General features: G+C 47.5%; 2 protein-coding genes across 2 annotated transcripts; one reads left to right on the top strand and one right to left on the bottom strand.

The window, feature by feature from the left end:
- Nucleotides 1-15,758: 15,758 nt before the first annotated feature.
- On the top strand, nucleotides 15,759-65,253 carry LOC147102639 (transient receptor potential cation channel subfamily V member 6-like). The gene is made up of 15 exons (XM_085964054.1): nucleotides 15,759-15,889; nucleotides 20,924-21,021; nucleotides 31,584-31,706; nucleotides 33,706-33,846; nucleotides 38,799-38,897; nucleotides 43,030-43,202; nucleotides 45,287-45,436; nucleotides 45,533-45,745; nucleotides 47,903-47,989; nucleotides 54,301-54,377; nucleotides 55,430-55,595; nucleotides 57,341-57,407; nucleotides 58,336-58,604; nucleotides 62,518-62,624; nucleotides 65,031-65,253. The coding sequence occupies exons 1-15, from the start codon at nucleotides 15,759-15,761 to the stop codon at nucleotides 65,251-65,253; spliced, it is 2,124 nt and encodes a 707-aa protein (XP_085820180.1).
- A 53,676-nt stretch (nucleotides 65,254-118,929) lies between these two features.
- Nucleotides 118,930-243,135, bottom strand: LOC147102640 (transient receptor potential cation channel subfamily V member 6-like). The gene is made up of 15 exons (XM_085964055.1): nucleotides 243,005-243,135; nucleotides 200,091-200,188; nucleotides 191,910-192,032; nucleotides 184,236-184,376; nucleotides 170,042-170,140; nucleotides 168,036-168,202; nucleotides 158,784-158,933; nucleotides 158,478-158,690; nucleotides 150,812-150,898; nucleotides 149,271-149,347; nucleotides 141,321-141,486; nucleotides 137,604-137,670; nucleotides 135,639-135,907; nucleotides 131,220-131,326; nucleotides 118,930-120,656 (listed from the first exon to the last, which is right to left on the bottom strand). The coding sequence occupies exons 1-15, from the start codon at nucleotides 243,133-243,135 to the stop codon at nucleotides 120,413-120,415; spliced, it is 2,139 nt and encodes a 712-aa protein (XP_085820181.1). The 3' UTR covers nucleotides 118,930-120,412.
- Nucleotides 243,136-243,793: the final 658 nt, after the last annotated feature.

The raw sequence follows: 243,793 nt of genomic DNA on the forward strand, positions 1-243,793 counted from the left end.
TTGTTCAGTAAGTATATTTCATACTTATTTTGCCTGGCGGTAGTCAGGTGTTGGGTCTGCAATTGCCCCAGTAACGCAGTGACTGAGTGAGAGCTATACACGGTAATGTCCTGCTGAAGTGTCATATTAGCAGCTGACTGTAGACTGTTGTAGATGGCTGTAAGGATCTGGGTGCAATAGGGATGTCCTAAGGCTACCGGATCCAGTTTTGATGAATAATAAGCTACCGGTCGATGCTTATCTCCATGCTTCTGAGTCAGAACTGCTGTTGAGCAATCGTTCATTACTGTGCAATATAACTGGAATGGCCTATCATACAGGGGTTGTCCCAGGGCTGGTGCTTGGACCAGATCCTGTTTTAATTCCTCAAATGCCTGCTGTGCCTCTAGTTCCAGCTCAAACTCTCCCTCTTTAGCCGTGTAGGGAGTCAGATGTTTGGTTAATACTGCAATATTAGGTATCCACTGTCGACAATAATTAACCATTCCCAGCCACTGCCTGACTTGTTTGGCCGTTTTAGGGGTTGGCATCTCGCATATTGGCTGTATTCTGCTAGTTTCCAAACTGCGGTTTTCGGCTGATAACATAACTCCCAGAAATTTAACTGTCTTCTGAGCCACCAATACTTTCGCTGGAGATACCACATATCCTAATTCTGAGAGATAGTTCAACAACTGAATAGTGTCCTCTCTGTTACTTAGCTCATCACGGCTAGCAATGAGAAGGTCATCCACATACTGGATCAGATTGGAGCCACAATTTAATGTCAGTGTCTGTAATTGCTGTTGAAGGCACCGCGAAAACAGGGTAGGTGAATTCACAAAGCCCTGGGGTAATCGAGTCCACGTATACTGCTGACCGTTGTAAGTGAAGGCAAAAAGGTATTGGCTAGTAGTGGCCAATGGCAGGGAGAAAAAGGCGTGCTGGAGATCGACTACCGCAAAAACTATAGCATCAGCAGGTATTGAGGCCAAGATGTGTGCTGGATTAGGTACTAGCGCATGAAGTGGCTGAACAATCGCATTTATTGCTCGTAAATCCTGCACTAGGCGGAACTGATCAGGCTTACCAGGCTTCGGAACAGCCAGGATGGGTGTGTTACAACTGGATTGGCAAGTTACCAAAATCCCCTGCTCCAACAATCCCTTAATGAGTCTGTCTATACTCGGAAGAGCTTGGTGTTTCAAAGGGTATTGTCGTACCGTCGGCAAGGTCACATTTTCCTTCACTGGGATCTCAATGGGTTTTATGCTGGTTAGACCTACATGCGTTGGGTCTTCGGCCCATACCTGGGGATTCACATACTCCAGTATGTCTTTCCCTACATGACGGTGCACCACTGTCAGGCTAGGCTCAGGGTTTTGGTAAAATTGGACCATCAGACCTCCGGGTAACTGTTGCGGCTGGTGGCATTCAGGGTTTGCCTGATCGATCGCTCGTTTTACCATAGGCCCCAAATCTTTGGCATGGAAAGGCTGGTTAACTTCCCGCGTGATATGAGGGGCCACTGTCGAAGGCTGCTTCCACAAGTGTAAGGGAACCTGCACAAACTCTGCTTTTCCCTCAGGTCCAGTTACTACAGCCTTGAGGTAGATTGTCCATTCGGTACCTTCCTGATCTTTAAAATACTCCTCAAGGGTCCTATCCTTTCCACTTCGATCATATACCAGTGTCACATGATAGGAGGATGCATTGAGGTCGAGCGACCACCATTGAGGTGTAGTCGAAACATAACATTGCCTTTTATTTGCCCAATGTCCTATTGCTATTCCTTCATCACCACAATCAAGTTTGAGTTGGAATGCACATAGTAAGTCTCTGGCCATTAAATTGCAGTCCAAGCCGGTAGTTATTACAAATTGGTGGGTTACAGATTCATTTTTGTAGGTCACCTGAACTGGTTCTGACATAGCATACTTGGTCATTTGACCTTGGAAGCCTGATAATTCCTGGGTCTTGTTGGATCGGGGAAGTTTAAGGTACGATTGGACAGAGGACATGACGGCTCCAGTGTCTACTAAAAAGGGATACCATTGATCCTGGATTTGCAACATTAATAAGGGTTCTCGGTCCGAATGTAAAGTGCTGACCACTAGATTAGCTAGTCAATTCTGTGGGAATGGATTGTTCTGGGAGAAATTGGTATATCCTCCCCTGCCTCCTCTAGGTCCTCCTTTGTTTCCTCTCCATCTTCCCCTGCCTCTCCTAGGTGGGTCTCCAGAGGCTAAGGATTGGCAGTCTCTGACCCAGTGGCCATCCTCTCCACAGTTATAACACTGCCCTTGTCTTGGACCTTGGTATCCCCGTCCTTGTCCTCTACCCCTTCCTCTACCTCCGTAATTCTGTTGTGGAGGGGCGTAGGGTTGGCCGTATGCAGTAGCATCGGGGCCGTTTGGATGAGTGTAATATCCATAATTCTGAGAGTCTACCCATCCAGGGGTACAGTATTGAGGTTCCATCTGATACCCTGTCCTGTCTATCGTGTGTGGTTGAATTGGGACTTCCTTCACGACATATTCTGTTTTTATTGTCTTCTGGGGTTGGTTCTCCAAACCTTTACTCTCTTTCCAATAATATTTTATGGCTCTAGTAATTTGAGCTGGGCTATTTTCTGCCCAGTTCATATTATTGGTTTTAATTGCGGTTGCTACCGCAGCCGGAAGGCAGTTCATCAGAATGGCGCAGAATTGGGGTGAATTGGCTCCTCCTTGATAATTGGTGTCCCCCGACTGTCCCTGATAAACCTCACAGAATCTCTTCAAAAATTCCTCAGGTCCCTCATCTTTCTTTGGCTTAGTATCTAGGACATTGGATATGTTAATAGGCTTCTGAAGTGTTTGACTAGCAGCCGTAAGCATGGCTGTTATTCTATCATTGTCATTCCCCATGGCCACATTTAGGGCTGCCAGATTAGCATGTCGCAAGTGAGTTAAGAATCGAGTATGTTCCAAGGGGGTCAGTACTTGTTGGATTAAAGCCCATAAATCTCGGGATTCAGCATTGTACACTTGAATGGTGGTTCGTAAAAAGTCCACAAACTTTTGAGGCGCTTTGTGGCGATCCGGCGCATTAGTTAGGATAGACATTAATTCATTAGGCTTCCATGGGAAGAATACATCTATGGTGGGGTTAGCTGCGGCAGTAGCCTGATCTGGGTTTGGCATCTTTCTCACTGGAAGGTTCCTGGGTGGGTTACCGGAATGATTTTTTGATTCCGACTCATGATCCTCAGGAGGTGATAAATCATCCTCCGAATCGGTAAAGTCACTACATGACTCAGTGTCGCTTTCCTGAGTGGATTTATGTTGAACTAACTGTCTGACTCTTTTCTTATTTTCCCGTTTCTCTTCTTCCTTCTTTTTCTTTTTCTTATCACTCTGGGTAGGAGTATAATTTGGCACAGGGTTTGTCTGTCCTGCCGTTTGTAACCGGGTCCGACTACTTATGGGATCAGTAACGCCTGTGGCACTATCGGGTAAGGTGGTTGGGGGTATTCTTGGAGTGAATGGGGGACTGGTTGCGGAGAGGGTTGCTGGAGGGGTAGTATTAGGCATCGCTAGTGAGGCCGACGTTGGAAGGGAGGGGTAAATATTGATGTACTGGGGTGGCTGAGGAGGTGGCGCATTAGGAGTTCTGTACATCCAATTGTCTAAGTCCTCATCTGTTCCGTCTCCCTCTTTCAACCTAAGGCCAACCATTGAACTACGTAGTTCATTTTTATCCTTTTTATCTGGCGCCTTTTCAGATTTTGACCTTTTCTCATGTGCACATTCTTTCTTAAGTATTTCAATGGGTTTAGGATTTCCTCCTTCGGTTAACTTTATTCCTAATTTAATAGCATTTTCTTGCCAGCTGACTAATAGGGAACTGTCTTTAATTTCTTGGCAGTACTGTCGCCAGAGTCCAATTAGTTTTTTAGTCTTGCTTCCCATGTTCTTTTTCCAAATAATTCCTTGAGCTTGTTTAACCGTTTCTAAACTTTTGGGACCCCCTAGTGGCCATTGTTCGCTGCCTAATTTTTTATTTAAACGCCCTGAGAGTAGTCTCAATTGTTGGGCTTTATCCGGATATTTGTCACACAATGTTTGTAGGGCACTGCCCTCGTCACTTGTTGTGTCTAGGTAATTACCCATGGTTCTCTTACACTAAGGGCTCCCTTTCAGGATTTGAGTTACGTTTTCAAAAGTGTCTCGTATATTTCACGGATACCGGCACACAAAACTAAACACCACAATACAATAACTACAATACTTAGACCAAACAAAAACACAGTGAGTCGTCTATATTCATCAAATAGTAATTTTAGCCTCTGTCACCGTCTGGTACAGGTATTCTTAGCCTAATTATTCAAATCGTAAATTTAGCCTCTGTCACCGCCTGGTACAGGTATTCTTAAACTCTAATTATTCAACTTATACGACCCTTATCTTGCACTCCCCGAGTACAAGTTGCTCGAGCTCTAGAGTCCCCGACTCTCTCTTTTTACTTTTTACTTTCTTTCAAGTATTCTTTTTCTCTTTCTCTAAAATCACTACTTATCTACTTTTTAGTCCAATCGGCCTGAGCGGACCAAGTGAAATACGAGGCCGGCGCGTTACCCGACTTGGATACTTATTTCCTAAGTTTACACAGTATTCTCCAGATTTACCCAGATCTCGTCGGGACACCACGCAAGAATTAGCGAGTGGCAAAACTTTTATCGGATTTACGGATCAGAGGAAAACCGAGGTGGTAAATTTAAACATACTCACTCCGGGGGCCCATTTCCTCCTCTCACGTCCAAAACTAGTTCGGCTCTTAATTTCACGAATTCTCGGTGATCGTCCGTTAAGATCCCACTTCTGACACCAAATGTTGAAACGGATTCTTTTGGTCCTCAATCTGGTTCAGTACAAACACTGAGTCGAATACTGGTTGAGTTCAACAGTTTTTATTCCGTCATCCCGGGAGACTTACTCTGATACAGCACAGTCCTGACTCCAGAAGAGTCCGACAGGTTAAACCAGAGCAAGCAATCTTTCATACAGTGTGCCACATTATTATACTTGCATTTGAGAAGACATTAACACATCGTACAGTCTGCACCAATCCCGAGCTGTACACGTATACATTTAATTTGATTTCCTGGCCTGGCAGTATGAAACAAAGAAGTCACATTTCACTGAATGGTTTATAGTTAAGTAAATATCCTGGTAATGGTTTCATGATCACCTAATCATTATGGTAATGCATTTGCAATCATGGTAATGTGTTTTCTGATCGCCTATTGTCTGTATAACCTCTGCACTCCGCCCTACACTGTTTCCACCAGCAAGGTGTGACATCGTGGGTGCCAGCCATATTAGCAGCCACAGATCAGTTTAGCTTCTTTTATTTTACTTCCTGCTGCCTTCACAGTTTCTTGAGTTAACATGATCATTTCTTACAATGTGCAAGTGACTCAGCGATGTCGACATTTCACCACCATTTTATGCTGACAGGATCCTCCATTTTAGATTGACAGGGTCCTTGGCTATGCGAAGCGAGTTGTTACCATATTTTGCATTCTATATCCTCAAGGGGATGCTCTAGCAAGTACAAATATCCCTCATTATTTTTGAAATGCTTCAAACACTGGGCCAAAATCCTGGAACTCCCTTCCTAACAGCATTGTGGGTGTACCTACACCATATGGACTGCAGCGGTTCAAGAAGGCGGCTCACCACCATCTTCTCAAGGGCAATTAGGGATGGGCACTAAATGCAGGCCTAGCCAGCCAGCGATGCCCACATCCCATCAATGAATGACATTTTTTTTTTTTAAACACTTGTTAAAAGTAATGGGGGCTGTACTGACAGTCGACCTCGCCCTCCAGGGTCTACAGCGGAATGAGCAGAGGCAGCGAGAAAGATGGGAACATGCGTGCAGAGGGAGGAGGAGGGCCCTCAGGGCTCGCAACAGGAGGCCTTACCCTCTGAGGGTCTTCTGACATCACTTCTCCTACCTTCAATTAAGTGAGGAGGCTTCGCTTCAGCATAGATGTGGTCACGGAACCCTGCCACCTCCTGCAACCAGACCTCCAGCCTCAGACCAGGGCGGCCACAGCTCTCCCAGTGGCAGTCAAGGTCACCGTGGCCCTCAGTTTCTTCGCCAGTGGATCCTTCCAGTCTGCAGCAGGAGAAATAGCTAACATCTCACAGTTCGCCGTCCATCACTGCATCCGAGAGGTCACTGAGGATCTCTACTACAGGAGAAGGGACTACATTGGCTTCCCGATCACCAGAGAGAAGCAGGATGAGCGTGCATATGGCTTTGCCAGGATAGGGGGCTTCCCCATGGTGCAGGGCGCCATTGACTGCACCCATGTTGCTTTGTGGGCACCGCATAACAATCCTGAGATCTTTCGTAATTGCAAAGGCTACCACTCACTTAATGTGCAGTTGGTTTGCGACCACACACACCGAATCCTCAATGTCAATGCCCTCTATCCTGGCAGCAGCCACGATGCCTTCATTCTGCGCCAGACCAGTGTGCCAGCACTCTTCCAGCCACCACATCAAGCTCGCAGCTAGTTGGTTGGAGACAAGGGCTATCCGCTGTCCACCTGGCTCATGACTCCCTTCTGCAACCCCAACACTCCTGCCCAGCACTCATATAATGAGAGCCATGCTGCCACCAGGAAAATCATCGAGCAGACCATCGGCCTACTGAAACAACGGTTCCACTGCCTTGACTGCTCGGGAGGAGCTCTCCAGTACTCGGCGGAGCGGGTGTCCCATTTCGTGGTGGTTTGCTGTATGCTCCACAACTTGGCCATCATGAGGGCCCAGCCCTTGCCACCAGGGATTGCAGGACTACCTCAGGAGGAGGGCAAGGGAGAGGAAGATGAGGAGGAAGAGGACGAGGAGGAGGAACAGGAGGCAGGGAGAAGGCAGCCAGAAAATCGATCTTCCCGACGGGCGGCCCATGACCGGCTCATCAGACTCCGATTCAAATGAATGAAACCCCAGATCCCCATTGCTCACCACATCCCCATCATACCATCCCTATCCCTTTGTGTCCTCCTGGGCACAAAGCTGAAATGAGAGACACCACAAAAGATTCCAAACACAATTAATAAATTTATCTACACACATATCACACATATTACATTGACACTATTAACTAATCACCCTTGTGGAATCCCTTGGTGCCTGTCATTCATGTGCTTTTTCCTAGTCTCGTGCTTCTATGAAGTGCTCCCCCAGTGGCTGCAGCAGGGCTGGTGGAAGGCTGCTGAGTGTCCATGCGGGAGACTTCAGATGGCCTTGCAGGACGCCCTCGACCAGCTCTGGGCCTGGAAGGCCCGGCTGTAGACTGCACCACCTCGGCATGTGCGGCAGCGGTCTCGGCTGGCTGGATGACAGGCAGCGACAAGGGCAATGGTGGAGGGCAGTGGTGGGAGCAGGAATGCTCTCAACCTGAGAGAAGACAGTAAGTTCCTGCTCTACTGACCCACTGCCACTCCCCGGGGCAGCACCTCAGCATTCCTAGCAATCTGATGGAGCACAGCTTGCTGGCCTGCTGTGACACCTGAAAGTCCCGGTCGACCCAGCCATGATGGCATCAGTCGGAGCTTGGGTGGCATCATGCTGAGACTGCTTGAGAGCAGCCAGAGCTTGGATGCCACCAAGCAGAGACTGAATGAGAGCAGTCTGAGCTTCTGCTGCAGCACTAAGACGGTGGATTGCTTCCGCCTGTGCTGCAATGGAAGCTGCGACATCGCTCATCATGCGTGCCATCATGTCTGGGTCACCACGGTCTATCTGGGAGTGTACTGTCATTTGCAGACTGGAAATCCTGAGATCCAGGTGTAATGTATGTAATGTATATATACCTTAAGGGAGAGAACTACTTTTTACAGCTCCTGTATACTGTAGTACCGGCAGTGACCACACCTGTATATAAACCCTGAGTAGTGATCTGTACAGTTGGTTCTAGAGTAACCCTCATTCAGTAAACACCTGTTGATCGTTCCCTGCAGTCTGTTGTCTGATTATTGAAGGACACAACATTAAGATACACGGATATAACATTGGCGACGACGCAGATTCGAAACTTCCTGCAACTCTGCATCACCTCCCAGGGATTCGCTCCTGGAGAACAGTGGAAGGAGGTCGAGTCCAGAAGCACGGGCGTCGACCACGGGCAACCGCCCAGTCATCCAGCGGAGATTTGAGCATCGCAGGGGAGGCTGTCGAGAGCCAGGCTTGGCTTTCCAGTCACGGTGGTCCAGCGAAACGGGCTGGCAACAGGTACTGCGCAGACCCTTCCCGGACAGCGGCAGCTAGAGCCGACCGAGCGGCACAGAAAAAGGCCGAGCAGCGTCAACGGGGGAGAGAGAGAGGGCAGAGCGCACAGGGCGCAGCCGGTGTTCAGGACCGAGCGGCGTCAACGGGGAGAGAGACGAGAGAGAGCAGAGCGCAGCCGGTGTTCAAGGGCCGAGCAGCGTCAACGGGGGAGAGAGGCGTGCAGGAAAACGCGAGGCGCTGCCATTGCCACGAGGACCACAGAGAGCGGCATTGGCAGCAGTGCAGGAGCAGCGCACGAAACCCACAGGGCATCGCCATTTGCCACGAGGACCGCCGAGAGCGGCGTTGGCAGCAGCGCGGGAGACGCCATTTTAAGCCATAGCGGGGAAGAAAGGAAAGCGCGGGAGACGCCATTTTAAGCCATAGCGGGGAAGAAAGGAAAGCGCGGGAGACGCCATTTTAAGCCACAGCGGGGAAGAAAGGAAAGCGCGGGAGATGCCATTTTAAGCCAGTCTAACCACACCCAAAAATGCCGAAGAGTGGCAGTATCACAGCGTTTGACAATGAAGTCGAAGATTGGACGACATATGTCGAACGCATAGAAGTATACTGCAAGGCGAATGAAGTGCCAGATGACAAGAAAGTGCTGGTATTGTTGAATTCAATGGGTGCAAAAACGTATGGCTTACTACGAAACCTAGTAACCCCAGAGAAGCCAGTAGAAAAGGATTTTGAAAACATAGTGTCAATCCTACAGGACCACTTAAACCCCACACCGCTGCTGATAGCAGAAAGATTTAAGTTTCACAAAAGGAACCAGCATAAAGATGAAAGTAATGCTGAGTATTTAACGGAACTGCGCAAGCTATCAAAACACTGCCAGTTTGGAACGTGACTAGCAGATACTTTAAGGGACAAGTTTGTGTGTGGGCTTCAAAGTGAAGGAACCCAGAAACGGCTTCTATCAGAAAAGGATCTTACGCTGGACAAGGCTTTCAGCATTGCAGTATCACACGAAGCAGCAGCACGGGGCGCTGCAGAGATACAATGGAGACCGCAAGAATATGGCACAAATGAAATGTCATACGGAACAGTGAAGTGCTATCGCTGCGGCAGAACAACACACGACCATAATGATTGTTGGTTCAAGGACAAAGTGTGCAGACAGTGTGGAAAAGTAGGACACATAGCAAGAGTCTGCAGGTCGGGAAAGAAAACCAGCAGCAAGAAATCTCCACAGGAGAAGTACAAGAAGGTACATAAGGTGACGGAGAGTAGTTCAGACGAACAGAAGAGTGATACAGACTCCGGAAGCAAGGAGCTGGGTTGTCTGAAACTACATAATGTGATCAAAACGGAGGATCACCAAACTATCTGGGTCATGCTCAAGATAGCAGGAGTCCAAGTGAAAATGGAATTGGACACAGGATCAGCCCTAACAGTCATAAACCGAAGGGACTACAAGCGGCTATTCTCACATATACTCTTGAGAGATACAAAGATTGTCTTGAAGACGTACACGGGGCAAAAAGTCTACCCCAAAGGAAAAATAAGGGTGAACGTTATATATAACGGCAAGGAAACACCAAAAATGGACCTATATGTATTGCCAGATGGAGGACCACCACTACTAGGACGTGAATGGATCCGGAAGATACAGCTAAATTGGCATTCCATACAAGCACTGACTGTAGATGCCAAAAAGGATGACGACGTCACACCTGGACGACTGTCAAAAATGCTAACTGATGCACAAGAAGTGTTCCAGCAGGGACTCGGAACACTAAAAGGCATAACAGCGACGATCAAAATAGAGGAAAATGCAAGCCCAAAGTTTTTTAAGGCCAGACCGGTACTTTATGCGATCCGCCCAGCCGTCGAAGCAGAGCTGGAAGGTTTGCAACGTTCAGGAGTACTGTCCAAAGTGGACTGGAGCGAGTGGGCTACACCGATCGTTCCTGTAATGAAGAGGTTATTGAGTAATACGCCTGGGGAACCAAAGAAGGTTCGCATCTGTGGGGACTTTAAGGTGACAGTGAACCCAGTCCTTCACACTGTACAATATCCGCTTCCGCGGACTGAAGATATTTTCGCCTCGCTATCTGGAGGGAAACGCTTCACTAAGATTGATCTGGCCCAGGCGTACCTGCAAATGGAGGTAGAAGAAGCCTCGAAACAATACCTCACGATCAACACTCATAAAAGCCTCTACCACTACAACCGGCTGGTGTTTGGGGTAGCATTGGCTCCGGCTATTTGGCAAAGGGCAATGGATCAAGTCCTGCAAGGGATTTCAGGGACCCAGTGTTATTTGGACGACATCCTGGTCATGGGCGAAAATGACAGTGATCACCTCGCCAACCTGGAGCAGGTGCTCACTAGATTGAAGGAATATGGGCTCCGAGCTAATCGCCACAAATGCGAGTTTTTCCAGAAGCAGATCTCGTATTGTGGCCACGTTATTGATAAAGAGGGGTTACATAAGTCCCCTGAAAAGACTGAAGCAGTAGTCAAGGCTCCAGCACCGGAAAATGTGTCAGAACTGAGGTCGTTCCTCGGGCTGGTGAACTACTACCATAAGTTCTTGCCGAATTTGTCTACCGTACTACACCCACTGAACACCCTACTGCAAACGGGGGTACCATGGAAGTGGAGTGACGAATGTAAATGAGCTTTCCAGAAGAGCAAAGCTTTGATCACATCAAAAGAGGTGTTGGCTCATTTCAACCCAGCACTACCAATTCGGTTGGCGTGTGATGCATCACCCTATGGCATTGGAGCGGTGCTGTCGCACAAATTCCCGGACGGCTCGGAGGGGCCAGTAGCCTTTGCGTCTCGGTCACTAAACTCAGCCGAGCGTAACTACGCTCAGATTGACAGGGAGGCCCTCAGCCTAGTGTGGGGAGTGAAAAAGTTCAATCACTATCTGCACGGGCAGAAGTTCACCTTGCTGACTGACCACCAACCACTTGTCTCCATCTTTAATCCAAAGAAGGGCGTTCCGGTGATGACTGCGCAACGGCTACAAAGATGGCCCCTTTTTCTAGGGGCACACCAATGTGAAATCGAGTATAAGGGCACGAAACAGCATGGAAACGCTGATGGGCTATCACGCCTGCCACTGCCTACTGCGGAGGAAGCACCAGCAGTGGATCCTGTCGAAATATTTCATTCGACTATAATGGAATGCTTGCCAGTAACTAACGCTGATATAAAGAAGGAGACCCGAAATGACCCAACACTGTCTCGGGTATATGATTTGACGGTGAAGGGATGGCCAGCACATGGCGACTCACTGTTGCCAGCATTCTCATCCAGAAGAGAACAGCTGTCAGTATGCCAGGGGACCTTGATGTGTGGATCCCGAGTGGTAATTCCACCCAAGTTAAGGGAGAGAGTGCTCAATGAGCTTCACGAAGGTCATCTGGGAGGGGTGAAAATGAAAAGCCTTGCTAGGGCTTATGTGTGGTGGCCGGGGATCGATCAGCAAATCGAGGACCTGACAAAGAGCTGCTCAGGATGCCAGAAAGTCCAAAATGCACCACCACATGCCCCTCTACACCCATGGGAGTGGCCCTCATCTCCATGGCAACGGGTGCATATTGATTTTGCTGGTCCATTCATGGACTCAATGTTTTTAATAGCCGTGGATGCGCACTCGAAATGGCCTGAGGTGATCAAAATGTCCTCCACCACCACGGAGAAAACTATTGCAGTCCTACGGACCATTTTTGCCAGGAACGGCTTGCCAGAGCAGATTTGCTCTGATAACGGACCACAGTTTGTGTCTGAAGAGTTCCGGAGATTTATGAAGAAGAATGGGGTCAGGCATTACACATCCACCCCGTATCATCCAGCCACAAATGGATTGGCTGAGAGGTTCGTACAAACCTTTAAAAAAGCAGTAAAGGCCATGTGCAATGATGACATTCCACTGCAGCATAAGGTGGACAATTTCCTGTTAGCCTACAGAAATGCGACACATGCAGTCACCAACCAGGCCCCGGCTATGATGTTCTTTAACCGAAGGCAGGAAGACAGAAATGCATACATACAGCATGAGTAGCTAGAAAGTGAGAAGAAATTGTGGGCTGAGGGGGAAGTGGGATGTGAGAAGATGGACTAGGCATATACATACCGTTGTTGTCCCCAAGGGAGTCAAGGTCGCCGGTGGTCACAGTGCCCACCACCTGGCACCCACTGATCTTCAGCACCCGACTCTCCAGCTGGCTCAGTTGTTCAATGCAAGCTTGCCCCTGCCTGTCCGCTCCTGCTTCCTCCGGTTGTGAGCCACCTTGGCCTGCAAGAGAAAGAAAGGTGAGATGTGGGTGTGAGTGTTGCTATGTAGAGTTTGTTGGTGGGTGAGTGCTGGGGGTGTGGTGCATTTAGCAGTGTGTGAACCTTGTGGTATGTAGCATTTGCTGAAGCCTTCACTCATCCTGACACTTCACCACCTATGTGAGGTCATTAAACTTCTTCCTGCACTGGGTGTGGGTCCTGGGGACCACAGTGCTGCCCATGATGTGGTCGGCTATCTCCCGTTATGTAGTGCGGCAGACTTGTGGAGGGGGCCTCCTGCCATTTGGCGGGTACAGGTCCTCTCCACTGCAAAAACCAATGCCTCAAGAGCTTCATCTGAGAACCTACGGGCTCTCTCCCTCTGTCTCCGGTCTGCCCTCATTCCTACGGATGTCTTCTAACTAGTGTTTGCTTTGCTGTTGGGACAGCTGCACAACCAACAATCCTGACAATGAGGTGCTGCAGCATCAATGAACCTCCCCTTTAAGTAGTGGAAAAAGCCTGTGGCAATCTTGACTAGCAATTAGACTGCCCCCAATATTGGTCCAACTTTTCAGTGTAACGCCAATCAGCTTGGGTTTTTAGACTAGAATCATGACTGCAATCATTTTAATGAGTGAGCACGAATTTTGCGTGCATTCTAGACAATTTTCAGGTGGCGCTAATTCACCATTTTTAGTCTAAACACTGCCCATTCCTTGGCTATAACAAATTTCTAGCCCTATGTAGAGTTGCTGGACGGTCATTCTGTGAGATCACCCTTTCAACACGTAAGAGCTTGGAACTGTGATCCTTAATAGGGTCGCCAACCCTCCAGGAATTAAAGATTAATCTCCTGGACAACCCGGTGAGAGAAATCACAGGGGTGTTAAAACAATTGTGTGTTTTGTAAACTTTCTTTGAACACTTTAATTTGATAGTGATGAAAATATTGAAAATGAAGAAAGGCTGTTTGGCGCGGTTGGAGGCGGAAATATGTCCAAACAGAGTTGGCAACCCTAACCCTTAACCAAGAATTAACGAGCACCTTGTTCCAGGTCATGCTGATGCTAAAGAGGCAGGAAAGAAACAAAACTGCAAAAGCTGGAAATTTGTGATAGTAAACAGAAAAACGCTGGAAACGCACAGTAGGTCAGTCAGCATCTGGAAGGGGGCGGGTCAGGTCAGCAACAGGCCTTTCCTCAGAATCGCCTTCAATCAATGGCCTGTACCAGAACGTGTGACCCTCTCTCTCGCTTTCAGTCCGCCTTGCACTGTGCATATTCCTGGAGACCAGCGTCCATGGTCTGCATCCGTGGCTCCAATCATGTCATTGAGGTCTGGGAGTTAAAATCTCCGGGCCTCACTCTCTGGTGGAATGGTTGGTGTTCCGTGCCGTCCTCTCCAGCCCCTTGGACCCCAGCCCCCAACCTTCAACCTCCGACCTCATGACCTAGCACACCAGCCCCCTGGCTCCCACCCCCCCGACCCACAATGTCCAACCCCCCAGTGCCCCAACCCCTGACCCCCCAGTCCTTTCCGGCCCCCTGGCTCCCAGTCCTCCCCTGCTCCCTGACCTCCAGCTCCCCCCGAACCTCCCCGGCTCCCAGCCCCCAGGCTCCCAGATCCCCCTGTCCCCCCAACATCCAGCCGCCCATCCTCCCAGGCCCCCGACCCCTCGCCTTCCCCAGCCTCCTGGCTACACAGATCCCCCTCTTCATTAAAACCACTCCTGTATTTCCAGAATTTTCTGTATTTATGTCACGACACATTAAAGCCCCAGACTGTTGGCTGGTCATTTCTTTTATGTCATGAGACAGATGCCCTCTGCCCAAGTCCAGCTCAGAAACTCCAGTCAAAACATCGCAAGATAATGAGGGATGAGGAAAGACATTTAGCCCATCTTAATTCACCCACCCAGCGAGATCGTAAGGTCCTCCCATTGCAGCATCCAATTGTTTCTTACATTGTTGCCTTCACTAATCTATCGGGAAGTTTATTCCACACGTCGATCCCTCTGTTGCTCCGACAGTGTCAGCCGTGGCTCAGTGGGCAGCGCTCCTGTCTCTGCAGTCCGAAGGTTGTCCCACTCCGGAGACTTGAGCATATAATCCAGGCTCACGCGTCAGTGCAGTTCTGCCCGAGTGCTGCACTGTCGGAGGTGCTGTCTTTTGGATGAGACGGTAAACCGAGGCCCCGTCTGCCCTCTCAGGTTCGGAGAAGAGCAGGGGGAGTTCTCCCCGGTGTCCTGGCCAATATTTATCCCTCAACATCCCATCAACATCACTAAAAAAAACAGATTATCCGGTCATTATCACATTGCTCTTTGTGGGAGCTTGCTGTGCGCAAATTGTCTGCCGCGTTTCCCACATTACAACAGTGACTCCACTTCAAAGGTACTTCATTGCCTGTAACGTGCCCTGAGGTTGTGAAAGGTGCTACAGAAAGGTAAGTTCTTTCTTTCTGGCGGTAACCTTGACTTTGGTCGACAGTGTAAAACAGGCGCTATCTGATCAGCTGCCGTTTACACATCTCTCTCGATTTCATTTCCAGACTCGATGGGCCGAATGGCCTCCTGTGCTGTGTGATTCTGTGATAATGGAAATGAATATCGGGAGAGACGTGTCTCGGGCGGTTGGTCTGATAGTGCCCCTTTTGCACTGTCGCCCAAAGTTAAACATTATCCCCCCTCCGTGCGAGGAAAATCTCCCTGAGATCTGTCCCAAAATGACCTTTCACCTGCCTGACCTTCAGTGCCGAAGGGTGGGTGGTTATTAAAGCGGAGAATCTGAAAACCATGGATTTTGGAACGCGTTTGATGGATGGGGGCCTTTCTGTGCTGCTTTGCGTTGACCCGGAAACACAGCAGCAGGACTCGAAGGGTTAAGACACGCCTGTTGAAAAGTTGGAGCAGTTTGGTGGCTCCTCCCCAAAGGTGTGACAACCCCGCAGTGTTCCACCGACTACATCAGCTGCCTCTGACAGCGAGAAGGTGCAAACAGCTGGAGGCACCGAGCTGAGGTTATCTTTTTAAAAGATTCTATCTCTATGTCCACTAACAATCGGCAAAGCAAGATTTTTCTTTGCTAAACCTGAGCTCCAACATTTTATTTTAATAAACCAGTTGGAAGGCCATTGCTGTCAAAGCTCCCTCTTGATCTGGTGCTGGTGTAGGAGCTGAGAGTCTGTGTGTGGAGCCCAGGAGCAAAAATGTCGGGTCTCTTATGGGAAGGCTGGAGGTTAAGCTTCCTCAACTGGGTGCGTGGGCTGGTCCCGGATCCACAGTCGGAGGAGGAGTTGGGACCACGGGTGTACGAGCTGCACGTGCTTCAACGGAAGAGGTGAGCGCAGAGTGGGGGGTGCGACGGGCATCACAACTGGTGCGGTTGAGTGTGGCAGCCCTAGCGGATTGGGCGAAGCCACTTCCTGTACCCCGTGGCACAGCCGCTTGGCGAATCGGTGCGTGTATGAGATGGAGCGCGATCGAGGCTGTCCCAAACGCATTGAGGGATCAGAGCGAAATGGGAAAACAAAAATAGGGAAAAAAGTTGAGGGTAAAAAATAAAGCACGTAAGGGTAAATCCTCCGAGGCGCGGCACACGGGAAGCACCGATAAGATAATCTGGCACGGAGACCAGCGCGTCCGATTGCTGTGCTCCCGGTTTTCCAGTGATCCCGAGAGTGGAGCTTTGCAAAGTTTGGAGCCTGGAAGTTAGGCTGCGTGATATTATCATGCGGGGAATTAATGGGATGGTGTCACATTTCTCCGTCTGTTAACTTAACCGAGGCACTAGCCCATTTCTTTTAACCAGGCTAAAATGGCGTGCAAAGGAATCCGTGCCTTCAGCTGCCAAGGCTCGAAACTCTTGGAATTCCCTCCCTGACCCTCTCTATCTCGCTCTCTCTCTTCCTTTAAGATCCGCCTTAAAACCTACCTTTATGACCAAGCTTTTGGTCACCTGCCCTAAGATCTCTTTATGCAGCTCGCAACATTCCCGCTAAGCTGCACGGCCGTGCATGCATGAAAATTTAAGGGGGCCGTGCACCAAGTTAAAGGGACCACGCACTAAAAAATAAATTATGGGGAACATTGGTGGCTCGGTATCAAGTTTTTGTCTGATAACGCTCCTGTGAAGCGCCTTGGGGCATTTTACTGTGTTAAAGGCGCCATATAAATACAAGATGTTGTTGTTGATACTCATGTTTTAGACCTGCGTAAGCTAATATCGCACAGCGTGATGGGCACCCTGACATTGTCATTTCTGTTGGCCTCGCGGGTGAGCTCCTCATTATTTCGGGGCGAGCCCAGCCACACAGCAAGCAGCCATCACCACAGACGCCGTTGGTGCCCCCTCTGTGCCAACCTACACAGGGGCATTGGTTGATTGGTGGAGTCTGGATACTCATTTTTCGCTCAGTCTGACCACCCCCCCCGCCCCCCTTTAGAGTCTGCTGAATAACAACTGCCCGTGCAGAAAGAGCTGGAAGATTCGATGTCAGTCGGATCATCTGGACCTATGGTCTGCAGACCCCCTGTGATCACTGAGGCTGGGGCAGTGCACTGAGTGTACATCCGGGCAGCTGAACGCTGGCAAATTGTATTGTGTGTGTGTGTACTGAGTCTATGTGCGTGTATATATGTGTTTTGACCATGTGTGTGTGTATGCTTGTGTGTATTATGTATGTTTGTGTGTATTATGTATGTTTGTGTGTATTGTGTGTGTATTATGTGTGTGTATTATGTGTGTGTATTGCGTGTGTGTACTGAGTGTGTGTGTACTGAGTGTGTATGTGAGTGTATTGAGTGTGTGTGTACTGAATGTGTGTGTGTAGTGTGTGTGTGTGAGTTTGTGAGTGTTACCCCATCTTTTCTCTTGCAGACCCTGATAGACCGACCGTGCATTTCCAGCCTTTGCTGGGGTTTTTTAGTCTAAAATTCATGGAAGGTTGCCCGGTGACTCTATTCTAAAAGATTGCAGCTTTATTTTATCGGGTGCTTTTTTTTCGGTCGCTATCATACCGTCAAACTTATTGATCCCACAGCCCCTCCCTTAATCCTCAATGTTTATTTTTAACAGGCCAGCTTATGGTGCTGATCAAGGAAAGGGCTGTCAGTGCTGGGGATTGACACTGTTCCATGTTTGTCACTAGGTGTCAGCACTGACCACTCTGAGCTCAGGGATAACAAAGGCTGCAACAGAAGCAGAAAACCCTGGATAGACAATCACACTCCAATCAACCTCCGACTTGAGAAATTAAACTGTTATTTCTTGTTACAGAAGCTGACTGGACTGCTGCATATCTCCAATCTTTACTAGTTTATTTTTACTTTTTAATACAGAGTAAAGCTCCCCCTACATTGTCCCATCAAACACTCCCAGGGAAGGTACAGCACGGATTAGATACAGAGTAAAGCTCCCTCTACACTGTCCCATCAAACACTCCCAGGGAAGGTACAGCACGGATTAGATACAGAGTAAAGCTCCCTCTACACTGTCCCATCAAACACTCCCAGGGCAGGTACAGCACGGGTTCGATACAGAGTAAAGCTCCCTCTACACTGTCCCATCAAACACTCCCAGGGCAGGCACAGCTCGGGTTAGATACAGAGTAAAGCTCCCTCTGCACTGTCCCATCACACACTCCCAGGGCAGGTACAGCACGGGTTAGATACAGAGTAAAGCTCCCTCTGCACTGTCCCATCACACACTCCCAGGGCAGGTACAGCACGGGTTAGATACAGAGTAAAGCTCCCTCTGCACTGTCCCATCACACACTCCCAGGGCAGGTACAGCACGGGTTAGATACAGAGTAAAGCTCCCTCTGCACTGTCCCATCAAACACTCCCAGGGCAGGTACAGTAAGGGTTAAGTGTTCGGCAAAACTGCTCTATACTGTCTCAACCACCAACCTCAAAGTATCTATTGCACTAGTGTGGCATTTCCATCTCCCTCACCATTCCTCCCTGCGGCCTTCCTGACTGGTGATATACTTCAATGTCTCTGTTTTTCCTATTGTGAAGTCCCTCCAGGATGATTCTGCTCTATAGCCAGGTCGTAATAAGGCCAGGTCGGAATAGCCACTCTGCTATTCCTGGCCCCTGCTTAGCACTGCTCCGTGGCAATGTTTGAGTGTGGCATCGCACTGTCTCGGGCAAAGCCACTTCCTATACGCCATGGTACAGCCACTTGCCCAATTGGTGCAGAGTTGTATGTGTGAGATCGCGCTCAGTAGGCACTTGATTGAGACCATCCCAAACTCATTCCATGTGGGATCCCCAACCCGTTCAGCCAGCAGAGAGAAGAGACTTTCACCCCATTGGCCTGGGCTGGATTGGACCTCAGGTCCAAAGAGGTGAAAGGGCGATATCTCGCCCAGTGCACCAATCAAATCCATACAATCTTACTCTGAAATGGAGCAGATATTTGCCAGATATAAATTGAAATTGTTTCCAGGTCATTGGGGACTGCCCACATCCATCATTCCCCTTTGGTCCCACAATAATGACTGAGCTGAGTAAGTGACTGTTTTTAATTTAAGGCCAGAATGAAGCGGTTAAACAGAATAAGAATATAAGAGCATAAGAATTAGGAGCAGGAGTCGGCCACACGGCCCCTCGAGCCTGCTCCGCCACACGGCCCCTCGAGCCTGCTCCGCCACATGGCCCCTCGAGCCTGCTCCGCCACACGGCCCCTCGAGCCTGCTCCGCCACACGGCCCCTCGAGCCTGCTCCGCCACACGGCCCCTCGAGCCTGCTCCGCCACATGGCCCCTCGAGCCTGCTCCGCCACACGGCCCCTCGAGCCTGCTCCGCCACACGGCCCCTCGAGCCTGCTCCGCCACACGGCCCCTCGAGCCTGCTCCGCCACACGGCCCCTCGAGCCTGCTCCGCCACACGGCCCCTCGAGCCTGCTCCGCCATTCAATAAGATCATGGCTGATCATCGACCTCAACTCCACTTTCCCGCCCGATCTCCATACCCCTCGATTCCCCCAGAGTCCAAAAACATATCGATCTCAGCCTTGAATATACTCATCGACTGATCATCCACAGCTCTCTGGGGCAGAGAATTCCAAAGATTCACAACCCTCTAAGTGAAGAAATTCCTCCTCATCTCAGTCTTAAATAGCCTACCCCTTATCCTGAGACTATGCCCCCTGGTTCTGGACTCTCCAGCCGAGGGAATCAACCTCTCAGCATCTACCCTGTCAATCCCTCTCAGAATCTTACTAGTTTCAATGAGATCACCTCTCATTCTTCTAAACTCCAGAGAGTATAGGCCCATTCTACACAATCTCTCCTCATAGGAATCCAGAGAAATCATGACAATCCTCATACAGGTTTTTGTGTGAATAATTTTATTTTGGGTCGTGTCAGTTTTTTGATGGGTACAGCAGTGTGGTGGTTATGGTAATCCAGGGTCCTGGACTAATGAGCTAGAGAACCTAAGTTCAAATACCACCATGGAAGTTTGAGAATTTGAATTCAGTTTAAAACATCCAGAAATAAAAAGCCAGTATCAGTAAAAATAAGCATGAAGCTGTTAGATTGTTTGGGTAACTGCATGTTTGAGTTCTTGCTCAGCAAGCACCCAGCTCTGGGCTGGTTTTGTTGGAGAGCTTCATGCTCATTGGTGGTGCTGTCTGTCACCAGTTTGTCTCCTACAGGTTGTCCGCCTTGGCACGGTGGGAAGCATCATCGCCTCTCAGTCGTTAGGCTGAGGGTTCACGCCCCACTCCAGAGATTTGAGCTCATAGGCTAGGCTGACACTCCAGTGCAGTACTGAGGGAGGGCTGCATTGTCGGAGGTGCCGTCTTTTGGATGAGACATTAAACCAAAGTCCTGTCTGTCCTCTCAGGTGGGCTAAAAGACTCCAAGGCACTATTCAAAGAAGAGCAGGGGAGTTCTCTCTAGTGTCCTGGTCAACATTCCTCCCTCAGGCACCAACATCAAAACAAATTATCTAGTCATTTATCTCACTGCTGTTTGTGGGATCTTGTTTTTTGCAAATCGGTCGTTGTTTTTCCTACATTACAGCAGTGACTACATTTGAAAAGTACTTCATTGGTTGTGTTTTTTTAACTCATTCTCAGGATATGGCCATTGATGGCAAGGCTGACATTTATTGCCCATTCCCTAGTTGCCCTTAAGATAGCAGTGGTGGGCCTTCTTGAACTGCTGCAGTCCATGTGGTGAAGTTCCTCCCACAATGTTGTTAAGTAGGGAGTTCCAGGATTTTGACCTAGCGACGATGAAGGAGCGGTGATATATGTCCAAGTCAGGATGATGTGTGACCTGACTGAGAAGCACTCGGGGACGTCATGAGCTCATGAAAGGCGCTATATCAATGCAAGTTTGTTCATTCTTTCTCAACAGGATCAATGAGTCACCTCTACTTTTTGCTGCCAAAGAAAATAAAGCTCAGGATATTAATAAACTCGCTCAGTGTCCATCAGTTGACCTTTTTGAAACAGGTGAGGAAGGTTTATTTAAAAATCTAGTCTGTGCGCACCTCCTGTCGAAATTTTTTTTGTCACGATTTTTGGTCACGTTTTTATTTAACGTTGGAACTGCCAACGTGACAATTTAAAATGGAAACCCACTATGTGAACAGTTGCCTGTAACAATGTAGTTGCAGATGCTGTCCAATATATGGCGCTGTGGAGCATGTTTCTGAGGTTTCTCTGCCAACTCTGTCCCCAGCTTGTGTACAAAGACATTTATTTTCGTCAGCCACATCAGAGGCAAATTACTAGACTATCACAATCTTGCTTCGTTTAAGCTTTGTTTTCTGGGCTCTGTAATGGCACTGGGGCTAAAGTGGATGCGGTATTCAGCACATTGACCAAAGCGGCCCCAGATATAATCCCTGCTCTGTGCTGCAATTACTCTCAGAGCCCCCTAGGTGGGTGGTGAGGGGGAGAAAATAAAATAACAAGGCTCCGTGCTCCTGATCGCTATCCAGTGACGCCCGCTGGGTGTTTGTGTAAAGTGAGGACAGGGTCAGACTGTTCAGAGGTGGCCCTATGGTCGGTAACCTGCTTTCAATCAGTGTTACTGCTGACTGTAGGAATATACCCCAGCAAGACCCGAGATAGAACAGGAGTAGGCCATTCAGCCCCTTGAGCCTGTTCCGCCATTCAATTAGATCATGGGTGATCTATTTCTTAACTCCATCTACCAGCCTTGGTTCTGTATCCCTTAATCCACTTTGCTGGATAATTCCTTCCTTATCCTTTTAACAGACTCAAAATGCTAGAGACAGTAATATGTCTGATAATTAGCTTATCCATTACAAAACATTAATCTTAAAACCCCATACAGAACAATGCACATCAGCCTTACACCTGCCTTTTGCATGGGTAGGATTTGGTGAGGAACCGTGAAAATGGTTTCTCCAAGCCTGTTCATGCTTCCCGGTCTTGAAGGTAGGCAAAAGTCTTCCTAACGGAGCAAAAACATTGCATCTCTTCTTATACCATGTTCTTTATGGTCTGCTTCCTGCTGGATGCAACACCATCTGATGTTTTATGACCCCCACCCCCACCGCCCCCGGTTGTTTGAACATATTGCCAGATTGAGATGAGCGACCTCATGTCTTTTCATACCATACTGTTGCTTTTTAACTTTGCTTTTCCCGAGCCATAGCTTCGTTGTACAAAACCTTTGACATATGCTCTATAGCAACTGTTAGCAGTCAACCTCCTTCTTTCTATGGTTCACAACAACATGTTTCAAGTAAGCACGAGACATTTTTTAATGTAGTATACAGAACAGACAGTATTAATGACTGGTTAACCAGACAAAAGAAAGTGGCTTTCGGCTTTAAGTTGTATCTTTCGAGCCCTCTGAAGAACTGTTGGGAACCTTGCTCCTTTATACACCTTATTTTGCCTACATCAAAGGTACATGTCATAGATAAGACTGCATGACGTATCTATTCCCAAATCTTTTGAAGACAGTCTATTCATGTAAACACTTGTAGCTATTTACTCCAAAGCTACTTCCCTTAGATAAGACTTCCTGTTCTAACTGTCCCCAACCTCTTTAAAGAACAGGTTTCATCAACCGTCACCGTTCCGTACTGTACCTTTACCTATGTTTACTACCCTAGCCCCTAAAGTTGCACTGTAATCAGTCATGGCTGACGTCAGTACTGTCATGTATTTCTTTGCACCATCACTTTATATATCAGAAGACAAGCTATGCTTTCCTCTCACGACACTTCAGGGCCATCCTGTTGATATTGGAAAGCCTATTGCTCCATGATACGAAGAGGTTTGACTGTTGCCCCTTTAACTCTCCACGATGTCCAACAGCAACCTATTGCTTTTTTATATTGCAGCAATCTCCTTCTCTTACATTCCCCACTGCTGTGATCAAAAGCCTGTGATTTAAAAGCCTATTTGTTTGAATCCTAACAACCAGTTTAGCTCAATATTATCCAACCAGCTTATTCATTTAATAATCTATGTGAAGCTATCCTCACAGTACAATGTCTACGGCCTGGAAATTCATCCTACTCCAATGTTATCAACGTCATTGAGGGGAAAAGACAGGATTTGTGAGAACACATTGAAACCAATTCTGTCTGCATTATAGGTCTGTCTTTGTTAGAAATAAAAGTAATGTAAAAACACAAATTTATTCTTACACTCTTGCCTAACACAAGATGTACTAAAAGAGGAGTCAAGCTAGAAAGTATCTTCAAAGTCAGGGCAAATTCCACCATGGACCATTGCCCTTCCTGGAGTAGCGGTCTGAACAGGTTCACACCCACCACCACCCTGCATTGTGGACAGCCACGGTTCCCTGTCGGTGGAACCCCAGGAGCAGTGTTTTGGAAGCAACGTTATGTCGGTTATGTAATGATCAGTAACCTGTCATTCTGGAATGGGACACTAGGTGGTGCTGTATGTATATAAGAGTGGGCTACCCACAATGCACTAGGCTACCCACAAGGCAGCAGTCAAGATGGAGGCCGCTACAGATACTGTACCTAGTCCACATGTGCTCAATAAAGTGTCTAGCAAAAACTAGCTGTTCTTAATAAAAACGACTAGTTATTAATGAACATAACATGGTACCAGGATTGGTAAGATCTGCTGAATATTGTGCAATGCGACATGGAGAATTTGAAGCCACCAGAGCGTTTGAAACTCACAGGAAATGTTGACTACAATTGGCAGACTTTTAAACAACAATTCGAACTCTACATTGCTGCCATCGGGTACGGTACAAAGCCAGACGCAAGGAAAATAGCGTTGCTGCTCACGGTTGCAGGCCCACAGGCGATAGAGGTATTTAATACATTTGTATTTAATCCAGAGGACAACAGAGAAAAATTAGATGATGTGATAAAGAAGTTTGATACACATTGTTCTCCCAAAAAGAATGAAACCTATGAGAGGTACATCTTCTGTTCTCGGACACAGCAGCAAAATGAGACTTTTGATAGCTTTATGACTGATCTGAAACTGAAAGCACAGACATGTAATTTCTCTGAGCTGAAAGCATCCATGATTCGTGACCAGATTGTGTTTGGTATTCATGATAAAAAAGTCAGGGAACGTCTGTTGAGAGAAACCGAACTAACGTTGGAAATTGCTGTGAAAATATGCCAAGCCAGCGAGCTAGCTCGAAAGCATGCGAAGACTTTCAGTGAAATCAATAATGATGCGATTGTAATGAGTGATAATGCTGCTGTCGGTGCTGTGTCCTACATGGGGAAGAAACGTGGGCAGAACAGAAATGAAAAGCAATCGGAGGATGACATTTTTAATTGTAAACGCTGTGGTTACAAACACCAGTTAAGACAATGCCCAGCGTTTGGAAAAATGTGCACAAAGTGTAATGGAAAGAATCACTTTGCCAAAAAATGCTTTTCAAAAGTAAAAACAAAGAAAGGGCAACGAGTTAATGTGATTGAGGACACTGATTTAAGTGAGACATTTTTTGTAGGAATGGTGTCATGTGACAATGTCAAAAATGATACAGAAAATGTGCAGCCCTCAGATATGGACAATGCTGAACATAAAATTAATGCAGTAAAAGAGGACAAATGGATGATCCCACTGCAGGTAAATGGAGCATTAGTTACATTGAAACTAGACACTGGGGCAAAAGCAAACTTAATCAGTATGAGTGACATTAACAATATGAAAGAAAAGCCCAAAATACAGAAAAAGTCAGTACTACTGAAGGACTATAATGGACAGAAAATAGATAGCTTAGGTGTATGCAGACTTAAAGTGACAGTCAAAGACAAAGTGCATCATCTCATGTTTTCTGTTGTGGCTGAAGGACTTGATTCACTGGGTGACAAAGCTTGTGAGGACTTAGAACTGGTCAAGAGAGTCTACCATATAAACTGTGCCATAAGCAGACCAGATGACTCGGTGGATTCTGTAGTGAATAATTTCCAGGATGTGTTCAAAGGATTTGGAGTTCTACCATTCACTTACAAGATCCAGCTAAAGGAGGATGCTCAGCCAGTGGTACATGCTCCACGAAGAGTTCCAGCACCCCTGCGTGACCGGCTCAAGAATGAACTGGACAGAATGACCACACTAGGAGTCATCAGGAAAGTCGAAGAGCCAACAGATTGGGTTAACTCCATGGTATGTGTAAAGAAAAAGAACAATGATCTAAGAATATGCATGGACCCAAAGGACTTAAATGCAAACATAAAACGTGAACACTACCAGATTCCCAAGCGAGAAGAAATCACCAGTGAAATGTCAGGTGCCAGATACTTTACAAAACTCGATGCCTCACAAGGATTTTGGCAACTAAAACTGGATGAAGAGAGCACCAAATACTGTACCTTCAACACACCATTTGGCAGGTATTGTTTCCTCAGAATGCCTTTCGGGATAATATCTGCATCTGAAATATTTCATAGAGCGATGGAACACATAATTGAAGGTCTGGAAGGAGTTCGGGTCTATGTTGATGACATCATCATCTGGGGCTCCACACTGAAAGAACACAATGAGAGACTGACTAAAGTGCTACAGAGCATACGCCGGAATGGACTGAAGCTCAACAAAGCCAAGTGTCAGTTTGGCATCCAGGAAGTCACTTTCCTAGGAGATAATCTATCTGGTAAAGGAATAGAGCCAGATATGGAAAAAGTAAACGCCATACTCAAAATGCCCCGACCCACTGACAAAAAAGGAGTGCTACGCATCATGGGGATGATAAACTTCATTGGAAAGTTCATTCCTAACTTGTCAGCCAAGACAGCCTGTCTGCGAGACCTGCTACGTAAAACAAATGAGTTCGCAAGGACAGAAAGACATGAACAAGAGTGGATAAACCTCAAAACAGTGCTGACAACCACACCTGTACTCACCTTCTTTGACCCAACAAAAAGAATCAAAGTGTCAACGGATGCATCAAAAGATGGCCTAGGTGCGGTCTTGCTACAAGCAGAGGGTGAAAATTGGAAGCCTGTTGCCTATGCCTCCAGGTCTATGACTGATACTGAGTGTCGATACGCCCAGATTGAAAAGGAATGTCTAGGCTTGGTAGTTGGACTAGAAAAGTTTCATGGCTACATATATGGACTTCCCACCTTCACAGTTGAGACAGACCACAGCCCATTGGTTGCCATCATAAAAAAGAACCTGAATGAGATGTCTCCAAGGATTCAACAACTCATGATGAAGCTGCAAAGATATGACTTTGAACTGATCTACACACCAGGCAAATACATAGTGTTAGCAGATGCACTATCCCGAGCACCCACAATGAGTCATGTGAGCTCTACTGAAGAAGACGTGGATATTCATGTGAGTATGGTTACTGCTGCACTGCCCGTGTCAGACACAAAATCAAAGCAAGTAGCAGAAGAAACAGTAAAAGATACAGTATTACAAACAGTAATAGAGAACATTCATCATGGTTGGCCAAAAGGTTCCTGTCCAAAATATTTTCACATAAGGTCAGAATTGAGTGTCGCAAGTGGACTATTACTAAAACAGAACAGAATAGTCATTCCACAGGCTCTACGTCAAGACATGCTCAAAAGGATTCATGAGGGACACCTCGGAATTGAAAAATGCAAAAGGAGAGCAAGAGACACTGTTTATTGGCCTGGCATAAATAAGGGCATTGAGAACATGATAGGCAAATGTGAGACATGTCAGAAACACCAAAACAAACAAACAAAGGAACCAATGATAGTAGCTGACATACCAACAGCACCATGGCAAAAGGTTGGTATGGACCTTTTTCATTTAAATGGTGAAGACTAATAGTGATTGACTACTATTCTAACTATCCTGAGATGGCGCTGCTCTCAAGCACCACAGCAAGCAGTGTCATAATGCATGTGAAATCCATCTTCGCCAGACATGGAATTCCCAGGATCACCGTTAGCGACAATGGTCCGTGCTTCAACTGTAAGGAGTGGCAACAGTTTGCAGCACATTATGACTTTCAACATATCACATCCAGTCCTCTGTATGCTCAGTCGAATGGTAAGGCAGAGAAAGGTGTTCAAGTTCTCAAGCAGCTACTGAAGAAAGCGACAGAAAGCAAGTCTGATCCTTATCTCGCCCTGCTGAGCGACCGAGCCTCACCTTTAGACTCTGGTTCTTCACCTGCTGAACTCCTAATGGGTCGCAAGTTGCGTACCACGCTACCCTGCTGTGCAAAAGAAAAGCAGAGTAAGGAACTGAGACAGAGACTTCAACTGTTAAAGCTGAAACAGAAATCATACTATGACAAGTCATCCAAAACTCTGAAACCATTGACAAGGGATGATGTTGTCAGGATTGAGGATCCAGATGCATGGAACAGGAAAGCTACAGTTCTTGAGGAAGTAGGACCAAGGTCATACACTGTTAGAACTGAGGAAGGACAGATTCTCAGGAGGAACCGCCGTTCCCTGCTAAAAACACAAGAGACTATCGAAGAGCTAATCGATGACAATGCCTCAACTGAATCTTGTCACTCACCACCAGAACAATCCAACACAAATACACATACAGGCTCTCATGAAAACACATCAAACTTACCTGTACGATAGCAAAATACTGCAGATGTTGGAAATCCGAAATAACAACAGAAAATGCTGGAAAAACTCAGCAGGTCAGGCAACATCCGTGGAGAGAAATTTGAGTTGACGTTTCGGGTTGGACCCTTCTTCAAAACTGGAAAGAAAAGAAACTAGATCGGAGGCAGGGCTGCGATCGGACAAAAGAATAAAAGAAACAAAAGAAGTAAAAGAGATTAGAAGCTAGACGAGATGGTAATAGGCTGGGATTAGGTGTAAAGTGTACTGGCAGGGCAAAAGATAGCTGCCAGGTGTGAGAGAGAAACAAAAGGAAAGGGGGGGGGGGGAAAGGAGTGGAACAATTACAAGAGAAAATGAAATGGGGGCTGAGCTTATGATCTGAAATTGTTGAACTCGATATTGAGTCCGGAAGGCTGCAGACTGCCTAATCGGAAGATGAGGTGCTGTTCCTCGAGTTTACGTTGAGCTTCCGTGGAACAATACAAGAGGCCAAGGACGGTGAGGTCCGAGTGGGAATGGAGCGGTGAATTAAAATGACAGGCGACCGGAAGCTCGGGGTCACCCTTACGGACTGAATGGAGGTGTTCCGCAAAGCGGTCACCCAATCTGCGTTTGGTCTCCCCAATGTAGAGGAGACCGCATCGTGAGCAGCGAATACAGTATACTAGATTGCGAGAAGTACAAGTAAATCGCTGTTTCACCTGGAAGGGGTGTTTGGGGCCCTGGACAGTGGGAAGGGGGGAGGTATAGGGGCAGGTGTTACATCTCCTCCGCTTGCACGGGAAGGTGCCAGGCGAAGAGGAAGGGCTGTTTGGGGTGATAGAGGAGTGGACTAGGGTGCCTCGGAGGGAGCGGTCCCTGCGGAATGCTGAAAGGGGAGGGGAAGGGAAGATACGTTTGGTGGTGGGATCACTTTGGAGGTAGCAGAAATGCCGGAGGATGATCCGTTGAATGTGGAGGCTGGTGGGGTGAAAGGTGAGGACAAGGGGAACCCTATCGTGGTTCCGGGAGGGAGGGGCAGGGGTGAGGGCAGAAGTGCGGGAGATAGAACTGACACGGTCGAGGGCAGTGTCAACCACAGTAGAGGGGAATCCTCGGTTGCGGAAAAAGGAAGACATGTCTGAAGCACTGGTGTGGAAGGTGGCGTCGTCGGAGCAGATACGGCGGAGGCGGAGAAACTGGGAGAATGGAATAGAGTCCTTACAGGAAGCGGGGTGGGAGGTAGTGTAGTCCAGGTAGCTGTGGGAGTCAGTGGGCTTGTAGTAAATATTGGTCGATAACCTATCCCCAGAGATGGAGACGGAGAAGTCGAGGAAGGGAAGGGAAGAGTCCGAGATGGACCATGTGAAGGTGAGGGAAGGGTGGAAATTGGAGGCAAAGTGAATGAAATTGTCAAGAGGATACTACCTCCACCTGGACCATGACCCCACTACCGAACATCAAACCACCGTTTCCAAGACTGTCACTGACCTCATCTCCTCTGGAGATCTTCCCCCTGCTGCCACCAACCTCATAGTTCCCCAACCCCGCACAGCCCGCTTCTACCTCCTTCCCAAGATCCATAAACAGGACTGCCCTGGTAGACCCATCGTTTCAGCCTGTTCTTGCCCTACAGGACTTATCTCTTCCTATCTTGACTCTATCTTTTCTCCCCTTGTCCAGTCTCTTCCCACCTACATCCGCGACTCTTCGGACGCCCTCCGCCACTTTAACAGTTTCCAGTTTCCTGGCCCCAACCGCTTCCTTTTCACCATGGACGTACAATCCCTCTACACCTCCATCCCCCACCCGGATGGCCTGAGGGCGCTCCGCTTCTTCCTTGAACAGAGGCCCGACCAGTCCCCATCCACCACCACCCTCCTCCGCCTGGCTGAACTTGTTCTCACATTGAACAACTTCTCCTTTAACTCCACTCATTTCCTCCAAATCAAAGGTGTTGCCATGGGTACCCGCATGGGTCCTAGCTATGCCTGCCTTTTCGTGGGCTATGTGGAACAATCTTTGTTCCAGTCCTACTCGGGTCCCCTCCCTCACCTCTTTTTCCGATACATTGATGACTGTATCGGTGCCGTTTCCTGCTCTCGCCCCGAACTTGACAATTTCATTCACTTTGCCTCCAATTTCCACCCTTCCCTCACCTTCACATGGTCCATCTCGGACTCTTCCCTTCCCTTCCTCGACTTCTCCGTCTCCATCTCTGGGGATAGGTTATCGACCAATATTTACTACAAGCCCACTGACTCCCACAGCTACCTGGACTACACTTCCTCCCACCCCGCTTCCTGTAAGGACTCTATTCCAATCTCCCAGTTTCTCCGCCTCCGCCGTATCTGCTCCGACGACGCCACCTTCCACACCAGTGCTTCAGACATGTCTTCCTTTTTCCGCAACCGAGGATTCCCCTCTACTGTGGTTGACACTGCCCTCGACCGTGTCAGCTCTATCTCCCGCACTTCTGCCCTCACCCCTGCCCCTCCCTCCTGGAACCACGATAGGGTTCCCCTTGTCCTCACCTTTCACCCCACCAGCCTCCACATTCAACGGATCATCCTCCGGCATTTCCGCTACCTCCAAAGTGATCCCACCACCAAACGTATCTTCCCTTCCCCTCCCCTTTCAGCATTCCACAGGGACCGCTCCCTCCGAGACACCCTAGTCCACTCCTCTATCACCCCAAACAGCCCTTCCTCTTCGCCTGGCACCTTCCCGTGCAAGCAGAGGAGATGTAACACCTGCCCCTATACCTCCCCCCTTCCCACTGTCCAGGGCCCCAAACACCCCTTCCAGGTGAAACAGCGATTTACTTGTACTTCTCGCAATCTAGTATACTGTATTCGCTGCTCACGATGCGGTCTCCTCTACATTGGGGAGACCAAACGCAGATTGGGTGACCGCTTTGCGGAACACCTCCATTCAGTCCATAAGGGTGACCCCGAGCTTCCGGTCGCCTGTCATTTTAATTCACCGCTCCATTCCCACTCGGACCTCACCGTCCTTGGCCTCTTGTATTGTTCCACGGAAGCTCAACGTAAACTCGAGGAACAGCACCTCATCTTCCGATTAGGCAGTCTGCAGCCTTCCAGACTCAATATCGAGCTCAACAATTTCAGATCATAAGCTCAGCCCCCATTTCATTTTCTCTTGTAATTGTTCCACTCCTTTTCCCCCCCCCCCCTTTCCTTTTGTTTCTCTCTCACACCTGGCAGCTATCTTTAGCCCTGCCAGTATACTTTACACCTAATCCCAGCCTATTACCATCTCGTCTAGCTTCTAATCTCTTTTACTTCTTTTGTTTCTTTTATTCTTTTGTCCGATCGCAGCCCTGCCTCCGATCTAGTTTCTTTTCTTTCCAGTTTTGAAGAAGGGTCCAACCCGAAACGTCAACTCAAATTTCTCTCCATGGATGTTGCCTGACCTGCTGAGTTTTTCCAGCATTTTCTGTTGTTATTTCAAACTTACCTGTGCTGAGAAGATCCACACATGAAGTAAAAAAGCCTGATAGACTTAATCTTTGAGTACAAAGAAAACTACATTGAAAATGTATTGACTGTTGAAGATGTTTATGTTGTTATTGATTGATATTGATTGATACTGATTTTGTTTAACCTCAAAGAAAGGGGGATGTAATGATCAGTAACCTGTCATTCTGGAATGGGACACTAGGTGGTGTTGTATATATATATAAGAGTGGGCTACCCATGATGCACTAGGCTACCCACAAGGCAGCAGTCAAGATGGAGGCCTCTACAGATACTGTACCTAGTCCACATGTGCTCAATAAAGTGTCTAGCAAAAGCTAGCTGTTCTTAATAAAAATGACTAGTTATTAATGAACATAACAGGTTGTATTGTAACCCCACCCCGCCCCCTTCCTCCCCAAGATGGGTGCAATGAATCTCTGGACGCCTCCCCAAATTCCATAATGCCTCTTCTCAGATGTCTTTCGCTTCGGGCTTTCACCGCCAACTTTACTGAATCCCATCACAGACTTTTCTGGCTCTCTCTCCACAGGCACAATGGGGGAGACGGCTTTGCATGTAGCGGCCAGGTACAATAACAACAAGGCGGTGATCGCACTCCTCGAAGTGGCTCCCGAGCTCATGAGCATACCAATCATGGGCAAGCTGTACGCAGGTACTGCCTGATTTTCCACAGGTTTTTCTCCATCATTCTGAGGGAGAGTCAGGGGGAATTGTCAGGGGAACTCAAGTACAGGCAATGTACGGCCCAGTACATGCACAGTACAGTAGATAGATAGATAGTGAGTGAGGAATGGGGGATGGGCAGTGAGTGAGGAATGGGGGATGGGCAGTGAGTGAGGAATGGGGGATGGGCAGTGAGTGGGGAATGGGGGATGGGCAGTGAGTGGGGAATGGGGGATGGGCAGTGAGTGGGGGATGGGCAGTGAGTGGGGAATGGGGGATGGGCAGTGAGTGGGGGATGGGCAGTGAGTGGGGAATGGGGATGGGCAGTGAGTGAGGAATGGGGGATGGGCAGCGAGTGGGGAATGGGAGATGGGCAGTGAGTGAGGAATGGGGGATGGGCAGTGAGTGAGGAATGGGGGATGGGCAGTGAGTGAGGAATGGGGGATGGGCAGTGAGTGGGGAATGGGGGATGGGCAGTGAGTGAGGAATGGGGGATGGGCAGTGAGTGAGGAATGGGGGATGGGCAGTGAGTGAGGAATGGGGGATGGGCAGTGAGTGAGGAATGGGGGATGGGCAGTGAGTGAAGAATGGGGGTGGGCAGTGAGTGGGGAATGGGGGATGGGCAGTGAGTGGGGACTGGGGGATGGGCAGTGAGTGGGGAATGGGGGATGGGCAGTGAGTGGGGGATGGGCAGGGAATGGGGGATGGGCAGTGAGTGGGGGATGGGCAGTGAGTGGGGGATGGGCAGGGAATGGGGGATGGGTAGTGAGTGGGGGATGGGCAGTGAATGGGGAATGGGGGTTGGCAGTGAATGGGGAATGGGGGATGGGCAGTGAGTGAGGAATGGGGGATGGGCAGTGAGTGGGGGATGGGGGATGGGCAGGGAGTGGGGAATGGGGGATGGGCAGTGAGTGGGGAATGGGGGATGGGCAGTGAGTGGGGGATGGGGGATGGGTAGTGAGTGGGGAATGGGGGATGGGCAGTGAGTGGGGGATGTGGGATCGGCAGTGAGTGAGGAATGGGGGATGGGCAGTGAGTGAGGAATGGGGGATGGGCAGTGAGTGAGGAATGGGGGATGGGCAGTGAGTGAGGAATGGGGGATGGGCAGTGAGTGAGGAATGGGGGATGGGCAGTGAGTGAGGAATGGGGGATGGGCAGTGAGTGGGGAATGGGGGATGGGCAGTGAGTGGGGGATGGGCAGTGAGTGGGGAATGGGGGATGGGCAGTGAGTGAGGAATGGGGGATGTGCAGTGAGTGAGGAATGGGGGATGGGCAGTGAGTGAGGAATGGGGGATGGGCTGTGAGTGGGGAATGGGGGATGGGCTGTGAGTGGGGAATGGGGGATGGGCAGCGAGTGGGGAATGGGGGATGTGCAGTGAGTGAGGAATGGGGGATGGGCAGTGAGTGGGGAATGGGGGATGGGCTGTGAGTGGGGAATGGGGGATGGGCAGTGAGTGAGGAATGGGGGATGGGCAGTGAGTGAGGAATGGGGGATGGGCAGCGAGTGGGGAATGGGGGATGGGCAGTGAGTGAGGAATGGGGGATGGGCAGTGAGTGAGGAATGGGGGATGGGCAGTGAGTGAGGAATGGGGGATGGGCAGTGAGTGAGGAATGGGGGATGGGCAGTGAGTGAGGAATGGGGGATGGGCAGCGAGTGGGGAATGGGGGATGGGCAGTGAGTGAGGAATGGGGGATGGGCAGCGAGTGGGGAATGGGGGATGGGCAGTGAGTGAGGAATGGGGGATGGGCTGTGAGTGGGGAATGGGGGATGGGCTGTGAGTGGGGAATGGGGGATGGGCAGCGAGTGGGGAATGGGGGATGGGCAGCGAGTGGGGAATGGGGGATGGGCAGTGAGTGAGTGGGGGATGGACAGTGAGCGAGTGGGGGATGGGCAGTGAGTGAGATTTTGGGAGCAGTACAGCATTTGATGTTTCGATGAATGGATACTGATTAATTCAGAAATTATTGGACATCATTTTGCCAAATAGGGGAAACAGCCCTTCACATCGCCGTGGCAAATGAGAATGTGAGTCTGGTGAAAGAACTGATCAGCCGGGGAGCGGATGTGGTAGCACCTCGAGCGACTGGGGCCTTCTTCAGGCGAAGCAGCAGGAGTATCCTATATTATGGTGAGTGTACAATCCATTCAGGCCTCGATTTGGTATTCAATGTCAATGGGTAGAGCTTCACCCACTTCAATGGCTGGGCAATCACAGGTCGCGTGTGTCTGACTCTTTGACGGGCGTTCCCAGCAGGCGAAACTCTATGCTGGAATGTTGAAGAGTAAAATGTAGGCTTCAGATTAAATGACAACAACGTCTTGTAGGAATTGATGAATTCCTAACTAAGAACTGAGGTCGACTCAGGCGATCAAACAAACAGGCTTTTAATGTAAAACTAAACGAGCTTAAACAGTTTGTTAACATCGACACAGGAGAACCACGAAAACAGGTCTGTACAAGATGGAGCTTCCACGAGGACTGCCTGAGCAGTCACGTGGTTTGCGACATGACGTCATCGCGTTTACCCGCATTTTCCCGCGCTCTTAAAGGGGCCACGCCCCGTGCATACAAACACTATATACAAAACGAAGTAATGTCTAACACAATGGTACAGGCTTAGGCTGGTGTTAGAACATCGTTAAAGGGAATTATGTACAGTTGCCCAGAGTCATTCAGTGGCTCCGCCACAGTCTTATATTTATATAGCGCCTTAAACATAGTAAAACGCCCCAAGGCGCGTCACAGGAGCGTAATCAGACAAAGATTGACACCGATCCACATCAGGAGATATTGGACAGGAGATCCGTGCCAATCTTAGCACAGCAGCTTTTAGCCGCTCCGCCCTCTGCTGCAGGTTTGGGACGGGCACCCTGATGCCCCTTGGAGGCACCGGTTCTCCTCCCCAGCTGTGCAGATGACCCTGTCCCCTCAATTCAGGATCGGGGGGTGTCTATGGCTTCAGGCGTAGGTGCACTTAAAACCTGTCCTGCTGCACTTCCACCAGTGGAGTGGGCCGATCGGAATCTTCATCTCCTGAGATTCCGGATTTTGATCTAATACCTTAGGGATGCTCAGCTCAGCCCATTCCCACTGGGAGTTTCACCCTCCATAAACTTGAGCTCACCCGATAACCTGCTGCCCTGTGTCCTAACTCGCACCAAGTCCCGTTCACCCATCACTCCTGTGCTCGCTGACCCGTATCCTAACTCACACCAAGTCCCGTTCACCCATCACTCCTGTGCTCGCTGCCCCGTGTCCTAACTCGCACCAAGTCCCGTTCACCCATCACTCCTGTGCTCGCTGACCCGTATCCTAACTCACACCAAGTCCCGTTCACCCATCACTCCTGTGCTCGCTGCCCCGTGTCCTAACTCGCACCAAGTCCCGTTCACCCATCACTCCTGTGCTCGCTGACCCGTGTCCTAACTCGCACCAAGTCCCGTTCACCCATCACTCCTGTGCTCGCTGCCCCGTGTCCTAACTCGCACCAAGTCCCGTTCACCCATCACTCCTGTGCTCGCTGACCCGTGTCCTAACTCGCACCAAGTCCCGTTCACCCATCACTCCTGTGCTCGCTGCCCCGTGTCCTAACTCGCACCAAGTCCCGTTCACCCATCACTCCTGTGCTCGCTGCCCCGTGTCCTAACTCGCACCAAGTCCCGTTCACCCATCACTCCTGTGCTCGCTGCCCCGTGTCCTAACTCGCACCAAGTCCCGTTCACCCATCACTCCTGTGCTCGCTGCCCCGTGTCCTAACTCGCACCAAGTCCCGTTCACCCATCACTCCTGTGCTCGCTGCCCCGTATCCTAACTCGCACCAAGTCCCGTTCACCCATCACTCCTGTGCTCGCTGACCCGTGTCCTAACTCGCACCAAGTCCCGTTCACCCATCACTCCTGTGCTCGCTGACCCGTGTCCTAACTCGCACCAAGTCCCGTTCACCCATCACTCCTGTGCTCGCTGACCCGTGTCCTAACTCGCACCAAGTCCCGTTCACCCATCACTCCTGTGCTCGCTGCCCCGTATCCTAACTCGCACCAAGTCCCGTTCACCCATCACTCCTGTGCTCGCTGCCCCGTGTCCTAACTCGCGCCAAGTCCCGTTCACCCATCACTCCTGTGCTCGCTGCCCCGTGTCCTAACTCGCACCAAGTCCCGTTCACCCATCACTCCTGTGCTCGCTGCCCCGTATCCTAACTCGCACCAAGTCCCGTTCACCCATCACTCCTGTGCTCGCTGACCCGTATCCTAACTCGCACCAAGTCCCGTTCACCCATCACCCCTGTGCTCGCTGCCCCGTGTCCTAACTCGCACCAAGTCCCGTTCACCCATCACTCCTGTGCTCGCTGACAGGGGGAATGTGAGGAAAACTTTTTTACGCAGCGAGTGGTGAGGACCTGGAACTCGCTGCCGACGGAAGTGGTGGAAAGGAGACACTCAATGTTTTCAAGGGGAGACTGGATAGGCACTTGAGGGAAATAAATTTGCAGGGCTACGGGGATAGAATGGGGGAGTGGGACTGACCGAATTGCTCTACAGAGAGCCGCCATGGACTCGATGGACCGAATGGCCTCCTCCTGTGCCCTTATGACTCTATTGCAGAAAAATTGGGTTGATTTGTGCCTCTCGTTACTGCCCGGGTGCGGTGCCGCTTACGCCTCCCGCAAAATTCAGCCTTGGGATGTTTCACTATGTTAAAAGTCATAGGGGGAGGAATTCGGTATCGCCCCGTTTGGGGCGCAATTATCGACAGGGCGCAAAGTTTAGCGCCTGGCGCTAATTATCGCCTCCGACTGCAAACTTGGCCTCTATCGCCCCTGGAGGTGATTGGAGCGCTAAATCAGGCGCTACACACCTGTCTTAAGGCGCAAAGGCCGAGGAGTGAGGCGCTACCTCAGAGCGCTGGCGAAGCTCAGGTGATGTCAGTCAGCAATGGAACACAGACACGCTGGTGCGGCATGTTCTTAAAGGGGAGGGTCGATCTTGCTCTCCATCCACACCCTGCTCATTGCAGCCTTGAGTCTCGGCCTGGAGAGACCTGTACATCAAATCTGCTGGAAAGAACAATGGAGAGACCATGGGAAAGAGCTCAGAGTGCAGCCTCCTCTTCCAAATCGATGCAAGGAATGTCAAATCAAAATGAACCTGCAAAGTGCTGCTCAGTACCCAAAACTCCTTCACACAGCGTTGAATCTCTCCAGAAGTCTCTCTCTCTCTCTCAGAATGCGTGGTGCAAAAATGTCGCCGACAAAAAAGGGCAGGAAGCGGTCGCCTTTAAATAGCGCTCCCCCAGTCCCTTCCCAACTGCAAAACGCTCCCCTCAACCTGTCGTTGCTAGCGGCAGATGGTAAGGCAGGGGGTGCCACTCAATATCTGGTCCGGGGTGCTACCGGGGCATTGCACGCTCGACTGATGTCACAATCTGTGGGCGCAGGAGATCGTGGCGGTAGTGTTTAGCGCCGCCGCAAAATGTCTGGTCAATTTCGCGAGCGGTGCAAACATCGTCGCGCCCCGGCGTTAGTTGCTTTGCGCCTCATTAGCGCCCGCTCATGGGAGGCGCAAAGCAACTGAATTTTTCCCCCATGGAGTCATAGAGTCATAACGGCACAGAAGGAGGCCACTATGACCCTCCGAGAACTCTACGTTCCTCCAACTCTGGCCTCCTGCGCATCCCCAATTTCATTCGCCGCACCATTTGCGGCTGTGCCTTCAGCTGCCTAGTTCCTAAACTCTGGAATTCCCTCCTTACACCTCTCCGCCTCACTACCTCCCTTTCATTCTTTAAGATCCACCTTGATACCCACCTCTTTGACCAAGCTTTTAGTCACCCCTCCTAATATCTCCTTCTTTGGCTCGGTGTCTGTTTACGGTCCTGTGTTTTTCTGCGCTGAAGGTGGTATACAAATGCAAGTTGTTGTTGTTATTGGCAACAAATATAGCCAAACACTTCGATTCAACTTTACTGTCGTATTTTACACTCCCAAAAACCAACATACACAAGAGGGTCAGAGAGAAGAGAAACAAATAACATTGCCTTACTGTACTGTGAGTTAAATTAAATCACCTCAGGCTTATCCCAATGAGGTTGAATTCCTCTAGTAGCACACTGGTTAACATGTTCCTGTAAAGTTCCATTATGCGCTGTCGTAACACCGTTATTAGCTTATGGTTTTGTAGTACCATGCTACCATTATTTTTATAGAACTGGCAATTTTAGATGAGACAATAAAGTGAGACCTCATCAGTCTGTTCCCGGGGCTCAGGTGGATGTTAAAGATCCCTTGGCACTATTCGAAGAGCTGGGAGTTGTCTTGGTGTCCTGACCAATATTCTTCCATAAACCAGCACCGCCAAAACCCAGTAAGGAGTCATTCATCTCTTGCTATTTGTGGGATCTTGCTATGCACAATGTGGCTGCCGCGTTTGCCAACCTAACAGCAGGGGCTGGACCTCAAAAAGTAACTCATTGGCTGTGAAGGGCATTGGGATGTCCTGAGGATGTGATAAGACATGCAAGGTCTTCCTCCCTTTCATTCAGCGTGGCCTCGCTTTCATGAAACATTAGGAACAGGAGGAGGCCGTTCATCCCCTCGGGCCTGCTCCGCCATTCAATTAGAACACGACCGATCTGTACCTCCACTCCATTTCCCCACCATAGCTCCATGCTCCTTGGTAACCTTACCCAACAAAAATCGATCGAGCTCAGTCTTGAATGTTTCAGTTGACCCCCAGCACCCACAGCCTTTTGGGGGATAGAGTTCCCCCAAATATTTCTATATTAAGATCTGTTCAGCTTCCTAAAAAGCCTTCAAGCTTTGAAGTAAATTGTGTAGATTTTATTTTTGACATGCCTTTTCAGAGTTAGCAAAGTACTAAAAAAAAATTTTAAATGATAGGAATCTCTTTGTGCGAGAAAGTGCTTCCTGATTTCACTCCCAAATGGCCAAGCTCTAATTTTAAGATGATGTCACCTTGGTTTAACACATTCCTAGAAATTGCCCAGCCGGAGAAACTTCCATCCGACTTGTGTTAATTTAATTTTCTTCAGTTTTTGTTTCTGGCTGTATTTCTTTGTTTCAGGTGAGCACGTGTTGTCTTTCGCTGCTTGTGTTGGGAACGAAGAGATCGTCCGGATTCTGATTGATAACAGAGCAGACATTACGGCGCAGGATTACCTGGGTAAGAGTCAGAAAGAGACACCCTTCAGTTTGATTTCACCGCTAAGCTGTTGGAGTCATGAAAGAATAATGCCCAATGTGATCGTACCTTGGAGTGAAGAACCGGGGCCTACAAGGATGTTGTACACGTGTGCATTGAACTCGCTGACAGGCTTTGTACTCGGAAGGTCTCTGTGACGCTCAAATATCATCAGCCTAAGCTGCACTCTGATCAGGCCCCAATAATTGTTTAACTGTGTATTGGAACACTGGGAGTGAAACTGGTCTTCGCCAGTGGCGCAGAGCAGGCTTATAGAGAATCGGCAGCCCACTTTACACCACGCCCGATTATCTTTTCCGTTTACTTCCGCCTGTTTCACCATTCTGCCGAAAAACCAATTTCTCCCCCACTGTGCCTGTGGCCGATATCCTCGGCAGTGACACAAATTTTCAGAACCTCTCTGGCCACAGGGGATGTACCAGAGGACTGGAGAACAGCTAACGTAGTACCATTATTCAAGAAGGGTAGCAGGGATAAACCAGGGAATTACAGGCCAGTGAGCCTAACATCTGTGGTAGGGAAATTATTGGAAAAAATTCTGAGGGACAGAATTAGTCTCCACTTGGAGAGGCAAGGATTAATCGGGGATAGTCAGCATGGCTTTGTCAAGGGTAAATCATGTCTGACCAATCTGATTGAATTTTTCGAGGGGGTGACTAGCTGTGTAGATGAGGGAAATGCTGTGGATGTGGTTTACATGGACTTCAGTAAAGCTTTTGACAAAGTCCCGCATAGGAGACTGGTCAAGAAGGTAAGAGCCCATGGGATCCAGGGGGCCTTGGCGCGTTGGATCCTAAACTGGCTGAGTGGCAGGAGGCAGAGGGTGATGGTCGAAGGTTGCTTTTGCGACTGGAAGCCTGTGTCCAGTGGGGTACCTCAGGGATCGGTGCTGGGTCCCTTGCTGTTTGTGATCTACATTAACGATTTGGATGAGAATGTAAAGGGTATGATCAGTAAGTTCGCGGATGACACGAAAATTGGTGGGGTGGTAAATTGCGAGGAGGAAAGTCTCAGGCTACAGGACGATATTAACGGGTTGGTCAGATGGGCGGAAAAGTGGCAAATGGAATTTAACCCGGAAAAATGCGAGGTGATGCATTTTGGACGGTCAAATAAGGCAAGGGAATACACAATGGGTGGTAGGGCCCTAGGAAGTACAGAGGGTCAGAGGGACCTTGGTGTACATGTACATAGATCCCTGAAGGCAGCGGAGCAGGTAGATAAGGTGGTTAAAAAGGCATATGGGATACTTGCCTTCATTAGCAGAGGCATAGAATATAAGAGTAGGGAGGTTATGATGGAGCTGTACAAAACGCTGGTGAGGCCACAGCTGGAGTACTGTGTGCAGTTCTGGTCGCCTCACTATAGGAAGGATGTGATTGCTCTGGAGAGGGTGCAGAGAAGATTCACCAGGATGTTACCTGGGATGGAGCGCCTTAGCTATGAAGAGAGACTCTACAGGCTGGGGTTGTTTTCCTTGGAGCAAAGGAGGCTGAGGGGGGACCTGATTGAGGTGTACAAAATGATGAGGGGCATAGATAGGGTAGATAAAGAGGAACTTTTCCCCTTAGTAGGGGGGTCAATAACAAGGGGGCACAGATTCAGGGTAAGGGGCAGGAGATTTAGGGGGGATTTGAGGAGGAACTTTTTCACCCAGAGGGTGGTTGGAAGCTGGAACTCACTGCCTGAAAGGGTGGTAGAGGCAGGAACCCTCACAACATTCAAGAAGCATTTGGATGAGCACTTGAAATGCCATTGCATACAAGGCTATGGACCAAATGCTGGAAAATGGGATTAGACTGGACAGGGATGGATGGGCGGCGCAGACACGATGGGCCGAAGGGCCTCTTTCTGTGCTGTAAAACTCTATGACTCTATGACTCTATGACTACAGCCTCCCCCAAGCCTGGAATACTTCGAAAATCGAAAGCACCGACCAGCAACCTGTCCTCGATCTGACTCATCCAGTTTCCTACTTTCCTAGATGCTGGACTTCAGATTTTGGATTCAAGGGCTCCCCCCCTGTTCAAACTTTCTGAACCTCCAGCCTCCCTCCCGTCCCCGCAACCCCACCCCACTCCCATACATGGCAGCACGGTGGCATAGTGGTTAGCACTGTTGCCTCACAGCGCCAGGGACCCGGGTTCGAATCTGGCCTCAGGTGACTGTCTGTGTGGAGTTTGCACATTCTCCCCGTGTTTGCGTGGGTTTACTCCGGGTGCTCCGGTTTCCTCCCACAGTCCAAAGATGTGCGGGTTAGGTTGATTGGCTATGATAAATTGACCCTTAGTGTTAGGGGGATTAAATACGCGGGGTTACGGGGATAGAGTGGGATATGTGTTGGTGTAGGGGTTACGGGGATCGGGTGGGATATGTGTCGGTGCAGGCTCGATGGGCCAAATGGCCTCTATCTGCACTGTGGGGTTTCTGTGATTCTGTGATTCTGTGATTACATGACTCCACTCACACACTCTTACAGAGTTAAGATAAAGGAGGTGACAAGCACACTTCCATGATCTGTTCGGGGATGGGTGGGGTATATTTAAATTAGATGACCACCACCTCACCTACTTTGGCCATCACTTATGCCAGCATTGACAGCCTGGGGATTTTCGGCTTGTCAGACTCCATCTGTGATCAGAACAAGCTCAGTAGGTCCCAGCCGTGGCTCAGTGGGCGGCACTCTCGCTCTCTGGAGTCAGTAGGTTGTGGGTTCAAGTCCCACTCCAGAGATTTGAGCACGTAATCTAGGGTGACACTCCAGTGCAGTACTGAGGGAGTGCTGCACTGTCAGAGGTGCCATTTTTCAGATGAGACTTTAGCTCAAGGCTCCATCTGCCCTCTCAGCTGGAGGTAAAAAAATCCCATGCTGATATTTTGAAGAAGAGCAGGGGAGTTCTTCCCAGTATCCTGGGGCCAATATTTATCCCTCAACCATCATCACTAAAACAGATGATCTGGGCATTATCGCATTGCTGTTTGTGGGAGCTTGCTGTGCGCAAATTGGTGGCTGCATTTCCTACATTACAACAATGACTATACTTCATTGGCTGTAAAGCGCTTTGGGACATCCTGAAGTCATACAAGGCGCTATATAAATGTAAGTTCTTTGTTTCTTTCTTTGTTGAGCCTCCGTGATTATATTAAAGGAACCCCATGATTGATTTGTTAGTTCTTTTGGTGAGATGTTAAACTGAGGTCTGATCTGCCGTTTCCAGTAGTGCCGACAGACGTTAAAGATCGATGGAACTATTTGATGAAGAACAGGAGGTTCTCCTGGTGTACTGACCAACATTCCTCCTTCAACAGTGCCACTCAAAACCGGTTAATTAATCATTAATCTGTTTGCTGTTTGTGAGATCTTGCTGTGCGCAAAATGACGGCCACACTTTGTGCATAACAATAGTCACTGTACTCCACAAGGCATTCCTTGCGTGCAATTCTGAGGGAGATGATAAATCCCTAAACAAATAAAGAGAAGACATACATTTATATAGCGCCTTCATGACCTCAGAATCTCCCAAAGCGCTTTACAGCCAAATAAGTGCTTTTGAAATGTAATCGCTGTTGTAACAGAAATCGCGGCAGCCAACTTGCACACAGCAAGATCCCACCAACAGATAATGACCGAATCATTTGTTTTAGTGAAGTTGGCTGAGAGATAAATATTGGTCAGGACACCAGGGAGAAGACCCCAACTCTTCTTTGAATAGTGCCGTGGGATCTATTATATCCACCTGAGAGGGCAGACGGGGCCTCGGTTTAATGTCTCATCTGATATACAGCCCCTCTGCAGCACACCCTCAGGAATGAGCTGGAGCGTCAGCTTCGATTTTGTGCTCAAGGTTCTGGAGTGGGACTTGAACCCACAACCTTCTGACTCAGAGGTGAGAGTGTTACACCAAGCCGCAGCTGACCCTTAATCTTCTATTGGGAGATGGAGGCGGTTCTGTAAAAGACTGAGCAGCCGGTGGCTGGCCAGAGGTGATGATCTGAGGGCGGGGTGGGGGAAGGAGTTTCATTGGCAGGGATGAGAGGGAGATCCTTTCCCATTGAGTTGAAAGCTCTCAATTCTGATGTGTTCTTCTCTCAGGTAACACTGTTCTCCATGTTCTGGTGCTGCAAGCAAAAAGTCCCCTCGTCCCACAGATGTACGATTTAATTCTGTCCTACGACAAGCCAGAGAATGAGATTGCAGCTGACACGATCGTCAACAGGGACGGACTGTCCCCCCTCAAACTTGCAGCGGTTGAAGGAAATGTTCAGGTCAGGAACTTTTGTTTCAAATTGATTCCGTCCCCATTTGTCTCCTATTCTCTCCTCACAACACTGACTCCAAGCTGAGGTACGGTCCCACAGGTGTTGTCGTCTTCCATCGCTTTGCCCCAAGTGACTGCTCTTTGTATCTGAACCGAGAGAGTGAACGTTGGGAGGCCATTCGGCTCTGCACGCCTCACCACCAAGCTTGACCCTGTCCTCGCCCGAAATCCACACACAACCACATTCCAGGAGGGCGGAAATCACGAGATAATGATCAGGACTGGGAACAGTGACTGATTTTTTTTTTAATCTTTCCTGAAGGAATAGAATTGAAAAGCAGAGAGGTTATGGTAAACTTATATCGAACCTTGGTTAGACCACACTTGGAATACTGTGCACAGTTCTGGTCCCCTTATTATAAAAAGGATGTAGCGGCCCTGGAGAAGGTACAAAATAGATTTACAAAGGATGACACCAGAACTGAGAGGTATAACTATCAAGAAAGATGAAACAGGTTGGGGCTCTTTTCTCTAGTAAAGAGAGGACTGAGAGGTGACCTGATAGAGGTCTTTAAGATTATGAAAGGGTTTGATAGGGTAGACACAGAGAAAATGTTTCCACTTGTGGCGGAGTCCAAAACTAGGGAGCAGAATTAGATCCAATCGGGAATTCAGGAGAAAATCTTTACCCAGAGAGTAGTTAGAATGTGTACCTCACTACCACAGGTAGTGGTTGAGGCAACTAGCATAGATGCATTTAAGGGAAGGCTAGATAAGCACATGCGGGAGAAAGGAATAGGAGGATATGCTGATAAGGTGAGATGAAGAGGGGTGGGAGGAGGCTCGTGTGGAGCATAAACACCGACTTAGACAAGTTGGGCCGATTGGCCTGTTTCTGTGCTGTAAATTCCATGTAATTCTTCATCCAGAGCATTGACACCAATCGTAGCCCCGCCACTGAAATGAACTAACTCGGCACAGACCGAGGATCAGACCCAGGACCTCCCTGGTTGGTTTGGTTCAGTTCCACACCAAGCAGTGCACCCAGCAGCTGGGACACCGGGGCAGCTGTGTGTCTGATTCTTCTGTGCGTTCACACTCATCAAGTTGACGGATCATAGTGATGAAGGAAAGACAATGGCCCAGAAATTCCGTTCGCAGGCCTCCCGCGGGTGGAGGGCCGCGGCCTGGAAAATACTGTGCCTGGACCGGAGGGCTCCCGGGAGGCGCAGAGTTCCGCTGCTGGGCCTCTCCAAACTGCCGGTGTGCAGGGCCCGCGTATCCCAGAGGCGCAGGTAGTTCGCAGCGTCCCTGGGATCACGTGGGCCATGGGGAGCCAATCAGAGAAGGGAATCGCCCTTCATACACTTGACAGGAAGACCTGTCAAATATATGAATTGAGATCACCCCCAAAACATAGTAAAACTTTAAATACATTTTTTTTTTAAATCACATTTTTAAAATGACTTTAAATTACATAAATTAAGTATTTTAAACAAAAATTTTATTTTTTGAAAAATAAATTAAAGTTTTTAACGAGTCTTTTAAATGATAAATCAGTGGAAATTTTTAATTTTTTTTTAATTTTTCAATTCTTATCCTGGCAAAAGGAGGCCTTACGCCCGGCCTTATGCCGCTTTTACCAGGCGCAAGAATTGTAAGTGTTTTCTGCGGGCGGAGGGTCTCCAAAAAATGGAGCTCTCTGCCCGCAGAGGCCCTGCTCCCAGGCAGCCGGAGGATCTGTTGTCCCTACGGGTGAGTACACAGTGCGTACCCACCCGTAGGGATCGGAATATCTGCCTCATTCTGTTACACTTGGGGTTCAGATTAAAGTCCTAGAAAGGAGTTGGCATTTACTTGGCACTTTATCGCATCCCAAAGGGGTTTCACACCCAAACAATGAGGGAGACAGGATGTTCAGGCATGATGCTCCGGCCATCATCAGTATGGGGCAGGCTTGATGGACCAGCAGGTCCTTTCCTGCCTGTCAATTATGTGCGACACCGACGCTAGCGAGGTGTTTTAATCTCTCCCCATTTCTATTTCCAACAAAGTCATTCTCTTTCGGTTGATGTTCTTGCTCTTCGGTAGATGTTCCAGCACCTGCTGAAGAAGAAGGAACAGGTCGTGCAGAGGCCCTATGGTCCCATCTCCAGCACTTACTACAACCTCGCCGAGATCGACTCGTGGGGCGATGAGCACTCGGTGCTGCAGCTGGTGATCTCCAGTAAAACCAAGGAGGTAAATGGAAGAGTCCTGGGGAGGTGGGAGAAAGGGTGACAGTAAAGGAAAGCAAACAACCACAGACTATTTCCACTCTCCTGTCTCACTGCACAGGTGCTGAAGATCCTCCGCCTTTCCCCCGTGAAGGAGCTCGTCCATTTGAAGTGGAATAACTATGGGATGTATTATTTCCGGATCCTGGCTTTCCTGTACCTTATCTACATCACCATCTTCACATTCTGCTGTGCCTATCGCCCGATTAAACCGAGGCCCGACAATGCCACCAGTGAGAGAGACTCCATGTTATATGTTGAGAGAACACTGCAGGTTAGTATAGTCCACCGCCCCCTCACTCCACCCAACCAGCTTTCCCGCAGCACTGCAATATTCTCTGATTATTTGGAATCAATGGCCACTTGTGGCTCAAGTTTGTGTTGGCATTGATTGAATAGAAGGCAAAATAAAATCTGTGAACTTAGGGGACCATACTGGGAAAGGGCATTGGGGGCAACACTCTGATAACAGAAGGGGCAGAACACTGATAGAGTGTACACACTGGGTAACAGTGGGATATATAAAGGGTCCACACTGGGAACAGTGGGATATATAGAGGGTTCACACTGGGAGCAGTGGGATATATAGAGGGTCCACACTGGGAACAGTGGGATATATAGAGGGTCCACAGTGGGAACAGTGGGATATATAGAGGGTTCACACTGGAGCACAGTGGGATATATAGAGGGTCCACACTGGGGAACAGTGGGGTATATAGAGGGTTCACACTGGGAACAGTGGGATATATAGAGGGTCCACACTGGGAGCAGTGGGATATATAGAGGGTTCACACTGGAGCACAGTGGGATATATAGAGGGTCCACACTGGGAACAGTGGGATATATAGAGGGTCCACACTGGGAGCAGTGGGATATATAGAGGGTCCACACTGGGAACAGTGGGATATATAGAGGGTCCACAGTGGGAACAGTGGGATATATAGAGGGTCCACACTGGGAGCAGTGGGATATATAGAGGGTCCACACTGGGAACAGTGGGATATATAGAGGGTCCACACTGGGAGCAGTGGGATATATAGAGGGTTCACACTGGGAGCAGTGGGATATATAGAGGGTCCACACTGGGAACAGTGGGATATATAGAGGGTCCACACTGGGAACAGTGGGATATATAGAGGGTCCACACTGGGAGCAGTGGGATATATAGAGGGTCCACACTGGGAACAGTGGGATATATAGAGGGTCCACAGTGGGAACAGTGGGATATATAGAGGGTCCACACTGGGAGCAGTGGGATATATAGAGGGTCCACACTGGGAACAGTGGGATATATAGAGGGTCCACACTGGGAGCAGTGGGATATATAGAGGGTCCACACTGGGAACAGTGGGATATATAGAGGGTCCACACTGGGAGCAGTGGGATATATAGAGGGTTCACACTGGAGCACAGTGGGATATATAGAGGGTCCACACTGGGAACAGTGGGATATATAGAGGGTTCACACTGGAGCACAGTGGGATATATAGAGGGTCCACACTGGGGAACAGTGGGATATATAGAGGGTCCACACTGGGGAACAGTGGGATATATAGAGGGTCCACACTGGAGCACAGTGGGATATATAGAGGGTCCACACTGGGGAACAGTGGGGTATACAAAGTGTATACAATGGGGAACAATTGAATTATAAAAGTAGATTGATGTTATTGGGTCTCTTGATACTAGAGGTCAATGAGATGTTGCTGGAGAAACAAAATCCAGAAAAGCTTTGTTGAATGGTTGAAGGCGCTTGTTAAACTGCTTCCTTTGAATCATAGTTGACTTGTCTTTAAGTTGAAAAGCCCTTTTCCCCAGATGTGTAACTGAGTCCCTGTGGAGGTTGATTCTGAAATAATTCTGTAAAAGCATAGCCTCCATGCCAAACTGAAGATTTTGGGTTCTAACAACCATCGCACCGCCCCCCCCCCCCCCCGCCACCACCACTATCTGCACTGAATTAGTTAGAATCAACTGCAACAGGGGTAATTGCACTGCTATTGGCCTCACCCCCACTACCCCTCCCCAGACTTCTGAGGAGATTGATGGTCAAGGTCCTCACTCATGATTGCTATCCGGTGGCCGTGTCCACAATGAGAACAGGATTGGCCTGGTTGCGATGGTCTAAATAGTAGAACAACTGTCTAGGCTTCCACATGTCAAATTGAGGGAGATACTTGCCAATGCCTATGGAACCGTACGCCATCAAGAGTCAATGCCTTGAGCTGCAAAGGGGGAAACAATTGGAGGGAAACCACCTCCCCCTATATGATGTGACTGTAAGTGATTGGTGCACACGGTCATTTTCATTTCCCTGTGTAACTCTGACTCAGCTCATGAATGTACAACTATTATCTCAATAAAAATAGTTTTAAGCAAAGAAAATCCTCGCTGGGAAAACAACCTTTACCACTTTTGATCATTTTGGCAGGAAAGCTACCTAACTCGTGAAGATCGCGTGCGATTGGTGGGTGAGATTATCAGCGTGCTTGGAGCAGTTGCCATCCTTCTGTTGGAGGTAAGGGGCAGTCACACCTTATCCTGGCTCACAAACCCAGTGAGGGTGCTGAAGACTGAGTCACTTCTCTTAGCCATCTGATTTTACTGAACTAATGGGCCAGATTTTCCTGTCAAAATAACGGTGAGGCTAATGGCCTCCTCCATTATTTATGCGTAAATGGTACAGCAACTTCAGGTAAGTGTTAAACCCAGAAGTTGTTGTCCGAGTTACGCCGATCCGCCATTAGCTTCAGGAAAATGGCACCTCACTGTCTGGCTCACCATTGAAATCCAACAAATGGCATGCATTAGCGTGATAGATACCAACTAAACTCACCACAGAAAGTTATGTCTTGTCCATTTCACTCTAAGTACCCTTTTAACGATGTGGTATCTTGAGGTGGCCATAGATGGAGACGGACACCGGTTAACTCCTTAACATGGTTTAATCAACCCTTGCCCATAAAAGCTTCTGCCACGAGGCAGCAAAAACAAAGAGTACAACCAGTACAGATCAGACTTAACTCAGGAGAGCAATTGCCACAGCACCACCTGGTGGATCAGGTTACTCATAACCTCCCAGGTTACTACACTCCTCCCCCCTTAAGATTGCCGTATGCAATTCTTAAACAATAACCCTTACTAGGTACTATGTTTTAATTAACCAGTATGCTCTAACCATGGTTAACCCCTGACTAATTTAACAGGTTTGTATAAGTCTTTCTGGTTGCTTGCAAATCCTTTGTGAACGTCTTAATTCCACTTGTAGTGGATTCTCAGATTCATTCGCACTTGAGATTGGAGTAGTCTCTGATGTTGGTTTTACTCTGTCCCGCTGTGGCCTGGCAGTACCAGTGTCCACTGGCACCTTATAAGCTGTGCTGGGTCCTGGAACAGCCTCCTCTACTGCCCTTTGTTCCATCTGAGGCAGTTCCCCCTGCTGCCGGCTGAAAAGCTGATCCACATGCCGACAAACCCCTCGACCATCCCCTAGTAACACGGAGTACGACACAGGTCCTGTAATGTCCTGGATTAGTCCTGGTATCCATTTAGGTCCATAACCGAAGTTCCGGGTGTACACAGAGTCCCCTATGGTGAAATGGCGAGCTTTAGTATGTTTGTCATGGTACGCTTTTTGGTTTGTTTGTTTTGTCTCAACCTTGCTTTTGAGATCTGGGTGTATCAGGTCTAATGTGCACCGCAACTTTCTCCCCATCATCAACTCAGCCGGGGAAAGCCCCGTGGTAGCTTGGAGTGTTATACAATAACTAAACAAGGCTCTATTGAGCTTGGTCTCCAGGGTGTCACCTGAGCTCTTCCTCATGAGCTCCTTAAAAGTCTGCACGGCTCGCTCGGCTAACCCATTTGAGGCTGGGTGATATGGAGCCGAGGTGACATGTGTGATTCCATTCCTTACCATGAATTCTTTGCTCCCTTCACTAACAAAACACTGTGCATTGTCGGATACAATCATTTCTGGAATACCATGCGTGCTGAAGCTGTTCCTGAGACAATTCAGTGTGGCATCAGTCGTTGCAGAGCTCACTGGATAAACGTCGATCCACTTTGAGTGAGCGTCAACCAGCACCAAAAACATTTTGCCCATAAAAGGTCCCGCATAGTCTATGTGAATTCTCCTCCAGGGTTTGCTGGGCCACTCCCAGGGATGGAGTGGTGCCCCGGCAGGCGCTTTCCTCTGTTCCTGACATATAGTGCATGACTTTACCTTTGACTCAATTTCAGCATCCAAGTTAGGCCACCACAGGTAGCTCCTAGCCAGTCCTTTCATTCTAGTCATTCCTGGGTGCGATTGATGCAACTGCTCCATCAAAGTAGAGCGTCCCCGCTCTGGGACTATGATGCGTGCTCCCCATAGCACACATCCATCTTGGACACTGAGCTCGTGCTGTCTCTGTCTGTACGGCGCGAACTCCGGTCCCTCACGGTGATCTGGCCAGCCTTTCAACACATACTCACGGACCCTTGACAGAACGGGGTCCTTGGCTGTCCAGCCCTGGATTTGCGCTGAAGTCATCAGGGGACTGATCTCCTGATCCAGCATCAGGACGTGCTCCTCAGGGGAAGTACTGCGAGGAGATTTTGAGAGGGGCAGGCGGCTGAGAGCATCCGCGTTCCCGTTTTCCTTGCCGGCTCTGTACGTGATCACATATTCATAGGCTCTTAGTATTACTGCCCATCTCATTATTCTCTGTGATGCCATTTGAGGCACCGCTTTCATCTCATTCAGTAAGCTAATAAGAGGCTTGTGGTCAGTACTGATTACAAACTTCCTCCCATATATGTACTTATGGAATTTCTTTACTCCAAATATAATGGCCAACCCCTCTTTATCAAGCTGTGAATAGTTCTTTTCCGCAGCTGTGAGCGTGCGTGAAACAAACCCGATGGGCCTTTCTGCTCCATCTGGCATGCGGTGGGCCAACACTGCCCCCACTCCATAGGGTGATGCGTCGCAGCACATTATCAGCTCCTTCTTCTCGTCGTAATGCACCAACACCCTGCTGGACTGAAGTAGCTCCTTTGACTGCTGAAACTCTTTCGCTTGCTCTGGCCCCCAACGCCATGGCTCCTCCTTTCTCAGCAGTTTGTGCAGGGGTGCCAGCAGCATCGATAAGTTTGGAAGAAACCGGTTATAATAATTCAGGAGCCCTAGATAGGCTTTCAGTTCAGTCACTGAGGTGGGTGCAGGTGCATCCTGCACTGCCCGCACTTTCCCTGGTAATGGATGGAGGCCTGTGGCATCCACCCGATGTCCCAGGAATGTAACTTCCTTCTCCATGAAACTACACTTACTCCGTTTCAGGCGTAGCCCCGCCTCTTCCAGCCGCTGTAGCACTTTGTCCAGTGTTTTTAAGTGATCCTGATCGTCACTTCCTGTTAGCAGAATATCATCTAAGTACACGGCCACCTTTGGAATGCCCTGCAGAATGCCCTCCATAGTCCGTTGGAATATTGCTGGGCTAGAACTGACACCAAATGGTAACCTGGCATACGTGAACAGCCCCTTGTGCGTGTTCACTGTGACAAACTTTTTTGATTCTTCATCTAGCAATATCTGCTGATACGCATGACTCATGTCCAGTTTGCTGAATCTTTCTCCCCCAGCGAGCGATGTTAACATGTCCTCCATTCTCAGAATGGGGTACTGTTCCAGTGATGATACTCTGTTCACTGTTAACTTATAGTCACCACACACCCTTACGTTACCGTCGGGCTTCAATACCGGGACTATTGGTGCCGCCCAGTCTGAAAATTTCACTGGTTCTATTACTTTGTCCCTTAGCAGGCGATCTAGTTCCGCCTCAACCTTGGTTTTCATTGCAAAAGGTACCGACCTTGGTTTAAAGAAACGAGGCGTGGTATCACTGGCTACATGAATCTTGGCTGTGGCTCCCCTTAAGGTGCCCAGTTCGTCCTTGAACACTAACTCATGCTTCATCAGCACTTCTTGCAGTGCCTCTGTACTGTCCTCCATTTTATTCATTGCCTGCCAGTACACACTCAACTCACTGATCCACCCTCGCCCTAACAGGTTTGGCCCTGACCCTGCTACCACTACCACCGTAAGCTCTTTGGTGACTCCTTTATGTTCCACTTGTACTTTGGCCGCCCCCAAAATGTCCACCTTCTGTCCTGTGTAGGTTTTGAGACTAATGGGGCATGTACCTAGCTCTGGTACTTTTGCTTCCCCCCATAGCTTGGCATACTCAGTCTGCGACATTATGGTTACACTACATCCGGTGTCAATCTCAAGCTTTACTTGACCTCCGTTCACTATCAAATACTGAGTGAGAGGGGGTACGTTGGGCCTTGAAGTGTCTATACTGTATACAGTGAAAACCTCCTCACTAGACTCACTAGACTCTTCCTCCTCTTGTATGTAATTTGCCCGCTTTTGCATGCTTTGCCCCCTTTAGCACTGCTTCTCTCACTCACTGCCCTTTTACAGACTTTCTTTAAGTGCCCTATTTTTCCACAATTGTGGCACTTTGCCTTTGCAAACCTGCAGTCCTTTGCATAATGGCTCGTCCCGCCACATCGGTAGCAATCCCCAACCCCGACTGATGGACTTTTCGCGCCAGCTTCCATCTTGAAAACAGCTCCTCCCCCTGGTTTACTCCATTTCTCCTTGCTCATACTGTTTAAGTCCTTAATGTCCTTGTTAGCCGTCTCCATGGCTTGTGCTTTTTTAAGTGCCATCTCAAACATTAATCCTTCTTCTGACAGCAACCTTTGCTGTATACTGTCGTTGTTAACTCCACATACTAGTCTGTCCCTTAACATGACTGTGAGCGCATTTCCAAAATTACAGTCCTGTGCGAGCTTCCAAAGCTCCTCCACATACTCGGTAATGCTTTCTTCCGGCCTCCTAATCCTCGAATTGAATTTCCATCTCTGTACTATTTCACTAGGTTTCGGATTGAAATGATTCTTTAGTGGACTCACCAACTCGTCAAAAGATTTTTCTCCTGGCCGCTCCAGGCTCAGCAGATTCCTCATCCGTGTATAGGTTTGCGCTCCCACACAACTCAGTAAAATGGCCCTTTTCTTTTCAGCACTGTCCACCTCGTTTGCCATAAAGAAATGGCTCAGTATTTCAATATACTCCTCCCAAGACTGCGACTTGCTGTCAAAAGGTGCCACGGAGCCTACCGTTCCTGCCATCCTTGGAGTCCAGTCACTTCAGCCAAAAAATCAAACTCCGTTTCGACTCCCGCGGCCTAGCCTTGTGCTTTTCCGACTAGTTTGCTAACCAACCCGAGCACCTCTTCCGAATACTCCAAAACTCTTCCGTCCTTTATTCTCGTCACCATATGTGGTATCTTGAGGTGGCCATAGATGGAGACGGACACCGGTTAACTCCTTAACATGGTTTAATCAACTCTTGCACATAAAAGCTTCTGCCATGAGGCAGCAAAAACAAAGAGTACAACAGTACAGATCAGACTTAACTCAGGAGAGCAATTGCCACAGCACCACCTGGTGGATCAGGTTACTCATAACCTCCCAGGTTACTACAAACGACGTGATAACTGTTAATTACTGCCAGTTAACCTCTCTGGCACTGAAAATTAACTATTGCAAGTGTGGAGCAATGCTTTCTTTAAGCTACGGCAGCGGTCCAGAAGTTTCGTGCAGCCGGCTAGCCGGTTTTTCAAAGGATAAACTGCGCATGCGCACTATTTGAATGGGCCACGCAGCCTGTTAAAGGGGCCGCTCAGCCCCCGCCCCCCAAAAAATCACCGGGAACATTGGTGTGGAGTCTCATTCCTTCAGGTTTTAGTTGTTGGTGATTTTAAAAATGTTAATTTTTTTTCTATCTTTTTTCTCTATTAATCCAATCTTTCGTTCCCTCTCTTTATTTCTCTTTCTGTACCTGATTTGACGTCGAATTCACCCACTCCAATTTACACTTCCTTCTCAGTTGTTGCTGGTCTTTGATTCCTGCCCCTGTTGCACCGGAATTTTTACCTGCAGATCCATTGGGAGCAGGTAGCATGCGGGAAACCCAGATATCTGGGGTTCCCCAAACGCTGTGGAGATTTAACTCCATAGTGTGCGTCTGACGCCATTGACAGGTTCCCCGCCCGAAAGTCTGCCTGATTGACAGGACAGTCAGGCGGGGAGCGCGCGAGAGGAGGCCGCAGGAGTGGGTAGGTCTGATCCCCAACCCCGGGGCGGGGTTCGATCCCGGTGGTGCCTGATACCCAATCCCGGAGGGGGGGGGTCCAATCCCGAGGGGGACTTACGATCCCTGACTTAGGGGGAGGTCCGATCCTGGAGGTGGGGGTCCAATCCCTGACCTCGGGGCGGCGGGGAAGGTGGTCCAATCCCGGGGGGGGCTTGTATGGGGGGGGGGGCACTATTGCTGGTGTAGCTTGGGGGGGCCAGGAGGAAGCACTCCCGCTCCTCCTGGCCCACAACGATTGCTCCCCGAGGCTTGTCCTCGCCTCGCTGCAGCTTCCAGGATTCCCGAGACCCGGGAACGCCGGCCGGCCACAGTTAAGCCTGCAATGCAGGTTAAATCCGAGGCTTCCAGTCTCATTATCATATTTAAAGTGCCAACCTGCCTCCTGGGAGTGGGTTGGCTGCCCGCCCTTTGCCCCGCCTCGGGTAAAATCGGGAAGTCGACAGGTTGGAGCCGGCTTCCCGACTCACTTCCAATTTTTCCCCATTTAACCCCCCATCCACACCCACTCCCACCCGCTCACCTATGTTAAAATTTTCACCAAGGTGTTTGAATTTTATCCTATTAGTGCAGATTCCTGCCCTCTTATTGTTGAACTGATTGTTCTTTCTTCTCGATAGATTCACGACATATTGAGATATGGACCTAAGAAGTACTTTGGAAAAACGGCCCTGGGGGGACCTTTTCACGTCATCAAGTGAGTTTGAAGGATGATTGCTATTTGCAGCTTTGTTTTGCGCTGTTGAAGCGCCCACTGAATGGGCAGAGACTGAGTGAGGAATGTGGTGGTGTGTGGGGGGGGGGTGTGTGTGGAGAGAGGGGGGGGCGGGTACATTTGTGTGTGTGTGTGTGGTGGGGAGAATAGGTATGTGTGTAGGGATAGTCAGGTGGATATATGCGAACGTTCGTGCATGGAAAGTGAGGCCAGATACATGTATGTGTGTGTGTGGGGGAGAGGGGGGGTTTGGGTGGGTTGGGGTGGTGGAAGTATTTCTGGGTATGTAAATGTTTATAACAGTGTGAGAAATGCTCGTGTGTTACACTGGTACCAGCTCACTGTCCGATTAGACTGGGTTATTCTCCAGAGATGGTGTCAGAGCTGACATGGTCCCACTCTGTGTCAGGACTCCCACTGCAGTGATGCTAAGCTAGTCAGTATGTGCTAACCTCTGACATTTTATTACACTCGCTCTATCATTGAGTGAATGGTAATTTCTGTGGTTGTGTAAATCACAGCTTTTAAATAGTCACACCGGTTTGCAATGTTTTATTGAATTTATCCTGTTTGTGTGCTGCCCTGTGTCTCTTGCTCGCCCTCTGGCTGTGTGTCTATCTGCCCTCTCTCTATTCTTGACTTACTTTGCTCTCCATCTCTTCACTTTCTTGTTTTTCTATCACTCTCTTTCCTTGTATTTTCCGTCCTGTTCTCTGTTTATCACACTTTCTATTTGGTTTTCCTTTCACTTTCTATTTCCCTCTCTCTTGTTTCTCACCCTCGGTTTTATTGTACTGCTGCATCCCCTTTAACTCTCGTGCTATTTTTCATGTTCTTCCCCTTTTCTCTGCCTCTCACTATCTTTCGATTTCTCACTCTACCGTATCATTTCACCTGTTTTCATTGTGTCTCTCATTCGCCTTTGGTGTGTCTTTTTACTACTGTCACCCCCCTCCTCTCACTTCCATCCTCTCTATTTCGCCTTTGTCCTAAGTCTCTCTCTTGTTCCTTTGTCCTTCCCTTCCCTCCCGCAGCATCAGCTATGGAGTCCTGGTGTTGACCGTGCTAGTGTTGCGATTGATGTCCATGCCTGGTGAAACAATTCCCATGTCCTTCGCCCTCATCCTTGCCTGGTGTAACCTCATGTACTTCGCTCGAGGCTTCCGTTTGCTCGGACCATTCACCATTATGATCCAGAAGGTAAATGTTTGATGGCCAAAGGTTTATGGCAGTACAAATCAGATAAATGGTTTACACTGAGATAAATCCAAGAGCTGATTCTATCAAGAGAACCAGGTAGAATGAATATATAGCGGGGCTAAGCAATGATTTGCATCAAAGCAAATAGGTAATTAGTTAATGAACAAGTCAAACAAATCATTAGTACGATAGCGAAATACTGCAGATGCTGGAAATCCAAAATAACAACAGAAAATGCTGGAAAAACTCAGCAGGCCAGGCAACATCCGTGGAGAGAAATTAGAGTCGATGTTTCGGGACGAAACCCTTTTTCAAAACTGGAAAGGAAATGAAATAGATCGAAGGCAGGGCTGGGATAGAACAAAAGAAGTGGAGAGACATTAAGAGGTATTCAAAACGAGACGAGATGGTGATAGGACTAGTGGAGACAAAGGACGGCTCAGATTAGGTGTGAAATGTTCTGGCAGAGTGAGAGACAGCTGCCATGTGGGAGAGAAAAAAAAGGAAAGGAGGGGGAAGGGAGAAACCGCAAAGGGGTGGATAAAAAATATAAGTAAAAATGTAATAGGGGCCAAGGTTATGATCTGAAATTGTTGAACTCGATATTGAGTCCGGAAGGCTGCAAAGTGCCTAATCGGAAGATGAGGTGCTGTTCCTCGAGTTTACGTTGCGCTTCCGTGGAACAATGCAAGAGGCCAAGGACGGTAAGGTCCAAGTGGGAATGGAGCGGCGAATTAAAATGACAGGCGACCGGAAGCTCGGGGTCACCCTTACGGACTGAACGGAGGTGTTCCGCAAAGCTTGGGTGACCGCTTTTTTCTTTCTTTTCCTTTCTAATTTTACATTGATAAGCTGGGAAAAAGATTCTGGGGTGCCTTTTGTGGGGGATTTTTACCTAGTCAGTGATGGACTTGCCTCAATCCGCCTGAGAGAAAAAAAAATCAGAGAAGCACACGCAGGGGCACATGTAAAAGACACGATATCCAGTTCAGAACACAAGCGGATCATATATTTACACCCTGGGGTTACACTTTCATATATTTAGCTATTGGGTAGTATGGGCACACTCCTGAACATAAGAAACTCAGACCGCTTATGGGAGTGACTAGCACCACTGTACTCGAGAGAATATCTAAGGCCATATCTGAAACTTGCAACAACTTCTATCATTCTATCTATCTTCCTGTATAATTATCTATCTATCAATCTATCTATCTATCACTCTATCACTCTATCCAGCACTCTATCACTCTATCTATCTATCTATCTATCTATCTATCTATCACTCTATCTATCTATCTATCTATCTATCTATCACTCTATCTATCTATCTATCTATCACTCTATCTATCTAGCTATCTATCACTCTATCTATCTATCTATCTATCTATCTATCTTCTCTATCTTCTCTATCTTCTCTATCTATCAGATTTCCGTCTTCACTGGCGGAGCAAAGAAAGGATAATCTGGTGGGGAGGGTCGGGCACCGGTAATAGAATCCACCTGATTTTCCTTCCTTTAATTTCAACGGGCATTGAACAGTAATTGGGCCTTAAACACAAAAAAAAAATTCCAGCATCTCAGTCTGAAGCTCAGTCCCACTTCCAATAATGATACGCTGAGCACTGGCCATCAGTGGCGGCTGGAGAGGTGAGAGCCCAGCCTATATAGATCGCGAGCAATGCCGCAGGAAATCAATCAGTTTGAATTAAATTTTTACCGACGTGTTTCTTCTTTTTCCACAGATAATATTTGAGATTGTGCTGCCGTACCTGGTGCTGATGCTCATTGTGCTCCTGGCATTTACATTCAGTAAGCATCCAGTGACGGTTCCTACATAACAACAGTTCTGCACTTCAGAGTAATTCATTATAGGTGGAGCACTTCAAGATGTTTCTGAGAGCCACGATAAAGCTCTGTGTAAATGCAGTTCATTCTTTCCTTCTTTTTTCCAAATCCTCTCTTTCTTTCTCTCTCTTTCTCTTTTCTTTCTCTTTTTCTTTCTCTCCCTATCTCTCCCGCTCACGTTGAGGTAGAAGTTCTGCATGGCTTCCCTGACCTCCCACCATAACTTCGGCATAAATCCCAGACAACCTATGGGAATGGCTGTTTATCCAGGGTGTCCGTGTTCGCTGATCTTCCATCAAAGTTACAGCAGGAGATTGGGAAACCCCTGTGAATATTACTGGCATAAATTTCTTTCTCTCTACATTTATTTCCCTCTCTTTTTCTTTATTTCCCTTCCTTTTTCTCTGCTTATTTCTCTCCCCTTCTCTCTCATTCTCTATCTCTTTCCTTCCATCTCTTTCTATCGCTCTCACTTTCTTTATCTATCCATTTTACTTTCTATCTTTCCTTCTCCTGGGGTTTCTGAATTTGCCAGTTTGGTTGGGGAGCTCCATTGATTGGAGGTCTTTGCATCTGTTTCTCTCATCTCCCCCATCTCTCTCTGTGGGGTAATTTTAAAATTTATCTTCAGCTGAAAATCGGGCCAGGTGTAAATCGGGTTTGCCAATTCACGATCATTTATTTTTCACCCAGCCATAAGAGTTAAATCACCCCCAAAATGTGTCTTTTCTCTCTCGTTCTTGAGATCTCTCTGTTCTTTTCTTTTCCTGTCTCTGTCCCTCTATCTACATTTCATCTCTCCTTTCCGATTCACTCGCTCTCTGTCTTCTCTGCTCCTCTTGTCCTGTACAGGTAACGTGCAATGCTTAACAGTACCTATTGTCTTCTCCAGGTACCCATCTGTCGTTCCAAGTCTTGGATCCTGCAAAGTGGGAACGCTTTGTGGATTTCAGCACCGTTCTCTTCACCATGTACCTCCTCTTCTATGGGCTTGTCAACATGCCACTCAATTGGGAAGTGATCCAGCCTGACATGGCACGGTTCCTGTACGCCATGTACACCCTGCTTGCTTTTGCCATCATGGTTTTCCTCGTTATCCACATGATGGGCGAACTGATTCGGCGGGTGGCAAAGGAGCGTGATGACCTCTGGAGAGCACAGGTGCGAATTTAAAATGGTTCCTTGTTTGGTTAAGCCCGCGGACGCCTGAGATCAGTGAGGGCCCAGCAAACAGGATTGCTGCAGTCAGCATCAGCAAGATGTAGGGAGGGGGAGAAGCAGCCAGGGTTCCTATCCCTTGTTGCTATCCAGTGACCCTTACTGCTTATGTGCATGGACATTGGGTGAGAACAGGTCGACAGTCAACTGGGATGCCCCTCAAATTTGAATCACTCACTGACATTCACTGAAGAATGGCCAGTGAGTGATGTCATGAATCTTATCATTCATGGAGAAATGACTCATGAAGTAACACTGGGCGGCCAGCTGGTGGCGCCGTCCAAGGAGTATAAATACTCGGGCGTGGGCCCAGCTTGTTCAGGACGTTTTTGTAACCAGGAACTAGTGATGTGATGTAACTAGAAATCTCATGGTTGTGAAACAGTTGATTAAAGCCTTGTTTTATACTTAAACCAAGTGCTTAGTAGTCTGTTTACATGAAGTAAGGTACCAGTAGGTCACTGGTACTCAAAGGATCCATTTCCCATCAAGGAATCAATGCCATCAGGAGAGGAGGAGAAGAGAATACTCGTGGTAAAAAAGCAGGGTAAAATATATATAATTCCTTGTGGTTGAGAGTCCATCTGATTGTTTTATCTGGGGTACTGATCCAAATAATAATAATTGGACTAAAGCCGAGCGATATGGTTGTTTCATATTGTCAGTCTGGTGTAGTGGTTACGGTCCTGGATTAGTAACTCAGAAAGTGTGCATTCAAATCCCACCATAACCTAGTTATGAAAATTAATTTAATAAGTTTGGTGCAGGGGAAAATGATGACAGGATTGTTGTAAAAATTGTCAGAAGGGAACCAGTCTAACCTGCACATGACACCAACCTAGCAAGCCCCTCAGTTGTAACAAAATCACGTCAAGAAAAAGGTCCATCACAACCTTCTCGGGGCCACTAAGGATGGGCAGTAAGTGTGGCCTTGCCAGTGGTGCCCACATCATGAGAACATATTAAAAAAAGCTTTCAGTGACATTGAGATTTTGTATTAATACTGGCGCCAGATTGATGAAGTTACAAAAGTGAATAGAATTCCTTTTTGTTCCTAAGGACATTAGGACATATTGGGGGGGGGAGGGGGGGACATTAGTTCAGTGTGTCTAATGATCCGGTATGGGCAGCTGCGGTATTCTGGAGGTTGCTGCATTTCCACTGGTTGGTGAGTCATTAACTAGTGTGTATAAATTTATGATCAATCAAAAGAACAATGGGAACGGTTAGGAGAATTTTTTTTTTTACACAGGGGTTTTTTAGGACTTGGAGTGCTCCACCAGGAACAGCGGAGGAAACTGAAATCGGAAAAGCTTTTAAAGGGGAAATTGAATAAATATTTCAAAACGAACATTTTTAAAGGGTCTGGGGAAATGGCAGGGAAATGGGACTAAGTGGACAGCCCTTTCAGAGAGCCGGCACAGGCACAATGGGCCAAATGAGAAAAGGCCAAGGGACTGCGACTAAATGGTGAAAAGCTAGAAACAGTGAAGGTCCAAAGAGACTTGGGGGTCCAGGTACATAGATCATTAAAATGTCATGGTCAGGTACAGAAAATAATCAAAAAGGCTAATGGAATGCTGGCCTTTATATCTAGAGGACTAGAATACAAGGGGGCAGAAGTTATGTTGCAGCTATACCAAACCCTGGTTAGACCACACCTGGAGCACCGTGAGCAGTTCTGGGCACCACAACTTAGGAAAGATATATTGGCCTTGGAGGGAGTGCAGCATAGATTTACCAGAATGATACCCGGACTTCAAGGGTTAGATTATGAGGAGAGATTACACAAACTAAGGTTATATTCCCTGGAATTTAGAAGGTTAAGGGTGATTGCTTCAAAGTTTTCAAGATATTATGAGGAACAGATAGGGTAGATAGAGAGAAGCTATTTCCGCTGGTTGGGGAGTCTAGGACTAGGGGGCATAGTCTAAAATTTAGAACCAGGCCTTTCAGGAGTGAAGTTAGTTAGGAAACACTTCTACACGCAAAGCATGGTAGAAGTTTGGAACTCTCTTCCGCAAACAGCAATTGATGCTAGGTCAATTGTTAATTTTATATCTGAATTTAATAGGTTTTTGTTAACCAAAGGTATTAAGGGATATGGGGCAAAGGCTGGTATATGGAGTTAGGTCGCAGATCAGCCATGATCTCATTGAATGGCGGAACAGGCACGAGGGGCTCAATGGCCTCCTCCTGTTCCTATGTTCCTATGATAGCTCTTTCAAATTGTCCGTACAGATGCAGTGAGCGACTTTGGGGAAAGGGTAGGGAAATGAACCTAAGTGGATAGTTCTATCAGAGAGCCAACAGAGGCCCGATGGGCAGGGCATTGAGACTTAACGGAAAGCTCTTTCAGAGAGCAATGTTCTTCTTTGCTGTAACAATTTATGATTAAATGGGAGGGATTTCCCAGGTTCTTCTGAAACTGGCCACAGTTTTTACTCTGTGTTTTTGCCTCCCTCGGGTGTCAGCATTACCCGAGGTTAGGGGGGGTGGGGAATGAGGATGCACCTCTACTGAAAGGGGTGAGAAATGAAGGCCGTGGTAGTCTTTAATCACCTATTTTGTTTGTTCATATGAACTAAAGTCATTCGAATGAAAAACCTGAAATCCTGTTGTGCATTGTTACTTCCTAACACGTTCTCCGTGTGCTATTTTAACGCAGGCGTTAACCTATTTATTGGACGTGAGTTAACACCTCTGTTAAAATAGTCTTCAAGGGTATTTGATGTGAACATATTAAGGGGTTTGTGCAATAATATCGCACAACGCAATTCCAGGCTTCAGTCAGTACCTCACAGGGCATCAGTGTGTATTTCCAGCTCTGCGCATTGTCCGATTGGACATTCTTCAGTGCCATAGTCCCAGTGGTTATGCAGATCATGACCACTGATACCCTCCAGCACTGACCCCAATACACAATTTACATTACTAGAGGGGTACTAGAACTGAGTAGTACTCGAAGAGATGAAGATCCCCTCTGTCTGGTGGGTACTGAGGTGATGAAGGTCTCTATCTGATCGGCACTAGAAGTGATGAGCTCAATATGATGGGTACTAGAGGTGATAAAGGACTCCATCTGCTGGGTACTAGAGGTGATGAACATCTCCACTGCCTGGTGGGTACTAGAGGTGATGAAAGTTTCCACTGCCTGGTGGGTACTAGAGGTGATGAAAGTTTCCACTGCCTGGTGGGTACTAGAGGTGATGAAAGTTTCCACTGCCTGGTGGGTACTAGAGGTGATAAAGGACTCTCTCTGCTGGGTACTAGACGTGATGAAAGTTTCCCCTGTCTGGTAGGTACTAGAGGTGATGAAGGACTCTATTTACTGGGTACTAGAGGTGATGAACATCTCCACTGCCTGGTGGGTACTAGAGGTGATGAAAGTTTCCCCTGTCTGGTGGGTGCTAGAGGTAATGACGTTATTGTGGCGTACCGATCACAGAAAGGACACAATCCGCTTTTCGGTCCGTAGACTATAAATCAGGCGTCATGCCTTTAAGAAGGATCACACCTTTAAGAAACTCGATCTGCAACATAGTTAAGCCCAGAGCGGGGGAGGGGCAGTCGAAGCTGTGGACTGATGAAAGGCAGTCGGACTTGGTGTAGTCTCTGACGCCATTTTTGTGTTCAACATGCAGTCTCAACAATTAAACCTTTTCTGTTGAACCTCTCCGAGTTCAGTATTTTTTGCTAGGAGTACGTAGACACTTACATTATCCTCTATTTGAAAGAGAAGACATTCAATCATGTATCTGGACTGAGTTGAAACCCAGGTCCCAAAAGTTGCAGTAGTAGCTGTATTTTAATGATACTTTGACCGTAACTGTAAAACTGTTTGCTGAAATCAAAGGTTGCCGCAACAACTCTCCTTCTGGAGCGTCGACTCCCTAGATGCCTGTTTCCTCGTTTGGGAATCTGTGGAAAGGAATATGGACTTGGAGACAGCTGGTATATCCGGTGAGTTCAAAGGAAAATATTCTTCTTGAAGAACATTTACAGGGAGATTGTCCCAAAATTCAACACATTAAGGATTAAAGTGATTAACCACTCGGCTAGTCCCTTCCATTTAAAGTCATCCATTGACCTGAAGAGGAGACTTAACTAGTCACCCAACTCTCCCCAGAGTCAAACTAAGAATTCTTGGGCCCCTGGACATCAAGAGCATTCAGGCTGCTAAGGGAATTGGGGGAGGAGATAGCGGAAGGGCTTGCCATAATTTTCCAATCTTCCCTAGATGCGGGGGAGGTGCCTGAGGATTGGAAAGTGGCAAAATGACACCATTGTTCAAGAAAGGGTGTAAGGACAATCCTAGTAACTACAGGCCGGTCAGTTTAACATCAGTGATGGGAAAAGTTTTAGAAACAATAATCAAAGAAAAAATTAACGGGCACTTGGAAAGGTTTAAGCTAATTAAGGAGAGCCAACACGGATTTGTAAAAGGCAGATCGTGTTTGACTAATCTAATTGAATTTTTTGATGAAGTAACAGGGAGGATTGATGAAGGGAATGCAATGGATTTTGTCTACATGGATTTTCGGAAGGCATTTGACGAAGTACCATATAGAAAGCTGGTTAACAAAATTGAGGCTCATGGAATAGGTGTGTCAGTGGCAGCTTGGATAAGGAATTGGCTTAAGGACAGAAAACAGTGAGTTGTGGTAAATGTCTGTTTTTCAGACTGGAAGATAGTAGACAGTGCTGTTCCCAAAGGGTCAGTGCTGGGGCCACTGCTTTTTTTGATATATATAAATGACCTGGATATTGGAATACAGATTAGAATTTCTAAATTTGTCAATGACACCAAACTGGGGGGTGTGGCAAACAGTGATGATGATACCAATCGACTGCAACAGGACATAGAAAGGCTGGCAGAATGGGCAGACAAGTGGCAGATGGAATTTAATACAGAGAAGTGTGAGGTGATGCATTTTGGCAGAGGGAACAGGGAGAGGCAATATACACTTAATGGCAAGTTTTAAAGAGTGTGCAGGGACAGAGGGACCTGGGAGTTAATGTGCATAGGTCCCTCAAGGTGGGGGGACATATTGAGAGAGTGGTTAACAAAGCATATGGGATCTTGGGCTTCATAAATAGAGTTATTGAGTACAAAAGTAGAGAAGTTATGCTGAACCTTTATAAAGCGCTGGTTAGGCCACAACTGGAGTATTGCGTCCAGTTCTGGTCACCACACTTTAGGAAGGATGTGAAGGCCCTTGAGAGGGTGCAGAGGAGATTTACCAGAAAGGTTCCAGGGATGGGGGAATCTTGGCTACAAGGACAGGTTGGAGAAGCTGGATTTGTTTTCATTAGAGCAAAGGAGGTTGAGGGGTGATTTGATAGAGGTGTACAAGATTATGACGGGTTTGGATAGGCTAGATGGGGAAAGGCTGTTCCCACCTGTTGATAGTACAAGGACTAGGGGACACAGATTTAAGGTTTTGGGCAAGAGATACAGGGGGGACATGAGGAAAAACTTTTTTATGCAGCGAGTGGTGATGACCTGGAACTCGCTGCCGACGGAAGTGGTGGAAGCGGAGACACTCAATGTTTTCAAAGGGAGACTGGATAGGCACTTGAGGGAAATAAACTTGCAGGGCTACTGGGATAGAGCGGGGGAATGGGACTGACTGGATTGCTCTACAGAGAGCCGGCACGGACTCGATGGGCCAAATGGCCTCCTTCTGTGCTGTTATGACGTTATTATGACTTAACAATGTGACCGAGATCCTTCATTTTAATCCGCAATAGCTATTGTGCTTGAGCACAGGTTGCTCCCCTGCCCTGGAGCAAACCAAACACCACACATCACTGCTATTTCAAACAAAGTGAGGAAAATGCAACCAGCATCAACCAATGTTTCCTTTCTGCATTGTGTCAGCATTTTACTCAAGGTTTTCTAGCTTCCAACCCCCTCTGCCACACACCATGACCCATTCAAGAAAACACATTACCCTTGATGAACATTACTCATCAGGCTGCCTAAGAGTAATGTGCAAGAAATGATTGACACTTTGCTCAGTCCTCCAGGTGCCCCAGGTGAGATTGGGAGCTCATTAAGTCACAAACTGCGAGACGACTCCTAACTCTACCACTCCGTAGTGTAGCCACGGAGACTGCCACGTCAGCTAAGGCTTATATCGTACATTTTAGACTACGTTTAGTGTTTTGATAGTTTTATAGTATTCTCTCCACCAATGTTGCAGGATTTTGAATAAGGAACACAATCACTGAATCAAGTAAACCTGTACATGCGACCAAGCAGAGTTAAAACGCAATGAAAAGAACTGGTCTTACAGTATTGTGGGTTTGTGACCCGTTTAAAAGGTCAAGCTAACTTTGCTGCTGTCTGTGTGCTTGTTGTAGGGTGGATGACAGGAATGATGATGCTGTCTTGAAGATTCTTTCTTTTGGCAAAACTATGGAGACCAAAGGACATGAGGAAAGGACAGAGAAAGAAGAGGCATCAGTCAAGAATGAACGCCAGCAGAGGCCATGTCAGGGGTGGCAGATGGTGCGGCAGAGAAGGACAGGTCAGAACTACAGCGACCTTTATATTGAGGGCAATGACGAGTCCTGTCTCATTTAAAGCTCCGGAGGCACTTCCTGCAGCAGCCCTTTACATGCTTCTCTTCCAGTTCTATATCAGCCCAATCTCCAAATCAACTGCTTGGAGGGACAGTAGATCACAGACGAGCAAATAGTTGGTGGTGGTCTTAGGTTTGCTTCTGTAGATTATTCAGGTCAAGTTTACCACACTGGTTAAAGTTCCTTCTCATTTGACGGAGTCTGTGAGATGCTAAATATCCCAAATTTTTCTATACTGCACTTCACCCTATGACTGCCAGTCCTGTACCACCCAAGTGAGTATAGCCACTCATTACCATTGCCAACTGAATTGGGTTAAATATCCATCTGTATGGAGTCTAAAAATAATCCATGTCGCGCATATCCACATACGCCCAGGAAACAAGTACCCTTGCTCATTCTCTATTGGTCAATAAAAGGCACCAAAGTTTGAAAAAGAAAGAAATGCTTGCCTTTATATAGTGCCTTTCATGACCACCGGACGTCCCAAAGCACTTTACAGCCAATGAAGTACTTTTGAAGTGCAGTCACTGTTGTAATGTAGGAAACGCGGCAGCCAATTTGAATGTTAAATGGCAGGAGACCCAACACTGTGCCCAACCATTGAATTCTCGCAACAGACTTAGCTCATGCTACAAAAAATAATTGTTGAGTCTCTTCACTGCCGTCGCGTTTTTTTAGCAGAATGGCTGCCATGCATATTCAACGTGTCAAGGAGACCATGGCCTTGACTGGAGAGTGTGGAGCACGGAGGAGCAGAAGACAAAATTGGGAGCCTCACTTTTTTTGGCCCTTCCCCCGCCTCCACTCAGCCACCGTGGCACCATTCGGATTTTCCGGCGTGCTTTCACATCAGTCCTGAGCGTGTAAATCAAACCATCCCCACAATCTGGGACCGGGCCAACATCAGGAACAGGAGGAGGCCATTCAGCCCCTGGAGCCTGCTCCACCATTCACTTAGATCATGGCTGATCTGTACCACAGCTCCATTTCCCCGCATTGGTTCCGTATCCCTCAACACCCCTACCCAACAAAAATCTATCGATCTCAGTCTTGAAAGTTTCAATTGATTTTTATAGGCGGAGTGAGTTCCAGATTTCTACCCTGTGTGTGATCCATGGGCTTGTGCTAGTGCAGCAGGACTCCTGCAAGTTATCCTTTGCTTCCAGTGATTTGAGATTTTGGTTGCTAGAAGTGAACATTCCCAGAGACAGTGAGTTTAGCGCTAGTGGGTTCCTACTGGGCGGTGTCTCACTCCACAAAACACCCCAGAACTAAATTGACAATCACAGAAATGCCGCAAGGATGATTGTTGTGGGAAGTAGAGATATTATGCTGGGGTGGTCTGCCGATTCGGGGTGTGTGCCTACTGTTGAAATGCCAGAGTGGAGGGAGCATTACTCTGTATCTAACCCGTGCTGCACCTGCCCTGGGAGTGTTTGATGGGACAGTGTAGAGAGACCATTACTCTGTATCTAACCCGTGCTGCACCTGCCCTGGGAGTGTTTGATGGGACAGTGTAGAGGGAGCTTTACTCTGTATCTAACCCGTGTTGTACCTGCCCTGGGAGTGTTTGATGGGACAGTGTAGAGGGAGCTTTACTCTGTATCTAACCCGTGCTGCACCTGCCCTGGGAGTGTTTGATGGGACAGTGTAGAGGGAGCTTTACTCTGTATCTAACCCGTGCTGCACCTGCCCTGGGAGTGTTTGATGGGACAGTGTAGAGGGAGCTTTACTCTGTATCTAACCCCGTGCTGTACCTGCCCTGGGAGTGTTTGATGGGACAGTGTAGAGGGAGCTTTACTCTGTATCTAACCCGTGCTGTACCTGCCCTGGGAGTGTTTGATGGGACAGTGTAGAGGGAACTGTACTCTGTATCTAACCCGTGCTGTACCTGCCCTGGGAGTGTTTGATGGGACAGTGTAGAGGGAGCTTTACTCTGTATCTAACCCGTGCTGTACCTGCCCTGGGAGTGTCTGATGGGACAGTGTAGAGGGAGCTTTACTCTGTATCTAACCCGTGCTGTACCTGCCCTGGGAGTGTTTGATGGGACAGTGTAGAGGGAGCATTACTCTGTATCTAACCCGTGCTGTACCTGCCCTGGGAGTGTTTGATGGGACAGTGTAGTGGAAGCTTTATTCTGTATCTAACCCGTGCTGTACCTGCCCTGGGAGTGTTTGATGGGACAGTGTAGTGGGAGCTTTACTCTGTATCTAACCCATGCTGTACCTGCCCTGGGAGTGTTTGATGGGACTGTGTAGAGGGAGCTTTACTCTGTATCTAACCCGTGCTGTACCTGCCCCGGGAGTGTTTGATGGGACAGTGTAGAGGGAGCCTTACTCTGTATCTAACCTGTGCTGTACCTGCCCTGGGAGTGTTTGATTGGACAGTGTAGAGGGAGCTTTACTCTGTATCTAACCCGTGCTGTACCTGCCCTGGGAGTGTTTGATGGGACTGTGTAGAGGGAGCTTTATTCTGTATCTAACCCGTGCTGTACCTGCCCTGGGAGTGTTTGATGGGACAGTGTAGAGGGAGCATTACTCTGTATCTAACCCGTGCTGTACCTGCCCTGGGAGTGTTTGATGGGACAGTGTAGAGGGAGCTTTATCTAACCCGTACTGTACCTGCCCTGGGAGTGTTTGAAGGGACAGTGTAGAGGGAGCTTTACTCTGTATCTATCCCGTGCTGTACCTGCCCTGGGTGTGTTTGATGGGACAGTGTAGAGGGAGCTTTACTCTGTATCTATCCCATGCTGTACCTGCCCTGGGAGTGTTTGATGGGACAGTGTAGAGGGAGCTTTACTCTGTATCTAACCCGTACTGTACCTGCCCTGGGAGTGATTGATGGGACAGTGTAGAGGGAGCTTTACTCTGTATCTAACCCGTGCTGTACATTGAATTACATAGGCCCCGATTTTCGGCTTGTGTGGGAAATGGTCGGATTTCCCCGAATGTGGGATTTCTGACACACATAAAAAAGTGTCAGCCAGCCCCACGCAATTTTCCCTCAATTGGCCAATTAATTCCCAGCATATGGGAAGCCTTGCTAATTGTCTAAATCGAGTCAGAAATCCCCACAGTATGATGTCATCATTCGTGGTGCTTTCAAGGTCCATGGCAAGCACTGCATCCTCTGAAGGCTTCCAAATGAACCATACAGGATGGCAGAGGAGCCTGCAGCAGTTGTGGCCAGTGCCAGACCCCGAGCTGCCTTCAAATTCGACGAGGCTTCACTGCAGGCATTATTGGATGGGGTTAGGGCCCACAGGGAGGTCCTCTTCCCTAGGTCAGGGAGGAAGAGGCCTCCCACTGAGACCAATGCTGCATGGATGCAGGTGTCAGCAGATGCCAACTCGCTGGGAGTCACCAGAGGAACCTTGGCATTACATCTGTAACTCCTTCCTTTACTCCCCCACAGTACCATCCAGAGCCCCAGTCCTCACTGTGGAGGAGGAAGAGGCTGTGCAGCCAGACTCCTCAGAGGAAGCTCCAACCTCTGAGGGTGCAGCGCACCCAGCACCAGCGCAGACACTCACACCTCGGGGGGACCTTTGGGACATAGAGTAGTGTTGTCACCTGGTGTTTCACAGCTGACAAGTGAGCCTCAGCAGATTCTGGAGACAGGGACAGCAGTGGAGAGTCCTCGTCGGAGGGCGCAGGGCTCTGCCAGCTCAGCTCTGCTGAGCTGCATCTCGACCCTCTGCCTCTGGGTCCATCCGCAAGAGAAGAGGTGATGGCTCTCCATGCACAGATGCAGGAGTCTCTGGCAGGTTTTGTCTCCAGGGTCGCTGCGAGTGTGGAGCGAATGGAGGAGTCCATAGCGACCATGAGCAGAGCCTTTGTGGAGTCATTGGTGCATGAACGCAGCACCATGGAAAGGTTGGCAACCTCCATGGAGGAGATAACTCGCCAGCATACGGAAAACATGGTGAGTGCTCATAAGAGAATGACATCTCTTGAGGAGCATTGGCCATCTGTTGAACAGAGAAACCAGATCTTCATGGAAGTCCTTCTGAGTAGGACTGCCAGTGCAGAAACGGGTCCCACTGGCCCCCTAAAGCGCAGCAAGGTGCTCTCAAGCCACTTCCAAGCGCTGGCCCCTTCTGGCTTGTGCAGCTTCAGGTGAGTGAGCAGCAGCCTGGTGCTCCTGGTAATCATCCTGCTGTTCCTGGTTCTGCTGCTGCCACCTCTGCTGTTGGAGATCCTCTAATGCCAGGAAGGGAAGGTGCCAAAGGCCTCCCATGCTTCTAGCAGATGCCTCGGTTGAGGAGGTCCTGAGTTAGGGTGGTGAGAGGGGCTTCCCAGGAGCTCACACTGAAGAAGTGTGTGAGGCTCCAACTTTCTGCAGCTGCTCCTAAGGCGTCAAATAGTTCCCCCAAGCCTTGATCAACAAGGTCCTGCAGCCTGCAAATGCTGCCTCTTTAAATATCTTCAGCCCTCAGCGACCTGCTGCTGCAAGCAAGCAAGCCAGCTGTTTTCACGCCAGCTCTCATCGGCGGGGTTCCCCGCAGGCGGGTTTCAGGTGGGGAAAGCCCCAAAGTCGCAACGGCACGGGAAAATCGTCCTTAACAAGGTGATCATTGGTGATTAGTGTGCCGACGAGCAGTCCCACCAGCGGCGGGCGGGACTGAAGCGGGGCGCGTGGAAACGGCGGTCCGAAAGTCGGACGGGGCGGGGAATCAGGCGGGGGGGGTCCCGACCCGCTTTTTCCGCGATTTTCGGACCATGGCCGCATGAAAAGCCGCCCGACAGCTGCCCGAAAATCGGGGCCATAGTGTTTGCAGCACAGAAACAGGCTATTTGATCCGACTGGTCTGTGACAGTGTTTATACTCCACACGAGCCTCTTCCCACTCTGATATCCTCTTCCCACGCTGCCCCCGTATTCCTTTATTCCCATTCTCCCTCATGTAGGCATCAAGCCTCCCCTTAAATGTGTCAGTGCTCTCTGCTTCAACCATTCCATGTGCCAGCAAGTTCCCCATTCTTGTTAAGTCTCAGGAGTTTAATAACCTTGCTTGTATATAACAATTAAAAGAGTACGCAGGAGACAGAGTTCAGTTAACAGCCAACACTTTCAAGAGAGTCCTCTCAAACCCCATGCACTCTATTTCCATAGTGCATTGCACATCACAACTATGGTAAGCTATGTGGGACAATTCAAATACAACATTCAAAAAACACATCTCCTCCCCTCTTACATTAGATGTCCCAATAGAACCACAAAATGTTTAAAACACAATAACCTGGGAGTGAGGGTAGATTTCTTCCAACCATGGCTATACCCATGGGGATTATTCTGCCCCAGATAAAGGGTAAGCCTCTGAACTATAAGTTCAAACGTTTAGGGGGCCGCCGCTCTCTGGTAAGATACCGGCGGTCAACCTGGCTCTCCAGTTCATTGTCTCTCACAGGTGATGTCAACACAGGTGTAGGCGGCTGAGGTGCCTGTACACAGGTCTCCCTTGCTGATGAGATAGGGGCTGAAGTGGCTGCTTCCTCAGAAGGTGAGCCTCTCGGTGTAGAAGGCGGATGACCCACAGCATCACCCAATGGCAGATAAACTGCTGTTGGTGGTTCAGTGGGTGTTGCTGCACTTCGTAGAAGCTGATCGGTGTGTCTCTTCCAGACAATGTCCTCGGGTGTCTGTACAGTGTAGGATGCTGGACCAGTCTGTGCAATGACAGTAGCAGGAACCCACTTAGGTCCACCACTGTAGTTCCGTGCCAACACATGTTCACCTGGACTGAAGACTCTGTCTTTGGAGCGTTGTTCACGTCGCTTGATCTGCTTGTCCTGCTGATACTGTACCACGTCTTTCACCTTTGGCGGTTTCAGCAGGTCGAAGTTGGTTCGTAGCTCTCTTTTGAGCAGTAGAGTGGCAGGTGATGCTTTTGTGGTCGCATGTGGTGTGTTCCTGCAACTCAACAGGAAACTATTCAGGCGCTGATGAAGCGTTCCCTGGCCTTGCAATGCCTTTAGAGAGTGTTTCATGGTCTGAACAAACCTCTCAGCTAGACCATTGGTCGCAGGGTGGTATGCTGCAGCCCTGATATGTTGTACGCCATTCACCTGCAGGAATGTAGCCATTTCTTGTGACACCCACTGTGGACTGTTGTCTGAGACAAGTTGCATCAGAGATCCAAATCAGCTGAACACCTCACCTAACTTCTCGATGGTCTTCTCAGTGGTGGTGGACCTCATTATAACAACCTCTGGCCACTTACTGTGCGCATCAACAGCCACCAGGAACATTCTCTCCTCGAATGGACCTGCAAAGTCTACATGAATGCGGTGCCATGCTTCCTCCGGAAAGTCCCAAGGGTGAAGAGGTGCAAGCTGTGGCACATTACGAACTCTCTGACATGAGGAACAGGTTTTAGCTATGTCCTCAATCTGTCCATCCATACCCGGCCACCAGAAGTAGCTCCTCGCTATTTCTTTCATACGAACCATTCCGCAGTGTCCGGAGTGTAGTTGCTGTAACACTGGTTTCCGTAGCGATGGTGGAATAACCACTCTCCTCCCCCACAGCAAACATCCAGACTGCACCGACAGTGTGTTTCTCCTTAAGAGATATGGTTTCAGGTTTGGGTCATCGCTGTCAAGCTTGCCCCTGACGATAATGTCCAGCACTGCAGACAACACTGAGTCATTTCTGGTGTTTCGTCGGACCTGTGTCGAAGTAACAGGCGCATTCTCCACCTGCCTAAAATAGCAGATGTCCATGCTACGCATCATAGGCTTGGTGACAGGCAGCGGCAACCTGGAACGACCGTCGGCGTTGCCGTGCAGGTCAGACTTACGATATCTAATGTCAAAGGTGTGTGCAGACAACAGCAGCGCCCACCTTTGCATTCTGCTCGCAGCAAGTGACGGAATCCCTGTATGTGGCCCGAAGATGGTTGTGAGAGGACGGTGATCTGTTAGTAGGGTGAACTGTCTCCCGTACAAATATTGGTGAAACTTGCGAACGCCAAAAATGATGCTCAGTGCTTCTCGTTCTATTTGGGCGTAGTTAGTTTCAGCTCTGTTCAAAGTCCTAGATGCGAATGCTATCGGCTTCTCTTCTCCGTTTGGCATGATATGAGAAACGACCACTCCCACACCATATGACGATGCATCGCAAGCTAACTGTGTTGGTAATGAAGGGTTAAAATGCGTCAAAGCCTCTGACTTCAGGAGCGTGTCCTTTGCTGTCATGAACGCCTCCTGGCACTTGTTAGTCCATTCCCACTTCTTGTCTTTACATAGCAACCAATGCAGCGGCCTTAGCATCGAGGCTAGGTTCGGTATGAACCGTCTGTATTGATTTCTTTGTGGGTTCAATAACGACTCATTTATGAAAGAGAATGAGTTTTAATCTAAAGTCTATTCAACTCTTTTTAACAGCCTTTACAGAACACACTATGCTGTGATGCATCTAGAATCAAACTGAAAGTAAAAAACTCTGCCTTGCTTCTCTCGGTCACATGACCTCTGCTGGTCAGGCATAAGTAATCAATACCTGCAATCATGCTATTAAGGCATCATAATCAAACAGGCAAATAACATCACTATTTGCTGATATCATTACATCTCCCTTTCTTAAAACAAAAGTATTTTACTTTTAACTAACAACATGTTTTCTTTGTATTAATCTGCATTTTAACTGTAACACTTAATGAACTTACATTATCATTATCATGATCAAGGTTTTTTAACCTTGCTTTGTGTGTTCACATGAAATATGTCAATACACTAGAACTTGAAGAAAGAATAAGATAACATTACTTCCTTCTATAACAATAGTCCTTAAATTTGCTCAATGAGTCTCTCAGGAGGCTTCACGTGTCTTGAGGATTTTCTGATTGATTGTCCTTGAATCTGAGTTGTTGCCTCAGATGATTGGTTCTCAGCTGTGTGATCAGGTTGTTCAACAGTATCAGTCTCTTGACCTGCTGTGGCTGGTCCCATGAGAAGATCTCGACGATTTCTTCTCAGAACAGCACCCTCATCTGTCTGAATGGTGTATGATCTTGGTTGAACTTCACTCAGGACAGTTCCCTTCTGTGTTTGTTTTGTCTTTGAACCTTACTTGGTCACCAGTGTGGAGTTCAGGTAGGTTTTGTGTTCCTCTGTCATAATAGTACTTTTGCTTTTCTTTCTGTTGTTCTTTGAACTTCCTCACTTTCTCCCCCTCTTTTGTGTTCAGGAGGTTCTCCGGGATGGGTAAGTTTGACCTTAGCCGACGTCCCATCAGGAGTTGGGCTGGTGACATACCACACTCGAGCGGCGTTGTGCGGTATACAAGCATGCTTTGGTAGAAGTCAGCTCCACTGTCTTTTGCCTTGTACATCAGTCTTTTCACTGTCTGGACCGATTTTTCCACTAGTCCATTGGACTGTGGATAGTGAGGACTTGACGTTGTGTGGACAAAGTCCCACTCTTTGGCAAAGTGTCGGAAATTTGCATTGTTAAACTGGGGTCCGTTGTCTGTGAAGACCTCGCTTGCCACGCCATGTCTGGAGAATATGGCTTTCATACTTCTTATCACAGCTTCTGCAGTGGTGGTGTACAGTCTACAAACCTCTGGATAAAGGGAGTAATAGTCTGTGACGACAAGATAGTCCTTCCCTTGACATACGAATAGGTCAGCGCCTACCTTCTGGTAAGGTCTGTCTGGTGCTGGGTGTGGCTTTAGTGGTTCTACCGGATTGCTTGCTCGATATTTCAGGCATATTGTGCAGTTTGACACCTCATTTGTCACATCTTGGTTCATTCGTGGCCAGTACATCACCTCTCGTGCTCTTTTCTTACACTTTTCGATTCCCAGATGTCCTCCATGGATCTTTTTTAGCATCTCTTTTCTCAGACTCTTTGGGATAACTATTTTACTTCCTTTGTAGATGATGTCTTCGACCGCTGATAGTTCCGCCCTGCAGTTCCAGTACTCTGCCATGTCAGGTGAGCAGTCTTGCTTCATGTTGGGCCATCCATCCAAGATGCTTTTCTTCAGTCGTCTCATTGTTTCATCTTTGTTTGTCTCAGTCTTTATGAGCTCCATTTTTGCATCTGCTATTGGCAGTGCACTTGTGATCATGTCCACGTAGGCGTTCACTTTTTCATCCATTGTGGTGTTTGCAGGTTCACTTGGGTCAACAGCTCTGGACAACGTGTCTGCTGTATACATCAGCTTACCCGGTGTGTACGCAACATTCAGTGTATAGCGTTGCAGCCTGATCATCATTCTTTGTATTCTAAGCGGACAGCTATTCAGTGGCTTTTGGAACAATGCAATCAAGGGCTTATGGTCAGTCTCTACACTGATTGCTTGTCCTGCCACAAACTGGTGAAATCTTTCACAGGCGTATGTGATGCTGAGCAGCTCCTTTTCTATTTGAGCATATCGCGTCTCCGCGTCTGTCATTGAGCGCGATGCATATGCAATAGGTTGCTAGTAGTCATATTGTTGCAGAAGAACGGCACCGAGCCCACTCTGTGATGCATCTGATGATATCTTGATGGGTCTCGCTGGGTCATAAAACCTCAGAACTGGTTCCTCTGTGAGCAGTTTCTTTAGATCGCTCCATGACTTCTCATGCTCATGATTCCATTCCCATTCTATGTTCTTTTCAGTTAGTCTTCTCAGTGGCGCTATTTTTTCTGAGAGGTTGGATATGAATTTACCCATGTAGTTGATCATTCCATTAAACCTCTGCACGTCCTTTTTGCATTGTGGCCTTGGCATATTCTCAATGGCGGACACCTTTCTGGGATCTGGTCTGATGCCCTCACTGCTAAGGATATCTCCCACGAATGTCAGTTCTGTCACCCCGAGCTGGCATTTCTCTCTATTCAGCTTCAGGTTTGTTTTCCTTGTTGCTTCCAGCACTTTTTTCAGTCTCTCGTCATGCTCAGTTCTCGTGGTTCCCCATACTATGATGTCATCCATTGATGTATCAACTCCCTCCAGGTGCTCATAGATCATATGGATAGTCTTGTGATACACTTCAGGAGCTGAGGCAATGCCAAATGGTAACCTTAGGAATCTGTATCTGCCAAATGGAGTGTTGAATGTGCACAGTCTTGAACTTGCTTCGTCCAGCTTCATCTGCCAAAATCCTGAGGACGCATCTAACTTGCTGAAATATTTTGCATTTGCAAACTGTGCCATGATTTCCTCACGTGTAGGAAGCTTGAAGTGCTCTCTCTTTATTGCTCTGTTTAGATCTCTTGGATCCAGGCAAATTCTGAGCTTTCCATTCTTTTTGTCCACTACGACGAGGGAACTCACCCACTCAGTTGGCTCATCTATCTTCTGAATCACGTTCAGGCTTTCCATCCTGTCCAACTCTGCCTTCAGTTGCTTTTGAAGAGCAAACGGAACTTTTCTGCATGGATGTATGACCGGTGTCATACTTTTATCTACTCTGATCGTGTGTTCTCCTGGAATGCAGCCTAGACCCTTAAATAGGTCTTTGTACTCTTTCATGAGTTCATCATAGACTGTCTCTCCTTCGCTTTCCACAACGAGGACTCTCTTTACCAGGTTCAGTCTCTCACAGGCTTTTAACCCTAGTATGGCTTGCACATCCTTTGGCACCACGATTAATGCTAGCGTGTGCTCTCTGTCCTTGTGTGTTACTTTGACAATGCATTTTCCTTTCACTGGTATATCAGTACCTGAGTATCCGGTCACTTTCACTTGTATTCCATGTAACTTTGATCTGGGTCTAATTCTCTTAAAATCGGTCTCTGATATCACATTAACTTGTGCTCCAGTATCCAATTTAAATGGAATGTGTATGTCATTCACTTTTAGTGTCAACATCCAGTCTCTTTCTTCTCTTTTGTTTTCAGACACAACATCTACATTGAATTCCTCTATCTCGCTTTCATCTACTGTATGGACCTTGCTTTGTTGCGCTTGGTTCTTACAGCAACGGGCATAATGGTTGTTTTTGTTGCATCTATTGCATGTTTTACCATATGCTGGACACTTTCTTGGTGGATGCTGTGTACCGCATCGACTACATGACTTCCGATTGTCCCTTTCATTTTCTTTTGCTGGCCACGCCTCTTTTTTCACATTGGCGCTCTCTTTGTTAAACGGTTTGTATCCATTCTTTCTCACTGCGTCCACGTTGCAGCTACTGTCACTGCACAGCTCCTTTGCCTGCAACTTCACAGTCTCTGTAGCCCTACACAGTGCTATGGCTTTTCCCAGGTCTAGATCTTGCTCCCGTAGCAGTCTTTCCCTTAGACCATTATTCGGAATACCACACACCAGTCTGTCTTTTATCAGCGAGTCTGTCAGTCCCCCAAATTCACACGATTTGCTTCGGTTTCTCAGTTCAGTCACATACTGATCAATAATCTCGCCGATTTTCTGTACACGTGAAAAATTTGTGCCTCTCAAAGGTCACGTTGCGTTTAGGTATGCAGTAGGCCTCAAACTGTTCCATTATTTTATCTAGCTTCATTTTGTCTCCATCAACAGCAAATATGAAATTATTATATACCTCCAGCGCTTCATCACCCACGACATGCAAGAACACTGACGATTTCTTATTATCACTTTTCTCGTCAGCTCCGATTGCTGCTAAATACAACTCTACACGTTGTTTGAATCTCCTCCAATTTTCAGCCACATTACCTGTCAACTGAAGCGTCGCCGGTGGGAGTAAACCTTCCATTCTTTCACTTCGTTAGCTATTCTCTAATGGTAAGCAACGATGTTCTCTTTTGGCTTGCTAATCTGTGGAGAGCTGATTTAACTTCAGAGTTTTTCTCTTCATCTCTTTCAGCCTTCTTCTGACACCATGTATTGATTTCTTTGTGGGTTCAATAACGACTCATTTATGAAAGAGAATGAGTTTTAATCTAAAGTTTATTCAACTCTTTTTAACAGCCTTTACAGAACACACTATGCTGTGATGCATCTAGAATCAAACTGAAAGTAAAACTCTCTGCCTTGCTTCTCTCGGTCACATGACCTCTGCTGGTCAGGCATAAGTAATCAATACCTGCAATCATGCTATTAAGGCATCATAATCGAACAGGCAAATAACATCACTATTTGCTGATATCATTACACCGTCCATAGTAGTTCAGTAACCCTAGAAAAGAACGCAGCTGGCTGATATTTTCAGGTGCTGGGGCATCCACGATTGCCTTGGTCTTGGACGGTGCCTTGTGAAGGCCTGTGGCATCGATCACATGACCGAGGTACTCAACTGATGCCTGAAAAAAATCGCATTTATCCCTGTGAACTCTGAGTCCATAATCCCTCAGTCTCTGTAGCGTTGCGTCCAAGTTACGCAGATGGTCTTGGTCATCACACCCAGTAACTAAGATATCATCTAAATAGCACTGGACTCCAGGCAATCCACTAAGGATCTGGTCCATAGCACGTTGGAAAAGCGCTGGGGCTGATGTAATTCCGAAAGGAAGTCGACGATATCTAAATAGGCCCTTGTGCGTCACAATAGTCAGCATTTCTCGTGACTGTTCATACACATGCATTTGCAGGTAGGCTTGACAGAGGTCGATTGTGCTAAACTTCTGGCCCCCAGCAAGCCCTGCAAACAAATCATCAATATGGGGAAGCGGATATTGCTCCACTGACAATACAGGTTTAACAGTTACTTTAAAGTCTCCACATATCCTAACTCCACCCCCTTTCTTGAGCACTGGTACGATGGGCGTTGCCCATTCACTCACGCTGACTGGTTCTAGTACTCCGCTTTCAACTAGGGCTTCTAAGTCAGCCTCGACTTTTGGTCTGATGGCATAAGGTACAGGTCGTGCCTTCATGAACTTGGGTTTGCTATCCTGCTTAATACGAAGCTTCACAGTAATATCTTTCATGCTACCCAGTTCTCCATTAAAGACTTCTGCATGTTTCTTTAAGATGGCGGGTAAGCCTGGATCATTGTGTGACATCATGTAGACTGATAACCAGTCTAATTTTATTCTCTCCATCCACGAACGTCCCAGCAGGGAGGGGTAGTCTCCTTTAACTACGTAGAGTGGTAACTTCCTAGTTTGTCCATTCAACTGAACTGTGACCTCAGTGATACCTCTCACGGTTACTCTTTCACTGGTATATGTCTTTAACACTATGTTAGCTGGCTGAAGTGGAAGGTGCTTTAATGTCTTTTTGTAGACTGTCTCTGACATAAGAGATACTGCTGCCCCGGTATCTATCTGCATTCGCACAGGCTGCCCCTCTAGCAAGGGTGAGACCCAGTAGCCATGCGAATCCCCAACTACAGTCAGCACGTTCAGTGATAGTTCCTCCTCTGAAGTGTCACTTGCCTCTGTTTTGTCCTGTTCTACAGAGCGGACATGCTTCTTTGTCTTTTGTCTGAATGGTTTTTTTCTTCCTTCCGTCTTTGACGTTTTTCTCTGTGTCCTTTTTATTTCTGCACGCGTGCTGAATATGTCCCTTTTTACCACAGCTGTGGCAATCCATGTCCACACACCAGCATGCAGACGCAAGATTCCCCGTTTTGCCACAACGGAAACATGGCCCTTGGCTCTCTGTTCTTACTTTGTGCACTTTTTCTGTTGCACCCAACTGTTGAGCTTCCTTAGCTGCCAATTCCATGGAAATACTGATTTCAATGGCCTTTTGTAGCGTCAGATTACTCTCCGTTAATAGTCTCTTCTGTATGGCTTCAGTTCTCATACCACACACTAGCCTGCCTCTTATAGTATCATTGAGCACGTCATTAAACTCACAGTGCTCTGATAGTCTTTTTAGTGCAGCTACAAACATGGTCACTGTTTCTTCTTCCTGGTTACGCCTGTGGAACCTAAACCTCTCAGCTATGACTAGGGGTTTGGGTGAAAAATGCCCTTTTAGTATCTCCACAATTTCGCTATGTGGTTTAGTCCCTGGTTTATCTGGATGCACTAAAGTACGCAATAGATTGAAAGTCTTTGGTCCCATCACACTTAACAATGTAGTTACTACTTGTTCCCTCCAATGTCATTTGCTTGTGTGAAGTATTCAAATCGTTCTGTGTATGAGCTCCATTGTTCGACATTCTCATCAAACGGTCCAATGTTACCGATAATTCCAGCCATTTTCCTTCTCTCAGGCTCCTAATTATCATTCACTAAGGATCCTTCCAATGTTGAACTCAACTAAAATCACTATCAGTTATTTAGTGCTTCAATTCACAGATCGTTTCACAGTTGAATAAATGTCCTTCCCGATTTACTCACTGTTTTTCCTCCCCTTCCTCAAGTTGTTAGTACCTTATACGCCGTCTCGTCTTCCCGCCATTTCAAGCTCCTTTATCCTCGAGCCAGCCTCACGTTAATTAACTGTCCATGGCAAAAATAACAGTTTTAAACACGTAAAACCCGACTAACTTCCGCACAGCAGAGCCACGTAAGTTCAGACGTCCTCGTCGCCACTTTTGTTAAGTCTCAAGAGTTTAATAACCTTGCTTGTATAACAATTAAAAGAGTACGCAGGAGACAGAGTTCAGTTCACAGCCAACACTTTCAAGAGAGTCTTCTCAACAACATGCACTCTATTTTCCATAGTGCATTGCACATCACAACTACGGTAAGCTATGTGGGACAATTCAAATACAACATTCAAAATACACAACAATTCTCACCGCTCTCTGGCCTCGATTTTAACTCCCTGCCCCCCTCACCCAGCGAGAAGGGTGCGTGGGTTTGGACAGGGGTTAATAGTGGGACGAGTCCACTTACCAATCTGACTCTCAAGTGGGCCAAGGCTCCCGCTACAGGCACGCGGGGGCCGGCTTCACATTCAATTCGAACGTGGTGCCGGGGGAAGTCCTGCACTGTGTGAAACCCAACAGCCGAACCAGGGCGGGGGGCACCAACTGGCCAGAAGAGGCCAAGGTGACTGTGATGAAATATTCCATTCATCACTGCCTGTGACTGTGGTCGGTTTCAGTGTCATTTCCCTTCCCCCAGTCCTCATTGTATTGTTTATTGGAATGTGCTGGAATGTGCTGTGTGTGTAGGGCTCCGCCCATACCTGGCCCCTTTTGTAAGCTAGCTCAGTCTGGCCTCAGTCTCCAGAAGGAAGATACCTCTCTCTCTTACGTGTTACTTTCTAAGTTAATAAAAGCCTTGTTTTGTTTCGCTAACATCGAGTCTCGGAATTATTGAGGCACATCAATTTTATTAACTTATTTTTCAACACTATGGATCAACTCCTGAAACCCGAACGTTTGAATTTGGATCAACATGCTCCGGACGCATCAGCACGCTTCGGACACTGGTTTGAGTGTATGGAATTCTTCCTGGACAATTCCGCAGCCGTCAAAGATGCTACGGACGCTGCGAGGATGAGACTCGGAATTCTGCGGAATTGGGTAAGCCACCGGGTTTACCCCCTCATCCAAGACGCCGATACGTACCTGGCCGCCTGCGACATCTTAAAGGCGCATTATCAGCAGCCTACGAATGAGGTGTATGCTAGGCATCTGCTCGCTACTCGCGCACAGCGACCTGGGGAATCGGTGGAGGAGTTCCTAAGCACCCTGAAAATGCTTGGCAAAGACTGCAAGTGCCGAGATGTAAAAGCCGCAGTGTACACTGACGAGCTTGTTCGCGATGCCTTTATCACAGGCCTCAGCTCCACTTACATCCGGCAAAGACTGCTGGAAAAAACAGGGTTGGACCTGAAACAGGCTGCGGACACCGCGCGATCCCTGGATGTGGCCCAGAGAAACTCGGACGCCTACTCTTCAGCCCGCGCCGTCCACGCCGCCACGTGTGCACCGAGGGCGCCGCCATCTTGGAAGGCATCTTCCCCGCCCGGCAGCCCGGCACCGGCGGGGCCCCGCTCTCCCCCCAGAAGCCCTACGACAGCCGCGACGCGTCAGGGACCCAACTGCTACTTCTGCGGGCAGCCAAAACACACCAGAAAACTGTGCCCGGCGAAAGGCACCACCTGCTTTAAGTGCGGTAAGAAGGGGCACTTCGGGAAGGTGTGCAGAGGGAACCCCGCCGGAAAACCAACCGCCGGAAAACCCGCCACCGCCGCGTGTGCGCCGTGGGAGCAGCCATCTTGGACGCCATCTTGCCCGACCTCGTGGGGTCCGCCATCTAATGAGCAGACAGCGTGGACGCCATCTTGTATCGATCAGGGCCCTACAGTGGCATCGGTCACAGTGGACCAGACCAGGCCGCACCCGCTATCCAAATCAATGGTGGACATCGAGGTAAGCGGGTGCCGGGTTAAATGTTTAATTGACAGTGGAAGCACGGAGAGTTTTATCCACCCTGAACTGGCACAGCAACTCTCCCTAAAGGTGGTCCCTGCTCAGGGTACCATCTCTATGGCTGATAAAACCCAGACATCGACCATTCTGGGTTACTGCACGGTACAATTGGGCGTTAACGGAACTGTATACGATAATTTTAAAGTATTAATCATGAAGAACCTATGTGCGAGCGTGATCTTGGGTCTGGATTTCCAGTGCAACCACCAAAGCATCACGCTCAAGTACGGTGGGTCCCAGCCGCCCCTCACAGTGTGCGGTCTGGCTACCCTGAAGGTAAAGCCGCCTTCGCTATTCGCGAACCTTACCCCTAACTGCCGGCCAATAGCGACCAAAAGCAGGAGGTACAGCTGGGAGGACAGGCGGTTTATCGCGACCGAGGTAGACAGGCTCCTGAAAGAGCGCATTATTGAACGCAGCAACAGCCCGTGGCGCGCCCAAGTGGTAGTGGTAAGGGGTAGCGAGAAGAAACGGATGGTGATCGACTATAGTCAAACGATCAACAGGTACACCCAACTAGACGCCTACCCGCTACCCCGCATATCAGAAATGGTGAACCAAATCGCCCAATACCGGGTGTTCTCCACCATCGACCTCAAGTCAGCGTACCACCAGCTCCCTATCAGACCAGAGGACCGCCCGTACACCGCCTTCGAGGTGAACGGACGCCTCTACCAATTCCTCAGTGTCCCCTTTGGGGTGACGAATGGGGTCTCGGTTTTTCAGAGGGAGATGGACCGCATGGTCGATGACCACCACTTGCAGGCAACCTTCCCCTACCTCGACAACGTCACCATCTGCGGCCACAATCAGCAGGATCACGACTCGAACCTCGAGAGGTTCCTGGAAACCGCACAAAAACTCAACCTCACCTACAACGAGGACAAGTGCGTTTTCAACACCACGCGCCTCTGCATACTAGGCAGCGTGGTGGAGAATGGGGAAATCGGACCAGACCCCGACCGATTGCGCCCCCTACGGGAGCTGCCCCTGCCCAACACTCCCAAAGCCCTGAAAAGGTGCCTGGGGTTATTTTCTTATTATTCCCAATGGGTCCCCAACTACTCCGACAAAGCCCGCCCCCTCTTGAAAGCATCCTCTTTTCCGCTCTCTGCTGAGGCCCACGCCGCCTTCAAAAGCATTAAGCAGGATATTGAGCGGGCCACGCTACAGGCAGTGGACGAGAACACTCCATTTCAAGTGGAAAGTGATGCGTCTGACTTCGCCTTGGCGGCCACCCTCAACCAGGCGGGGCGGCCCGTAGCTTTCTTCTCGAGGACCCTCCAAGGGCCCGAGATCAGACACTCCTCCATGGAAAAGGAGGCCCAAGCCATCATGGAGGCAGTGCGCCACTGGCGCCACTACCTAGCCGGCAAACGCTTCACCCTACTTACCGACCAGCGGTCGGTAGCGTTTATGTTCAATAATAAACAGAGGGGGAAGATTAAAAATGATAAGATTCTTAGGTGGCGGATCGAGCTCTCCACCTTCGAGTACGACATCATTTACCGGCCAGGGGCCCTTAGCGAATCCCCTGATGCCCTCTCACGAGGGATGTGTGCCAGCGCCACCGGGGATCGGCTACAGACCCTCCACAACGACCTCTGCCACCCAGGGGTCACGCGGCTGTTCCACTTCATAAAGTCCCGTAACTTACCCTACTCGATTGAGGAAGTTCGGTCTCTGACCAGGAACTGCCGCACTTGCGCTGAGTGCAAGCCTCGGTTCTACCGCCCAGATAGAGCCCACTTAATCAAAGCTACACGGCCCTTTGAGCGGCTCAGCTTAGATTTCAAGGGCCCCCTCCCGTCCGTCGACCGCAATGTTTACTTCCTGAACATTGTGGACGAATACTCCCGGTTCCCATTCGCCTTCCCCTGCCCAGACATGACCAGCGCCACGGTCATTAAATGCCTCAACAGCCTGTTCTGCCTGTTCGGTATGCCGAGCTACATCCATACGGATAGGGGGGCGTCCTTCATGAGTGAAGAGCTACGCCAGTACATGCTGTCCAAGGGGATCGCCACGAGCCGTACCACCAGCTACAACCCCCGGGGTAACGGCCAAGTGGAGCGAGAGAACGGGACAATATGGAAAGCAGTCACTCTAGCTCTAAGGACCAAGGGCCTCCCTATCTCCCGCTGGCAGGAAGTCCTCTCGGATGTGCTCCATTCGATACGGTCGCTATTGTGTACGGCCACTAATGCCACGCCTCATGAACGAATGTTTGTCTTTCCCCGGAAATCCACCTCAGGCGTATCCATGCCGTCATGGCTCTCCACCCCAGGTCCGGTACTCATGCGAAGGCATGTGAGGGGCCACAAGACAGACCCTCTCATGGAGCCAGTACACCTACTCCACGCCAACCCCCAATACGCATGTGTCCGGCACGCCGACGGAAGGGAGGACACCGTGTCCATAAAAGACGTCGCCCCAGCCGGCATCGACAACAACCACGGCAATAGCAGCAACAACGATCACAGCAACTCTTACCCACCCACTACTCTTTCATCACCCCCGGAAGAACATCGATCAACGGCACCCCCACCAACTACCCCTTCAACAACCCTGGCGGCACCCCCGGCAGAGACCCAGGAGACTACCGGGGACACCCAGCCGACACCCGCGGCACCACAACAGCCACGTTGGTCGCAGAGGACTATCAAACCCCCGAACAGACTAAATCTATAGAAGGGGTGAATGTGATGAAATATTCCATTCATCACTGCCTGTGACTGTGGTCGGTTTCAGTGTCATTTCCCTTCCCCCAGTCCTCATTGTATTGTTTATTGGAATGTGCTGGAATGTGCTGTGTGTGTAGAGCTCCACCCATACCTGGCCCCTTTTGTAAGCTAGCTCAGTCTGGCCTCAGTCTCCAGAAGGAAGATACCTCTCTCTCTTACGTGTTACTTTCTAAGTTAATAAAAGCCTTGTTTTGTTTCGCTAACATCGAGTCTCGGAATTATTGAGGCACATCAGTGACTGTCTGAGAACCCTTTGTGAAGCGGAAGGTGCAGCAGTACTCCTCCAGGCCCCACCGGCAGTTCCTGGGCCTCCCCAGCCCTGACTTCCTCCCCAATCAAGGTGGGACATCCCTCGTCCCCGAAAATATCTACAAGACCCCCTCCCCGACCCATGATCGTGTCTAACACACACTCCCCGCAGATCCCTGCTTGCATCAACAAGACCCACCCCCCAATCATGCCTGACACATAACCACTCCCCGATCGTGGTGACACCCCTCCCGATCGCCTCCAGACCCCTTCCGCCACTAACTGCCGGGGACATTCGCTGCCAACAGCCACTCCCTTTGCCTGGGCTACAAGACTGTGCCTAGCTTTGGTCTACATGCCATTGGCCAGCGTATAATAGGTAGGGTCTTGAGAAATGGTAATGATTGGAAGGGATTCCCTGTTCACAGGTTGCTCACGCAGTAAGACCTCAGTTGTGCCCGTGTTTGTGAGGCGTGGTGCAATGTGGAGGGCAGCAATTCGAAGATAGACCACCTGCAGATGCTTCAGTGCACCAGGGCTGGGAAGGGCTGACTCGCGGCACCTGTATCGGTGCACCGAGGAACCGCGTTCCCCAGCTGCCACGGACTACGTTCCAGATTTAAACCCACTCGCCTTCTGGATTGTTCTTTTTATAAATTTTAAATTGTTGTGCATTGAAGTGAATTGTTAGTGAATTGGTTGCAATCTCCTTCGTAATGAGGCAGCACAGACTGTACCTACCGGACTGAGATCTTATCAAACTATAAATGTCAACATTGAAAAGGTCTTAGGTAAATATGTCACTGGCCTTTCTTTTTTAACACACACCGTGAATGATGTCACCCGTGTAGCAGAAGGTGTCAATGTTAAAATAAAACAGTAGAAGAACAATTTAAAAAGCAGGGCCTTATTAAAACATACGCAGCAACGTTACAGCTTATATCAGACTGATGGCTGTGGAGCACATCTTTCAGTGCCCGTTTCTGCAGTGTGTACCATCTACAAGATGCACTGCAGCAACTCGCCAAGGCTTCTTCGGCAGCACCTCCCAAACCCGCGACCACTTCCACCTAGAAGAACAAGGGCAGCAGGCGCATGGGAACACCACCCCCTCCAAGTTCCCCTCCAAGTCACACACACCATCCTGACTTGGAAATATATCGCCGATCCTTCATCGTCGCTGGGTCAAAATCCTGGAACTCCCTCCCTAACAGCACTGTGGGAGCACCTTCACCACATGGACTGCAGCGGTTCAAGAAGGGGGCTCACCACCACCTTCTCAAGGGCAATTAGGGATGGGCAATAAATACTGGCCTTGCCAGCGACGCCCACATCCCATGAATGAATAAAAAAAAGGTTATGCCTGGAACCTAAGCTGATCCAAACCACCGCCACACCCCCCCCCACAAATTAAAGGTTAGTGAGGCTGTTCTTTTCATCCGGAGTTCTGTTCTTCCTCTTTTCTCCCCTCCTCTCTGGAAGGCACTCACTCATGCTGGTTACTAGGATGCTGGGCCCCTCGCCCAATTGGTGTGTGAGGGTAGACAGAGGGTATTGACTGGCTATTTAACTACGGGAAGCATCACAGCCAAGCTTGATACAGCCCTCATTTTTGTATATACACACACATACACACACACACACACGCGTGCTCAGACACACACGCACACTTTCCAGTAGGAACTGTTGGATACGGATCAGGATTGGGAACCCAGGCTGATCTCTCCCCTCCCTAACCCGGGGTGGCTGAGGTCCAATTGCAATGCCCTTTCTGCCAACCCTGCTGAGATCGACTAGTTCAGCACAGATCAGGGATCAAGCCCGGGTGGCAGCACGGTGGCATAGTGGTTAGCACTGTTGCCTCACAGCGCCAGGGACCCGGGTTCGAATCCGGCCTCGGGCGACTGTCTGTGTGGAGTTTGCACATTCTCCCCGTGTTTGCGTGGGTTTCCTCCGGGTGCTCCGGTTTCCTCCCACAGTCCAAAGATGTGCGGGTTAGGTTGATTGGCTATGATAAATTGACCCTTAGTGTTAGGGGGATTAAATACGTGGGGTTACGGGGATAGGGTGGGATATGTGTTGGTGTAGGGGTTACGGGGATCGGGTGGGATATGTGTCGGTGCAGGCTCGATGGGCCAAAATGGCCTCTATCTGCACTGTGTGGTTTCTGTGAAGCCTGGCACCTTGCGGTACTGGCCAGTGCTTTTAGCAGTGAAGACACTGCAGAGCTGTAGAGAAGGAAGCAAAGAGGCAACACATGGTTGAAATATAAACATCTTAAAAACTCTCCAAGCTGATCTTCAAGCCCATCATTGCCTCGTCAAATCTAATAATATGTCAACTGAAAGAGATTTTCCCCTGATGTCCACTTATTTTGGGTTCTGACAGTCTGATTACACAAATCTGATCAAAGCTGTCCTTTTCAGGCTCATGGTACAACTTGTATGTCGAGTGTAGGCCCAGCCTTGGTGTCATTCTCTGTTTATTTCATGCGACAATGGCCTGAAGTTTGATTGTAATCCACAACAGTTTATAATGGCCAATACACTCAGGGGACAAGCGTGATTCTTTATTCAAATACCATACCACTGGTGTACAGTGACTTCCATCTGCGATTCAGAAAGATAACAGCTCTTTCCTCCGTCAGTACATTTATAACAACATAAACTTGCATTTATATAGCGCCTTTAACAGTAGTAAAATGTCCTAAGGCACTTCACAGGAGCGTTATCGAACAAAATTTGACACCGAGCCACATAAGGAGATATTAGGGCAGGTGACCAAAAGAGGTAAGTTTTAAGGAGCATCTTAAAGGAGGAGAGAGAGGTAGAGAGGCAGAGAGGGAATTCCGGAGCTTAGGGCCTTGGCAACAGAAGGCACGGCCGCCAATGGTGTGGCGATGAAAATCGGGCATGGGCAAGAGGCCTGAATTGGAGGAGCGCAGAGATCTTGGAGGGTTGTAGGGCTGTAGGAGGTTACCAAGATGCGGAGAGGGCGAGGCCAAAGAGGGATTTGAAAACAAGAATTAAAATGTTAAAATCGAGGCGTTGCCGGACCGGGAGCCAATGGAGGTCAGCGAGCACAGGGGTGATGAGTGAACGGGACTTGGTGCGAGTTAGGATACAGGCAGCCGAGTTTTGGATGAGCTTAAGTTTATGGAGGATGCAAGGTGGGAGGTCAGCCAGGAGGGAATAGTTGAGTCTAGAGGTAACAAAGGCATGGATGAGGATTTCAGCAGCAGGTGAGCTGAGGTGGGGCGGAGACAGACGATGTTAAGGAGGTGGAAATAGACAGTCTTGGTGAAAGAAAAGAAAATAAAGAAGGACTTGCATTTCTATAGCGCCTTTCACGACCACCGGATGTCCCAAAGTGCTTTACAGCCAATGAAATATTTTTGAAGTGTAGTCACTGTTGCAATGTGGGAAACGCGGCAGCCTATTTATGCACAGCAAGCTCCCATGTGATAATTGTTATAAACCTCATCATTCATCAAGAAACTACTCGTGAAATAACACTGGACGGCCAGCTGGTGGCGCCGTCCAAGGAGTATAAATACTCGGGCGTGGGCCCCAGCTTGCCATGGGGACATTTTGTAAGACAAGGAACTAGTGAAGTACAACTAGACCTCCATGTTCTGAAACAAGTTGATTAAAGCCTTGCTTTATACTCAAACCAAGTGCGTAGTGAGTTTTATTACGTCAATAATCACCAGATAATCTGTTTTTTTATTGATATTGAGGGATAAATATTGGCCAGGACACCAGGGACAACTCCCCTGCTCTTCTTCGAAATAGTAGCCATAGGATCTTTTACGTCCACCTGAGAGAGCAGATGGGGCCTCAGTTTAATGTCTCATCTGAAACACGGCACCTCCAACAGTGCGGCACTCCCTCAGCACTGCACTGGGATGTCAGCCTAGGTTTTTGTGCTCAAGTCTCTGGAGTGGGACTTGAGACCCACAACCTTCTGACTCGGATGGGAGGGTGCTACCCACTGAGCCACGGCTGGAGAGAATATGGGATATGGGTTCGGAAGCTCAGCTCAGGTCTGTACATTTACAGTGCCCCATACCTTTTATTCTCTGCTTGCCCAGATGGCATGGCCGAGATTGGGAAGGCACCATGTTGGAGAAGCCATGGCCAAAAAATCTGCCCCTCTCCTCAAGGCAGTTTATTCCCCCTTTTTAGTGGGACAAAAATTCAAATCTATCAGTCAAGTTGTGTGACTGCTATTGCTCAGATCTGTCACTTGACTATGAAAGTAGTAGTCTATAGTATCGTAGAAATTACAGCACAGAAGGAGACCACTCGGGCCATTGTGTCTCTACTGATACTAGCTCGTCAACTGAAGTTATCCACTTTAATCCCAGTTCCCTGCCCTTTCCCTGTATTTTTTTATATTCTTCCTTTTCAAATACTTATCCAGTTTCCTTTTAAATTATGTTATAGTTTCTACCACAACAGGTACCTGTAGTAAAGCATCCTATGTTCTAATAACCATGTTTCATCATTTTTAAAAAAACTCAATTAAATCTCATGTTAGCCTTCTAATCTCAGGCTTTTGTGCATATTTATTATTTAATGCAAATTTTGTTGACTGGGGGTCATTTTGACTTTGTGTGATTGGCAGCCCGTTTCACATCTCTCACGATTTTTATTTCCATTGAAGTTAATCGAAGCAAAAATGGGAAGAGATGTAAAACAGGCTGTCGATTCGCTGTCACCCTTTTTACACCATCGCACAAAGTCAAAATGACCCCATTGTGTACAGAGTTGTGAGATCAGGAGCCAACGTAGGTCAGCGAGCACAGGGCTGATGGGTGAGTCCAACTTTGGTGTCGGATTGGATTCGAGCTGAAGTAAACGGAGGGTGGAGGATGGGCGCCTATCCAGGAGAGCATTGGAATCGTCAAATCTGGAGGAGACATAGGCAAGGCTGAATGTTTCAATGGCAGATGGGTTGAGGTAGGGCCAGAGGCAGACGAGGTTACAGAGATGGAAGCAGGCGGTCTCGGTTGAGAAGCAATGGAGAGGGTTGATGAGGGTAGTGCGGTTGATGTTGTGTATATGGACTTTCAAAGGCGTTTGATAAATTACCACATAATAGACTTGTTAGCAAAATTAAAGGAACAGTGGCAGCCTGCATAAAAAATTGGCTAAAGGACAGAAAGCAGAGAGTAGTGGTGAACGGTTGTTCATCAGACTGGAGGGAGGTACACAGTGATGTTCCCCAGGGTCGGTTTTAGGATCATTGATATATATTAATGACCTGGACTTGGATGTACAGGGCATAATTTTAAAGGTGGCAGAAAACACAAAACTCGGAAATGTAGTAAACCATGAGGAGGATAATAACGGACTTCAGGAGGACATAGACAGGCTGGGGAAATGGGCAGACACGTGGCAGATGAAATTTAATGCAGAGAAGTGTAAAGTGATACATTTGGTAGGTTGGTAGGCAGAATGAGGAGAGGCAATATAAACCAAATGGTACAGTTTTACAAGGGGTGCAGAAACATGGAGACCTGGGGGTGGACGTACACCAGTCTTTGAAGGTGGCAGGACAAGTTGAGAAGGCTGTTAAAAAGCACACGGGATTCTTGGCTTTATTAATAGAGGCATAGAGTACAAAAGCAAGGAAGTTATGCTAAGCCTTTATAAAACACTGGTTAGGCCTCAGCTGGAGTATTGTGTTCAATTCTGGGCACCACACTTTAGGAAGGATGTCAAGGTGTCAGCGAGGGTGCAGAAGAGATTTACTAGACTGGTACAGGGCATGAGGGACTTCAGTCATGTGGTGAGACTGGAGAAGCTGGGGTTGTTCGCCTTAGAGCAGAGAAGGTTAAGGGGAGATTTAATAGAGGTGTTCAAAATCATGAACAGTTTTGATAGAATAAATAAGGAGAAACTGTTTCCAGTGGCAGGAGATCAGTAACCAGAGGACACAGATTTAAGGTGATTGGCAAAAGAACCAGAGACGACAGGAGGAAACATTTTTTTACGCAGAGAGTTGTTATGATCTGGAATGCACTGCTTGAAAAGGTAGTGGAAACAGGTTCAATAGTAACTTTCAAAAGAGAATTGGATAAATACTTGAAGGGAAAAAAATTACAGGGCTGTGGGATAGAGCCGGGGAGTAGGATTAATGGACGGCTCTTTCAAAGAGCCAACACAGCCACGATGGGTCGAATGGCCTCCTTCTGTGCTATATCATTCTATGATTCTAAGACACAAGATCAGAAGCTCAGTTCTCGGACTCCGAGGTTGCAAACTGTCCGGCTCAATCTGAGACACTGGCCAAGGAGGGGGATGGAGTTGGTGGTGAGGGTACAGAGTCTGTGCTGGCGGAGAGGTGGGCATCGAAGACGATGACTGCGATCTTCTCAACGTTTGGCTGTGAAATATGGAACAGATCTTCGCAGTCTCACCACAACCGTTCCTGGCATATGTCGTTTCTGCAGAACTGGAAAATTCACACTTAAGTATCTGATTACCATCAACAGTAACTCAAAATATTTAAATGCAAGGTTTAACAGCCCAATTAGAGAATAGCTGTGGCCGTGATGCTGACTTATTTCTGTGAGTAATGAGGCTTGTCTGAATATGGGCTCCACAAGCATTCAATCAACAGCAGTGGAGTGGTTCTGTTACTGGACTGCGAACATACCAAAATAACAGGCAGGAAAAGACCAACTGGTCCACGCCATGATGGTCAGAGCATCGTGACGAGGCACTTCTTCCCTCCCCCACCTCCCACCCACCACCTCCCCCCCACCCGCCCCCCCGCCACCCCCCTACCCCCCACCCCCCACCCCCCACACCATTAATCTCCTGGACAAAAAACAGAGAAAAAGCCCAGGGCCAATAAGGGAAAAAATACCCTGGAAATATCCTCTCTGACTCTCCGACTATTAATCCAGAGGTCTTGACAAATAATCCAGACAACTTGAGTTCAAATCCCACCAGGGCAGTTCGGGAATTTGAAATCAGTTTTTTTTTTAAATCAAGAAATAAAAAGCTGGCGTCAGTAAATGTGACCACAAAGCTGTCGGATTGTCATAATAAACCTAACTGGTTCACTAATGTCGCTTAGGGAAGGAAACCTGGCGCACTTACCCGGTCCAGCCTCCACGTGACTCCAGTCCCACACCAACATGGTTGACTCTTTATTGCCCTCTGAAGGGGCCTGGCAAGCCCCTCAGTTGCACCAATGCCTCAGGACTACAAGGAATGGGCAATAAATGCTGCCATTGCCAGCAACACCGACATCCTATGAATGAACTTTAAAAAAATTGATTGACCACTCCAGAGAATTAAGTGGCAACACAGCAAATCATCATGATTGAGTCTTATTTAATAGAAGTATTTTGCTACAGCATGTTGTGTGCATGTTCAAGCCATGTTTTATGCATTAAACGTCTTCCCACACATGGGCTTTTGTGTGTTCTTCTTGAGCACTTCAGAATGTGCAAAACTTAACTGAACTTCATCGACCATGTGAAGGTCCAGTCTGGCTTTGCCTTTTCCTAGATGGACAGTGAGGCAATCTCAGTCACTTGGCACTGTCTGCATTGAGTAAGGGATTCTGTTTGGATCACAGGAACATCCATCTTGAGAACATAGGCTGTTTCAGAATGGCACTGGTTGTAGATCCAGGACACAAAGGGTTTAACGGCGATGATTGGTTCCACAAGTAACATGTCTCTGCGGGCAAACTTAAAGCTCAGGGGCAATGTAGTGATGTTTTATCCTTCGGACCTCGGCAAATCGTAGTGTCACTGACAACATGTTGGATTAAGTGTTTATAAAATTCTCCCAGTAAACTTCTATAACGCTGACATCACTTTCAACTACCATAGAGGGGAGCTGGGAATGCACAGTTCATTGAGGAACCATGCACAGTGCAGTACATTGAGGGACCATGCACAGTGCAGTACATTGAGGGACCATGCACAGTGCAGTACATTGAGGGACCATGCACAGTGCAGTACATTGAGGGACCATGCACAGTGCGGTACATTGAGGGACCATGCACAGTGCGGTACATTGAGGGACCATGCACAGTGCAGTACATTGAGGGACCATGCACAGTGCAGTACATTGAGGGACCATGCACAGTGCAGTACATTGAGGGACCATGCACAGTGCAGTACATTGAGGGACCAGGCACAGTGCAGTACATTGAGGGACCATGCACAGTGCAGTACATTGAGGAACCATGCACAGTGCATACATTGAGGAACCATGCACAGTGCAGTACATTGAGGGACCATGCACAGTGCAGTACATTGAGGGACCATGCACAGTGCAGTACATTGAGGGACCATGCACAGTGCAGTACATTGAGGGACCATGCACAGTGCAGTACATTGAGGGACCATGCACAGTGCAGTACATTGAGGGACCATGCACAGTGCAGTACATTGAGGAACCATGCACAGTGCAGTACATTGAGGAACCATGCACAGTGCATACATTGAGGAACCATGCACAGTGCATACATTGAGGAACCATGCACAGTGCAGTACATTGAGGGACCGTGCACAGTGCGGTACATTGAGGGACCATGCACAGTGCAGTACATTGAGGGACCGTGCACAGTGCAGTACATTGAGGGACCATGCACAGTGCAGTACATTGAGGGACCATGCACAGTGCAGTACATTGAGGGACCATGCACAGTGCAGTACATTGAGGAACCATGCACAGTGCAGTACATTGAGGGACCATGCACAGTGCAGTACATTGAGGGACCGTGCACAGTGCAGTACATTGAGGAACCATGCACAGTGCAGTACATTGAGGAACCATGCACAGTGCATCCATTGAGGGACCATGCACAGTGCAGTACATTGAGGAACCATGCACAGTGCAGTACATTGAGGAACCATGCACAGTGCATACATTGAGGAACCATGCACAGTGCAGTACATTGAGGGACCATGCACAGTGCAGTACATTGAGGGACCATGCACAGTGCAGTACATTGAGGGACCATGCACAGTGCAGTACATTGAGGGACCATGCACAGTGCAGTACATTGAGGGACCATGCACAGTGCAGTACATTGAGGAACCATGCACAGTGCATACATTGAGGAACCATGCACAGTGCAGTACATTGAGGGACCATGCACAGTGCAGTACATTGAGGGACCATGCACAGTGCAGTACATTGAGGGACCATGCACAGTGCAGTACATTGAGGGACCATGCACAGTGCAGTACATTGAGGGACCATGCACAGTGCAGTACATTGAGGGACCATGCACAGTGCAGTACATTGAGGAACCAAGCACAGTGCAATACATTGAGGAACCATGCACAGTGCATACATTGAGGAACCATGCACAGTGCAGTACATTGAGGGACCATGCACAGTGCAGTACATTGAGGGACCATGCACAGTGCAGTACATTGAGGGACCATGCACAGTGCAGTACATTGAGGAACCATGCACAGTGCATACATTGAGGAACCATGCACAGTGCAGTACATTGAGGGACCATGCACAGTGCAGTACATTGAGGGACCATGCACAGTGCAGTACATTGAGGGACCATGCACAGTGCAGTACATTGAGGGACCATGCACAGTGCAGTACATTGAGGGACCATGCACAGTGCAGTACATTGAGGGACCATGCACAGTGCAGTACATTGAGGAACCATGCACAGTGCATACATTGAGGAACCATGCACAGTGCAGTACATTGAGGAACCATGCACAGTGCAGTACATTGAGAAACCATGCACAGTGCAGTACATTGAGGAACCATGCACAGTGCAGTACATTGAGGGAACCATGCACAGTGCAGTACATTGAGGAACCATGCACAGTGCAGTACATTGAGGAACCATGCACAGTGCAGTACATTGAGGGACCATGCACAGTGCAGTACATTGAGGGACCATGCACAGTGCAGTACATTGAGGGACCATGCACAGTGCAGTACATTGAGGGACCATGCACACTGCAGTACATTGAGGGACCATGCACAGTGCAGTACATTGAGGAACCATGCACAGTGCAGTACATTGAGGGACCATGCACAGTGCAGTACATTGAGGGACCATGCACAGTGCAGTACATTGAGGGACCATGCACAGTGCATACATTGAGGAACCATGCACAGTGCAGTACATTGAGGAACCATGCACAGTGCAGTACATTGAGGAACCATGCACAGTGCAGTACATTGAGGGAACCATGCACAGTGCAGTACATTGAGGAACCATGCACAGTGCAGTACATTGAGGAACCATGCACAGTGCAGTACATTGAGGAACCATGCACAGTGCAGTACATTGAGGGACCATGCACAGTGCAGTACATTGAGGGACCATGCACAGTGCAGTACATTGAGGGACCATGCACAGTGCAGTACATTGAGGGACCATGCACAGCGCGGTACATTGAGGAACCATGCACAGTGCAGTACATTGAGGGACCATGCACAGCGCGGTACATTGAGGAACCATGCACAGTGCAGTACATTGAGGGACCATGCACAGTGCAGTACATTGAGGGACCATGCACACTGCAGTACATTGAGGGACCATGCACAGTGCAGTACATTGAGGGACCATGCACAGTGCAGTACATTGAGGGACCATGCACATTGCAGTACATTGAGGGACCATGCACAGTGCATACATTGAGGAACCATGCACAGTGCATACATTGAGGAACCATGCACAGTCCATACATTGAGGAACCATGCACAGTACATTACATTGAAGGACCATGCACAGTGCAGTACATTGAGGGACCATGCACAGTGCAGTACATTGAGGGACCATGCACATTGCAGTACATTGAGGGACCATGCACAGTGCATACATTGAGGAACCATGCACAGTGCATACATTGAGGGACCATGCACAGTGCATACATTGAGGAACCATGCACAGTGCATACATTGAGGGACCATGCACAGTGCATACATTGAGGGACCATGCACAGTGCATACATTGAGGAACCATGCACAGTGCAGTACATTGAGGGGACCATGCACAGTGCAGTACATTGAGGGGACCATGCACAGTGCAGTACATTGAGGAACCATGCACAGTGCATACATTGAGGAACCATGCACAGTGCAGTACATTGAGGAACCATGCACAGTGCATACATTGAGGGACCATGCACAGCGCAGTACATTGAGGGGACCATGCACAGTGCAGTACATTGAGGAACCATGCACAGTGCAGTACATTGAGGGGACCATGCACAGTGCAGTACATCGCGGGACCATGCACAGTGCAGTACATTGAGGGGACCATGCACAGTGCAGTACATTGAGGGACCATGCACAGTGCAGTACATTGAGGGACCATGCACAGTGCATACATTGAGGGGACCATGCACAGTGCAGTACATTGAGGGGACCATGCACAGTGCAGTACATTGAGGAACTATGCACAGTGCAGTACATTGAGGGGCCATGCACAGTGCAGTACATTGAGGGACCATGCACAGTGCAGTACATTGAGGAACCATGCACAGTGCATACATTGAGGGACCATGCACAGTGCAGTACATTGAGGGGACCATGCACAGTGCAGTACATTGAGGGACCATGCACAGTGCAGTACATTGAGGGAACCATGCACAGTGCATACATTGAGGAACCATGCACAGTGCATACATTGAGGAACCATGCACAGTACAGTACATTGAGGGACCATGCACAGTGCATACATTGAGGAACCATGCACAGTACAGTACATTGAGGAACCATGCACAGTACAGTACATTGAGGGACCATGCACAGTGCAGTACATTGAGGGACCATGCACAGTGCAGTACATTGAGGGACCATGCACATTGCAGTACATTGAGGGACCATGCACAGTGCATACATTGAGGAACCATGCACAGTGCATACATTGAGAAACCATGCACAGCCCATACATTGAGGAACCATGCACAGTACAGTACATTGAAGGACCATGCACAGTGCAGTACATTGAGGGACCATGCACAGTGCAGTACATTGAGGGACCATGCACATTGCAGTACATTGAGGGACCATGCACAGTGCAGTACATTGAGGGACCATGCACATTGCAGTACATTGAGGGGATCATGCACAGTGCATACATTGAGGAACCATGCACAGTCCATACATTGAGGAACCATGCACATTGCAGTACATTGAGGGGACCATGCACAGTGCAGTACATTGAGGGACCATGCACAGTGCATACATTGAGGAACCATGCACAGTGCATACATTGAGGGAACCATGCACAGTGCATACATTGAGGGAACCATGCACAGTGCAGTACATTGAGGGAACCATGCACAGTGCAGTACATTGAGGAACCATTCCCAGTGCAGTACATTGAGGAACCATGACAGTGCAGTACATTGAGGAACCATGACAGTGCAGTACATTGAGGGAACAACAACAACTTGCATTTATATAGCACCTTTAACGTAGTAAATGTCCCAAGGTGCTTCATAGCAGCGTTATGAAACAAAATTTGACACTGAGCCACTTAAAATGATATTAGGATATTTATATAGTTTTTAAGGAGTGTCTTAAAGAGGAGTGAGTGGTAGAGATGTTTAGGGAGGGAATGCCAGAGCTTAGGACCTTGGAAGCTGAAGGCACGGCCGCCAATGGTGGAGCGATTAAAATCAGGGATGCTCAAGAGGCCAGAATTGGAGGAGCCCAATGAACTCGGAGGGTTGTAGGACTGGAGGAGGTTACACAGAAAGGGAGGGGCGAGGCCATGGAGGGATTTGAAAACAAGGATGAGAATTTTAAAATCGAAGCATTGCCGGACTGTGCACAGTGCAGTTTGTAGAGGAACCATGCACATTGCAGAACATTGCATGAGCCATGCACCATTACGGATGCCCGTCTCCAGCCAATTTGATTAACTAAGACACCGCTGAGCGTATGGGATACAGCAAAGCCTGCCGGCCCTGACAATATCCCAACTTTAGTGCTGAAGACTTGTGCGCTAGAGCTAGCCTCTATGTAAGCTGTTCCAGTACAGCCACTATATTGCCATTTTACCTGACAATGTGGTATGATCTGTCCACAAAGAGCAAGGCATATCCAACCCGGCCAATTACTGCCCCGTCAGTCTATTCCCAGTCAGCAGCAAAGTGATGGAAGGAGCCAGCAACATTGCCCTCAAGCAGCACTTACTCACCAATAACCTGCTCACCGATGCCCAGTTGGGGTTCTGCCAGGATCATTCAGCCCCAGACCTCATTACAGCCTTGATCCAAACATGGACACAAGCACTGAATTGCAGAGGTGAGGTGAGAGTGACTGCCCTTGACATCAGAGAAGCACTTGACCGAGTGTGGCGTCAAGGAGCCCTAGTAAAACTGAAGTCAATGAGAATCAGGGGGGAGAATCACCAGTGGCTGGAGTTAACCTGGCACAAAGGAGGACGGTTGTGGTTGTTGGAGGTCACTAATCTCAGCCTCAAGGCATCGCTGCAGGAGTTCCTCAGGGCCACGTCCTAGGCCCAACTATCCTCTGTTGCTTCAACCTCCATCATAAGGTCAGAAGTAGGGCTGTTTGTCGATGACTGCACATTGTTCATCTCAGTCCTGTTTGCAATTCCTCAGATAATGAGGAATTATCTAAAGAAATTAAATGAAGTCCATGTCCACATGCAGCAAGACCTATACAACAGTCAGGTTTGCGCTGATAGGTGAGAAGTAACATTCGCACCATCTCTAACAAGAGAGAGCCTAACCACCTCCCCTTGACATTTAATGGCAGTACCATCGGCAAGTCCTCCGCCACCAACATTCTGGGGGGTCACCATTTACCAGAAACACAACTGGACCAGCCACATAAATGTCGTGGCTACTACAGCAGGTCAGAGGCTAGGTATTCTGCGGTGAGTGTCTCACCTCCTGACTCCCCAAAGCCTTTCCACCATCTACAAGGCACAAGTCAGGAGTGTGATGGAATACTCTCCACTTGCCTGGATGAGTGCAGCTCCAACAACACTCAAGAAGCTCGACACCATCCAGGACACAGCAGCCCGCTTGATCGGCAGAGAGATTTAGGGGTCCATGTATAGAAATCACTAAAACCACAATCAGGTACAAAAAATAATTAAAAAGGCTAATGGAATGTTGGCCTTTATCTCTCAGGGGCTGGAATACAAAGGTGGAAGTTACGTTACAGTTATATAAAGATCTGGTCAGACCCCATCTGGACACTGCGTTCATTCTGGGCCCCACACCTCAGGAAGGGTAGATTGTCCTTGGAGGGGGAGCAGCGCGGATTCACCAGAATGATACCGGGGCCAAAAGGGTTAAATTACGAGGACAGGTTGGATAGACTTGGTTGGTATTCCCTTGAGTATAGTACATTAAAGGGTGATCTAATTGAGGTGTATAAGATGAATAAAGAATTTGATTGGGTAGATAGAGCGAAACTGTTTCCTCTGGTGGGGGGAGTCCAGAACAAGGGGGCAGAACTTTAACATTAGAGCGAGACTGTTCGGGATGATGTCAGGAAGCACTTCATCGTACAAAGGGTGGTGGAAGTCGGGAACTCTCTCCCCCAAAATTATGTTGTGTCTAGATCAATTAAAAATTTCAAAACTGAGATTGATAGATTTTTGTTGAACAAGGATATTAAGGGGTAACAATTCGCCGGGGTGCTAGCTGACGATTTTCCCAGGTAGCGCCCCGAGAGGGAGGAGGGGCATTACTGGCAGCACCCAGCGTCCCTCTTGGGGCACTTCGAGCCAATATCACGGCGCTACGTGTGGCAGCGTCATGCGCTGTGCCATGTCGCGCCGCGGTACTACAAGCCTTCCTCCCCTTATTAAAGGGGAGGGGCCTGGGGCAGCACGTCCCGGCGCCCAGCTGGGCCACCAGGGATCGGGAGTACCGGCAAATGAGCCCAGCACTCAAGAGGAGAGCCGGGCTCACAGAGAGCTGCCGGCACCCCGCGGGGGGGCTTCACAGGGGGCCGGAGACAGCAACGGGGGCAGGTACTGGCAGGCGGCCAGCAATCAAAATGGCCGCCCGGCACCGCCCCTTTAACTAGCACCGACCCGGCCGCAAGTAGGCCTCCATGACCCCAGCGGACATAGCGTCCGGCAGTAAGTCGGGGGACACCACCCAATGTTACAGTCGGGGTGCGAGCATGGCGCTGCGCATGGCGATGACATCATCGCCGGCGGCACAGAACCACACAGCGCAAACGGTTAGCGCCACCGCTAACCTCCCACTTAATTTCGCGGGAGGCGTTAGCGGCGCCGCGCCCAGGCGTTAGTTGATTTGCGCCCCTATGGAAGCTAACGGGCGCTAACGGGAGGCACAAATCAACCGTATTTAGCCCTCTAAGAGTTTAGAACCAAGGCAGGTAGATGAAGTTAAGATTAGCCATGATCTAATTGAATGGTGGAATAGGCTTGAGGCCTGTTCCTATGTTCCTATCACCTCCAGGTTCCCCTCCAGGTCACACACTATCCTGACTTGGGCATATATGGCCGTTTCTTCATTGTCGCTGGATCAAAATCCTGGAGGTCCCTACCTAACAGCACTGTGGGAGAACCTTCGCCACACGGACTGCAGTGGTTCAAGAAGAAGGCTCACCACCACCTTTTCAATAGAAACTAGGGATGGGCAATAAATATCGGCCTTGACAGCGATGCCCACATCGTGAGAATGCACCTTAAAAGTTGGATATTACAGTCGTTAATAAATCATTCCTTTTTGAGGGGCAGTCTTTAAGTTTGGTGCTTGTGTGTCACATTTAGATAGACGGGGAATAAGGTAAATCAGCTGGGCCCCAGAATGGATGGACATGCTTCGGCCCCTAAGATTCCCCATTCAATGAGCTCTTGATCTCAGCTTTGCCTTCCGAGGAAGTCTGCAAACCGTAAGTTCTGTTGCTAAAGGCTTTTTTTCAGCAATATTAATTTGGTACTGACATGCACTAGGCTTCCAATGTTCCCTCCACTATCACGAAGCTACCACCATCGCACAGTGAGGGAGAGACCCAATCTAGGCTGGGCACCATGAACCCACCATTTACAGAGGCTCCGCTCTTTGCTGTCTTTGCTTATTATCCCTGTGTTAAATCTCACTGTAATCATCTTAAGGGTTAAATGCAGTAAAGATAGTCCACCATTTTAGGCATGAGTGAATGAGAACAAGTCTTATCTGTGGTCTGATCTTATCAGCTCAGAGCTATTAACACTTGTTGCACAATAAGAATTTCAACCATCTGCACGTGACAACTAATCAAGATTGAAACTCTGCCATAACCCCCCTGGGCAATTTGTGTTCTTGCAGGTTTACAACTGTCCACGATCCATCAGCCAGAGATGGATGCCAGTAATTCAGAGATGGCTGGCACTGGAGCAATTAAAAGGAATATACATAACTTAGAGAGTAGTTCAGTCTATTGTACACCAACACGGTAAACGTCGCCTCAGGAATACACAATTACGACGGAATGATCTTCTGAGAACCATTTCCAGACAAGGGCGGACATTCTGACTACCACCTCTGTTCGGGAAGTGACTGTTGTCTGAAAAACAGGACCCCTTGGAAGTGTTCAATACTTATCCCCTCATAGATGGAGGTGGGGACAGTTCTGTTAGGCACAAAGCCAAAGTCCAGCACAGGGTAAGGGGTTTCCAATCAATTACTTTCATGCCTTCAGTATCTTCAGAGTCCAATCCCACTTGTCCAACAATCATGAACAAACTTCCAAGTCCAGGGTCATCCTTTGCTTACCTGGTCCCAGAATAGACCGTGTACCATCTAGGAGGATCAAAGAGGTCCCTTGGCCATTTCAATGACCAGCAAAGCTAAAGACATATTTTTAAAAGACTTTCATGACCTCAGGACATCCCAAAGCGCTTTACAACAAATGAAGTGTAGTCACTGTTGTAATGTAGAAAACACGGCAGCTAACTTGTGCACAGCAATGTCCCACAAACAGCAGTGAAATGAATGACCAGATCATCTGTTTTAGGTGTTGGTTGACGGATAAATATTGGCCAGGGCACTAGGAGAGCTCCCCTGCTCTTCTTTGATATAGTGCAGTGAGATCTTTTACATCCACCTGAGAGAGCAGGCAGGGTCTTGGTTTAATGCCTCATCCACAAGACAGCACCTCCGACAGTGCGGCACTCCCTCAGTACTTCATTGAAGTGTCAGCATAGATGATGTGCTCATAAGTGCAGTGGGACTTGAACCCACAACCTTCTAACTCAGAGACCACTGAGCCCTGGCGGACACCTTAATAATACTTATAGATGGACACAGTAAATGTCTTTCAATCTAGCCTTGGGAAGATACTGCAGTATCTAATGGATAGGGGATCCTGGATGGGCTCAATGACCTTTTTCACCTTTGTTTTCATATCTATTGACATGACGTGGGAAACCATGAATTAAGATGCCAGGCTATTCCTGTATGGGCCAGCATGTGGGAGTGTGGGAAGCAGACTACCTTATGTCTCACACAAGAACCTTTTATTTTCTCTCCTGGCTATGGGTGACAGCCTGCATCTATGTGATGGTGCAATTCTCACTTGATCAATGTAGAGCCTGACAATACACAGCCTGAGTCACAAGAACTCCCCAGTTCAGTGGCTCAAGTGGGTAGTATTCTCTCTCACCTCGGAGTCAGAAGGTCACGGGGTCAAACCCCACTCCAGAGACTTGAGCACATGGTATAAGCTGATAGGGAGCGCCGCACTGTCGGAGGTGCCGTCTTTTGGATGAGACGTTAAACCGAGGCCCCCGTCTGCCCTCTTAGGGATGTAAAAGATCCCACGACACTATTTCGAAGAAGAGCAGGGGAATTCTCCCTGGTGTCCTGGCCAATATTTATCCCTCAAACTAATATCACCAACAGATTATCTGGTCATAATCACATTGCTGTTTGTGGGAGTTTGCTGTGCACAATTTGGCTGCCGCAATTCCTACATTACAACAGCGACTATACTTCAAAAGTTCTTCATTGGCTGTAAAGCGCTTTGGGACGTCAGGAGGTTGTGAAAGGCGCTACACAAATGCAAGTCTTTCTTTAACTTTCTTACCCGCAGTGAGTTTATTTGGATGCACATTAAACAATTTGCTTTGTGGGTCACTTGGGAGACTATATATAACAACCAGCAGCACAGTCACAATAACAATGCATAGACTGGTAGCCCAGTGGAAAGATCCACTGTTGAGAGTGGGTTTTGAGGTATTCACACCAGGAAGGTCCCAGATTCAATCTCCAGTTTGCGTTTGGCTAACCCATCGCTGTGGTGGCTGGAGGCTGCTATTGAACTCAGCACCCCTGAGCCACTGACAATCATCATCGCTGTCGTAATGTGCATGGATGTGGTGTTAGAACAGAGTCAGGATCAGCTACAGTGCTCCCCATGGCCGAATACACTGTTGGCACTCATCGTCTCGGCACACACATAAAGAATGGCTCTGTGTGAAGTGGGCAGAGTGAAGGGTCTCTGTGTAAAGTGGGCGGGGGGTGGTGAAGTGTCTGTGTGAAGTGGGCAGAGTGAAGGGTCTCTGTGTAAAGTGGGCGGGGGGTGGTGAAGTGTCTGTGTGAAGTGGGGGGTGAAGTGTCTCTGTGTAAAGTGGGGGGGAGAAGTGTCTCTGTGTAAAGTGGGGGGGTGAAGTGTCTCTGTGTGAAGTGGGGGGGTGAAGTGTGTGTGTGTGAAGTGTGTGCGTGAAGTGTTTCTGTGTAAAGTGGGGGGGAGAAGTGTCTCTGTGTAAAGTGGGGGGGTGAAGTGTCTCTGTGTGAAGTGGGGGGTGAAGTGTCTCTGTGTGAAGTGGGGGGGTGAAGTGTCTCTGTGTGAAGTGGGGGGGTGAAGTGTCTCTGTGTAAAGTGGGGGGGTGAAGTGTCTCTGTGTGAAGTGGGGGGGTGAAGTGTCTCTGTGTAAAGTGGGGGGTGAAGTGTCTCTGTGTGAAGTGGGGGGGTGAAGTGTGTGTGTGTGAAGTGGGGGGTGAAGTGTCTCTGTATGAAGTGGGGGGGTGAAGTGTCTCTGTGTGAAGTGGGGGGGTGAAGTGTCTCTGTGTGAAGTGGGGGGGTGAAGTGTCTCTGTGTGAAGTGGGGGGGTGAAGTGTCTCTGTGTGAAGTGGGGGGGTGAAGTGTCTCTGTGTAAAGTGGGGGGGTGAAGTGTCTCTGTGTGAAGTGGGGGGGTGAAGTGTCTCTGTGTAAAGTGGGGGGGTGAAGTGTCTCTGTGTGAAGTGGGGGGGTGAAGTGTGTGTGTGTGAAGTGGGGGGTGAAGTGTCTCTGTATGAAGTGGGGGGGTGAAGTGTGTGCGTGAAGTGTCTCTGTGTGAAGTGGGGGGGTGAAGTGTCTCTGTGTGAAGTGGGGGGGTGAAGTGTCTCTGTGTGAAGTGGGGGGGTGAAGTGTCTCTGTGTAAAGTGGGGGGGTGAAGTGTCTCTGTGTGAAGTGGGGGGGTGAAGTGTCTCTGTGTAAAGTGGGGGGGTGAAGTGTCTCTGTGTGAAGTGGGGGGGTGAAGTGTGTGTGTGTGAAGTGGGGGGTGAAGTGTCTCTGTATGAAGTGGGGGGGTGAAGTGTCTCTGTGTGAAGTGGGGGGGTGAAGTGTCTCTGTGTAAAGTGGGGGGGTGAAGTGTGTGTGTGTGAAGTGGGGGGTGAAGTGTCTCTGTATGAAGTGGGGGGGTGAAGTGTCTCTGTGTAAAGTGGGGGGGTGAAGTGTCTGTGTGAAGTGGGGGGTGAAGTGTCTCTGTGTAAAGTGGGGGGGAGAAGTGTCTCTGTGTAAAGTGGGGGGTGAAGTGTGTGTGTGTGAAGTGGGGGGGTGAAGTGTCTCTGTATGAAGTGTGTGCGTGAAGTGTCTCTGTGTAAAGTGGGGGGGAGAAGTGTCTCTGTGTGAAGTGGGGGGGTGAAGTGTCTCTGTGTGAAGTGGGGGGGTGAAGTGTGTGTGTGTGAAGTGGGGGGGTGAAGTGTCTCTGTATGAAGTGGGGGGGTGAAGTGTCTCTGTGTAAAGTGGGGGGGTGAAGTGTCTCTGTGTGAAGTGGGGGGGTGAAGTGTCTCTGTGTAAAGTGGGGGGGTGAAGTGTCTCTGTGTGAAGTGGGGGGGTGAAGTGTCTCTGTGAAGTGGGGGGGTGAAGTGTCTCTGTGTGAAGTGGGGGGGTGAAGTGTCTCTGTGTGAAGTGGGGGGGCGAAGTGTCTCTGTGTAAAGTGGGGGGTGAAGTGTCTCTGTGTGAAGTGGGGGGTGAAGTGTCTCTGTGTGAAGTGGGGGGGTGAAGTGTGTGTGTGTGAAGTGGGGGGGTGAAGTGTCTCTGTGTAAAGTGGGGGGTGAAGTGTCTCTGTGTGAAGTGGGGGGGTGAAGTGTCTCTGTGTGAAGTGGGGGGTGAAGTGTCTCTGTGTGAAGTGGGGGGTGAAGTGTCTCTGTGTGAAGTGGGGGGGTGAAGTGTCTCTGTGTGAAGTGGGGGGGTGAAGTGTCTCTGTGTGAAGTGGGGGGGTGAAGTGTCTCTGTGTGAAGTGGGGGGGTGAAGAGTCTGTGTGAAGTGGGGGGGTGAAGTGTCTCTGTGTAAAGTGGGGGGTGAAGTGTCTCTGTGTAAAGTGGGGGGGCGAAGTGTCTCTGTGTGAAGTGGGGGGTGAAGTGTTTCTGTGTAAAGTGGGGGGGTGAAGTGTCTCTGTGTAAAGTGGGGGGTGAAGTGTCTCTGTGTGAAGTGGGGGGGTGAAGTGTCTGTGTAAAGTGGGGGGGTGAAGTGTCTCTGTGTAAAGTGGGGGGTGAAGTGTCTCTGTGTGAAGTGGGGGGTGAAGTGTCTCTGTGTGAAGTGGGGGGGTGAAGTGTCTGTGTAAAGTGGGGGGGTGAAGTGTCTCTGTGTAAAGTGGGGGGTGAAGTGTCTCTGTGTAAAGTGGGGGGTGAAGTGTCTCTGTGTGAAGTGGGGGGGTGAAGTGTCTGTGTAAAGTGGGGGGGTGAAGTGTCTCTGTGTGAAGTGGGGGGTGAAGTGTCTCTGTGTGAAGTGGGGGGTGAAGTGTCTCTGTGTGAAGTGGGGGGTGAAGTGTCTCTGTGTGAAGTGGGGGGTGAAGTGTCTCTGTGTAAAGTGGGGGGTGAAGTGTCTCTGTGTGAAGTGGGGGGTGAAGTGTCTCTGTGTGAAGTGGGGGGTGAAGTGTCTCTGTGTAAAGTGGGGGGTGAAGTGTCTCTGTGTAAAGTGGGGGGGTGAAGTGTCTCTGTGTAAAGTGGGGGGGGGTGAAGTGTCTCTGTGTAAAGTGGGGGGTGAAGTGTCTCTGTGTAAAGTGGGGGGTGAAGTGTCTCTGTGTAAAGTGGGGGGGTGAAGTGTCTCTGTGTAAAGTGGGGGGGTGAAGTGTCTCTGTGTAAAGTGGGGGGGGGTGAAGTGTCTCTGTGTGAAGTGGGGGGTGAAGTGTCTCTGTGTAAAGTGGGGGGGGGTGAAGTGTCTCTGTGTGAAGTGGGGGGGGTGAAGTGGGGGGGTGAAGTGTCTCTGTGTGAAGTGGGGGGGTGAAGTGTCTCTGTGTGAAGTGGGGGGGTGAAGTGTCTCTGTGTGAAGTGGGGGGGGGTGAAGTGTCTCTGTGTGAAGTGGGGGGGTGAAGTGGGGGGGTGAAGTGTCTCTGTGTAAATTGGGGGGTGAAGTGTCTCTGTGTGAAGTGGGGGGGTGAAGTGTCTCTGTGTAAAGTGGGGGGGGGTGAAGTGTCTCTGTGTGAAGTGGGGGGGTGAAGTGGGGGGGTGAAGTGTCTCTGTGTGAAGTGGGGGGGTGAAGTGTCTCTGTGTGAAGTGGGGGGGTGAAGTGTCTCTGTGTGAAGTGGGGGGGTGAAGTGTCTCTGTGAAGTGGGGGGGTGAAGTGTCTCTGTGTGAAGTGGGGGGGTGAAGTGTCTCTGTGTGAAGTGGGGGGGTGAAGTGTCTCTGTGAAGTGGGGGGGTGAAGTGTCTCTGTGTGAAGTGGGGGGGTGAAGTGTCTCTGTGTGAAGTGTCTCTGTGTGAAGTGGGGGGGTGAAGTGTCTCTCTGTGTAAAGTGGGGGGTGAAGTGTCTCTGTGTGAAGTGGGGGGGTGAAGTGTCTCTCTGTGTAAAGTGGGGGGGTGAAGTGTCTCTGTGTGAAGTGTCTCTGTGTGAAGTGTCTCTCTGTGAAGTGGGGGGGTGAAGTGTCTCTGTGTGAAGTGGGGGGTGAAGTGTCTCTGTGTGAAGTGGGGGGGGGTGAAGTGTCTCTGTGTGAAGTGGGGGGGGTTGAAGTGTCTCTGTGTGAAGTGGGGGGGGTGAAGTGTCTCTGTGTGAAGTGGGGGGGTGAAGTGTCTCTGTGTAAATTGGGGGGTGAAGTGTCTCTGTGTGAAGTGGGAGGGTGAAGTGTCTCTGTGTGAAGTGGGAGGGTGAAGTGTCTCTGTGAAGTGGGGGGGTGAAGTGTCTCTGTGTAAATTGGGGGGTGAAGTGTCTCTGTGTGAAGTGGGGGGGGAAGTGTCTCTGTGTGAAGTGGGGGGGTGAAGTGTCTCTGTGTGAAGTGGGAGGGTGAAGTGTCTCTCTGTGTAAAGTGGGGGGTGAAGTGTCTCTGTGTGAAGTGGGGGGTGAAGTGTCTCTGTGTGAAGTGGGGGGGTGAAGTGTCTCTGTGTAAATTGGGGGGTGAAGTGTCTCTGTGTGAAGTGGGGGGGGAAGTGTCTCTGTGTGAAGTGGGGGGGTGAAGTGTCTCTGTGTGAAGTGGGAGGGTGAAGTGTCTCTCTGTGTAAAGTGGGGGGTGAAGTGTCTCTCTGTGAAGTGGGGGAGTGAAGTGTCTCTGTGTGAAATGTCTCTGTGTGAAGTGGGGGGGTGAAGTGTGTGTGTGTGAAGTGGGGGGTGAAGTGTCTCTGTGTGAAGTGGGGGGGTGAAGTGTCTCTGTGTGAAATGTCTCTGTGTGAAGTGGGGGGGTGAAGTGTGTGTGTGTGAAGTGGGGGGTGAAGAGTCTGTGTGAAGTGGGGGGGTGAAGTGTCTCTGTGTGAAGGGGGGGTGAAGTGTCTCTGGTTGAAGTGGGGGGTGAAGAGTCTGTGTGAAGTGGGGGGGTGAAGTGTCTCTGTGTGACGTGGGGGGGGGTGAAGTGTTTCTGTGTAAAGTGGGGGGTGAAGTGTCTCTGTGTGAAGTGGGGGGGTGAAGTGTCTCTGTGTAAAGTGGGGGGTGAAGTGTTTCTGTGTAAAGTGGGGGGTGAAGTGTTTCTGTGTAAAGTGGGGGTGAAATGTCTCTGTGAAGTGGGGGGTGAAGTGTCTCTGTGAGAAGTAGGGGGGTGAAGTGTCTCTGTGAAGTGGGGGGGTGAAGTGTCTCTGTAAAGTGTAGTGTCCGCGTATCAATAACACACGGACTGCAGGAGAACGGTAATAACAGGTGTTTACTGAACAGAGGGTATGCTGGAACTGAAAGTACAGAAGCCTGCTACGGCTTTATATACAGGCGTGGTCACTGCCCGCACTACAGTATAAAAGCAGTTCTCTCTTACAGGTACATACACAACAATTCCTCCCCTTTTAGATAAACAGTACATAACATTCATTTAACAATTAAATAATAACTAATTACAATTACAATTTTCTTTGTACTATATACATCAGCTGAAAGTAATCATTTATAAATTCAGTCTTTGAGGAGGCTTCCTGATCCTGTCTGGATAGCGCCTTTCTCGAGTATCCTGTTCTTGCGGCAGAGTCGATTCTGGCTCATTGTCATTGGTTGGTTCGTCAGCTTCCAATACCACTGATTCTGAGGTAGACGCAATCTGTACTTCGGGTTCATCACCAGGTGCGCATGCTATTGGTATGGGTTTGACTTGTTCCTGTGCCTCTAGAATCTGGTCAGCATGGCATCTCACGATGCTCTCTCCAACGTCCACTGTGTACATTAGTGGTCCCTGCCGTGTGCATATCGTTCCTGGCTGCCATTTTTCTGTTCGGTAGTCGCGGGCCAAGACTGGTTGCCCTATCTTGAAGCTCCTGGTTGGCTTCTCATTGGTGTGCTGGAATTGCTTATTCTCAACATCTCGTCTTATGTTTGGTTTGAGCAAATCCAGGCGACATCTTAACCTTCGGTTAAAGAACATCATGGCTGGAGCTTGGTTGGTGACTGCATGTGTCGCATTCCGGTTAGCAAACAAGAAATTATCCACCTTGTATTGCAGTGGTATGTTGTCGTTATACATCGCCTTTATTGCTTTTTTAAAGGTTTGAACAAACCTCTCAGCCAATCCATTTGTGGCTGGATGATATGGGGCGGATGTGTAATGCTTTACCCCATTATTCCTCAAAAACCTCCGGAAATCCTCGGACACAAACTTGTTAAGTCTGTGAGTTGTTCAAGTAATTAATACTCAGACTTAATCAGTAACAACCTACTGGTTGGAGGTAGGGACTACACTGAATACAAGATTACTGCACAGTGCTTATATACCGGTGTGTTCACCCCCGGTATTACGTCTACAGCAGCCTGAGAAAGTAGTACATCTCTTAAGGTGGAACAGGCTTAAGCTCTCTTAAGGTGGAACAGGTTACATACACAACACTCCTCCCTTCTTAGCTTTATAGTCATCCCCCCCATTTAACATAACGTAATAACATATATACATATATAACTTCATGTTTAACGTAACATATCACAGATTCAGTCTCTGCGGAAAACAGTTCACAGATTCAATCTCTGTGGTGTAGTCGGTTCACGTTGCTCATTCAATAGTCCTTTCATGGATTTAACAGCTTGAACTTCCGAACTGATTTGGCTCCGTTCGGAGGGACCACGTGTGTGATCTGGTCGAGGTGATAATGGTTCAGATGGGTCATCTTCTGTTTTTACTTTTCCTTTTCTGCTTCTTGGAGACTCTCTGGGCTCCATTGTCAGCTGCCACAGCTGCCAGCTGCATGCGCAGTTCCTCCTTCTCTTCCTCCTTTTTTCGTAGTAGAGCCACCTTCTCCCGATGTTCCATAGACTTTCGGTGCTCCTCCATGATTTCTGTATGGTGGGAGTCGAAGTTACAAGTTGGGCAGGACAGGACATAGTAATATTCGGAGTCGTCCGACAGGTCAGCGAGAGGGTCGTCTATTTCCTCCATACCCAGCTGGACGTTAGCCAGCTCTTGTTCCAAATCCAGATATCTTTCCTGAAGAGACTTCTTCATGTGTACCTCTGCATCCAGCTTTTTCTGGGCTTTCAGCAAGTCGTTTACTAGTGACCTCATTTGTGATTTTAATACTTCAACTTCCTTTGGAGATTGATTGATCGGACTATGCAATCCCTCTACCGGAGCAGCTGTTTCAGCGGTCTGTTGTTCTACATTGACGTGAGTCAGCGTACTTTTGGCATCCAATGGCTGCTCTGTTGCAGTCATTTCAGTCTGTGTCGTCACATCAGCCATCTCAATGACTTTTGAGAGCTCCGAACCCTTTTCCTTTGAAGATCGCAGCTCGTGTTCAAGTTTTTCCCATTTCAGAGTCTTGTCCCTCAGCATATGAAGGAGTTGGCTGACCGTTAACTCTTCTGACACCAGATTATGGCACGCACCTTCAGAACCTGAATCAGCTTTGATTCGTTCGGCCTCCTCGCGCAGATGGTTGGTGCGCTCCTGCTCCATTTTCTCCATCAGTTGCTTCTGTTGCCTTTCCAGATTCTCCCACTCTGTAACAAAGAACTTTTTTATTTCATTCATCTCTTGCTCAAAACGGCGAATCATTTGTTCTAATTGCTGTTGTAGTTTGAAATGGAGTTGAGTTCGAACCCAGTGTCCCTCAAAAATGTGCATATCAGTAGACTTGACAGACTCAGAATTCTCTGTTAAACTATGTTGTTGTTGCTCAGTGGAATTCTGTGCTGAAACTTTGTCTTTTGCACATGGGTTGGTCTTACCATCATCAGTTCTAGAGTCTGGGCTGATTATCTGCACCGAGTTCTCACTCTTTATGGCTTTTAGCGAATGCCAGTCCATATTTATGTTTCTAAACCACTCCCGGCCTAGTAGTGGTGGACCTCCCTCCGGTAGCACATATAAGTCCATTATTTGACTTCCTTCGCCCTTGTTGGCCACTGCAACCTTTATTGTCCCGATGGGGTACACTCTCTGCCCCGTGTAGGTTGTCAATATAATCTCCGTATCCTGTAGGGGAATATGTTGGAATAACCTTCTGTAATCTTTCTTATTCATGACCGACAATGCCGATCCAGTGTCCAATTCCATTTTTACTTGGACTCCTTCTATCTGAAGAGTAACCCAAATTGTCTGGAGGTCTGCACCCTTACCAACGTTGAGTACCCTTAAGCTAGCCAGTTCAATACTGCTTAAGCCAGCCAGTTCATTACTGCTAGCGTCTGAATCGGACTCCTGTTCAGCCACCTTGTGTACTTTTGCGTATTTTCCTTGCGGTGACTTCTTGTTGCTGGTCTTCTTCCCTGACCTGCATACTCTAGCTATATGTCCAAGCCTACCACAAGTTCTACATTCTTGGTTTTTAAACCAACACTGGTTCTGATCATGCGTTGTCTTTCCACAACGATAACATTTGCCAGAACTCACACCCAATTTGTGTGCACTGAGCTCCGGTGACCGTAGCTGCATTACTGCCGTGCCTCTCGCTGCGGCTTCGTGTGCTGCTGCCATAGTGACCGCCTTCTCAAGCGTCAGCTCATTCTCCTCGAGCAGTCGCTTTTGTGTATCCTGTTTAAATAAACCACACACAAATTTGTCTCGTAGTGCATCTGTCAGTCCCATTCCAAACTGGCAATATTTCGCTAATTTACGCAATTCCAGCAAATATTCAGCATTGCTTTCATGCTGTAGCTGCCTTCTGTCATAAAATTTAAATCGTTCCGCTAGCATCAGCGGCGTGGGGTTTAGATGATCTTTCAGGACAGTAACAATCTCATCGAACGTCTTATCCGCCGGTTCATCTGGTGATAACAGGTGTTTCAATTGCCCGTATGTCTTCGCACCCATTAAATTTAATAATGTTAGTGCTTTATCAGCCTCACGAATTTTATTGGCCTTACAATAATTTTTAACTCGTTCAACATATATGGCCCAATCTTCGATGTCACTATCAAAGTTGCTAATATTCCCGTGTTTAGGCATTGTAGTACTTTATCAGATTTGCAATTTCTCAGATTTTTTTTTTTTTACTGCTATCCAAGATGGCGGCTTCCCGCTCTTGCCGTCGTCCTCCGCCCACAAAATGGCGGTTTTCCCACGCTTGGCGGTCTTCACCCGTCCCCCGACGCCGTCTCCCTTCAGCCCCGAGTGCGGCCCTTATCTCCGCCGCGATCGATGGCCCACGCTTTTCACCGCGGCTCTCGCGCCTTCAGTGTCTGCCGACGCTGCGCCTTTCAGCCTGAGTGCGGCCCTTATCAGGGATTGCGATCGATGGCCCTTCTACCTCCGACTTCCCCCAGCCCTGTCTTTGCAGCCAACGCTGCTTGGCTTACCCACCACCGAGGTTGAAAAAGAAGCTGCAGGATGTCTTCTGTCCTCCAGTTTTCAGTCGCTGATGGAGGCTTCAGGGTCCTAATGCCTGTCGCTTCCAGTGGGGTGGTGAGATTTGAAACCTCTCTTCAACGTCCTGTCTGTGGACGAAGCCGCCGTGGAATAACAGCCGCAGGGTAAGAACCTGACTCGTCGCCAGTGTTAAGTCTGTGAGTTGTTCAAGTAATTAATACTCAGACTTAATCAGTAACAATAAAACAGGTCTTTACTGGTTGGAGGTAGGGACTACACTGAATACAAGATTACTGCACAGTGCTTATATACCGGTGTGTTCACCCCCGGTATTACGTCTACAGCAGCCTGAGAAAGTAGTACATCTCTTAAGGTGGAACAGGCTTAAGCTCTCTTAAGGTGGAATAGGTTACATACACAACAAAACTGTGGTCCATTGCCAGAGCAAATCTGTTCTGGCAAGCCATTCCTGGCGAAGATGATCCGTAGGACTGCAATAGTTTTCTCCGTGGTGGTGGAGGACATTTTGACGACCTCTGGCCATTTCGAATGTGCATCCACGGCAATTAAAAACATTGAGTCCATAAATGGACCAGCAAAATTAATGTGTACCCATTGCCATGGAGATGAGGGCCACTCCCATGGGTGTAGCGGGGCCTGTGGTGGAGCGTTTTGGACTTTCTGGCATCCTGTGCATCTCTTGGTCATTTCCTTGATTTCTTTATCGATTCCCGGCCACCACACAAACGCCCTGGCTAGGCTCTTCATTTTTACCCCTCCCAGATGACCCTCATGAAGCTCATTGAGCACTCTGTCTCTCAACTTGGGTGGAATTACCACTCGGGATCCACACATCAAGGTCCCCCGGCACACTGACAGCTGTTCTCTCCTTGGCGAGAATGCTGGCAACAGTGAGTCGCCATGTGCTGGCCATCCCTTCACTGTCAAATCATAGACCCGAGAGAGTGTCGGGTCATTTCGGGTTTCCTTCTCTATACTTGAGTTTGTAACAGGTAGACATTCGACTATGGTCGAATGGAATATCTCAACAGGGTCCACTGCAGGTGCTTCCTCCACCATAGGCAACGGCAGGCGCGACAGCCCATCAGCGTTTCCATGCTGTTTCGTGCCCTTATACTCTATGTCGTATTGATGTGCCCCTAGAAAAAGGGACCATCTTTGCAGCCGTTGCGCCGTCATCACCGGAACGCCCTTCTTTGGGTTAAAAATGGAGACAAGAGGCTGGTGATCAGTCAGTAAGGTGAATTTCTGCCCGTGCAGATAGTGATTGAACTTCTTCACCCCCCACACCAGGCTGAGGGCCTCCCTGTCAATCTGGGCGTAGTTACACTCGGCTGAGGTTAACGAGCGTGATGCAAAGGCTATTGGCCTCTCTGAATCATCAAGGAATTTGTGCGACAGCACCGCTCCAATGCCATAGGGAGACGCATCACATGCCAGCCGAGTCGGTAGTGTTGGATTGTAGTGGGCCAATACTTCTTTTGAAGTGATTAGGCATTTACATTTCTGAAAGGCACGCTTACACTCATCACTCCATTTCCATGCTACTCCAGTTTGCAGCAGGGCGTTCAGTGGGTGCAGAATTGTAGACAATTTTGGCAAGAACTTATGGTAGTAGTTCACCAACCCGAGGAACGACCTCAGTTGCGACACATTTTCCGGTGCTGGAGCCTTGACTACTGCCTCAATCTTGTCTGGGGACTTATGTAACCCCTCTTCATCAATCACGTGGCCACAATACAAGATTTGTTTCCTGAAAAACTCGCATTTGGAGCGGTTGGCTCGTAGCCCATATTCTTGTAATCTAGTGAGCACCTGCTCCAGGTTGGCAAGGTGTTCACTGTCATTTCCGCGCGTAACCAGGATGTCGTCCAAATAACACTGGGTCCCCGGGATCCCTTGCAGGACTTGTTCCATCGCCCTCTGCCAAATAGCCGTAGCTGATGCTACCCCGAATACCAGTCGGTTGTACTGGTAAAGACCTTTGTGAGTGTTTATCGTGAGGTATTTTCTAGATGCTTCTTCTACCTCCATTTGTAGATACGCTTGGGCCAGATCAATCTTCATAAAGTGTTTCCCTCCAGATAGTGAGGCGAAAATATCTTCTATCCGCGGAAGTGGATATTGTACTGTGTGAAGGACTGGGTTCACAGTTACCTTAAAGTCCCCACAGATGCGAACCTTCTTCGGTTCCCTAGGCGTGCTGCTCAATGATTTCTTCATTACAGGAACGATGGGTGTGGCCCACTCGCTCCAGTCCACCTTGGACAGCACACCCGAACGCTCCAGACTCTCCAGCTCTGCTTCGACGGCTGGGCGGTTTGCATAGTCTGGCCTTAAAAAAATTTTGGGTTTGCGTTATCTTCCATTTTTATCGTTGCCGTTACGCCTTTTAGAGTCCCAAGTCCTTGCTGGAACACTTCTTTAGCGTCAGTTAGAATTTTTGACAGTCGTCCAGGTGTGACGTCATCATCCTTTTTGTCAGCCACAGTTAGCGCCTGAATGGAATGCCAATCCAATTGTATTTTTCAGATCCATTCACATCCCATTAATGGTGGTCCTCCATCTTGTAGTATATATAGATACAGTTTCTGTGTTTCCTTGCCGTTGTATTTAACAGGCACCCTTATTTTTCCTCTGGGGTCGACTTTTTGCCCCGTATATGTCTTCAAGACAATGTGTCCTTCAAGGGTATGTGTGAGAATAGCCGCTCATAGTCTCGTCGATTCATGACTGTTAGGGCTGATCCTGTGTCTAATTCCATCTTTACTTGGGACCCTGCTATGATGAGGGTGACCCAAATTGTTCGGTGATCCTCCTTTGCGATCACGTTGTGTAACTTTAGACAACTTAGTCTCCTGCTCCCGGAGTCATTATCACTCTTCTGTTCTTCTGAACTACTGTCCATCATCTTTTGTACTTTCTTGTACTTTTCCTCAGTAGTTCTTTTAGTGTTGGTTTTCTTTCCCGACCTGCAGACTCGTGCTATGTGTCCCACTTTTCAACATTGCCTGCATACTTTGTCCTTAACCCAGCAATCCTTCTGGTCATGGGTTGTTCTGCCGCAGCGATAGCACTTTTCTGCTCCATATGCCATTTCATTGGTGCTATATTCTTGCGGTTTCTGTTGTATTTCCGCAGCTCCCCGTGCTGCTGCTTCGTAGGACACTGCAATGCTGAAAGCCTTTTCTAGCGTAAGGTCCTTTTCCGAAAGTAGTCATTTCTGGGTTCCTTCACTCTGGAGCCCGCAGACAAACTGATCCCTTAAGGTATCTGCCAGTCCTGCTCCGAACTGGCAGTGTTTCGATAACTTGCGTAGTTCCGTAAGATAGTCAGCATTACTCTCGTCTTTGTGCTGGTTTCTTTTATGGAACTTGAATCTTTCTGCTATCAGCAGCGGTGTAGGGTTTAGATGTTCCTGTAAGATATTGACAATCTCTTCAAAGCTTTTCTCCATTGGTTTAGCTGGGGTAATTAAATTCCGCAATAGGCCGTACGTTCTCGCGCCCATCAAATTCAATAATACCGACGCCTTCTTTTCATCGGCCACCTCATTTGCCTTGCAGTACACTTCAATTCTTTCCACATACGTGGTCCAGTCTTCTATTTCGTTGTCGAAAGCAGTGATGCTGCCACTCTTCGGCATCTTGGGTGGTTTAAAATGGCGCCTCCCGCGCTTTTCCTTCTTCCCCAATGGATTAAAATGGCGCCTCCCGCGCTTTTCCTTCTTCCCCCTGCTGCCAATGCTGCTCCTAGCATTCTAACTAGTAATGGCGGCGCCCCGCGGCTTTCTGTGCGTCTCTCTTTTGTTAATTAATTTTCTTAGTTTTATTCTTCTTCGACGCTGTCCACTGCGCGTCTCTTTTCCTTCCCCTTTTTTATTTTCTTTAACGCTGCCCGACTCTTGAGCACCAGCCGCGCCCTGTGCGCTCCACCCTCTCTCTCTCTTTTTCCTCCCGACGACGCTGCTCAGCCCCCTTGCAGAGCCGCTCGATCGAGCGCTAGCCCGCCGCAGTCCGGGAAGGGTCAGCGCACTGCCTGCTACCAGCCCGATTTGCTGGGACACCTTGACTGGAGAACCAAGCCCAGCTCTCCACAGCTTCCCCTGCGATTCTCTGAACTCCGATGGATCACTGGGCGGTTGCCCACGGTCGACGCCCGTTGCTCTGGCTTCGACCTCCAAGAAGCTTCTTTTCAGGGATGGATCCCCGTGAGCTGATGCAGTACTGCAGGTGAGTTCGAACCTGCTCGTCGCCACTGCAGTGTCCGCGTATCAATAACACATGGACTGCAGGAGAACGGTAATAACAGGTGTTTACTGAACAGAGGGTATGCTGGAACTGAAAGTACAGAAGCCTGCTACGGCTTTATATACAGGTGTGGTCACTGCCGGTACTACAGTATAAAAGCAGTTCTCTCTTAAAGGTACATACACAACATAAAGTAGGGGGGGTGAAGTGTCTCTGTGTGAAGTGGGGGGGTGAAGTGTCTCTGTAAAGTAGGGGAGTGAAGTGTCTCTGTGAGAAGTGGGGGGGTGAAGTGTCTGTGTGAAGTGGGGAGGTGAAGTGTCTCAAATCTCTCCATCAGATCTGCCGTCATCACCCCTCTCCTCAAAAAACCAGCCCTTGACCCCACCGTCCTTGCAAACTACCGCCCCATCTCCAATCTCCGTTTCCTCTCCAAAGTCCTTGAACGTGTTGTCGTCTCCCAAATCTGTGCCTATCTTTCCCATAACTCCATGTTTGAATCCCTCCAATCAGGTTTCCGCCCCTGCCACAGTACCGAAACGGCTCTCATCAAAGTCACAATTGACATCCTGTGTGACTGTGACAAAGGTAAACGATCCCTCCTCGTCCTCTTGACCTGTCTGCAGCCTTTGACACGGTTGACCACTCCATCCTTCTCCAACGCCTCTCCACCGTCATCCAGCTGGGTGGGACTGCACTCGCCTGGTTCCAGTCTTATCTATCTAATCGTAGCCAGAGAATCACCTGCAACGGCTTCTCTTCCTGCTCCCGCATCGTTACCTCTGCTGTCCCACAAAATCTATCCTTGGCTCCCTCCTATTTCTCATCTACATGCTGCCCCTTGGCGACATCATCCGAAAACACAGCGTCAGTTTCCACATGTATGCTGATGACGCCCAGCTCTACCTCACTACCACTTCTCTCGACCCCTCCACGATCTCTAAATGGTTAGACTGCTTGTCCGACATCAAGTCCTGGATGAGCAAAAATTTTCTCCAGTTAAATATCGGGAAGACCAAAGCCATTGATTTTGGTCCCCACCACAAACTCCATCCCTCTCCCTAACATTTGTCTGAGGCTAAACAACACTGTTCACAACCTTAGTATCCTATTTGACCCTGAGCTGAGCTTCCGACCACATATCCGTGGCATAACTAAGGCCATTCATCGCCTGTCTCCGCCCTTGCCTCAGCTCATCCACTGCTAAAACCTTCACCCATGCCTTTGGTACCTCTAGACTTGACTATTCCAACACACTCCTGGCTGGCCTCCCACATTCTACCCTACGTAAACTTGAGGCCATCTAAAACTCAGCTGCCGTGTCCTAACTCGCAGCAAGTCCCATTCATTCATCACCCCTGTGCTTGCTGACCTACATTGGCTCCCGGTTATGCAATGCCTCGATTTCAAAATTATCATCCTTGTTTTCAAATCCCTCCATGGCCTCGCCCCCTTCCTATCTCTGTAACCTCTTCCAGCCCCACAAGCCCCTGAGATATTTGCACTCATCTAATTCTGCCCTCTTGACTATCCCTGATTATAATCACTCCCCCATTGGTGGCCGTGCCGTCTGTTGCCGAGGCCCTAAGCTCTGGAATTTCCTGCCTAAATTTCTCCGTCTCGCTACCTCTCTCACCTCCTTTAAGACGCTCCTTAAAACCTACCTCTTTGACCAAGCTTTTGGTCACCTGCCCTAATTTCTCCTTATGTGGCTCGGAGTCTAATTTTTTTGTCTTATAATACTCCTGTGAAGCGGGGGTGGAGTGGGGGGGTAGAGTGGGGGGTGGAGTGGGGGGGGGGAGTGCGGGGGGTGGAGTGGGGGGGAGTGGGGGGGTGGAGTGGGGGGGAGGGGGGGAGTGGGGGGGAGTGGGGGGGGTGGAGTGGGGGGTGGAGTGGGGGGTGGAGTGGGGCGGTGAGTGGGGGGAGTGGAGTGGGGGGTGAGTGGGGGGGAGCAGGTGGTGGAGTGGGGGGGAGGGGGGTGGTGTGGGGGGGAGTGGAGGGTGGGGGGGTGGTGTGGGGGGGAGGGGGTGGTGTTGGGGGGAGGGGGGAGTGGGGGGGTGAAGTGGGGGGTGGAGTGGAGGGGTGGAGTGGGGGGGTGGAGTGGGGGGTGGAGTGGGGGGGAGGAGTGGGGGGAGTGGGGGGATGGAGTGGGGGGGAGGGGGGGTGAAGTGGGGGGTGGAGTGGGGGGGAGGGGGGGTGAAGTGGGGGGTGGAGTGGGGGGGAGTGGGGGGGTGGAGTGGGGGGTGGAGTGGGGGGTGGAGTGGGGGGGTGGAGTGGGGGGGAGGGGGTGGAGTGGGGGGGTGGAGTGTCTCTGTGTGAAGTGGGGGGTGAAGGGGGGGTGAAGGGGGGGAGTGGGGAGGAGTGGGGGGGAGGGGGTGTGGGGGGGGGAGTGCGGGGGGTGAAGTCTCTCTGTGTAAAGTGGGGGGGTGATTAGAGATGTAGATCAGGTCCTCTGGCCATTGCTGTTTGTGGGAGCTTTCTGCCGCATTCCCTACATTACAACAGTGACTACACTTCAAATGTACTTCATTGTACAAATGTAAGTTCTTTCTTTACAGCCTTTGTGAACTGGAAGTGTTAGAAGGGAGATGCCTCTGTGAAAAGGAGAATAACTGTTCAGCTGGCCTTGGGGGGAAGTGATGGCTCGGCTGGTGTCAGTGTTTTGATGTACTCCATGGTTCAAGAAGCAAGATTTAAATCTAACCCCGTGGAATGCAAACCTTCCTAACAGCATGGGGGTGAGCACAGATGCCAAACAACCCTTGATTCAAACATCAGAGTTTTATTTCACTATCCAAGTCATGCAACAAAGCAGCAACATGCTGCATTACAACTGGTCAAACATAATTTCATGCTCAAGATTCCGTTCACATCAAACCTGACCAAGGCAGTGGGAAATGTGCTAAGTTATGATGGGATAACTCCAACAAGGTCAAGTTGGAAGGTGAAGGAATGCATGCCTGAACTCCTTCAGTTAGGTAAGGTGTGTAGTTTGGGTGTGGCAGGAGGGGGGATCTTACAGAGAGAAAAATACAAAGAACGAAGAGAGAGATTAATGGAAATATTTGGGTGAGGGGTGATGACCTAATTCATTCCGCAGTGTAAGAAAACGAGATGCTACACTCACTACAGAATCAAGTGCCTACTGAGGCAGACTATAATATAATTTAAAAGAGATTTGGATGAGTATTCGAAAAAGAATATAAAAGGATATGGGAAAGGGCAGGGAAATGGGATTGGAACACATCAAAGTACGGAAACAGAAGAGACTCTGTAGTCCATGTGGCTGGTCTGAAAAAATCAATTTCCCTCAATCATCCACCCCCTCACATATCTCCCTGAAATGTTCCCGCTCTATCCGCCCCCACTGCCTCCTTAGGCATGTATGGTTCCACACATTAACCATTCTCTAGTTAAACCTAAAATAGTTAAACCTAAACTAGCTAAACTTTAACTTTCTGTGCACCTTCCCTCTTCCGAGCTTGAGCCTGTGGTCTTTGGAGAGCTAGCACTGGCACGGGTGAAAAGGGCTGAATAGCCTCCTGCTGTGCTGTAATTTCTAGGTTGCTCACCATAAACAAAGGCCTGAATAAAGTATCTGAATAAAGATTTAAAGAATTAAAATTTCACATCAATAGGTAGAAGTCTCAATCTTCATGTTGGTCAACGTAGAGTAACTTCTGATCACTTTAAATTCCAAGCGAACATCTTTTACACCCACACGGTCAGTAATGCCATCTTTGAGGAATTCTGTATTCTATATGTGCACTCCACAATCCCAGGTATCCGTTATTCTATCTATAAACACCTGAAGGCCAAGATTAGATTCCAGCCTGTAACTCATTCTGGGTTATCCACTATCTTATACGTCAGCCATCTGAACCCCTCGATTAGATCCCAATCTATAATTTACTCCTAGGTATCTATTATAAAGCATTTGAACCCCTCGATCAAAAGTAAGATTCTCACAGATTTAGGAGAAGGGGAAGGAGACTCAGTAAATATAGTGAGGTTCAGCTAAATAGGCTGAAAGAGGAAGTTTAGAAAGTCCTCACCATCAACTGTTCACCAACCCATGTTCTGTCTGAGCAAATGATACCAGTATCAAAGCACCAATGATTCTTGCCACCTAGAAACCTTTAGGAGTTTATATATGATAGACATCTTTGTCCTTCCAGAGTAAAGTTCCCTACAGACTGACAGGAGAATGGACAGATGCTGTACTGGCATAGAAGCCCCAATGGTAGTTGACACAGTGTCTCTCGGAGTTTACAGATAACACTCGGCCACTTTAACCTCATTGTAGGCATCATCAGAAAAGTGAGCCCTGGCTCTGCGGTGGAGAATGTGCAGCTCGATGCTCGAGTTCAACTCAGTCTCACTCCCGACAGTGAATGGTTGGTCGTTCTGCCCTTTCTCCATCTTGATCCCAGATTCCTGATGTTCTTCTACCTTTGCACACTTGGGGCTGCAGCAGCCCTTCAGAGGCTCGCTGTCATCCCTGTCTTCCACCCTGTGAGGCCAAAACAGAGAGGTCACACACTTAACAACTTGCATTCATGTAGCACCTCGAACATCTCAAGGTCCGTTACAGAGGCCAAATAGGGAGTGGACGATGAGCCTTTCTGAGGAAGTTGGGAGGGGGCCTGAAAAACCTGGTCCAAGAGGTGTGACGTAAGAAAACTACTGGGCACTTCGTCTAAGCGTTAAACAAAGCTTTAATCAACTGTTTTACAACATGGAGGTCTAGTTGTGCCCTTCACTAGTTCCTGTTAAGAATGTCCCTGCGCAAGCTGGGCCCATGCCCGAGTATTTATACTCTCCCTGGACAGCGCCACCCCACAGGCCGCTCAGTATCATTTCATAAGTTGTTCTTTTATGAATGACTGATTTATGTCAAGGTGTGTTTTGAGAATGTTTATAAAGGCAGTGAGGGAGGTAGAGAGCAGAAGGCGTTTATAAATAAAAAAAAGAAAGAACTTCTTTTTATAAAATACCCATCACACCCTCATCATGTGCCAAAGGACTTTACAAGCAATGCATTACTTTTTGAAATGTAGGGCTGGATTTTACCAACCTCGGCGGGTCCGTGGCAGGCGACGTCGGTGGCGGGTCCCGGCCCCGCTGCTGTCTCCAGCCCGCTCTCTGAAATGAACTTCCCCTGATCGGGCTTGTTAAGCCCGCCCAGCGCGTTTCCCAGCCAATTGAAGGAAGCAGGTCTGATGATGTAATTCAATGACACGTCATCAGCCGGTTTCCTTAAAGGGACCACGCGCAAATTTACTTTGACATTTGTGCTGTCAGTGTCCTACAGCATTGAGGTGCTGCAAACACTGACAAGCACTGCACAGAGGTGCATGGCTGCACCCAGGCTCTCCTATGACTCCCTCCACAGGCTTATTGAGGACAGCACAGCACGCAGGGAGGTTCTCTTCTCTTCCAATGGGCGGTGGTGTGTATGTACCTTTAAGGGAATAGCTGGTCTCAGACTGTAGTACCGGCAGTGACCACACCTGTATAAAAGGCCCTAGCAGGCTTCTGTAGTTTCAGTTTCCAGGTTGTCTCCATTCAGTAAAGACTTGTTATAATCAACTCCTGCAGTGCGTGTCTCAATTATACACGGACATAATACTGGCGACGAGTAAGAAACGAACTTACCTGCAACTCTGCAGCACCTCAGACGACGTTATTGAAGGTTGAAGCCAGAAGAAAAAAATAAATAAATAAAATAATCCAAAGAAACTCGAGAAACGGGCGTCGACCATGGGCAACCGCCCTCCAAATCATCGAATTGAAAAGTGCAGGAGAGACTGTCGAGAGCCAGGCTTGGTTCTCCAGTCTGTGGTTTCCCAGCTAATCGGGCTGGTGGCAGGTAGTGTACTGATCCTTCCTGGGCTGCGGCGGGCTAGAGCTCGATCGGGTGGCTCTGCAACGGGGCCGGGCAGCGAGTCGGGAAGCAAAGAGAGAGAGGGTGGAGCACACAGGGCGCGGCCGGTGCTTCGAAACCGGGCAGCGTTCGGACCTAAGAAGAGGGAGGGAACTGTCCCAGAGGGTCCGCTCCACGACGGAAACGGTTCTTCAATTAACGGAGCAAATATTGAAGCGCGATAGAAAAATAAAAATACTGCGGAGAGCGGCGTTGGCAGCAGCGATCAGGGAGGTGCGAAGACCATAGGGCGTCGCCATTACAGGATAGTAAAATAAATATAATCGCCAGCAACAGCGTTGGCAGCAGCGGCAGCGGCGGGAAAGCGCGGGAGGCGCCATCTTAACTCGGCGGGGAAGAAGGAAAAGCGCGGGAGGCGCCATTTTGATCCATCGGGGACGAAGGCAAAGCGCGGGAGGCGCCATCTTAGATTTTCAAGATGCCAAAGACTGGCGATATCGCTGCCTTCGATAATGCAATAGAAGACAGGACCACGTATGTGGAAAGAGTCGAGGTATATTGCGAGGCAAACGAAATAGCCGATGAGAAAAAGGCATCGGTATTGCTAAATTTAATGGGCGCAAGAACGTACGGCCTATTGTGGGACCTGATTACTCCAGCCAAACCGAAGGCGAAGAGTTTTAACGAAATTGTTGCTATCCTACAGGAACACCTAAATCCTACACCGCTGCTGATAGCAGAAAGATTTAAATTCCACAGGAGAAATCAGCATGAAGATGAGAGCAATGCTGATTACCTTACGGAACTACGCAAGCTATCAAAGCACTGCCAGTTCGGAGCAGGACTGGCAGATACCTTACGGGACAAATTTGTCTGTGGACTCCTGAGTGAAGGAACCCAGAAGAGGTTACTCTCAGAGAAAGAGCTGATGCTAGATAAGGCTTTCAGCATGGCAGTATCGTACGAAGCAGCAGCAAGGGGAGCTGCGGAAATACAACAAAAGCCACAGGAATACGGCACCCACGAAATGACACAGGGATTTGCAAAATGTTATCACTGTGGCAGAACAAACCATGACCAGAAGGACTGCTGGTCCAAGGACAAAATATGCAGGCAATGCGGAAAGATGGGACACATTGCACGAGTTTGCAGGTCTGGGAAGAAGACCAATGACAACAAAAAGGCTACTAAGGAACCGTACAGGAAAGTACAAAAGATGACGGACAGTAGTTCCGAAGACCAGATGAGCGATAGTGAATCCGGGAACAAGAGACTAAGCTGTCTCAAACTTCACAACGTAATCGCAAAAGAGGATCACCGCACCATTTGGGTCACCCTCACGATAGCAGGGTCCCAAGTCAAAATGGAATTGGATACAGGATCAGCTGAATCGACGAGACTATGAGCGGCTATTCTCACACATACCCTTGAGAGAGACATCCATTGTCTTGAGGACGTATACGGGGCAAAAAGTATACCCCAGAGGAAAAATAAGGGTGCCTGTCGAATACAACGGCAAGAAAATACGGAAATTGTATCTCTACATTCTGCAAGATGGTGGACCACCATTATTGGGACGTGAATGGATCAGAAAGATAAGTTTAGACTGGCACTCCATTCAGGCACTGACGGTGGCTGGTAAAAAGGATGACAACGTCACTCCTGGACGATTGTCAACAATCTTAGCTGACGCCAAAGAGGTATTTCAACAAGAACTGGGCACTCTTAAAGGCGTAACCGCCTCGATAAAAATAGATGAGAATGCAATTCCCAAGTTTTTCAAAGCAAGACCGGTACCATATGCAATTCGCCCAGCCGTCGAGGCAGAGCTGGAGAATCTGGAGAATGCAGGCGTGTTATCTAAGGTAGACTGGAGTGAGTGGGCGACACCCATCATTCCTGTCATGAAGAAAACGTTAAACAATAAGTCTGAGGAGCCAAGGAAGGTTCGCATCTGTGGGGACCTCAAGGTGACGGTGAACCCAGTCCTTCACACAGTACAATATCCTCTTCCAAGGATAGAAGACATCTTCGCCTCACTATCTGGAGGGAAGCGTTTTACAAAAATTGACCTAGCACAAGCATATTTGCAGATGGAGGTTGAAGAATCCTCTAGGAAGTATCTCACAATAAACACTCACAAAAGTCTTTACCAGTATAATCGACTGGTATTCGGAGTAGCATCAGCTCCGGCGATATGGCAAAGAGCGATGGAACAAGTCCTGCAAGGGATTCCGGGGACTCAGTGTTACTTGGACGACATCCTAGTGACAGGTGAAGATGACAGTGAACACCTTGCCAACCTAGAGCAGGTGCTCACTAGACTACGTGAACATGGGCAACGAGCCAATCGCCCCAAGTGCGAGTTTTTTAAGAAACAGATATCATATTGTGGCCACGTGATTGATGAAGAGGGGTTGCATAAGTCCCCTGACAAAATTGAAGCGGTAGTTAAGGCTCCAGCGCCTGAAAATGTGTCGCAACTGAGGTCATTCCTCGGATTGGTGAATTACTACCATAAGTTTTTGCCGAATTTGTCCACAATTCTGCATCCACTGAACGCCCTACTACGAACGGGAGTAGCATGGAAATGGAGCGATGAATGTAAGCGGGCCTTTCAGAAGAGTAAGGACCTAATCACTTCAAGAGAAGTATTGGCTCACTACAACCCATCACTACCGGTAAGACTGGCGTGTGATGCGTCTCCCTACGGCATTGGGGCGGTACTGTCACATAAATTCCTTGATGGTTCAGAGAGGCCGATAGCTTTTGCGTCACGCTCGTTAACTTCAGCCGAGCGTAACTATGCCCAGATTGACAGAGAGGCCCTGGTGTGGGGGGTGAAGAAGTTCAATCACTACCTGCACGGTCAGAAATTTACTCTACTAACTGATCATCAACCTCTCGTCTCCATTTTCAACCCTCAGAAGGGCGTACCGATAATGACGGCACAACGGCTACAGAGGTGGTCCCTTTTCCTAGGGGCACACCAATATGACATCGAGTACAAAGGAACTAAACAGCATGGGAATGCTGATGGATTGTCGCGCCTACCGTTGCCGACGGTGGAAGAAGAACTGGCAGTGGATCCAGTGGAGTTATTCCACTCGACTATAGTCGAATGTCTCCCTGTGACGAATGCAAACATAGAAAAGGAAACACGAAATGACCCGACACTCTCCTGGGTCTATGATTTAACGGTGAAGGGATGGCCAGCACATGGCGAACCACTGCTGCCAGCATTCTCGCCAAGAAGAGAACAGCTGTCAGTGTGCAGAGGAACCTTGATGTGTGGATCCAGAGTAGTAATTCCACCCAAATTGAAGGATAGAGTGCTCAATGAGCTTCATGAGGGTCATCTGGGAGGGGTAAAAATGAAGAACTTAGCCAGAGCGTTTGTGTGGTGGCCGGGAATCGATAGAGAAATCGAAGAGATGACCAAGAGCTGTACAGGATGCCAGAAGGTCCAAAACGCCCCACCACAAGCTCCTCTACATCCATGGGCGTGGCCCTCATCTCCATGGCAAAGGGTGCACATTGATTTTGCTGGTCCCTTTATGGACTCGATGTTTTTAATTGCGGTGGATGCACATTCAAAGTGGCCAGAGGTAATAAAAATGTCCTCAACCACCACAGAAAAAACTATCACAGTCTTGCGAACCATATTCGCCAGGAATGGGCTGCCTGAACAGATTTGCTCTGACAATGGACCACAGTTTGTGTCTGAAGAGTTCCGGAGGTTCTTAAAGAACAATGGTGTTAAGCATTACACATCTGCCCCATATCATCCAGCCACTAATGGATTGGCCGAGAGGTTTGTTCAAACATTCAAGAAGGCTATCAAGGCAATGTGTAATGAAGATATACCCCTACAGCACAAGGTGGACAACTTCTTGTTTGCCTACCGGAATGCGACATGCGGTTACCAACCAAACTCCAGCCATGCTGTTCTTCAATCGAAGACTACGATGCCACTTGGATTTGGTTAAGCCAAACGTCAGAAGAGATGTGGAGAACAGGCAGTTTCAGAATATGAATGAAAAGCGTACCAGGAGTTTTAAGATAGGTCAACCAGTTTTGGCCCGGGACTACCGCACAGAGAAATGGCAGCCAGGAATGATCTGTACACGGCAAGGACCTCTCATGTATACCGTGGACGTTGGAGAGAGCATTGTAAGATGCCATGCTGACCAGATTCTAGAGTCACTGGAAAACGTCAACTCCACACCACGATCTGATACACCTGGCGATGAAACCGAAGTACCAATTGCATCTACCGCAGAATCGGTGATATTGGAAGCAGACGAACCAAACAATGACATTGATCCTGACTCAACCTTGCCAGAAGAACCTGATATCCCAAAGAGGCGTTATCCAGGCAGAATCAGGAAGCCTCCTCAAAGACTGAACTTATAATTGCTTAACTTCAACCAATGTATCTAGCAACCGTAATTGTAATTGTAATTAGTTATTATTTAGTTGTTTAAATGAATGTTATGTACTGTTTATCTAAAAGGGGAGGAATTGTTGTGTATGTACCTTTAAGGGAATAACTGGTCTCAGACTGCAGTACCGGCAGTGACCACCCCTGTATAAAAGGCCCTAGCAGGCTTCTGTAGTTTCAGTTTCCAGATTGTCTCCATTCAGTAAAGACTTGTTATAATCAACTCCTGCAGTCCGTGTCTCAATTATACACGGACATAATAGGCGGAACAGATCTCCCCAGGATATCAACGCAGCCTGGTTGCACATTGCACAGGACACAAGCAGGTATGTTGTAAGGAGGACCAGGCTGCAGTGGCACAAACCTTTCAATTATCTCAGTAGATCACGAAACGTTACTGCAAAGCCACACTCAACCTCATCCTACTGTGCCATTCATCACATCCCCAACGCTCAGCCTTCCCTACCCTACTCCTGCACATCCTTACTCACACCAACTTACCTTGCACCTCCACCCAACATCTCTCTATCTACATTATCACTTCCCCATCTCACTAGCCACCACTCACACTCACCTTCATCCTAGTCCAATCATACCAACTAACAACACACAAGGGTAGCCACTTGTGTGTTTTAGCCAATGTTCATGTGAAGCTTCTGTGAATGTGCTGTCAAACATTGAAATCTTTATTTTCAACACTTTGCGTTCTTGGACAGATTTGTGTGCACCTTCGGAAGTGGCTTAGTGAGTTGCAGTGAATGGTGAGACAAAACGGTATTCCCCCCCCCCCCCACCCCCACAATGGTCATGAGTGTGAAAGGAATGGCTTGGGCATTGTAGGGATGTTTTATGGTGTTGGTGTGGGGTAGTGCCAACCTGGCTCATTATGTGGCAGCCAGGGTGTACAGCGTCAAGTGAAGTAAATGTGGCCATGGTGAGGCCATCCCTGGCGTCCCGGGCAGCAATGTGGTCGGGTGCTGATGCCTTCTGTCCTGTGCAGCATCAGTTGATTGCGGTGAAGGTTGGTGTTGTTGTTGGTGCTGCTGGTGTGCCTGATGCTGCTGGTGTTGGGGCTGATCGTGATGGGATTCTGAGGACCAAGGTGAGATAGTTTCAAGGGCACCGATGCTGATGTAATAGATGGCAGGTGAAGTTGAGATGACAGAAGCGATCTGTCAATGGTGAGAGAGGTTGTTCCAATGAGATGACACTGGATAGAGAGTTTACTCCAAACACTTGCAACCTGCATAAAGCTCAATCTGTCTTCCAAATGCAGTAAGCAACAGCTTCTGAGCTTGGAAAGTGTACAGCTGTGAGATGGGGGTTTTTATAGCACATTTGCAGCTGTCAAGTAATGAGATGATTCCATGGTCATACAACTCCCGACCTCCTTACCTGAGGTGATCCCTGAGCAGCGTGGACCCCGTGGGCAACCTCGTAAAATGTAAAGGTGAGCTCAAAATACCTCTTAATGGGCTGTTAACAAGGTCATAGTGGCCTGAATTGCCTCTCCCACCTCTGCGTGTCGGGTCTGTTCAGCGCTGACAGACCCGACATCTGGGAAAGGTGCATGGCGGCAGGCTGACAGTGTCCGCTGACCCCCTGAAAAATTCCCTCCATAGTCACTGCTGTTTTGTAGGCAAATGTGACAATTTCTGCACAGCAAGGTCCCACAAATATCAATGAATGAAAAGTTAATTTGTTTCTTGTGGTCTTGGTTGAGGGGTACATGTTGACCAGGACACTGGGAAAATGCCCCTGCCTTGAACCTTAACTGGACCAGCCACATAAATACTGTGACAAAAAGAGCAGATCAGAGGCTGGGAACTCTGCGGCGAGTGTCTCACCTCTTGACTCCCCAAAGCATTTCCACCATCTACAAGGCACAAGTCAGGAGTGTGATGGAATACTCTCCACTTGCCTGGATGAGTGCAGCTCCAACAACACTCAAGAAGCTCGACACCATCCAAGACAAAGCAGCCCGCATCTTCGGCAGCACCTCCCAAACCCGCGACCTCTACCACCTAGAAGGACAAGGGCAGCAGGCGCATCCTGACTTGGAAGTATATCGCCGATCCTTCATCATCGCTGGGTCAAAATCCTGGAACTCCCTCCCTAACAGCACTGTGGGAGTACCTTCACCACACGGACTGCAGCGGTTCAAGAAGGCGGCTCACCACCACCTTCTCAAGGGCAATTAGGGATGGGCAATAAATGCTGGGCTTGCCAGCGACGCCCACATCCCATGAACAGATTTTTATAAAAGTGCCATGTGATCTTTTACATCCACCTGTACAGGCAGATGGGACCTCGATTTTCCATCGTGGGTTTCCTCCGGGTGCTCCGGTTTCCTCCCACAGTCCAAAGATGTGCAGGTTAGGTTGATTGGCTATGATAAAAAAAAAATTGACCCTTAGTGTTAGGGGGATTAAATACGTGGGGTTACGGGGATAGAGTGGGATATGTGTTGGTGTAGGGATTACAGGGATCGGGTGGGATATGTGTCGGTGCAGGCTCGATGGGCCGAAATGGCCTCTATCTGCACTGTGGGTTTCTGTGATTCTGTGATCTCCAGCTCCCAGCCTGCAATCGACATCGGCCACGACCAGCCGGACGGGTGCTTGTAAGTATCAGTTGACTCTACAAGGGGTTTGTGCTGTGTAGGCAGCTACAGTCAGATCAAGGAGGATGGGGACAGGTCATCTCCGATCCAGGCCCACAATCCACAACGGTAATGGCCGGCCGGATGGGTGATTGCAAGTTTCAGCCAAATCTCAACAGGGTTTTTGTCTGTTTTGTTGGTTTTAATAAACTACTAACAGTTTTGGGTTGAACCTAAAACTTTGTGTCGTCCACGATTTTGTTCCTGTAAAACCCAGAGTCAAAGAACGTTTGTAAGGACGAGGAAATCAAACACCTTACAGAAGAGAGAAGGGAGAGGCAGTGGGTAAGGCAATTAAACAGTTAATCTCAATCTTTGAGACAAAGAAATCCATGAGTTCCTCCTATTTAGTGTTAGAAGTGAGGGTAGAATGGGTGGATGAAAGGAATTTGAGGAGGTGGTTAGTCATGGAGAAATTGGCTTTGGCTGTGGATTGAGAGACATGGTAATGCTTGGCATGGTTGAGCCAAGGCTGCCAGTGAAGGAGACCAGTCATGAGTTAGGTGTACTCGAGACTGTGGCCCTCAGACTAGTAATAGAGTCATAGGGCTGGATTTTATCAATGGAGGCGTGTAGGAGATGGGATTCCCACTTTTGGGGTTGTAGCCCCGCCTCCATTGAGTCGTGGCCAACCCACTCGATTTTCCCGATTGACCTTGTTGAGCCCGCCCAGTGGGCTCAGCAGGCCAATTAAGGGCCGCCCGGCAACAGATGACGTCAAGATTGACATTTCATCTGTCAAGAGCTTTTGACAGATGAAATATCAGCGTTTGACAGCTCTTTGAAGCTGTCAAACACTGACAATCTGTTCTCTAAGTTAATTCCTTCCTCTCATGCTGGTTTAGAGATCTCTCCAGAACAGAAAGCAGAGGCTGCAGATTTTGACAGCTCGCGGCCATTCTGCTTTCTGTGCCGGTGGGATGAGGGACTCCCAAGACCTGAAGGAAGGAAGCCTGCATTAGTAAGAAAAGGTAAGTAAAACTTATTTAAACACTTTACACACACCAAACACACTTACCTCTGCACACATGCACCCATCACTCACCTGAACACTGGACATCTCGACCCCTCCAAGTCCTTCAGCCCGACGGTCCGCCTCGCTAGCTTGGCGAGGTTTGGAGCCGTCGGGAATCCCACACTTCAGGGATAAAAATAGGGATTAGGCTAAAAACTGCCTGTTAACTACCTGTTAATAGGCAGTTAATTGGCATTAATCCCCTTCCCGCCTTGGGGAGGTGGCTCCCAGCACAGGTCAGGTACCCGCCTCCTGTGAAACGGGCATGGAGGCGGGTTGGGGGCGGGATGGGTTCGTGCCCCCCGATTTCGCGATTTTACCCCCCCACACGCCTCCAATCCCGCCTCAACGGCCCGATGAAATTCGAGCCCATAGAGTCATAACGGCACAGAAGGAGGCCATTTGGCCCATCGAGTCTGCGCCGGTTCTCTGTAGAGCAATCCAGTCAGTCCCACTCCCCCACTCTATCCCCGTAGCCCTGCAAGTCAAAGATCAGCCATGATCTTATTGAATGGCAGAGCAGGCTCGATGGGCCGTATGGCTCCTATTCCCTATGTTCTTATAATGAGCGTGTGCTTCCTGCCCGCCATAGTGGAGGCTTAGGAGACCATTTAGCACCCAAAAAACAGGCACTGCGCGGCTAAATTTCTGGCCCAATGTGTCTTCATATTTCAACAGTCCAACTCCTCACTTACAGTTTATAGCCAGTCAGTGAGCTGCTTGCTGGCAACAGGATTCAATAAGTACCCTGTGCTAGGAGCAGGCAAGAAAGGAGTTAAGCACAGGTATATTTACATTGATTCATTTTCCTACTTGTCTATCCCTTCAAATTCTGGGGCAGCCATTGTAAAACTGGGGTACTCTCCCAACTCCACAATACTGGAGAATCTCATCCACCAACAGCGCGTTATTTTCCAACCATTATGATTTGAATATCACATGCAACTCATGCCCAAATTCCCGCTTGTCCGGCGGGGCTGCCCACTCGCAACTCGAAATGCGAAGGTGGCCCCTCTCGCACAATCTTTCTACGGATTTATGCTGCTGGAATAGCTTCTAAGCTCTCACCAGATATACCAGTTGTTGTCAAGTCCAAGCCTCATCCCGCAGATACCAGCACGAGACCAGAGATACCTTGGAAGCCACCGCTCCAGATGAATCATCGATGCTGTAATCTGTTATAGGGAGGAAGCAAATTTTATCACATGATTGGTTGAAAAGCACTTTGGGACATCCTGAGGCCATGAAAGGCGCTATGAAAGGCGCTATATAAGTGCAAATTCTTTGCTTTCCTTTAATGAATATCATGGGCAATAAGCCCATGATATCCCACAATCCGCTCATTGTGTCAGCTGTGGCTCAGTGGGTAGCACTCTCGCCTCTGAGTCCAGAAGACTGTGGGTCTCCCAGGAGACTGGGAGAGATCAAATTGAACAGCAAAGGAAGACAAAAAGGTTAGTAAGAGCTGAAAACAAGGGAATACAACAAGAAACATGTGAGGGGTATCAAGATTAATACAAAACGTTTTTACAATTATATTAGAAGAAAAAGGGTAGTAATCGTGGGCCCTTTAAAAACAGATACGGGTAATATTGCAAATAAAACTAAGGAAATAGCACACTTGCTGAATAATTACTTTGTGTCAATCTTTACAGTAAAGGGAGAGGATGATATACCTCACATTCTAGGGAAATTAATAATGAATCAAGGACTGGATCTCACGAACGTTAACGTAAGCAAGAAAACAGTATTCGAAATAATAACGGCATTAAAGACTGACCAGTCCCCAGGACCTGATGGTTTCCACCCCTGGATTTTAAAGGAAGCTGATGAGGAAATTGCAGATGCTTTAGCCATAATCTTCTCGATTCAGGAATTGCTCTTTCGATTGGAAAATTGCAAATGTAACTCCGAAAGAGAGAAACCAGGAAATTAGTTTAGTCTAACATCTGTTGTAGGGAAGTTATTGGAATCTATAATTAAGGACAGAGTGACTGAGCACTTAGAGAAACTTGAGTTGATTAGAGAGAGAAAAAAAGACTTGCATTTACAGAATCACAGAATCACAGAAATCCCACAGTGCAGATAGAGGCCATTTCGGCCCATCGAGCCTGCACCGACACATATCCCACCCGATCCCCGTAACCCCTACACCAACACATATCCCACCCTATCCCTGTAACCCCACGTATTTAATCCCCCTAACACTAAGGGTCAATTTATCATAGCCAATCAACTTAACCCGCACATATAGCGCCTTTCACAACCTCAGGGTGTCCCAAAGCGCTTACAGCCAATGAAGTACTTTTGAACTGTCGTTTACTGTTGTAAGCTCCCACAAACAGCAATGTGAGAATGACCAGATAATCTGGATTTTTTTTAGTGATGTTGATTGAGGGATAAATATTGGCCAGGACACCGGGGATAACTCTCCTGCTCTTCTTCAAAATAGTGCCATGGGATCTTTATGTCCACCTGAAAGAGCAGACGGGACCTCGGTTTAACATCTCATCCAAAAGACAGCACCTCCGACAGTGCAGCGCTCCCTCAGTACTGCACTGGAGTGTCAGCTTTGATTTTTGTGCTCAAGTCTCTGGAGTGGGACTTTGAACCCACAACCTTCTAACTCAGAGATGAGAGTGCTACCAAGTGAGCCATGGCTGACATTAGAGAGAACCAACATGGATTTGTAAAGGGTGGGTCATATCTAACAAACCTAATTGAATTTTTTGAGGAAGCAACTAAAGTGGTAGACAGGGGAATGTCTATGGATGTAGTTTATTTGGCCTCCCAGAAGGCATTTGATATGGTTCCACATTAGAGACTGTTAGCTAAAATTAAAGCTCATGGAATTGAAGGCAAATTATTGACCTGGTTAGGAGATTGGTTAGGGGTAGAAGACAGAGAGTAGGGATAATGAATGTGTACTCAAATTGGAAGGAAGTGACTAGTGGTGTCCTACAAGGGTCTGTGCTGGGGCCTCAACTATTCACTGTATTTATTAATGACTTGGATAGCACAATAGAGAGCCATATATATCCAAGTTTGCCAATGGCACAAAGACTGGTAGCATAGTAAGTATGTAGATGGGAACATAAATGTACAAAGAGATATTGATCAATTAAATGAGTGGGCAAAACTGTGACAGATGGATTTCAACAAAGTTAAGTGTGAGGTCATTCATTTTGGACCAGAAAAGGATCGACCTGAGTACAGTAAACTCTTTCGTATCCGGCAGCTACGGGACCAGGATGGTGCCGGTTGATGAAAAATTCTGGATAACAGAGAGGTAGGCAATTTGTAACACAAAAAAAATAAAAACTACTGACTAACTCGGCCACCACGGGAAACTAGGACTTGGAAAAATGAAAAATGGATGGATGGATTCGGCAAGATTACCGGTTATCCATTTTGTCGATTATTAAAGAATTCCAGATGATTAAGTGCCGTTTAAACAAGAGTTTACTGTATTATTTAAATGGTGAAAAGCTAGGAACAGTGGAGATCCAAAGTGATTAGGGGTCCATGTACACCGATCACTAAAATGTAATAGGCAGGTACAAAAAATAATCAAAAAGGCTAATGGAATGTTAGCCTTTATAACTAGAGGGCTAGAATATTAAGGGGAGAATTTTTGCTACAGCTATACAAAGTCCTGGTTAGACCACCTCTGGAGCACTGGGTACAGTTCTGGGCACCGCACCTTAGACAGGATATATTGGCCCAGAAATTCGGGTCTCCACGGGTGAGTACGCACGAGGTACCAAACTGAAGTGCCGGTTTCGTGCATGCACTGCGCATGCGCGGGAAACCAGCACTTCCGTTCCCCTGAAAGAAGGGGTTGAGAGGTGGAACGCGTGCGCCGGAGAGGCAGCGCATGCGCATCGAACTTACGTTTTTTTTCCAGGGTTCTCCGGGAGGGTAAGTCTCCAGCAGTTACACTTTTAAAAAGCAGGCGCAAGGCCTGTTTTTAACAAGGTAAGTGGTGAATTAATTAAAACTAAAACATTTTTTCCACAGGTTTATTATTTTTAAGTACTTTAAAGAAAGGTAAGTTTATTTTTAGCCCTGTTAGAAAATGTAATTAATTTTTTCAAAAATTGAAATTATTGTTTAAAATAGTTATTTCATGTAATTTATAGTTATTATAAAAATGTGATTTAAAAAAAAAAATTATTTGAAGATTTAGTGATGTTTTGGGGCTTATAGTATTTATAGGTTTGACAGCTCTTCCTGTCAAACTTATGAATGAAGCATTCCCTGCTACCATTGGCTCTCCATGGCCCATGTGATCCCAGGGGACACATCGAACTAACTGCGCCCCTGGGATACGCAAGCACTGCGCGCCAGCACTTGGAGCAGGCCCAGGATCGGAATCCCACCCGGGCCCACAGCTCAACGGCCGGCACGCTAGGCAAGTGCAGGTTGGGGGCTTGCACCCGCGGGAAGCCCCCTACCCGAATTTCTGAGCCATTGGCTTTGGAAGGAGTGCAGCCCAGATTCACCAGAATGTTACCAGGGCTTCAAGGGTTAGATTATGAGGGGAGATTACATAAACTGGGCTTGTATTCCCTGGAGTGAGGGGATGATTTGATTGAGGTTTTTAGGATTTTGAAAGGAATTGATAGGGTAGATAGATAGAAGCTTTTTTCCGCTGGTGGGGGGAGTCTAAGACAAGAGGACATCAACTTAAAATCAGAGCCAGGCTATTCAGGAGGGAAGTTAGGAAACACTTCTTTATGCAAAGGGTGCTAGAAGTGTGGAATTCCCTCCCACAAAAAAGCAACAGATGCTAGCTCAATTAATAATGTTAATACTGAGATTGATAGATTTTTGCTAGACAAAGGTATAAAAGGATATGGAGCCGAGGCAGATGGATGGAGTTAAGATGCAGATCAACCATGATCTCATTGAATGGCAGAACAGGCTCAAGGGGCTGAATGGTCTCCTCCTGTTCCTATGTTCAAGTCCCACTGCAGAGACTTGAGCACAAAATCCAGGCTGACATTCTTGAGCCGCACTGTCGGATGTGCCGTCTTTCAGATGAAATGTTAAATCGAGGCCCCGTCTGCCCTCTCAGGTGGACGTAAAAGATCCCAGGGCACTATTTCGAAGAAGAGCAGGGGGGTTATCCCTGGTTTCCTGGCCTATATTTATCCCTCAACCAACATCTGTAAAAAACATTGTTACATTGCTGTTTGGAGCTTGCTGCGCGCAAATTGGCTGCCGCTTTTCCTACATTACAACAGTGACTACACTTCAAAAGTGCTTCATTTGCTGTAAAGTGCTTTGGGCTGTCCTGAGGATGTGAAAGATGCTATATAAATGCAAGTGATTCTTTCTTTTTGTTGCGAGTGCTGTTGCCTGCTGGGGTCATGGAATTGGGCCCATTGACGTAAGGGTACAACATGGTAAGATCATCCCATCTCTTCTCATTTCCTAGACTTCAGGCACAAACAGACAAATTAATGCTTTTGAACTCAGCACCTGCGCTCGCCAGAGTACATCACAATTCTTCATCACCCGCCGGAGTGTCTGGGCAATCAAGAAGATGAGGAGAATGGCCATCAGCTGGAAAGTCATCATAATATAAGACACGTATAAGATCTTGACCATGAAAGGCGTGTACTTTTCATAGTTCAGTGGGATGTCGAGGAGTCCGAAAAAGAGCATGAACATCAGGAAAAGCAGATTCTTATAGCCATTAAAGCGGATCCACTGGGAAGGGTCGAGCTCTTGGAATGACATATGTATCGCTGGAATGAAAAGGAACCAGTGTCAGCATCAAACTCTGAACCTAGCTGTACAACTTGGATGTGGTTTATTAGGATTGCCAAAGAGCATTTGACAAAGTGCCACACAAGAGACTTATGGCGAAGATAATAGCACACGTAACTAAGGGGTATTTAGCCATATGGATAGAGAGAGGGTGGGAAGACAGAAAGAAAAGAGTAGGGGTAAAAAGAGTTTTCTTGCAATGGAAGGGTGTGGTGAGTGGTGTTCCTTAGAGGCCTGTTGTGGCCACTCTAGACAAACAATCTAGACTTAGGAATTGGCAGAACAATACTGAATTTGCCAATAACATCAAATTGCAGAGTATGGCAAACTGTGACAAGGATTGCTAAATACTGCAAGAGGACATATATAAGGGAAGATAGGTGGCAGATACAGTTCAATGCAAAAAAAATGTAAGTAATACATTTCGGAAGGAAGGAAATGCACCATTTTAAATGGAGTAGAGGAACAGAGGCACCTTGGTGGGCAGGTACACAGGTCAATAAAGGAGGTATCGCAAACAGGGAAGGCAAATGGAATCCTTGGCTTTGTATTTAGCGGAATAGAAAAGAAAGGGGAAGGTGGGGGGGAGGGAAAGTAACGTTGAACTTGTACAGTACCTCGGTGATGCCACAGTTAGAGTGTGTGCAGTTTAGGGCATCTCATTATAGGCAGCTTATAAGGCAATGGAAAAAGCGCAGCAGGGATTGGCTGGGATGCTCTCAGGGATGAAGGGTTATCAGTTATGGTGAGAGACTTGAGAAGTTACAGCAATTTTCATTAGGGCTGAGAAAGAATAAAATGCTGAGATAGAGGTCTTCAAGATTACAAAGGGGTACAACAAGGTAAGTAAAGTTAGATTCTGTTCACTAGTAAATGAGGTGACACAATTTCAAAATAACGAGAAAACGAATGAAAGATGTTGGACAAAATATCTTCACAGAGACAGTGGTCAGAATGGGCAATTCTCCCCCCACAAACCATTCTTGAAGTAGAATCCAGGAACTCTTTTACAATGGAACCATGTAGTTGTTTGAAAAAGATGGCTATTAAAGATTATGACGAGTAAGCGGGAGACTGGAATGCCCAAGAATGCCCCATTTTCTGTTTTAACAAAATTCAAATCAATATTGACGTATGAGGAGAGATTGGGTCGATTGGGCTTATACTCGCTGGAGTTTAGAAGAATGAGAGGGGATCTCATTGAAACTTATAAAATTCTAACAGGACTAGGCAGACTAGATGCAGGAAGGATGTTCCCGATGGCGGGGGAGTCCAGAACCAGGGGTCACAGTCTAAGGGTAAGGGGTAAGCCATTTAGGACAGAGATGAGGAGGAATTTCTTCACCCAGAGAGTGGTGAACCTGTGGAATTCTCTACCGCAGAAGGCAGTTGAGGCCAATTCATTAAATATATTCAAGAAGGAGTTAGATATATTTCTTAAGGCTAAAGGGATCAAGGGATATGGGGAGAAGGCAAGGACAGGGTACTGAGTTTGGATGATCAGCCATGATCTCATTGAATGGCGGAGTAGGCTCGAGGGGCCAAATGGCCTACTCCTGCTCCTGTCTTCTATGTTTCTAACATTGGGCCAATACATCGCTTTGGGGAAAAAAAAGACACTCACAGTCAGTATATATTACACACATCAATGAAATGAGATTTATTTAGAGTTACCTGTTGTAAATCCTATGAGCACTATCACCATTAATATTACATACGTCAAGAATTTCTCCAAAATAATCTGAGAAGCAAATAAAGAGAGTTGTTAATTAACATTTTCCTGAACAGGAGATTGTACATTTGGATCACTGCGTGTCTACAGTGCTGACTGGGAGGGTCGCTGAGCACCAACATATACTGGCACTTCAGGATCGAGCGGCCCGTGAATTTCCATAACCAATATAAAAGATGCGTGGCAATACCTCCATTAAAACAGCGGACGAAGGAACATTATATGAATGCATCAACCACTATTATCACCAACGGTCATCTGTGGTCTATGATCTTTTAACCCTGCCAAAAAAAAGGCTTCTATAACTGGAAATAAAAATCATTACACACCTCAATCATTAAAAAAAAAATTGTAATCAAACTTGATTTACAGGATGCAGCACAGGGAGATGAATGTTCTACAATCAGCTCTACCTGACTGACTGCCCCCATTTCGAGATTTGCAAACTATTGAAATATAGGAATAGGAGGAGGCCATTCAGCCCCTCGAACCTGCTCCGTCATTCAATTTGATCTTTGCGGATCTGTATCTTAACTCCATTCCCCACCTCTGCTCCATATCCCTCGATACCCTTACCTGACAAAAATCTATCGATCACAGTCTTGAAAGCTCCAATTGTCCCCCAGCATCCACAGCCTTTTGGGGGAGAGAGTTCCAGATTTCCATTACCCTTTGTGTGAAGAAGTGCTTCCTGATTTCCCTCCTGAACGACCTGGCTCTAAATTTAAGATTATGTCCCCTCATTCTTGATTCCCCCATCAGAGGAAATAGTTTCTCCGTATCCACCCTATCGAATCCCTTTAACATTTTAAACACCTCGATCAGATCACCCCTCAATCTCTTAAACTCAAGGAAATACAAGCCAAGTTTATGCAACCTGCCCTCATAATTTAACCCTCTAAGTCGCTATTATACTCATATTGATTATTAATGCCTCTCCTCAGATTTCCCCATAGATGTTGACTGTTCTAATATAGATGGGGAAGTTTGTTTCCATGGTGACCGCAGAGTCCTCCGCTACGAGCACATAAACAAACTGGAAACATCTTACAAGGTTATAAAACATAACCGGGCGCTAAAACTTCCCCGCAAACAGGCCAGCGGTCCTCCTTATATTAGTGTACTATAGTACAATCCTAAATATGGAGATCTCAGTGTATGTATATTTTTTATTAAGTAAAATTCATCACTCTTCTAAATCAACTCCCTATTTTATTGCAAACCCTGGCAAATTCTGAAAGTGCAGTGACTAGGCTGCTCAACTAAAGCCAGTTCGTGCGTACACACCGGGGAACATCCTTCTCATCGCAAAAAGTAATCTGCAACTAGTCTTGAAGAATATAAACCTGGGCAAGGAAAAGAAGTTCTTACAAGCTGCATCTTAGTAGCTTATTTGGTTTATTTAACTTTAATGATTGTCACCCAATCATTGAATAAACTCATAGAATGATACAACATTCGCCCCATCGATAACTGCAGCTCCCAGAAACCATCAACTCATCTTAAAACCTTTCCACCTCAAGTTGCTGCCCAACCAACAGCAGGTAGAATTAACATCGGATTTATTGGTTCTGACCCCTCCTGCCCCATCCTAGAACTCATCTAATTGGTTCTGACAGCCTCCAGCCCTGCCCTCCAACTGACCTGATTGGTTATGCTGGCAGCCGCCAATTCTAGTAAACAAGTTGATTGCTCTGGTGAAATGCTAACAAGTTGACATAGGAACATACGAATTGCTGGATGATAAAAGACCACGGTCCAGCTAGTTCACCTTCTACCATCCTGGTAGTCGCATGATACAACAACAATGGAGTCGATGACTAATCATGGCAATCAATCTTTATCAATGAGTCTACAACAGACCCAGACATGAGGAAACCCCAGTGGTGGAGAGCTTTAGGAACCATAGGTCCAAAGTCACCTGTTACTTCCAAGCATGCTACACTCACCATATGTCATGTCTCAAATTCTTCATATACTGTATCCCAGAATGTTATTTTTTTCTGAAAGGCATTTATCTTGACATATGAGTTGAAGCACTAAAAGCCTTAACATATGGAAGCTAAGGGTGGAGAGAGGACTGATTTCCTTTGGGCGGTGGGTGGGGTGGGGGGGGACGGTATCCAATGGGATTCCGTCCTGTTCACAGTGGCCAGCCAAGATTCCACTGGGGAGAGGGGGTAGGGGGACCACCCCAAGAATTCCACCAACAAAGTCCTTTAAATGTCTCAGTTGAACACTTGCCGGCTGAATGGCGCAACTCCAATTCTGTTGGATGGTGGATTGAAACAGGTGCCCATACAGGTGCAAACCGCCCTCCCCCAACATGCAAAAGACCCCACCCCTGCAACTTTGGACAGGGTCAGCACCGCACTCCATGGAGGAGTCCCACTCCTCCGCAATTCTGCTAGCGAAGTGAACCCAGTGGAATTTCGGGTCCTAAGACTCTGACCCGGGGTATGTATGACTCTTCCAATGACTTTTCTTGGCAAGTTATTTGAAGCAATAGATCAGATACTTTGGCTTAAGCAATACATTGTGAGAAATAACCTTCAGGATAAGTCCCGAGACCTCAGTTTCACCCACTCACTGACTGACAATGTCACTCAGAGAGCACGGGACCAACAGAGGGAGTAAATGATACATTACGCTTCACGGACTGGCGCTTTATGCCAACGCAGACATTTCCCGTCAAGACATCATGCCAGGGACTCTTAAAGATGCCCCGTGGTCCAGTGAGGAGTGTCATAAGATTCTCTGTCAGGTTCATTAAGTAAGACACACAGGATGACACGATGTTGTCAATGCGATACGGATCATTACTGCTGCGCTAAAACGGTTTAACTTTGCACAAAGATTCAATAATATCAAATTATCAAATACCATTGGAAAAGTTCCAGCCACAGCGGCCTCAATTTTAACACGGCCCCCCAACCCCGATGGGTGGGAAAGGGTCTGGGGGGCAGGGGGGGGGTTTAAATATCAGGATCGGGCAACCCGACCCCAACACCACCTCATTCCATTCCAGCGCCAATGCATGGCGTCATGGCACTGGTGGGCATACAAGCTCTGTGCCTCGCGCTCCAGCTCTCAATTTCAGTGGTGTTACTAAGGGTGGTCCCCACCCAGAGGTCAGAGGGCACGGGTAATGGAAAGAAAAATGTGAGAGTTGTACCTTGGAGGATCCCTTCCCAGTGACTGATTCAGAGTGACGTGCGGTGACTTGGGAATAGACTGGTTGGCATTGAGGTGCAGAATGGGGAAACTGAGGGGGTGGGTGGGGTGGGGAGAGAGAGATTTGCGATAAACAAGAAACGGATAAATCTTAACAATCTAGGGATTTGGGGAGAGATTTCCTCTTCCCGCTATGTGTTAGTGACATTGTTAGTACAACGGGAAGAATTCCCCCGATTCCTATTTCCAGTAAAATCAGACTGTGTATTAGAGGGAATCTCTCCTCCACCCACCCTGTTGCCAAACATATCAATATTAAATTAGTTAATTGACTTTGTACAGAAAGCTCACTTGTAGTAAGTTTTGGAGCACCCTGTTCCTACTTGTTCCTACCTGTTTTAATGCGTTCCCTGTTCAGTATTAAAAGAACATTTCAGTGTAGAACTACGGACTGTTTGTCCCGTGTGTATATTCGGTTCGTTTACCTTCTGGAGGAGGATGGCAAATGGCCCAAGTATCCGGAATCCCCGAGCAAAGTATATGGAATTGCACCAGGCCAGGGTGATGGCGAGGGCCATGAAGAACCCCTCGGCACCTGCACTTGTCAGCCGTAGAATGAGAATCACTAGCACCAGGAACGCATAGCAGATGCTGTCGAGGGAAAGGGAGGAGGACAGAGGTTAAGTGATTGGGCAAAACTGCGGCAGATGGCGTTCAGCTTGGAGAAGTGTGAGGTCATCCACCTTAGACCTAAGAAGGATGGATCAGAGTATTTTCTAAATGGTAAGAAGCTGGGAACTGTGGATGAGCAGAGAGATTTCGGGGTCCAGGTACAGAAATCACTAAAAGCTAGCGGACGGGTACAAAAAATAATTTAAAAGGCTAATGGAATGTTGGCCTTTATCTCAAGGGAGCTGAACTACAAAGGGGAGGAAGTTATGTTACAGTTATATAACGCTTTGATCAGATCCCATCTGGACACTGTCTTCAGTTCTGGGCACCACACCTTAGGAAGGATAGATTGTCCTTGGAGAGGGTGCAACGCAGATTCACCAGAATGAAACATAGAAGATAGGAGTAGGCCATTCGGCCCCTCAAGCCTGCTCCGCCATTTAATGAGATCATGGCTGATCATCCAAATTCAGTACCCTGTCCCTGCTTTCTCCCCATATCCCTTGATCCCTTTAGCATTAAGAAATATATCTAACTCCTTCTTGAATATATTGTAACTCCTTCTTGAATATATTCAAGAAGGAGTTAGATATATTTATGAGGACATGTTACATAGACTAGGCTTGCATTCCCTCAAGTATAAAAGATTAAGGGGTGGTCTAATTGTGGTTTTTAAGATTAAAGGAGTTGATAGGGTAGATAGAGATCTGGTGGGAGAGTCCAAAACAAGGGGGCATAACATTAAAATTAGAGCTAGGCCGTTCGGGGGTGATGTCAGGAAGCACTTCTTCACACAAAGGGTAGTGGAAATCTGGAACTCTCTCCCCCAAAAAGCTGTTGAGGCTGGGGGGGTTCAATTGAAAATGTCAAAACTGAGATTGATAGATTTTTGTTAGGCGAGGGTATTAAGGGTCACGGAACCAAGGCGGGTAGATGGAGTTAAGATCCAGACCAGCCATGATCTAATTGTATGGCGCAACAGGCTCGAGGGGTTGAATGGTCTACTCCTGTTCCTATGTTCGCAAGAGAGAGAAATGGGAGTGAAAGACAGAGACAGAGATGGCGGAAAGAAAGAGGTGGGTGAGATAGAGGAAGGAAGAGAGTGAGGAGAGTGGAAAATGAGAGAGAAGGAAAGAGAACATAAGAAATAGGAGCAGGAGTCGGCCATTCGGCCCCTCGAGCCTGCTCCACCATTCAATAAGATCATGGCTGATCTTCTACCTCAACTCCACTTTCCTGCACTATCCCCATATCCCTTGATTCCCTTAATATCCAAAAATCTATCGATCTCTCTCTTGAATATACTCAATGACTGAGCCTCCACAGCCCTCTGGAGTAGAGAATTCCAAAGATCCACCACCCTCGGAGTGAAGAAATTTCTCCTCATCTCAGTCCTAAATGGCCGACCCCTTATTCTGAGACTGTGACCCCTGGTTCTAGACTCCCCAGCCAGGGGCAACAGTCTCCCTGCATCTACCCGGTCAAGCCCTGTAAGAGAGGCAAACAGCTACATAGAAAGCAAAAAGTGAAAGGCAGACTGTTATGTATTGTGTGTTCTATTGTGTGTTCTCCTCCCACCTGTGGTGGCGTTGTCACAGGAGATAAATTGTTGGGTATTCTCTCGGTTAAGTTTAGCTCTCTTTGTTCCGAACTTGCCAGAACTTCCTTTCCTTCCAATAAAGCACTTCATGTTTGAATCTCTGAGTTCTGAGTCCTAAATTGTGTCTAGGTAGAAAGGTACCGACACAACAAGTGGCAACGAGGAGCGGATGAATCTGCGTACGTTACGGGTACAGTGAGTAAACAGAAAATTTAATTTGAAACATGAGATGGCTACTATATTAGGAAACATCGGTGATTTTGATGAAAATGTGGAGCAATGGAGCGCCCATACGGAACGTTTTGACTATTTTGTATTGGCAAATGCAGTGGCAAATGAAAAGGTCGTGCCTACCTTTTTGAGTGTAATCGGGCCGAAGACTTTCAATTTACTTCGCAGCCTCGTGCAGCCAGATAAGCCAGGAACTAAAACATATAAGCAACTAGTGGAAATTCTTGGAGCACATTTTTCACCAAAACCTCTGGTTATTGCTGAGAGATTTAGATTTCACAAACGGAATCAAGAGGAGGGGGAATCAGTGATGATGTTTATTGCTGCTTTAAAAAGGTTGTCGGAACACTGCCAGTTCAAGGAGGTGCTGAATGACACCATTAGAGACAGACTTGTGTGTGGTCTGCAAAATGCAGCCACACTGAAGCGCCTTCTTACTGAGGACAACCTTACTCTTGAAAAGGCCATTGAAGTTAGTGTCTCCATGGAGATGGCGGAAAAGGAGGCTCACCAGTTGAGTTCAACAGGGAGAGTTCACAAGGTGTCATCTGAGCCTAAAGCTGCGCGGAACGGCACATGTTACCGTTGTGGGAAAACGGGCCATCACGCTAATGACTGCTGGTGTACGGAGCTGGAATGCCGAAATTGTGGCAAAAAGGGTCACATTGAACGCGCCTGTAGAGGTAAAAAAAGAACAGACAGAGCTGGGAAGCATGGAAGCAAAATGTCTGTATTTGGACAAGAGAGGAAAAAGAGTGTTCATTCAGTGCAGTATGATGGAACAAGCAAAACAGAGGGGAGCGACACCTCTGAGGAGGAAGAGGTGCATATACTGACGGTTGCAGGTGGTTCAAATGGCTACTGGGTGTCACCACTGGTGGAGGGACAATCAGTGCGGATGGAGGTGGACACAGGCGTGGCTGTGTCCCTTGTTTCAGACACTGTCTACAACAAAATGCTAAAGCATCTTACCCTTCAGCCAACAAACATTGTGCTAAAGACGTATACCGGCGAACCTGTGGCCATGAGAGGTGTCATTGAGGTGACAGTTAAATTGAACGGACAGACTGCAAAACTGCCACTATATGTGGTAAAGGGAAATTACCCATCGCTACTGGGACGTGCGTGGCTAGAGAAAATCACGCTGGACTGGCCTGCAGTCCGCAGGATGTCAAAAGGGGAATCAGGTCTGACTGCAGTGTTAAACAAACATGCAGAACTCTTCAATGGGGAACTTGGGAGCATGAAAAAGATCAGCGTGAGACTGGACATTAAACCTGACGGCAAGCCGAAGTTTCACAAAGCCCGACCTGTACCCTATGCAATTAGGCCAAAAGTTGAGGCTAACTTGGAGGCCTTAGTTGAGAATGGAGTCCTGGAGCCTGTGAGCATGAGCAAATGGGCCACACCCATTGTTCCTGTCCTGAAAAAGGATGGATCTGTTCGAATCTGCGGGGATTTTAAAGTGACTATTAACCCGGTGCTGTCTGTGGAACAGTACCCTCTTCCCCTCATTGATGATCTTTTTACGGGCCTGGCCGGAGGGCAAAAGTTCAGCAAAATAGACTTATGCCAGGCTTATCTACAAATGCATGTCAATGACAAATCAAAGGAGCTGCTGACAATTGTGACACACAAGGGGCTATACAGGTACTGCCGCCTTCCGTTTGGAATTACGTCGGCCCCTGCTCTATTCCAAAGGGCAATGGATCAGATTTTGAGTGGACTGCCAGGAGTCCAGTGCTACCTGGACGACATCCTTGTCACTGGGACAAATGAGGAGGATCATCTTCTGAACTTGGATGCGACACTACAACGACTGAAAGAGTACGGGCTCAGAGTTCGTAAAGACAAATGTGAATTCTTTCAGTCTTCAGTTGAGTACCTGGAGCATGTGATTGACACTACTGGCCTGCATAAGGCGCCGCCAAAGGTCAAGGCGATCGTGGAGGCCCCAGCACCCCAGAATGTGAGCCAGTTACGTTCATTTCTGGGGCTACTTAACTACTATGGGAAGTTTATTCCAGACTTAGCAACATTGCTGAAGCCGTTACATCAGTTGCTATGTCAAGGCAAAACATGGAAATGGACTGAACTGTGCAACGAAGCTTTCGCCCAAGCAAAGAAAGCATTGCTGAATTCAGAGGTCCTGACACACTTCGACCCAAAGCTACCCGTGCAGCTAGCATGTGATGCATCACCATATGGTGTGGGAGCAGTCATATCCCACATCATGCCTTCGGGTGAAGAGAAACCTATCGCCTTCGCATCACGCACCTTGAACAAGGCCGAGAGTAACTATGCACAGATCGAGCGCGAGGCCTTGGGAATCGTTTTTGGAATTCGAAAATTTCATCAGTACCTGTTTGGGAGAAGGTTCACACTCCTGATGGACCACCGTCCATTGACTTCAATCTTCGGGCCCCACACCGGAATTCCGTCTCTCGCTGCAAGCAGGATGCAAAGGTGGGCTTTACTGTTGTCAGGACACACATACGACATCAAATATCGCAAATCAGACTTGCACGGCAACGCAGACGGTCTCTCGAGGCTACCCTTGCCTGTTACTCCCCCAGAGCCTCGTCAGATAGACATCTTCTACTTTAGACAAGTGGAGGGAGCACCTGTCACTGCAGTTCAGGTGCGAAGGTACACCCGCAACGATCCAGTCCTGTCTGAGGTAATGGACGATGTCATTCAAGGGAGAGCGATAGGAGATTCTCCTAGTTTGAAACCTTACGTTTCAAAAAGAAATGAGCTCTCCGTCTAGGCAGGTTGTCTTCTTTGGGGATGCCGTGTCATCATTCCGCCACCCCTGAGGGAACCTATACTGCAACAACTTCATACAGGCCACAGTGGGATGGTTCGGATGAAGGAAATGGCAAGAAGCTACTTCTGGTGGCCAGGTCTTGATGGGAATATTGAGGAGAAAGCCAAAACATGTTCCCCATGTCAAAGGGTCCGGAATGTTCCACAGCTGGCAACCCTACACCCCTGGGATTGACCTGCAGAAGTGTGGCAGCGAGTACATGTGGACTTCGCCAGTCCTTTCGAAGGGAAGATGTTTATGGTGGTTGTGGACGCTCGTAGTAAGTGGCCGGAGGCCGCTGTGATGAGGTCTACCACGGCAGAGAAAACAATTGAGAAACTTGGTGAGATGTTCAGCCATTATGGCTCACCGGAACAACTCGTAAGTGACAATGGTCCACAATTTGTATCACAGGAGTTTGCAACCTTCCTGCATGCGAATGGTGTCCAACACATCAGGTCTGCGCCCTATCATCCCTCTACTAACGGCCAGGCAGAAAGGTTCGTGCAAACTTTGAAGCACGCCTTAAAGGCATCGCAAGGTCAGGGCTCAATCCACCAACGTCTGAACAGCTTCCTGTTGTCCTACAGGAACGAGCCGCATGCCACAACCAAAACTTCCCCCGCTTCGCTCATGATGAAGAGGCAGTTGCGGACAAGTTTTGACTTACTCAAACCTCCAAGGGCAGAGCAGGTTGTCCATCGTCAACAACAAGCTCAAGTTGAAAAGAGAGAGAAAAGAGCCAAGGAGAGACGGTTTCATCCGGGAGAGCACATCCTAGCTCGAAACTACAACACTGGACCGAAATGGGTTCCTGCTACGGTGATCGCGCAGACGGGCCCTGTGTCTTACACTGTTGAGACTGCTGAGGATGTCGTCTGGAGAAGACACACAGATCAACTGTTGCTAGGAGCAGAGACAGCCACAGAGGCTCCAACGGCTGGTTGGCCTGAACTGTTTCCGGATGATACTGCAAACCAGCATCCTTTGCCACAGTGCTCTTCTCCAACACAGGAAGTCAAAGAGACTGTTCCACCAGTGCAAACTCCTGACTTTCAACTGACACAGGCACCTTCTCCATCCAGGCCTGTGTCAATGCCTACTGCTGTGGAAGCCAGCGATGACCACCGGTATCCTGTCAGAGAGCGGCGGCCTCCAAGACGCTTGGATCTGTAGGCTTAGTGACTTACCCACAAGACTGGGGCAGAATAAACCCCAGGGTAAAGTCAGGGTTTGAGGCAGTCTACCTCTACCCTAGGTTAGTTGAGTGTATTGAAAGTAACTTACCTATTGAGGAATAATGTGGACCTTCCATTTCAGAGGGGAGGAAATGTTATGTATTGTGTGTTCTATTGTGTGTTCTCCTCCCACCTGTGGTGGCGCTGTCACAGGAGATAAATGGTTGGGTATTCTCTCGGTTAAGTTTAGCTCTCTTTGTTCGGAACTTGCCAGAACTTCCTTTCCTTCCAATAAAGCACTTCATGTTTGAATCTCTGTGTTCTGAGTCCTAAATTGTGTCTAGGTAGAAAGGTACCGACACAACACAGACAGAAAGGGAGATAAAGAAAAAGGGAGAGAGAAATAAATTTTACATTTTGCGATGGACAAAGAGAGAACAAAGGAATGAGGAACACACAAAAAGACAGAGAGAGAGAGGAGGAAAAAGACAAAGAGGAAGAGAAGAGGAGAAAGAGAGAGGCAGTAACAGATAGAGTCAGAAAAAGGGAGAAAGAGAGAAAGAGGAAGAAAGAGGTAAAACGCAGGAAGGACAGGGAGCAGGAGAGATAGGACAGAGAAGAAAAGACAAAGAGGAAGAAGGAGAGACAGAAAGTTTGATAACATGAAGTAGAGAGTGTTTACCGTAAGCAACAACAATTGAGAGGAAGAAAAAGAGTCCAAAACAGATTTAAAAATACAGACAGAATAAGAAGCAGTGAGAGACAGATGGTGAGTGAGAGCAGGAAGGCAAAATGGAAATGGCGTGGGGCGAGTCTTGCAATATTTTTGAGAGAGAGAATAACAACCAACACGAAACATAATGAAGGAGAGAAGGGAAAAGTTTGTGCAGCAACGTTGTAAAAGTGAAAAGAGCAGAAAAATAATGAGTAGGTTAAGGCAAAAAGAAAAAGAGAGAAATATATTTTGAATAAACCGCGACAATATTGGACTACTCAAAAAGCTAGCATTTCGGATGCTGCCTTGAAGGCTTAGTGAATAAGTGCGCTCAAACTGGATCATACAGACCAAGAAGGCCCCAGGCTTGATTCCCCTGGTCTGGGCTGAGTTCGGTGATCTTAAGCCAGGGCAGCCTCAATCTGAGATACCACAATCTGCCTCATTGCCCGTGGGTCGAGTTCCCATTCCTGCATGCTATCCAGTGCAGATGTTGGGTGAGGGCAGGTCAAGCTCAGATACGTTGCCCCCAACACCAACCTTTATATAACAAAGAAAAATGGCCCATGGTGTGGAGAGAGTGAAAAGGAAAAGGATCGGAAGTCCAGCCATAGTGGGGGAGCTCGGAGTAACCAAAACCTTGGTCAAAACGATGGGTTTTAAGAAAGCTTTTAAAGATGGGGAGAGGATAAGAGGCAGAAAGGTTTAGAGAGGGATCTCCATAGAGCGTGGGGCTGAGATGGCTGCAGACTCTTCCACCAATGGTGGGGCAGTGAAAGGGGGGATACACGGAAAGCAAGAATTAGAGGACAGTCCACAGAATCTTACAGCACGGAAGGGGGCCGTTCAGCCCATCGTGCCTGTGCCGGCTCTCTGAAAGAGCGGTCCCATTAGTCCCACTCCCCTACTGTTTTCACATAACTCTACAAATTTTTCCAGTATTTCTCCAATTTCCTTTTGAAAGTTCCGATTGACTCTGCTTCCACCGCCCTTTCAGGCTGCGCGTTCCAGATCACAACAACTCGCTGCGTAAAAAAAACTCCGCGTCTCCCCCCTGGTTAAATAGTCACCCAACACACACAGGAAGAATGGCCAGTTGAGGTACAACTGGTGACCATCTATAGGGGGTTGGAGGACATAGTGAATCAAGAGAGAAAACTGGAGGTCTAACTAACTACAACTAACATCACATTTAACTGGATTTAAAAAATCTATTGTCATTCTGCTCACATTATAACATGGAATGGGCCGCCAAGAACGGTTTTCCCAAAATATCCTGCTGTTCCATATCGCAAGATGTCAGCACTCTAGGAAGAGAAAAATAAAATCAGCAACTCACAAATATTTCTTGTAATCTAGGGGCCGATTTTCACTTTCAGCAATGTTGGAACGCTGGCAATAGCGGATGGGAAGTGTCAGCCGTGGTTCAGCAGCTCGCCCCTGAGTCAGAAGGTCGTGGGTTCATCTCTCACTCGAGAGACCTGACCCCATAATCAAGGCAAACACTCCAGTGCAGTGCTGAGGGAGCGCTGCACTGTCGGAGGTGCCGACTTTTGGACGAGACATTAAACCGAGGCCCCTGTCTGCCCTCTCGGGTGGACATAAAAGATTTCTTGGCACTATTTCGAAGAAGAGCAGGGGAGTTATCTCTGGTGTCCTGGCCAATATTTATCCCTCAACCAACATCACTAAAACATATAATCTGATCATTATCACACTGCTCTTTGTGGGACTTTGCTGTGTGCAAATTGGCTGTTGTGTTTCCTAGATTGCAACAGTGACCACACTTCAAAAAAAAAGTGCTTAATTGGTTGTAAAGCGCTTTGGGACGTCCTGAGCTATAGAAATGCAAGTTCTTTCTTTTCTTTTTTTGGGCCGTCCGTTATGCAACCCGCCTGGTTTTCCTTTGGAAAGTTGGGCATGGTGCACAACAGGCAGCTGAACCCCTACCGCCAGTTCCCCGGCACCGGCAAAAGTGAAAATCGGCCTCACCTCCCCACTTCCAATATCTCCATTCTTCATACATAAACAAATATTTTGCATTAACCAGCCTTCCGCAGCTCTGTGGGCAGATTGGAGAGCGGGCAACTGATGCATAGGCCTCCAATTTTCCACTGTCGAGGGTTCTTTCACTGGGGAGTGGCTTGAAGCCCATGTTGGGCATGGCTGGACTGGCTAATTCGGTTCTGCCTAAGGCTGAGATGCCTCCACTGATGGTTAACTGTCAGCTACAGGACAAAGTCCTATCCTATCAGTTATGTGTATATCACCCTGTTCTATCCATTCTCAGTTACTGTTGGCGATATTCATATCTGAATGTGACCTTCCTCCGTCCACCAGTTAATGCAAGTGTTAACCTGTTTATTTTAAAGGGGTTAGCACCTTTGCTAAGATAGTGGACAAAAGAATGTCCAGCGAAGGCATTGAACACTCATCACTAATACTAATTTCTAGGCTTATAGTGTCAGCAGAAGCACTTTGCACATTCCTTGCTTTCCAAGCCAATTCCTAATGGGTAGGTAGGAAGCTTACCGGTGCCTGCCCACCGCGGTTTTGGCCACTTAAAGGAATCCTTGCACACACTCGGGGTACCCAAGGGTGACACAATATGGTGCAACCCTGTAGAGACAGACTGCACTCCACATTGGATGAACAGAAACTTGACTTATGTGGATTTAATGGTACTTTAGCTGGAACATTTTTTATAGTGCGGTGACAGTTTCCATTCCTCTCACACATCCGGCTGAGCAAAAAAAATAATTCTTCCTTACTTCTATCATAAGGATGGCAATGGCTCCAAAGACAGAAATGATCTCCCCCACCAAGCGGATGTAATCTTCATTTGATACGTAGGACAGCTGGAATGAAGAGGCAGAGAGAGAGAGTTACACCCATTGCACTGGGATGGTTCAAAGGATCAATGGAAGTTAATGATTTTAATCCAGAAAGAACTTCCATTGCACTGTTTCACTGAGAGGCAATTAGTTCCTGTGCAAGCCATCGAGGCGGGGGAGAGGATAGTCCTTATGTACGGCCACATTGTGAAGAGTTCCTCCCTTCGGTACTTTCAGCGATATTTTAAGCAGGTTTGAAAAAAGCAAGAAATCTTCACAAATGCTCCCTTGACGTCATTGCATTGAGTTTAAGCAGACTTTGGTAAGTGGCAGAAAAAGTCTTTTAAGTGCATTTACTGAATTTTAGTGAGTAAAAAAGTGAATTATTTGAAGTAAGTTTAATTTTTCAGAGTAAATTAAGCTGTTGGGGAGTTGAAACCGGAAGTCGAATCCGGGTATAAAAAGGGGCGGGCTTAGTGCGGTAGCGCTGAGTGCGGTCGCATTGAGTGTAAGTAGAGTTTGGTAAGTGGCAGAGTTCGGGCAAGTGGGAGGTGAGGGGGTGCTTGTTGCTCTGTTTTGCTTCCCTCTCTCAGGCTAATCCAACACTGCGGACGTGGAGCAGTGAGACAATTCAACCGGACAGGTCCCCCAGACAGCTTCCACGAGGGAGGTTGGTGATCAGCTGGTTGGTAGGTTCTCTTCCTTCTCTTCTATACCTTTAAGTTGGTAAGTCCTATTAAATAGTGGTGTAATATTATCATCTATATTGGGGCAGAGGGTCTTCATAACTAATAATAAGAAATTTAATTAATTACACAGATATGGGTGAACATGTGATGTGTCACTGTTGCGAAATGTGGGAGCTGGTGGGCCCCATTGAGGCTCACGGTGATGACCTTTGCAATAAGTGTTTGCTGCTAGAGGAACTCAAGCTCCATGTTAAAGAGCTTGAGACCGAGTTTCAGACACTGCGACACATCAGGGAGGGGGAGAAGTTCCTGGACTCTATGTTTCAGGAGGTGGTCACACCTATGAAATTAATTACTGCAGATGTAGTCCGTGGTCAGGCACAGGACGGTGTGACTACGAGTGAGGAAGGTACAGGGATCCAGGATGTACTGTTGAAGGAGCCGCAGCCCTTGCTCTTGTCAAGCAGGATTGAGGTTCTTACTCCCTGTGAGGGCAGGAGCGGGGACTGCAGGGAGGATGAGCAACCTGGCCACAGCACCGTGGTACAGGGGGCCATTCAAGTGGAGGGAGTAAAAAGAAATGTTGTAGTGGTAGGGGATAGTATCATTAGGGAGATAGATAGGGTTCTCTGCAGTCAAGAGCGGGAGTCCTGAAGGCTGTGTTGCCTGCCCGGTGCCAGGGTTAAGGACATCTCTTCTGGGCTGGAAGGAAACTTGGAGTGGGAGGGGGAGGATCCAGTTGTCATGGTCCATGTTGGTACAAACGACGTAGATAGGACAAGGAAGAAAGTTCTGTTAAAGGAGTATGAGCAGCTAGGGGTCAAATTAAAAAACAGAACCTCAAGGGTAATAATCTCTGGGTTATTACCTGAGCCACACGCGAATTTGGCTAGGATAAATAAAATTAAAGAGTTAAATGCGTGGCTCAAAGACTGGTGTGGGAGAAATGGGTTTTGCTTCTTGGGACACTGGCACCAGTACTGGGACAGGAGGGAGCTGTTCCGTTGGGACGGACTCCACTTGGCCAGTGCTGGGACTAGAGTCCTGGCGAATCATATAACTAGGGCTGTAGAGAGGGCTTTAAACTAATTAGTGGGGGGGAGGTTTCTAGAGTGCAAATAACAGAAATTACAACGGAGAAGGTCATAGACTTAGGTAGGGGCAGAAGGTATGGAGTAAAAGGTAAAGTAGTAAAAGGGGAAAAAACAGGAACTAAGTGTCACAAAACATATTTGAAAGTTCTTTATCTGAATGCACGTAGCATTCGTAACAAAATGAATGAGTTAATGGCACAAATAACGACATATGGGTGTGATCTTGTGGCCATTACAGAAACATGGCTGCAGGGTGACCATGACTGGGAATTAAACATACCAGGTTATTTAACAATCAGGAAGGACAGGCAGGAAGGGAGGGGAGGTGGGGTGGCTATGTTAATAAAGGAAGGAATCACTATAATACAGAGAAATGATACTGGGTCAAAGGAGCAGGATAGTGAAACAGTTTGGGTAGAGATAAGGAATAATAAGGGGAAAAAAGCACTAGTGGGCGTGGTCTATAGGCCTCCGATCAGTTGCAACTCTGTTGGACGGAGTATTAATCAGGAAATAGTTGAGGCTTGTAATAAGGGAACAGCTATAATTATGGGGGATTTTAACTATCATATTAACTGGACAAATCAAATTGGGCAGAGCAGCCTTGAGGATGAGTTCATTGAGTGTATTAGGGATGGGTTTCTTGAGCAGTATGTAACTGAACCGACCAGGGGGCAAGCAACCTTAGACTTGGTCCTGTGTAATGAGACAGGATTAATTAAAAATGTCCTGGTAAAGGATCCCCTTGGAATGAGTGACCATAACATGGTTGAATTCCATATTCAAGTAGAGAGTGAGAAGGTTGGATCTCAAACAAGCGTGCTGAGCTTGAATAAAGGAGACTATGAAGGTATGAGAGCGAAATTGATTAGAGTGGACTGGGAAAATAGATTATAGGATAAGACGGTACATGATCAGTGGTGTACATTTAAGGAGTTATTTTACAACTTCCAAAAAAAATATATTCCACTGAGGAAAAAAGGGTATAAAAGAAAAAATAGCCATCCGTGGCTAAGTAAAGTAATTAAGGATAGTATCCGACTAAAAACAAGGGCATATAAGGTAGCCAAATCTAGTGGGAGAATAGAAGATTGGGAAGTCTTTAAAAGACAGCAAAAAATAACTAAAAGATTGATTAAGAAAGGGAAGATAGATTATGAAAGTAAATTAGCAAAAAATATAAAAACGGATAACAAAAGTTTCTATAGTTATATAAAAAGAAAAATGGTGGATAAAGTAAATGTTGGTCCCTTAGAGGATGAGACTGGGAAATTAATGGTGGGAAACATGGAGATGGCAAAAACGCTGAACAAATATTTTGTATCAGTCTTTACGGTAGAGGACACTAAGAATATCCCAACACTGGACAAACAGGGGGCTCTAGGGGGGAGGAGCTAAATACGATTAAAATCACTAAGGAAGTGGTACTTGGTAAAATAATGGGACTTAAGCCGGATAAATCCCCTGGACCTGATGGCTTACATCCTAGGGTCTTGAGGGAAGTGGCGGTAGGGATTGTGGATGTATTGGTAATAATTTTCCAAAACTCCCTGGACTCAGCAAAGGTCCCAGCAGATTGGAAAACTGCTAATGTAACACCCTTATTTAAAAAGGGTATTAGGCAGAAGGCTGGAAACTATAGACCTGTTAGCCTAACATCTGTGGTTGGTAAAATGTTAGAGTCCATTATTAAGGAGACAGTAACGGGACATTTGGATAAACATAATTTAATAGGACAAACTCAGCATGGTTTCATGAAGGGGAAGTCATGTTTGACAAATTTGCTTGAGTTCTTTGAGGAAGTAACATACAGGGTGGATAAAGGAGAACCAGTGGACGTAGTGTATTTAGACTTCCAAAAGGCATTTGACAAGATTATTGCTCAAGATAAAAAATCACGGGATTGGGGGTAATATTCTGGCGTGGGTGGAGAATTGGCTCTCTAACAGAAAGCAGAGAGTTGGGATAAACGGTTCATTCTCAGACTGGCAATCAGTAACTAGTGGTGTTCCGCAGGGGTCAGTGCTGGGTCCCCAACTCTTTACAATCTATATTAACGATTTGGAGGAGGGGACCGAGTGTAACATATCAAAGTTTGCAGATGATACAAAGATGGGAGGGAGAGTAGTGAGTGAGGAGGACATAAAAAACCTGCAAAGTGACATAGACAGGCTAAGTAAGTGGGCAGAGATTTGGCAGATGGAATACAATACTGGAAAGTGTGAGGTTATGCACTTTGGCAGGAAAAATCATAGAGCAAGTTACTATCTTAATGGCAAGAAACTGGAAAGTACTGTAGTACAAAGGGATCTGGGGGTCCTGGTGCACAAAACTCAAAAAGTTAGTATGCAGGTGCAGCAAGTGACCAAGAAGGCCAATGGAATGTTGGCTTTTATTGCAAGGGGGATAGAATATAAAAACAGGGAGGTATTGCTGCAGTTATACAAGGTATTGGTTAGACCGCACCTGGAATACTGCATACAGTTTTGGTGTCCATACTTAAGAAAAGACATACTTGCTCTCGAGTCAGTACAAAGAAGGTTCACTCGGTTAATCCCGGGGATGAGGGGGTGGTCATATGAGGAGAGGTTGAGTAGATTGGGACTCTACTCATTGGAGTTCAGAAGAATGAGAGGCGATCTTATTGAAACATATAAGATTGTGAAGGGGCTTGATCGGGTGGATGCGGTGAGGATGTTCCCAATGATGGGTGAAACTAGAACTAGGGGGCATAATCTTAAAATAAGGGGCTGCCCTTTCAAAACTGAGATGAGGAGAAACTTCTTCACTCAGAGGGTAGTAGGTTTGTGGAATTTGCTGCCCCAGAAAGCTGTGGAAGCTACATCACTAAATAAATTTAAAACAGAAATAGGTAGTTTCCTAGAAGTAAAGGGAATTAAGGGTTACAGGGAGCGGGCAGGAAATTGGACATGAGTCTAGGTTCGGAATGGTCATGGCCCTGTGGGTAGTGGAGCGGGCCCAGGGGCCGTGTAGCCTGGTTCTGCTCCTACTTCTTGTGTTCTAATTCTGTTAGATTTCAGGAGATGGTTTTATTCCTGTTCCTGGCTGGGGTGGAGATCACCTTTACAGAAGGTAAGTACTGTAGAAAATATAGGGACAGAGTGATCTCCTGGAAGAGTTTCGATCACCTAGATGGGTCAGAGAGGAATTTCCCAGATTTTTCTCCCAAATTGGCCATTGGGTTTTTTACCTCTCGGGAGATCACATGGGTTCGGGTGGGATGGAGAGTGATAGAAGATTTGAGGTTAGGATCAGATCAGCCATGATCTTATTGAATGGCGGAGCAGGCTCGATGGGCCGATTGGCCTACTCCTGCTCCTATTTCTTATGTTCTTATGTTCTTATGTCACTATGTATGATTCCCGCCTCAGCCACACTCTCCACACTAAACAGGCCAACAACTCTTTACAAATAGCACAAAGAGCAATTTTATACGAACATGCTAAGCGTTCGTATGACAACAGCACTCTACCATTCCAGTCACTTTGCTCATTCTGGTGGATTTCTCTATTCCCCCTATGTCAGTGCCTGAATACTCCCTAAATAAATGAGACACACGATTCCACGTCTACTGGTAGACAGCTACACATTGCAATTTTTAATGTTATCAATTAATGGTTCCCATTAACACTAGTGAAATGGCCAGCCCACAGTGTAGTAAAGTCTCGCTCCTCCTACCCCACCCCCTGACCCCAGCCCCACCCACACAGTCCATTAAATACCCTTAGGTCAATATAGAGCAGGTAAGCTGTACAATAAAGCTCCCACTATAATGATCCTCAAATACTGCCAGGTCAGTACAGCACAGGTTACATACAAAGTACTGTAAAGCTACATCTACACTGTCATGTCAAACGCTCCCAAGGTCAGGTAAAGCACAGGTTAGATACAGAGTACAGTCCCCTCTACACAGCCCCATCAAACACTCCGAGGGCAGGTACAGCATGGGTTAGATACAGAGTAAAGCTCCCTCTACACTGTCCCATCAAACACTCCCAGGGCAGGTACAGCACAGTTTAGATACAGAGTAAAGCTCCCTCTACACTGTCCCATCAAACACTCCGAGGGCAGGTACAGCACAGTTTAGATACAGAGTAAAGCTCCCTCTACACTGTCCCATCAAAGACTCCGAGGGCAGGTACAGCATGGTTTAGATACAGAGTAAAGCTCCCTCTACACAGCCCCATCAAACACTCCGAGGGCAGGTACAGCACGGTTTAGATACAGAGTAAAGCTCCCTCTACACTGTCCCATCAAACACTCCCAGGGCAGGTACAGCACGGGTTAGATACAGAGTACAGTCCCCTCTACACAGCCCCATCAAACACTCCGAGGGCAGGTACAGCACGGTTTAGATACAGAGTAAAGCTCCCTCTACACTGTCCCATCAAACACTCCCAGGGCAGGTACAGCACGGGTTAGATACAGAGTAAAGCTCCCTCTACACTGTCCCATCAAACACTCCCAGGGCAGGTAGAGCACGGGTTAGATACAGAGTACAGTTCCCTCTACACTGTCCCATCAAACACTCCCAGGGCAGGTACAGCACGGGTTAGATACAGAGTAAAGCTCCCTCTACACTGTCCCATCAAACACTCCCAGGGCAGGTACAGCACGTCTTAGATACAGAATAAAGCTCCCTCTACACAGCCGCATCAAACACTCCCAGGGCAGGTACAGCATGGGTTAGATACAGAGTACAGTTCCCTCTACACTGTCCCATCAAACACTCCCAGGGCAGGTACAGCACGGGTTAGATACAGAGTAAAGCTCCCTCTACACTGTCCCATCAAACACTCCCAGGGCAGGTACAGCACGTCTTAGATACAGAGTAAAGCTCCCTCTACACAGCCCCATCAAACACTCCCAGGGCAGGTACAGCACGGGTTAGATACAGAGTAAAGCTCCCTCTGCACTGTCCCATCAAACACTCCCAGGGCAGGTACAGCACGGGTTAGATACAGAGTAAAGCTCCCTCTACACAGCCCCATCAAACACTCCCAGGGCAGGTACAGCACGGGTTAGATACAGAGTAAAGCTCCCTCTACACAGCCCCATCAAACACTCCCAGGGCAGGTACAGCACGGGTTAGATACAGAGTAAAGCTCCATCTACACAGTCCCATCAAACACTCCCAGGGCAGGTAGTGTGGGTGAGACGACTACCCCACCGATGCTCTTCCATTTGCAGGTGCACTGTGTTCGTTTCCACTTGAGACCCTGTTGCTTGTTGATATCAAGCTAGTTTGTCCTGCTAAACATTGCTACAGTCCAGTGACCTGATAATTTGCATGAATTTTTGGATTATTCTCTTAAGTCCCTTGTCATTAATTTAAAAAATCCTAGCAGGAGTGTACACCTCTGCCCTCCCCCACCCCAGAGGAAGCTAGTCCATGTAAATCACACAATCTAGCCTGGAGATAATGAGGGTGGTCCCATTGCACTGAATGTCCACTCCAGGGTGGAGATAGCCCAGCTGACTCACCCTTAGTAGACAAGCAGTTACTGACCTTCAAACCCAGGTGCCAGAAGTGATAGAGTGGGTCAACCAAACTGCACCACACTGTCCCTTTAATTCGATTTCCACTTGAGAAAAGACAGCACTTGAGAAATATGACACTCAACAGGTAATTCTCAGAGTTGGCAGTCCCAGCTCATCTATTCATGCCCTGATTTCTGATATGTGGCCCCATGGGTGAGGCTCCCTGCTGGGAGTGCAACGCCCAGGGATTCCCCCCTGGTCCAAACAGCCATAGTAGCTGGTAACACTCCACCATTGGCACATGTTTACGGTACTAACATTTAATGGCGCCTCTTCCAAAATCTGTGTGTCTCTAGGGTCTGTGACATTGTCACGCCGTGGTATGAGAGGTCGAAAGATGCAGCAGGAGGTGAATATGATGATGTAAATGAAGTAGAAGAAGGCGAGGGTTCGGAAATAATATTTTCCATACGTGTTCCACTTGAAATGGATCAGTGTTTTGATCGCAGGGAGGTCGAGAATTTTCAAGGCCTGCAGAAACAGAACGAAGCAGAAACACTCAGCGTTTAACCTTTACTCAGACACCCTCAGAGGCTTGTTTCTGTCTGCAACTCCTTGACTCACCTCAACCTCATTACTGCACACAACCAGATCAAGAACAGAGTGGTCATCGTCCCAGGAATCAATCTCAGAGAGATCGTAGAAGGTGGCGGAGATAGATTTGAAAAACCATTGAACGTGATGTTTTCTCTTTCTCATCAAATGTTGAAACAGCTGCAAAATATTATATAAATCCACCATGTTAGCTACTGCCATTCTATAATATGTCTGATTGGGAATGGGACAGTATGTTACGAGACTAAGTATAGATGGTCATCTACTCCACAGGACAAGATGTGCTGCTCAAGGGATAGTGGCCCAGATATTCCGATCGCAGGCCTCCCACGGGCGGAGGACTGCGATCTGGAAAAATCTGCACCCTGACCTGAGGGCTCCCGGGAGGCGCAGAGTTCCGCTGCTGGGCCTCTCCAAACTGCGGGTGTGCAGGGCCCACGTATCCCAGAGGCGCAGGTAGTTCGCAGCATCCCTGGGATCACGTGGGCCATGGGGAGCCAATCAGAGAAGGGAGTCTCCCTTCATACACTTGACAGGAAGACCTGTCAAATATGTGAATGGAGATCACCCCCAAAAACATAGTAAAACTTCAAATACATTTTTTTTTAAATCACACTTTTAAAATGACTTGAAATTACATAAATTAACTATTTTAAACAAAAATGTAAATTTTTGAAAAGAATAATTAAAGTTTTTAACGGAGCTAAAAATAAACTTACCTTTCTTTAAAGTATTTTTAAATAATAAATCAGTGGGAAATTTTTTTTTTTTTAATTTTTTCAACTCTTATCCTGGTAAAAGCAGGCCTTACGCCCGGCCTTACGCCTGCTTTTTACCAGGCGCAAGAATTGTAAGTGTTTTCTGCGGGCGGAGGGTCTCCAAAAAGCGGAACTATCCGCCCGCAGAGGCCCTGCTCCCGGGCAGCCGGAGGATCTGTCAAGAGCTTTCTTGACAGATCGGAAATGCTGGTTTTCAGCGCATGCACAGTACATGCCTGAAACCGGCATTTCCGATGTCCCTACAGGTGGGTACACAGCACGTACCCACCCATAGGGATTGGAATGTATGGCCCAGTGTCTGTGGAGGTCAGAAATACAGGGATGAGTAGTGAAGATGTGAAGGTGGGTGAACAGTCAGAAGTTTTTCAGATTACAGAATCTTCAGTCAGCAATTTCCATTAGGAGATAAAGAGAGTAGGGTAGAATCCGTGATAGAGTGGAATACACATGGTCAACTAAAAAAAGAACCTTACATTATGATCACAGGATGCACCAAAGCACTTCACAGCCAAATAAGTACTTTTGAAGTGTAGTCACTATTGAAATATAGGAAAACAGCAGCCAATTTGTGCACAGCAAGGTCCCACAAACAGCACTGAGATAAATGACCAGATAATCTATTTTAGTGATGTTGGTTGAGGGATAAATATTGGTCAGGACAACTCCTCAGCTCTCCTTCGAAAAGTGCCATTGGATCTTTTACGTCCGGTTGAGAGGGCAGATAATGCCTGGGTTTAACGTCTCATCTGCAATACGGCACGCCTGACAGTGCAGCACTCCCTTAGTACTGCACTAGAGTGCCAGCATAGTTTATGTGCCCAAGTCTCATGGAGTTGGTTTTGAATACACAACCTTCGAATTCAGAGGCAAGAATGCTACTGCTGAACCACAGCTAACACCAATGGAAGGAAGTGGCTTAATGGGCCGAATAGCCTCTTTTCACACCACACGTTCTGCTGCTATTATGTTCTCAATCAGTCAGAGCGATTGAATAGATGTGAGCTTATCCTGTTTGTATTCAGATTCGCTGGTCACTAGTAGCCACAAGTGTGGTCACAAACACATGCAGATGGGAGACCAGCCCTCTGCATTTCCCTACTTCCCCAACCCTTCCATCATCAATCTGTAGTGGCTAGCACTGAATTCCAAGGACAGGTGTTGGTTTTATAGAAGAATTTTTAGGAACACAGAATGGACATTAGGCTCAACAAAACCACCCTTGTTTAACAGACTAGCCCTGTCCATCCATCTTCTCAGCGTGGGCTCGAACTTCCTGCTGGTGAAAAATTCTGCTTCTGAGCTCCGGATGTTTGCCAGAACACATTCCATGAAGGCGTGCACCACCAGCCCAGGAATGCAGTCCATTAGTGTTAGTGGTTACTGTTATGTTCATTAATAACTAGACATTCTTATTATGAACACAGCTAGCTTTTGCTAGACCTTTTATTGAGCACATGTGGACTAGGTACTGTATCTGTGGAGGCTTCCATCTTGACTGCTGCCTTGCAGGTAGCCTAGTGCCTCATGGGTAATGTAGTCTTAATATCATACAGCTGGGTAGTGTAGTCTTATACATACAGCTATATACAGCTCTACGGCTCCACCTAGTGTCCACTATAGAATGACATGTTATTGATCATTACATCCCCCTTTCTTTGAGGTTTAACAAAATCAATATCAATCAACTTTCAAGAAAACAATAAAGATAATATCAGTAACACTTTTGTTAGTGCTCTATAAACATAAACATTTTCAAAACAGTCAACACATTTTCAAAGCTTTACATTGTACTCAAAGATTAAGTCTATCAGGCTCTTTTACTTCACGTGTGGATCTTCTCAACACGGGTAAGTCTGATGTGTCTTCATGAGATTGTTCTGGCGGTGAATGACAAGATGCAGTTGCAGCATTGTCATCAATCTGCTCTTGTATAGATCGAGGTCTCCTTGCGATCTTTGCTTGGAGAGGGTTTCAGTGTTTCCTTCACTCTTCATGCCATAACTCTCAATGTAGTCAATGCACTCTCGAAAAACTGCTGGCAGCTGGATCCCATCATACAGCATAGTCCTCTCAGCAGCCTCGGCTAATGGAACACCAAAGATTGGCCTGAGGGAAGAAGGAGTATCCACCGGAACTGCTTCCTGCTCTGGTGCAGGCTTCTTCTTTTTCTTTTTCTCTTTCCACTGCTTAACAACATCTGCTGCAGTTATATCTTTGGACTTTTTCTCCTTGTGTTTTTCCTCTTTGTGCTTTTCTTCCTTTGGCTTCTCTTTGACCTTGAAGTCTTTTTCTTTCTTCTTGGAGAAACTAGGCTTTTTGAAGACATGGATACCCTTTGGCCTTTTCATCCTTGATGGGCTCTCTGCTTCATCACCTGAGTCATCTGGTCTGCTTATGTCACAGTTTATACGGTAGACTCTCTTGACCAGTTCTAAGTCTTCACAAGCTTTGTCACCTAGTATCGAATCAAGTCTTTCAGCCACAACACAAAACATGAGATGATGCACTTTGTCTTTGACTGTCACTTTAAGTCCGCATACACCTAAGCTATCTATTTTCTGTCCATTATAGTCCTTCAGTAGTACTGACTTTTTCTGTATTTTGGGCTTTTCTTTCATATTGTTAATGTCACTCATACTGATTAAGTTTGCTTTTGCCCCAGTGTCCAGTTTCAATGTAACTAATGCTCCATTTATCTGCAGTGGGATCATCCATTTGTCCTCTTTTACTGCATTAACTTTATGTTCAGCATTGTCTATTTCTGAGGGCTGCACATTTTCTGTATCTTTTTTGATATCGTCACATGACACCATTCCTACAAAAAATGTCTCACTTAAATCAGTGTCCTCAATCACATTAATTCGTTGCCCTTTTGTCGTTTTTACTTTTGAAAAGCATTGTTTGGCAAAGTGATTCTTTCCATTACACTTTGTGCACATTTTTCCAAACGCTGGGCATTGTCTTAACTGGTGTTTGTAACCACAGCATTTACAATTAAAAATTTCATCCTCCAATTGCTGTTCATTTCTGTTCTGCTCATGTTTCTTCCCCTTGTAGGACATAGCACCGACAGCAGCATTATCACTCATTACATTCGCATCATTATTGATTTCACTGAAAGTCTTCACGTGCTTTCGAGCTAGCTCGCTGGCTTGGCATATTTTCACTGCATTTTCCAAATTTAGTTCGGTTTCTCTCAACAGACGTTCCCTGACTTTTTTATCATGAATACCAAACACAATCTGGTCACGAATCATGGATGCTTTGAGCTCAGAGAAATTACATGTCTGTGCTTTCAGTTTCAGATCAGTTATAAAGCTATCAAAAGTCTCATTTTGTTGCTGTGTCCGAGAACGGAAGATGTATCTTTCATAGGTCTCATTCTTTTTGGGAGAGCAATGTGCATCAAATTTTTTTAGCACATCTTCTAATTTTTCTGTTTTCCACTGGATTAAATACAAATGTATTAAATACCTCTATCGCCTGTGGGCCTGCAACCGTAAGCAACAATGCTATCTTCCTTGCGTCTGGCTTCGTACCGAATCCGATGGCTGCAATGTAGAGTTCGAATTGTTGTTTAAAAATCCGCCAATTGTAGTCAACATTTCCCTCAAGATTCAAACGCTCTGGTGGCTTCAAATTCTCCATGTCGCTTTTCACAATTTTCAGCAGATCTTCACCACCCTGGTACCATGTTATGTTCATTAATAACTAGACATTCTTATTATGAACACAGCTAGCTTTTGCTAGACCTTCTATTGAGCACATGTGGACTAGGTACTATATCTGTGGAGGCTTCCATCTTGACTGCTGCCTTGTGGGTAGCCTAGTGCCTAATGGGTAATGTAGTCTTAATATTATACAGCTGGGTAGTGTAGTCTTATACATACAGCTATATACTGCTCTACGGCTCCACCTAGTGTCCACTATAGAATGACATGTTATTGATCGTTACAGTTACCTTCTCCTCCTTCGAGCACCTCACCTTCTTCCACCCCTCCTGCTTCTACTTTAAAATCCACGTTCACCACTGCACCACCGCTCCCACGTTGTCACCTTCCTTCCCTGCTTCTGCACTCAGTGACTCCCCATTATTGGTGATTTCAATCTCCATCTCAACTCCCCTCGCCCTTTCTCCTCTGATTTCACTGACTTCCTATACTCCCTAAACATCGTCCTCCATATAAACACTCCTACCCATTGTCACGACCACCCCCTCGATGTTGCCATTGTGGTTAAGTAGTTTCTCCACTCCCATGATCTCGATCAGACAAGGCCGTCTCTGACCATTTCCTTGCATTCCCCACCACCCACATCCCCAACCTCCATCCAACCCCAATTACTTCTGCATCCACCCCAGGAAACGATCTCTCCCGAAGTCACTTACTATTCCATTTTCACATTCCCAACTGCCTAGCCTTTGTCGCTGCATTCAACACGATACTTCTGCAACTGTTATCTGCTCAACCACTCCCAGACCTCTACTTTTGAAGCCTCATCACCAGTAAAACCTTTACTCTCTCCCATCCTGATTGTTCCCTCTGGTACAGCCCTCATTTTCACTCTCTCAAGTCCAAGGGGCACAGACTTGAGCATGTGTCGTGTACAACTGGTTCAGCCATCCATCATTATATCTGGCTGGATCACATCAAGCACTATCGAGCATCACTTTCATCTACCAAAACCATTCACAACTCCAGGATCATCCTGAAAAGTTGATAATCTCCGGCTTCTGTTCTCCACAACAAACCAGCTCCTTAAAACTCTCTCCCCTTCCACCTCAACCCTCACTTCAAATAATAAATGTGAGAACTTTCAGGATTTCTTTGTTACTAACATTGTGGCCATCTATTTAGCTGCCTTTGCTGCTGCCCCTCCTTCCCATTGCCCACCGAGCCCAACCTTCCCCCCGGCTTCCTGCTGCACTAGTCCTAATCTTTCTCCAGTTTATTTCCTTTCGCATGATCTATTTGTGTTCCTCTAATCCATGACACCCACTTCCTGCTCCCTTGACCCCATTCCTACTAAACTGCTGACCATCCGACTTCTCTTCCTGGCCCACGTGTTAGCTGATCCTGTTAACGGTTCCCTCTCCTCAGGTACTGTCCCCCTCCACTTCAAATCTACCGTCATCACCTGCTCCTCAAAAAAAACACCCTTGACCCCTCCATCCTTGCAAACTACCACTCCATCTCCAACCTCCCTTTCCTCTCCAAAGTTCTTGAACGTGTTGTCACCTCCCAAATCCGCGCCCATCTTTCCCGCAAATCCATGTTTGATTCCCTCCAATCAGAATTCTGCTCTTGCCATAGCACTGAAACAAACCTTATCAATATCACAGAAGACATCATCTGTGACTGTGACTGTGGTGCAGTATAACTCTTCATCTTCCTCAACCTCATAGCAGCCTTTGACATGCTCGATCACACTATTCTCCTCCAATGCCTCTCCTCCACTGTCCAGCTCAGTAGAATTGCCAGAACATCACCAGCAATATCTTCTCTCCCTGAACTCACACCATTACCTCTGGAGTCCTCCAAGGAGCTATCCTTGGCCCTCTCCTTTTCCTCATCTACATGATGCCTCTTGACAACGTCATCCAAAGACATGGGGTCAGCTTCTATGTCTACACTGACAACACCAAGCTCTACCTATCCGCCACATCTCTCGCTCTTTCCACTGTCTCTGTGTTGTCAGGCTGCATACCTGACATCCAATCTTAGATGGGCCACAATTTCCTCCACTCAAACATTGGGAAGATCAAAGCCATCTTCTTCAACACCCGCCATAAACTCTGTACTCTTGTTACTGATTTCATCCCCTCCCCGGCCATTGTCTCAGGCTGTACCAGACTACTCGTAACCTCGGCGCCCTATTTGACCTCCAGCTGAGCTTTCAATCCCATAACTTCGGCATCACAAAGACCACCTACTTCCACCTCTGTAATATCGCCCGTCTCAGCCTACCCGGTGCTGAACCCTCATCTGTGCCTTTCTCATCTCCAAACTTCACTATTCCAACAGAAAACACTGGAAAAACTCAGCAGGCCAGGCAGCATCCGTGGAGAGAGAAACAGAGTTAACGTTTCAGGTCGATGACCTCTCATCAGACAAAAGGTCTTCGACCTGAAACGTTAACTCTGTTTCTCTCTCCATGGATGCTGCCTAGTCTGCTGAGTGTTTCCAGCATTTTCTGTTGTTATTTCAGATTTCCAGCGTCCGCAGTATTTTGCTACTGTATTCATTATTCCAATGTTCTCCTGGCCGACCTCCCAACCTCCACCCTCCATAAATTTCAGTTCATCCAAAACTCTGCTGCCCGTGTACTACTCACCCATTACCCATACCTCAGCTGGCATTTGCTCTGAGTCCCTCAATGCTTAAATTTAAATTTCTCAACCTTATGTCCAAATCCCTTCATCCCCTCCCTATCTCTGTAACCGCTCCAGCACTACACCCCCCGCCACCCCCCCGCCACCACCCCCCCGCATTCCTCCAACTCTTGTGCACATTCCCCCCTTCCCAATACCATTGGCGGCCATACTTTCAAATGTCCAGGCCGCACGCTTTGGAACTCCCTCGCTAAACCTCATCTGCCTCACTCTCTTCCTTTAAGACCCTCTTTAAGACCCTCTTTAAAACCCACCTCCTTGGCCAAGCTTTTGGTCAACCCTCTTAATGTATTCTTCTTTGGCTCGGCATCCATTTTCTCTATGAAATGCTTTGGGACATTTATCTACATTACAAGGTGGTTGTTGTTTTGCTGTTGGTGGTGATGATGCTATGGACTAGGGTTACACAGTTTCCTGATCTGCTCTCCTGCAATTTGCGGGAGTGCAGGAGCAGAATTTTTATCCCGTCACTGGGTGTGGTATTCTTCTTTCCACTATCTTACTTGCTGGCATTAAAAATGGCAGACAAACACCTTTTAGCATTCATCTGCTAATATCGCCAACAGCCTTACACTCCTTAATCCCTTCTGACTCCAAATATACATCTGTTTGCCTATCCAACCCACTGATATATTGGTCCAGGTGGATGGCCTTTTGTCAAAACTCTGTTTCTCTCTCCACAGATGCTGCCTGGCCTGCTGAGCATTTCCAGTATTTTCTGTTTTTATTTCAGATTTCCAGTATCCGCGGTATTTTGCTTTTGCATTGATATTGGTCAACTTGAGTGACCTTTCAAAATGCAACTGGACAAATAGTTCAAGGGGAAAAAAATGGCAGGGCTATGGCGATAGATCGGGGGGAGCGGGGACTAATTGGAGAGCTCTTTCAAAGAGCTGGCACAGGCACGATGGGCCAAATGGCCTCCTTCTGTGCTATATGATTCTCGGATTCTATGCTTGTCTCGAAATTCATTTGGGTGAAAAGGATTTGCCTGAATAACTTTCCTGCCTCTAGATTCTTAATTTTTAACTTGTGTTCCCGTGTATTGCAGCCCGTTGCCATAGTAACCAATTTACTGGGCTCAGCTTTGTCAATGCCCTTCATTTCTTGCAGTACCTTGAAGTCCTCTCTTTCTCAAATATTTATTCCCATCCGAGCCATTTTTCATCTGCCTACCACCCCATTCTTTTGGCACGAACGGGGCGATTGGTAGCTGAAAATGGTCAACAAGAAATCAGTGGCTTGCTGCCGGAGGCCCATCCATCGCCATCTGAGGGCAGTCCTTCATTTAGGTGGCCAGTGGTCCTGCCCGAAACCGGCAAGGGCCTAATTAATAAATTAAAATGAAGGCCCTACGATGTTGTAAGGACCCAATCACCATTTTGCAGTCAAGCAGTGCAGCCTCCGCAGCCTCCTCAGCCCACCCAGGAAGTGGCCATTTGCAGCTATACTTAAAGGGATCATCAGCTACAGTTGGGTAAAGCTGGAAGCAGGTCTGGCAATGACTTTGGGTACTGTACATTGTCTGGACTGTGTAGAGTAACTGTGTTGGTCTGTGTTTGGATACTGTACATTGTCTGGACAGTGCAGAGTAACTGTGTTGGTCTGTGTTTGGGTATTGTACATTGTCTGGACAGTGCAGAGTAACTGTGTTGGTCTGTGATTGGGTATTGTACATTGTCTGGACAGTACAGAGTAACTGTGTTGGTCTGTGATTGGGTACTGTACATTGTCTGGACAGTGCAGAGTAACTGTGTTGGTCTGTGATTGGGTATTGTACATTGTCTGGACAGTGCAGAGTAACTGTGTTAGACTGTGTTTGGGTATTGTACATTGTCTGGACAGTGCAGAGTAACTGTATGTTGGTCCGTATTTGGCTACTGTATATTAGTTGAGTTGGAGCTCTATCTGGTTGGGATTTAGCTTCTGTATAATATTAAGTAGAGTGTAGGGACCTCTCTTTCTTTCTGATCTTTTGCATACCTGGTCTATATGCTCCTTTCAATATGTGCGAGGCCTGATCCTCCCATTGGTGATGCCTCTCCTTTTCATGAAGATGTGAGAATGGTAAAGTACTAAAGACTCCCTCACCTCTACATTTCCTTCAAAGGCAGCAAGTTTGAAGGGAGTCAGTCCATCATTGTTTGTGATTGTTTCTGCTGGATTTCCATTCTCTGGTTCGAAGGACAGGATGAAATCGTACATCTGTGCCGTGTAACTTTGGGCCTGCAGGGCCAGGTGATGCAGAACAGTGTTACCTGAAATAGACCCATCAGAAGAAAGAAATACTTGCATTTATATAGCACCTTTCACCACCTCAGAACTCCCAAAGTGCTTTACAACCAATTAAATACTCTTGAAGTGTAGTCGCTGTTTTAATGTAGGAAACGCACGCAACAGCACTGTGACGATGGCCAGATAATCTGTTTTAGTGATGTTGGTTGAGGGATAAATATTGGCCAGGGCACCAGGGAGAACTCCTCTGCTCTTCTTTGAATAGTGTCATGGGATCTTTTACGTCCACCTGAGAGAGCAGACAGGGCCTCAGTTTAACGTTTCATCTGAAAGACGACACCTCTGACAGTGCAGCACTCCCTCAGCACCACACTGGGAGTGTCAGCCTAGATTTTGTGTGCAAATCTCTGGAGCGGGACTTGCACCCACGACCTTCTGACTCAGAAGGCAAGAGTGCTACCCACTGAGCCACAGCTGACACCTAGGAGACTCAATACATTGAGAATCTGAGTGCTGTGATCAATAACATGAATTAAAGTTAGGGGTCTAGAAGTGAATAGCTCAAAACTACTGCACCTCCCAGTCCACCACAACAGAGGAAGCCGCCACTCCTTCTCTCAGGACAATGTCTGAATGCTGGCTGAGAGATAATAGGACACCAGGTGGGACAGTATTCTGTGCGAGTCACTCCCCCCGGAAAATCTTCCTGCTTTAGAAGCAAACAACTTTGTGATCTCCTGTGTGACTGATGAGTTCATCATCTGGGTTCAGTTCTGGGCCCCACACCTCAGGAAGGATAGATTGTCCTTGGAGATTCACCAGAATGATACCGGGGCTAAAAGGGTTAAATTACGAGGACAGGTTGCATAGACTGGGCTTGCATTCCCTTGAGTTTAGAAGATTGAGAGCTGATCTAATTGAGGTGTTTAAGATGATTAAACAATTCAATAGCGTAGAGAGAGAGAAACTATTTCCTCTGGTAGGGGAGTCCAGAACAAAGTGGCATAACCTTAAAATTAGAGCTTGGTGATGTCAGGAAACACTTCTTCACACAAAGGGTAGTGGAAATCTGGAACTCTCTCCCCCAAAAAGTGGTGAGGCTGGGGGATCAATTGAAAATTTCTAAACTGAGATCGGGTATTAAGGGTTACAGATCCAAGGTGGGTAGAAGGCGTTACGATGCAGATCAGCCACGATCTAATTGAACAGGCAGAACAGGCTCGAGGGGCTGAATGGCCTCCTCCTGATCCTATGTTCCTATCTCTGAGGCTGGTCGATTGGGTTATCAGGCACCAATGTTCCCCCGAAGGTACGCGGCCGTGCACCAATCGGGAGGTCCCGCGCAAGCTGCTGCTACTGGAAAAGATACCGCGCAGCGAATTTAAAGGGACAGCGCTTCAAAATAAAATCAGAGGGAACATTGTCAGGCATGCCAATGGATTGGGCTTGACAACGAGAGCTGTCCAATCTACACCTTGAGTTCGAAGTCAATACAGGAAACTCTCGATTTACCGGCACCTAAATAACCGGAAATCTCTGTTAACCGGCAAAATTCAAGAGTAGGTTCAGGTAAGTTTTACTTCATATTAGTGGCCGTTCCTGGATCTGTGGCTGTGTAACCGGGGTTCCTGCACCTGTTGCTAAGCAACAGGGATGCCTGGAATTTGTGGCCGGGGTTCCTGCACCTGTTGCTAAGCAACAGGGAAGCCTGGATTTGTTGCTGTGTACGGAGCTCTCGTACCTTTTACTATACCTCTCTGTAATCCGGACTTTTTGATAAACCGGCACCACACCGGTCCCGTCGGTGCCGGATAAAAAAGAGTTTCCTGTAGTATTTCACACTTTCCATTTCTGACTCTTACCCAGGTAATCCTGCGCCTTAATGTCTGCTCCACTTTCAATCAGGAACTGGACGATCTCTTGATTCCCAACACAAGCAGCGAAAGACAACACATGCTCACCTGAACCAAAGTGACAACAATTGGAGATAAATAAACTGACTCAATGCAAGGGAAGCAGAATGTGTCTGACCAAGACAGTCTCCATGGCAATCACCAATACAAGAACAATCGAGGGTGAGAAAAGGCTATTTGGCCCATTGATACCTATCCCTCTCGTACTCTAACTGTCCCAGTCTAGCCCCCGGCTACATTTTGAACACCACAACTATGTTTCTTCCTCGCCTTGTAACAATAAGAATAAAGTTAACAACAACAACAATAACGTGTATTTATATAGCGCCTTTAACATAGTAAAACGTCCCAAGGTGCTTCACAGGAGTGTTATAAGACAAAAAATTTGACACCGAGCCACATAAGGAGAAATTCGGACAAGTGACCAAAAGCTTGGTCAAAGAGGTAGGTTTTAAGGAGCGTCTTAAAGGAGGAAAGAGCAGTAGAGTGGCAGAGAAGTTTAGGCAGGGAATTCCAGAGCTTAGGGCAACAGAAGGCACAGCCACCAATGGTTGAGCGATTATAATCAGGGATGCGCAAGAGGACAGAATTAGAGGAGTGCAGATATCTCGGGGAGTTGTGGGGTTGAAGGAGATTACAGAGATAGGGAGGGGCGAGGCCATGGAGGGATTTGAAAACAAGGATAACCCAGAATAGCCAGTCTAGTAATAAATTAAAATTGATGAGAAATAAGAAATTCTTCATTCATAGGATGAGAAATGTTTGGAACAATCAACAAACCAGAAAAGTGGAGGCAGAGACAGGCTGGGAGAGTCAGGGTACCAGAGGAATGGGCAGAAACAGGCTGGGAGAGTCAGGGTACCAGAGGAATGGGCAGAAACAGGCTGGGAGAGTCAGGGTACCAGAGGGATGGGCAGAAACAGGCTGGGAGAGTCAGGGTACCAGAGGAATGGACAGAAACAGGCTGGGAGAGTCAGGGTACCAGAGGGATGGGCAGAAACAGGCTGGGAGAGTCAGGGTACCAGAGGAATGGGCAGAAACAGGCTGGGAGAGTCAGGGTACCAGAGGGGTGGGCAGAAACAGGCTGGGAGAGTCAGGGTACCAGAGGGATGGGCAGAAACAGGCTGGGAGAGTCAGGGTACCAGAGGGATGGGCAGAAACAGGCTGGGAGAGTCAGGGTACCAGAGGGATGGGCAGAAACAGGCTGGGAGAGTCAGGGTACCAGAGGAATGGGCAGAAACAGGCTGGGAGAGTCAGGGTACCAGAGGGATGGGCAGAAACAGGCTGGGAGAGTCAGGGTACCAGAGGAATGGGCAGAAACAGGCTGGGAGAGTCAGGGTACCAGAGGGGTGGGCAGAAACAGGCTGGGAGAGTCAGGGTACCAGAGGGATGGGCAGAAACAGGCTGGGAGAGTCAGGGTACCAGAGGAATGGGCAGAAACAGGCTGGGAGAGTCAGGGTACCAGAGGGATGGGCAGAAACAGGCTGGGAGAGTCAGGGTACCAGAGAGATGGGCAGAAACAGGCTGGGAGAGTCAGGGTACCAGAGGAATGGGCAGAAATAGGCTGGGAGAGTCAGGGTACCAGAGAGATGGGCAGAAACAGGCTGGGAGAGTCAGGGTACCAGAGAGATGGGCAGAAACAGGCTGGGAGAGTCAGGGTACCAGAGAGATGGGCAGAAACAGGCTGGGAGAGTCAGGGTACCAGAGGGATGGGCAGAAACAGGCTGGGAGAGTCAGGGTACCAGAGGGGTGGGCAGAAACAGGCTGGGAGAGTCAGGGTACTAGAGGAATGGGCAGAAACAGGCTGGGAGAGTCAGGGTACCAGAGGAATGGGCAGAAACAGGCTGGGAGAGTCAGGGTACCAGAGGAATGGGCAGAAACAGGCTGGGAGAGTCAGGGTACCAGAGGAATGGGCAGAAACAGGCTGGGAGAGTCAGGGTACCAGAGGGGTGGGCAGAAACAGGCTGGGAGAGTCAGGGTACCAGAGGAATGGACAGAAACAGGCTGGGAGAGTCAGGGTACCAGAGGGGTGGGCAGAAACAGGCTGGGAGAGTCAGGGTACCAGAGGAATGGACAGAAACAGGCTGGGAGAGTCAGGGTACCAGAGGGGTGGGCAGAAACAGGCTGGGAGAGTCAGGGTACCAGAGGGATGGGCAGAAACAGGCTGGGAGAGTCAGGGTACCAGAGGGGTGGGCAGAAACAGGCTGGGAGAGTCAGGGTACTAGAGGAATGGGCAGAAACAGGCTGGGAGAGTCAGGGTACCAGAGGAATGGGCAGAAACAGGCTGGGAGAGTCAGGGTACCAGAGGAATGGGCAGAAACAGGCTGGGAGAGTCAGGGTACCAGAGGGATGGGCAGAAACAGGCTGGGAGAGTCAGGGTACCAGAGGGGTGGGCAGAAACAGGCTGGGAGAGTCAGGGTACCAGAGGGGTGGGCAGAAACAGGCTGGGAGAGTCAGGGTACTAGAGGAATGGGCAGAAACAGGCTGGGAGAGTCAGGGTACCAGAGGGATGGGCAGAAACAGGCTGGGAGAGTCAGGGTACCAGAGGGATGGGCAGAAACAGGCTGGGAGAGTCAGGGTACCAGAGGAATGGGCAGAAACAGGCTGGGAGAGTCAGGGTACCAGAGGAATGGGCAGAAACAGGCTGGGAGAGTCAGGGTACCAGAGGAATGGGCAGAAACAGGCTGGGAGAGTCAGGGTACCAGAGGAATGGGCAGAAACAGGCTGGGAGAGTCAGGGTACCAGAGGGATGGGCAGAAACAGGCTGGGAGAGTCAGGGTACCAGAGGGATGGGCAGAAACAGGCTGGGAGAGTCAGGGTACCAGAGGGATGGGCAGAAACAGGCTGGGAGAGTCAGGGTACCAGAGGGATGGGCAGAAACAGGCTGGGGGAGTCAGGGTACCAGGGGGATGAGCTTCAGTTTTGTGCAATGGGTTTTTTTTGTTCTTGCCTGCTCCCTGTGTTCCCCACAGGAACATAAGAACATAAGAAATAGGAGCTGGAGTAGGCTATTTGGCCCTTCGAGCCTGCTCCGCCATTCAATGAGATCATGGCTGATCTTCTACCTCAACTCCACCTTCCCGCACCATCCCCATATCCCTTAATTCCCTTAGTTCCCAGAAATTTATCGACCTCTGTCTTGAATATACTCAACTACTCAGCATCCACAGCTCTCTGGGTTGGAGAATTCCAAAGATTCACCACCCTGTGAGTGAAGAAATTTCTCCGCATCTCAGTCCTAAATGGTCGACCTGAGACTGTGACCCCTAAAGGGCAGGCTCTTCATACATATTCTCTGGAGGTATGAGCAGGGTATCCCAGATGTCAGGTTTGAGAGCTTTGCTATTTTTATTAGCTATCTATAACATAGTAAATTCGCTACGTATGCTACACACTCCTTTTTTGGGCATTATCATTGTGACACACAGTCACTCCTGCAGTTAAACACTTCTACCAGTAGATGGAGCTTCATAAACTCCAGAGGCTGTGCCTACAGCATCACTATTCACAGCTCCAGCATCCCGAATCTTCCTCTTCAATAAGAGAAAGTTTGGAATAACTAATCACCGTTTTCATCTCCCCTTTTCTATGTTTATGTAAATGATTCATGAAACTTTTCTGAGTGATTTTCTTTGTGAGGGATCGATTCTGCAGGCTATGCCTGCCACTCCCTCCCGCCCACCCGTCCTTCCAGGGCTTCTTGTTCCCTTTGAATGCCTTTTAAAACACGTTTCCTGCCATGATTAACTGCTCTCAAACTTTCCTGACTGTTTCTGACAGCCTGTCAAGTGGTTTCTCTGTTTAGGGATGGACTCTGCAGGCTGTTCCCACCACCTTCCTTTACATTAAAGACTGCACACCTCTATAGAATCATAGAAATTTACAGCACAGAGAAGGAGGCCATTCGACCCATCGTGTCTGTGCTGGCCAAAAAAGAGCTATTCCCACTTTCCAGCTCTTGGTCCGTAGCCTTGTAGATTACGGCATTTCAAGTGCATATCCAAGTACTTTTTAAATGTGATGAGGGGTTTCTGCCTCTACCACCGGTGTATTCCAGACCCCCACCACCCTCTGGGTGAAAAATGTTCTTCTCAACTCCCCTCTAAACCTCTGACCAATTACTTTAAATCTATGCTCCCTGGGTATTTACCTCACTTCTAAGGGAAATAGGTCCTTCCTATCCACTCTATACAGCCCCCTCATAATTTTATACACCTCAATCAAGTCTCCCCTCGGCCTCCTTTGTTCCAAATAAATCAAACCCAGCCGCTCCAATCTTTCCTCATAGCTAAAATACCCCAGTCCTGGCAGCATCCTCATAAATCTCCTCTGCACCCCCTCTAGCGCAATCAGATCTTTCCTGTAATGTGGTGACCAGAACTGTACGCAGTACTCCAGCTGTGGCCTAACTAGTGTTTTATACTGTTCAGCATAACCTCCCTGCTCTTATATTCTATGCCACGGCTAATAAAGGCAAGTATCCCATGTGCCTTCTTAACCACCTTATCTACCTGCCCTGCTACCTTCAGGGATCTGTGGACATGCACTCCAAGGTCCCTCTGTTCCTATACACTTCTCAGTGTCCTACCATTTACAGGAAACTTTGTTATATCTGGCACCGACGGGACCGAGCTGTTGCCGATCTATCAAAACTGCCGGACATACAAAGTTAATGTTGAAGCATACGGAGGTTTTCATCTCCGTATCTGACAACAAACACTGTTGCTTAGCAACAGCTTGTAAACAGTCGGCCCGTACCTTGGAAGCACCTCTGTAGCTTAGCAACAGCTTCAGAGAGGCTTTCCAGAGACTGACTGTTGAAAACAAAGCCACAAGAAGAAAAAAAACCTAACAAAACGGCTCCTGATTTCTGCCGGTAGATCGAGGTTTCCGGACATACAACCTCCGGATAAACCAAAGTTTCCTGTATTGTGTATTCCCTTGCCTTGTTAGCCCTCCCCAAATGCATTACCTCACACTTCTCTGGATTGAATTTCAAAGATGCTAAACCCCTTAATACTTCCTCTCTCACAATGTTTATCTCATTTAATATTTCATACTCCTCCTTAATTGCAATGTCTGCATTGTCCCTCTCTTTTGTGAAGAGAGGCACAAAGGGCAGGATTTTCATTGGGCCATGGGGGCGGGATTGGAGGCGCATGGGGGGTTAAAATCCCGAAATCGGGGGGCACGAACCTGTAAGAATTCGCAATAATTTACAGTTCTGAAGATTCATTTTTTTGATTAAAGAATCCCTGGGTGATGTGCTTTTAAATTTCCAGGGATAAAAATGGCTGTCACCACATGGCCGAAGACAAAGGACAATGCTTTGTTTACAAAGCAATTGAATGCTATTAGCATTTGTTTGTATATCGAGTGGATACATCTAAACTGCAGAAGAGACTTTTGCACCTTGAATGGGAATCGTTCAAGATTTGAATGGATTTTAAACCACCCAGCACTGGACAATAGAGCAGTTGTATCTCCCTTTTGTTTCAGCCCAGGAAGCTCCGGAAGACACATTAACCCAGCCTAACCACTTTGAGTTAGCCAATCACAGCTTTCTCTTGTGTATTGGACCCTTTTGGGTGGGGAATTTTGCACACAGCCCTTGCAAGGCAGAACGGCAGGGGCCTCACCAGGTATAAAGATAGATGCTGAGAAGCTAGCTCTCTCTCGCTTACTTCGCTGGATCACAGGTGAGCAGAGTTTCTGACTCCTCAACAAGGCAACCTAGCAGGGGTTAAGGGGTGGTGATTTAAGGGTATTGCTAAGATTGTTTAAATAACATTGTAGCCATTGTATCCCTCGTTTTCGCCGTCTGCAACCCCCTGTTACTGTAATTACTGTGTGCGTGTGGGATATTTTGATATTTTGATTGTAGTTTATTTAGGTAATAAAACTTGATTTTTTTCTCTCATCCAAACCACTTGTTCCATTTTAATATCATTAATTATAAGTTCCTCCACTCAGAACAAAAGGAGGGGTAGCGATTCGTTACCGCTGTAATAAAATTGGTTTTATTGGAATTGGTCCTGCAAGACCAGGAAAATTACTTTAAACCAGTTTAAAGAAGCCCCCAAATCCTTACAATGGCGAGCCAGGTAGGAGTGGAGGCAGTTTTTGATTTAATAAGTGGTCTGGATCTGGAGAAAGCATCAGCTCTTGTCTTTCTTGCTTTCAGTCTGTGGGCAGCCCTGCGGAAGGTAGTGGCAGTGTGTAAGCTGACCTATCGGGGTATAGGTGGCTGGGCTAGGAAGGGTGAGATGGGAGAGCAGGAGGAGTTTAAAGAGGCCAAGAATCGGGAGTCCCAGCTTGAAAATCATGGCCCCTGTAGGGCAGAGATAGAAAGCCTTAACGTGGTTTTAAAGGTAGCAAGGGGAATGATTTGCGTGATCAGCCCGAAGGCAGGTCAGCTGGACTTTACTGGCAGCCCAAGTAGAACCATCCCACAGGCAGCACCCAGAACGGTGCTGGATTGGGAATTAGAGACCCCAAGACCGCAGCCCACAGCTCCGAGTCTTGAGGAGCTCTGGCAGCGAGGAGGGGTGGTAGGAGAACACCAGCAGATCCCGCTAGGCAGGCGGGGACCAGGACCAGTGTACCCCCTCCAACAACGGAGGTACGGTCCGTCCGTGAGGAGTGAGCCTGAGAATAGGAATCCTCAGCCCACAGCATGTTCGAGTTCACAGGCAAGCACTGTGGCTTGTGTGGGGGGAGGAGCCATTCATATTCAGAGTAAGCTGTTTAAGCCAGGGAACAGGAAAGGAGAGTTCTGGGACCCCTGTAGAGCAGGTCCAGCAGCAGAAATCCGGGACAAGGGAGGCACACAGGGGATAGTTTTGGCCCCAGGAAAAAGGCAGGTCCAAAATTCCCCAGTTAAAGCCACCTGGGTGAGGGAACATGAGTTTGCTGTCCATGCAAGTTCAAGTTCACAGCCTATAAAAACAGGAACTGTGACTTGTTTCCAGGGAAGAGCAGACAAACCCAGAGAGAGATTTGCACCGGCAGGCTGCCAGGTACATTATACAGTGCGGGCTATTTGGACATGGGGGAGAAGGTTCCCAGCCAGCTGGGGCTGTGACCCAAGCTCAGGGTCCGCCAGCCAAAGTTTCCCCATAGAGACACCCCTCAGGAGGTCTCAGCGGGTGCCCCAGCCTAAGAAAGCATGGTCACCCACTTTATAGTGGAGTAAGGCGGTCTCCCGAACCAGGGAGAAGCCAAAGAACAGAGGCCCTCACTCAACAGCCATAAGCTGTGAGGGACCAGAGACAGGAGGCAGTCCAGCTTCGCTGCAGCCAGCAGGAATCTGCGACAGTGCCAGAGATTAGCCTGGCCGTCCGGAGATGGGCGGTATCTGAATTATAGCTATGTGTGTGTAAATAGCTTGCTTTAAGGTGTATTTTAAGTTTGTTGATTTAACTAGTTTCAAGTTAAAGTGCAAAGAGTTTAAGTTTACATGTGTGCCGAATGTTTGTATTTTGGTCCGAGGTCAAGGGACCCGACCATGTCTCCACCTAAGGCAGCAGGTCAGTGAGACCTGGCTGCATGTCCTTTTAAGTTTTTGCAGGAGGTTGGAAAATGAAGCAGCCATGATCGCCCAGCCCGAGCTGGACATCGAATGAAGATACGGAATGTTGGGGATCACCTCGCCACTGGACGAATCCAGGAGACCCCTCAGCGATCTTCGGGAAAAACCGGACAGAGTCCGGAGGAACTTGCCTACTCCTCCTACGGGGAGCAGATGGCCCCAGCTGGGTGGGACACGGCCCCCAACCCAGCACTATCCTGACCGAAGTTCACTTGCGGGAGACCTCGCTGTTGAGGAGTCATGATGGGGAAGCGCGGGTGCCTTGTGATAGGGACGCGTTCCCCGGGGGTGGGTGGTGATGGCCCGGGAATGATTGTATAGAGGAGGGGGAGACCCAAGAGTCGCGTGGGTGCGGTCGGGGGAGGGAGGAACTCACCCGGGGGCCCACGGGCAAAGAGGATAAGTGTGGCTGGGAAGGATGAGTGGTTGGCCGGATCAGTGTGGGGCCAGGGAGAGCCGCCACACAGGCACCCATCATTTTCTGCAGCCAGTTGAGGGAAGACGGGAGGGGGAGGGACTGGGAGTCATGAGATCCCATACTCCCCGGTCTCGGTCTGTGCCAAGGTAATTTAAACGTGAGGGGTACCCCGCCTCCACAAAGGGACAAGGGAACAGTTCGGGGCTGGCGGAGCAGGCTGGTCGGTAAATCCATTCTGCCTGTTTTAAAGTTTAAGACGATCAAAGGGGGGTGGAAGGTACTTTCACTGCCCGAGTGGGAGGAGCAATACCCACTCGAATTTCGCGACCCATCATCGGCACGTGATCGGGGTTCATTTAAGCATGTTGTTTAATGATTTTTTTTTTTGTATTTTGTGTTGCAGCCCCAAGTTGAGCAGAGGCGTCGGATCCTCTCCGTGCTTGGGACCAGTTTGTGACAACTCCAAGTTGAGCAGAGGCGTAGGACCCTCTCCATGCTTGCGATAATTTTTGAGTACATTGTGTAACTAAGATTGCAACATTTTGTAATAACTTATGATGTAAAAAAAAGGTGATTGTAAATTTGGTTTACACTGCATAATTTTACAAGAGTGTATAATTTTACAATGAGGCCCCTTGTTGAAAACTGAAGTATCTGTAAGATACCAACCGTACCATGGTTTTTTTCTTGAATTAAAGGGGAATAGACGGGACGGGGATCAGTGGCAGATAGCTATTAGGTAAATACAGGGGATGGTTGTTTGTGGGGGGTCAGAAATTATTGCTCATTTCTTCAAGAGGATACTACAAGCAAGCTGGAAGTATCCAAGGGCGGACTGTAAGAATTCGCAATAATTTACAGTTCTGAAGATTCATTTTTTTGATTAAAGAATCCCTGGGCGATGTGCTTTTAAATTTCCAGGGATAAAAATGGCTGTCACCACATGGCCGAAGACAAAGGACAATGCTTTGTTTACAAAGCAATTGAATGCTATTAGCATTTGTTTGTATATCGAGTGGATACATCTAAACTGCAGAAGAGACTTTTGCACCTTGAATGGGAATCGTTCAAGATTTGAATGGGTTTTAAACCACCCAGCACTGGACAATAGAGCAGTTGTATCTCCCTTTTGTTTCAGCCCAGGAAGCTCCGGAAGACACATTAACCCAGCCTAACCACTTTGAGTTAGCCAATCACAGCTTTCTCTTGTGTATTGGACCCTTTTGGGTGGGGAATTTTGCACACAGCCCTTGCAAGGCAGAACGGCAGGGGCCTCACCAGGTATAAAGATAGATGCTGAGAAGCTCTCTCTCTCTCTTACTTCGCTGGATCACAGGTGAGCAGAGTTTCTGACTCCTCAACAAGGCAACCTAGCAGGGGTTAAGGGGTGGTGATTTAAGGGTATTGCTAAGATTGTTTAAATAACATTGTAGCCATTGTATCCCTCGTTTTCACCGTCTGCAACCCCCTGTTACTATAATTACTGTGTGCGTGTGGGATAGTTTGATATTTTGATTGTAGTTTATTTAGGTAATAAAACTTGATTTTTTTCTCTCATCCAAACCACTTGTTCCATTTTAATATCATTAATTATAAGTTCCTCCACTCAGAACTAAAGGAGGGGTAGCGATTCGTAACCGCTGTAATAAAATTGGTTTTATTGGAATTGGTCCTGCAAGACCAGGAAAATTACTTTAAACCAGTTTAAAGAAGCCCCCAAATCCTTACAAACCCATCCCGCCCCCAACCCGCCTCCATGCCAGTTTCAAAGGAGGCGGGTACCCGTCCCGCACTGGGACCCCGCCTCCCCGAGGCGGGAAGGGGATTAGTGCCAATTAACTGCCTGTTAACAGGTAGTTAACAGGCAGTTTTTAGCCTAATCCCTATTTTCATTGTTGAAATGTGGGATTCCCGACGGCTCCAAACCACGCCAAGTTAGCGAGGTGGGCCATCGGGATGAAGGGCTTGGAGGGGTCGAGATGTCCGGTGTTCAGGTGAGTGATAGATGCATGAGTGCAAAGGTAAGTGTGTTTGGTGTGTGTAAAGTGTTTAAAGAAGTTGTTATTACATTTACATACCTTTACACCCTTCCTTCCTTCAGGTCTCGGGAGTCCCTCATCTCACCGGCACAGAGACCAGAATGGCCGCGATCTGTCAAAAATTGCAGCATTCAGCTTTCTGTTCCGGGGAGATCTCTAAATCTTTCTGACAGGAAGGAATTAACTTAGAGTACAGATTGTCAGGGTTTGACAACTTCAAACAGCTATCGAACACTAATATTTCATCTGTCAAAATGTCTTGACAGATGAAATATCAATCTGTGACGTCGCCTGTTGCCGGGTGGCCCTTAATTGGCCTGCTGAGCCCGCTGGGTGGGCTCAACAAGGTCAATCAAGGGAAAATCGCGTGGATTGGCTGCATCTCAATGGAGGCGGGACTACAAACCAAAAGTTGTAGACCTGCCTCCTACCCAACTCCTCAATGAAAATCCAGCCCATAGTATTCATTAAGAACCATACCCACATCTTCAGACTCCACAAACAAGCTTCCTTTTGGTCTCTAATAGGCCCTACTCTTTCTTTAGATATCCTCTTGCTCTTCATGTATTTATAAAACATCTTTGGGTTTTTGTTAATTTTACTTGCCAATATTTTTTCATGCCCTCTCTTTGCTTTCCTAATGTCCTTTTTAATTTCACCCCTGCACTTTCTATACTCCTCTAGGCTTTCTGCAGTATTTAGCTCTCGGTATCTGACATAAGCTTCCCTTTCTTGCCTTATCCTACCCTGTATGCCCCTTGACATCCAGAGGGCTCTAGATTTGGGAGTCCCATCCTTTTTCTTTGTGGGAACATATTTGCTCTGAACCCTCACTATCTCCTCCTTGAATGCCTCCCACTGCTCTGACACTGATTTACCTTCAAGTAGCTGTTTCCAGTCCACTTTTGTTAAATCACATCTCAGCTTAGTAAAATTGGCCTTTCCCCAATCGAGAACTTTTACTCCTGGTCTATCTTTGTCCTTTTCCATAGCTATGCTGAATCTAACTGAATTATAATCACTACCACCAAAATGCTCTCCCACTGATACCCCTTTCCACCTGCCCAGCTTCATTCCCTAAAACTAAGTCCAGAACCTCCCCTCTCTTGTTGGGCTTGCTACGTACTGGCTAAAAAACTTCACCTGAATGCATTTTAAGAATTCTGCGCCCTCTATACCTTTTACACTGATTTTATCCCAGTTAATGTTAGAGTAGTTGAAATCCCCTAATATTACTGCCCTATTGTTTTTGCATTTCTCAGAAATTTGCCTACATATTTGCTCTTCTACCTCCCTCTGACTATTTGGGGGTCTTTAGTACATGCCAAGCAACGTAATTGCCCCTTTTTTGTTCTTCAGTTCAACCCAGATGGCCTCATTTGATGATCTTTCTAACGTATCATCCTTCCTCATAGCTGTAATTGTTTCTTTAAGCAATATTACGACCACCCTCCTTTTTATCCCCCCTCTCTATCTCGTTTGAAAACTCTGTAACCAGGAACATTGAGCTGCCATTCCTGCCCTTCTTTCAGCCATGTTTCACTAATAGCTATGATATCATACTCCCACGTGTCTATCTGTGGCCTTAGCTCATCTGCCTTATTCACTGGACTCCTTGCATTGAAGTATATACCATTAAGCACTGTCAAACCCCTTTGTTGTCTATTTTCTAGCCTTTGTTTCCTCTGCCTTCCAAACTCACTTACTAATTTACTGCCTTCCATTTCCAGCTTTGCTTCTCTCCCTTCTGAATCTACGCTCAGTTTCCCATCCCCCCTACCAAGCTAGTTTAAACCCTCTGACATAATAAAGACTCACTACGCACTTGGTTGAACATAAAGCAAGGCTTTAATCGACTTGTAACAAAACATGGAGGTCTAGTTAGTAGTCACTAGCTTCCTGTTTCCAGATTGTCTCTGGCCAAGTTGGGCCCACGCCCGAGTGTTTATACTCCTCAGACGGCGCCCTCAGCTGGCCGTCCAGTAGTACTTCCTGAGTTACTTCTTGTAGAAGTTGCGATTTATGACACCCTCCCCTCTACTGCTAGATGGAGATACATAAGCTTCAGATCTTCAGACCTAATCACTAATACCCTGAGGGAAGTTTGCTTTGTTCCGACTTTCTATGGGCATTACAACTGGAGATCGATTAGTATATCTTAATTTCTTACTTAAATTATTGTCAGCAAAGCTTGCAGATGATGTCAACTCATGGAAACCAAACATGAGAAACAACAAAGACGATTCCCGGCATCGGGAATTTAAATTAGGAGGGAATGTTAAGAACATAAGGTGTAGCAGCAGGAGTAGGCCGTTCGGCCCTTCCAGCCTGCTCCGGAGGAAGTTGGATGTTTCTCTCTGGAAAAAACATGACTTAAGTTTTGAAGATTATGAAGGAGATGGACCAAATTGGCCACTATGGTGAAGGGTTAAAGTAGCAGGGTACACCTGCTAAAAATTAGGAAGTTATGATTAAAGCGGGAAGATGGGCAGAATTTAATTTTACATAAAAAGAAAGAGTAATGGACTTGTTAGAACAAGTTACCGGGGAAGATCAGTGAAATGAACAACAGATGGGTTCAAGGTACAAACTAACTTTTCTGGCAAGAGAATGGATCGAGCGATGTGGTGTGAAGGTGGTTTGAGATCAACCCATAAGACAGGGCTTGAGCCAGAGCGATGGAGCAGTACCCAAGGGTGAGTCAATGCCTGCGGGATAGGAAAGGAGAAATGATGTAGAAAACTGAGGGGCAAGAAGGGACTATCAAAAGCAGACATGATGAAAACCTAATCGGCATGGGCTGGTTGGACCGAATGGCCTGTTTCTCTGCTGTATATTCTATATTAATCCAAAATGGTTTAGCCTGCCCAGATTGGCTGATTCCCATTTCTTTTTCAATCCAATCTCCTGTCTCACATTAATTCTTCTTCGAGATACCCTTGTACTCCAGTTAGAACAGTGTTTCATTCTCTCTAGAGTTAGTTAAAGTGTTAAGTCTCTGAGGTTGCTTTTCACTCAAACCCTCCAATAACGAAAGCGATGGTTTCTGGTCGCATCTCTGGTGCGGCTCTTGCACAAGTGGAATATTTGAAAAATCCCAATACTGTCGCTCTTTTCCTGCTTCAAGGAAAGTCACAGAGATTCAAGCATAGAGATGTTAGCAGAGATGGAGGTAAATAAATTTACATATTTGGACTCCACCAGATGGTCAACCATGGGAGGCAAATTAGGGAAAAGTGGTTTTGACAGAGAATGTCTTTTCCTTCTGGAAGGAAAATCCAGAACAAGGGGATAACATCTTAAAATTCAATCTAAACCACTTAAAAGACCCCCAAAAAACTCCCCAGAAGACCAAAGTGGTGTTTGAAAAGGGGATAAGTACTCGGGAAGTTAGGACAATGGGGACATGGAGAAAAGTGGGGGATTAGGATTAAAAAGACATAGGGATGCCATGGCCCACAAAATGATGGCATAAGCCAAATGGTCTCCTCCTGTTCCTAGGTACCTACGAAAAACCTTCCACGAATAAAAAGAAAGACTTGCATTTATATAGTGTCTTTTACGACCCAAAGCACTTTAAAGTCAATGAAGCACTTTTGAAGTGTAGTCACTGTTGTAATGTAGCAGCCAATTTGCACACAGCAAGCTCCCACAAACAGCAATGTGATAATAACCACATAATCTGTTTTAGTGATGTTGATTGAGGGATAAATATTGGCCAGGACACTGGGGATAATTCCCCTGCTCCTCTTCGAAATAGTGGCATGGGATTTTTTCACCCACCTGAGAGAGCAGACAAGGTATCAGTTTAACATCTCATCCGAAAGACAGCACCTCCGACAGTGCAGCACTTCCTCAGCACTATACTGGGAGTGTCAGCTTAGATTTTTGTCCCTGGAGTGAGACTTGAACCCACAACCTTCTGACTCAGAGGCGAGGGCGCTGCCCACTGAGCCACGGCTGACATGTACAAAATAGTTAATGGGGAGGAGGGGGTCACAGGTTCTCTGTTACGGAAGGAGTCCAGCTGGGTTACAAAAAGGGAAGGACCATGATCTCATGTAAATTCAGAAACAAATTATGATGAACTCTTACCGTAATAAATGAAATTCTGTTCACTTCTTCTAAAGAAGATCCCAGTTGCACGAGATGATGCCACATTGGCTCCCAGGTTTATCAGTTCTTTAACCAAATGAAAATTTTCGTTGGCCACAGCAATGTGCAGGGCTGTTTTCCCTACCCAACAAAATTATATGCAGTCAATTCCTGTAGATCGGTACAATTCTCCCACCCGCACACCATATATCAATAGTTAAACAGTTCCCCAGACCTCACACACAGCCCATTCCCCACTCACTGCCCATCCCCCATCCCCCACTCACTGCCCATCCCCCACTCACTGCCCATCCCCATCCTCCACTCACTGCCCATCCCCCACACTCACTGCCCATCCCCCACTCACTGCCCATCCCCCACACTCACTGCCCATCCCCCATTCCCCACTCACTGCCCATCCCCCATCCCCCACTCACTGCCCATCCCCCACTCACTGCCCATCCCCCATCCTCCACTCACTGCCCATCCCCCACACTCACTGCCCATCCCCCATCCCCCACTCACTGCCCATCCCCCATTCCCCACTCACTGCCCATCCCCCATCCCCCACACACACAGCCCATTCCCCACTCACTGCCCATCCCCCATCCCCCACTCACTGCCCAACCCCCACTCACTGCCCATCCCCCACTCACTGCCCATCCCCCACACTCACTGCCCATCCCCCATTCCCCACTCACTGCCCATCCCCCATTCCCCACTCACTGCCCATCCGCCATTCCCCACTCACTGCCCATCCCCCATTCCCCACTCACTGCCCATCCCCATTTCCCCACTCACTGCCCATCCCCCATTCCTCACTCACTGCCCATCCCCCATTCCCCACTCACTGCCCATCCCCCATCCCCCACTCACTGCCCATCCCCCATCCCCCACTCACTGCCCATCCCCCACTCACTGCCCATCCCCCATCCCCCACTCACTGCCCAACCCCCACTCACTGCCCATCCCCCACTCACTGCCCATCCCCCACACTCACTGCCCATCCCCCATCCCCCACTCACTGCCCATCCCCCACACTCATTGCCCACCCCCATCCCCCACTCACTGCCCATCCCCCATTCCCCACTCACTGCCCATCCCCCATCCCCCACTCACTGCCCATCCCCCACACTCACTGCCCATCCCCCATCCCCCACTCACTGCCCATCCCCCATTCCCCACTCACTGCCCACCCCCATCCCCCACTCACTGCCCATCCCCCACACTCACTGCCCATCCCCCATTCCCCATTCACTGCCCATCCCCCACACTCACTGCCCATCCCCCATCCCCCACTCACTGCCCATCCCCCATTCCCCACTCACTGCCCATCCCCCATTCCCCACTCATTGCCCATCCCCCATTCCCCACTCACTGCCCATCCACCACACTCACTGCCCATCCCCCATCCCCCACTCACTGCCCACCCCCCATCCCTCACTCACTGCCCATCCACCACACTCACTGCCCATCCCCCATCCCCCACTCACTGCCCATCCCCCATTCCCCACTCACTGCCCATCCCCCATTCCCCACTCACTGCCCATCCCCCACACTCACTGCCCATCCCCCATCCCCCACTCACTGCCCATCCCCCATCCCCCACTCACAGCCCATCCCCATTCCTCACTCACTGCCCATCCCCCATTCCCCACTCACTGCCCATCCCCATCCCCCACTCACTGCCCATCCCCCACTCACTGCCCATCCCCCATTCCCCACTCACTGCCCATCCCCCACACTCACTGCCCATCCCCCACACTCACTGCCCATCCCCCACACTCACTGCCCATCCCCATCCCCCACTCACTGCCCATCCCCCATCCCTCACTCACTGCCCATCCCCCATCCCCCACTCACTGCCCATCCCCCACTCACTGCCCATCCCCCACTCACTGCCCATCCTCCATTCCCCACTCACTGCCCATCCCCCACACTCACTGCCCATCCCCCATTCCCCACTCACTGCCCAGCCCCCACTCACTGCCCAGCCCCCACTCACTGCCCATACCCCATTCCCCACTCACTGCCCATTCCCCATTCCCCACTCACTGCCCATCCCCCATTCCCCACTTACTGCCCATCCTCCATTCCCCACTCACTGCCCATCCCCCACTCACTGCCCATCCCCCATTCACTGCCCATTCCCCATTCACCACTCACTGCCCATCCCCCACTCCCCACTTACTGCCCATCCCCATTCCCCACTCACTGCCCATCCCCCATTCCTAACTCACTGCCCATCCCCCATTCCCCACTCACTGCCCATCCCCCATTCCCCACTCACTGCCCATCCCCCACACTCACTGCCCACCCCCCATTCCCCATTCACTGCCCATCCCCCACTCACTGCCCATCCCCATCCCCCACTCACTGGCCATCCCCCACACTCGCTGCCCATCCCCCATTCCCCACTCACTGCCCATCCCCCACTCACTGCCCATCCCCCATTCCCCACTCACTGCCCATCCCCCATTCCCCACTCACTGCCCATCCCCATTCCCCACTCACTGCCCAGCCCCCACTCACTGCCCATTCCCCACTCACTGCCCATCCCCATCCCCCACTCACTGCCCATCCCCCATTCCCCACTCACTGCCCATCCCCCATTCCTCACTCACTGCCCAGCCCCCACTCACTGCCCATTCCCCACTCACTGCCCATCCACATCCCCCACTCACTGCCCATCCCCCATTCCCCACTCACTGCCCATCCCCCATTCCTCACTCACTGCCCAGCCCCCACTCACTGCCCATTCCCCACTCACTGCACATTCCCCACTCACTGCCCATCCCCCATTCCCCACTCACTGCCCATCCCCCACACTCACTGCCCATCCCCATTCCCTACTCACTGCCCATCCCCCATTCCCCACTCACTGCCCATCCCCATTCCCCACTCATTGCCCACCCCCCATCCCCCACTCACTGCCCATCCACCACACTCACTGCCCATCCCCCATCCCCCACTCACTGCCCATCCCCCATTCCACACTCACTGCCCATCCCCATCCCCCACTCACTGCCCATCCCCCATTCCCCACTCACTGCCCATCCCCCATTCCTCACTCACTGCCCAGCCCCCACTCACTGCCCATTCCCCACTCACTGCCCATCCCCATCCCCCACTCACTGCCCATCCCCCATTCCCCACTCACTGCCCATCCCCCATTCCTCACTCACTGCCCAGCCCCCACTCACTGCCCATTCCCCAGTCACTGCCCATCCCCCACTCACTGCCCATCCCCCATTCCCCATTCACTGCCCATCCCCCACTCACTGCCCATCCCCATCCCCCACTCACTGCCCATCTCCCACACTCACTGCCCATCCCCCATCCCCCACTCACTGCCCAACCCCCACTCACTGCCCATCCCCCACTCACTGCCCATCCCCCACACTCACTGCCCATCCCCCATCCCCCACTCACTGCCCATCCCCCACACTCATTGCCCACCCCCATCCCCCACTCACTGCCCATCCCCCATTCCCCACTCACTGCCCATCCCCCATCCCCCACTCACTGCCCATCCCCCACACTCACTGCCCATCCCCCATCCCCCACTCACTGCCCATCCCCCATTCCCCACTCACTGCCCACCCCCCATCCCCCACTCACTGCCCATCCCCCACACTCACTGCCCATCCCCCATTCCCCACTCACTGCCCATCCCCCACACTCACTGCCCATCCCCCATCCCCCACTCACTGCCCATCCCCCATTCCCCACTCACTGCCCATCCCCCATTCCCCACTCATTGCCCATCCCCCATTCCCCACTCACTGCCCATCCCCCATCCCCCACTCACTGCCCATCCCCCACACTCACTGCCCATCCCCCATCCCCCACTCACTGCCCATCCCCCATTCCCCACTCACTGCCCACCCCCCATCCCCCACTCACTGCCCATCCCCCACACTCACTGCCCATCCCCCATTCCCCACTCACTGCCCATCCCCCACACTCACTGCCCATCCCCCATCCCCCACTCACTGCCCATCCCCCATTCCCCACTCACTGCCCATCCCCCATTCCCCACTCATTGCCCACCCCCCATCCCCCACTCACTGCCCATCCACCACACTCACTGCCCATCCCCCATCCCCCACTCACTGCCCATCCCCCATTCCCCACTCACTGCCCATCCCCCATTCCCCACTCACTGCCCATCCCCCACACTCACTGCCCATCCCCCATCCCCCACTCACTGCCCATCCCCCATTCCCCACTCACTGCCCATCCCCCATTCCCCACTCACTGCCCATCCCCCACACTCACTGCCCATCCCCCATTCCCCACTCACAGCCCATCCCCATTCCTCACTCACTGCCCATCCCCCATTCCCCACTCACTGCCCATCCCCCATTCCCCACTCACTGCCCATCCCCCATCCCCCACTCACTGCCCATCCCCCACTCACTGCCCATCCCCCATTCCCCACTCACTGCCCATCCCCCACACTCACTGCCCATCCCCCACACTCACTGCCCATCCCCCACACTCACGGCCCATCCCCCACACTCACTGCCCATCCCCATCCCCCACTCACTGCCCATCCCCCATCCCCCACTCACTGCCCATCCCCCACTCACTGCCCATCCCCCACTCACTGCCCATCCTCCATTCCCCACTCACTGCCCATCCCCCACACTCACTGCCCATCCCCCACTCATTGCCCACCCCCCATTCCCCACTCACTGCCCATCCCCATCCCCCACTCACTGCCCATCCCCCACACTCACTGCCCATCCCCCATTCCCCACTCACTGCCCAGCCCCCACTCACTGCCCAGCCCCCACTCACTGCCCATACCCCATTCCCCACTCACTGCCCATTCCCCATTCCCCACTCACTGCCCATCCCCCACTCCCCACTTACTGCCCATCCCCATTCCCCACTCACTGCCCATCCCCCATTCCTAACTCACTGCCCATCCCCCATTCCCCACTCACTGCCCATCCCCCATTCCCCACTCACTGCCCATCCCCCACACTCACTGCCCATCCCCCATTCCCCACTCACTGCCCATTCCCCACACTCACTGCCCACCCCCCCATTCCCCATTCACTGCCCATCCCCCACTCACTGCCCATCCCCATCCCCCACTCACTGGCCATCCCCCACACTCGCTGCCCATCCCCCATTCCCCACTCACTGCCCATCCCCCACTCACTGCCCATCCCCCACTCAATGCCCATCCCCCATTCCCCACTCACTGCCCATCCCCCACACTCACAGCCCATCCCCCATTCCCCACTCACTGCCCATCCCCCATTCCCCACTCACTGCCCATCCCCATTCCCCACTCACTGCCCAGCCCCCACTCACTGCCCATTCCCCACTCACTGCCCATCCCCATCCCCCACTCACTGCCCATCCCCCATTCCCAACTCACTGCCCATCCCCCCTTCTCACTCACTGCCCAGCCCCCACTCACTGCCCATTCCCCACTCACTGCCCATCCCCATCCCCCACTCACTGCCCATCCCCCATTCCCCACTCACTGCCCATCCCCCATTCCTCACTCACTGCCCAGCCCCCACTCACTGCCCATTCCCCACTCACTGCCCATTCCCCACTCACTGCCCATCCCCCATTCCCCACTCACTGCCCATCCCCCACACTCACTGCCCATCCCCCATTCCCTACTCACTGCCCATCCCCCATTCCCCACTCACTGCCCATCCCCATTCCCCACTCACTGCCCAGCCCCCACTCACTGCCCATTCCCCACTCACTGCCCATCCCCATCCCCCATTCCCCACTCACTGCCCATCCCCCATTCCTCACTCACTGCCCAGCCCCCATTCCTCACTCACTGCCCATCCCCCATTCCACACTCACTGCCCATCCCCCACTCACTGCCCATCCCCATTCCCCACTCACTGCCCATCCCCCATTCCCCACTCACTGCCCATCCCCCATTCCCCACTCACTGCCCATCCCCCATTCCTCACTCACTGCCCATCCCCCATTCCCCACTCACTGCCCCTCCCCCATTCCCCACTCACTGCCCATCCCCCATTCCCCACTCACTGCCCATCCCCCACTCACTGCCCATCCCCCACACTCACTGCCCATCCCCCATTCCCCACTCACTGCCCATCCCCCATTCCCCATTCATTGCCCATCCCCCATTCCCCACTCACTGCCCATCCCCCATTCCCCACTCACTGCCCATCCCCCACTCACTGCCCATCCCCATCCCCCACTCACTGCCCATCCCCCACACTCACTGCCCATCCCCCATTCCCCACTCACTGCCCATCCCCCACACTCACTGCCCATCCCCCATTCCCCAGTCACTGCCCATCCCCCACTCACTGCCCATCCCCCATTCCCCATTCACTGCCCATCCCCCACTCACTGCCCATCCCCATCCCCCACTCACTGCCCATCTCCCACTCACTGCCCATCCCCCATTCCCCATTCATTGCCCATCCCCCATTCCCCACTCACTGCCCATCCCCCATTCCCCAGTCACTGCCCATCCCCCACTCACTGCCCATCCCCCATTCCCCATTCACTGCCCATCCCCCACTCACTGCCCATCCCCATTCCCCAGTCACTGCCCATCCCCCACTCACTGCCCATCCCCCATTCCCCATTCATTGCCCATCCCCCATTCCCCACTCACTGCCCATCCCCCATTCCCCACTCACTGCCCATCCCCCACTCACTGCCCATCCCCATCCCCCACTCACTGCCCATCCCCCACACTCACTGCCCATCCCCCATTCCCCACTCACTGCCCATCCCCCACACTCACTGCCCATCCCCCATTCCCCAGTCACTGCCCATCCCCCACTCACTGCCCATCCCCCATTCCCCATTCACTGCCCATCCCCCACTCACTGCCCATCCCCATCCCCCACTCACTGCCCATCTCCCACCCTCACTGCCCATCCCCCATTCCCCACTCACTGCCCATCCCCCACACTCACTGCCCATCCCCCATTCCCCAGTCACTGCCCATCCCCCACTCACTGCCCATCCCCCATTCCCTACTCACTGCCCATCCCCCATTCCACACTCACTGCCCATCCCCCACTCACTGCCCATCCCCATTCCCCACTCACTGCCCATCCCCCACTCACTGCCCATCCCCATTCCCCACTCACTGCCCATCCCCCATCCTCCACTCACTGCCCATCCCCCATTCCTCACTCACTGCCCATCCCCCACTCACTGCCCATCCCCCACTCACTGCCCATCCCCCATTCCCCACTCACTGCCCATCCCCCATTCCCCACTCACTGCCCATCCCCCATTCCTCACTCACTGCCCATCACCCACTCACTGCCCATCCCCCATTCCCCACTCACTGCCCATCCCCCATTCCCCACTCACTGCCCATCCCCATCCCCCACTCACTGCCCATCCCCCATTCCCCTCACTGCCCATCCCCCATTCCTCACTCACTGCCCATCACCCACTCACTGCCCATCCCGCAATCCCCACTCACTGACCATCCCCCATTCCTCAATCAATAACCATCTCCCATATCTAAACCATTACTCAACACCACACCTCAATCATTATGTCAACCTGCCCTTCAATCGTTACCTATCGAAATACAGTGATGATCACCCACCCTATTGCAACACTCATCCCCCATCCCATTTCTGGTTCACAGGGAACAAGAGAAATGAATGAAACTGTAAATACTACCTTCGTACAGCTCAGAGGTGGCCGGTACATTGATGAGCTCTGGCGCTTCTTCAAGGAGCACTGCCGCAGCCTCATAATTATCGTACAATGTTGCTATGTGCAATGCTGTCTCACCCATCACACCTACCAGGAAATAATGCAGCTACAATTACACAAAGTACAGCTTCAACACATTTACTGAAGTTTGCTTTAAGCCAGAATTGACAACACTCCAGCATTGTCCTGGGGTCTTCGGGAATTAAAGAGCAATCTCCTGGACACTGCTGCGAGCAAGCCCGAGTGAAAAATCATAGGGGGGGGTTAAAAAAATGATATTTTTTACATTTTCGTTGAACACTTTTGTTTATCAGTTATTGAAGTATTGGAGATGGGGAAACAGGCTATTTGACCGAGTGGGAAATTTAAGGTTGGTGGTCATGTGATGAAACCTTCAGGAATTCATCCAACCAGAGTTGGCAACCCGTCCTTCAAACATTGATCACCTCACAGTGCTACATCACCCATCACCATCAGTGCGCCACTCCTAACCCCACATCAGCTGTGGTTATCAGTCATTCACTGAAAGTATGCAGTGAGTATGAAGCTATTTATCAATGAGGCTCATCAAGTACTAAGATGCTCCTCAAGTTCATTTGATTATCAGCTAAAACAAGCCACTTTAACATCAATGGGTCAATTGGAATATTATTTTTTTATTATTCATTCATGGGATGTGGGCGTCGCTGGCAAGGACATGCATTTATTGCCCATCCCTAATTGCCCTGGAGAAGGTGCTGGTGAGCCGCCTCCTTGAACCGCTGCAGTCTGTGTGGTGAAGGTACTCCCACAGTGCTGTTAGGGAGAGAGTTCCAGGATTTTTACCCAGCGACGATGAAGGAACGCCGATTTACTTCCAAGTCAGGATGGTGTGTGACTTGGAGGGGAACTTGGAGGTGGTGGCGTTCCCATGCATCTGTTGCCCTTGTCCTTCTAGGTGGTAGAGGTCACGGGTTTGGGAGGTGCTGCCGAAGAAGCCTTGGCAAGTTGCTGCAGTGCATCTTGTAGATGGTACACACTGCAGCCACGGTACGCCAGTGGTGGAGGGAGTGAATGTTTAAGGTGTTGGACGGGGTGTCAATCAAGCGGGCTGCTTTGTCTTGGATGGTGTCAAACTTGAGTGTTGTTGGAGCTGCAATCATCCAGGCAAGTGGAGAGTATTCCATCACACTTGTGCCTTGTAGATGGCGGAAAAGCTTTGGGGAGTCAGGAGGTGAGACACTCACTGCAGAATACCTAGCCTCTGACCTGCTCTTGCTGCCACAGTATTTATGTGGCTGGTCCAGTTAAGTTTCTGGTCAATGGTAACCCCCAGGATGTTGATGGTGGGGGATTCGGCAATGGTAATGCTGTTGAATTTCAAGGGGCGGTGGTTAGACGCTCGCTTTTTGGTGATAGTCATTGCCTGGCACTTCTGTGGTGCGAATGTTACCTGCCACTTATCAGCCCAAGCCTGAATGTCATCCAGGTCTTGCTGTATGCGGGCATGGACTGCTTCATTATCTGAGGAGTTGTGAATGGCACTGAACACTGTGCAGTCATCAGCGAACATCCCCACTTCTGACCTTATGATGGAGGGAAGGTCATTGATGAAGCAGCTGAAGATGGTTGGGCCTAGGACACTGCCCTGAGGAACTCCTGCAGCGATGTCCTGGGGCTGTGATGATTGACCTCCAACCACCACAACCATCTTCCTTTGTGCTAGGTATGACTCCAGCCAGTGGAGAGTTTTCCCCCTGATTCCCATTGACTTCAGTTTTACTAGGGCTCCTTGATGCCACACTCAGTCAAATGCTGCCTTGATGTCAAGGGCAGTCACTCTCACCTGACCTCTGGAATTCAGCTCCTTTATCCATGTTTGGACCAAGGCTGTAATGATGCCTGGAGCCAAGTGGTCCTGGCGGAACCCAAACTGGGCATCACAGAATCACAGAAATCACAGAAACCCCACAGTGCAGATAGAGGCCATTTTGGCCCATCGAGCCTGCACCAACACATATCCCACCCGATCCCCGTAACCCCACGTATTTAATCCCCCTAACACTAAGGGTCAATTTATCATAGCCAATCAACCTAACCCGCACATCAGTGAGCAGGTTATTGATAAGTAAGTGCTGCTTGATAGCACTGTCAATGACACCTTCCATCACTTTGCTGATGATTGAGAGTAGACCGATGGGGTGGTAATTGGCCGGATTGGATTTGTCCTGCCTTTTGTGGACAGGACATACCTGGGCAGTTTTCCGCATTGTCGGATAGATGCCAGTGTTGTAGCTGTACTGAAACAGCTTGGCTAGAGGCGCGGCTAGTTCTGGAGCACAAGTCTTCAGCAGGACAGCTGGGATGTTGTCAGGGCCCATGGGCTTTGCTGTATCCAGTGAGCTCAGTCGTTTCCTGATATCACATGGAGTGAATCGCAATGATTGAAGACTGGCTTCTGTGGTAATGGGGACCTCAGGAGGAGGCCGATATGGATCATCCACTCGGCACTTCTGGCTAAAAATGATCGCAAACGCTTCAGCCTTGTCTTTGCACTCACGCGCTGGGCTCCACCATCCTTGTGGATGGGGATATTCATGGAGCCTCCTCCTCCTGTTAGTTGTTTAATGGTCCACCACCATCAGGAGCAATGTACAAGCCTCTGCTCCCAGTGTGGAGATAGGGCCTCACCAGTATTCAACAACAACTTGTATTTATATAGCGCCTTTAACGTAATAAAACGTCCCAAGTCGCTTCACAGGAGTGTTAAAAGACATAAAAAATTGACATTGAACCAAAGAAGGAGACATTTTAACAGGTGACCAAAAGCTTGTTCGAAGAGGTAGGTTTTAACGAGTGTCTTAAAGGAGGAGAGGTTTAGGGAGGGAATTCCACAGCCAGGGCCTAGATGACGGAAGGCACGGCCGCCAATAGCGCTGATTCTATGACCTGAACTAGCGCTGATTCAATGACCTGAACTAGCGCTGATTCTATGACCTGAACTAGCGCTGATTCTATGACCTGAACTAGCGCTGATTCTATGACCTGAACTAGCGCTGATTCTATGACCTGAACTAGCGCTGATTCTATGACCTGAGCTGGCGCTGATTCTATGACCTGAACTAGCGCTGATTCTGTGACCTGAACTAGCGCTGATTCTCTGACCTGAACTAGCGCTGATTCTATGACCTGAACTAGCGCTGATTCTATGACCTGAACGAGCACTGATTCTGTGACCTGAACTAGCGCTGATTCCATGACCTGAACTAGCGCTGATTCTATGACCTGAACTAGCGCTGATTCTATGACCTGAGCTAGCGCTGATTCTATGACCTGAACTAGCGCTGGTTCTATGACCTGAACTAGCGCTGATTCTATGACCTGAGCTAGCGCTGATTCTATGACCTGAACGAGCGCTGATTCTGTGACCTGAACTAGCGCTGATTCTATGACCTGAACTAGCGCTGATTCTATGACCTGAGCTAGCGCTGATTCTATGACCTGAGCTAGCGCTGATTCTATGACCTGAACTAGCGCTGATTCTATGACCTGAACTAGCGCTGATTCTATGACCTGAACTAGCGCTGATTCTATGATCTGAGCTAGCGCTGATTCTGTGACCTGAACTAGCGCTGATTCTGTGACCTGAACTAGCGCTGATTCTATGACCTGAACTAGCGCTGATTCTATGACCTGAGCTAGCGCTGATTCTATGACCTGAGCTAGCGCTGATTCTATGACCTGAACTAGCGCTGATTCTATGACCTGAACTAGCGCTGATTCTGTGACCTGAACTAGCGCTGATTCTGTGACCTGAACTAGCGCTGATTCTATGACCTGAACTAGCGCTGATTCTGTGACCTGAACTAGCGCTGATTCTGTGACCTGAACTAGCGCTGATACTATGACCTGATCTAGCGCTGATTCTGTGACCTGAACTAGCGCTGATTCTATGACCTGAACTAGCGCTGATTCTATGACCTGAACTAGCGCTGATTCTGTGACCTGAACTAGCGCTGATTCTATGACTTGAACTAGCGCTGATTCTGTGACCTGAACTAGCGCTGATTCTATGACCTGAACTAGCGCTGATTCTATGACCTGAACTAGCGCTGATTCTATGACCTGAGCTAGCGCTGATTCTATGACCTGAACTAGCGCTGATTCTATGACCTGAACTAGCGCTGATTCTGTGACCTGAACTAGCGCTGATTCTATGACCTGAACTAGCGCTGATTCTGTGACCTGAGCTAGCGCTGATTCTATGACCTGAACTAGCGCTGATTCTATGACCTGAACTAGCGCTGATTCTGTGACCTGAACTAGCGCTGATTCTATGACCTGAACTAGCGCTGATTCTGTGACCTGAACTAGCGCTGATTCTATGACCTGAACTAGCGCTGATTCTATGACCTGAACTAGCGCTGATTCTATGACCTGAGCTAGCGCTGATTCTATGACCTGAACTAGCGCTGATTCTATGACCTGAACTAGCGCTGATTCTGTGACCTGAACTATCGCTGATTCTATGACCTGAACTAGCGCTGATTCTATGACCTGAACTAGCGCTGATTCTATGACCTGAACTAGCGCTGATTCTGTGACCTGAACTAGCGCTGATTCTATGACCTGAACTAGCGCTGATTCTATGACCTGAACTAGCGCTGATTCTATGACCTGAACTAGCGCTGATTCTGTGACCTGAACTAGCGCTGATTCTATGACCTGAACTAGCGCTGATTCTATGACCTGAACTAGCGCTGATTCTATGACCTGAACTAGCGCTGATTCTATGACCTGAGCTAGCGCTGATTCTGTGACCTGAACTAGCGCTGATTCTGTGACCTGAACTAGCGCTGATTCTATGACCTGAACTAGCGCTGATTCTATGACCTGAGCTAGCGCTGATTCTATGACCTGAGCTAGCGCTGATTCTGTGACCTGAGCTAGCGCTGATTCTGTGACCTGAGCTAGCGCTGATTCTATGACCTGAACTAGCGCTGATTCTATGACCTGAGCTAGCGCTGATTCTGTGACCTGAACTCGCGTTGATTCTGTGACCTGAACTAGCGCTGATTCTGTGACCTGAACTAGCGCTGATTCTATGACCTCAACTAGCGCTGATTCTGTGACCTGAACTATCGCTGATTCTATGACCTGAACTAGCGCTGATTCTATGACCTGAATTAGCGCTGATTCTATGACCTGAACTGGCGCTGATTCTATGACCTGAACTAGCGCTGATTCTATGACCTGAACTAGCGCTGATTCTATGACCTGAACAAGCGCTGATTCTATGACCTGAACTAGCGCTGATTCTATGACCTGAGCTAGCGCTGATTCTATGACCTGAACTAGCGCTGATTCTATGACCTGAGCTAGCGCTGATTCTATGACCTGAACTAGCGCTGATTCTGTGACCTGAACTAGCGCTGATTCTCTGACCTGAACGAACGCTGATTCTATGGCCTGAACTAGCGCTGATTCTATGACCTGAACTAGCGCTGATTCTGTGACCTGAACTAGCGCTGATTCTATGACCTGAACTAGCGCTGATTCTATGACCTGAACTAGCGCTGATTCTATGACTTGAGCTAGCGCTGATTCTATGACCTGAACTAGCGCTGATTCTATGACCTGAACTAGCGCTGATTCGATGACCTGAGCTAGCGCTGATTCTATGACCTGAACTAGCGCTGATTCTATGACCTGAACTAGCGCTGATTCTATGACCTGAGCTAGCGCTGATTCTATGATCTGAGCTAGCGCTGATTCTGTGACCTGAACTAGCGCTGATTCTGTGACCTGAACTAGCGCTGATTCTGTGACCTGAACTAGCGCTGATTCTATGACCTGAACTAGCGCTGATTCTATGAGCTGAACTAGCGCTGATTCTATGACCTAAACTAGCGCTGATTCTATGACCTGAACTCGCGCTGATTCTATGACCTGAACTAGCGCTGATTCTGTGACCTGAGCTAGCGCTGATTCTATGACCTGAGCTAGCGCTGATTCTGTGACCTGAACTAGCGCTGATTCTATGACCTGAACTAGCGCTGATTCTATGACCTGAGCTAGCGCTGATTCTGTGACCTGAGCTAGCGCTGATTCTATGACCTGAGCTAGCGCTGATTCTGTGACCTGAGCTAGCGGTGATTCTACGACCTGAGCTAGCGCTGATTCTATGACCTGAACTAGCGCTGATTCTATGACCTGAACTAGCGCTGATTCTGTGACCTGAACTAGCGCTGATTCTATGACCTGAGCTGGCGCTGATTCTATGACCTGAACTAGCGCTGATTCTATGACCTGAACTAGCGCTGATCCTATGACCTGAACTAGCGCTGATTCTATGACCTGAACTAGCGCTGATTCTATGACCTGAACTAGAGCTGATTCTATGACCTGAATTAGCGCTGATTCTGTGACCTGAGCTAGCGCTGATTCTGTGACCTGAACTAGAGCTGATTCTGTGACCTGAGCTAGCGCTGATTCTGTGACCTGAGCTAGCGCTGATTCTATGACCTGAGCTAGCGCTGATTCTATGACCTGAGCTAGCGCTGATTCTGTGACCTGAGCTAGCGCTGATTCTGTGACCTGAGCTAGCGCTGATTCTATGACCTGAGCTAGCGCTGATTCTGTGACCTGAGCTAGCGCTGATTCTGTGACCTGAGCTAGCGCTGTTTCTGTGACCTGAGCTAGCGCTGATTCTATGACCTGAGCTAGCGCTGATTCTATGACCTGAGCTAGCGCTGATTCTGTGACCTGAGCTAGCGCTGATTCTGTGACCTGAGCTAGCGCTGATTCTGTGACCTGAGCTAGCGCTGATTCTGTGACCTGAGCTAGCGCTGATTCTGTGACCTGAGCTAGCGCTGATTCTGTGACCTGAGCTAGCGCTGATTCTGTGACCTGAGCTAGCGCTGATTCTATGACCTGAGCTAGCGCTGATTCTATGACCTGAGCTAGCGCTGATTCTATGACCTGAGCTATCGCTGATTCTATGACCTGAGCTATCGCTGATTCTATGACCTGAGCTAGCGCTGATTCTGTGACCTGAGCTAGCGCTGATTCTGTGACCTGAGCTAGCGCTGATTCTATGACCTGAGCTATCGCTGATTCTATGACCTGAGCTAGCGCTGATTCTGTGACCTGAGCTATCGCTGATTCTGTGACCTGAGCTAGCGCTGATTCTGTGACCTGAGCTATCGCTGATTCTATGACCTGAGCTAGCGCTGATTCTATGACCTGAGCTATCGCTGATTCTATGACCTGAGCTAGCGCTGATTCTGTGACCTGAGCTATCGCTGATTCTATGACCTGAGCTAGCGCTGATTCTATGACCTGAGCTAGCGCTGATTCTGTGACCTGAGCTAGCGCTGATTCTGTGACCTGAGCTAGCGCTGATTCTATGACCTGAGCTAGCGCTGATTCTATGACCTGAACTAGCGCTGATTCTATGACCTGAGCTAGCGCTGATTCTGTGACCTGAGCTAGCGCTGATTCTATGACCTGAACTAGCGCTGATTCTATGACCTGAGCTAGCGCTGATTCTGTGACCTGAACTAACGCTGATTCTGTGACCTGAGCTAGCGCTGATTCTGTGACCTGAGCTAGCGCTGATTCTATGACCTGAACTAGCGCTGATTCTATGACCTGAGCTAGCGCTGATTCTATGACCTGAACTAGCGCTGATTCTATGACCTGAGCTAGCGCTGATTCTGTGACCTGAGCTAGCGCTGATTCTATGACCTGAACTAGCGCTGATTCTATGACCTGAGCTAGCGCTGATTCTGTGACCTGAGCTAGCGCTGATTCTATGACCTGAACTAGCGCTGATTCTATGACCTGAGCTAGCGCTGATTCTGTGACCTGAACTAGCGCTGATTCTATGACCTGAGCTATCGCTGATTCTGTGACCTGAACTCCTGTCTAATGATATTCCACAATGGGAGCAGAGCCATGCAGAGTAACTCTACAAATCTCTAACCCTGGAGTTACCGGCCCTTCTGAATGAGAGTGTAACAATCTCATGCTAGATTTACCGAGTCCTCTGAACCCACTGTTACAAACAGAACAATGGGGTGATATAAAGAGCAGTCTTAGGACAATGTGGAAAATGCCGAGCCATTCATTCCTTTTTTTCCAAAATAAAATGCAGGATCTCACCTTTTTCAAAAGGGTCTACGGTGGAAGACTCGAGGAGTTGCTTGATGGCACTGACATCATTTGCTCTCGCAGCTGAAAACAGAGGTCTGTCTGTGATCCTGTAGGGAGAGAATCCCAAAGACCAGAGTGAGGGCATTGATGGTGAAGTTGAAGGATGTCCAAAAGTGAGGATATTGATTGTCACACCATTGCACCAACCTGGACGGGGGTCACTCAGCCATCCATCTTGTTGTTCTCCAGACTTGTTACGTTGTTTTATGGCAGGGGAACGATCCTCTCACAGAATCATACAATCTTACAGCACAGACGGAGGCCATTCAGCCATCGCGCCTGTGCCAGCTCGTTAAAGGATCTCTCCAATTAGCCCCACTCCCCTGCTTTCCCCATAGCCCTGCAAATGTTTCCTTTTCAAGTATTCCCTTTTGAAAGTTACTTTTGAATCTGCTTCCACCATCCTTTCAGGCAGCGCATTCCAGATCACAACAACTCGCTGCAGGGTTTATTTCTGGAGGGATAGAATTGAAAAGTAGGGAAGTTATGCTAAACCTGTATCGAACCTTGGTTAGATCACACTTGAAGTACTGCGCACAGTTCTGGTCACCATATTATAAAAAGGATATAGAGGCACTGGAGAGGGTGCAGAGAAGATTTACAAGGATGATACCAGAAAAGTGAGGGTATACATATCAGGAAAGGATGAACAGGCTGGGTCTCTTTTCTCTTGAAAGGAGAAGGCTGAGGGGTGACCTAATAGAGGTCTTTAAAATTATGAAAAATTTTGATAGAGTAGATACAGAGAGAATGTTTCCACTTGTGGGGAAGAGCATAACTAGAGGCCATCAATATAAGATAGTCAGCAAGAAATCCAATAGGGAATTCAGAAGAAACTTCTTTACCCAAAGAGTGGTGAGAATGTGGGACTCGCTACCACAAGGAGTGGTTGAAGCGAATAGTATAGATGCATTTAAGGGGAGGCTGGACAAGCATATGAGGGAGAAGGGAATCAAGGGTTATGCTGATAGATTTAGATGAGGAAAGACGGGAGAAGGCTCGAGTGGAGCATAAACGCCGGCATGGACTGGTTGGGCCGGATGGCCTGTTTCTGTGCCGTATGTCCTATGTAAAAAAAAATTCACCTAATTTCCCCCCTGGTTCTTTTGCCAGTTATCTTAAATCCGTGTCCTCTGGTTCACTCCTCTCCTGCCAGTGGAAACAGTTTCTCCTTATCAAAACCTCGCATAATTTTGAACACCTCGATTAAATCTTGTGAAAGATTGAATAAAGGTTGTAAACGCGGCAGCCAATTTGCTCACAGCAAGGTCCCACAAACAGCAATGTGATGATGACCAGATAATCTGTTTATGTTATATTGATTGAGGGATAAATGTTGGCCAGGACACCGGGGAGAACTCCCCTGCTCTTCTTCGAAATAGTGGCCCTGGGATCTTTTACGTCCTCTTGAGAGGGCAGACGGCACCTCCGACAATGCAGCACTCCCTCAGTACTGCACTGGAGAGTCAGCCTAGATTTTTATGCTCAAATCTCTGGAGTGGGGCTTGCATTTATATAGGGCCTTTTACAAGGTCCCACAAATGGCAATGAGACAAATGACCAGGCCATCTGTTTTTCAGTGAAATAAACGGGCTGCGCACAACAACCACAATTTAGAGGGAATATTGGCCAGGACACTGGGATAACTCTCCTGCTCTTCTTCAAAATAGTGCCCTGGGATCTTTTATGTCCACCTGAGAAAGCAGATGGGGCCTCAGTTTAACGTCTCATCCAAAAGACGGCACCTCCGACAGTGCAGCGCTCCCTCAGCACTGCACTGGGAGTGTCAGCCTAGCTTTATGTACTGCAAATCCCTGGAGTGGGACTTGAACCCACAACCTTTTGACTCAGAGGCAAGTATGCTACCAACTGAGCCACAGCTGACACATTAGCATGGGTGGAGGATTGGCTAACTAACAGAAAACCAAGAGTCGGGATAAACGGGTCATTTTCAGGTTGGTAAACTGGAGCTAGTGCTGTGCCACAGGGATCAGTGCTGGGGGCCTCAACTATTTACAATCTATATAAATGACTTGGATGAAGGGACTGAGTGTACTGTAGCCAAATTTGCTGATGATACAAAGATAGGTGGGAAAGTAAGTTGTGAGGAGGACACAGAGTCTGCAAAGGGATATCGATAGGTTCAGTGAGTGGGCAAAAAATTGGCAGATGGAGTATAATGTGGGAAATCTATGTTTCTATTTACTGTCTCTGTCTCTATGTGTGTATCTGTCTCTCTTTATGTTTCTATTTACTGTCTCTGTCTCTCTATATGTGTATCTGTCTCTCTCTATGTATCTATTTACTGTCTCCGTCTCTCTATGTGTGTATCTGTCTCTATAAACTAAACAGATATACCGCTTTGGATATTGTTGAGGGGGATGGCTTATCGGGGGAAGGCAGCAGCAACCAGCTTCCTGGCACCAGGGGTGGTTCTGTTTCACAGGACGGGAGGAAAAAGAGGGGTAGAGCTTTGGTAATAGGGGATTCTATTGTAAGGGGAATAGAAAGGCGTTTCTGCGGCCGCAAACAAGACTCCAGGATGGTGTGTTGCCTCCCTGGTGCAAGGGTCAAGGATGTCTCGGAGTGGCTGCAGAACATTTTGGAAGGGGAGGGTGAATAGCCAGTTGTCGTGGTGCATATAGGTACCAACGCTATAGGTAAAGAACGGGATGAGGTCCTAAAAGCTGAATAAAGGGAGTTAGGAGGTAAATTTAAAAATAGGACCTCAAAGGTAGTAATCTCAGGATTGCTACCAGTGCTAGTCAGAGTAGAAATAGAAGGATATTTCAGATGAATACGTGGCTAGAGGAATGGTGCAAGGGGGAGGGATTCAAATTCCTGGGACATTGGAACCGGTTCTGGGGGAGGTGGGACCAGTACAAACCGGACGGTTTGCACCTGGGCAGGGCCAGGACCGATGTCCCAGGGGGAATGTTTGCTAGTGCTCTGGGGGAGGGTTTAAACTAAAATGGCAGGGGGTTGGGAACCTGAGCAGGGAGACAGAGGAAAGGGAAACAAGGATAGAAGCAAAAGACAGGAAGGAGAAAAACAAAGGTGGCAGTCAGAGAAATCAAGGGGTTAAATCAAACATGGCTACAGTAAATAATAATTCTAAAAGGTCTAAGAGCGTTAAAAAAACAAGCCTGAAGGCTTTCTGTCTTAATGCAAGGAGCATTCGTAATAAGGTAGATGAATTAGCTGTGCAAATAGAGGTAAACGAATATGATATGATTGGGATTACGGAAACATGGCACCAGGGTGACCAAGGCTGGGAACTCAACATCCAGGGGTATTCAATATTCAGGAAAGATAGGCAAAAAGGAAAAGGAGGTGGGGTAGCATTGGTGGTTAAAGAGGGGATTAACACAATTGTAAGGAAGGATATTAGCTCTGATGATGTGGAATCTGTATGGGTAGAACTGAGAAATACCATGGGGCAGAAAACGTTAGTGGGAGTGGTATATAGACCCCCAAACAGTAATGCAGAGGTTGGGGATGGCATTAAAAGGGAAATTAGAGAAGCGTGCAATAAGGGCACAGCAGTTATCATGGGTGACTTTAATCTACATATAGATTGGGCTAACCAAATTAGTAACAATACTGTGGAGGAGGAATTCCTGGAGTGTTTATGGGATGGTTTCCTGGACCAATATGTCAAGGAACCAACTAGAGATCAGGTCATATTAGACTGGGTATAATGTAATGAGAAAGGATTAATTAGCAATCTTGTTGTGCGAGGCCCCTTGGGTCGGAGCGATCATAATATGATAGAATTCTTCATTAAGATGGAGAGTGAAGTAGTTGACTCAGAGACTAGGGTCCTGAATTTAAATAAAGGAAACTACAATGGTATGAGGCACGAGTTGGGTAGGATTGATTGGGGAATGTCACTCAAAGGGTTGACGGTGGATAGGCAATGGCAAACATTCAAAGATCGCATGGATGAACTACAGAATTTATTCATCCCAGTTTGGCATAAAAATAAAACAAAAAAGGTGACTCAACCGTGGCTAACAAGGGAAATTAGGGATAGCATAAGATCCAAGGAGAGGACATATAAATTGGCCCGAAAAAGCAGTAAACCTGAGGATTGGGAGCAGTTTAGGATTCAGCAAAGGAGGATAAAGGGATTAATTAAGAGGGGGAAAATAGAATATGAGAGTAAGCTTTCAGGGAACATAAAAACTGACTGTAAAAGCTTTTATAGATATGTGAAGAGAAAAAGATTGGTGAAGTCAAGCGTAGATCGCTTGCAGTCAGAATCAGGGGAATTTATAATGGGGAACAAAGAAATGGCAGACCAATTAAATACATACTTTGGTCCTGTCTTCACAAAGAGGACACAAATAATCTCCCAGAGATGTCGGGGAACATAGGGTCTAATGAGAGGGAGGAACTGAAAGAAATCAGTATTTGTAGGGAAATGGTGTTAGGGAAATTGACGGGATTGAAGGCCGATAAATTCCCAGGGCCTGATAATCTACATCCTAGGGTACTTAAGGAAGTGGCCCTAGAAATAGTTGATGCTTTGCTGGTCATCTTCCAAAATTCGATAGACTCTGGAACAGTACCCATGGATTGGAGGGTAGCTAATGTTACCCCACTATTCAAAAAAGGTGGTAGAGAGAAAATGGGGAATAATAGACCAGTAATCCTGACATCGGTAGTGGGGAAAATGCTAGAGTCCATTATAAAAGATGTAATAGCAGAGCACTTGGAAAACAGTGACAGGATTGGACAAAGTCAACATGGATTTACAAAAGGTAAATTGTGCTTGACTAATCTACTGGAATTTTTTTGAGGATGTAACTGGTAGAATAGATAAGGGAGAACCAGTGGATGTGGTGTATTTGGACTTTCAGAAGGCTTTTGATAAGGTCCCGCATAAGAGATTAGTGTATAAAGTTAAGGCACATGGGATTGGGGGCAAGGTATTGACTTGGATAGAGAACTGGTTGGCAGACAGAAAGCAAAGAGTTGGAAACGGGTCTTTTTCCGAGTGGCAGGCAGTGACTAGTGGGGTACCGCAGGGATTGGTCCCAGGACCCCAGCTAGTCACAATATATATTAATGATCTAGACGAGGGAACTAGATGTAATATCTCCAAGTTTGCAGACGACACAAAGCTGGGTGGGCGTGTGTGCTGTGAGGAGGATGCCGAGAAACTCCAGTATGATTTGGACAGGTTGGGTGACTGGGCAGAAGCATGGCAGATGCAATATAATGTGGATAAATGCGAGGTTATCCACTTTGGTGGCAAAAACAGGAAGGCAGATTATTATCTGAATGGCAATAGATTGGGAGAAGGGGAAGTGCAATGAGACCTGGGTGTCCTTGTGCACCAGTCGCTGAAGGTAAGCATGCAGGTGCAGCAGGCGGTTAAGAAGGCAAATGGTATGTTGGCCTTCGTGGCGAGAGGGTTCAACTACAGGAACAAGGATGTCTTGCTGCAGTTGTACAGGGCCTTGGTGAGGCCATATCTTGAGTATTGTGTGCAGTTTTGGTCGCCTTATCTGAGGAAGGATGTTCTTGCCATGGAGGGAGTGCAGCGAAGATTCACCAGGCTGATACCTGGGATGGCAGGAATGTCTATGAGGAGAGATTGGGTCGATTGGGCTTATAGTCGTTGGAGTTTAGCAGAATGAGAGGGGATCTCATTGGAATTTATAAAATTCTAACAGGACTAGACAGACTAGATGCAGGAAGGATGTTCCCGATGGCGGGGGGAGTCCAGAACCAGGGGTCACAGACTAAGGATAAGGGGTAAGCCATTTAGGACAGTGATGAGGAGGAATTTCTTCACCCAGAGAGTGGTGAACCTGTGGAATTCTCTACCACAGAAGGCAGTAGAGGACAATTCATTAAATATATTCAAGAAGGAGTTGGATATATTTCTTAAGGCTAAAGGGATCAAGGGATATGGAGAGAAGGCAGGGACAGGGTACTGAATTTGGATGATCAGCCATGATCTCATTGAATGGCGGAGCAGGCTCGAGGGGCCGAATGGCCTACTCCTGCTCCTATCTTCTATGTTTCTATGTTTATGTTTCTATTTACTGTCTCTGTCTCTCTACGTGTGTCTCTGTCTCTCTCTATGTTTCTATTTACTGTCTCTGTCTCTCTATGTGTGTCTCTGTCTCTCTCTATGTTTCTATTTACTGTCTCTGTCTCTCTATGTTTCTATTTACTGTCTCTGTCTCTCTATGTGTGTCTCTGTCTCTCTCTGTTGTGTATGTACCTTTAAGAGAATAACTGGTCTCAGACTGCAGTACCGGCAGTGACCACCCCTGTATAAAAGGCGCTAGTGAGCCTCTGTTGTTTTAGTTTCACTATTGACTTCCACCAGTAAAGACGTGTTTTGTTAACTCCTGCTGTCCGTGTCTCAATCATTCACGGACATAATACTGGCGACGAGCAGATACAAACCTACCTACAGTCTGCAACACCTCCTGGGATCCGTTCCTACAGCGAAGTGAGCAGAGGTCAAGGCCAGAAAGAAAAGAAAGTAAGAGGCAGTAGAAACGGGCGTCGACCGTGGGCATCCGCCCTGTGTTGCAGAGTTGAAGATTGCTGGAGAAGCTGTCGGATGCAGGGCCTGGTTCCTGTCGACGGTGCTTCAGCTAATCGGGCTGGTGGCAGGTAGTGCACTGATCCTTCCTGGGCCGCGGCGGTCGCGAACTCGAGCGGGTGGTTTGCAACGGGGCCGAGCAGCGTTATCGGGAAGAAGAGAGAGAGAGGGTGGAGCACACAGGGCGCGGCCGGTGCTACGAAGCCGGGCTGCGTATAGACCCGCGAAGAGGGAGGCAAGAGTCCCACAGGGTTGTTCCACGACGGGAAAACATATATTTTTTTTAATAAATATTAAACGCGCAAGAAACCATGGAAAGCAGCGCCATCTTAATTAGCGGGGAAGAAGGCAAAGCGCGGGAGGCGCCATTTTAGATTTGCAAGATGCCGAAGACTGGCTGTATCACTGCTTTTGATAATACAATAGAGGACTGGACCACGTATGTGGAAAGAGTCGAGGTATATTTCGAGGCAAACGAAATAGTGGAGGAGAAAAAGGCATCGATATTGTTAAACTTAATGGGCGCTAGAACGTACGGCCTATTGCAGGACCTGATTACTCCAGCCAAACCGAAGGCGAAGAGTTTTAACGAAATTGTTGCTGTCCTACAGGAACACCTAAACCCTGCACCGCTGTTGATAGCAGAAAGATTTAAATTTCACAGGAGAACTCAGCACAAAGATGAGAGCAATGCTGAGTATCTTACGGAACTACGCAAGCTATCAAAGCACTGCCAGTTCGGAGCAGGACTGGCAGATACCCTATGGGACAAATTTGTCTGTGGACTCCTGAGTGAAGGAACACAGAAGAAGTTACTCTCAGAGAAAGAGCTGACGCTAGATAAGGCTTTCAGCATGGCAGTATCGTATGAAGCAGCAGCCAGGGGAGCTGCAGAAATTCAACAAAAACCACAGGAATACGGCACCCACGAAATGACACGGGGATTTGCAAAATGTTATCGCTGCGGCAGAACTAACCATGACCAGAAGGACTGCTGGTCCAAAGACAAAATATGCAGGCAATGCGGGAAGATGGGACACATTGCACGAGTTTGCAGGTCTGGGAAGAAGACCAGCGACAACAAAAAGGCTATTAAGGAACCGTACAAGAAAGTACAAAAGATGACGGACAGTAGTTCCAAAGACCAGATGAGCGATAGTGAACCCGGGAACAGGAGACTAAGCTGTCTCAAACTTCACAATGTAATCGCAAAAGAGGATCACCGAACCATTTGGGTCACCCTCACAATAGCAGGGTCCCAAGTTTAAATGGAATTGGATACAGGATCAGCGCTAACCGTCATGAATCGACGAGACTACGAGCGGCTATTTTCACACATACCCTTGAGAGAGACATCCATCGTCTTGACGACGTATACGGGGCAAAAAGTATACCCCGGAGGAAAAATAAGGGTGCCTGTCGAATACAATGGCAAGAAAATACGGAAATTGTATCTCTACATACTGCCAAATGGTGGACCGCCGTTATTGGGACGGGAATGGATCAGGAAGATAAACTTAGATTGGCACTCCATTCATGCAATGACGGTGGACGGTAAAAAAGATGAAGATGTCACTCCTGGACGATTGTCAACAATCTTAGCTAACGCCAAAGAGGTATTTCAACAAGAACTGGGCACGCTTAAAGGCGTAACCGCCTCGATAAAAATAGAAGGGAATGCAGTTCCCAAGTTTTTCAAAGCAAGACCGGTACCATATGCAATTCGCCCAGCCGTCGAGGCAGAGCTGGAGAATCTGGAGAAGGCGGGCGTGTTGTCTAAGGTCGACTGGAGCGAGTGGGCGACACCCATCGTTCCTGTCATGAAGAAAACGTTAAGCAATAAGCCCGGGGAGCCAAGGAAGATTCGCATCTGTGGGGATTTCAAGGTGACGGTGAATCCAGTCCTTCACACAGTACAATATCCTCTTGCAAGGATAGAAGACATCTTCGCCTCACTGTCCGGAGGGAAGCTTTTTACAAAAATTGACCTAGCACAAGCATATTTGCAGATGGAGGTTGAAGAGTCCTCTAGGAAGTATCTCACGATAAACACTCACAAAGGTCTTTACCAGTATCATCGATTGGTATTCGGAGTAGCATCGGCTCCGGCAATATGGCAAAGAGCGATGGAACAAGTCCTGCAAGGGATTCCGGGGACTCAGTGTTACTTGGATGACATCCTTGTGACAGGTGAAGATGACAGTGAACACCTTAACAACCTAGAACAGGTGCTCACTAGACTACGGGAACATGGGCTGCGAGCCAACCGCCCCAAGTGCGAATTTTTTAAGAAACAGATATCGTATTGTGGCCACATGATTGATGAAGAGGGGCTACATAAGTCCCCTGACAAAATTGAAGCGGTTGTTAAGGCCCCAGCGCCTGAAAATGTGTCGCAACTGAGGTCATTCCTCGGATTGGTGAATTACTATCATAAGTTTTTGCCGAATTTGTCGACAATTCTGCACCCACTGAACGCCCTGCTACGAACGGGGGTAGCATGGAAATGGAGCGATGATTGTAAGCGTGCTTTTCAGAAGAGTAAGGACTTAATCACTTCAAGGGAAGTATTGGCTCACTACAACCCAGCACTGCCGATCAGACTGGTGTGTGATGCGTCTCCCTACGGCATTGGGGCGGTATTGTCACATAAATTCCTTGATGGTTTAGAGAGGCCGATAGCTTTTGCGTCACGCTCGTTAACTTCTGCCGAGCGTAACTACGCCCAGATTGACAGAGAGGCCCTCAGCCTAGTGTGGGGGGTGAAGAAGTTCAATCACTACCTGCTCGGTCAAAAATTTACTCTACTAGCCGATCATCAACCTCTTGTCTCCATTTTCAACCCTCAGAAGGGCGTACCGATAATGACAGCACAACGGCTGCAGAGATGGTCCCTTTTCCTAGGGGCACACCAATATGACATCGAGTACAAAGGAACTAAACAGCATGGAAATGCTGATGGATTGTCACGCCTACCGTTGCCGACGGTGGAAGAAGAAGACCTTGCAGTGGATCCAATGGAGTTATTCCACTCGACCATAGTCGAATGTCTCCCTGTGACGAATGCAAACATAGAAAAGGAAACACGGAATGACCCGACACTATCACGGGTCTATGATTTAACGGTGAAGGGATGGCCAGCACATGGCGAACCACTGCTGCCAGCATTCTCACCGAGAAGAGAACAGCTGTCAGTGTGCAGAGGAACCTTGATGTGTGGATCCAGAGTAGTAATTCCACCTAAGTTGACGGATAGAGTGCTCAATGAGCTTCATGAGGGTCATCTGGGTGGGGTAAAAATGAAGAACTTAGCCAGAGCGTTTGTGTGGTGGCCGGGAATCGATAGAGAAATCGAAGAGATGACCAAGAGCTGTGCAGGATGCCAGAAGTTCCAAAACGCCCCACCACAAGCCCCTCTACATCCATGGGAGTGGCCCTCATCTCATGGCAAAGGGTGCACATAGATTTTGCTGATCCCTTCATGGACTCGATGTTTTTAATTGTGGTGGATGCACATTCAAAGTGGCCAGAGGTAATAAAAATGTCCTCAACCACCACGGAAAAAACTATCACAGTTTTACGAACCATATTCGCCAGGAATGGGCTGCCTGAACAGATTTGCTCTGACAATGGACCACAGTTTGTGTCTGAAGAGTTCCGGAGGTTCTTAAAGAACAATGGTGTTAAGCATTACACATCTGCCCCATATCATCCAGCCACTAATGGATTGGCCGAGAGGTTTGTCCAAACATTCCAGAAGGCTATCAAGGCAATGTGTAATGAAGATATACCCCTACAACACAAGGTGGACAACTTCTTGTTTGCCTACCGGAATGCGGCACATGCGGTTACCAACCAAACTCCAGCCATGCTGTTCTTCAATCGAAGACTACGATGCCACTTGGATTTGGTTAAGCCAAACGTCCGAAGAGATGTGGAGAACAGGCAGTTTCAGAATATGAATGAAAGGCCGACCAGGAATTTTAAGATAGGTCAACCAGTTTTGGCCCGGGACTACCGCACTGAGAAATGGCAGCCAGGAACGATTTGTACACAACATGGACCTCTCATGTATACCGTGGACGTTGGGGAGAGCATTGTAAGACGCCATGCTGACCAGATTCTAGAGTCACTGGAAAACGTCAACTCCACACCACGATCTGATACACCTGGTAATGAAATCGATGTTCCAATTGCAGCTACCGCAGAACCGGTAATATTGGAAGCAGATGAACCAAACAACGACATTGATCCCGACTCAACATTGCCAGAAGAACCTGATACCCCAAAGAGGCGTTATCCAGACAGAATCAGGAAGCCTCCTCAAAGACTGAACTTATAATTGCTTAAACTTAACCAATGTATCTTGCAACAGTAATTGTGATTGTAATTCGTTATCATTTAGTTGTTAAATGAATTTTATGTACTGTTTATCTAAAAGGGGAGGAATTGTTGTGTATGTACCTTTAAGAGAATAACTGGTCTCAGACTGCAGTACCGGCAGTGACCACCCCTATATAAAAGGCGCTAGTGAGCCTCTGTTGTTTTAGTTTCACTATTGACTTCCACCAGTAAAGACGTGTTTTGTTAACTCCTGCTGTCCGTGTCTCAATCATTCACGGACATAATACTCTCTATGTTTCTATTTACTGTCTCTGTCTCTCTATGTGTGTCTCTGTCCCTCTCTATGTTTCTATTTACTGTCTCTGTCTCTCTATGTGTGTCTCTGTCTCTCTCTATGTTTCTATTTACTGTCTCCATCTCTCTATGTGTGTCTCTGTCTCTCTCTATGTTTCTATTTACTGTCTCTGTCTCTCTATGTGTGTCTCTGTCTCTCTATGTTTCTATTTACTGTCTCTGTCTCTCTATGTGTGTCTCTGTCTCTCTCTATGTTTCTATTTACTGTCTCTGTCTCTCTATGTGTGTATCTGTCTCTCTCTATGTTTCTATTTACTGTCTCTCTCTCTCTATGTGTGTCTCTGTCTCTCTCTATGTTTCTATTTACTGTCTCTGTCTCTCTATGTGTGTCTCTGTCTCTCTCTATGTTTCTATTTACTGTCTCTGTCTCTCTATGTGTGTCTCTCTCTCTCTCTGTGTTTCTATTTACTCTCTCTCTCTCTCTATGTGTGTCTCTGTCTCTCTCTATGTTTCTATTTACTGTCTCTGTCTCTCTCTATGTTTCTATTTACTGTCTCTGTCTCTCTATGTGTGTCTCTGTCTCTCTCTATGTTTCTATTTACTGTCTCTGTCTCTCTATGTGTGTCTCTGTCTCTCTCTATGTTTCTATTTACTGTCTCTGTCTCTCTATGTGTCTCTGTCTCTCTCTATGTTTCTATTTACTGTCTCTGTCTCTCTCTATGTGTGTCTCTGTCTCTCTCTATGTTTCTATTTACTGTCTCTCTCTCTCTATGTGTGTCTCTGTCTCTCTCTCTATGTTTCTATTTACTGTCTCTGTCTCTCTATGTGTGTCTCTGTCTCTCTCTATGTTTCTATTTACTGTCTCTCTCTATGTGTGTCTCTGTCTCTCTCTATGTTTCTATTTACTGTCTCTGTCTCTCTATGTGTGTCTCTGTCTCTCTATGTGTGTCTCTGTCTCTCTCTATGTTTCTATTTACTGTCTCTGTCTCTCTATGTGTGTCTCTGTCTCTCTCTATGTTTCTATTTACTGTCTCTGTCTCTCTATGTGTGTCTCTGTCACTCTCTCTGTTTTTATTTACTGTCTCTCTCTCTCTATGTGTGTCTCTGTCTCTCTCTATGTTTCTATTTACTCTCTCTGTCTCTCTATGTGTGTCTCTGTCTCTCTCTATGTTTCTATTTACTGTCTCTGTCTCTCTATGTGTGTCTCTGTCTCTCTCTATGTTTCTATTTACTGTCTCTCTCTCTCTGTGTCTCTGTCTCTCTCTATGTTTCTATTTACTGTCTCTCTCTCTCTATGTGTGTCTCTGTCTCTCTCTATGTTTCTATTTACTGTCTCTCTCTCTCTATGTGTGTCTCTGTCTCTCTCTATGTTTCTATTTACTGTCTCTCTCTCTATGTGTGTCTCTGTCCCTCTCGATGTTTCTATTTACTGTCTCTCTCTCTCTATGTGTGTCTCTGTCTCTCTCTATGTTTCTATTTACTGTCTCTGTCTCTCTATGTGTGTATCTGTCTCTCTCTATGTTTCTATTTACTGTCTCTCTCTCTCTATGTGTGTCTCTGTCTCTCTCTATGTTTCTATTTACTGTCTCTGTCTCTCTATGTGTGTGTCTCTCTCTCTCTATGTTTCTATTTACTGTCTCTCTCTCTCTATGTGTGTCTCTGTCTCTCTCTATGTTTCTATTTACTGTCTCTGTCTCTCTATGTGTGTATCTGTCTCTCTCTATGTTTCTATTTACTGTCTCTGTCTCTCTATGTGTGTCTCTCTCTCTCTCTATGTTTCTATTTACTGTCTCTGTCTCTCTATGTGTGTATCTGTCTCTCTCTATGTTTCTATTTACTGTCTCTGTCTCTCTATGTATGCCGCTATCTCTCTAGTCTGACAGCTGGTGCAGCGCTTGCCGTCTCCCAATTGCTGCATAGCAGCGATTAGCTAACTCAGCACTGTTGTGGTGACTCAGCAAGAGATGGATTTACTCGGCTCGCTGTCAGTCAGAATGTTTGGCACTCACTTTTAAACTGTAACAACAGGAACTGTGTCCAGACATTTAGGCGTATAAACATGTGATGGAGATACTGTACTTCCATCCTTTGCACTGTTCACATATGACTCTCACAGCCCTCAGACTGCAGGCTAAACCCGGTCAACGTTCAAAGGCTGGTTGAGCTGAATAGGTGATAATTAGGTTGTGATCCAGCTGGGAACAGATATAATGTTATCACATTTACATAAAATGAGATTAGATTAAATATCACGGCCCTCAACCGTGTCCGTTCTATCTCCCGCACTTCTGCCCTCACCCCTGCCCCTCCCTCCCGGAACCACGATAGGGTTTCCCTTGTCCTCACCTTTCACCCCACCAGCCTCCACATTCAACGGATTATCCTCCGCCATTTCTGCCACCTCCAACGTGATCCCACCACCAAACGCATCTTCCCCTCCCCTTTCAGCATTCCGTAGGAACCGCTTCCTCCGAGACACCCTAGTCCACTCCTCTATAACCCCCAGCATCCCTTCCCCTTCGCCCGGCACCTTCCCGTGCAAGCGCAGGAGATGCAAGACCTGCCCTTATGCCTACCCCCTTTCCACTGTCCAGGGCCCCAAACACCCCTTCCAGGTGAAACAGCGATTTACTTGTACTTCTTGCAATCTAGCATACTGTATTCGCTGCTCACGATGTGGTCTCCTCTACATTGGGGAGACCAAACGCAGATTGGGTGACCACATTGCGGAACACCTCAGTTCAGTCCGTAAGGGTGACCCTGAGCTTCCGGTCGCCTGTCATTTCAATTCACCGCCCCATTCCCACTCAGACCTCACCGTACTCGGCCTCTTGCATTGTTCCACGGAAGCTCAACGTAAACTCGAGGAACAGCACCACATCTTCCGATTAGGCACTTTACAGCCTACCGGACTCAATATCGAGTTCAACAATTTCAGATCATTACCTCGGCCCCTATTATATTTCTATATATATTTTTTATCCACACCTTTGTTGTGCCCTTCCCCCTTTATTTCTCTCCCACATGGCAGCATTCTCTCACTCTGCCAGCGCATTTCACACTTCATCTGGAGCCGTCTTTTGTCTCTTTTACCTGTCCTATTACCATCTTGTCTCGTCTTGAATGCCTCTTAATGTCTCTTCACTTCCCTTTTGTTCTTTCATCCCCTCCCCCATTTCCCAGCCCCCAAACTGGCCTTTTAATCTGTTTCATTTCCTGCCTTTTTTTCTCAGTCCTGACGAAGGGTTTTGACCTGAAACGTTGACTCTATTTCTCTCTCCATGGATGTTGCCTGGCCTGCTGAGTTTCTCCAGCGTTTTCTGCTGTTATTTCGGATTTCCAGCATTCGCAGTATTTTGCTATCATATTAGATTAAATATAGCTTTGCTCATTGTAGCATTCTCAGTTTGTGACGTACTGTGCTAATTCACCCTCAGAATCTCACTAGTGAACCTCTTTTGATGTATCTGGTAATGTCGGGCACTGATCAGAACATAAGAAACAACAACAGATAATGCTGGAAAAACTCAGCAGGCCAGGGCAGCATCCGTGGAGAGTGAAACAGAGTTAACGTTTCAGGTCGAAGACCTTTCGTCGGAACTGGAAAAAAGCAGGAAATGGAAAGCAAGTTTAGGGGGGGATGAAAGAACAAAAGGGAAGGTCAGTGCAAGAATAGAAAGCGGGAGAGGTTAAGAGACATTGAGAGACATTAAGAGATATTCAAGGGAAGAGGAGATGGTAATGGGACAGGTTAAGGAATAACGGATGGCTCTAGATGAAGTGTGAATTGCGCTGAAAGAATGAAGGACATACCACAGGGAGACAGAGGCAGTAAATAGAAACACAGAGAGAGACAGAGACACACATAGAGAGACAGAGACAGTAAATAGAAACAGAGAGAGTGACAGAGACACACATAGAGAGACAGAGACAGTAAATAGAAACATAGAGAGAGACAGAGACACACATAGAGAGAGAGAGACAGTAAATAGAAACATAGAGAGAGACAGAGACACACATAGAGAGAGACAGAGACAGTAAATAGAAACATAGAGAGAGACAGAGACACATAGAGAGACAGAGACAGTAAATAGAAACATAGAGAGAGACAGAGACACACATAGAGAGACAGAGACAGTAAATAGAAACATAGAGAGAGACAGAGACACATAGAGAGACAGAGACAGTAAATAGAAACATAGAGAGAGACAGAGACACACATAGAGAGACAGAGACAGTAAATAGAAACATAGAGAGAGACAGAGACACACATAGAGAGACAGAGACAGTAAATAGAGACATAGAGAGAGAGAGAGACACACATAGAGAGAGACAGAGACACATAGAGAGACAGAGAGAGTAAATAGAAACATAGAGAGAGACAGAGACACACATAGAGAGAGAGAGACAGTAAATAGAAACATAGAGAGAGAGAGAGACACACATAGAGAGACAGAGACAGTAAATAGAGACATAGAGAGAGAGAGAGACACACATAGAGAGAGACAGAGACACATAGAGAGACAGAGAGAGTAAATAGAAACATAGAGAGAGACAGAGACACATAGAGAGACAGAGAGAGTAAATAGAAACATAGAGAGAGACAGAGACACACATAGAGAGACAGAGACAGTAAATAGAAACATAGAGAGAGACAGAGACACACATAGAGAGACAGAGACAGTAAATAGAAACATAGAGAGAGACAGAGACACACATAGAGAGACAGAGACAGTAAATAGAAACATAGAGAGAGACAGAGACACACATAGAGAGACAGAGACAGTAAATAGAAACATAGAGAGAGACAGAGACACACATAGAGAGACAGAGACAGTAAATAGAAACATAGAGAGAGACAGAGACACACATAGAGAGAGAGAGACAGTAAATAGAAACATAGAGAGAGACAGAGACACACATAGAGAGAGAGAGACAGTAAATAGAAACATAGAGAGAGACAGAGACACACATAGAGAGAGAGAGACAGTAAATAGAAACATAGAGAGTGACGGAGACACACATAGAGAGAGAGAGACAGTAAATAGAAACATAGAGAGAGACACACATAGAGAGACAGAGACAGTAAATAGAAACATAGAGAGAGACAGAGACACACATAGAGAGAGAGAGACAGTAAATAGAAACATAGAGAGAGACAGAGACACACATAGAGAGACAGAGAGAGTAAATAGAAACATAGAGAGAGACAGAGACACACATAGAGAGAGAGAGACAGTAAATAGAAACATAGAGAGAGACACACATAGAGAGAGAGAGACAGTAAATAGAAACATAGAGAGTGACGGAGACACACATAGAGAGAGAGAGACAGTAAATAGAAACATAGAGAGAGACACACATAGAGAGACAGAGACAGTAAATAGAAACATAGAGAGAGAGAGAGACACACATAGAGAGACAGAGACAGTAACCAAAGAAAAACGCCAACAAATGCATGCAGAGCCGAACTAGGCAGATACCCACTGATAATAAACATCCAAAAACGAGCACTAAACTTCCTAAATCACCTCAAATCTAGCTCCCCAGACACCCTTCATTTCAAAGCCTTTCAGACCCAAGAGCTAAACCCAGAAAAGAGTCCCCTGAGTCAGCTGCTACTGAAACTAAGTACTCAGCCGGACCCTGACCAGCCCCAGACCAACACAGCCGTCCAAACACCAATCCGAGTGAACCAAATCATTAAAAAATGCAAAGAAACCTACCTGGAACATTGGAACAAAATAACCGAAAGCCAAAGCAGATTAGAATGTTACCGGGCCCTAAAAAGAGAATATAAACTGGCAGACTACCTCACGACCATCAGAGACACAAAACAGAGACAGACCCTCACCAGGTACAGACTAAGCGACCACCAACTGGAAATTGAAAAAGGCAGATACAAGAAATCCTGGCAGCCTAGAGAGAATAGAATATGCGATCAATGTCTGGCTGGCGAGGTTGAAACAGAAATGCATTTCCTCCTAAAATGCGAAAAATTCAACACATCAAGAAACATATTATTCAACAAGCTAAGCCAAACAACCCCAGATTTCAAGGAATTGGATGATCTGTCAAAATTGAGATTAGTCCTAGGAGAAGGAGACAGACCATACCTTGGGGCTAAATATGTAACAACATGTCACAACCTGAGGACTGTTTAAAAGTAAGACTGTTTAAAATTAATATTGAACGTACCAAATGAAGTAGAAAGACTGTTTAAAATTAATATTGTTTAAAAGTAATATTGTATATACCCAACAAATGTCAAATCGATTGACACCTACAGAATGTTGGAAAACTGTACCTTTTTGCAATGTAAGCTTTGGCAATATGGTTCTCTGTAAACTTTCATGCCAATAAAGCATTTGAACTGAACTGAACTGAACTGAGTGTAAATAGAAACATAGAGAGAGACAGAGACACACATAGAGAGACAGAGACAGTAAATAGAAACATAGAGAGAGACAGAGACACACATAGAGAGAGAGAGACAGTAAATAGAAACATAGAGAGAGACAGAGACACACATAGAGAGAGAGAGACAGTAAATAGAAACATAGAGAGAGACAGAGACACACATAGAGAGAGAGAGACAGTAAATAGAAACATAGAGAGAGACAGAGACACACATAGAGAGAGAGAGACAGTAAATAGAAACATAGAGAGTGACGGAGACACACATAGAGAGAGAGAGACAGTAAATAGAAACATAGAGAGAGACACACATAGAGAGACAGAGACAGTAAATAGAAACATAGAGAGAGACAGAGACACACATAGAGAGAGAGAGACAGTAAATAGAAACATAGAGAGAGACAGAGACACACATAGAGAGACAGAGAGAGTAAATAGAAACATAGAGAGAGACAGAGACACACATAGAGAGAGAGAGACAGTAAATAGAAACATAGAGAGAGACACACATAGAGAGAGAGAGACAGTAAATAGAAACATAGAGAGTGACGGAGACACACATAGAGAGAGAGAGACAGTAAATAGAAACATAGAGAGAGACACACATAGAGAGACAGAGACAGTAAATAGAAACATAGAGAGAGAGAGAGACACACATAGAGAGACAGAGACAGTAACCAAAGAAAAACGCCAACAAATGCATGCAGAGCCGAACTAGGCAGATACCCACTGATAATAAACATCCAAAAACGAGCACTAAACTTCCTAAATCACCTCAAATCTAGCTCCCCAGACACCCTTCATTTCAAAGCCTTTCAGACCCAAGAGCTAAACCCAGAAAAGAGTCCCCTGAGTCAGCTGCTACTGAAACTAAGTACTCAGCCGGACCCTGACCAGCCCCAGACCAACACAGCCGTCCAAACACCAATCCGAGTGAACCAAATCATTAAAAAATGCAAAGAAACCTACCTGGAACATTGGAACAAAATAACCGAAAGCCAAAGCAGATTAGAATGTTACCGGGCCCTAAAAAGAGAATATAAACTGGCAGACTACCTCACGACCATCAGAGACACAAAACAGAGACAGACCCTCACCAGGTACAGACTAAGCGACCACCAACTGGAAATTGAAAAAGGCAGATACAAGAAATCCTGGCAGCCTAGAGAGAATAGAATATGCGATCAATGTCTGGCTGGCGAGGTTGAAACAGAAATGCATTTCCTCCTAAAATGCGAAAAATTCAACACATCAAGAAACATATTATTCAACAAGCTAAGCCAAACAACCCCAGATTTCAAGGAATTGGATGATCTGTCAAAATTGAGATTAGTCCTAGGAGAAGGAGACAGACCATACCTTGGGGCTAAATATGTAACAACATGTCACAACCTGAGGACTGTTTAAAAGTAAGACTGTTTAAAATTAATATTGAACGTACCAAATGAAGTAGAAAGACTGTTTAAAATTAATATTGTTTAAAAGTAATATTGTATATACCCAACAAATGTCAAATCGATTGACACCTACAGAATGTTGGAAAACTGTACCTTTTTGCTATGTAAGCTTTGGCAATATGGTTCTCTGTAAACTTTCATGCCAATAAAGCATTTGAACTGAACTGAACTGAACTAACAGTAAATAGAAACATAGAGAGAGACAGAGACACACATAGAGAGAGAGAGACAGTAAATAGAAACATAGAGAGAGACAGAGACACACATAGAGAGAGAGAGACAGTAAATAGAAACATAGAGAGAGACAGAGACACACATAGAGAGAGACAGAGACAGTAAATAGAAACATAGAGAGAGACAGAGACACACATAGAGAGAGAGACAGTAAATAGAAACATAGAGAGAGAGAGAGACACACATAGAGAGAGAGAGACAGTAAATAGAAACATAGAGAGAGACAGAGACACACATAGAGAGACAGAGACAGTAAATAGAAACATAGAGAGGGACAGAGACACACATAGAGAGAGAGAGACAGTAAATAGAAACATAGAGAGAGACAGAGACACACATAGAGAGAGAGAGACAGTAAATAGAAACATAGAGAGAGACAGAGACACACATAGAGAGACAGAGACAGTAAATAGAAACATAGAGAGAGAGAGAGACACACATAGAGAGAGAGAGTAAATAGAAACATGGAGAGAGAGAGAGACACACATAGAGAGAGAGAGAGTAAATAGAAACATAGAGAGAGAGAGAGACACACATAGAGAGAGAGAGACAGTAAATAGAAACATAGAGAGAGACAGAGACACACATAGAGAGACAGAGACAGTAAATAGAAACATAGAGAGAGACAGAGACACACATAGAGAGAGACAGAGACAGTAAATAGAAACACAGAGAGAGAGAGAGACACAGATAGAGAGACAGAGACAGTAAATAGAAACATAGAGAGAGACAGAGACACACATAGAGAGACAGAGAGAGTGAACAGCGGCCGGGGGATCGGAGCCAGAACAGCGCAGGAAAACCCGGGAACAGAGAGAGAGAAACCGGGAACAGAGAGAGAGAACTCCAAAACAGGGAGAGAGAGAGAGCAGAGCCCGAGCAGCAACCGGAGCACGGAGCCTGAAGCCGGAGAAAGGCCCGAGGAACCGGGCCGAGCGAGGCACCGGAGAGAAGGAGAGCGAGCAGCAACAGGAGTCGACCCAGACCGGGAGGAGCGGCCCGAGCCAGTCAAAGAGGCGAGTGGAGAGATAGGGGTGCCGGATCGGGTCGGGCCTGGAGAGCGAGCAAGCCCGGGGCCTGAAACCCGAGAAACTCCGGGGTCGGAGAAACTCGGACAAACACCGGGCCGGGACAGCACAGCCGAGCCGAGGGGCTGGGGCCAGGGCAGAAGCCCGGAGAGAGCGCTGAGAGCTGAGAGCTGAGCGCGCGAAATTTGAACGAAGGGAAACGGCTGAAAGGAGAAAAGGAGCAAAGAGAGGTAACTGCACCTAGAGAGAGAGAGAGACGGAGCGTGAGAGAGAGAGAGAGAGAGAGGAGAGGAAACACCAGCTGGAGAGAAAAAGCCGGAGAAATAAGTTTTACCTAACTCTACCTAAGTTTCATTTTAGTTAAAGTTAGTTCGGAAAAAGTTTAATTTTATTTAAATTTAGCTGGAAAAAAAAAAACCTGAAAAAAGAACAACAAACCCGCGAGGAAAAGGAATAGAAACCCGAGAGAAACGATAAACTACCCGAACCAAGAGCCTGGGAGAAAAAGAGAAAGATAAACCTTTAAGAGCAGCTATATCAAAGATGAACCCCTGAAAAACTCCCAATTTTGGACCTAAAAGTGGGCTAAGGTGGAACACGACACAAAAAAGAGAAAAAAAAAGTTATCTATCTGAGACAAAAAACAAACGACTACAATGAGCAGGGAAATGATATATCCTGAGCAATGCACAAAAAATAAAGCAAAGGAAAAATACAAGTACACAACACTAAAAAATAACCCAGAAATCCTCTACGTGGACTATACCACACACAAAGGGACTAAGCTGAAGAACAACCTCATATTCTACACCGAATACGTCACCTCCTGGAAGGAGACTTTACAAAAACACTACACATACGTCTCCAGTGAAGGTATTGGCAGTGGAGGCAGACTGAAAATATGTAAAGATGGAAACCTAGATAAAGATGACCCCCTGCTAACCATAAGCTACTACAACAAAAATAGAAAGATCATGATACAGGGGAATGTGGAAAATCTGGACACCTTCGAAAAGGAATTCCCCCAGTTGAAAACTAAGACAGACACAAAGAGGACCAATGGACAGGAAGCAAAAGAGAGTCGAACAGAGGACGAGGAGAGCCAAGTGGAGGAAGAAGAAGAGAGACCAGCAGAGGAAAACACCTCCCTGTACATCTCCACCCCCCCCACACCTCTCAACGAAAACAAAATGATGAAAGAGAATCTGGCCAAACTAGAACTTGATTTCAACGAATACAGAGAAACACTGGCCAAGAATTTGAAGGAGGAATTCAAACAGCTAAAAACGGAACACGAGTCCACCATCCACAAGCTGAGAAAGACCACAGAGGAGCAAAGAAATGAGATCAAAGAACTCCGTACTCAACTAAACAAAATGAAGGAGACCGTAGAAAGGCTCAGCAGGCAACACAAACCTCTTAAGGTCCAAAAACCTGAGGACACAAAAACAACACACACAAGGACACAGAACCCGCCGGATGCCACCCCACACGAAGACACACCGAAAGCCACAAACCCTGCTCCAACCAGCCCTCAGTCGAGTCATGCCCAGACTACTGCTACCCAGTCCTCACACACAGGAACACAAAAACCGACAGATACCCCCCCAAACGAGGACACACCGAAAGCCCCAAACCCCGCTCCTGCCACACAACATATCCCAGAAACCCAGCCAACAACCAGCCACCAGGCGAGTCCTACCCAGACTACTGTTACCCAGTCTGAAAAACCAGCCCCTCAGGCGGTCCTGCTGACCGACTCCAACGGAAAGTTTCTGGACCCCCAGAGGCTGTTCCCAGACCATCAAGTCCTGAAAAAATGGTGCAGCAACACAGGCCAAGCAATGAAGATCCTGAACAAAGAATCCCTTGGAAGCCCCAAATGGATTGTGATCCACACAGGCACGAACGACCTACGCACCCTACAGGAAGGCACGGCTTGGGCGGTGAGCAGGATGGCAGAAAAGGCCAGCAGGGAATTCCCCGAGGCGCGGATCGTGATCTCCACACTACTGCCCAGAAAGGACACCCCAGCCTATATAATCCACAAACAGCGGATGTGGGTCTTCGCAAGAAACCTCATAAACACTGCCAAAAGACGCAGCCCTCCCACCCCCGCTACCATTGGGAGCCCAAACAGGACCACCAATGTCCCCCACCCCCCTTTACAAAACCGACAACAGAACCGTGCTTTTATACCTGACCCAAGACCCCCCTCTAGACCACAGACTGTAGACCAAGAACTGAGAAAGATCATGACGATGCTGAACAGCCTGATAGAAAGCCGGAGAAATTATTAATATTGTTATTTATCATTATCATTATTGTTATCTTATCAGTATTATTACTATTATTAGATAGATATATGTGCATGCCTCATGAAATTTATACTAAATCATCACTTAGCATTATAGAAAATAGTGCTTCCACACTCATCCCACAAAATAGGTCCATTTTATTTCGTTTTATTGAACTATATAAATGCGTTCTTTCCACATAAGCTGCTGGAATATCCAGGGCCTCCGCTCCTCAACTTTTGGGATGAAGAGTACAGACCCTGAATTCCTAAAAGCTATAAAAGACATTGATATAATTGTGTTAACAGAAACATGGTGCCAAAAGGACATGCCGACCCACTGTCCTCCAATGTACCATGAAATCATTGTGCCCTCAGTAAAGAACACTAAAACACGCAAGGGCAGAACCTCCGGGGGAATATTGGTGTGGTATAAGGGAGAACTGGACAAACACATCTCACCGGTAAAACAGGGGAAATCACACGTATGGCTAAAACTAGATAAAAATATAGGAATAGCAAAAAAAGATGTTTACTTATGTGCGATCTACATACCTCCAATAGATTCGCCATATTTCGAAGAGGAGTTATTTGATACTCTCCACATGGAAATCAGCCATTTCCAGGCCCAAGGAAAGGTGATAATATGTGGGGACCTAAATGCAAGGACCGGTTGTGAACCTGACTTCATAGACCCACAGGGAAACAACCATGTGTTTGGCCAGACCCCTTTAGATGTCACACCAGCCATCGCAAATCGGAACAACCTTGATCGTGAAATAAATAAAAGCGGTAGGGAGGTAGTGCAACTCTGCCGAGCCTTAGGCCTGTACATAGTTAATGGTAGGTTCAGAGGGGACTCCCTAGGGAGACTCACATACTCCTCAACTCTTGGGTCTAGTGTGGTGGACTATACAATCACTGACCTGGACCCCTGCGATATCAACGCATTCACTGTCAGGCAGCAATCCCCCCTCTCAGACCATAACCAAATAAATGTGTACCTTAAACTTTCTGCCCAAACTACAGACACAAAAAAGGAACACAGTAAGCTACATAAAATAAACCAGACATACAGATGGGCCCCAGACAGTGGAGATAAATTCATCACAGCACTAAATTCACCTGATCTCACAAGTAAAATTTCAAAATTTAAAGAAAATCTATATGAGATCACCAGAGATGGTGTAAACACGGCCATAGAGGATATAAATATGATCTTCCATGAGGCAGCTGTAAAAGCCGACCTCGTGAAACAGAAGAGGAAGCGTCACAAAAGACAAAATAAAAATATGAAATGGTTTGACCACGAATGCAAAAATGCCAGAAAAGACCTGAGAAAAATATCAAACCAAAAGCATCGGCAACCAAACAATCCGGACCTACGTACTAGATACAATGAAACCCTCAAAAGATATAAACACACCATTAGGAACAAAACACAAAACTATACCCACAAAATACTCGAAGAAATTGAAAACTCCACCAATCCAAAACAATTCTGGGAAATGTGGAATAACCTGAGTACAACACAATTGCAAGCATTACCAATCCAAGATGGCGACATCTGGAGAACACATTTTGAAAACCTCTACAAAGACATCCCAAAAAACAAAACAAACCCAAGTCAACATCAGGTCACAGAAAAACTCCACACATTAGAAGCAACAATTAAAGACAACCAAAACCCTCTAGACTCCCCAATCACATGGAAAGAACTGGCCACAAAAACAAAATCTCTCCACCTAAAGAAAGCCTGTGGCCCAGACAACATCAAAAATGAAATGCTAAAGTTCAGCAATATGGAGATGCAGGGTGCGATACTCAAACTATTCAACATCATATTACGCTCAGGCTGTTTTCCCGATATCTGGTGCCAAGGACTAATCTCCCCCATATATAAAAGTGGAAACAAATCAGACCCAAATAACTACCGCGGCATCTGTGTCAACAGTTGTCTAGGGAAGTTATTCTGCAGTATTCTAAATAGTAGATTACTTGATTTTCTTAACAAACATAATATCCTCAGAAAAAACCAAATAGGCTTTCTTCCAAAACACCGCACCGCCGACCATATCTATACCCTTCACACCCTCATTGAAAAACATAAACACCAAACAAAAAATGGGAAAATATTCGCCTGTTTCATCGACTTCAAGAAAGCCTTTGACTCTATATGGCACGAAGGGCTCTATTATAAACTTCTTCAGTGTGGAATAGGGGGCAAAGTCTATGACCTTATTAAATCAATGTATCTGAAAAACAAATGCGGGGTCAAAATTGGAGACAAACGCACCGATTTCTTCACCCAGAGAAGAGGCGTCCGGCAGGGCTGCAATTTGAGCCCGACCCTGTTCAACATATACATAAATGAATTAGCAGACATGCTGGAGCAAAGCGAGTCACCAGGTCTCCGTCTCCTGGATGGAGAAGTGAAGTCCCTGTTCTATGCGGACGACCTGGTTCTGCTGTCTCCCACAGAACAGGGATTACAGCAACAACTAGACCTACTCGACAAATACTGCCAAAATTGGGCTCTAACAGTAAATCTAAAGAAAACCAACATCATGATTTTTCAGAAAAGACCCAGATGTCAGGAAAACAAATACCAGTTTACCCTCAGTGATACCACTATAGGACACACTATGAGCTACACCTACCTTGGTCTAACTATTACAGCATCAGGGAGCTTCAGCATAGCAGTGAATGCACTAAAAGAAAAAGCCCGAAGAGCCCTATATGCAATAAAAAGAAAATTCTACAACATCCAAATCCCAATCAAAATCTGGCTCAAAATTTTTGACAGCATAATCCTGCCCATTGCACTATACGGTAGTGAAGTATGGGGCCCGCTAAATCACCAAAGCTACACTAAATGGGAAAAACACACAATAGAAGCCCTACATGCAGAATTCTGCCGAAGCATCCTTCGCACCCAAAGAAAAACGCCAACAAATGCATGCAGAGCCGAACTAGGCAGATACCCACTGATAATAAACATCCAAAAACGAGCACTAAACTTCCTAAATCACCTCAAATCTAGCTCCCCAGACACCCTTCATTTCAAAGCCTTTCAGACCCAAGAGCTAAACCCAGAAAAGAGTCCCCTGAGTCAGCTGCTACTGAAACTAAGTACTCAGCCGGACCCTGACCAGCCCCAGACCAACACAGCCGTCCAAACACCAATCCGAGTGAACCAAATCATTAAAAAATGCAAAGAAACCTACCTGGAACATTGGAACAAAATAACCGAAAGCCAAAGCAGATTAGAATGTTACCGGGCCCTAAAAAGAGAATATAAACTGGCAGACTACCTCACGACCATCAGAGACACAAAACAGAGACAGACCCTCACCAGGTACAGACTAAGCGACCACCAACTGGAAATTGAAAAAGGCAGATACAAGAAATCCTGGCAGCCTAGAGAGAATAGAATATGCGATCAATGTCTGGCTGGCGAGGTTGAAACAGAAATGCATTTCCTCCTAAAATGCGAAAAATTCAACACATCAAGAAACATATTATTCAACAAGCTAAGCCAAACAACCCCAGATTTCAAGGAATTGGATGATCTGTCAAAATTGAGATTAGTCCTAGGAGAAGGAGACAGACCATACCTTGGGGCTAAATATGTAACAACATGTCACAACCTGAGGACTGTTTAAAAGTAAGACTGTTTAAAATTAATATTGAACGTACCAAATGAAGTAGAAAGACTGTTTAAAATTAATATTGTTTAAAAGTAATATTGTATATACCCAACAAATGTCAAATCGATTGACACCTACAGAATGTTGGAAAACTGTACCTTTTTGCAATGTAAGCTTTGGCAATATGGTTCTCTGTAAACTTTCATGCCAATAAAGCATTTGAACTGAACTGAACTGAACTGAGAGTAAATAGAAACATAGAGAGAGACAGAGACACACATAGAGAGACAGAGACAGTAAATAGAAACATAGAGAGAGACAGAGACACACATAGAGAGAGAGAGACAGTAAATAGAAACATAGAGAGAGACAGAGACACACATAGAGAGACAGAGAGAGTAAATAGAAACATAGAGAGAGACAGAGACACACATAGAGAGACAGAGACAGTAAATAGAAACATAGAGAGAGACAGAGACACACATAGAGAGACAGAGACAGTAAATAGAAACATAGAGAGAGACAGAGACACACATAGAGAGACAGAGACAGTAAATAGAGACATAGAGAGAGAGAGACACACATAGAGAGAGAGAGACAGTAAATAGAAACATAGAGAGAGACAGAGACACACATAGAGAGACAGAGACAGTAAATAGAAACATAGAGAGAGAGACAGAGACACACATAGAGAGACAGAGACAGTAAATAGAAACATAGAGAGAGACAGAGACACACATAGAGAGACAGAGACAGTAAATAGAAACATAGAGAGAGACAGAGACACACATAGAGAGAGACAGAGAGAGTAAATAGAGACATAGAGAGAGACAGAGACACACATAGAGAGAGAGAGACAGTAAATAGAGAGAGACAGAGACACACATAGAGAGACAGAGACAGTAAATAGAAACATAGAGAGACAGAGACACACATAGAGAGAGAGAGACAGTAAATAGAAACATAGAGAGAGACAGAGACACACATAGAGAGACAGAGACAGTAAATAGAAACATAGAGAGACAGAGACACACATAGAGAGACAGAGAGAGTAAATAGAAACATAGAGAGAGACAGAGACACACATAGAGAGACAGAGACAGTAAATCATTAAAAAATGCAAAGAAACCTACCTGGAACATTGGAACAAAATAACCGAAAGCCAAAGCAGATTAGAATGTTACCGGGCCCTAAAAAGAGAATATAAACTGGCAGACTACCTCACGACCATCAGAGACACAAAACAGAGACAGACCCTCACCAGGTACAGACTAAGCGACCACCAACTGGAAATTGAAAAAGGCAGATACAAGAAATCCTGGCAGCCTAGAGAGAATAGAATATGCGATCAATGTCTGGCTGGCGAGGTTGAAACAGAAATGCATTTCCTCCTAAAATGCGAAAAATTCAACACATCAAGAAACATATTATTCAACAAGCTAAGCCAAACAACCCCAGATTTCAAGGAATTGGATGATCTGTCAAAATTGAGATTAGTCCTAGGAGAAGGAGACAGACCATACCTTGGGGCTAAATATGTAACAACATGTCACAACCTGAGGACTGTTTAAAAGTAAGACTGTTTAAAATTAATATTGAACGTACCAAATGAAGTAGAAAGACTGTTTAAAATTAATATTATTTAAAAGTAATATTGTATATACCCAACAAATGTCAAATCGATTGACACCTACAGAATGTTGGAAAACTGTACCTTTTTGCTATGTAAGCTTTGGCAATATGGTTCTCTGTAAACTTTCATGCCAATAAAGCATTTGAACTGAACTGAACTGAACTGAACTGAACAGTAAATAGAAACATAGAGAGAGACAGAGACACACATAGAGAGACAGAGACAGTAAATAGAAACATAGAGAGAGACAGAGACACACATAGAGAGAGAGAGACAGTAAATAGAAACATCGAGAGAGAGAGAGACACACATAGAGAGACAGAGACAGTAAATAGAAACATAGAGAGAGACAGAGACACACATAGAGAGACAGAGACAGTAAATAGAAACATAGAGAGAGACAGAGACACACATAGAGAGACAGAGACAGTAAATAGAAACATAGAGAGAGAGAGAGACACACAGAGAGAGAGAGAGACAGTAAATAGAAACATAGAGAGAGACAGAGACACACATAGAGAGACAGAGACAGTAAATAGAGACATAGAGAGAGAGAGAGACACACACATAGAGAGAGAGACAGTAAATAGAAACATAGAGAGAGACAGAGACACACATAGAGAGAGAGAGACAGTAAATAGAAACATAGAGAGAGACAGAGACACACATAGAGAGACAGAGACAGTAAATAGAAACATAGAGAGAGAGAGACACACATAGAGAGAGAGAGACAGTAAATAGAAACATAGAGAGAGACAGAGACACACATAGAGAGAGAGAGACAGTAAATAGAAACATAGAGAGAGACAGAGACACACATAGAGAGAGAGAGACAGTAAATAGAAACATAGAGAGAGACAGAGACACACATAGAGAGAGAGAGACAGTAACTAGAAACATAGAGAGAGACAGAGACAGTAAATAGAAACATAGAGAGAGACAGAGACACACATAGAGAGACAGAGACAGTAAATAGAAACATAGAGAGAGACAGAGACAGTAAATAGAAACATAGAGAGAGACAGAGACAGTAAATAGAAACATAGAGAGAGACAGAGACACACATAGAGAGAGAGAGACAGTAAATAGAAACATAGAGAGAGACAGAGACAGTAAATAGAAACATAGAGAGAGACAGAGACACACATAGAGAGAGAGAGACAGTAAATAGAAACATAGAGAGAGACAGAGACACACATAGAGAGACAGAGAGTAAATAGAAACATAGAGAGAGACAGAGACACACATAGAGAGAGAGAGACAGTAAATAGAAACATAGAGAGAGACAGAGACAGTAAATAGAAACATAGAGAGAGACAGAGACACACATAGAGAGACAGAGACAGTAAATAGAAACATAGAGAGAGACAGAGACACACATAGAGAGAGAGAGACAGTAAATAGAAACATAGAGAGAGACAGAGACACACATAGAGAGACAGAGACAGTAAATAGAAACATAGAGAGAGACAGAGACACACATAGAGAGACAGAGACAGTAAATAGAAACATAGAGAGAGACAGAGACAGTAAATAGAAACATAGAGAGAGACAGATACACACATAGAGAGAGAGAGACAGTAAATTGAAACATAGAGAGAGACAGAGACACACATAGAGAGAGAGAGACAGTAAATAGAAACATAGAGAGAGACAGAGACACACATAGAGAGACAGAGACAGTAAATAGAAACATAGACAGAGACAGATACACACATAGAGAGAGAGAGACAGTAAATAGAAACATAGAGAGAGACAGATACACACATAGAGAGAGAGAGACAGTAAATAGAAACATAGAGAGAGACAGAGACACACATAGAGAGAGAGAGACAGTAAATAGAAACATAGAGAGAGACAGAGACACACATAGAGAGACAGAGACAGTAAATAGAAACATAGAGAGAGACAGAGACACACATAGAGAGAGACAGAGACAGTAAATAGAAACATAGAGAGAGACAGATACACACATAGAGAGACAGAGACAGTAAATAGAAACATAGAGAGAGACAGAGACACACATAGAGAGACAGAGACAGTAAATAGAAACATAGAGAGAGACAGAGACAGTAAATAGAAACATAGAGAGAGACAGATACACACATAGAGAGAGAGAGACAGTAAATAGAAACATAGAGAGAGACAGAGACACACATAGAGAGAGAGACAGTAAATAGAAACATAGAGAGAGACAGAGACAGTAAATAGAAACATAGAGAGAGACAGAGACACACATAGAGAGAGAGAGACAGTAAATAGAAACATAGAGAGAGACAGAGACACACATAGAGAGACAGAGACAGTAAATAGAAACATAGAGAGAGACAGAGACAGTAAATAGAAACATAGAGAGAGACAGATACACACATAGAGAGAGAGAGACAGTAAATAGAAACATAGAGAGAGACAGAGACACACATAGAGAGACAGAGACAGTAAATAGAAACATAGAGAGAGACAGAGACAGTAAATAGAAACATAGAGAGAGACAGAGACACACATAGAGAGAGAGAGACAGTAAATAGAAACATAGAGAGAGACAGAGACACACATAGAGAGACAGAGACAGTAAATAGAAACATAGAGAGAGACAGAGACACACATAGAGAGAGAGAGACAGTAAATAGAAACATAGAGAGAGACAGAGACAGTAAATAGAAACATAGAGAGAGACAGATACACACATAGAGAGAGAGAGACAGTAAATAGAAACATAGAGAGAGACAGAGACACACATAGAGAGAGAGAGACAGTAAATAGAAACATAGAGAGAGACAGAGACACACATAGAGAGAGAGAGACAGTAAATAGAAACATAGAGAGAGACAGAGACACACATAGAGAGAGAGAGACAGTAAATAGAAACATAGAGAGAGACAGAGACACACATAGAGAGAGAGAGACAGTAAATAGAAACATAGAGAGAGACAGAGACACACATAGAGAGACAGAGACAGTAAATAGAAACATAGAGAGAGACAGAGACACACATAGAGAGACAGAGACAGTAAATAGAAACATAGAGAGAGACAGAGACAGTAAATAGAAACATAGAGAGAGACAGATACACACATAGAGAGAGAGAGACAGTAAATAGAAACATAGAGAGAGACAGAGACACACATAGAGAGAGAGAGACAGTAAATAGAAACATAGAGAGAGACAGAGACACACATAGAGAGAGAGAGACAGTAAATAGAAACATAGAGAGAGACAGAGACACACATAGAGAGAGAGAGACAGTAAATAGAAACATAGAGAGAGACAGAGACACACATAGAGAGAGAGAGACAGTAAATAGAAACATAGAGAGAGACAGAGACACACATAGAGAGACAGAGACAGTAAATAGAAACATAGAGAGAGACAGAGACACACATAGAGAGACAGAGAGACAGTAAATAGAAACATAGAGAGAGACAGAGACACACATAGAGAGAGAGAGACAGTAAATAGAAACATAGAGAGAGACAGAGACACACATAGAGAGACCGAGACAGTAAATAGAGACATAGAGAGAGACAGAGACACACATAGAGAGAGAGCGAGAGTAAATAGAAACATAGAGAGAGTGACAGAGACACACATAGAGAGACAGAGACAGTAAATAGAGACATAGAGAGAGACAGAGACACACATAGAGAGAGAGAGACAGTAAATAGAAACATAGAGAGAGTGACAGAGACACACATAGAGAGACAGAGACAGTAAATAGAGACATAGAGAGAGACAGAGACACACATAGAGAGAGAGAGACAGTAAATAGAAACATAGAGAGAGTGACAGAGACACACATAGAGAGACAGAGACAGTAAATAGAGACATAGAGAGAGACAGAGACACACATAGAGAGACAGAGACAGTAAATAGAAACATAGAGAGAGACAGAGACAGTAAATAGAGACATAGAGAGACACAGAGACACACATAGAGAGACAGAGACAGTAAATAGAGACATAGAGAGGGACAGAGACACACATAGAGAGAGAGAGACAGTAAATAGAAACATAGAGAGAGTGACAGAGACACACATAGAGAGACAGAGACAGTAAATAGAGACATAGAGAGAGACAGAGACACACATAGAGAGAGAGAGACAGTAAATAGAAACATAGAGAGAGAGAGAGACACACATAGAGAGAGAGAGACAGTAAATAGAAACATAGAGAGAGACAGAGACACACATAGAGAGACAGAGACAGTAAATAGAAACATAGAGAGAGAGAGAGACACACATAGAGAGAGAGAGACAGTAAATAGAAACATAGAGAGAGACAGAGACACACATAGAGAGAGAGAGACAGTAAATAGAAACATAGAGAGAGACAGAGACACACATATAGAGAGAGAGACAGTAAATAGAAACATAGAGAGAGACAGAGACACACATAGAGAGAGAGAGACAGTAAATAGAAACATAGAGAGAGACAGAGACACACATAGAGAGACAGAGACAGTAAATAGAAACATAGAGAGAGACAGAGACACACATAGAGAGAGAGAGAGAGTAAATAGAAACATAGAGAGAGACAGAGACACACATAGAGAGAGAGAGACAGTAAATAGAAACATAGAGAGAGACAGAGACACACATAGAGAGAGAGACAGTAAATAGAAAAATAGAGAGAGACAGAGACACACATAGAGAGAGAGACAGTAAATAGAAAAATAGAGAGAGACAGAGACACACATAGAGAGAGAGAGACAGTAAATAGAAAAATAGAGAGAGACAGAGACACACATAGAGAGACAGAGACAGTAAATAGAGACATAGAGAGAGACAGAGACACACATAGAGAGACAGAGACAGTAAATAGAAACATAGAGAGAGACAGAGACACACATAGAGAGAGAGAGACAGTAAATAGAAACATAGAGAGAGTGACAGAGGCACACATAGAGAGACAGAGACAGTAAATAGAAACATAGAGAGAGTGACAGAGACACACATAGAGAGACAGAGACAGTAAATAGAAACATAGAGAGAGACAGAGACACACATAGAGAGAGAGACAGTAAATAGAAACATAGAGAGAGACAGAGACACACATAGAGAGAGAGAGCATAGCAGTGAATGCACTAAAAGAAAAAGCCCGAAGAGCCCTATATGCAATAAAAAGAAAATTCTACAACATCCAAATCCCAATCAAAATCTGGCTCAAAATATTTGACAGCATAATCCTGCCCATTGCACTGTACGGTAGTGAAGTATGGGGCCCGCTAAATCACCAAAGCTACACTAAATGGGAAAAACATACAATAGAAGCCCTACATGCAGAATTCTGCCGAAGCATCCTTCGCACCCAAAGAAAAACGCCAACAAATGCATGCAGAGCCGAACTAGGCAGATACCCACTGATAATAAACATCCAAAAACGAGCACTAAACTTCCTAAATCACCTCAAATCTAGCTCCCCAGACACCCTTCATTTCAAAGCCTTTCAGACCCAAGAGCTAAACCCAGAAAAGAGTCCCCTGAGTCAGCTGCTACGGAAACTAAGTACTCAGCCGGACCCTGACCAGCCCCAGACCAACACAGCCGTCCAAACACCAATCCGAGTGAACCAAATCATTAAAAAATGCAAAGAAACCTACCTGGAACATTGGAACAAAATAACCGAAAGCCAAAGCAGATTAGAATGTTACCGGGCCCTAAAAAGAGAATATAAACTGGCAGACTACCTCACGACCATCAGAGACACAAAACAGAGACAGACCCTCACCAGGTACAGACTAAGCGACCACCAACTGGAAATTGAAAAAGGCAGATACAAGAAATCCTGGCAGCCTAGAGAGAATAGAATATGCGATCAATGTCTGGCTGGCGAGGTTGAAACAGAAATGCATTTCCTCCTAAAATGCGAAAAATTCAACACATCAAGAAACATATTATTCAACAAGCTAAGCCAAACAACCCCAGATTTCAAGGAATTGGATGATCTGTCAAAATTGAGATTAGTCCTAGGAGAAGGAGACAGACCATACCTTGGGGCCAAATATGTAACAACATGTCACAACCTGAGGACTGTTTAAAATTAAGACTGTTTAAAATTAATATTGAACGTACCAAATGAAGTACAAAGACTGTTTAAAATTAATATTGTTTAAAAGTAATATTGTATGTACCCAACAAATGTCAAATCGATTGACACCTACAGAATGTTGGAAAACTGTACCTTTTTGCTATGTAAGCTTTGGCAATATGGTTCTCTGTAAACTTTCATGCCAATAAAGCATTTTAATTGGAATTGGAATTGGAGAGACAGTAAATAGAAACATAGAGAGAGACAGAGACACACATAGAGAGACAGAGACAGTAAATAGAGACATAGAGAGAGACAGAGACACACATAGAGAGAGAGAGACAGTAAATAGAAACATAGAGAGAGACAGAGACACACATAGAGAGAGAGAGAGAGTAAATAGAAACATAGAGAGAGACAGAGACACACATAGAGAGACAGAGACAGTAAATAGAGACATAGAGAGAGACAGAGACACACATAGAGAGAGAGAGACAGTAAATAGAAACATAGAGAGAGACAGAGACACACATAGAGAGAGAGAGAGAGTAAATAGAAACATAGAGAGAGACAGAGACACACATAGAGAGAGAGAGACAGTAAATAGAAACATAGAGAGAGACAGAGACACACATAGAGAGAGAGAGACAGTAAATAGAAAAATAGAGAGAGACAGAGACACACATAGAGAGACAGAGAACTGGCAGACTACCTCACGACCATCAGAGACACAAAACAGAGACAGACCCTCACCAGGTACAGACTAAGTGACCACCAACTGGAAATTGAAAAAGGCAGATACAAGAAATCCTGGCAGCCTAGAGAGAATAGAATATGCGATCAATGTCTGGCTGGCGAGGTTGAAACAGAAATGCATTTCCTCCTAAAATGCGAAAAATTCAACACATCAAGAAACATATTATTCAACAAGCTAAGCCAAACAACCCCAGATTTCAAGGAATTGGATGATCTGTCAAAATTGAGATTAGTCCTAGGAGAAGGAGACAGACCATACCTTGGGGCCAAATATGTAACAACATGTCACAACCTGAGGACTGTTTAAAATTAAGACTGTTTAAAATTAATATTGAACGTACCAAATGAAGTACAAAGACTGTTTAAAATTAATATTGTTTAAAAGTAATATTGTATGTACCCAACAAATGTCAAATCGATTGACACCTACAGAATGTTGGAAAACTGTACCTTTTTGCTATGTAAGCTTTGGCAATATGGTTCTCTGTAAACTTTCATGCCAATAAAGCATTTTAATTGGAAATATAATTGGACAGTAAATAGAGACATAGAGAGAGACAGAGACACACATAGAGAGACAGAGACAGTAAATAGAAACATAGAGAGAGACAGAGACACACATAGAGAGAGAGAGACAGTAAATAGAAACATAGAGAGAGTGACAGAGACACACATAGAGAGACAGAGACAGTAAATAGAGACATAGAGAGAGACAGAGACACACATAGAGAGAGAGAGACAGTAAATAGAAACATAGAGAGAGTGACAGAGACACACATAGAGAGACAGAGACAGTAAATAGAGACATAGAGAGAGACAGAGACACACATAGAGAGAGAGAGACAGTAAATAGAAACATAGAGAGAGACAGAGACACACATAGAGAGAGAGAGACAGTAAATATAAACATAGAGAGAGACAGAGACACACATAGAGAGAGAGAGACAGTAAATAGAAACATAGAGAGAGACAGAGACACACATAGAGAGAGAGAGACAGTAAATAGAAACATAGAGAGAGACAGAGACACACATAGAGAGACAGAGACAGTAAATAGAAACATAGAGAGAGACAGAGACACACATAGAGAGAGAGACAGTAAATAGAAACATAGAGAGAGACAGAGACACACATAGAGAGAGACAGAGACAGTAAATAGATACATAGAGAGAGACAGAGACACACATAGAGAGAGAGAAACAGTAAATAGAAACATAGAGAGAGAGAGAGACACACATAGAGAGAGAGAGACAGTAAATAGAAACATAGAGAGAGACAGAGACACACATAGAGAGACAGAGACAGTAAATAGAGACATAGAGAGAGACAGAGACACACATAGAGAGACAGAGACAGTAAATAGAAACATAGAGAGAGACAGAGACACACATAGAGAGAGAGAGACAGTAAATAGAAACATAGAGAGAGACAGAGACACACATAGAGAGAGAGAGACAGTAAATAGAAACATAGAGAGAGAGAGAGACACACATAGAGAGAGAGAGACAGTAAATAGAAACATAGAGAGACAGAGACACACATAGAGAGAGAGAGACAGTAAATAGAAACATAGAGAGAGAGAGACACACACATAGAGAGAGAGAGACAGTAAATAGAAACATAGAGAGACAGAGACACACATAGAGAGACAGAGACAGTAAATAGAAACATAGAGAGAGACAGAGACACACATAGAGAGAGAGAGACAGTAAATAGAAACATAGAGAGAGAGAGAGACACACATAGAGAGAGAGAGACAGTAAATAGAAACATAGAGAGACAGAGACACACATAGAGAGAGAGAGACAGTAAATAGAAACATAGAGAGAGAGAGACACACATAGAGAGAGAGAGACAGTAAATAGAAACATAGAGAGAGACAGAGACACACATAGAGAGAGAGAGACAGTAAATAGAAACATAGAGAGAGACAGAGACACACATAGAGAGACAGAGACAGTAAATAGAGACATAGAGAGAGAGAGAGACACACATAGAGAGAGAGAGACAGTAAATAGAAACATAGAGAGAGACAGAGACACACATAGAGAGACAGAGACAGTAAATAGAAACATAGAGAGAGACAGAGACACACATAGAGAGAGAGAGACAGTAAATAGAAACAGAGAGAGAGACAGAGACACACATAGAGAGAGAGAGACAGTAAATAGAAACATAGAGAGAGAGAGAGACACACATAGAGAGAGAGAGACAGTAAATAGAAACATAGAGAGAGAGAGAGACACACATAGAGAGAGAGAGACAGTAAATAGAAACATAGAGAGAGTGACAGAGACACACATAGAGAGACAGAGACAGTAAATAGAAACATAGAGAGAGTGACAGAGACACACATAGAGAGAGAGAGACAGTAAATAGAAACATAGAGAGAGTGACAGAGACACACATAGAGAGACAGAGACAGTAAATAGAGACATAGAGAGAGACAGAGACACACATAGAGAGAGAGAGACAGTAAATAGAAACATAGAGAGAGACAGAGACACACATAGAGAGACAGAGTCAGGGAGCTTCAGCATAGCAGTGAATGCACTAAAAGAAAAAGCCCGAAGAGCCCTATATGCAATAAAAAGAAAATTCTACAACATCCAAATCCCAATCAAAATCTGGCTCAAAATTTTTGACAGCATAATCCTGCCCATTGCACTGTACGGTAGTGAAGTATGGGGCCCGCTAAATCACCAAAGCTACACTAAATGGGAAAAACACACAATAGAAGCCCTACATGCAGAATTCTGCCGAAGCATCCTTCGCACCCAAAGAAAAACGCCAACAAATGCATGCAGAGCCGAACTAGGCAGATACCCACTGATAATAAACATCCAAAAACGAGCACTAAACTTCCTAAATCACCTCAAATCTAGCTCCCCAGACACCCTTCATTTCAAAGCCTTTCAGACCCAAGAGCTAAACCCAGAAAAGAGTCCCCTGAGTCAGCTGCTACTGAAACTAAGTACTCAGCCGGACCCTGACCAGCCCCAGACCAACACAGCCGTCCAAACACCAATCCGAGTGAACCAAATCATTAAAAAATGCAAAGAAACCTACCTGGAACATTGGAACAAAATAACCGAAAGCCAAAGCAGATTAGAATGTTACCGGGCCCTAAAAAGAGAATATAAACTGGCAGACTACCTCACGACCATCAGAGACACAAAACAGAGACAGACCCTCACCAGGTACAGACTAAGCGACCACCAACTGGAAATTGAAAAAGGCAGATACAAGAAATCCTGGCAGCCTAGAGAGAATAGAATATGCGATCAATGTCTGGCTGGCGAGGTTGAAACAGAAATGCATTTCCTCCTAAAATGCGAAAAATTCAACACATCAAGAAACATATTATTCAACAAGCTAAGCCAAACAACCCCAGATTTCAAGGAATTGGATGATCTGTCAAAATTGAGATTAGTCCTAGGAGAAGGAGACAGACCATACCTTGGGGCTAAATATGTAACAACATGTCACAACCTGAGGACTGTTTAAAAGTAAGACTGTTTAAAATCAATATTGAACATACCAAATGAAGTAGAAAGACTGTTTAAAATTAATATTGTTTAAAAGTAATATTGTATATACCCAACAAATGTCAAATCGATTGACACCTACAGAATGTTGGAAAACTGTACCTTTTTGCTATGTAAGCTTTGGCAATATGGTTCTCTGTAAACTTTCATGCCAATAAAGCATTTGAACTGAACTGAACTGAACTGAACTGACAGTAAATAGAAACATAGAGAGAGACAGAGACACACATAGAGAGAGAGACAGTAAATAGAAACATAGAGAGAGACAGAGACACACATAGAGAGAGACAGAGACAGTAAATAGAAACATAGAGAGAGACAGAGACACACATAGAGAGAGACAGAGACAGTAAATATAAACATAGAGAGAGAGAGAGAGACACATAGAGAGAGGGAGACAGTAAATAGAAACATAGAGAGAGACAGAGACACACATAGAGAGAGAGACAGTAAATAGAAACATAGAGAGAGACAGAGACACACATAGAGAGAGAGAGAGAGAGTAAATAGAAACATAGAGAGAGACAGAGACACACATAGAGAGAGAGACAGTAAATAGAAACATAGAGAGAGACAGAGACACACATAGAGAGAGAGAGACAGTAAATAGAAACATAGAGAGAGAGAGAGACAGTAAATAGAGAGAGAGAGACAGTAAATAGAAACATAGAGAGAGAGAGACAGTAAATAGAGAGAGAGAGACAGTAAATAGAAACATAGAGAGAGAGAGACAGTAAATAGAAACATAGAGAGAGACAGAGACACACATAGAGAGAGAGAGACAGTAAATAGAAACATAGAGAGAGAGAGAGACAGTAAATAGAGAGAGAGAGACAGTAAATAGAAACAGAGAGAGAGAGACAGTAAATAGAAACATAGAGAGAGACAGAGACACACATAGAGAGAGAGAGACAGTAAATAGAAACATAGAGAGAGAGAGAGACAGTAAATAGAGAGAGAGAGACAGTAAATAGAAACATAGAGAGACAGAGACAGTAAATAGAAACATAGAGAGAGAGAGAGACACACATAGAGAGAGAGAGACAGTAAATAGAAACATAGAGAGAGACAGAGACACACATAGAGAGAGAGTGACAGTAAATAGAAACATAGAGAGAGACAGAGACACACATAGAGAGACAGAGACAGTAAATAGAAACATAGAGAGAGACAGAGACAGTAAATAGAGAGAGAGAGACAGTAAATAGAAACATAGAGAGACAGAGACAGTAAATAGAGACAGATAGAGAGATAGATAGATAGATAGATAGATGGATTCCTACATTACAACAGTGACTACACTTCAAAAATACTTCACTGACTGTAAAGCGCTTTGAGACGTCCTGAGGTCGTGAAAGGTGCTAAATAAATGTAAGTCTTTCTTTTTTCTTATAGACGGGCAGATAGATAAAAAAGATAGATGTCAAATCTGCATTGTTCAAAATGACAATAAAATGGAGTTAACCGTAGAAAATGCATTGCAACACTTTCCAGAATGTTCTGCCTGAGGCTACTTCCTTTAAGCCTGTCACCTGGGTTTGTTTGATGATTACTGGTCAAGGCTGTGAGCACAGTTACTCTCACCACACACGGGCAACCAATGCTCGCTGGTACCATTCCCACCCTTCCCCCACACACCATTCATGGACAGGTAAGAATACGCAGCCGATTTGCTCCACATTGTGATCAGGCCCCAAGGAGATTAATTGTGTCTGTGTCAACGTGTTCATTCTAACCTGTTTCTACTATTTTAATTTTTTTTAAACAGTTTAAGGCACACCAAAGAAATTTTAAAAGACTTGCCTTTCTATAGCGCCTTTCACAACCTCAGGACGTCCCAAAGCACTTTACAGCCAATGAAGTGCTTCTGAAGCATAATCACTGTTGTAATGTAGGAAATGCAGCCACCAATTTGCGCACAGCAAGATCCCACAAACAGCAATGTGATAATGGCCAGACTGTCTGTTAGTGGTGTTGGTTGAGGCACAACTGTTGGCCAGGATACCAAGGAGAACTCCCCTGCTCATCTTCAAAATAATGTCATGGGAAATGTTACATCCTTTTGAGAGGGCAAACAGAGCCTTGGTTTAACGTCTCATCCGATAGATAGCACCTCTGACAGTGCAGCACTCCCTCAGCACTGCACTGGAGAGTCAGCCTAGATTACGTGCTCAAATCTCTGGAGTGGTACTTGAGGTGAACCTTCTGACGCAGTGGCAGGAGTGCTACCCACTGAGCCACAGCTGACACCTGAACCAACCCACTGTCTGATTTACCTTCCCTCGAAACATCGGAGCTTCAATGCATTCATCACACACAGCATGAAAACTACCTTCTGCACCAAATGGTCTAAGACTGGTGACAGGGGATCAGCCCCCGTTACACACCTGCCCGTTACACACCTGCCCGTTACACACCCGCCCGTTACACACCTGCCCGTTACACACCTGCCCCACACTCTCCCGTTACACACCTGCCCGTTATACACTCTCCCGTTACACACCCGCCCGTTACACACCCTCCCGCTACACAACCTCCCATTACACAACCTCCCGTTACACAACCTCCCATTACACACCTGCCCGTTACACAACCTCCTGTTACACACTCTCCCATTACACACCCTCCAGTTACACACACTCCTGTTACACACTCTCCCGTTACACACCCACCCGTTACACACTCACCCGTTACACACCCTCCCGTTACACACCCGCCCGTTGCACACCCTCCCGTTACACACCCGCCCGTTGCACACCCTCCTGTTATACACCCACCCGTTACACAACCTTCCGTTACACACCCTCCTGTTGCACATTCTCCCATTACACACCCGCCCGTTACACACCCTCCCGTTGCACACCCTCCCATTACACACCCGCCCGTTACACATTCACAGAGAAATCACAGAAACTCCACAGTGCAGATAGAGGCCATTTCGGCCCATCGAGCCTGCACCGACACATATCCCACCCGATCCCCGTAACCCCTACACCAACACATATCCCACCCTATCCCCGTAACCCCACGTATTTAATCCCCCTAACACTAAGGGTCAATTTATCATAGCCAATCAACCTAACCCGCACATCTTTGGACTGTGGGAGGAAACCGGAGCACCCGGAGGAAACCCACGCAAACACGGGGAGAATGTGCAAACTCCACACAGACAGTCACCCGAGGCCGGATTCGAACCCGGGTCCCTGGCGCTGTGAGGCAACAGTGCTAACCACTATGCCACCATTCTCCCATTACACACTGGCCCGTTACACAACCGCCGGTTACATGCTCTCCCGTTACACACCCTCCTGTTACACACCCTCCCATTACACGACCTTCCATTACATACTCTCCCATTACACACTGGCCCGTTACACACGCTCCTGTTACACCCCCACCCGTTACACACCTTCCCGTTACACACTCTCCCGTTACACACTGGCCCGTTACACAACCGCTGGTTACACGCTCTCCCGTTACACACCCTCCCATTACACACCCTCCTGTTACACACCCTCCCATTACACACCCTCCCGTTACACACCCTCCCATTATACGCCAGCTCATTACACAACAGCCGGTTACATAACCACCGGTTACACGCTCTCCCATTACACCCTCCTGTTACACATCCGCACGTGACACACCCGCCTGTTACACACCCATCCGTTACACACCCTCCCGCTACACACCTGCCAGTTACACACCCTCCTATTACACACCCTCCCATTACACGCCAGCCCGTTACACACCTGCCCATTACACACCCTCCCGTTACACACCTGCCTGTTACACACCCGCCCGTTACACACCCAACCATTACACACCCACCTGTTACATACCTGCCTGTTACACACCCACCAGTTACACACCCGCCCGTTACACTCCCTCCCATTACACACCTGCCCGTTACACACCCGCCCATTACACGCCAGCCCGTTACACACCCGTCCGTTACACACCCACCCATTACACACCCTCCTGTTACACACCCGCCCGTTACACACCCTCCCGTTACACACTCTCCCGTTACACACCCACCTGTTACACACCCTCGTGTTACACAACCTCCTGTTACACACCCGCCCGATGTTAATTTCCATTGACTCCAATGGTCACTCAGGAAGATGATCCAGTGAGTAGCTGAACCATTCAGTGCATGACAGGGTCCCCGGGCTCAATCCCAAACCGTTGCTCAGTTGGCATTTATACAGCACCCTTCACAACCTCAGGACGTCTCAAAGCCTTTCAGCCAGGGCTTTTTGGTTTAGGAAAGGGGAAATGCACCACCTAAGGACCCCTGCTGGGAGTGCAGGTGTGCGAACAGCAGGATCAGAATCCAACGCTGTGAGCAAACATTCATTCATCACACGTGAGCCCGGACAGTGAGCGTTGGGGGCTATTTAAATGTGGTGGGCATCGCAGCCTATCCTCACTCACTCAGTGCCCGCCCTTGCCCATTTTCCAACGGGTATCGTGGCTACCAGCTGGAAGTGCGGACTCTGGATGATTGTTTTCCCCCCTTCCTAGCCCAGGGAATCACCTCAGCGACTTCCTCACCTGAGAGGGGTTTGTTTTTATACAGGACGACAGGCACTCTGCCTCTTACCTCTTCTGCTGTAACATGTGGAGCTCATCGACTCTCTCCGCCCATGCGATCTTGGGCTGGAGTTTCAACGCCAGCTCACCGACACAGCTGGAGACGGACCATCTCCCACTTCCCGATAGAAATCCCATCATCCTTCGCTCGGCGCCTCCAGCTCTTTTGGGGTTTTTTTGGGGGGGTCCGGGAAGATTGGCTGTCGTGAAACGCACAGGAGAACACTCCCCCTAGTCTCAAATCTGTCAGAGTCCCCTTAAAGTCGGCTTACATCTTTGAAGTTGGTGAGAATTTGCTGCAAGCCTTCTCCCACTCAGGGCCCACATACAGTCAGCTTGTGTCACTTGATGGTTTAACCCTCTTCTGCCCGCTTCAGCTGTTTCACCCAGCAGTGAATAAACCAGCAAAGGGGGATCCTTGCCGCCTGCAGAGTAGAGCACAGCACGATCCTCGGGGGAGGGGACGGTTCCGAGACTCAGGACGTGGGGACACCTCTTCCTCCTTCCTCTGCTCCAGGGCAGGTTTGTGAGCGCAGCCCCTTTAAGAAGGCACTAAAGACCGCTTGCGACACAACGGCTGACTTGAGATGGTCACTCCTACCGAGGGCGTCGTCACGGCAGCCAGGAGGAGGCTTTTTTTCCCCTCTGGCAAACTGTCCCGTTGCAGAGTGATTGGTTGGCAGGGGGATAAGGGACAAGTGTAGATCTCAGAGGCTTTGCTGGAGAATAACAGATCGGGAGATTGCAAGAATCTTGACAGCAAAAACAAGCAATCAGCTGCGATGAATGTTTTCATTTT

This window comes from Somniosus microcephalus, chromosome 21 (genome assembly GCF_052327205.1).
Source record: "Somniosus microcephalus isolate GS21.2 chromosome 21, FLI_Smic_1.0, whole genome shotgun sequence".
Classification (NCBI taxonomy): Eukaryota; Metazoa; Chordata; class Chondrichthyes; order Squaliformes; family Somniosidae; genus Somniosus; species Somniosus microcephalus.

Coding starts and splice junctions, on each gene's coding strand:
- LOC147102639 (XM_085964054.1), top strand. CDS start 15,759: ATGTCGGGTCTCTTATGGGAAGGCTGGAGGTTAAGCTTCCTCAACTGG. Junction 43,203..45,286: donor CGGTTGAAGGAAATGTTCAG/GTCAGGAACTTT, acceptor GCTCTTCGGTAG/ATGTTCCAGCACCTGCTGAA. Junction 62,625..65,030: donor GGAGACAGCTGGTATATCCG/GTGAGTTCAAAG, acceptor TGCTTGTTGTAG/GGTGGATGACAGGAATGATG.
- LOC147102640 (XM_085964055.1), bottom strand. CDS start 243,135: ATGATGGGATTTCTATCGGGAAGTGGGAGATGGTCCGTCTCCAGCTGT. Junction 192,033..200,090: donor CGTAGACCCTTTTGAAAAAG/GTGAGATCCTGC, acceptor ATTTCCTGGTAG/GTGTGATGGGTGAGACAGCA. Junction 131,327..135,638: donor ATGTACTCTGGCGAGCGCAG/GTGCTGAGTTCA, acceptor TCCCTATAACAG/ATTACAGCATCGATGATTCA.